Source organism: Notothenia rossii (genome assembly GCF_949606895.1).
Source record: "Notothenia rossii genome assembly, chromosome: 11".
Lineage (NCBI taxonomy): Eukaryota > Metazoa > Chordata > Actinopteri > Perciformes > Nototheniidae > Notothenia > Notothenia rossii.
Genome location: NC_136910.1, coordinates 52145786 through 52434143, shown reverse-complemented (window position 1 = coordinate 52434143; position 288358 = coordinate 52145786). Strand labels below are relative to the sequence as shown.

Here is a 288358-nt window from a genome sequence, read left to right as displayed (position 1 = left end):
TAAACCTGGCTTGCTAAACTTATACAGCGGGTCAGGAACTTTGAACATCAAACATTAAGTCTCTGAGTGAGCAAAATGACAAAAAACAAGGTTAAATAAGTTTGCTAATAATATACAGAAGGAAAAGATTGTATATGTGAGTCAGATGGGTTCTTCTGTGCATGCTCAGGGACCCTACAAATATCTAACGCCAGGTAATCCTGACTGTCAAAAAGGGTGCAAGTTCAGTCAGACACTTCTTCAGCAAGCAAGTTTCCTCCGAAGCTTCCCTCGACTGGCGGTGAAATGAAAGCCTCGACTTGAGTGGTGAAGGGAACGAGGAGATGGCTTCTCCCTTCTCCTTCTCCCCGTCCACTTCTTCCTCTCCTTTTCTTTCCCTCGTCTCGTTTCCTCTCTCCTCGGGGAGCGGACCTCGGCGTCTCCCCTCTCTTTAAACCACGGTGCTGACAGACGGGTCAGACAAGTTGAGCTGGCCCGTGATGTCAGTAGGTGGGTACTGCTGCAGAGACGAAGAGAAATGGGGAGGGAGGAAGAAGACAGACAGTCATTTCTAGACAAAAGCAGCATTTGCCAGAACGTTAGCATACTTATCTAGACATTCATATCTTATTTTAAGAACACCTGTGCTTCATTTCGGCAGAAATAAGGAAGCATGAGGGTTCTCTAACCCCTCTCGGGCAAACCACAGTTTTGTCGTTTTATTTTGTTGGATCAGTTTGGATTTTTTGCTATGGTTGTGCCTGAGGTGGGCTAGTTGGGAGAATACGTAAAGTCCGGAGTCTCGAGACAACAGCACATTTGAATCAGGCATCATTTGTTTTTCGGGTGATAATTTCCTGCCAAGGGAAAACAGGCAGGTCATTTATCTCCCCACAGTCATTTGTACGCATGCAGACAGGCGGCCCATTCTAATTTTAGCTCATGGACAAGAAGATGAATTTCTGAAGTTCAAAGTGCTGTTGTGCCGGACTCTTACGTCCATTCCCGGCTCCAATGTGCTTCTTATAAAGCAGAGTGCGTTGAATTGTTAGGCGTCTACAGTGCTGAGAGGGAAAAACAAGATCCCGTTTTCATGCAGGTGCTTAGTTTCTATGGCAACTGTGATTCTGCCTTGAGAATTTTGAGAGTGTGTGGTCTAACAGCCGTAAGCCATATTTTGCAGTGCTGAGGCTGCTTTTCCTGCTAACAAGTGCAAATATAGAAACAATCTCTGGTTATCATTGTGAGTGTAGTCGATTGCATCATACTTAGAGCTTGTAACATGCATTTCTTTATAGAATAGGCTCATGTTTTGGAACACAGATTGGGTCCAACTTGCCAGCATAATCCTTACTCACGGCACTATGTTGAAAAATCCTGTTTCAATAATCCAGTGTGCAAGAGAGCATCTTTTGTTTACTTAATGCATTACTAATGAATATTTTACATTGCGTAACCAAAACACTGAAGAGTCTTCAGTGTACCCATCTTAAATGTACTTTTTGTTTGTCATTCTCAATTGAGCAAGATTTTAGGATCAACGTGCCTCTCTTTTTAAGCCGATAGAGCCAATACATTCAAGCATACGAGCTTAAGAAGCTGTTATGATGCAACCAACATGCTGACAGATGGAGCGACATCCATTCTGAATTGAGAAACGTCGTATTTTCTGAGAGTCAGAGTGAATGTCCCTCATCTCCTTGACCCGCAGGTTGCATCATCATCATATGGCTTACAGCCCCCATGTGGGTCTCCTCATGTCTTGTACCTTGAGGGCCTGCTAACAGCGCGCCCTACTGGGGTCAAGTGGACCAGCAAAAAGAGAGACAGCTCTCTGACATCACAACTACAGGTAATGGTTATAAAGCTATGTATGCAACACAGCTATGGTGATTCTTCTTAGGATATAACTACAGAGGTTATTTCTGTTGCTACAGCTAGGACAGGTACAGTCGTCGGCATGCTTGCAGAGGGAGAGAGGAGCAGTGTGGCATGTGGGTGAGGGACACTGACACTCAAGTCCATTGATATCCATTAATATAAAAGAAGAACATTTATATAAAATCAAAAATAATGGTCAAAGACTGGGAATGGGAAATCTTGCGATTGGAGTATCTACACTGTTTTATTTGACCACTTTGAGCCATTTCTTCAGCTATGGCTCTCAAAACAGGCATCAGAAACCTTCTCCTAAAGATGACGTTCCCATACAATGAAACCAGATTGTCAATTTGGTTTCGAGGGAAACATTTATCGTGTTCGAAACTTTGACCGTAACACAACGGGAGAAAAACATCCACGGAACGTTATTGAGAATGCGGTTTAGTTGTATGGGAACATGACTTTGTAGGAGACAAACATAGTAACAATGGCGTTCCCACTCTTCTTCTCTTCATATGTGACCAATGCTATTGAGAAACCTCCAGGGGAGAGTAAAGGTGGTTCGATTCAAGGCAGAAAACATCGATTTGAAATAAAAGACAGTTAAAACAAGAGAAAGAGAGAAAGACATGAGATCAAATAAAAACACACAATAATATTTTTGTTGTAACCCGTTAGTTTAGCTGACGTAGGATACGTCTCCCCTGGGAAGGAGCTTTTCCTTGAAGGTGTCTGTGCTATCTCCAGAGATCATTCTGCTTTTTAATCTCATGCCAGATTTGGACCAGCTATATGTGGAGGAACAGCTGGGCACAAATGAGTGCGGTTCAATGGTTTGTCAGAGTACTCCAAGCGTATGGAGTACAGTCTCCCAACCGCAACGAGCAGGACCTTTCAACTCAACTGTAAATGAGCGGAGAAAACCTGACACTCTCAATGTGCTGCAACAAAGGAGTCAAGCAAAGGTAAAGAGATGGTGGTTTAAAAATAAAGAAAGTATAGCTCATATTTGTAACACAGTGAGAGTCTAAGGCTTTACAGTTTGGAACACAAAACATATAATTAAAGCATAAAAGAAGGCCGTCATCAACACCTGAAATATACCCTGAATAAGGCATGCACAGTTCGGATCACAAGGACACTGAAAAATAAACAAGAATTATGACAAAGAAAATGATCAAACCAAAAGTAAATTGATCAATAGAAATCCATGAGTGTAATCCTGAAATAGACATGTTGATAAAAAAAGAATAAGACATTAGTTCTCTTCCACACGAGCACCGGCCATCGCGACAACCTTGAAAATGGATTGTTTGGGGGGGAAAAAAATGACAAAACACCAGCGCATGCTTTTTCGAACCAAAAGCAAAGACAGCGGCTGAAACCCAAACAGAGGAAGTGGGAGGTGCAAAGAAACAATGGATATACGAAGGATCAAGCAAGTCAAAAAGACAGGACACGGACATAGATATATATCACTTGTACGTAAAGTACAGTACACACACACACACCACAACGCCACCAATACAGCACACAATCGCCAGAATCCACGTCCAGACCATAGGCGGAGAGTAAGAGCAGCCCAAGACAAAACACCACTGGCAGACTGCCCCCCCCCCCCTTGATCAGGTCACTAATCCCATCAAAAGCCCTAAAAGACCCTGGCTTGCTCTCCATATTCAGAGCCCAGCTCCTGACCTGAGTTCCTGCCCTGATGCCCTCCAGCCTGTAAGAGGATCTACAGACGCTAAATGGTGATGGCTGATCGATGGTGAACGGACAGACACGTGGCAGAGGCCGCGGAGCCGTGTGGAAATGGTGGGTGAGGACATGGGACTCCCTCGCGGTCGGTATGGAGATGTAGGCAGAGAGGACAGAGGAGGAGAAAGGAGAGAAGTAGAGACAGAGGAGGAGGAGGAGTAAAGAGGGGGAAGATGTTGCTTCTTCGTCTCCTTACCGTGTCTTTGGAGGACCTACGTCTCTTGATGCTGGAAGCCAGGTTGGTACTGATGGACCTAAAAGAGGCTTTCTTTTGGGGGTCGGGCTCTGCTCTACCACTTTTCCTATCCTAAAATGAATATATGTAGAATCATTATTCATGTCCTCTGGCCAGGGTGACAACCGTGGTTTCACCCGTTCTGTTTTTCCCACCAACACCACCCTAGTCAATGACCTTATTGTATGTGGTCTAAATAGAGAGAGGGTCCTTATGAGAAAGACTACAGCATTTGGAAATATCAAATGCGCAAAGAGGGAGAAAGAAAGGGATAAAGCCTGTTAGATGTGAGAGTGGAAGTAGTCTTTTCAGTCTGAATGAGGGCATTGGTCTACATTATTACACTGGGACGGCACAAGACGGCCCGGTAGCCTTCAAGAAATGTGCTGACACACTCACTCGACCCCCTTCAAATGCATTGGAATGAGTGATGACTAGTAAAGATGTCAGTGGGTGTGATACCTACGTTACACTTCTAAATATATTCTGCCTGAACACAAAGATTCCACTTTCTCATCTCAACAAACAAGCAAATTTAAAATTGGATCAACTAAACAAATATAACTATATGCAGTTCTTTCAAAACAGAGATAGAAATGAAAAGAGAGAAGAATTTTTAACCGTATCCTTAAAAGATGGCCCTCATACCATCAGAGAGCCCAATAGCTATTCTTAACAAAATAAATAATAGTGTTTGTGTGCAAAATAAAAACTCATATTAAGGTATTCTTACATCCTGAGTCTCTAGAGAGGAAGAGGGCTGCATAGGGGGAGAAAAGGAAAATAAAATAAATGTCCATCCACTTGATCGTTATTACTTTAAAAAAGATCCTTAAGCAAAAGCCAAGGGAACCAAAAAGAGCGAGGTGTTTAAAGAAGACTTAGCAAAGCAAACATCCACATCCAAAGCCAGGCAAGTATAAAAACGTTGAGCTATAGTATCGGAGGCCATAAAATGCATATCAAAGAGGGAGAACAGCAGCGACAAAAAGTCAGTAAGTTAAGCCCATTTAAAGTCATTATACCTCAAAGCGGTATAATGGAAATTCACCCCACACGCAAGGGAATGGAATGGAGAATGGAGAAAAGTGCATTTAAAAGAAATGTATAAAGAAATGATCACGCTACTTCAGCTGCAAAATATATTCTTTATCCGAGTTAAAGTGCAAAAAACAAAATATTTTCTATTCTCTATTTCTTAAAAAACAAAAAAAGCGTTCTAGGATGGATGTTATTAAAGTATAGGTGGAGGATGGGTGAGTAGTTGCAGGGGGGGAGGCCCTTCAGCCGGGCGGGGCAGTGTGGTGTGAATTTCAACATGCCAGAACGTTTTATGGATGGAGAGAGGGAAAAAAGGAGGAAAACATAGAATAATTAAACATAAAACAAATAGCATGACAAATCAATCCTGGCCAGCACTGGCCCCCGCAGTTCATCCTTTTTCATCAGGTCACATGACTAGGCTCTTTTAGGGCACCGTTATATCACCCCGCCATCCAGCACTTTCTCTTTTTTTTCTAATGACATGGTGGCGGGGAGGATAGATGAGCGCCGGCAGACGAGTGATTGGTGCACGACATCACTCGATTTTATTGCAGGTATATAAAATAAAAGTATTTTCCTGTTGAAAGATGACATCTCATGTTAGTAAATGGAGGAAGTGCCACTAGCTGTATGACTCTTGGTTCAGGAACCAAGGTGACGTCTCTTCTTGTAATCGTTACTTTCCTTCATATTTCACACGTATGCGAGGCGGCAGGAGCTCAGAGCCCTGATGAGGAGCTGCGTGTGCACAGTCCGTACATGCACTGCATGCTGGACCATCGGAAGGAGAGCGGCATGGTGACTCGTACAGCGGTGTTTCTGGTCCGAAACCAAAGCGAGCCGCTGCAGGGCTTCATCATTAAATACCATATTCATCATCATGAGTTTTTTGTTTTCATCCCAAACTGACTTCAGTTTCTGTCTCCTTCAGACGGTGCACTTCTGAGTAACCTCTGTTATTAAAGGGAAGACTGGAAGGCAGACCTGTAGCCTCGTAGAGATGTAGTGGTCGGCAAAACCTTCTGCACCAGTGATCACGCTCGAGATCAGTAACATCAATCTATATGATGTACATTTATAGAACAGCCTATACCTTTTTTTTTAACCAATGCAATGCATCATTTGTGATAGAAAGAAACAGACAGAGTGCTTTTATGTGTAATTGTAACTAACTCAATTTTCAATTTAGATACAAGACTACAGCGTTGGGCATGCCTCTGTAGGAATGCCTTCATTCATTTTAGACAGAAGACACGTTGTAAGTGTTACCAACGTGTTTATGAGACCTAGCAAGATTGCTTTAGTGAGTTTTTTATCTGTATTAACTGATTTCTGGTCCACTTTATGGGAAAGGAAAAAAGCTGTGACACATTATCCCCTTGTTGATAATGCAAAGTAGTTAGTAATCGATTGCGTAATACATGTACAGCAGAAACAGAACAACATGAGCGTGTATTGGATGAACGTAAATCCAAACTTCACTGTTCTTTTTGATTTGCATGGATTACTGAACGAGCCTATCGAGCATACATAATGTCCCTCAAAAAGAAACTTTCCAACCAAGAGATCCAACACTACAAACCAGAATGGTAAACAAAATGAAAATAAAGAGACACTAAATGATAACGCAGAGATACAGAGCAACTACAAAGAGACATTAATGACTACAAAGAGATCCAGAGAAATCCAAAGAGACAAATGACAACAAAGAGACACTTAATGACAACAAGAAGAGGCAAAGCAAATTTAAAGTGGGACAGTGGTGGTCTAATGGATAGTGAGATGGGCTGGAGATCAGAAAGTTGTGAGTTCAAATCCCACCTGGAACACCACCACTAGTGTGCCCTTGAGTAAGGCCCTTAGTTACTCCAGGGAGAATGTCCCTGTAATTGGTAATTGTAAATCGCTTTGGATAAAAGTGTCAGCTCAATGAAATGTAAAGTCTGTGTGTCTTGCTCCTATATGTAGGAGAGGCGTTTGGGTCTGTTGCCAGGTTCTCATAATCTCACAATGTTTGTACAGAACATCCGTTACATGTCGTAAATTAGACACAGACAGATTTAATCTTAGATTTTAAAATAGCTTAAAAAGGCTGTATTTATTATCAGAATATAAAAAGGTGCTTAATGAAGGTAAGCTAGACTACCCGCACTACATCTCTGTGACTACAGCTGCTTAAAGAATGCTTTAGGCATGCCATTATTACCATGCATGCACCTTTATATTTTTGTAAACTTATATGATGAGGGCTTTTAAGCAGAATCAGCATATAAAGGATGGGAGTGCATAAACAGATATTGTTAGTCAGAAGTGCACGTTCTCTCAGGTTACGCCTCATTTGTTTACAGTTTTGAGGGTGCACAGTACTCCACCCGCCTGAGGCAGTAGAAGCACACAATGGCATTCAAACACATTCAACTATGGACTCCAGGTTTCAGTGCTTGCTGCACTAAGGAAGGAAGAGGGCCACATAAAACTGTGATCTTAGATTTTCCATCGTGATGAGCTTGTGTCCTACATGACCAAGTTGTCGTTTTCAATTTGTGGAAATTAGATCACGGTGAATAATCTAATCTGTGCACCCAAACTGTATGAATAATATTCTGAATAGAACATATTGTCTGAGCTCAACTTGACTTTGTAGACTCCATGTGTGCTCCTTGTATGAGACTCAATCCATTACCGCGGTTATATTTAGAGAAAGATTGTGTGTACTCTGGCTGCAGGGCTCACGGTGACGCTCGATAAGCAAGATGAGCATGCATGAGCCGCCTTTGTTCAGCGATGCATAGACATCGACATGATCATCGCTGACAGGAGTCTGAAGCGCGAGGTCTACGGGCAGTTGTCCCTCTCCTTTCCCACCCTGCAACTTCTAAAGCTATCCAATCAGGGAGTGAAAGTGTAAAAAAGAGGAGGAGGGGGTGCTCCGACGCTCCACAGCCCCGTTTGATTGCATTAGGAAACGGGGGCAAATCATGTTCTTTGCCGGCTGAGTGGAGGGCCTTACTGATTGATTGTTTCTTAAAGGGTTGGTTCACTCAAATTACGAAACAGAAATTGATTGCAGAACATTTTGTTTAGGAGGGTTAGTATGAGTAACAGCACAGAAGCTAAGGAATGTGGGAGGAGGCAGCGGCAAACTTATTTTTAGCCACCTGAAAAAGGCCAAACTAATAAAGATCAATATCAGTATAACTACATATACTGAGAATGTGTGTACTTTACTTGACAGCCATTTTTGAATAGTGGCTAATGCTGCTACTTATGCTCTCTTCAAAGCCAACAGACTCTATTGAGAAATAATACATGTTACCTTGCTGAACACAAATGTTACAGGTCTACTTCTGCCTTGATTGGTCCATTTGTTTGGTTATGGTTTGACAATTTACCCAAACTCTCCCTTTCAAACACCAAAGGGGGTGCGTGACTGTGATTCGCTAAAAGTATTACACTCACTAGCCTCATAAAAGCCCACTTCAGAAAATCTAAGCTATCTCTTTAAACCAAAGCTATCTGCATGGCCAGACACAGTTGGACAAGTAGAACGTTAAATATATTTATAAATGTGGGTGAGCTGACCCTTTAAATTGAAGCCTGCTTCTGCTTGCATGAAACCCCGTCATGCAGGATAAGTTTCGAGGCGTATTTGGTGTCTGCATAAGGCACACTGCACTTACTAAAGAGACACACTGTCACATTTACAGTTCTCAAAATACTGGACGTGGCAATGCAGTGTGATGGAGTGTGGGCATTGATTTTAATCTTTATGCTCTATTTGCATTGTGAGCTCCTGGCTGCTGTCAGTATGGCCTTCAGAGTGAAAGCAATCAATGAGGACACAATCAAAGTGCATCAACCGGACTGTAATCACTTTTTTTAGGATATTTCTGGCTGGACATTTGCTTATTATGGTAGGCTTTCCATGTCCACGTCATCTGACCTTATGAAGTGTGTAAGCGCCACAGCAGCAGCTTGGAAAATACTATATAGCTCATGCAATGGACGCATAGGAGGTGAAGTTTTAGTCGGGTGGCCTTCGGGTTAGAGGGTCGCAATGCTAATTATCTTACTGTTAATCTAACAGCCAGAGATGGCATGGGGGTGGAGATGGTTCTGCTAGTTAGTTACATACTAATGAGGGGGTCCCTCCCATCGCTTGACTTCCAGAGACCTCCTTACTGTCCTGCAGGCAAACACAAGAGACACGTTGGCCTCTAGGAATTGTGATCTACACGGTGGCCACTGAGGATGCTTTAAAGTGCATGAAGGCATCCGAGATCACAGTTTCTCAGATGGTGATCTGGCAATCTGACCACCACTCAAGTGCAAAATGAAAAGCTTCTAAAGAGGCTGAGAGTCCAATCGATCCCCCATTAGTAGGGGGCTCTGTTGGCTCTCTTGCAACCAAGTCTCAGCCTTTCCACCCTGGGTGTGAGCGAGCAGAGGGGATCGATCTTACCTGCAGGTTCTTCCTCCAAACATTGACCGCCGCAAAGGCCAGCTGCATCTGCTTCCTGCGGGCGTCTTTATGGCGCTTATAGGCGATTTCAATGAAGATTAGGAAGATACCTGCTGCAATCCCACCGGCCACCAGCATGAATACCCCTGTTAAGATGGACAAACAAACACAGAGCAGAGAAAGATATACGTTAGATGCTGATCTATCACGCTCCCACTGATCGTGAATGCATGGTCTGCCAGTCATGATCAGCGGTCCTTTTCAACCAGCTCCTTTTGATGGAGGCAGCTGCAACCCACACAATATGAATTGAAGTCCACAACCACACACGTCACGGCACAAGATACTATACTGCACACTTCCACAAGGCAACCACGCCGACACTAACACAACGATATTGTAAAGGTATTGGACAAAAAAGGGCTACAGTACCTTACCACTGCAGTTTTTGTCCAATCACTTTTTAACGCTTTTTCTATGCCTTATGGACCATACCTGCCATGTTTTCAAAGGTGAGTGTGGCTGGGGCATTGCTCCTTGAGTCACACTCCTGGTATCTCACCCAGGTTTTATCTAGGTCTTCCATGAAGCCATTCTCATGAGAACTGCAAGGGGTTGGGGTTGGTAGAGAGAGAGGTAACAAAGTTAATACACGCTGTGATTGGCGCAATACCTGAGTTGCCTGCTCCCAGATAGCTACACAAAGGAGACAGAGACAGCAGGACAGGTGCACAGACAAATATAGACAAACAGACAGATAGGGAAGGAAAGGGGAGATACAGAGATATAAGATGTGACATAAGGCAATGTATTCAATGGTTAATAGAAAAGGTCAATACCTGACCATGAAATCATACTGATAAGAAACAAAAACAAAAAGTCATACGAGTAATGCAGCTTCGGCTGGGACAGACCTGAGAATGGCCAGGGACACATTCTGTTTCCAGGGGCTGTCCTTGCGCATGCCTATGCCAAAGCCCGAACGGAAAAACAGCTCTCCCGTGGTCACCAGGTCGCACTTCTGCGAAGCTTCAAACTCCAGCACCGCAGAGTCCCAGATGAAAGCATGCAGCTTGCTGTGGGGGAGGGGAAGGGAGGAGGAATAGGAGGGAGGAGGTAGGAGGGGAAGGAGGGGGTTACGGCGCAACAGTACAATGATTTACATACACATTTACGGCTCCCACCCCTCTCTCTCTCTCGCACACCAGATCGTGTGTGTCATACAGCGTTTACCAGCAATCTCTACCGCTCTTATGGCCCAAATGAAATCCAATGCCAGATGGGTGAGGGCACGTCCCCCATTGGATTCCCCCCATCTGAAAGATGTTCGTCTTGGTACAACCTGAAAAAGGGTGCTTCTTGACTCAATGTTAGCTTAACCTCACACTTGTGCCAATGCTGTTGACACGTGTCTTGCTCCTGTCCCTGAATCTGTCTTGGCTGAGCAATGGGCCCGGATCAGAGGGAGCACTGCAGTAAGTCCTGCCACCTCCGTCTGATCCAAAGGTCCATGTCCCCCCCCCTGAGCTGACTGGACTGACCCTGGTCTGTGTGTGTGATAAATCGAGCAGCCGGCCGACACTAGCTGTTGTCGGCCCGGCCTGGCCGAGACTCACTTGTCACGCACAGCCTGGATAGCCTCGGCGGCACTCTCATAGTTGTGCTTCTCCATGTGGCGGTACATGGTGCTAAGCTCCACCTGCCGCCGGAAGTAGATGTCCACGGAGCTCTGCTTCACCGTGGCGTAGATGAACTTGTCCGATGGGTTTCTCAGCTGGATTCAGAGACCGGGACAAGACACAAACAGTCGAGTCATGATTACTAATTGTAAATAACAAATGTAATCTAAGACATATTTTTGTGCGGTCCACTGAAAAGAAAGAGAAACAAATGGAGCAAGATACAATCTGGGACCCCATCTGCTCATGTCTGGGAATTGCATTGGTTGTTTAAAATCAGCTTGTTAACTGGCTTCAACCTGGTCTTTCTCCATCAACTCCATTATTGCGTACAGTAAACAATTAATCAGCACACTGAAGAGGAGGTCTTGGCCGAGGTATCCACTGTTTCACCAGTAACTGTTACATTGGTCCTAATACCGCCCGTTACACACCCTTGGGTCATTGATGCCGGTGATGCGCTCCTCAGGTCGGTCCAACACCAGGAAGGCAGCCAGGTTGGCAGTATAGGATGCCACAATTATCATGGCAAATCCGGCCCACACCATACCTAGGATTCTCGCTGAGAAGCTACGCGGTGCACCTGTGTGGTGAGTTAAAAAAAAAAAAGGATAAGAGCTTTTACTACTTTAACAACTACTACTGCAAACAATGAACCATCTACCTTAATATAAAAACGTGCATAACTTTATATAGCCCTCTAAAAATACCAGACATTAAAAGGAAACTGGAAGACAAATGAAACAAATCATTAGAACAGGTGGAAGCTGTTTAAAGATGGGATCTGTCACTTTCTTTCTCAACAAAATTGAATTTGAAAGTTACTAATTTGTCATCGTCAAAGAAAAACATGAAAGTCAGCAAGGATTCGCCTGGAACTACAAACGCCTTAATTATTCCAACTGTGAAACTGTTTAAAACCAAATTACTCAACAGCATAACAGTGCTTTGGCAGAAAGGCTACATTTGATTACATGAGGGTTTAGAGATTTTCAGGAATGACTTTCCTTTATAATCTTACCTTCTCCAATACCGGAGTTCAGCAACACTCCCCAGGAGAACCACATAGCAGATGATAAGGTGAGGGCATCTTCTTCTTCTTCTTCACTGTTTACTTTAAATCTTCCAAACGGGCTAGAGGGAAGAAATTGGGAGGGTTGCAGGAGATAAAATGAGAAATCGCAGAGAACCTGTAGGGAGGAAAACCCTGGCGACCCCAGGCAGGGAAGGGAACTGAACATGAGCGGGCAAAGCAAGTAGGAAGACGAACTGGGAAAGGAAACAGACAAAGACAGGGAGAGAGCAGTGGGATGGTTGGAGCCGATCTTCACCTCTTTCTGCCTCCGTGTCCATACCGAGGTAAGATCTACAGCGCTCAGGAGTGCATGTACACACATTTCTCACACACACATTCACCCATTCAGTTGTGATTACACGTAAACACACACATGGGCACACGCATACACACAGATGTCCCCCTTGTACCTGAACCGGTCTAGTAGGTAAAGCATCACCGCCACCACATGCACCGAAAGACCCACCAGCAGCCACAGCGTGCTTTGGAACGGCTGCATGAACGAGTCCAGTGTACTCCGAGGTATTTCCTGAAAACACACATGGCAATTGTCATTCAATTGGACCTGCAACTTTGAATACCTTTGCATGTTATTGTCACAGTGAACTTCAAGGTGGCATTTAATCAAAGAAACATGGTCATTGCAAGTGTTGACAGTAGATAGATACACAAGGGATACAAATCTTTTCACAATAGAGCTATACATTTGGCCTAATAGAGCATCAAATGGACTAAATGAAGACACTTACCTTTTTAACAAGGATGGTGAGACCTTGATATTTAAAGGGCTTGGAGAATTCGATGTACTGGGCTCGTTCGTTGTTGATAGTCAGCGGGGCTACAATCATGTCAGCCAGACCCCCCAGGAGCTCTCCCATCATGCCGTTCCACTCTTTCTTGTTACTGTTGTTCACCTGAAGCCCCAAAAGGAAAGTGTTAAAATGAGAATCAGATCCTTCTGTCGTCTAGACCACAGAATGTTTGCAGACTTTAAGGATTTAGGGTAGGCCAAGTGGGGATATAAGTTCTTAAGGCGTGCTTCAAAACTTCAAAACTGGCTCTGGGGATCATAACAGAGTTTGCTTATTTTCAGGAATCAATAAGATCATGCACTGAAGGACACCAGAATTGTAGAGTATCGTGCTCATGCGTACGGTTTCTCCTGGTTAAAGATTAATGCTCCCACAGAAAGCCTGTTTAGATTAAATATAAGTGGAAACTCAGGAGATTACTCTTTGTAGGTTCATCGCTACGAGCGACCCCTTTCAAGTTTGTCAAATAGATTTTAATTTGAATGATAGCCCATTTAAGGGTTTGTGCAAATTGATTAAAGTAGAGGACTATTACGTTTTATTGCTAACCCGTCCGTATTAAGATTCTCTAACATAAGTTATGAAACAATATTTATTCAGGGGTAATATTTAAGGATATTGTAAAACATGACTTATTGTCAACACCTTACCTGAATGAACAAGCCCTAACCAATAGATCGACTACATTCGTGATTTAACAAACTAATAAATAGTGTATGATGCATAATTCTTCCGTGTTGATGCTAGTCAACTGTTGAGGCTCAAATCCTCAATTTACCAAGAAAATATCTAACCTTTATTCCTTCTATTGTTAGCCAATGTTAGCTAAGCTATCGTTAGCTCAAAAACGTGAGCTAAACATAATGTGCTAGCTAACTGCAAATATAAGTTAGCAAACTATTGAGGGGAAAATGTCTGTCAATATTTGTGCATACATAAGATGAAGTATTTTGCCAATGAAAACCAATCTGCAAATCCTAGTTGACTAAAACACTCATGGTGATGGCTGCTCAGTGTTTAAAGCTGACACCAGTAGACCTGTTGGACTTTTGATACCTGGGGTCTCCGTTTTATGACCGCCTATTGCTTCAGCTCTGAATAGTTGTTAGATCACTACTGTTAGTGGAATAAAATAGGGAGATTAAAAAGAAGTTAGGTATTGAATGTGAGGATTTGCGTGCAATATGTGCCTCATGCAAACATACAACAAAGAGCGCTGTAGAGGTCAAACTAACCCTCTCCTGTGTTCCAAATTTCCCATCGGCCACCAGGTGCACCTCATAGGTGAAGTTCATGGTCATAGCCAGCTTGATAAGGAGATCAACACAGAATCCGTAACAACATTGGGGAACAATTGGGCGTCCTGTAATAAAACCAGCAACAGTTCAAAGTTACAATCACTCTTAAGGCAACACGTACGTTTGTTAATCTAAAGGCGGCGAACGAAGACGGAACGAAATGTATGACACTGCGGACGACCACACACAGTCACACTGTTGCCAGAAACACAAACACCAAGCATGTCCTAGCATCCCCACAAACACACATTCTGAATGGCACACTCAGCTACATGCATACATATATAGATACCTACTGCATATATATGTATGCATCTCCAGTGGGTGTTTGGCGGGTGCAGTAAAAGCACAGAGATAATATAAACGTCCCTGATAGGTTACCTGGGATGGTCTCATTGGGCCCAGTGCAGATAACCTTTTTTATTAAGACTCCATTTAATGTCATTTCCTCGTGGCATGTTCCATCCGGTTGAGTTGGTTTCACATACACAAATGGCTCCTGGTGAATCGTCACTATCTACAACAGATGGGACAGAAAGCTGTTTATCACATAGACAGATATGGATCTGTTCAGATCCTGAGGGACTTTAGCGAGAGAGAGAGAGAGAGAGAGAGAGAGAGAGAGAGAGAGAACATGCATGGAAAACCCCAGCAGATACACAAATACCCATGTACAAACTCCCAGATACACATGGACGCAAACAGACGGATGAATGTAAAAATAAGTGACAAGGATACAGATGAGAGATTCTTTGGACGCCTAAGACAAATTTGAAGAGATCAGAAGTCATGGCAAATATATCACAGCATTTCTTCACTCCCCTCGGAGAAACAAGTGTAGGCGAGCTGTCCAACACGAGTATATCAGCTCAGGTCTGGATCTGTGTGGACAAGAATGTCAGATTTCCGCAGCAAAGCAAAGGCGCCCTACCTTTAGTCGAGTGGACATCTGGAAGCCCTGTGGTTTCTCCGTCTCTCCTCCAGGCCAGATGATCTTCCGCTGATTGTTCATTACCACCTGCGGATGCCACACACACAGTACAGTAGCATCGGTGAGTGCTGACAGAGGCGTGGTGCTGATGAGGCTCCAGCACTGGGGGTGAGCACCGCTAATGAGTCAGCTTTATATAAGTGCAGCTCAGCGGCTTCTTTATTTACGGTACTTCATAAACCTCTGACTTATACCGGAGGGTTTCAGGAACTTATATTAATCACCCCTATGAGCAGCAGAGTGAAGTGCTGATCCTCGCAGTGCGTGCTTTCGCTGTGTTTGCATTGCCGGCCTGCGTAAATATGCAACGTCGACTACAAATGAGTTTCATTTCATTTGACAGATTCATCTCAACACAAGGTCAACAAGCTTGTTTTTCCCAGAGATACAGCCGCATGTCAAAGTCTTCCTCAGCAGATTGTCAGTTGTCATGGAGTTACTTATCTGTTTCTGAGGTCAAGAATAGATTATAGCCGATGTAGTTAAACAAAATTAAAACAAACAAATGAAAAGCTGGGTAATATTTCAGAAAAAGCACAGATTAAACCCAGATATGTGAAAGACACTGAATATTCTCTATGATTATAGTGTCATAGACTTGCAAGAAAAAACTAAAATAATAGTACTCGTTTAAACAAAAACAAAAACGAATGAAATGAATCAAATTAATTGTGTTATGCCAACAATTGGAGTGAAGCACACTTGTTATATAACAACAAGTTCACAGCTATGGGGATACCCCAGTTGATGAGTCTTAATATGCAAATATATTTCATGCTTTTATTATTAATGCACGCCTGTTCTGAAGGCATTCAATGCTTGTTTAAACTTGCATGATAGGTGATGCAAATCAGGGAACATTGTGTACTTGTTCCTTTGTTTCTCATGTTATATTACAGTGATAGGGTTAAAGAAATTCACATACAGGATATTTATGTTCTTCCACTGATTAAAAGTCCATTTGTTTTTGTTGTTAAGTCAAACTCCAAACATTTCTTACATTGTTCTTTTCCAAAAGGTACTCAAATCTTGAATGTTGTCGTCAAGCCCTTTGATTTATGTGCACCAATATCAGAAATCACAAATGTGCCTTGTGGGAGCTTGTTGGCATCTTGGTTTTTATATTGAAACAAATGGAAAACAGCGGCTGCCTGAAAGGTAACTCCTTCGTCTGAAAAATGAAGTTGTGCTTTGTAAAATGCTCGGCAATAAAAACAACATTTTTACCCACTTAGGGACTCATGAAGTCAATTGTTAGGCTTCATTTTCAGTAACATGCAGCTCCTGCTTGCCATCGAGGTTTGATTCAAGACAACAAAACCACTTAATTTCATACGTTTGCAGTCATTGCTTTAAACACCCCTAATGTTGGTGGTACTGACATCATCCAGCTGAGACACACTTTAGAAAGGGTAGTATGTTTAACTTGTACGGTCGTTTCCAAATATCTAGCAATAAAAAAAACATGTCATATTTGCAATAGCTTTCACGAATCCACTGCGACACACTGCTGCATCTTCTGTGGGCTCTGGCTGAACTGCAATGTTTGTCCTAAATTAACTGTGGTGTACTAAAGATAGAAAACTGGAGCTGCATGTCCAGAACAAATGTTCAGAAAGACCGGATATGACCTAATTCTCAATAAGAATAAACTAGGGAATAAACTTAGAAAATTATTTTCCTCGATCATTGACTAAATGGTAAACCTAACTTTGCGTCACCGTCCATCACCTGTGTTCCGTTGTAAATGCCGACTTGAACGAGTCGAGTCTTCTGGTAGTTGAGGATGCTGTAATGGGCGTACTTCCTGTCCCCGTCGTCATTGAACTCCACGCGACCTGTGAGGCCCTCGGGGTATTTAGACGACATCAGCACCCTGGAGAGAGCAAATGAAAATGGTTATCTGTGTGAACGAGCACATGTGTCCATACATCTGTGTAGTGTGTCACCTATTAGTTACGCTGCAGTGCATTTTATTGCGATTGGTTCGGCACAAGGCTCTCAGGCTAGTGCATGTGGTAAAATGACTGAATATGATGAGTTGTTATTTGCAGCTTTAAGGTAATTGAAGTGAAATTCAACAGAAACTGAGAAAACATATTTTATCATTTTAAAAACAGCAGTTTTTCATCGGGATTTAATGCGTCTGGCGAAATGCAGTCTTAAGATGAGTTTACGTTATACATGTTTTTTTTCTGCCACTTTTCCAAAAGCATTTTCCTGGTTTAATAATTCTAAAATAAAATAAAATGTCAAGAAATGAAATCAAAACTCAAACAATACATTTGAAATACGATACTATGCCTTTAAAAGAAATGACCTAATTCCTCACGGCTGTGTTCATGCTTACCGTTTAAAGAGCGGCCCTGTTTTCCAGATGTTGGTGTTGCCCACACATCCTTTCGGGGGTTCGGTGATATTCTCCTTCTCAAAGAGCTCCTGGATGGACTGAGCCACCACAGCCACCGCATCATTGATATGCGCCGACTCATTCTTCCCGTTGATGAGCTGGAGGCCGATCAGACCTGAGACCAGGCCAACAACAACAACAACAACAACAACACATAATCACTGACCAGAGCACAGACGGCCTCTCTGGATCCTTTTGCAATGCACAAAGTGTAAAAACTTATAGGGCCGCCGGTTTAGACATCCTGAATAAAGGTCATACATCAGCTGCATGATCCATCTTCGTTGCCCGTTAATCTAATAACCCGTCTGAAAATATCAACATCTTGTCATTTACGAAACGAGGCAGCTGAAAATATGGATCAATTTGACGATGTTGCCACTGATGACCTTTTCAAAGCATGTGTAAAGAGTCCCTTGAAGTTGGATCTTTATTTTTGTATTAACGCCCTACCAACTAAGGTTTAGGATTCAGCACAAGCAAAGCATTATTTGTGTTAAGGAAAAAAAGAACAAAAGGACCTAAATGTAATCCAACAACAATCCAACTTCAGCTAAGTTTTTAGATTGCAAGCAGGTCCGTCAGCCTTGCAGACTCCCGGAAGAAGCTGCAGTGGAGGTGGAAGAGACGGGACATGGACGGGACAACAAACGCTCTGCAGGGGTTGGTTGTGTTAAGAGTGCCCGGGGGAAAAAGACGCTGGACGTTTGTGACCACAAAGTGATAAAATATTGTGAGTTACGAAAAAAAATCCAGGGAGTAGAGACAAGAAAGGCTGAGCTTACCATTCTATCAGTTATGTGTTGAAAAAACGTTGTAGTTCGTTAGAAACCAGGGCATTAATATGTCACAAATAGCACAATGATCTGACTTATCCGCAACTAAAAGTGCACCGTCGATACACGGCTCATTTAAACCTTTAAACACAAAGTGCTTAAACATTTAAATGCTTAACACACAACAGGCAGTTATACAGATAAGCATGTTAAGCATCCATAGTTAATCCCTCTAATCCTTATGTGTTATGATCGGCCTCTGAGTAGAGTCCAGGGTTAACTGGTGCATTCCCGCTGATCTCTCTGGATGAACATACCGTCTGGCGCCTCGCTCAGGGCTTTACCCGACATCTCCCGCTCGCCCACCAGCCACACGTACCCCGAGCCCGTCATGTTGAGGAAGCGGGCAGCCTTGTACACTGCGGCAGCGTCCTCCTCACTGGAGTTTGACAAAAGATTGTTTCTTTGTTTGGTTGACATCACAGTACGTGGAATGAAAGTGGAAATGTTGTGTTCATTTCTATGAGGGGGTTGATAAATGCATGTCCAACTAATTATAGCTGCATTTTGTTAGAGAATATTTCTGTCCTTACTCCTAGGAGTCTAACCTTTTCTGTGTGTTGACGTTTATGGCCAACCCTGAGTCTGTTATCTGTCTTAAGGAATGGGAGGCTTCAGCTATTGTTGATATTACCAGTGTTATGACCGGGTAACTATCGGTCACAGAGGGTTTTATGACTGTGAGAACGCTGGCTTCTAAGCACCACGGACAGGTGATTCAGTGTCTCCAGATGTTGGGACTATCTCCAGTGCCCCAATATGTTGATTAACTCTCTGTAAACTAGTTAAAAGGTCTATCGATAGACTGGCTGGGCAGAATTGATGTGGCAACCCACCCGTGCAGTCAGAACCTCTGGCTGCTGTGACTTGTGATGTGAAATTCTCCGGCCGATACACCAGTGTTTGACATCAAAGCTCCAACTCTCCTCGTGTCTCTCTGAGTCCTGACTCTCCATTGCTGCAGAAGTTTCCCTTACACATTTCATAACTTTTTTGGTGAGGGCTTTGTTTTTGTTTAGTATTTTTTAACTCCTTTATTGGATAGCTGACAGGAAATGATAGGAGAGAGAGTGGGACATTAGACTTCTCTGCTGGAATTGAGCCAGGAGCGTTCACCTGCTTCCAATTTTATCAGGCGATTAAATCAGTTTTTATCAGGAGCATAAATCTAAGGCTTTAGGTCTCGACTCTACCCCTTAGTTTGCTCAGTAGGCAGTTATCGTCCACTGATATGATGGATCACCACGGGAAGATAAAAAATGATTAGGTGCAAGCTCTAGGGTTCATATTAATAACGACATGAGCAAAACAGGAAGTTAGGTGACCTATAAACGAGGGACTAAGGAGGTGCGATATCAGGTTGATTGATTGGTCATACAAGAAGACCACTGTTCGTGTTTCAAAACTCACCACGTGGACTTATTTAATTTGACTGGATTTAAGGTATGTAACAAACACCTTTTTTATGAAAAAAGATGATATGATGATAATGAACATTTCATTTAAGACCTTGAATTTCTATTTAAGAAAATGTAAAAATTTGAATGATTAGTGTTTTAACAAGATAATTGGTGGTTTATGTAAATCATCAAGTACAAATACCAAAATATCTTCGGCTCCAACAATTTGTTCTCTTTCAACCCGGTCTCACAGTCTGCATACTACACGACTTTGCAAAGGCGTGCGGTGCAATAGATACGCAGAAGTCCAATTTTGCGTGCATATGATACGCTGATATTGCACCTCAAACATTAAAACAGAGAGCTCTGTGGCTTCAGGCTTGATCGCCGTTCTAATGACAGTTTTAATGTTTGCGGTGCAATAAACGACACAGCAGCTTATTGGGTTATGGTTAGGGTTAGGGTTAAATAAATGGCAAAGATATGTAAAAAATAAACGCATTTAAGATACGTTCATAACAAACGTAACGTGGGAGAAAATTGTAGAAAAAAACGTATTTGACATACGTTCATAACAAACGTAACGTGGGAGTATCATATTATGCACGTAAAATTGGACTTTTGCGTATCTATTGCACGCCTTTGCAAAGTCGTGTCATTTGTACGCAGACTGAAGAGAGTGGGCTGGTTAAAACTAACATACTTTTTAAGACATTCACTTTAAATGATCCAGCTTGCATTTGTTTTACCCAATTATTTTTCTTGAATCGTATTAATGCTTTAATCAGGTTTGAGTTACCTATGCTACCTTCCCCAATGCTCCGTTGGGAGGAAAGTATGCGTAGTTTGGGACAAAGCTCACCTGGCGGACAGGATGATGACGCGGGCCTCCAGCTCTTTGGCCTCCAGCAGCAGGGCAGTTAAGTTAGTGTCCTGGCTGAACTGGAGGACTTTCTCTGCCTGTGATCGGGGCATAAGAAAGGTCAAGCCAGCTACTTTCCCCTACCTTAGACACCATGCTGCCTCTTTACCTGTTTGCTTTCGAGCTTGGCCGATTTTGATTGAAAACGGGAGACAGATATAAAAAGGAAAGCGATCCAGGGGAACCGGCTCAACTAAAAAAAAAAAAGCTTGGAGGGAAAAAAAACTTTTGCATTTGTCTGCATGCAAACTGAGGGTTATCAAGGCTCCAAAGAAGGACGTGCATGTGTTAGGTAGGGGGAAGAAGAAGGTCAATGCAACCAGTAACTAAAAACGGGTGAAGGGGGGGGGAGGGGGGGTGAGGGGGACGTTTTCCCTCAACAAAAAAATTGCTGAAAACTAGGGAAGTGCTACAGAACAGGAGGAAGTAGCATCTGGGAAACGGTTTTGTCCCACACTACCGGTTCTCCACAAAGGAATTGACTTGCAAACTCTTTTTGTGTGTGAGTATGTGTGTTCTGAGTTCATGCATTCCTTTATTGAAGGAGAAAATGAAAATGATAAAAGCGGGGCGCTGTTCACTGACTCTTTTTATTTTTCTTTAATGACCGAAAATTATAGATTTTTCATAACAAAATCATTCTTCATTTAAATCATAGGGAAATGTCTCAAAGTAAAAAATTAAAGAAAACACGTGCTACCAAGAGAGGAACATTTCTGGGTCGGCTGGTGACTGGATTGGGCTGGTTTCTAGTTGCTACGTTTGGAAAGTTGGTGGGCGGCGTGCATTGACCATGCAAATATACCTTAGGTCCTCGCTTGTTGTCATAGGACAGTTGGTCGAGGTTTTCATAGTTCCTTTTTTTATTCTGATGAGTAATGTGCACAGAGAAAATATGCAGACACAGAAAAATATTATAAACAGTTGAAAATGGAGGGCAGTAAAGCATTCCAACAAATCTCCACTTTTCTGCTTCAAATTAGGAGCTTTAAGGGTGGGGCTTGCAAAACATCAGAGACGACCGCTGGATGGAAATGCTCTGGTTCAAGCAACAATCAATACACAAAACAGCATTAACATAGAACTTTGTACACAAAAACATTGGTGGTCAACATAGGCCATAGGACTCTCTACACCAAGAGAAGTAGTATCTAAGAATGACTAGCTCATTAATGGTTTAACGGTATGGAAACTATCAATAGGCTCGTCTATACAATTATCTCTGGAGGTAACAACATTTTTACCATCCTAAGTGTAACACATCCTACAGTAGATCCTAGCTGAATACGCAAACACAAGCTAACGATTCTCAAGAAAAATTGATATTGAAACTATAATCACAGCTGCCTATTAGTGAATTAATTGAAAATAATAAAAAAATTAATTAGTTTTTGGTCTCAGGCCTTCTCCCTGGTCAAATGTAATCGGCACTGACGATGAGTTTGATGGAGGTCGATACACATGTTATATCATCTCCTGTTGGAATTAAGAAGTAGGGATGGGGTGAAATCAAAACATAGTACCATAGTAACAACTAAGTATCGTCATCATATTGTATCGTGTGGCTTCTGCTGAGTCACACCCCTATGTAAAGTATGTTGACATCCGATATACTATATATTGTTCCCATCAGGTAGGTAATATACTGTATTATACTATAAAGTCAAGATGTTATAGTACATACTGTGTGCAATTAGTATGTATGGTATCTAGTCACAGCACACAAAGTTCTGACTCTCAGGCCGGTCTATATTCTGTCACCATATTTGTCATCACTTTGGATTCCAGTCCCGTTCTGACGGAGGAGACACTGGGGTCCTGCCTGAGACTGGCAGCCATTTTGCAGGAAAACACATCATCTTTCTGCTTCGTGGGGTTCTTATGCAGCTGCCTGGCTCCACAGCTCACACCTCAGTGCACCCCCTTCACAAAGGTGACTAAAGCAGACAAGCTGACAAGCAAATTCATATCAAACGCCATCCAGGAAGAACTCAAAACGAAACGGGTAATTGTTAAAACCTCAAAGATGATAACAGAAAAGCAATCATGAGACTTTAACTGCCATGTAATTACCGAGTAAAACCATTTGATCATAAAACAAGCTTTTTTATTAATCTTCAGCATTTGATCTCCTTTCCACAAGTACCATCCAGCAGCACTGCGGACACGAATAAAACACTTTGTCCTTTTTTTTTACCCAAGACTGAGTGTTGCTGGCGCTCTATTTTAGTATCCTCACAGGCTTTAATATTTCATCTTCTGTTGGTCACGTTTGCACTCTAAACTCTCCTGTGTCCAGAGCCTGTGCTGGTTGTGACTGCGATCCCCCCGCGACGCTGTGACCTAACTAACGACTTGCCGCAAGGATAAAAATAACGCTTCAATTTAACAACTTTATGCAGCACAACTAGGTGATTAGAGAGAACACCACTTCTCATTAAAGCATAATGTGAAAACACTGAAGTCTGCCACATCCAAACTAACATCTGTCACCAAAGACCATCAAAGCTGTCGATGCATTTACAGTTCAGCTGTTTAGCTTATTGTCTTACAAACACACGTCCAATGAAAGAGCTACAGGTTTCATTATCCAGCTCATGTGGTGACATACATGGCATGTCAGAGCTAAGCTGAAAAAATAGCTACGTAGCTACGCAGGGATGTGTCCGAAATTGTCCGAAATCTTTGGTTCTTCTGCTCGTTTTCTTGTCATTTTATCATTTAAAGGTGAAATAAGTAAGGTCGTTATAGCGGCAAAAAGGCAATCTTCAAATATGCTTAGCTGCGAAATATACAAGTTTTGATATCTACTGGTACTATAATAATAATAATAATAATAATAATAATAACTTGAATTTATATAGCGCCTTTCATAACCTCAAGGTCTATACTAGGCCTATATTATTTTATAAGATTTAGGAGAGCATTTCAAGGTTGTTATATTCGTTTTTTAAAACTGTATATTTATTTCTAATAGCATGACACTCAGACAGATATATTTTCTTATTGTGAACTTATCCCATATAAAGACCAAAACAAACGTTATTTTTTATTCTTCTATCCAGACTTTTCAAATTCATAGTTTGGCACTAACTCAAATTGGTTCTTATTTAAGAGGCTTATCTTTTAAAACTTGTCAAACATATATAGTTTATTTTAAATAAAAAGGCTCATTCTACTCTAGCTGGGCTTTGTAGTTTTTATCAAATACCATTTAAAATAGGAGGAAATTGACATTTATTGGGGACTATTTTCAGCTGCGGATTAATACACGTTTGGTGCTCTTGTGAGAATTTAACGGCAGCAGCAGATTCCATGTGGGTTCAACTCAATATGAACACAGTGTGTGCTCATTGTAATTAAGGAACACAGTGTGACTTCCTGTTATGTTTTAAATGGAGATCTATAGAATAAGATATAATATCAAATTCAAAGGAATAGGAATCATTAGGCTTTGAAAGCAGGACAATAGGATCAGTATGAGATATTTATATGGGATTGCTTTATAGCAAAACAAAATATAATAGCCCTCTGAGTTTGACCAGGCTTTTAGTGTAATTATGGCTGCACACTTTTGGCAGACATTCTTACAATAAATCCTTCTTATGGCGCCAAATGAGCTTGAGCTGGCCCTGCAGTAATGACTGAATAGATTTCTTATTAAATACAAGTAGTAGAGAGAGTTCCCTAAGTATTATGAGCTTGAATGGGACGTACAGATGGGTTTATTTTGAGATCCAAACTCATAAAAAGCAATCAAAGGAACTTCCTGGATTGTCGTCAAGGGCTTCTAGTACACAGATTTGATCTCAATAGTGCAGGATGTGAGTATCATCTATGATTCAAAAGTATAATTTATTTAACTGCAGGGATTTGGTTGTACACGCCAATTTAACGTTTGAAATCTTTTCCTATTGGTGAATCAATCAATCACTTCACTTAAGTAGCTTTGGCTGTGGTTGCTTCTGTGAATAACCCCGGGTGTGTGTCATTTCCAGCGTCTCTTCAGCCTCTGATTTAATTAAATCTCAAAATCAGGACTCATTTCATTCTGAACACACAATTACAGCAATGTGCCCCAGAGAGGGACAAGCATCAGAGAGTGAAAAGAGAAAAAAAAAAACGTCCCACGGTACCTTCGTCTTATTAAAAGGATTAAATAGATGGCTGTTGTTTATTCCCTTCTTTCGCTATCGCTCTATGTTCCTAAAGGGCTACACATCATCGCGGTCTCAAGTCTGTTTTTGCTCAAAGACGATGATCAGCATTTCAGTGACCCACACACACAGCTCTGAGCTACACTTAAAATGGATGCATCAGCGCTATCTGAAAAGGCGAGAACAATCCCCCGTATCATGTGAACACGAGCTAACAGGGTGCAATGAACAAAAAGCCTCTGTGTACAATAATGAAGCCGGCCATTCATCACGCTTTGAGAGGAAACACCTGACTTCCGCCACGGCCCCCGATTACACACTTCAGTCTGTGATGGTTTGCAAGGCCCCACGTTAAAGTCCGCTATTTGGCTCCCAAATGTGGATAGACACAGGATAATTTGGACTATGACGAAAAGCAACGTGAAGATGAGCAAATAAACGTACAAACTTTTGTCAGATTAGACCACATTAGACGCTGTTGATGTCTCTAGGAATGTTAGCCAATGTTTACACAATGGTGAGAAAGAGATATGGCCACATAACAGAAAGGAAAACAGTTACATAGAAGACCTCTTGAGGTTTAAAAACCTTAAACACTCGCGCGCTCACACACTCTTTCAGGGAGCCTGGGAGCCGGAGCATCTCACCTTTGTTTCTCTCTCCTCCAGCAGGGTCTCCAGCCTCTTTTGAGCAGCGCGCCCCTCGTGGTCATCGCTCACTATCAGGATGATGTGGTTCCAGTTGAACTCTCGCATCAAGTCGAACCACACGTGCGCCTGGTGGGAGTACGGAGGGACTGTCCGCAGAAAGGACAGGTGGATACTCTGTGGAGCAGGGAGGGGAGATTAACATCGTGGGTTTTTACAGTTTTTAACGCATGACTCAACGTTAAGAACATGCCAAAAGAAGTTCACAAAAAGATGGCTCATGGGTGCCCTCCTGCTCTTTTAAGAAGGTCATTTATATGCATTAATTTATTTGGGGGGAAATTTGAGCCAGGACCGTGGTGTTCCAATCTAGTAATCATAATGCTACAACATTAATATATATATAACACAAATTGGACCAGCAGTTTAAGAAGACCCGTTCCTGTTACAACATGAAAATGGCTCATGTCCATTTGGAGAAAAATAAGAAGTTTGGTGATGTTGTTATAGAGGCATGGTTCTGTCTAGATCAGGGGTGTCAAACTAAATTTCATCGCGGGCCACATTAGCATTATGGTTGCACTCAAAGGGCCGGTTGTAACTATATAAATATATAATATATATATATATAAAATAATGTATTATATTACATTATTGCCTCTAAATTGGATTATTATTGGATAGGGTAATAACTAACTACGTTTGAAAGCAGAAGTCCAGGGCAAATAATTGCAAGTCTCTTCATTACGCGTGTCACAAAACGAGATGCATTGTGGGACATGTAGTTTATGGGCAACCTGCTTCTGTAAAGTGGCATGTAACTGTATAATAAACGTATTATATTCTTTGCAAGCTCTTGCGGACCACATTAAATGAAGTCGCGGGCCGGATTTGGCCCCCGGGCCTTGAGTTTGACACCCCTGGTCTAGATGGTAAAAAAGAAACACAGAAAGAGGACCCTTTTCTAATGGTAAACATCCAAGGTCAATGCCTGACCCCAACCATCGCCCAAGAGTTTCTCAAATCCATCCTACCATCTTGTCAGGACCAAGAAAAATAAAGACTATAGAGCAAAAGGATAAGGGCGAATGGTTGGGCCATTAAGATATCAGACTCAACTACATGCATGGGAGTCTTATTGTTCATCTTTTGGTCAAAGTTTGTCTCTTCACACCATGACCATTAGTCATTCCCTAACATTCGAGAAACCGTCATTTAAATCCAAACCTGTTTTTCTAACCCTAAACGCCAACCCTAATCCTGAACACGCCAGTCTTTATTTGGAGTTGCTACGACCAATAAGATGCAGACTTGGTAAAGCGGAACTGAATTTGGTTTGAATCCACTTTTACCAGTCATAACCAAGTCATGTTGTGCCTAGGCCTCACCAAACCTCAGCCATAGCCTTGTAACGTCATATCATGTCATGTCGTCAAACCATGTCCATCACTTGGTGGAAGACTTAAAACGCAGACTAAGAGTCTTATCAGGTTGGACCTAACTAATGCTCTTGGCTGACATATGGGTGTAAATGGGTATCCACATAATTTCGGGAATGTGGTGTAGTTTAATTACTGTACACTAACAAAACAGAGACATACAATACGTTGGAAGTTTGAATTCCTGCAGCTGCTTTTTTTTCTAGGAAAAGGGATACTATGCATCAATATTAAAGACAGTAAAATAAATCACTGAATTGAATGCCTTTGATATCATTTAACCTACAAGAGTAGCAGAGATGTCAATCAAATTTAAATTGAAGTCCTCGACGTCTCTCTCAGAACGTTGCTTTAAAGTTTCATTTCAGTGGCATGTGCTCCATAAAAACATAACTCAGGCCAAGCACATTATTAATGGCGCTCTTTCAATTTTCAGCAGGAAACCCATTTAATCACAGCTCCCCTAATGGACAGTGATGGGACGTTTAATCTAGAAGGCTTTTGAAGCTGCCCCACGGGAGCTCCTCACTCGCTCACTCTACGTTCACTCCCCGCCTGTTTTCCTCTCCCTCTATCTCCCTTCAGATCTCATCCATCACTCACCTTGTCGGAGTAGATGGACATGCGGGTGGTGAGCCCCACCACGGGGATGCGGTAGAAGCCCGCAGTGTAGGAGACAGGCGTTGGAGTGAGGTGGTCATTGGACTGGGGAGGGTGACTCACCAGGATAGCGTAGACCTGCAGAGGCCCAGAAGAAGAACACTCTGTTATTTACAGCAAATGGTAGAAGGTACCACTAATCGTTAAAAAAAGGAATCCGATTCAGACTTTTCTTTCTTTTTTCTCTTGCTTTGATCGTTTCCCATGTTTGCCGACAATAACATGAACATCTTATCATATTTAAAGATTCTTCAAACACAACCTGTACAAGAACACACATATGGGAAGTACAACATGTCTCTTCTTGGTAAATTAACATTTCTGGCATGAAACCACTGTAAAAAATCCACGCTAAATTCATGACCCTTTTTGATGGAGGCTGTGCCAACACAATGCACACAAGATGCCATTTGTTTGATTGACCTGACAGTATTTGCTATGCACACTTGGAGGATGACTGTATAATAATAACTTTATTAAAAGTTCCTTTCTGAGCCACTGAATTCTCAATTTCAATTTGGTTAGAAGTGGAATGAATGCTCAAATATTTCAAGACATACACTGTGTAAGAAATGAATTTTTGAAGGCAGTGCCTCGAGATTAAGTACATATGCAAGAGTCACTTTAATTATTTAATCAAAATATCACACACTGATTGCCGTGCTGAAAGTAGGGCATCCGGGGCCCCTCAGCATCTGTCCGCCTTGCATGGTCTGTAATCCAGTCTTGGCAAAAAACATCTGTCCTTCTACTTCAAGTTTGATTACATGTGTGGTGCACACTTTGAACACAATATCGTCATCTTTAATTTAGCAGGTGCGACTGCTTCTCCGTAGAGTTGTATAACAGGTTGAAAATAACATGTTTGAATAAATTGTAGAGGAGCAAAGAAATAAGGTCTGAGAGCTCAGCCTTGAGAAATGCTTCGGAGATGGAAAAAAGAGGAATAAAGTTGGCTTGTTTGTGCGCAGGCCTGGATTTCTGGATATGAGCAGCCCGTATGGTTGGGTCAAAAATGAGGTCTATCTTCCAAAGACTGCTCGCAGGCATCTTCTCCTCCATCTGCCACAGACTTCCTTTCTCGGTAACTGTATTCGCCCACAAGCCAAAGCTCTTATGATGAAACCTTCCATTGACCTTCTGTCTTATTATTGTGACTACTGTGGATTACAAGAGAGGCGTGTTGCACAACTGAAGCATCGTTGGTGCAATTTTATCAGCCTTACGTGTGCTTATAGTTTGGAGACTAAGTGGGACAGTATTATTCCACAAGCCTGTATTAATTAGAGGCATTACACTGAGTGGAGAAGCACAAGGACATGAAAGCAGCACTGAAGCTGTGGGTGTTTTTTTTTTAATTTTGTCTTATTGTTAAGCCTCATTATGTGTGTGGGAGAAACAAGAGCGAGAGCGAGTGGGACTTGACGCCCCAACATGCTGTGACATAACGCAGGCGCTTTTTAAGAGCCATGTTGAGCATCACTCATCATACATTATGAAATATGAATTGTCTGTTAGATCTGCAGCACACAAAGTATGACTATTTGCTGCTTGTGTGTACTTTTTGAAACGGGAATCACATAGTCCAAGAATAAAAGAACATTTGTTCATATCATACAGACTGCATGGAGACAAACAAATAGAAAGTGTCAGCCTCCCCCTGCAAGAGCGATGTATGGAGCACATACATACAGTAGTGGAGTGGTTCATTGTAATATGACGTAAACTGCACATTTTCACTCCTCACTCGTTCCTTTGCAGTTCAGTAGATCTGCAGCTGTGTGTCCGGGAAACATACACTTGCCCTCTCATCCGAGATATGCCCGAACCCAAAGCCTATTTCTGGATGTCTGTGTGACAGATGGGTGTGTGGGGACTTCACTGTATTAGCACTAAACACAAAGAGGACTCATGTGTGCGTAGAGTGAGTGCCAAATTGAATAAATGACAGGCCTGTGGTAATATGGGATGATTTCTAGTGCGCTGATGCTGAATGGAAATTTAGTCTGCTCCTGTAAGGATAAATAGACAGCTGGTTCAGAGCTCTAAACTGATTATGACAAACAATCTTTTTTTGTTGGAGTAGTCCTTACTTGAATAAACAATAGCAACTTTCTATTGCAAGGTTTGGTTCTTCCAAAACAATAAACAAATAACCAGATTTGCAGTTGTGTGGAGGTGTGCATGGATCATATGTAACCTATGACTCAGAGATGATTTGCCTAAGCACCCATGCGTGCAGAGGTGGCGGTGAGGGTACCTGACTGGAGATGAGGTCCTCGCACACGGACAGAGCCATCTGGATGGCGTTGGGCTTGTGCGTGACGGAGATGGCAGTCAGCTTGAATTTATCTCTTCCATAAACCTGGTTGGCCTGGGTCACGGCATCTTTGAAGACCTGCTCGTATCTCTTCTGGCTCAGCACGGCCCCGATGTTCACGATCTTCGGCTCACAGCCGGCCCGCGCGCAGGAGCACCAGAAGAGCACCGCCAACAGAAACAGACGCATCGTGTGGACCACCAGCGAACAGCCTTTCAGTGCAGCCCGGTCGCTTTTCTCCCCGGTGGCGGGTCGGCTCCACCAGCTTCTGGACGGAGGCACGGCTCACCCCGTTCAATGCACGATCCAGGTGGGCGGTGAGAGCGAGGGGTGGGGTGGGGGAGGGCCAGAAGAGGTAGGAGAAGACAACAAAAATAAAAGATGGATTTATGTGCAATGCGGAGGAATGTGCATGCTCATTTTAAGAGCAGCCTGTCAACTGTGGACATCCAAACCGCATTGTCCATCTTTCTTTTTTTTGTGCTCTCCTCTGCAGAATCGTTTTTTTTTTTTTTTCCAGAAATATTTAAATCATCTTCCACGCGGTTTCTCCTCCGGGGCGTGAGTCGCTCCTCCAGCCGCTGCTCGGTGCGCTGTGTGCGGACTGATCAGCGCGATGCGTCGCTGGCTGCTCGCTCCGAACTGAGCAGGCTGCTGTCCTTAGTGCTGGCAGCTGTGCATGCGCGCCGTGGTGCTATACTGCGCGCTCCCGTCGTATCTGCTCCAGCACTCCTGGTTTTTGCGCGTTGGCGTGCTACTGCTGCTGTTGCTGCTCTAGATGATGATGACGATGATGACGATGATGATGCGGGAGTAGAAGCTGATCGTATGAAAAATAAATGAACATAGGCTACTTGTATAAAAACCACTCGACCACGAAGCTAGTCATAACATGACATGGAAGGGGAGATGATAATAATGTGTCATACCTGCAGGGCGTGGATTGACTGCTAAATTAACTCATTCATTTGTGGGCTTTGTTAATGCGGCTGATTTTTAAAGACTTGATAGCCGGATCACACTAGAGCAGATAGGGAGGAGGGAGGGGTGTTAATACCAATTTAGCAGGTTTCAGGTCAGATGTAAGCAGGGCTTGTATTAGTTATTTTTTCATCCAAACTGGAAGCAGAGTCGGATTTGTCGCGTAGCTCTCTCTGCGTAAAGTGGACCACACTCGTTCCCGGATGGCTCATTACGCAGCATGTCAGGGACAGCTGTCACATATAATCAGTCTGGGGTCAAATCAGCCTGTGTTGTGTAATCAATATCCATATCTGCGTTTTTGGAGTGTGTCAGTACCAGTTTGGAGCATCCCTGCAGAGAGACAGAGCTTGCATGAGCAGAATCAACCTCCTGGTTACCTAGGAAACAAGATTTCGCACACGCGCACACACACAAAGGGTGTCTTTACACGGAGGAAACATTCCCTGACAAGCCGACAGAGAGTTTATTCATCACAGCAGGAGAGTTAAAAAACATCAAAAAAACAAACGAGCACAGCCAGAGTCATTCCGTGAACTATCTAACAGCAGTTTATATCATTTTGATTATAAATAGTCAAGAATCTGGACATTTATCCTCAAGGGATTTTGTCGACTGATCTCAAATCATTCCACTGAAGAGGAAGGTGTTTAAGAAATGAGGACACTGTAAAGACATCGAAGAGTGTTCTGAATGGTCAATAATTGATATCACGATTATTAAAAACGATTATCCATTTACTTTGAAAACATCAATTTATTGGAGAAAATGTTGAATAGTGTGTTTTTAATAGTTGATTACCCTGAACTTTAAGTATAACTCAACTGAAAAACAAATACAACATTTTTTTGGAATAAAAAATAAAGAAAATAAATTAATAATAATAATAAAAAGATAATCGTTTTATTTTTGATTACGTTGTTTTCGTAATCGTTGCAAGCCATAATCGTAATTGCGATTAAAATACGATGAATTGAGCAGCCTGTGTGTGTGTGTGTGTGTGTGTGTGTGTGTGTGTGTGTGTGTGTTTGTGTGTTTGTTTGTTTGTTTGTGTGTGTGTGTGTGTGTGTGGCACTGAGCTGATAAATTAATCACAAGGATGAGGGACTCAGCAGTCGTCAGCTGCTGGCTGTGTGCTCCCATAATGAGCCTGTCTCTGTGATTAACTGAGTTTTTTTGACTTGAGACAACGGAAGTGTGATTTATGTGCACTATTAAGTACATAAGTCTAGCTGGTAAATAAAACCTCACTTTGCTTTTAATATTCTTCAACATTTTCCCTCCATGACAGGCACTTAACACGTAATTTCTTTTAGTACAAATAGAAACCCATGTACAAGTAAAAACAAAACAGGCTCTAAATACGTGAATGGACACAGGAAATGCTTGCATGTCAACATGATCCACCTTAAAGCAGCACTGTGATGTCATCTCAACATAACAGTTTTTCCTTTTCAAATTAAATTGTGTTTAGTTGACCTGATTTTCAGATTCATCATAGAAAACATATGCTCTGTATTGGGTCCATGTTGATCCCTATTGGACAAAAGTATACATACATTTAAGTCAGGGTATAACCCAATATGAATTCTGCTTGGTTAGGTCTGTGTATGCGTGACATGTCTCCATGCTTTAATGTACAAAAGCACCCTCTGTCTGAAACCAGAGCCCAGTCTGCTCTGATTGGTTAGCTGGCCGGCTCTGTTGTAATTGTTGAATAGTTTAGAGATGTCCCGCCCCTTAGCCTATCACTTACAATGTGCTGGAGCGCTGGCCAATAGAAGTGAAGTGCTACATAGTGATGTAAGTGTATTAAATAAATTATGAGGGAGTCCAATGAAGTGTGCTCAGAACAAATGTATACAAACCATTGCTGTCTAATGAATGTATCTAGAAATCTTTAAAATGAAAACCTTTCATGACAGAAAAAATAGATTAAACCAATAAGAACAGCAAGAACATGGAGTTGCAAACATCACTGCGCCAACTCTCAAAATCAACAAATACAAATAGAATGAAAGCAAAGGAGAAAAAAACCCTGAAGGCAACACAACACGATTATACTTTCAAAAGGGAATAAACATTTCAAAGCCATTATGTAACAGCGCCAAAGCAATGTGCTAGCACTGACAGTAAGTATGCATCTGGGACAAACTGAGGCTGGTTGGATATAGGGTTTTAATACGCAGTGTCCCCTCTAGAGCCTGCTTTCAAAGGCTTGTTTTCTCATAGAAGTGAATGGGCAAAAGTTAAGACATTCAGAAGCCAAAAAACACACTGCCTTTCAAAATGCCAGACAGGAGGAGACAAGGCCCTGCCACCATTAAAACACTGAATATAAGTGAAAAAAATAATGGTGTTGAACAGAGCATCTAATGATTTCCCTCCCGGCCTCTGCATGACTGCCACAGCCAGTTTGTTAACTCACCACTTATTGGATGGCCCTGGCGGCGCACTGGCCTCTTATTAAATGAGGTTATGAAGCCCTCCTCTCCTCCTGCACACTCCTCCACCACTCACACATCAATAAAGCTATACACCAATCTGCTCTGCAGCCATTATATAATACGTGCAACACAATATTGTATGTATGAAGAATCTCCAGTTCAGTAGGACTGACACACAGAAATAAGTAAAGGCAGTCCAGCACACATTGAAGGCTGTTTTATTTAAGCATGCACACATATTCCACAAAGAAGCACACACAAGGACACACTCTTGAGTTCACACTTCAATCTGCCGCCCACACACACACATTCATACTCATACACCACCCACACAGTCTTCTGCAAGGAGAAGGACATTTTGTGTATGTAATGCTTTAGTTTATATTAAATAAGATGTGAGCGCAAATTGAAATGAAGGTGCCTTGGTGTATGGAGTCCCGAAACTGACAAAATGTAGCTAACCTTTAACCAACAATACAACAGAATACACCAATAAATAATATTCAAATCATTGAAATGGATTGCAAAACCACATATAAAGTTATATTATTGTCCCTAACAACAGTCATTGGAAGATGTTATGGAGGGAAGGGAAACATCATTCATTCGCACATACCAGCCACAATGCAACGATACGAAGTTGGCTGAAATATCAGCTAAATTAAAGGTTTTGACATTTTGCCAAGCTATTATAGGAAGAAAGTTAAGGTAAACCAAAAATAAATATCCATTTGGAAATCATACTACAGAAAAGTAGTTTAATAATCCCCCAGACAAATATATTTTGTAACAGAAATGGTAGTATCCAAGTATATTTGGACCCAAAAGCACGACAAACAGGGGGCAGGTTTAAATAACAAAAAGTGGGTTAACTTTTGGTGAATGTAAAGCTGGCTAGGAAAGGTAAACACAGGACTGGAGTAGAAATCTAAGCTGATACAAAATAAAGGAAAGGCAGCTAAAACAAATCAGGGAACATACCTGAAAGACAACAGGAACATAGTCAGAAAATCCATGAGGGAACAAGGAATAATCCAGGGAGGAACACATGCAGAAAATCTGGAGTAACATTGACAAGAACACTGGGTGAAACAGGCATAAATACCCTGAACTGATCACATGAACAAGGCACACCTGCAGAGACACAGAGGGGCCGTTTCTCAATCCCGAGGAAACTGGCTTCAAGCCAATATTTCAAGGATTCTACGTCATCGAGTGCCGCCGAAGGACTGTTCCAATCTCCAGCATACTTGGAATTCCACCGAGGCCGCGTCCTTGGTTTGCGTCCTTAAATTCCCACAATGCTTTGCGCACGGACCAATTTCAAAAACCCTTGCGGAGAATGGCTGAACCGACGCAGCACACATTTAAATGTAAGTATGTAGTGGCGTAGAACATGTGTTGGTAAATATGTTACTTTGTTTGTTATCACCAAAAATGTGTTCCGTGAAAGTAAAGCAAGTTCATTATTAGATAGACATCGTGAGGTATTTATTTTCGGTACAGTTTATGTTGAAACCGTTAGAGAGAGTTGCACACTTGTTAGCCTGTTCCATTCTTCTTAGTTTTCCGAAGCCGTGGCTTGGAAGTATGCTTGCTTCGTTTCTGAAGGAAGTGACTTGGAAGTACGCGACTACCAAGCCAGCATCCTGCCAGCATCCTGCCAGTAAAGCTGCTCCAGAGCCACTATTTCAAGCATACTACGTCATCGAGTGCCGCCGAAGTACTGTTCCAATGTCCAGCATCCTTGGAATTCTACCGAGCCCGGTGTACTTCGTTTGGAGACATTTCGAGGCTGCACATATGTAGACTCCGCGGTCTTAAAATCCCCACAATGCTTTGCGCACGGACCAATTTCCTCAAATCTGTGGCGGAAAATGTAAGGCGGGGCCTCTCATATGACGCACGCCTCCACACTTGCTCACCTGTTCCACTCTTCGTTTTCCGAATGCCAGGAACTATTCTTGCCTCGCTTCTGAAGCAAGACGCTCGGAAGACATGTGCTACCAAGCAAGCGTACTCTACATTGAGAAACACCCAGGGTGTTTCTCAATCGTGAGGATGCTGGCTTGGCAGTCGCATACTTCCAAGTCACTTCCTTCAGAAACGAAGCAAGTATGATTCCAAGCCATGGCTTCGGAAAACGAAGAAGAATGGAACAGGCTAACAAGTGTGCCACTCTCTCTAACGGTTTCAACATAAACTGTACCGAAAATAAATACCTCACGATGTCTATCTAATTATGAACTTGCTTTACTTTCACGGAACACATTTTTGGTGATAACAAACAAATGTAACAAATTAACATATTTACCAACACATGCTCTACGCCACTACATACTTACATTTAAATGTGTGCTGCGTCGGTTCGGCCATTCTCCGCAAGGGTTTTTGAAATTGGTCCGTGCGCAAAGCATTGTGGGGATTTGAAGGACGTGAAGTCTACCCATGTGCAGGCTCGAAATTTCCCCCAAACCAAGGACGCGGCCTCGGTGGAATTCCAAGTATGCTGGAGATTGGAACAGTCCTTCGGCGGCACTCGATGACGTAGCATCCTTGAAATATTGGCTTGGAAGCCAGTTTCCTCGCGATTGAGAAACGGCCCCAGAGTAGCAGGGTGTTAGACACAGGTCCATCAAATCAGGGCGGGGCCAGCAATCCCAAAAAGGAGGGAAAAACCCAGAGACAGGAGGTGAAACCACACATGACATTAGGATTGGGTTTTTTACAAAATAAAACAGGATACAAAAATAAAGATCATGAAAGTGTTAAGGGGGGGGGGTGTTGTGGATTTCTTCAGAGCCTCATCAATACATGATTTAAGACCCCGTTGCTCAACACAAAAAAGAAAAACGGTTTTAATGCTTTAACTCCACAACTTACGTACTATAAAGTTTAGATCATTTTCATATGTTTTCAGCAATTTACTTCTAACTAGCAACAAATCTAAGATTTAACTTTTTCTAGATTTTGAAATGTCCACATATTCTTGAATGGGATCAAACCTGTATCTCAGGACTCATTTTTAATTTATTAAAGAGGACAAATTATTCTCATTTATAGGTTCATATTAGTATTGTGTTCCTCTAGTAGTCTACTGTGACATCTGCTCTGATTGGTTAGCCGGCCGGCTCTGTTGTGATTGGTCGATGGCTTAGAGCTGCCCTGCCTCTTAGTCTATCAAGTACAATGTGTTGGAGCGCTGGCCAATAAAAGAGCAAGTTTTACGTAGTGATCTCACTATGTTGCAGACCATTTACATGCACAAAAACCTATACAACACACTACATGAAAGAGAACACCCCCCCCCCCAAATCATCAAAGGGCTTCTTTAAGAAAAACAGACTTGGTAAAACTGGAGTAGAAAAACTTGTTTATTTTAGAAGCACCCATGTATGAAACACAAAGTGAAAGCGATAGGGAGGAAATAACAGACAGAGCGTGTCACACTTGCGCTTAGCATGACACCCGCACATTTGTCTGCAAACTGCGTGTCTTCAGCTCTTCGTGTTGCCCTGTGTGTCAGATGAGAGCGTTTTCAGAACACATTTCGCTCTAACTTAAACATGTCCAAGTTGAATGGTGTGAAGAAGAGGCTCGCCATGTATATATGTAGAGACAGTATTTGATGCTTCAGGCAGCATTTGGCATGGAGCTGATGTCCGTGGCGGTTGGACGCCCACACTATCTGATCGGAGCCGGAAGAAAACAGGTCATACTCTGCCAGTGTGGAGACACTAACACAGTCTTGGAGATGGATGGCCTCAGTGAGTCATGTGCAGATGGATGCCTGCCTATCTGATGTGTTTCTCATGTAGTGTGAAGTCTTCGCATACATTTTAGATGAGTGAACCCCCTCGGTGCTCGCTTGTCCCGCTGCTGAAGTATTCATGCTGCAGAGAACACAAAGAATCTCCCGGATTTCATAACCGGGCCAACATGCTGCAAAGCCTTGTGGGGGAGAGGCAATCCAGATCAATATGGATCAATGTTTAGTTTCACATTAGAGGGGCCTGTCAGCTTCAAATTCTTGCTCCAGTAAGTGATACAGTGCCCAAAGTCAGGAGAGAATTAAGATGACATGTAAAGACACCACCATGATCCTGTTCCTCTCTTTAATTATACACTATTGATGTGTGGAATACAAACGTATGGGTTAGACTTGACTTTTTACCTTATTTGAGAATACCAGCCTATGTTGTGCAAATAGGTGTATAGCCTCTACATCAGAGTGCCTGAGGCAAGACTGTGCATTATCTATTCTTATAGTACTTTATAGTATTACTTTATAGGATAAACCGTGTTTCAGCTGTGACCTTTACCTCGAAATTAGACTTTACAGCCAATGAACCAAGAATACTCGGAACCTTGGTCTTGAATATCTGAGGAAAATAAATACTAAGATTAGAATACTAAGGCAAGAAGAAGAAAACAAATTATTTTATCTGTGTATTTGACATCAATTTATATTTTTAAAGCCCATATTTACCTTAGAAATCCCTACAGATGTACTTTGGGGTTGGTTATCTTGCCCAAGGACACTGCCAAAGTAATGTCATGTATTTATTTCTTTGTTTTTTAGCCACTATGGAGCAGCAGGGCAATGGCAAACATGTTAATAATTGACAAAAAGTTTGTATTCATATGTCTCTATGAGTCATGTTTCTTTCCAACTCATGAATGTAAATCCAATATTTCTCTCTCCTGAAAAAACAAGTCAGTTAAAATAAAAGATTACGCGGTCCTTCAAAACGATGAATACTTTGAATGTCAACATTGGATATACGTTAAATAAACATTTGACATCAGTCTTGTATTACGCTTGCAGAAATGTACAAATTCACGCAAGTTTAACGCGTACTATATAGAGAATGGTTAGGCTTAGCAACATCACTTCTTTGCTAGGCTTAAAATCATCATGATTTGGGTTAATTGCTTTTTACATTGGTTTTTTGAGCACGTAACTTTTCATTATGGTTACTTTTCTAAACAGGGTTGACAGACAATCTAAGCAAAAGCCAAAATGGAAAGAAAGGCTCTGAGCCAGTGGTCAGTCATTTGTTTGGGTTGTCACTATGAGTGACTCCTTTCATATTTCACATTTAAGTGCCAGATGCTAACAACTCATGGCACATTTCTGCAATCTCCAGGCTTCAACCAGCCTTGGGACCTTTGTGACTCTCCATAGTCTCTTCCTCTACATTGTCAAATAGTCTAATAAAGGCAAACATTGTTTTTATTTATTTTTTGGTGATATAACACATTCCGTGCTGGATTCATACTGTTCATGTAGCTAAGTTTTAAAGGTGGGGTATAGGTAAACCAGCTCGAGTGCGCTAGAATTTGAAAATACACAGCCGGAAAAGATCTGCCACTTCCTTACAGAGCCCCTCCTCCAACACACACGAAGACACACATGACCAATGAGGGCACGAGATAAGTTTGTGCACAGATGGAAGGCTGACAGGCAGGTAGGCCATCCAGTTATTTTAGCCGGGCAGACTCAGATGATTGGTCGTGCTTTTTACAGTACTAAGGCTTCCACAGATTATATTTTTTTGTGGATTTTGTGTCAAAGCACTTAAGATATTCATTGCTATCGGGATGTTAAGAGTATTCCATGGAATATAACAAAAAGTGTATCTCGAGCCGGTTTCTCAAACTTACCTACCCCACCTTTAATGAATTTTCCAATTCTTCACAAAACCTAAAACTCATATAGAACTCGTATTTAGTAGAAACAAATACACAGAAACACATTTAAGAGTGCACATGCATTACGAACAAAACCCTAAAAGTAGAAAGTATAAAAAGGAGCTTAAAAACCAGCTTTCATCATTGCTCTCTTTCTTTATCTCTTTGAGTGAGTAAGATGGATATAAAGGATTAAATTGTAGGGCCATGTCTCCGCCATATGCACTATAAAGGAGATCAAGCTGGAGTTGTGTTGCTAAGAATATGCAGCCGTCACAGCTGAGAGCATCCAAACTGTTCTGATAAGAAGTAGGTCAGTACTAGACCCAGAAAGAGATGTAGAGTTTTGTTCCAAAGTCAAACCTCCATTTATCTGTGGCACAAAACTCTACAGTACAAAGCTGCAGCACTCTTCAAAGAAATATCAGAGGTTGACGAACTGATAAGAGACTGGAGCCTTTTAGTTAAGGAGATATTTTAGAAATGTTGTACAATGAACACAGTTTACAGTATTTAAAAAAGGTTACGTTGCTCATGGTTTGTTGTTTTTTCCGTTATCTGTGAGCATGATTAATCATAAAACTCAACCCAAATGTCATGACACTTGGAGAAAGAGGGTAGCGTAGGCGAAGGAAGAACCTATTAAATGATGGAAGGGATCTGAAAAACATGGTGAATACACATATTATTTAACCTTATAAAAACCGCCTGGCTAAGTTATTCATGTTCACCGGCAAAAGTCAAGCTAGCTTTTTACCAAATCTGACTTTTTTTTTGTTATAATATCTACATTCAAAGATCGCTATACAAAGGTGTGTCTGGAATAATCAGGCATCATGTTTAAAACAAGTTATAAATCATGAAAAAATAATGGAAGTATAATTGACATTTGACAAAACATAAACATTTGAGGATAAATGGATTCGTCCAAGCTATACAGTATACTCTGTTCAGTGTGCTAACCATACGGATGTTTGTATGTCCCCACCTCAGTCAAGTTTTGAGTCAGCCAAGGAGGTTATGTTTCCGGTCTGTCAGCAGGATTATGGCAAAAAGTAACTACTGTAATAGTAGAAGACTGTAGCATCAGCTACGGAAGAACCCATTACATTTTGTTGCAGATTCGGAACATTAGGCGGATTCACTCCTCATGAGAAATTATTTGTAGCTTTTGATAACATTGGGTGATAGCGCATTGGTCTTCGCTTACGTCTAGGCTCTGCAATTGCCCTTCTATTTACCACCACCAAGCAAATGATGGAAACATATTAGCACAATTGTCATGAAACCTGAAGCATGGGTCAAGAAAGAGCCCGATACAGGTTCACGGTATATGCAGGAATCCTGAAGTCAAATGCAAAACCTTTTAAGACCTTTTTTAAGACCCTTTCCATACATTTTAAGACCTCATCGCCACTTGGAGTTTTAACCGGTTACATTGGCGACACACTTTACCTCACATTGACTATATACAGTATTTATTGTCCTTCCTCCTTATCTTCCAACAATTTGGACGCAAACTTGCATTTCCCCATAACGATGTTGTTTAGCAACCGGCGTAAACGGACCTTCGCGCGCTATCAAGCAGTGAGCGTGCGATGTCCTGTTCAGATGACGTCAAATCCAACGGGATGCCATAAATAAACTACACAGAATCACACTACACACCTACGCAATGATTACATTCAGGCAGACTTTAGAATACAACCTCTTTGGACAATTTATATACTTATTGAAAACAAGCTACAAAATGTAATACCTTGGGAAATGCCGTTTAATAATAATTTTTGCATAATTGATTTATCAACTTTTAATACTTTTTAAGACCCCGCGGACACCCTGAGGTTTCAGCAGACCCAAAACATTGGCTGAATATGCAAATCCTTTTTTGCTTCAGTTTAGGTTGGAAGATATGGCATTGGTTCTTGGTGGATGTATCTTATTGCCCTTTCAGTATCAAAATAGTTAACAAGCAGTTCATCTCTGAACAATTTTGCAGAAGTCAGACACCTGAGATTACATGAAATGATAATCTAGTTTATGAGTAAAGACATCCTTACAACAGGAACTGCAATCCACAGGAAGCAGCCCAGCAGCAGCAGGAAGAGCAGCAGCGATCCAGAGATGGACAAACAAAGAGAGTTTGGTCGCATCAACCCCCTGCTGCAGCATCCCCGTGTGTTTCTGTGTGTGTCCGCAGCAAACACAGCCTGAAGTTCAGGGCCAGGAGTCGCAGCGAGGGCCGGTCCTGGCTCATAAACGCTGCTGCTGTACGACTCCTCCTGCAGCCTACTGATCTCCCACTGGGGGAAGGGGGTGGTCTGGCGGCAGAAGGGGCACTGCAGCCGGCTCTGGTCCTTCGCCCGTGTCATGATGCCGGTCGTGCAGCGGTGGCACAATGCGTGGTTGCAGTTGAGAAAGGTAACACAGTGAGGGTCGAACGGCTCGCTGCAGATGGGGCACTCGTGCCGACTGCTGTCACTGCACACACTCCTGACACTTCCACTGCAGCTGGGCTCACGCCTGTCAGACAAACCCAGCTCTTGTGGAGCAGTCTTTGGGTCAGCCCCATCTGGAGCCCTTTGCGTGTCTGTTTTGTGATTCTGCTGTTCGCGCGGCAACAGAGGCTGAATGACCGACTCGCTCTCGTCTTCCTGCCTGTCCCTCGTGGTGTAGACAACTCCAAAATAAGTCTCTTCTGTAGCTCCCAGGTGCTTTTCTTTGAGTGTAACGACGCCTTCCTCCTGGGTTTCAAGGACTTCTGCCTCAGCCATCCTTTACTTAATAATTCTCTTTAGCTTTCAACACAGTCCTAACGCACTCTCAATGTTTGCTGGTTACACCAAATCTGCTTTCCTCCTGGAAAAAGCTCAAGGGAGCCAAATGTTGATGTAATGCTTCACTATTATAACAAAGGCACACACAGTTCTCTGCCACCATACACCCAGATAAGATAAGCACATTCACAGATAAAGAGTGCTTAGCATAAAATACAAGCCTCACAAAAGTGCCACTGGATAAGTAATGCAAAAATATTCCCTTATTATGCTTAATTTAACACACTATCGTAATCAGCTAAATGAAAAGGTCTTGAGTTTAGAAATGCACGAGCAAAACCCATTAGGGCAAAGCCGACAGATTTATTCTGCATGTTTAAATAAACTGCACAACATGATCAGCCAGTGACAAAAAATACATTTTAATATTCAGAGGGAACATAGTTCATCTCACATTTATATCAAGTATTGTGAGTTTCTTTTACATTGCTGGTTATTTGCTTTGTAATACTTCTTCTCTTTCGGAAATTAAAGTGTAATGATGAGCCCTATTACCCATGGCAACTCAAGATTATTGCACACCATTATTGTTCAATAAAGCAAAGCCTTGAAGCATTGCAGTCATTAAGTATGGAGTCATCAGTGTGAGCTTGGAGTAAATACATGGATACATTCATATTCATGTCTTGTATCTTCTATCTAGAGCAGTGATGGAAACAATCATGTTATAATACACAATCACCGTGTTAGGAGGAACATACATGATCACATCTTCAATTTAAATAAAGGGTTTTCGTTGTGCAGTTGTCAAGAAAGACACATATAAATAAAACATTTTAAGTAAAATGATTGCACATACAGTACTTGCAGTAGCACATTTTTATTCACTTACATTTTGTTAAATTCCATTAAAGGGTCATTTATTTTAATGCTACTCGTTTGTTATAATTTATGAACAGAAAGTATAATCTGTCATAATAAAAGGACTTGAATCGTTTGTCGCCAGTTGTGCCCAGAAAGCAGGATCATGGTATGAAATGTGAAGCCTATGTGGAAGTGCATTACACCTGCATTTCTTCTAATGTCCAGCAGGGGGCTAATCCTCTGGGAAGTCAGATTGTGTAGAAGTCTATGAGAAAATTAGCTTATTTATCACTTGATATAATGCATTACATGTTTTATTAGAGCGCTTTTACAGGTGCTCAAAGCACTTTACGATTACACATTACACATATTAGACATGTAAGAGTCATTACTGTGGACATTACCCACAGGAGCAAATGCGGGTAAAGTGTCTTGCCCAAGGACACAACGGCCTGGCGCAGTGGCGGCCGAGGGGGGATTCGAACTGGAGTTCACCAACGCCCCTTGATCTGATGATCAACGCGCACTGCGCCAAAACCTATATTATTATTATTACCTCAGTAAACATTTTCCCTATAAGTGAATTATCTAAATCGCTTGTTTCAAGTCTTATCCAAAGAAAGATCATGTCGTTTTAGTCAAATTAAGAAAATCCAGGTCCGTATGTGTCATGTCCAAGAAACTTATTGTGAAAGTTTATTCTTTATGTTAGAGTTGTCATGTCCCTTTGTCTTGTGCTTTATGTCTATACCCTTAATTATTTCTTCCTCTCATTTCAGGCCTCCACGCTCCCCGCCCCTTTTCTGTCTCCTGCGTCCTTGATTATTTTCCCCGCCCTGATTGTTTCCAACTGTGTCCCCTTTACCTGTGTATATATTGTGTTAGCTCCCTCCTGTTAATTGTCAGTTCGTTGTCTCTCGAAGACCACGTATCGGCTTACCTCACGGACCTGTTCACGGACCTTTCACGGACCTATGCTATAGATCGCATTATAGTTTTCCTCGAAAGAGTGGTTTTGTTTTCCTTGTTTTAGTACTGTGCAAATTCCAGTAAAGTCTTTATTTTGAAACGCTATCTGAGTCTGAGTTTTGAGTCGTGCAATTGAGTTCATGCCTCAGTGTTCTCCCCTTGACAGTACGAACTGACCATCAAAATGAACTCAGCCGACTCAGATCAGATTAAGAACGCTATCCGTTCTCAGGGCCAACGTCTTGGGCAACAAGAGGAGCGTATGGCCACCATGCAGCAGGGAGTGCAGGATCTAACCAGCAGCCAGGGGGAACTACAAACATCGTTGACGACCCAAGTTAATCTACTGGCAGCAGAGGTTCAGCGTGTGCTCACTCACCTGCAGGCTGTTTCTCCTCCTACGACTCCTCCGGTTCCAGCGGTGACCGGATTCGATCCCAACCGGGTTACTGAGCCGCACAGTGCTTCCATGCGTCTGGCTCCACCCGAAAGGTACTCCGGGGACTCAGAAGGCTGCCGGCCGTTCATCGTGCAGTGTGAGTTACACTATCACCACCAACCGGCTGCTTTTCCCACGGACATTTCCAAAGTGGCTTTTATGATCTCTCATCTCTCCGGCCGAGCAGCAGCGTGGGCCACGGCAGAATGGTCCCGAGGCTCGCCTATCTGCGGGTCTCTGGAAAACTTCATAGACACTATGAGGAAGACCTTCGATCAAACCACGCCGGGCAGGGAAGCAGCTCGGGCTCTGATCAAGCTGCGACAACATCAGCGGAGTGTGGCTGACTACGCCATCGAGTTCCGGACTAAGGCAGCCGACAGCGGCTGGAACTCCGCTGCATTGTTTGACGCTTTCGTCAGCGGTCTCTCGGATTCTTTACAAGACCAGCTGGCGCCTCTCGATCTGCCCGCTGATTTGGACTCTGTCATATCCATGGCTTTACGTATAGACAATCGTTTGACGGAGAGGAGAAGGAATAAATCCAAGGATGCGGTTGATCCACCTCTCCAGAGGAGACGCTCGCCGCTGGATATTACTTCTTCTTGGAGGCCCCGTCACCCCTCACCACCTGCGTTCCGGACAACAGCGCCCCCTGGCTCCGTGGAGGAGCCAATGCAGTTGGGCCGCGCCAAGCTGTCGCTGGCAGAACGTCAGCGTCGATTCAAGGAAGGTCTGTGTTTCTACTGCGGGCAGCGCGGACACCCACAAGCGACTTGTCCGGTAAAAGAGGAGGCTCACCAATGAAGAGGAGTACGTTGGTGAGCCGGATCTCTTCCTCTGACTTTCCTCCTCGCACCCTGACCCGGATCCAGGTAAAAATCAGAGACAATGTAGTTACTCATGGTGTTCTCATTGACTCAGGGGCGGACGAAAGTCTTATGGATTGGGGTTTAGTTAAAAAATGGGACATAAAAACTAAACCTCTACCCCAGCCTCTTGAAGCGAGTGCTCTCGATGGGCGGCTGTTGTTTAAAGTGACTCACCAAACGGAGCCTTTAGAAGTAAGATGTAATGATAACCACCATGAGACAATGTCTTTTCACTTATTTAACTCAGCCCAACATCCACTCATTTTGGGGTTTCCCTGGTTGAAACTTCATAACCCTCACATAGATTGGCAATCTGGGAGGGTGGAGGGGTGGGGAAAGAATTGCATTGATCTCTGTTTTAAGCAGGTAGCAGAGATTGACAGGGGATGTAACACTGGGAGTGTTAGGCAGGATACAGTCCCAAAAATATATCTTCCGGATGTACTTTCAGTTCCTTCCTGCTACCACGACCTTAGTGAAGTTTTTAGTAAGTCCAAAGCTCTGGCTCTTCCTCCTCACCGCTCCTATGACTGTGCTATTGACTTAATTGCCGGGTCTCCCATTCCTAAGGGTCGACTTTATGCAATTTCAGGACCTGAGAAAGAGGCCATGAAGGACTATATTGATGCCTCCCTCAAGACAGGGCTTATTCGTCATTCCTCATCCCCAGCAGGGGCAGGTTTTTTTTTCGTGGGCAAAAAGGATGGGTCTCTTAGGCCCTGTATCGACTACTCACCTCTCAATGACATTACAGTTAAAAACCGGTACCCCCTCCCTCTCATCTCGTCCGCTTTCGAGCAGCTTCAGGAAGCCAAGGTTTTCACCAAATTAGACCTGCGGAACGCCTATCATTTGGTCAGGATCAGGGAGGGCGATGAATGGAAGACGGGTTTTAACACCCCTTCAGGACATTATGAATACCTGGTCATGCCGTTTGGATTGTCAAACGCTCCTGCAGTCTTCCAGGCTATGATCAACGACGTGTTGAGGGAGTTTCTGAACCGTTTCGTTTTTGTTTATCTGGACGACATTCTGATCTACTCCCCTGACCTTCACACCCACAAACAACATGTCCGCCTGGTTCTACAGAAACTGCTCCAAAATAAGTTGTTTGTCAAAGCTGAAAAGTGTGAATTTCATGTGGAAACAGTCACTTTTTTGGGCTTCATCATTTCCCCAGGTCAGGTTATGATGGACCCAGAGAAGGTTAGCGCAGTAGCCTGTTGGCCTACCCCTGACTCTCGCAAAAAAGTGCAGCAGTTTTTAGGCTTTGCTAATTTTTACAGACGTTTTGTGCGGAGCTTCAGCGCTATTGCAGCCCCTCTTCATGTCCTCACGTCCCCTCAGGTGCCTTTTGTGTGGTCTCCTCAGGCTGAGGAGGTTTTTTCTCGGCTGAAAAAGATGTTCACCACTGCCCCCATACTTACCATGCCGGATCCCACTCGCCAGTTCGTGGTGGAAGTGGATGCCTCCAACGAGGGGGTGGGAGCGGTCCTCTCCCAGCAACAACAGAAGGACAACAAACTTCACCCCTGCGCCTTCCTGTCCAGGAAGCTCTCCCCGGCAGAGAGAAATTATGACGTGGGAAACCGTGAGTTGCTGGCCGTGAAGTTAGCGTTGGAAGAGTGGAGGCATTGGTTGGAGGGAGCCGAGCATCCTTTTGTGGTCTGGACCGATCACAAGAACCTGGAGTACATCAGAAAGGCCAAAAGACTGAACTCCCGCCAGGCTAGGTGGACCTTGTTTTTCAACCGTTTTGACTTTGTTCTTTCCTACAGGCCGGGGTCTCAGAATGTCAAGCCTGACGCTCTGTCCCGTCTGTTTGACCCTGTGCCTGCAGCCAAGGAGCCGGAACCCATCATCCCATTGAACCGGGTGGTAGGAGCACTGACTTGGCCAGTAGAGAAGGAGGTAATACGTGCCAATGCTGGAGCTCCTGCACCAAGGGGTTGCCCGCCTAACCGGATTTTTGTTCAGGAGGCCGAGCGACCACAGGTGATCCACTGAGCTCACACTTCGCTGCTCACCTGTCACCCCGGAGTCAAGAGAACTATGTTCATTGTTAAACAACGTTTCTGGTGGACATCCATGGAGAAGGGGGTGAAGGAGTATGTGGAGGCGTGCCCTATCTGCGCTCGAAACAAGACCTCTTCCAGGTCGCGAATAGGGTTATTACAACCACTCCCTATTCCCAACAGGCCCTGGTCAGAGATCTCCATGGACTTCGTCACTGGCCTGCCCCTCTCTAGAGGTAAAACCACAGTTCTCACGGTAGTGGACAGATTTTCCAAAATGACACATTTCATTGCTCTGCCAAAGATGCCCTCAGCTAAGGAAACGGCGGAGGTCATGATGCAGAATGTGTTTCGGCTTCATGGTTTCCCTAAGGATATTGTCTCCGACCGGGGCCCCCAGTTTGTGTCACGCTTCTGGAAGGAGTTCTGCAGCCTCATCGGTGCCACGGTCAGTCTCTCGTCTGGATATCATCCGGAGTCTAACGGCCAGACAGAGCGCCTAAATCAAGAACTGGAGACCTGCCTGCGCTGCCTGGTGTCCCAGAATCCATCCTCCTGGAGCGAGCACCTCACCTGGGTTGAGTATGCACACAACATCCTCCCTACTTCTGCCACGGGCCTGTCCCCGTTTCACTGTGTTTATGGCTACCAGCCGCCACTGTTCCCAGCCACGGAGAGGGAGGTCACGGTCCCGTCTGCCCACGCTCTGGTCAGGCGTTGTCGGCGCGTGTGGGCTGCGGCTAGGAAGATACTCTGCAGGAATTCACAACTGGTTAAAAGAGCAGCAGACCGAAAACGCCGACCAGCCCCTGTATACCAGCCAGGCCAAAAAGTCTGGCTCTCTACACGAGACCTTCCCCTCCACGTACTCTCCCGAAAACTGGCTCCCCGGTTTGTGGGTCCTTTTCCCATCACCAAGGTCATAAACCCAGTCTCAGTGAGACTACGGCTTCCCAGGGCCATGAAGGTACATCCCACCTTCCATGTAGGGAAATTAAAACCATTGAAGGAGAGCGCTATGGTTCCCACCGTCAAACCCCCCCCGCCCCCCCGGATGATCGATGGAGGTCCGGTTTACACGGTCAAGTCACTATTGGCTAGTCGGAAAAGGGGTAGAGGGCGACAGTTACTGGTTGACTGGAAGGGTTATGGTCCTGAGGAGCGGCAATGGATTCCTTCCCGCTTCATCGTGGACAAAAGCCTCATTGAGGATTTTGACCGCCTCAACTCAGAGGAGCCTGGGCCGTCAGGAGCCGTCCCTAGAAGGGGGGGTACTGTCATGTCCAAGAAACTTATTGTGAAAGTTTATTCTTTATGTTAGAGTTGTCATGTCCCTTTGTCTTGTGCTTTATGTCTATACCCTTAATTATTTCTTCCTCTCATTTCAGGCCTCCACGCTCCCCGCCCCTTTTCTGTCTCCTGCGTCCTTGATTATTTTCCCCGCCCTGATTGTTTCCAACTGTGTCCCCTTTACCTGTGTATATATTGTGTTAGCTCCCTCCTGTTAATTGTCAGTTCGTTGTCTCTCGAAGACCACGTATCGGCTTACCTCACGGACCTGTTCACGGACCTTTCACGGACCTATGCTATAGATCGCATTATAGTTTTCCTCGAAAGAGTGGTTTTGTTTTCCTTGTTTTATTACTGTGCAAATTCCAGTAAAGTCTTTATTTTGAAACGCTATCTGAGTCTGAGTTTTGAGTCGTGCAATTGAGTTCATGCCTCATTGTTCTCCCCTTGACAGTATGATACAGTGATGTCCGGTCTGGGAGTTGCTGCCACTCGTCTTTTTGGTTTACAACTTTTAAAAAGCCCGTTTTTATTTTATAAAAATGAATTCCTGAAAAAAAAAAAGTCCTGTTAAGCATTGTGTTGCATCTAGCTCAACCGGCTCGGGTCACCTGTGGTTGTTGTCGTGATGGGAAAGGAGGAAACAGATAGCCTTGCTGTTTTTAAAGTAAAATCCACACCTATGAACTTCAAGTTCACTCATAATCATGTTTAATTAATGGTCCTTACGACCCTGAATCCTAAAGATTGTTATGAGGAATGGACATCGAAGGAAAAGCCATACATTTGTCATCATACTGCTTTTTCTAAATAATCACTATCAGCCAACTGTTGAGTAACCTGAGGTATCAACAAAAGAACAAACACAACCGCCATTTTACCTGCAGCCAAACATGATGAAGCCAAAGTGAGAAACAAACATATACAATCACATAACAGCAGATTCCGCTAAACTCAAACTCAAGGTTTATATTAACCCATATAAAACATTCAGAAAAAAACAGCTTGAAAAGTAACTTATATAGTTTCTAGTTAAACATGTAAAAGAATCACAGTTTAGGTAATAATTCACATTTTACAGGGTAAAATTGCTCCGACAACCCAATGGTTTCGTCACAGTTATAAACGAGGCAATTGTGGTGATTTCAGTATTATTATTACTTTGTAGGTTCAGTCACTTATTACATTAAATATTATATTATATTCATACCAGTCCAATCAGGGGACATGACAGCTGTAGGCACTTGTGTATAAAGCTGTAGATTGATATAAGCAACTTCAGTAACACTAAGAAAAAGAAGGGGTAATTTAAGGTTCAGGTTTTCAGAAGAGCCCACAAACAGGTCCATCCTCCTTTCATTTATTACATGTGACAGTTAAAACATCAAATCCAGGCCTCCCTTCCCTGACACCTCTGATTAATGTCAACCCTGGTCTGACCTGACATCTTCTTCGCTGATCTCTCCTCCTGTGGTTCAGGGGGGTCAAAAGTCCAAAGTGTTGCGCTGGTGTTGCAGCTGCGGGCTGTTCTCGCTGTAGAACTGACTGAACCAGCGCCGGTGCTTCTGGATGGCTGAGTCCTCCTTCACGAGGAGAGGTTTGGAAATGTACTTCTTATTGTTCCAGATCATTACGTCCCGCTCAAACTAGACAAAACAAGACAGGTCGAGCAAGGTCAATGGACAGAGTTGTGAATAGGGATTTCAAAAAGCTGTGACAAAGACAAACATTGACTGAATATGGACCAGCCATGACGCTTGTATAGTGTTTCTCTTTGTGAGAATGTGTCTGTAGCAGGTAAGGAAAGGGGGGTTTCAGTACCTCGCAAGGTGTTTATATTTCTGTCTGTTTGTGTGTAGACAGATTTTGTCAAAGAGGTAACCATGCAAAATGCAGTCACCAACCAAGCGTGTTTAGTTAAGACCAAATGGAGATTGTATTTGAAGATGGGTGTGATGTAAGCAAGAAAGGTGAAGGAGCCATTAGCCTCCTCACAATGCTGCTGTGACTGATGTGAGCTTTATTAGACACCTACGGAAGAGGAGGGGCCACATGTGAACAATTTCTTGACATCTGACAAACAGTTTTTGAGTTATGAGAATAAAGTCAGTAGTCAAATCTGACTTTTTTCTCAGAGCTCATAATAAATTCCACATATGGACCTAATCCTCTCCTTTTGTATTTACTCCCAGCACTTTCTACACTGAACAAAAATATAAATGCAACACTTTAGTTTTTGCTCCCATTTTTCATGAGATGAACTCAAAGATCTAAAACATTTTCTATATACACAAAATAACCATTTCTCTCAAATATTGTTCACAAATCTGAAAGAATCTGTGATAGTGAGCACTTCTCCTTTGCCGAGATAATCCATCCCACCTCACAGGTGTGGCATATCAAGATGCTGATTAGACAGCATGATTATTGCACAGGTGTGCCTTAGGCTGGCCACAATAAAAGGCCACTCTGAAACGTGCAGTTTTGCTTTATTGGGGGGGTCTGGGGGGGTCCGAAAACCAGTCAGTATCTGGTGTGAGGGGTAGGGTTAGGGTTAGGGTTAGGGTTAGGGTAATGTTGTGAATCGAGTGGCCCATGGTGGTGGTGGGGTTATGGTATGGGCAGGCGTATGTTATGGACGACGAACACAGGCCACTCGATTCACAACATTACCCTAACCCTAACCCTAACCCTAACCCTAACCCTAACCCTCACACCAGATACTGACTGGTTTTCGGACCCCCCCAGACCCCCTCAATAAAGCAAAAATGCACGTTTCAGAGTGGCCTTTTATTGTGGCCAGCCTAAGGCACACCTGTGCAATAATCATGCTGTCTAATCAGCATCTTGATATGCCACACCTGTGAGGTGTGATGACGTATCTCGGCAAAGGAGAAGTGCTCACTATCACAGATCTTTTCAGATTTGTGAACAATATTTGAGAGAAATGGTTATTTTGTGTATATAGAAAATGTTTTAGATCTTTGACTTCATCTCATGAAAAATGGGAGCAAAAACAAAAGTGTTGCATTTATATTTTTGTTCAGTGTATATAATCACAATTTTTTCTGTTGACCGTTTTGTCCGTAGTTACTATGTTTTGATTTTGTTTATTAAATATCCTTAAAACTATATTGCTTCAATATGGACTTTCTTTTTCGAAAGCGCGTCACAGTTTATAGCCAAGTTTAGCCTCTCGGCGACTCAATTGTAACTGGGGATTGAGCCGCCACACTACTTCTTGTGACCTTACCCAGACCACACTCATTTTTAAACGAAACCTACGTTTTGATTTAACTACCAACCTGTAAAGTTTTATGACATTTTCTTGTACAATTGAGATACATCGTAAAGACGAAACCACAGAGAGAAAAATAGACACCCATCTTAGTACTGTAAAACCTCCTCAGTGATAGTTCCTGCTACAATGGCTGTCTCCAGAAAACACATTTTGCCAGGATAACGCAAGACTCAATTTGTTTGACCAGTAGTTACAGGTTTGTTTGATAACTTCATACGTCACATTAGGAACATGTTGGTGTTGGCTCCCAGCACTTGATAATCAGCAGGTGGCACATTTTCAGAAGATTTGAAACAGAACAGACTCTCGCTTTCACATAATGACAAGACAGCCATCTGTAATTGTTTCCTGTCTCATTGCAGGATTTGATTTATTATAATTTATCAGCAGGGTTTTCTGTTTGAAGTGTTGTTGATTAAATGTCACGCCACATTTACTCCATCAGCTGCTAGGATTTGGCATTTCAGCCCACCTCTTGAAATGTTCTCCACAATTGTGCTGTGTGAGTACCACATGACAACATTTGTTGCAAGATTAAAACATGATATATATATATTTATTCTCATGATTTAAAGTGGCTTGCAATTAACAATTGAGTATGGCTTTTTGTTAAATACAAATATATTGTTTTATCTGTTCTCCTCTCATATTGCATTAGTATAGACAAATATCAACTGATAACCACCCAACTAAAGCATCTACTGATCCACTCCACCTATTTGGAAATGGGCCCTATTCTGCTCATTGTCAGGTTCATATTTGAATGTTGTGCCTCTACTGTGAAATGTTTTTATGCTTTAATGTTATTTTTATAGCTTTTTATGTTTATTTTTCTCATACTGCCTGTGTCTAAAACCATAGCCCAGTCCGCTCTGATTGGTTAGCTGGCCTGCTATGTTGTGATTGGTTAATCACTTAAAGAAGTCCCGCCCCTTAGCTTATCACGTACAATGTGATGGAGCGCTAGCCAATAGAAGTGCAAGTGTTACATAGTGATGTCACTATGTCCCTTAAGTAAACAAAGGAGGGAGCTTTCAGATTGTAGCCTTTGCAGGCCATTTACATGCACGAAAAAACCATACAGCACACTACAGGGAAAACCCCCAATATGGCCCTTTTAAGGTGACATCATTTTGCATAGCTGAACAGCAAAGACAAAAAAAATCTTTGTGCTAAAATGCTAATGACTCCCCCACTGAAGAGGGCTTTGAATCAGCTTTGTGTAGGAGGAAGAATTAAATGTTCAATGTTCAAGTCAGGTCATGTAATCAGTTGTCTTTTGAGGTGCAAACACAATCACCAACATATTAGTTTTCCTTTCATTTAAAACCATGACTGTGTTTTTTCACTTCACTACACAGCTAATTATCGAGTTTAATGAGGGCTATTTACACCTTTCTCTGTGAATGTGTGGTGTTACTTTTGGTGGCAGTGACGAGGCAGGATTAAATCATAGGCGGAGTGAGAGGCAAGAGCACACACTGATCACATCACATTATTGACATCCCGAACTATAAACTTATTAACAATATTCTAAATGCACATCATTCATGCATATCGTTAGATTTGATGTGTACTCCAAGACTCTTATAACATAGCAGCATAGAGCACATTACCGACTATATAGCATTCATAGTTAGAGGTGAGTGTGTGCTGTACCTGAATGGACTCCGCTTTCAGGATGAATTTGGGCACCAGAGGAGGGATATTTGACTGGTAGAAGATGGTGTGAGTGACAAACTGCAACAGAGGCTCCACTGGAGTCACACACTGCAGGATAACACCCCGGCCCAAGAAACTGTGTTCAATCAGCAGAAACACCACTCCTGGACCCACCTGGAACACATGTGTGATCATTGCAACTGAGTAAACAAGATCAATTAAAGGCACAGACTGCATAGTAATTGCTATTGTTACATGCAAAGCTAAAGCATTTTCAGTACCAGGGTATATGCAGGAATCCTGAAGTCAAATGTAAGACCTTTTAAGACCTTTTTTAAAACCCTTTCCATACATTTTAAGACCTCATCGCCACTTGGAGTTTTAACCGGTTACCTTGGCGACACACTTTACCTCACATTGACTATATACAGTGTTGATTGTCCTTCCTCCTTATCTTCCAACCATTTGGACGCAAACTTGCATTTCCCCATAACGATGTTGTTTAGCAACCGGCATAAACGGACCTTCGTGCACTATCAAGCAGTGAGCGTGTGATGTCCTGTTCAGATGACGTCAAACCCAACGGGATGCCATAAATAAACTACACAGAATCACACTACACACCTACGCAATGATTACATTCAGGCAGACTGTAGAATATAACCTCTTTGGACAATTTATATACTTATTGGAAACAAGCTACAAAACGTAATACCTTGGGAAATGCCGTTTAATACTTTTTAATAGCCTTCATTTTCGCTAAATTGATTTATCAGCTTTTAATACTTTTTAAGACCCCGCTGACGCCCTGAGTACTTATTTGGTATTCAGGCCACTGATGTTTTACATTTTGTTATAACACGCACTGTTCAGGTCCTTTGGGCTCTTTTCACGAACACTTAAAGGTTGCAAATACTTCACAAAAGCCAGAAACCATGTTCATTTGAACTCTTCATCTATATTTAAAAGCCATTTAAGGAATCTCAGTTTAGTTTTCTTGAGTTGAGGTGCAGTTCAGTAGATGTTTTTATCTGAAACATAATCAATGTGGGTGGAATCAATTTGAATTTTAATCAAATCGCTGAGAGGTTTAATGATTATGCTGTCAGTAGAATTAAAATGTTTGTACTGTACCTGTCTGGCCAAAACACAGACATCCAGCAGATGCCAGGTGCTTCCAAAGACAGTAAGAGCATGTTTCACCAACATCTGAGAACAATGCTTGTTGGGCTCTGCCTCTGGCTCCCATTGAACCTTGAATAAACACACACATACATGTAGCCAAAGTAAACACAATGGCATTTAAACACAGGAATACACTACTCAGAAGTACTTCATCCTCCAAAAATAAATGTATTCTGTACAGTCTGAGAAGCATCAACACGATTGAAGAGTGTGTCGAACACTTTTGAATGTGTAGAAGTGATGTGGCATCCTTAAAACGTTGAAGATTGTTAAAGGTGTGAGATCCTTACCTTCCAGTCATGCCGCAGGAATGCCCAGGTTTTGCTGTTGGTGCATCGCAGATCTACTCCGCTGACAATGGCCGGCGTGTGAAGGTGACCGAGGTGAGCGATGTCTGCTGCATTTTCAGGAATCTCCTACAGTTGGAAAACCATGAACCATTCTTGTGAACATTTTTGAAAGTTTGTTAACAGAAGAAAAGCCCCTTCTCTGCCATGGGAATTTTATATTTCATTTATATGTCAAATATGTCATTATATGTTATTTATTATTTATATTATAAAATATATATTTGTAATAATTTCGTTTTTGGGAGAAGGAGTGGGATTAAATAAGTGTAAACTTCTTCCCACCCCTTTTCGGATGTGTAATTACCGTAAATAGATTATTTGTTTATACATAACTTACAATAAGTAATATTTTTGTATATCAATTTGACACTGCTTAATTTTGTATATGATAATAATTCTCATGTTACATTTTTGTATTATTGTTTTACACATTCGAAATAAATCTAATCAAATCAACAAAAACAAAAAGGTAGAATCGTCAAGTAAACAGTTGAGACACCAAGGTGAAAGAAAAACACCTAATAAATTAGTTTCTATTTAAAATACTCTAAATCCTATTCATGTAAGTAACAACACATCCACCCACATATGCACCTACTTGTATGTGAGCGTTGATGAAGTGTTCAGTTCTCCCCCGGTACACCCACTCGCCCGTTGTGATTTCCTGCTGCTCTGGGACCAGCCACTGAGGATCTTCTCCGTCGCAGTGAAACCAAACCAGAACCTGCCCGTTGAGCTCACAGCTGGGCCAGATGCGCACCTTGGCAAATTCTGGCACTGAACGACAAACCAAAGCCAAATACAGTCTCTTTAATCAACATGTGATCTCTAAATCTGTAAATTAAATGCAAAAATACCCATATGAATCTAGATATTTTTTTGGGTCCCTCAACCTTTCTGCTGGCACTAACTGTAGGCCCAATTTCTTAGATTTTACACCCAGCACACAGACCAAAATGTAAGGGTTAGACATACTGTAAGACGTCTGTCTCAGGATGTCCTATAGCACCCCCCTCAGGACATGTAGCACTACCCAATCGCAAGGCCTTTAACTATTATTCTCTCTAGAAACAGTAATGCATGGTTAAATGAAATGCATTTTATTTTAAGACAATGAAAGCTAAAATAGAACCAATTAAGGCCCCATAGAACTGAGACATTGCAAGTCATTTTTAATTATACACGAAACATGTTTCTTGTATGATAAATAATTCCTACCTTTTTCTGCGTAGGGGATTTTCACACACTTGCCATCCGTTCCCCGAAACTGCCATCCATGAAACGGGCACTCGATGCAGTTCCCCACCACCTGCCCCCCCACAGCCAGGTTGGCCCCCAGGTGAGGGCAGTAGGCATCGACAACGTAGGCCTCGCCATCCTGGCCCCGAAACACTGCTACCTGCTCACCTACAGTCATTCATGGGGTTAGGTACACACATTTAAATGAATGAGCTGCCACTCATTAGAATTCAATGGTAATATTATAAAATGTAGGATATAGGATTGTGCAAATATTTTTACGATTGTTGATTTTTGGGCGATTTTTGTCATTTTATTTAGCTAATTTAATGGTTTGCTAATATATTGGACATATGCAAAAATATATAAAACATATTGCCCAACCCTACGATGGTATGAAGTTAAGTATAAATTATTTTAAAGACGTATAGTATGGATGAGGCTATATAAAAGATAACTTCTTGGGCAAATTAATGAGAGGAGGTTAATTAGAGGCAATATATGTAAAGACTCTTATAATAAGGTTACTCTAATTATTTTTATTGAGCCTGTTCTTTTAGAAGCGACTGGCAAACAGAGATAGTGTAGACTTGCTTTGTCACTGTGTGGAGGCAAACCTCAGAAGCACACAGCGACTGCTGTTTTAAAATGATAGAATTGGCTGTCACAAGCGAACTGGTCCCGAATACATTTTATTTAGAAATATATAGAGCACAGCCCAATTCTGAATTAAGTGTTGCAGTGATTCGATTTTTTTAATTATGTGTGCCTTGTTGGCAATTTAAAAAATGGCTTCATCAATAATGAAAACCCCCGAGCAGAATTGAAAAATGTGTGTAATTATTAAAATGGCTTTTGTTCTGTCTGTAGCAAATGCAACTATTGTGTTGGTTGGGCTAGGTGTGCATTAATTTTCAAATTCAATACATAGTAGCTTTAAACATAATTAATTTAGGTCACTTCAAATGCTTATTTTGCCTATTGCCACCCTCATTCAACTGTTAGCTAAATGTTACGTCAAATTTGTCTACAAGGATGGATTTAGCACGGTGCGTGCTCAGATGAATCTGTGCACATTAACACAGCGCGTTACGATCTCTTCCTCTTGTGTCTCCTGTTTTTGCCTTGACCTTTGGCTGACCTACAGTCTTCAGATTTCTCCCAGAATTAGCTCAGGCCGAGTCAGTTTAGTCAAGAGTAACCCACTGGCAGAACTGAACCACAGCGCAATGTATCGGAGCAGCAAAGGGCAAAATAAGCGGAATTTAATACATGATGCAAATGGATGACTGCACAGAAAGGTTAAGAGCAAGGTGCTGCAGTCATTCACAGCAGGATGCAGATCCTGGGGCAGCTAATTTTGGATCCTGTACAAATGATTATGGAACAGTAAATTGGAGGGGGGGTACTGAAAGGGACAAGGTGGGTTGAAGGGGACCAGAGCATGTACAATTATTTACTAAGAGGTTGTCTAATACAGAGCCTGTACTGTGTAATTACTGTTTTATAGGAGTCCATTATCTCCACCACCTTGGTAACAGTTGATCCCCATCACAGATCTAGTGTGCAGGAGCTTTAAAAACCGGTGTGTTACACTAGTGTTTGCTGAAAATCTGATATAAAGAGAAGCCAACAAGTCAAAAAATGATCAAGATCCTTAAAATGTGCATCAATATTAAAGTTTTCACATGTCAAAATGTTACATATTTGACATTTGTTTGTGTTCTTTTAAATCCTAAATCTATTGAAATGTATATTCTCTTTTTCAAAAGCATGACAATTCATTCTTGCGTCAGAAGATTAATCGTCATGATACTGAGCATAACCACTGCACATTAAAACATCATCAGAAACAAAGTTGACAGCAGCTTTAAATGATTGGGTCTATTCATCTTTTGTGTCGGTGGTCAACGAAAAGTGAATTCTCTGGTAACAGCTTCTCAAATGTGGGGATGTGCTACTTTTTCTCAGTTTGATTATTAGATAACATATACGATTATTTTAAGCGAAGCTGTATGCTAATCCACTTTGCAAGAGCAGGTGTCTCTTTTCACTAGTGGATATGTTTCTCGGGTAGGAAACCTTTCATATACTGTTTGTTTATTTATGGTGGGTGATTTGACAGAAGCATGAAAGCTCCACACCCTCTTTGAAACCGTTTTGAATTCAAACGCAAAGAAACTCTCTGAAGAGATCAAACAGTCCCACCGCATAGCAACACAGGAATAACTTATCTAAAACGGGAAGCACAAATAAGGTGCTTCAATGAAAATATTCTAAAATAAATCACATAGGTATCGTTGTTGGAAACAAATTTACTTGGAACAGAGTTTATGCATATCAAGAAGGTATAGGAGTTTTTATATGTTACATCTGGGTCAGAAATCTGTTTCTGATGGAAACCAAGCGACAAGAGGAATCGAACAGGAACCCAACCTAAGGAAGGTTTAGAGAGAATTCAACAGGATAAAAAGAAGGAGTCTCCATCCCCACGTCCTCTATCCTTCACACCCAAAACCCCCTCCAACCCATCCCATTCACCCTTTCAGCCTCCCCCTCTTGATGTAGGCGTTGCTAAGGAAAGAGATCTATAGCTACAGTAAATATAAAGAAGACACATTTTTCTAAAACGTCCCAAATGTCAGAAAAACTGAAAAAATAAAAGGCTATCGGAAAAAGTAATACATCAGAAAAAATATCTTGTCCTAAAAGAAAACTTAACATGTCACTCAGTCACTGTTGGGCAGGTAAGGCTGAATTAAGACCATCAGGTCCAGCTGGATACAATGGATCTACTGTTATTACAGCAAAGAGAACAGTTGCCAAGCAGACAGCCAAAAGTAGAAAAATACTTGTTTTAGAGTGAAACCAAATCTAAGCAAATCAGATAATATTTAAAGCACTCAATGCTTGTCTGAACATGGGTTTTCTCTAATTAATGAGGTAAAACAATAGTGATTGAATCAATGGCTTACTGATAGTATTCAAATATTTGCAGTATTACGATCTGTGGCTACATTCTCTGAAAAAAGGCATTATTGTGTTACTGAAATGCTAATGATACTGCAGCAGCTCCACAGTAAAGCATTTCATCAGCAAAACACAAGTTGTTTTGTGGCCTATATGTGAAAACATGAGTACAGAAACACATTATTCAGGAATTAGCAGATTGATTTATAATACAAAAATAATTGTAAGATGTCACCTTGCTTCCATTACGAAATGATTTAATAAACACTCCCATTTCAACGACACTTGGAACCTGATCGCTTAACTACACAAACAAAGATGGTAAGCCATTGTGTTCTGAATGTATACTTTAAAATCTAAAAAACTGTGTAATATGAGCTTCTCTCCATGCATATCCTGGCAACTTGGCGCAATACAAAGCTATTTGACAACAGAAACCAGGTGAACAGACGAATAAATATCTGAGTGGTAGAAATGCAATAAAGTTTTAAGAACTTTAAACTTTAAAGTAAGAAAAGCTGCATTTTCTGTATTGACAATTGCTACTCTTACAATTTACTTGAGGTAATGAATCATAATCATTAAAAAATAAGAATTGAAGTAAAATAATCATAAGGGCGCTTTTTAGTCTAATCTTTCCGCAACTATGGGTTAAATGCAGTGTCAAAATGTCACTGTTGTGAAGTGATTTCCTCTCTGGGTTCACACCGGGTAAACACACTCGTCTGCATCTCACATCTCTGATGCCTCATGTAAAAAGGGGGCAGTGTCAGCATATTCATAACCTGCCCCACTGCTGAGCCCAGACGTGTATCTATCTCATCTTACTTGATCCCTTAGTCCAAAATGTTGGTGCTATAGGAGAACCTCTTAATTCTAGTCAATTGTGTTCGATGATGGTTAGCCACTTGTGGTCATATTTTTATTGCATCTACATGTAATTTAAAAGCATCACACACTATAATAATACGGAAGCAGGTATTTTTTCAGAGTTTGAGCAATCTAGCTTTTCATAACTTGTGTATCAGTCACTTACACACTTTCTAAAGATGTTAACAGAAGAGTTTGTTCCTATATGATATGTAGCCTGATTTATTATTATATCTTTACTTTGTAGGCTTATATTGTAATATTAATAACTACAAATATGGCAAGATTTGTGTTGTTTTTCTTATCAGATTTATGGAATGATACAAAGAGATATTTCAAATTCCCTCTCAAAAGGATTCAATCATTTTGAACTTGACTTGATCTCAGACTTCTGTTGCAAAAAAGCTATTCAATTAGAAAAATATTAGATAAGATATAAGTCTAACTTGCATGTTCAAACGTAGAAATTGCTTAATGAAAGTAACCAAATGAAGCGTCATGGTTATGGCCAACCTTGTTTACACTACTCTTAAGTGGCCTATTTATTATGTAACCTGCAAGTAATTCTTCCAGCCTACCTAGCACCGTGACACTCCTGACCTCTCCCCTCCGCAGCATACGTGAGTCCAGCACCCGGTACCAGCCGTTCGGATACACCGGGGGCAGGTCTCCGGTTCTCCTCCTGCGGCGGACCTCGTTTGCAGCCTGGGCTTTCGAGCGACCGTTCTCGACTATGTATCCCACATCGTCCGGCCCCCTCAGCAGCTCCAGGGGACCGAAGAGGAACCCGTGCAGCCAGCCGAGGGTGAAGAGGGAACCCCCGGCGATGAGGCACACCACAGCCCGTGCGAGCAGCCCTGTTTCCCGCCATACCGGGTACCAGGAGTCCAGCGGGTCTCCAATTTTTATGATAAACCCCGCAGCTACTCCAAGCCCAAAAATAACTGACAACTTCCCTGGGGACATGCTCTTACTGCAGGTACTGTCTCTGCTAGTATATCTCTGTCAGTTTGTTTAATCTGACAGAAAGCCACACCTAGTGTTGGCATTGAGTTTAATTTTGATTTTTCCGCCCCCTCTTTTGTCTCTGCTGCTATCAGCCTGACTGGATTTAGACTTGCTAATTAGATTACCGATGACCAGATCAGTTGGGTTGCTAAAGTTTTCAAAATAAAAGCACTGAGACTGTCTGATCCTGTGGCCTTTCTTTTTTTACTTTCACTTGTTACACATACACATACTTTCAGGCTGCATAAGTGATCATACTTTCCCTGTCAAACCATGAGAGTAACATTGATACCATGAATTTAATGTTCTGAATGGGCCTCATGTAACACAAATATTCACATTAAAAAGTTATTGTCACCTCAACACTATTTGTTCTATCTGGATATTTACATTATAAGATAGGAAGACGATCCTGTATTCTTGAGATGTCAAACCATAAAAAACCAGCCATGGGTGTTCACATACTTTCGAGTGTAATGTCATTGTTATTCAAGTGTAAATAAGGTGTATAGGGCAATGTTGTAGTATGCTTATAATCATGTTAATTGGTATTACTAATCATAAGTTGTATGCTTTATCTTTTTTAATTCAAGTGCTTTTTATTATTTATATATTTCATAAGTTGAATGTGTTCTTAGCTATTTTGGTCAGTCTGTATAATTAACCTGTAATGTGACAAAGCCTGACTCCTGAGCTGCATGCGCCCTCTTGGCTGTAATCGGTAATGCTCTTAACTGCACTCTTATGTAAAAGTTGCTTCACAAGCCTATGTGCGGGTTGATAGGCATTGGACATAACCAAGAAAAATGCCATATAAAACGAGGCTTCTTATTATCTGTTTAGCTAGGGTTTAAAAGAGTCTGATTTACTGATTAGGTGATGTTGATTGGTGTGGTTTGTAGAATTCTACTGGGTGCTGCAGTTGTTGGGACAGTAATAAATCCTGCAATGATTTAAAAGGCTTTCTAAACGCTACTGGAAGTCATCAGTGTGGTTAACTGCTGCAGGTGTTGTACAGATATCTTCCTGCAGGGAAGAGCATCTGCCCCACATGGGAGTGAGCACAGCTAAAGAGAAAAACAACAGGACATTATTGTGATTTCTAAGGCACATTCATATACTGTTTTTAAACCATTAATCATCTTGTAGAGTTGATAAATAGGTCTGTAGTGCGTCATCAATGTTTTATTGGGCCTAGCTGCTCCAATTTTTATCTCTTGTTTTAATTGTTCAAGGTTACAGAAGACTGAGGAGCAACCACTACAGGTTACAATTTAAACAAAATATGATATTAATCTCCCTGTCAGATTTGGGGAAGGCCTTGTAATCACTCTCATGTGGAGCACTGTCTGCTCAAACATTGTGACAAATAAAGTGGACTAGGTTGTGGAGTTTTTGGAGTTTGCTGTGTTTTCCTCCTTTTTTTACCATCTCCTCACCTGTTTTTAATCAGCATCTTAAGCCCTTCGCTGCTCTCATGGTTTTGTTGTGTTCCTTGTCTGTGATTGGCAATGTACAGTATAGACTAAAGTTAATTTTTAGTCGCATTGAACAACAGGCAGTATTTATAGGATGACAAAATTGATGGCTGATGATCAAAGTATGTTTAAAAGGCAGTCAAGTTGAAACGTTTAATAAGCTCCTGACTAGTTTATTTACCACTCATTATATTTATTGTATAATTGGTACATTTTAAATGCAGTGAATGCAAATGTATCACTGAGCATCTGTGACACCACGTGATTGGAGGTTTTGAAGGGTGCTGGTCCAAAGGCGAACAAAACGTAGCCTCATTTCCTGTCCAACAGAGCTCTCATTCATCTTAGCATGGATGTCCAGGAACTGGTGTCCAGTGCTGGTGAACTCAGGCCAGTTCACAGGAACCTGCATGTTTCCTTTGTTAGGGTTTCTGTTTAAAAAAAAAGAAAAAAGTCGCAAAAGCAACACTCATGATGAAACATTTCATAGCAAGATAATCCTCAAGCTGTTCAAATTTGTGTTGCATGTGCATTTACCCAGTTCTGGCGAAGTTAGTCCAGTAGGCGATAATGTAGCCAGACAGGTCTCTGTGCCGGTCCCCATAAGCCTTAGGTGTGGTGAAGGGTTTTCCAAACACGTACTGCAGGTCATCCATATGGTCGGCCCCAACCCAGTCATTGTAGAGTTTGCCCGGTCCGGCCAATAAACTGGGCTCGGACAGCAGGTAGGAGAAGGTACGTGCAGACCTGAAAATGACATCACAGTGTGTTGTATCTGTCATACATTACTGTTGTCCAAAACATATGACAATGCCATTTGCAAATTTGCTCTCAACTTCCAAAGACATAACAGAACGCTTACAACTTATAGTGCGTCAACTCATAGATATAAGAACAAACAGTTAAGGAGAACAGCAAGATCTGAATAAAAGCAGCAATCTTGCGCTTCAAGAAATTGTGTTTAGGTATAGCGGAAGTTGTCCAATGAAGGTCTAAAGTACTATTAGAAGAAACACTTAGGGTTAGGGTTAAGGTTAGGGTTAGGGGATGAAGCAGTTGGTCTTACCTGGCGTGAGCTGCATGCAGGTAGATGGCAGTCTGTGCAGGAACCAGGAAGAGGAAGTCAGTCCCAATGTCTACACCAGCTTTCTTAATGTTGGTCTGGGTGGGTGTTGATCCCCAGTTGGATGAATATTCAGTAAAGGCAACCTCAACACCAGCTTGCCCTGTCTCTTTGGTATAAGCACCAAGGAGCTTCTTCACATCTTCTCTGCAGTGGAATAAGGTAGAGAGCTCTGTTAGTGAAAAAACTCTGAGGGCCGACAAAACAGAAAAACAAATCATCAGCCTTACACAGAAGTCTCTTGATTCTTGTCCCCAATGGAGGAAATGTCCTTGGAGGTGAACAGGTGTCCATCCATGTTATTAACCCCTGAGAGGTAATCGATGTCAGCAGTGTTGTGCAACAAGTTTTCAGGCTGATCGGGGAGGAAGTCTCCATCAACAACAGGAGCCAGAACCATGTTTAGCACACCGGGAGCTGAGAGAAAGTGATAAAAACATTCTGATCAAAGACATAGGAGGCAAATTACGGCAAACTACAGCAGAACAATTATACCTAAAGTGCTAAGATATATTGCACGTCATAAGTTGTCAATTTCCATTTCTTGTTATATTCTAGATGAAGCAGTACGTCGGACAGAAGATAAGGCGTACAATCAGGGGAGCCCAGTTTGAGGCGGGGGGCAGCCATGACGAGAGTTGCAGCATCAACATATTTGAGACAGGACACCAGCGAGTCATCCATGGGGCAGCCGACCTTCTCAGCAACCTGTGCACATGGTTGTAAAGAGGAGATTTGAAGCAACCGCAAGGACAATTTATTTTGTGATGAGTGTGGTGCCTCGAGTGGACACAAGTAATAGTTTTTCCCAAATCACTGGCTAATCAGGTGTCTTATGGCGCATTTCCACTACAGCGTGTATCCCGCCCGGCCCGTTTTTGGTCGCGTTTCCACTTGGCGAAGTACCGGCAAGCGGGTACTATTTCACAGTCTTTCTGGCCCCATAAAATCGAGGTTCTTTCCGGGCCAACAACCATGCTGAGTCGGGCTGAGTATGCTAAACTAGAGAGAGAGAATCGCTGGCAAGGGGGCTACAACTACAACAAAATGAACATATTTGACCGTGATTTAATTTTAATACACGTTTCAAAAGAACTTCCACGTGGGGTGAACAGCAACATTTGGGTTATTAAATGTCTAGTTTTGGAAGTAAAAAATGATTTAATTTGTCTGTATCTCTATGATCTTCCAAGAAAAAACATGTAAGATGAGATAAGATTATATTGTTCCCAAGAGGGGACATTCAGTTGTATTTAAATCACTTAATAAATATAAATTATTAATACAATTTATAAATATATATTTTTTTACTTTTTCATGGTCTGACATAAAATTCAAACCTAAAAACACACCTCCTCTGCGGTCTTGAGTGGGTTCTTGTTCATAGCCCAGGGGCAGAACGCAACACCGCTCTGGGAGATGGCTCTCTTGAACAGCCCTTTGTTGTGGGGGGAGAGCGTCTGTGAAGGAATACAAACATAGAATATAAAATTATTACTTGTAGTTATGTTTGCTGGCCAATTTGCCTGGATTCAGTAATGGAGAATTGATGAAAAAAACACTTTTAGGTCGTGCTTGACACTTGTGACATAGTACAAGTAGTGGGAGTGTTGAAAAGTACTCAATACTACTTCCATTACACTGTAGAGAAGGGCAGACATCTCTGAGGCCAATATTTCCATTTATTTTTGGTGAACTTTCTTTTGAATTGTAAGTGATTCTGATTCTGATTCTGAAACATGGCAAGCCCTTCATTGTTCCTATTAAGCATCTCACCTGGAAGCTGACACTAGCTCCACCTGCTGACTCTCCAAAGATGGTGATGTTACTAGGGTCTCCTCCAAAAGAGCGGATGTTCCTGCTCACCCATGCAATGGCAGCATGCTGGTCCCACAGACCGTAGTTTCCTGTAGTGATGAGACACTTTGAGTCAAAATCATTCCAATAAAGCCAACAGGTCTGCTGGCAGACAGGCATCCAGGATGACCAGCTACTTTACAGCAGTTACTGAATATAAAGAAATTATCCCACCAGGTAAGCGAGAGTCTCCAGTACTGAGGAAGCCCAGGGTTCCCACACGGTATCCCACGGACACCACGATGACACCGCCTTTGTCTGCAATTTCCTGACCGCTGTAGAGATAGTTGTTGAGAAAGTTTGCCCCCATTGAACCACCAGCCAAGAAGCCTCCTCCATAGATCCAAATCATGACGGGGAGATCTGATGACACTTTTGGAGAAAGAAAAAGCTATTTCATTTTACAAGCACAACTGTTTCAATTATTTCAGAAATCAAAGAATAAAAATGCTACCTTGTCGGCCGTGAGGAACCCAGATGTTGAGGTAAAGGCAGTCTTCAGAACCAAAACTTGAAGTCTGGAGAATGCTGATCTGGAGACATCTCTGGGCAAACTTAGTTGCCTTAAGGACGCCTGTGGATGGAAACAATATTAGTTTTTTTACAGTAATTAAAGGAGAATTTAAGTGGGATTTCTTAGCCTCTGTTTATGCTATTTACAGATAATAATTTTTAAAAGTTTGCTCAGATGGAGTTTGAACGCACCATCCCAGCCAGGGTGAGGTTGGGGTTTCTCAAATGTTCCAGGCTTGGCAGCGAAGGGAATTCCTTTGAAAACTTCCACAGAGCGGAAAAAACTAAGGGGGATATTTCTTCCTTGAACACTGCCACCTTCCGTTTGTACCACGCCAAGCTAGAGACACGAAACACAAGAGCTTTCACCTTAAATGACATTGTTGGTTTACTGAACAAGCCACAAAGAGACACAAAATGACTATACAGAGACAAAAAATAACACAAAAGAGACAAAATGGCCACCAACAGACACAAAATTACTACAAAGAGACAATAAATGGCTAGTGAATAATACTGAAAACATTTTGTAAAATGGTTAGACATATTTGAAAACATTTGTTCCTATCTCTTAACCTTCTTTCCCCTTAAAGCATTTTACAGTGTTTTGAGAAGAAGAAAAAAACTCTTTATATTTTGTAGATATATATGTTATTTTGAGAAATTGCATTCATCTGATATGTTTTTAATTGAAGCAGATGTGATTATGCTGAACTTATGCAATTATGTAAAGTTGATAGAAGATTTGGTGAACTCATTAAAAGTGATGGCGGATAGCATTTCAATCAGCACAAATTTAAATGTTTCCACGCAAAATTAGTGATTTATCTTTTAAATCACAGGGTAGATTAATGACACTATGCAAATCAAGGATGATTGTAATTCAAATTGAAATAGACTTACAGAGGCAGCTGAGGCCGTCCCCAGAAATAAGACAGCAGCAAGCAGAATCTTCAGTTTCTCCATGGCTGACCAGCAAATGCCTCACCGTGCGCTTATATACAGTACACAAGACACTCCCTGCAAGAGAATGATAAATAAAGCTGTTTACTTTTGTTATATAAGCTTTTCAACACTTACTTATATTGGACAGATTTCAGAGTCTGAATATTTGCCATAAGTTTGAGCTGTAGAAAATTATTTAGTAGTCTTTGTTCCACCATCTTTTCACTATGATAAAAGTAATCAGCAAAACATAAAGATAATAACCACAAATATCAGGTTCAACACTGAAGTAGGAAACTGCTTCTGTAGACAACAGGTGGACTGATTCTCAGACGAGCAAATATCACATGGTTTGAGGATAGATATTAGCCTACCATAAAAATAACCCCACACATCTGAGGCGCAGATGTTAGTGGAAAATGTTTTTGAACTTTAATATTCTACTCATTGTAGAGATTCAGAGACAGTTGCATACAAACCCTTATTTGCCAACAGATATTGTTGGTGTAACACAAAATGCAAGATAAGAGATTTTATATTATGTTTAAGCCTAATGAAGAATGAAGACACATTAACTGTAGGCAGCTATGCTAATCTGTATAGGACAAATACAAAATATGATATTGACTAATACCAAGGCCTTAAACTCCTCTGCTGAGAAAAGGTTCACTCAAATTAAATCTTAGCTTTACCTATTTCCTGAATAGATACATTTTAGCAGTAGGCTGGCCTAGCAGAAAGCTAGTGGCCTTGCTATTCTAGCTTTCAAAATGATTAAATTACTATGTTCGCTTACTGTTTCAACTCACTTATTTTGCCCAATCTTTAGTCCAACTAAAATGTCTCTTCCATGAATGAAATTATGTGGAACAGGACAAAATAACAAACTGAATGTTGCTCGACAGCTGCTAGGACAGTGGCTAATACAGTGTGTTAGCTATTTTATCTAGCTTTAGCCATGTCACCAAAGTTAATCAAACAGGAGCAGTCTTGACTTAAAGGTGGGGTAGGTAATTTTGGAGAAACCAGCTGGAGTGCTCTAGAATTTGAAAATACACAACCGGAAAAAATGTGCCACTTCCTTACAGAGCCCCCCCTCCAACACACACGAATGCGCACATGACCAATGAGGGCAAGAGAGAAGTTTGTGCCCAGATGGAAGGCTGACAGGCAGGTAGGCCATCCAGTTATTTTAGCCCTCATTCCTTCTGTCTACTTGGATCCGAATGGTTGTCGTTATGCGCCGCTCCGTTCAAAGGAAATCGCCGCCAATCAACATTTCCAAGCTCGCGCCAGGGTTCCAGAGTTACAAGACTCACGTCTTGTGCTGCATTCACTTGCACTCGGACATTAGAGATTTTCTATCATAAATATCCGATGAGCCACAACTTTTCTTTCAAAACAAAGATGCCAACTGGGGTGGCAGCTGGGGTGGCAAGGCTATTTTTTCAGCTGCCACCCCATGCCACCCCGGTAGATCCGCCCCTGGATATATCCAGTCTCTGATTGTGTTACGTTATTATGAGAGTGCTCTCATACTTTAAATTGTATATATTTATATAAATATCTTTGTGTGTATATGTCCGCATCTGTAGCCTGTTATTGTCTCATTATACCGCACTGTCAATGAATTCAAAGTAAATATATAAGTCATCATGAACACATCCGTCCATCAGACAGAGTGCTGCTGTGCCTCCTGTCATCATTAATGGACGTCTCTTTAAAATGAGTTCTCATTTCTCTAACCGCCTGCTGCTTCCCCTCCTCTCTCCTCGGTTCCCCTCCTCGAGTCCTCCGCTCGCATCTCCTGTGGGCGGGACTAAGTCTTGAGGATAGTAGTCGAGGATAGGAGTCGAGGAGGGGAAATTAAGAGTATTGAGAAGCCTCTAATGAGACAATCAGACACAGGAGGGCAAACACAGGAAGGAAGACCAGACAAAGGGAGAACAGCATTTCAAAATAAAACCATGACTAACACACAAAACTAAAATGACAGATAGTAAGAACATCTAAACCAGTGTAGAGGTGTATATAGGCTAAAGTGACTTTTTAATCACATTGAACTACATACCTTATCTAGACAGTATTTGTAAGATGATAAATTGATGGCTGATGATCACAGTATGTTTAAAAGGCCTTCAAAAAAAAGGGGGAGTGGAGGTTGTGCCAAGGTTTATCATTTATTCATTATGTGTGAAGTTTTAAAGAAAAAATCCACTGCTGATAATAAAGGCCATCAGCAGTCAAAAGGAACGTTTAATAAGCTCCTGACAGATTCATTTAACACTCATTATATTTATTGTATAATTGGTACATTTTAAATGCAGTGAATGCAAATGTATCACTGAGCATCTGTGACACCACGTGATTGGAGGTTTGGAATGGTGCTGGTCCAAAGGCGAACAAAACGTAGCCTCATTTCCTGTCCAACAGAGCTCTCATTCATCTTAGCATGGATGTCCAGGAACTGGGGTCCAGTGCTGGTGAACTCAGGCCAGTTCACAGGAACCTGCATGTTTCCTTTGTTAGGGTTTCTGTAAAAATTAAAGTAGTAAAAGCAACACACATGATTCATTTCGTAGCGAGATAATCCTCAAGCTGTTGACATTTGTGTTGCATTTGCATTTACCCAGTTCTGGCGAAGTTAGTCCAGTAGGCAATAATGTAGCCAGACAGGTCTCTGTGCCGGTCCCCATAAGCCTTAGGTGTGGTGAAGGGTTTTCCAAACACGTACTGCAGGTCATCAGCATGGTCGGCCCCCACCCAGTCATTGTAGGGTTTGCCCGGTCCGGCCAATAAACTGGGCTCGGACAGCAGGTAGGAGAAGGTACGTGCAGACCTGAAAATGACATCAGAGTGTGTTGTATCTGTCATACATTACTGTTGTCCAAAACATATGACAATGCCATTTGCAAAATTTGCTCTAAACTTCCAAAGACATAACAGAACACTTACAACTTATAGTGCGTCAACTCATAGATATAAGAACAAACAGTTAAGGAGAACAGCAAGATCTGAATAATAGCAGCAATCTTGATTTATTGCTCTTCAAGAAATTGTGTTTAGGTAGTGGAAGTTGTCCAATGAAGGTCTAAAGTACTATTAGAAGAAACACTTAGGGTTAGGGTTAAGGTTAGGGTTAGGGGATGAAGCAGTTGGCCTGACCTGGCGTTAGCTGCATGCAGGTAGATGGCAGTCTGTGCAGGAACCAGGAAGAGGAAGTCAGTCCCAATGTCTACTGCAGCTTTCTTAATGGTGGTCTGGGTGGGTGTTGATCCCCAGTTGGATGAATATTCAGTAAAGGCAACCTCAACACCAGCTTGCCCTGTCTCTTTGGTATAAGCAGCAAGGAGCCTCTTCACGTCTTCTCTGCAGTGGAATAAGGTAGAGAGCTCTGTTAGTGAAAAAACTCCAAGGACCCACAAAACAAAAACCTTTCAAATCATCAGCCTTACACAGAAGTCTCTTGATTCTTGTCCCCAATGGAGGAAATGTCCTTGGAGGTGAACAGGTGTCCATCCATGTTATTAAACCCTGAGAGGTAATCGATGTCAGCAGTGTTGTGGAACAAGTTTTCAGGCTGATCGGGGAGGAAGTCTCCATCAACAACAGGAGCCAGAACCAGTTTTAGCACAGCGGGAGCTGAGAGAGAGTGATAAAAAAAAATTGATCAAAGACACAAGAGGCAAATTAAGGCAAACTACAACAGAACAATTATACCTAAGATACATTGTACATCATGAATTGTGAATTTCCATTGCTTGTTATATTCTAGATGAAGCAGTAAGTTGGATAGAAGATGATGCGTACAGTCAGGGGAGCCCAGTTGGATTCTGGGGGCAGCCATGACGAGAGTTGCAGCATCAATTAATTTCAGACAGGCCACCAGCGACTCATCCATGGGGCAGCCGACCTTCTCAGCAACCTGTGCACATGGTTGTAAAGAGGAGATTTGAAGCAACTGCAAGGAAAACATTTTTTCCTCCTGTGGACAAGAGTATTAGTGTTTCCAAGATCACTGGCTAAGCAGGTGTCTTAGGATGCACAGCTATGATGTAAAGTGTAGGTGTGGCTATGTAATAAATAACTGTAATATGATGAAGTTGAAACAACATAACATTGAACTTAACCACCAATCTACATTCAAATATTGCTATAAAACATAGAATGTATATTTGATGGGGATTCTTAAAGCCAAAATTTATATAAAAAGAAGAACATGGAAATGTCCACGTGGGGTGAACAGCAACATTTGGGTTATTGAATGTCTAGTTTGTGGATCTCTACAATCTTCTAAGGAAAAATTGTTGCGCAAGATGAGATACGATTATATTGACCCCAAGAGGAGAACTTCAGTTATATTTAAATCCTTTAATGAATATAAATGATCCTATAAATGAAAACATTGGGAATTTGTCATGGTCTGACATGAAATAAAAACACACCTCCTCTGTGGTCTTGCGGGGGTTCCTGTTCATAGCCCAGGGGCAGAAGGCAACACCGCTCTGGGAGATGGCTCTCTTGAACAGCCCTTTGTTGTGGGGGGAGAGTGTCTGTGAAGAAATACAAACATAGAATATAAAATTATTACTTTTTGTCATAGTAAGTTTGTGGGCCAATTTGCCAACTTGACACTTGTGACATAGTAGAAGAAGTAGTGGTAGTGTTACAAAATGTTAAATAGAAAAGGTTGTAAGGGGTGTTTACGTTGTAACTAGTGTTTTTATTAAACGCAATAATCAAAGATACATATATTTCCTCTTCCCTGTAAGCTATTATTATAGTGTGAGTTGCTCAGTGTTGGAGGTTTCGGTCATAAAAATAAAGGCAAAAAGATGGAAAAATCAAAACCTCAAAAACATTCCAGTATTTCTTACTAGAAATATTTCTTGAATGTAAGTTGAAACATGACAAGCCATTTTATTCTTCCTATTAAGCATCTCACCTGGAAGCTGACACTAGCTCCACCTGCTGACTCTCCAAAGATGGTGATGTTACTCGGGTCTCCTCCAAAAGAGCGGATGTTCCTGCTCACCCATGCGATGGCAGCATGCTGGTCCCACAGACCGTAGTTTCCTGTAGTGATGAGACACTTTGAGTCAAAATCATTCCAGCCAACAGGTCTGCTATCCAGGATACCCAGCTACTTTACAGCAGTTACTGAATATAAAGAACTTATCCCACCAGGTAAGCGAGAGTCTCCAGTACTGAGGAAGCCCAGGGTTCCCACACGGTATCCCACGGACACCACGATGACACCACCTTTGTCTGCAATTTCCTGACCGCTGTAGAGATAGTTGTTGAGAAAGTTTGCCCCCATTGAACCACCAACCAAGAAGCCTCCTCCATAGATCCAAATCATGACGGGGAGATCTGATGACACTTGGGGAGAAAGAAGAAGCTATTACATTTTACAAGCACAAGTATGTCAATTATTTCAGAAATCAAAGAATAAAAAAGCTACCTTGTCGGCCGTGAGGAACCCAGATGTTGAGGTAAAGGCAGTCTTCAGAACCAAAACTTGAAGTCTGGAGCATGCTGATCTGGAGACATCTCTGGGTAAACTTAGTTGCCTTAAGGACGCCTGTGGATGAAAACAATATTACTTATTTTTTTACAGCAATTAAAGGAGAATTTAAGTGGGATTTATTAGCCTCTGTTTATGCTATTCACAGATAATGATTTTAAAAAGTTTGGTCAGATGGGGTTTGAACGCACCATCCCAGCCAGGGTGAGGTTGGGGTTTCTCAAATGTCCCAGGCTTGGCAGCGAAGGGAATTCCTTTGAAAACTTCCACAGAGCGGAAAAAACCAAGGGGGATATTTTTTCCTTGAACACTGCCACCCTCCGTTTGTACCACGCCAAGCTAGAGACACGAAACACAAGAGCTTTCACCTTAAATGACATTGTTGGATTACTGAACAAGCCACAAAGAGACACAAAATGACTATGGAAGAGACATAAAATAACCATAAAGAGCCAAAATGGCCACTAACAGACACAAAATGATCAAAAAGAGAAAATGAATGACTGGTAAATAAAACTAAAATTGCAAAACTGTGTAAAAACGTTGCCAGAATTTAGATGCTTATTTTGAACTTATGCAATTAGATAAAGTTGACAGGGGATTTAGTTATCTCATTATAAGTGAAGGCAGATACCATTAAAACAATTATCACATTCTATTATCTCCCCCAAAATTATTGATTATCTTTTAAATCAAAGAGAGTAGACGAATTACATGCAAATCAAAAGATGCTTGTAATTAAAATTGAAGCACACTTACAGAGGCTGCTGAGGCCGTCCCAAAAGATAAGACAACAGCAAGCAGAATCTTCAGTTTCTCCATGGCTGTCGAGAAACCAGTGAATGCCTCACAGTGGGCCTATATACACAAGACCCTCCCTGCAAGAGAATGAATGTTAAATATAGCTGTTTACTTTTGTTATATGAGCTTTTCAACACTTACTGTTTCCCTATGTTGATGACCTGACCTCCCATTCCTGACCTCTAGTGGGAAACAGCCCGGTGTAAACCATGCCACTGCAAAGTTTGTATCGTTTTTTCCCTATCACTGATGAAGGACAGATTTCAGAGTCTGAATATTTGCCATATTTTTTAGCATTCTGCTGTAGAAAATTATTTGCTAGTCCCCACTTTGTTCCACCATCTTTCCACTATGATGATAAAGTAATCAGCAAAACATACAAAGATAAATGTCACATCAACACTGAAGTAGGAAACTGCTTCTGTTGACAACAGGTGGACTGATTCTCAGACAAGCAAATATCACATGGTTTGAGATTAGATATAACCACAAATAACCCCACACATCTGAGGCGCAGATGTTAGTGGAAAATGTTTTTGGAATTTAATATTCTACTCATTGTAGAGATTCAGAGACTTACAACAGTTGCATACAAACCCTTATTTGCCGGCAGATATTAGTGGTGTGACACAAAATGCAAGATAAGAGGAGAATTTGATATTATGCATGGAAGATACATGTAACTGTAGGCAGCTATGCTAATTGTGGGGGGAACTTCTGAAGCAATTGGAAACAGCACTCGATGGCAAACACTGACGGTTTATTTGGAGTTACGGTCGGAGAATTGACAAGACAGTTTGTTTGTCACGAGTTGACACAGCGGTTGCCAAACCAATTCTGAAAAACTCTTCTGCAGCTCGAGGTTTTAACTAGCTCGGAGTGTAATAATCAACATTCTTCATCAGCGAGACTAAACAAATTATGGACCCTGAATCTAACTAGAGCTCTCGTCCATAGAAAAGAATGTGCGCCAGGGAACCTTCGTCCCTGAACAGTAAACTACCTAATGGCAGCTTGTGCTCTGTCATAGACTGGCAACAACAATGCGCCCAAGCTGCCCCTCCTTAAGAGAGATAGCAGCAATACCCAAGGCCGTAGAACTATGCCATGGGAAAAGAGACAGTGAGAAGAGAAAACGATGAACTGTGTCGAAGGTTGAATACCTAAGCAAATTATTCCCTAACACTATATGTGTAGGCCTATAGGAGAAATACTAAATATGATAATGACTAATACCAAGGCCTTAAATCCTCAGCTGAGAAAAGGTTCACTCAAATTCAAACTTAGCTTTACCCATTTCCTGAATCTATTCTTGAAAATATACATTTTAGCATTAGGCTATCCTAGCAGAAATCTAGTGGCCTCGCTATTCTAGCTTTCAAAATGATTAAATTACTATGTCCGCTTAATAATAATAATAGCTTGGATTTATATAGCGCCTTTCATGAGACCCAAGGTCGCTTTACAAAGAAGAACAGGGCAAAACAAACATAAGAAAACAAAAGGCAGTCAGACAACCAGTCAGACAGACAAAACAACAAATAGATTAGGGGCCAAAGGCCTTAGCAAACAGATGGGTCTTGAGGGCCCTTTTGAAGGCGTCAAGCGTGGGGATGTTGCGGATCTCCGCAGGGAGAGCGTTCCAGATGGTGGGGGCTGCCACGCTGAAGGCTCTGTCCCCGAAGGCTCGCAGTTTGGTGCGGGGGGTGGTAAGCAGGCCAGAGTCTGAAGACCGCGGATTCCGGGGTGGGGCATGTGGGCGGAGGAGGTCCGATAAGTACTGGGGGGCATGGGCATGGAGGGACTTGTAGGTGAGGAAGAGGACTTTGTAGGATTATGCGGGACTTGACTGGCAACCAGTGGAGGTGGATGAGGGTGGGAGTGATGTGCTGCCACGACTTTGTATTTGTGAGCACCCTAGCAGCACAGTTTTGAACATACTGGAGCCTGTCCAGGGTTTTGTTGGGAACCCCAAACAGGTAGGAGGATGGAGTGGTGCTGAGATACAGTTGGGTATCATCAGCGTAACAGTGGAAATGACATGATGCTTACTGTTCCAACTAACTTATTTTGCCAGATCTTTAGTCCAACTAGAATGTCTCTTCCATGATTGAAATGATGTGGAACAGGACAAAATAACGAACTGAATGTTGCTCGACAGCTAGGACGGCGGCTAATACAGTGTATTAGCTATTTTAGCTAGCTTTAGCCCTGTCACCAAAGTGAATCAAACAGGCACAGTCTTGACTTTATCTTCTTGATTATCTCAATATGTTGTCTTGAAAAACAACATCTTCTTTGGCAAGTGTTCATTAAAGTGATATCCTCTTGTTTAAAAATGTTCAAGCTTTTTTGTGAGCAGATTTAGACAAAAGGATTTGGTGAGACATAAAAAGCATATACTTTAAACATCTGTTTTAATTTTTAAACTTGCTTTAATTTTGCTGCTTGTACTTTAGCTCACACTGATGATAAAAATAAATAAATACCCAAAACATGTTTTCATCAAACTAAAGAAAAAACAAAACAAGTAATATCATTTGTATTTTTCATCAATTTATTTTGTACATGGACCAATGATTATTTAATAATACAAGTAGATACAGTAGGTCCACACTGCAGCTGCACATCTGATGCACAAGGAGTTTATTCTGAGGCTAAAACGGGAAGGTTGGGTAGAACGCTGGTCCAGAAATGCACATGACGCGTTCTCAACTTCTGTCTCACATAGGCTTTGTTCATATCATGATGGATCTCCACGTACTGGTGTCCAGTGCTGGTGAACTGAGGCCAAGGAGTGGGCACACTCTGACCTCCTTTGTTGGGGTCCCTGTGGATACAATTGGGAAAGTGCAAAACATTTAAGACAGTTTTAGGTTTCTACTTGAATGACTAATTCAGGTCTGTTAGAATTCTGTGAATCTCCTATGTCTTGTATCTGCAGAAATGTTACCCAGTTTTGGCGAAGTTGGTCCAATAGGCGATAATGTAGCCAGAGACGTCACGGTGGCTGGGCCAGTACCCCAGTGGTGAGGAGAAAGGCTTTCCGAAAACATACTGCAGGTCATCAGCGTGGTCGGCTCCCATCCAGCTGGGGTAGGGCCTGGCAATGCCGCCCATACGGCTGGGCTCAGAGAAGAGGTAGGAGTAGGTCCGGCCAGTTCTTTGGTGAGGCAAGGAAATAAAGGTATGTGACAATGACTACACAACAAAAAAAAGTGTAAAAACTCACAAGTGCAGTTTTCAAAAGGGACAGTCGAAAATGGCACTAGAGTTTGTGAAGAGCACATTATGACTTACTTGGAATACAAAACAATGTAACCTGTTAAGCCCCAAGCCTGTTTTTCAGGTCTCAGACTCGACAATGACATTCCCAGAACGATGGACTATATCTTCACTTCTAAAAGGGTTAAATTAATAATCTTTTTTCTCAAAGCAATGATAAACCTGTGAGTTGGATGTAGAAGAGTCCGAATCAATAGAGAATTTTTTTATTTTAAAGTAAATTCAGATTGATCATAGTAAACATTTTTTAATTATAGTGTCCGTCCAAAAGAAAAACATTACTTGTAGTGAAAACCACCCTTGAATGATGGGATAATAGACTAAAAGCTTTCGGAATCCAAACTAAAATATATAATAAATACCCTGTATCAAGATTGATGCAAAACAAGTGACATTTGACCTTTTTAGAAAGGTTTAGAAGAAGAAAACACTTCTGTTGTAATTTGGGTGGATTTGCCATATCTCTGGCCCCCCTCGGTCAATTTGGATGATTGACATGTCTTTTTAACCGTTAGAGCCAATAGAATCGAGAAGGAAGTTCCTAAAATCCATCTAACATTATCATTGGTGAATGCATGCCAACGAGCCCAAAACCGGAAGCTGGGTTGTAGCAATCACACACTCTATATGAAAAAAAATATGTATGTCATGCCATTGAACACAACTTTTGATCAGAAAACAGAAAAGGTATGACTTATTTGCCATTTTGGATCCGTAAAGCTATGTTGTGTGTTGTCTGGGTTTTCCTTCGCTGCCCACAGTGATGATAATTATACCTCTAGAATCTGTGGAATCTCAGCTTTAATCTGATATCTTGTTTGTGTAGATCCGATAAGTAATACAATATTTCTACCGTGAGTTCTTTGCTAAGTGCGTTAGCATTTTTTCGCTCAGTGCTAATTCAGAAGCTTTGTATTAACCTTGTGTTTCGTTCTGCTAAAACATTTTCATATCGTCAGTTAGCTGAGTTTCTTCCAGTTATGTGGGTATGAAACATTAATAGCTTAATTCATCAAAATTACGATGTGGAAGAAAAGGGCTTTTAAATAACAGCATCCTCCATATAAGAAGATCTTATTCTCACTTTGCGTTGGCAGCATGAAGGTAAAGGGCAGCCTGGATAGGAACCAGGAAGATGAAGTCTGTTCCGATCTCCACCACGGTTTTCTTGATGGTCTCCCTGCTGGGGTTTGAGCCCCAGTTTGAGGTGTATGTGAAATAAGCATTGTCCGCACCGGCCTTGCCCTTGTCCTTAGTGTACGCAGCCAGGAGCCTCTTCACATCGTCGCTGCAATCAGGCATGTTAGACATTAGAAACATACGATACAGTTCAAACCAAAGTATGGTATGTTGCTCTGGGAACAGAATCTTTAAAGTGACCAAATGGCTTAAACTCACATGGGGGTGTTCACCAGGGGGGAGTTGATCGTAAGAACATCTAAACCAGTGAAGAGGTGTCCGTCCATGTCGTTGACTCCAGCCATGTAATCGATATCAGCCATATTGTTGAACAATTTGGAAGGGTCATCAGGAATGAAGTCCCCGTCGATCACAGGAGAGAGGGCCAGGTTGAATACAAGGGGATCTGACAGAGGCAGATACAATGAGACATTATCATTCAGAGTACTAACTGTATGCCTAACGAAAAGTGGAATTCCAATTCTCAATTTTCTAGATCTTGTATTGTTCTGCTCATATGGGATGTGCTTAAGTGTGTTGAAGTATGCATTTTAGAGAACATTAGGCAGGGTGAGGCCACTAAGTGTTTGACGACAGCTTGTTATGTTAGGGCAACACTCACTAGCCAAATTTCCATCTAAATTTAGCGCACATTCTAATCAAAACAATGCAGAAGGAATCAGCACAACAAGATGCTGTTTTCCTCTCCATTGCTCTGGTAAAAAGCACCGACATGTCTGAACAGAAAATGTAAACTGTCTGTGGAGTGCAGCTTACGGTCAGGTGAGCTGGAAATACTGAGAGAGCCTGCCAGTGTAAGAACTGCGGGATCAGTCATCTTCAAACAGAGAGCCATTTTTTCATCGGTGGGGCAGTTGACCTTAATAGCAACCTGAGGAGAAATGTAAATCATGTTAAAAAGTGGAAACGGGCAACTTGTGGTTATGCTTCAACTGTGTTGGAGCTTGAAGACGGCCAACCAACATTTCTGATGTGTCAGAAATTCAACAGAACGTTCGAGAGCAGTTGAGTGGCCATTATCGGTCTACGCTGCAACCTTTACACTGCATGGCAAACAATGTGACCCCAGCTTTACATTTCAGAAAACTATTCCAGATAAGAAACAAAAAATGTAAGTAAAGCTTTTGTATACCTCCTCAGCAAACCTGCGGGGATTCTTGTTGATAGCCCATGGGCAAAGGGCGACACCGCTCTGGGAGATGGCTCTCTTGAAAAGCCCTTTGTTGTGGGGACTGAGAGTCTGTGTGTGGATACAAAAATGTGGTTAGATACATACTCAGGAATTTTTATTAAATGTACTATATATGTATTATCTATCAATCATTCCACACAATGGGGGTGGACACTGACCTGGAAGTTAACACTAGCTGCACCTGCAGACTCTCCAAAGACGGTGATCCTGTCAGGTTCTCCTCCAAATGAGCGGATGTTCCTGTTCACCCAGGCGATGGCGGCGTGTTGGTCCCAGAGACCGTAGTTTCCTGACGAGAATCAAATGTTTCACTTAATAACGGAAGTTTAATGGTATGTTAAATTGGCAGGAAGGTCAACATTTATTAAGATCTGTACAATTTGTCACTTTTGAGAAAAGAAGCTGGCACCAACCAGGGAGGTCTGACTCTCCAGTGCTCAGGAAGCCCAAAGCTCCCACACGGTAGTTAATTGTTACCACGATAACATCTCCTCTGTCTGCAATCTCCTGCCCGTTGTACAGATAGTTTTCCAGGATGTTAGCTCCCATCGAGCCTCCAACCAGGAAGCCACCGCCAAAGATCCAGACCATGACGGGCAGACCAGTGGAAACTAAAAGACAGGGAATATTAATGCCATTCATAGAGTAGACCTAATATGGAAGACACTTTGTAGAGTTTTCTGTCTTTACCTGAGCGGCCGTGAGGAACCCAGATGTTGAGGTAAAGACAGTCCACACTGCCTCTGGTATCAGTCATCAAAAGGTTCACCTGAATGCATCTGTTCTTGTAATCTGTGGCCTTTAGGATACCTGAGGACACACACAGTGTTAGAGCAGGGATAGGAAAACTTTATGTCTGTAGTTGGTAAACATTATATCGCACACAAAAAACATAAAATACCATGATAGGTATTTTATTGTTTGTTTTGTCAGTCACTTAGTTGAAATGTTATTCAGTTACATTATTAAAAACAAAAAAATATCTTAACTTAGACTCAAGTTAAATTCTTTGCTGCAACACTATCAAGATGATAATGGTATCATGGACTCCTCTTTCGAAGTGGAGCTCACAGGGGGCCAAGCTCAGTGTTACAGGAACACTGGCCCCTGTTGGCCCCCCTTTAGAGCCACCCATGCGCAGGACAGCAACAAAGCTACATAGGATGATCTTATTTAATCTAATGCACTGCTGTTGATTAAGGGATTTTTAATAAATGCAACATTTTACATCTATTCCACTAAACATACACAGAAGTAATACTGCTCCACTCACCGTCCCAGCCTGGATGACGTTTTGGTTTCTCAAACCTTCCCGGGACGTCAGCAAAAGGAATCCCCCTGAAAACGTCCATGTGGCGGCGGAAGCCCACACGGATGTTCTCGCCCTGCACCTTACCTCCCTCTGTGTTCACCACCCCGAGCTGCAGAAATCACACACAACATTCCTTTATTTTATTCCTTTTTTTTTTTTAAAGTGTAACAATGAAAGTTGTCACAGATATATAATTACATTTTCTCCAATAAAATATATCTATTAGTGTTTGATGATTGAAAAATGAACAAATAAATAATCCTACTTCCTAAAGAAGTATTAAGTGAAGACTTAAATACTATTAAAGAGATACTGAAAAGAGTGAGAATATTATAATTGTGACACTTACAGAGGTCGCAGAGGCCGTCTCCAGGAACACAGCAACAGCTACCAATATCCCAAGCTTCAACATATTGATGTTGGGAACTAGGTTACCTGAGATTGCCTGCCACTTTTATAGAGGAGACCCCCTCCCCTACATGACGCCTGAGCAGAAGGAGTTACATAACATGTAATATTGAACCGCCCTGTGTCCAAAGCACTTTCTTTGATACATTTTAGTGAAGACTTCAAACACTTGTTTAGCTAAATCACAATGTTTTTTATTGATCACACATAAACCTTTCTCTGTTTTCTATGACCTATGTAAAAGGAGATTTGATTGGCTGAGCTTAACGTGGTTGTATTTTTTTATTATACATAAAGTTGTACAACCTTAACTGCCAACATGCAAACTCCATTCATTTGACTGAGCCGAGGCGAGCCAAGAGCATGGATGTATAAAGATAGCTTATCCGCTGATTTACAGACGTCTCCAAATGTACTTTCCAAATGTAAGTCAATGGGAACAATTGTGTTTGGGCCCAATGACCTCAGATACATTTAAGTACCAGCGTTTGGCCACTATGAACATTTGCTCCAACGTCCGGCACACTTCCTGGGGACTTAGCAGAGAGCTGGAACGCATGCTCTAAAAGCAAAGGGCCCCAGATGATCCGGGCACTTTCTGAATCTACAGTCGCTCCATTTTGGGCTTGAGTATGAAGCGCCACTGAGCACAGAACTTGTTTAGCACTAAGACATATTCGTCACACCAGGTGACATTAAGTTATTGGGCCATGACTGAATCATCTTGGATTTCAATTTTGTTTTGTTTTAATGCTCACTGTAGAACCTTTTTGTATACAGAATATAAAGTAAAAGGTGAGAGAACACAGGCCCGAGGGGACCCAGCAGAAACATTTATTAAATCTGATAAAATGTTCACTTATCACTAATCCATTACACAAAACCCCAGATTGAGACTCAACTCAAAATGGTCTTTCAGCCTAATGTCTAATATATGGGGTTTGGTATTACAGGGCTGTAGAAAAACAAAAGTCAATAAATAGCAATCTAGCACGGCTTATATTCCCCTAAAGGTTTAGTTATTCCCTTGAGTGCAACATAATAAAATTGCCTGTTTGGTCCCCCTTACAATCTCTGTCGGGCCTTGCAGTTGTGTATCAGGAGGCCAGCTCTGCTGAGTTGACACAGCTGTGCAACAATCCAAAAACCAGCATCGTCGTGGCTGTGCAAAAAGCACCTGTACAGACTGGATTAGTTAATTTATAACAGGGGGATGGCCCAATGAGAGCTTTCCCCTGCTGCCACACCGCCAACACACCCCTGTACACTCCCCTGTAAACACACCCCTGTACACACACCCCTGTAGATACCTCCCACAGGATACTGTAGCACTCTCTCTGCTACTATGGGATGGAGAGGGGTTGTAAGGTCATGCCTCGTATAGCATGTAGATAAAAATGTCTTACCATGGGCTGCAAGACGCTGCGGCGGACTACGGTTCGAATCCAATTTACTCGTGTCGTCCCCTCTTCTTCTTCTTTCGTGTAACGTCAGAGGTCCAACTCGGTGTCGTGTAGCCATGCCCGCATCTCTGGTCCTAAGTCGAAGAGGCTGGCTTCCGAGGGTGGTCTATATAAAGGGCAGGTGGTTATTATATGTTCGGCAGTCTGTTCAGGGTCACCGCACTCGCATGCAGAACTTGCGAGTCCCCTCTGAACAGGACTTTCAAAAACAATCCTAAAGCAATAAAAACATTTTGCATGGAACAATCAATTTGTAACACTGGTAAATAAAGGACATAGGTACAGTAAGTGAAGCATGTGGCACTTTCAAGGTATTTGCTTCCACAATGTATCGTAACTCTTATGAGAGAATTATGAATCCTTTCAGTTGTACCGTATAAATTAATCCAAAAACATAATAGAAGGCAAAACCACTAGAAATACTTTCTGTTTTATTTATAATTAACTGAAAAGATAATTCAGTCTTAGCAACCATTACAGGAAATGGCAGGTATTAACCGCCGAGATAAATGTCTTACATGTAGTCCAGAATTTCTGTCTCCATCTCGTTTTCGCTGCCCTCCGATGACTCGTCGTTCTCATCCTGGTCTTCGTCATCCTTGTTGTCGTTCTCTTCCTCTGAATCAGAGCCTCTCCCCGGGGATATTGCAAGGCCTTTGCATCTGCGTCTCTTGGGGAATTAAACTGGTGGAAAAACACACAATCTTTCCAGAACATGATCAGTGAACTTTGTATGTTATCAGTGAACATTGGAAAAAGCAGCGGGAGGATGGAGATTGTTTTACAGATTCTCAGACAGGACATTCAAATCGATGCTGGAACTTTTATAAAACCATATGCTTTTTCAGAAAGAACCAGAAACCACATCTGAACTTTACATATCTCCTTTATATAGTTTGTCTACATCAACTCACCTGCTTTGTTCATTGTGACGGACAGGTTGTAGTTCAGAGCGCTCCTCTTGGCTTTCACTGGCATGTCAGATGAAAGTAGGTGCACTGAAGGTGTAAAGAAAGTAAACAGGGCAAGATGGACATTTAACTTCATCTTTGATGTTAAAAATGGAAAAAACATGATAACGGTGAACTGGAAAATAACCTTCTGTATAACAATGAGTTCCTTTAGTTCTTACCATGCTTGGTGCTACATCGGATCCTGAAGTCCAGTAGCTGGTATTTCTTGGACTCTTTGGTCTTCCGGGGGTCATAGCCCAGCCTCTCCCACAGACTCCACGGCCCTGTCACCTGTAAGAGCATTCATTATAGTGATAAACTCTTATTTCAAAATACTCAAGCTTTTTTTTGAGACGATTTAGACAAAAGGATTTGGTGAGACATAAAGCATATTACTTGAAACAAGTGCTTTAATTTTGCTGCTTGTACTTTAGCTCACGCAGATGGTTACAATAAAATACACAAATATTCTCATGTTTTCATCTCTGGTTTGCTGTCTATTTTGTAAATCTAGTTAACACACAGTCTTATCTTCTAAAAATCAAACAAACCCATATTGCAGGTTCCATACAAATTGAATTTGTTGAATATTACATAGTATATAGTTCAATAGGTCAAACTAAAAAAAACAAAACAAGGAAAGATCATTTGTATTTTTCATCAATTCATTTTTTACATGGACCAATGAGTATTTCATAATTCAGGTTTATAGGTCCACACTGCAGCTGCACATCTGATGCACAAGGAGTTTATTCTGAGGCTGAAATGTGAAGGTTGGGTAGAACGCTGGTCCAGAAACGCACATGACGCGTTCTCAACTTCTGTCTCACATAGGCTCTGTTCATATCATGATGGATCTCCACGTACTGGTGTCCAGTGCTGGTGAACTGAGGCCAAGGAGTGGGCACACTCTGACCTCCTTTGTTGGGGTCCCTGTGGATACAATTGGGAAAGTGCAAAACATTTAAGACAGTTTTAGCTTTCTACTTGAATGACTAATTCAGGTCTGTTAGAATTCTGTGAATCTCCTATGTCTTGTATCTGCAGAAATGTTACCCAGTTTTGGCGAAGTTGGTCCAATAGGCGATAATGTAGCCAGAGACGTCACGGTGGCTGGGCAAGTAGTCCTGTGGTGAGGAGAAAGGCCTTCCGAAAACGTACTGCAGATCTTCAGCGTGGTCGGCTCCCATCCAGCTGGGGTAGGGCTTGGTAATGCCGCCCATAAGGCTGGGCTCAGAGAAGAGGTAGGAGTAGGTCCGGCCGGTTCTTTGGTGAGGGAAGGAAATAAAGGTATGTGACAATGACTACACAACAAAAAAATGCAAAACAATTTAAGGACTTTGGAGATTACTAGGGACATGACTAGGGACTAGGAAATCAAAATTACGATGCGGAACAAAAGGGCTTTTAAATAACAGCATCCTCCTTATAAGAAGATCTTATTCTCACTTTGCTTTGGCAGCATGAAGGTAAAGGGCAGCCTGAGTAGGAACCAGGAAGATGAAGTCTGTTCCGATCTCCACCACGGTTTTCTTGATGGTCTCCCAGCTGGGCTTTGAGCCCCAGTTTGAGGTATATGTGGAATAAGCATTGTCCGCACCGGCCTTGCCCTTGTCCTTCGTGTACGCCACCAGGAGCCTCTTCACATCGTCGCTGCAATCAGGTTAGAACATTTGAAACATACAAAACAGTTCTAACCAAAGTATGGTATGTTGCTCTTGGAACAGAATCTTTAAAGTGACCAAATGGCTTAAACTCACATGGGGGTGTTCACCAGGCCGGAGTTGATCGTAGGAACATCTATCCCAGTGAAGAGGTGTCCGTCCATGTCGTTGACTCCAGCCATGTAATCAATATCAGCCATATTGTTGAACAATTTGGAAGGGTCAGAAGGAATGAAGTCCCCGTCGATCACAGGAGAGAGGGCCAGGTTGAATACAAGGGGATCTGACAGAGGCAGATACAATGAGACATTACCATTCAGAGTACTAACTGTATGCCTAACGAAAAGTGGAATTCTGATTTCCCATTTTCTAGATCTTGTATTGTTCTGCTCATATGGGATGTGCTTAAGTATGTTGAAGTATGCATTTTAGAGAACATTAGGCAGGGTGAGGCCACTAAGTGTTTGACGACAGCTTGTTATGTTAGGGCAACACTCACTAGCTAAATTTCCATCTAAATTTAGCGCACATTCTAATCAAAACAATGCAGAAGGAGTCGGCACAACAAGATGCTTTTTCCTCTCCATTGCTCTGGTAAAAAGCACCGACATGTCTGAACAGAAAATGTAAACTGTCTGTGGAGTGCAGCTTACGGTCAGTTGAGCTGGTAATACGGAGAGCGCCTGCCAGTGTAAGAACTGCGGGATCAGTCCTCTTCAAACAGGGAGCCATCCTTTTATCGGTGGGGCAGTTGACCTTAATAGCAACCTGAGGAGAAATGTAAATCATGTTAAAAAGTGGAAACGGGCAACTTGTGGTTATTATTCAACTGAGCTTGAAGACGGCCAACCAACATTTCTGATGTGTCAGAAATTCAACAGAACGTTCGAGAGCAGTTGAGAGGCCATTATTGGTCAACGCTGCACTCTTTACACTCCGTGGCAAACAATGTGACCCCAGCTTTACATTTCAGAAAACTATTCCAGATAAGAAACAAAACATGTAAGTAAAGCTTTTATATACCTCCTCAGCAAACCTGCGGGGGTTCTTGTTGATAGCCCATGGGCAAAGGGCGACACCGCTCTGGGAGATGGCTCTCTTGAAAAGCCCTTTGTTGTGGGGAGAGAGACTCTGTGTGTGGATACAAAAATGTGGTTAGATACATACGAAGGCATTTTTATTAAATGTACTATATGGGCCATTCTACCGAATTGGTGCAAAGTCAGGTTGGAACAGTTTTGAAATGTTGTATGATTTTTTAAAATTACACATATCTAGTAAAAGAACCGTACATTTTTATATCGTATTTTCAGACTGTATTGGAATGTTCTTCCTCTACCAACAATGGTCCCTACCGAAACATAGTGCATACACTGTAGTAAAAAAGTATTATATTGACCTGTTAAGATTGTTTTACCTTCCCTTCTCTAAAAAGTATTTTAACAAATATTTCTTGAGGGTTTTCCCAATTAAATCAATGCACTTTAATTCGTAATCAAATTGCAAAATTCAATTTATACAATTCATAAAAATCATAGTGCAAATTTTCTTTGTAAAATGCATAACACTGATCATATTGATTCCAGAGTTGATGATTGTTGAATTGTAGCATACATTAAACCAATCAGTATCATATCATTTTAGTTGATAAGTCAATACAACACATTATTTACAAAACATCCACTGTTTCGTAAGTGACTGCAGTGTTTTGTTCTCAAAGTTGTATCATATTCCCTCAACCTTATTGCTTAATCTTAACTCATAACATGCCTTATGTTGAAGTGTGAATGTTTGAAGCTACTGACCCAGAATCAGCACTTTAGTAACAGGCTGAAATAGAGGGGGATGAGGCTAGAATCTGTTTGGTATTTTGAGCAAAACACTTCATTGACATGTTTTTTATATATCTGAGACCTATAATATATGCCTAACAATAGTATAATAAGATACCTTTAAAGTAACACACTGATTTTGAGACTTTAAAACACATTTATTTAAAAATGGCGGGATTTACCTGCTTACCATTCCATTTTGTCACTACCGAAACGATCATGTCAATTGCCGAAACTTAACCATATGTTTCAAGGCAATGCAAGGCAAGGCAAGGCAAGGCAAGTTTATTTATATAGCACCTTTCAACACAAGGCAATTCAAAGTGCTTTACAAAAAATGAAAGACATTAAGAAAATGGCATTTAAAATCACTCATTAAAAAGAAAAGATAATAAAATAAACATTAAAAGAAAAAATACATGGATAAAAGTTACAGTGCAGTTTAAGATGTGAATAGTTCAATTAAAAGCAGCGACAAAAAGAAAATTCTTTAGTCTGGATTTAAAAGCAGTCAGAGTCGCAGCGGACCTGCAGGTTTCTGGGAGTTTGTTCCAGATATTTTGAGCATAATAACTGATAGCTGCTTTACCATGTTTAGTTCTGACTCTGGGGACAGAAAGCTGACCAGTCCCTGAAGACCTGAGAGATCTGGATGGTTCATAATTTAGCAGGAGGTCAGAAATGTATTTTGGGCCTAAACCATTCAGTGCTTTATAAACCAGCAGCAGTATTTTGAAATCTATTCTTTGACATACAGGAAGCCAGTATAAAGACTTCAGAACAGGAGTGATGTGATCCACTTTCTTAGTGTTAGTGAGGACTCGAGCAGCAGCGTTCTGAATCAGCTGCAGCTTTCTAATAGATGTTTTAGTGAGACCTGTGAAGACACCATTACAGTAGTCGAGTCTACTGAAGATAAAAGCATGGACAAGCTTTTCCAAATCCTGCTGTGACATCAGTCTTTTAATCCTAGATATATTCTTTAGGTGATATAGCTGATTTAGTAACTGTTTTAATGTGACTGTTGAAACTCAGGTCAGAGTCCATGAGTACACCTAGATTTCTGGCTTTATCTGTTGTTTTGAACATTGCAGACTGAAGCTCAGCGCTAACTTTTAAACATTCTGCCTTGGCTCCAAAAACCATTACCTCACTTTTATCTTTGTTTAATTGGAGAAAGTTCTGACACATCCAGTCATTGATTTGTTCAATGCACTTACTCAGTGTTTGAATTGGAGCATAGTCTCCTGGTAAAATTGTTACGTAAATTTGTGTGTCATTCCGCATAGCTATGGTAACTTATTTTGTTGTTTTTCATTATCTGAGCCAGTGGTAGCATGTAGATGTTAAAGAGAAGAGGCCCCAAGATGGAGCCTTGAGGTACCCCACATGTCATATTTGTTAACTCAGATGTGTATTTACCTATAGAAACAACGTTTTTTCTGTCCTTTAAGTAGGGTTCAAACCAATGTAGAACTGTTGCAGAAAGTCCCACCCAGTTTTCTAGTCGGTCGAGTAATATGTTGTGGTCAACAGTGTCAAACGCAGCACTGAGATCTAATAATACTAACACTGAAGTTCTGCCACTGTCTGTGTTTAAGTGGATGTCATTGAAGACCTTTACAAGAGTAGTCTCAGTGCTGTGGTTTGGACGGAAGCCTGACTGGAACACATCGAAACAGTTATTTAAATGCAAGAAATTACTGAACTGTTGAAAAACAACTTTTTCAATGATTTTACCTAGAAATGGCAGGTTTGATATGGGCCTGTAATTGTTCATTACTGAAGCGTCTAGATTATTCTTTTTTAAGAGCGGTTTAATGACTGCAGTTTTCAGGGCCTGTGGAAAAATACCTGAGTGAAGAGATTTGTTTAGTATATGAAGTAGATCTGAGGCCATGCAAGGAAAAACATCTTTGAAAAATCCTGTTGGAATAATATCAAGGCAGCAGGAGGAGGATTTCAGAAGTTGAATAATGTCCTCTAGGTTTTTATCATTAATCTGATGGAATTGTGTCATGGTGTTTGAATTGATATTAAGTGGACATAGGGACAACACATTTGCTGTACCTGATGCAGAGGCACTGACTGCTTGTCTGATTTTCGGAATTTTGTCAGTGAAGAAGGAGGCAAAATCATTGCACGCCCTTGTGGATAGAAATTCAGAGGCTACTGACACTGGTGGGTTAGTTAGTCTGTCGACCTTAGCAAACAAGGCACGTGCGTTGTTTTTGATTTTGGTAATGATGGCAGAGAAGAAAGACTGTCGTGCGTTTTTCAATTCCAAATTATAAAGGTCAAGTCTCTCTTTATAGATTTCAGTAGATTCTAGCTAAAATTGAGCATAACTAAAGAATTCTAGCAAGTACATGGCTAGCATACACGTCTTTGAAGAGGTTTACACATATAAGAACCTAATACTTTGCATAAAACCCCGAAAAAGTTTACTTAATTGAAGATAGTGACAATTCTTAAGGTTACACACCGATTTTCAGATTTTTGAACAGATTTATATCAAAAGTATGGGATATAGCTACTTGTTGCTAAAAACCAGGCTCACCCATTGGACTAAAACCCCTTGTGTTTCGGTAGTGACATGAAAACTGGGGACATGATTTTTTTTAGTATAGTTTTTTTATTTAAAAATTAAACCCACAATAAATCGAAATATTCCAACTTCTGTTTGAAGGTTATCATAAATATCTTCTAAATACACCATTGAACAAAAAAAAAAAAAATGTTTGAAGTGTAATTTTTTACAGAAATTGAAATGTAGATGTCAGGGTTTCCCAATAGAAAGTACCCTATATAAATGATGTTTTTGTATATATTAAGCTTATAACTATATAATGTAATGCCTTATGTTTAAATAGATTATAACATATTCTTAGTAAATATCTATGTCGGAATACTTAATTTTTTTGTTAAATAGTTTTTCTTGTTGTGGGACCGCACTTTGTACTAATTGGGTAGAATGCCCCATATATGTATTATCTATCAATCATTCCACACAATGGGGGTGGACACTGACCTGCAAGTTAACACTAGCTCCACCTGCAGACTCTCCAAAGACGGTGATCCTGTGAGGGTCTCCTCCAAATGAGCGGATGTTCCTGTTCACCCAGGCGATGGCGGTGTGCTGGTCCCAGAGACCGTAGTTTCCTGACGAGAATCACATTTTTCACTTAATAACGGAAGTTTAATGGTATATTAAATTGGCAGGAAGACCAACATTTATTCAGATCTGTCACTTTTGTGAAAAAAAGCTGGCACCAACCAGGAAGATCTGACTCTCCAGTGCTCAGGAAGCCCAAAGCTCCCACACGGTAGTTAATTGTCACCACGATAACATTTCCTCTGTCTGCAATCTCCTTCCCGTTGTACAGATGGTTTTCCAGGGCATTAGCTCCCATCGAGCCTCCAACCAGGAAGCCTCCGCCAAAGATCCAGACCATGACGGGCAGACCAGTGGACACTAAAAAACAGGGAATATTAATGCCATTCATAGACTAGACCTAATATGGAAGACACTTTGTAGAGTTTTCTGTCTTTACCTGAGCGGCCGTGAGGAACCCACATGTTGAGGTAAAGACAGTCCACACTGCCTCTGGTATCAGTCATCAAATAGTTCACCTGAATGCATCCGTTCCTGAACTTTGTGGCCTTTAGGATACCTGAGGACACACACAGTGTTAGAGCAGGGGTAGGAAAACTTTATGTCTGTAGTTGGTAAACATTATATTGCACACAAAAACTAATATCGTGATTGGTATTTTCTTGTTTGATTTGTCAGTGACTTAGTTAAAATGTTATTAAATTACATTATTCAAAATCATCATGGACTCCTCTTTCAAAGTGGGGCTCACAGGGGGCCAAGCTCAGTGTTACAGGAGCACTGGCCCCTGTTGGCCCCCCTTTAGAGCCACCCATGCACAGGACAGCAACAAAGCCACATAGGATGATCTTATTTAATCTAATGCACTGCTGTTGATTTAGGGATTTTTAATAAACACAACATTTTACTTCTATTACACTAAACATACACAGAAGTAATACTGCTCCACTCACCGTCCCAGCCAGGATGACGTTTTGGTTTCTCAAATCTGCCCGGGATGTCAGCAAAAGGAATCCCCCTGAAGACGTCCATGTAGCGGCCTAAACCAAGAGGGATGTTCTCGCCCTGCACCTTACCTCTATCTGTGTACACCACCCCGAGCTGCAGAAATCACACACAACATTCCTTTAATTTATTCCTTTTTTTACAGTGAAGTGTAACGATGAAAGTTGTCACAGATATATAATTACATTTTCTCCAATAAAATATATCTATTAGTGTTTGATGATTGAAAAATGAACAAATAAATATTCCTACTTCCTAAAGAAGTATTAAGTGAAGACTTGAATACTATTAAAGAGATACTGAAAAGAGTGAGAATATTATAATTGTGACACTTACAGAGGTCGCAGAGGCCATCTCCAGGAACACAGCAACAGCTACCAATATTCCAAGCTTCAACATCTTGATGATGGGAACTAGGTTACCTGAGATTGCCTGCCACTTTTATAGAGGAGACCCCCCCCCCCTACATGACGCCTGATCAGAAGGAGTTACATAACATGTAATATTGAACCGCCCTGTGTCCAAAGCACTTTCTTTGATACATTTTAGTGATGACTTCAAACACTTGTTTAGCTAAATCACAATGTTTTTATTGATCACACATAAACCTTTCTCTGTTTTCTATGACCTATGTAAAAGGACATTTGATTGGCTGAGCTTAACGTGGTTGTTACATGTTACTTGTTAGATGCTTTTATCCAAAGCATACTCAATACTGTGGAAAATCCCCACAGGAGCAATTTGGGGTGAAGAGTCTTGCCTAAACAAATAGATTGTTGCTTTTATTTGCTTTCAGTGGTCTATTGTTTTTATTATATGGCTGTTTTTTATTTTTTAATTATTACGTACTTTATTCTGGTTTGTTTTGTGTTTGTATCTTTTATTTTAAATGTATTTATTTTATATTTTGTGAGCTTATCTCTCTGTACAGCACTTTGGTCTGAAGGTTTTAAAGTGCTATATAAATAAAGTTGGATTGGATTGGATTGCAGGGACACAACAACATGCTGACTGCAGTGGGGTTTGAACTTGATCCGAACACCAACAATTCAATACAACTTTATTTATAAAGCACTTTAAACCTCCAGACCAAAGTGCTGTACAGGCAAAGAAATAACACAAAGCATACCAAAAAAAAGTACCACAGCTCAGCTCACACACCATAAAACAAGTACGAGAAAAACAAAAAACAATTTAAATGCAAAAAAGCAAGACTCTAAAGATGTTGAAACGCCAAATGTTAAAACGCTAAGGAGAAGAGGTGGGTTTTAAGAAGCGATTTAAAAGCAGGCAGTGTGGAGGCCTGTCTGATCTCCAGGGGTAGAGCGTTCCACAGTTTGGGAGCCGCTACAGAGAAGCAACGGTCCCCTCTGAGCTTTGACCTGGTTTTAGGCACATTCAGGAGCAGTTGGTCCGCTGAACTGAGAAGGCGGTTCCGCGTGTAATGCTGTAGCAGCTCAGCAAGGTATGGTGGGGTCATGCCATTTAGGGATTTAAAAGTAAATAAAATAATTTTAAAATGGATCCTAAAATAAATTGACAGCCAGTGGAGAGATGCTAAGACAGGGGAAATGTGGTCATACTTCCGTGTGCCAGTTAAGAGCCTTGCTGCGGCATTTTGCACCCGCTGTAGTCAAGCGAGGGAGGACCCACTGACCCCCATGTAGAGAGAGTCCACTGCGCCACACGCCTCACGACAGTTGTTTTCTTATTACATATAAAGTTGTACAACCTTAACTGCCAACATGCAAACTCCATTCATTTGACTGAGCCAAGGCGAGCCAAGAGCATGGATGTGTAAAGATAGCTTATCCGCTGATTTACAGGCGTCTCCAAATGTACTTTCCAAATGTAAGTCAATGGGAAAAATTGTGTTTGGGCCCAATGACCTCAGATACATTTAAGTACCAGCGTTTGGCCACTATGAACATTTGCTCCAAATTCCGGCACACTTCCTGGGGACTTAGCAGAGAGCTGGAGCGCATGCTCTAAAAGCAAAGGGCCCCAGATGATCCGGGCACTTTCTGAATCTACAGTCGCTCCATTTTGGGCTTGAGTATGAAGCGCCACTGAGCACAGAAGTTGTTCAGCACTAAGAAATATTCGTCACACCAGGTGACATTAAGTTATTGGGCCATGACTGAATCATCTTGGATTTCAATTTTGTTTTGTTTTCATGCTCACTGTAGAACCTTTTTGTATACAGAATATAAAGTAAAAGGTGAGAGAACACAGGCCCGAGGCGACCCAGCAGAAACATTTATTAAATCTGATAAAATGTCCACTTCACACTAATCCATTACACAAAACCCCAGATTGAGACTCAACTCAAAATGGTCTTTCAGCCTAATGTCTAATATATGGGGTTTGGTATTATAGGGCTGTAGAGACAAAATAAATCAATAAATAATCTAGCTATTCCCCTAAAGGTTTATAAACACGAGCAATTTGTCTAAACATTTAGCAAAAGCGCACCACATTCAGACGGAGGAATGCACCAGGTTCGACTGTCTTTCTAGTAGCTCTGTAGCCCCATCCAAGAGTAACTTTTCCACGTCAGCAACACACGCAGTTAACAAAATTATTACAATTATGTTATCACATTATTTAACACGATTTGTCAAAAACACTGTTTCTTTTGATGTGAAATATTATTTATTTAATTTAAATAAAAAGCAATGTTAGTTGTGTTCACAATTTGTTTAGTTAATTTAATAATATATGTATTTTTGAATCAAGTATTCATCTTCATTGTCTTCATTGTTTGTTTACACATGCCTAAAACAACCTCAAGCTAAATCTAAAAGTTGATGCAAGGCATACAGTAATAGTCCGAATAGATTAATCGATTATCAAATGAGTCGTTTGTTGCAGCCCTAATCAGGAGGCCAGCTCTGCTGAGTTGACACAACCTTGCTACAATCCACAAACAAGCATCCTCATGGATGTGCCAAAAGCACCTGTACAGACTGGATTTGTTAATTTTTAACAGGGGGGGGGGGGGGGGGGGGGGGGGCTGCCACACCCCTCTACAGGCCCTCGGTGAAAGAAGTTTGGACACCCCTGAACTAGAGGAACTCATCGTTATCTACCAGAATGTTATTTTCCAGTTCACCGTTATCATGTTTTTTTCCATTTTTAACATCAAAGATTAAGAAACATTTCCATCTGGCCCTGTTTATTTTCTTTACACCTTCAGGGTATTCCTTATCTGACATGCCAGTGAAAGCCAAGAGGAGCGCTCTGAACTACAACCTGTCCATCACAATGAACAAAGCAGGTGAGTTGATGTAGACAAATTATATAAAGGAGATAAGTAAAGTTCAGACGTGGTTTCTGGTTCTTTCTGAAAAAGCATATGGCTTTATAAAAGTTCCAGCATCGATTTGAATGTCCTGTCTGAGAATCTGTAAAACAATCTCCATCCTCCCGCTGCTTTTTCCAATGTTCACTGATAACATACAAAGTTCACTGATAATGTTCTGGAAAAATCGTGTGTTTTTCCCCCAGCTCCTCAGGCTGCGAGTGTGATGGAGCTTCCCGCGCAGGAGGGTCCGGGCTCCACTCGGGACCCAACCCCAATTTCCTACCAGCTGTAGTGTAATGTAATGAAGTACATTTACCCAAGTACTGTACAAAATATTTTTTTTAACATTATTCAGACTCAGCTTGCTGAGCTTAAGCTTCTTTTAAATGTTGATAAAACCAAGGTAATGCTATTTTCAAAAGCTAAAAAGACACCAGAGCCTGTTTTAGATATTGTTACTATGCAAGGACAAGTACTCAAAGTGGTTACCTGTTATAAATACCTAGGTATCTGGCTTGATGATTGTCTTACTTTTAAACTTCATGTCAATAACCTGCTTAAAAAGCTGAGGGTTAGGCTAGGTTTCTTTTTCAGAAACAAGTCCTGTTTCTCGCTTGAGGCCAGGAAAAGGCTAGTCACTGTGACCTTTTGACCTGTGCTGGACAATGGTGATTTGTTATATATGAATGCACCTGCCTATTACCTGAACAAGTTAGATGCCGCCTATCACAGCGCACTGAGATTTGTCACAAATTGTAAAGCACTTACTCATCACTGTACCCTGTATGCCAGGGCAGGTTTGCCTTCACTTACTGTAAAGAGGCTCAGTCATTGGTACACGTTTATTTATAAAGCTTTGTTGGGTAAACTCCCGTATTATATCTGCTCTCTGATAACACAGAGAGTTGCAAGCAGCTATTTTCTGAGATCGCATGATGTAGTATTGTTAGATATGCCAAGAGCAAGCACTGTCTTAGGTAAGACAGCTTTTATGTGCGCAGCTCCACTGGCTTGGAACAATCTTCAGCAAGAATTGAAACTGAGCAATCTCATTCCTCTGCATGTTTTTAAAGCTAGGCTAAATGAAATGCTTGTTGATACTATGGGCACTTGTAAATGTCTATAACTATGTAAATGTATCCTGTAAATATAATGTATGATTTCCTTTATTGTTATGTTTCATGTGGAATCTATATGCTGCAGGTCTCCCTTGAAAAAGAGATCTATGATCTCAATGGGACCAATCTCGTTAAATAAAGGTTTGAAATGAAAGGAAATGAAAATATAGATAAACTATCAAACAAACCATGTTTTATTATTATAGGTTAAGATTGTTTGGTAATTCAAATAAGCTCCACGATTACAAGCTGTTATGAACACATGAATGCGTCATAAATGGGCTAATTTTCAGAATAAGTTCTTTTACTTTTGGTACATTAAGTATATTTTAATGCCAAAACGTTTGTACTTTGATTTTTTATACTTAGCAGTACTTTCACAGTTTTGTATTTCTACTTTTACTCAAGTAAAAAGTTGGATGAATTCTTCCTCTACTGAAGCTCAGTAACTGGAGTGATAGGACAATGCTGCAGCATGCTGCTATTTTTTGCCAAATGTTGATTCATGTTAGAAGATAACAAGGGTTGCTTTACTGGTTTGAGTCTAAATAGATGAGTAAAGTGATGGAAAACTTTCCTTAGACAACGTTTTCTTTGTGTTTAATCCTCACAGGAGTCATCCTACATTTTCAAAGAGGGCATGCTGCCTCCACACAGACAGATGTTCTACCAGCTCTGTGATCTGGATGTGGAAAGGTATGTTAAATTGCTGAGGGTGCATTCTTCTTTCTAGTATTCTCTTCACTAAATAATATGGGCTCTGAAACTCATATCAGGGGGACAGTGTGTGGGAGAGAAACTCCCTCTGGAGGGACTTTGTAGACCATTTAAATGCACAAAAACCTGTTTAACACACTACAGGAAAGGGAAAACCCCAAACAGCATAATGGGGCCCCTTTAAGAAAAAGCACCTCTAAATTGTACTAACAGTGCTTGAGAAAATGTGTATTTGCACCAGTGTGTGTATGTGATTCAGCTTTTTGTGTCTCCAGTATCAAAAAGGTGATCGCTCAGATTGCCGATGAGGATCTGCCCTGTGACGAGCGGGACGGCTGGTGTGTCCTCGGTACTACGGACAAACTGCGGGACATGATCTCATCTCAGCCATGATCAAGAAGCTCATCCGAGCCAGTAAACCACGTAAGGAAAACATCCATCACAGAGAATGACTTCTCTTACTCGGGGTGTCTTCATGGACGACTAGGACAAAGATTGTTAAGGTTACATTTACAAGACGAAAAATACAAGAAGCATAAAAAGCTAATAAGACTTTGGTAGCTAATTAAAAATGCTGCTTTATGCCTGGATACTAACCATTGAGGAAGTACATCCTATTGTTTGTTGAAATATGGACAGAAAACCCTTGAAGAATTGGTTCTGATTTCATTTCTCTCCCTTCAGCAATGCCCGAACTCCCCAAGAGACGCAGACGCAAAGGCCTTGCAATATCCCCGGGGAGAGGCTCTGATTCAGAGGAAGAGAACGACAACAAGGATGACGAAGACGAGGATGAGGACGATGAGTTTCTGCCGTCGGAGGGCAGCGAAAACGAGATGGAGACAGAAATTCTGGACTACATGTAACAAAAGACAGCCATTTCCTGATAGAGTTGATAAGTCTGTATTATTTTTTCAGTTATATCTCAATAAAAAAGAAAGTATTTCTAGTGGTTTTGTCTTCTATTATCTTTTTGAATTATACGGAACTGAAAGGATTCAAAATTCTGACATAAGAGATACGCTACATTGTAAAAGCAAATACCTCGAAAGTGCCACATGCTTCACATAGCCTACCTATCCTTTATTTACCAGTGTTACAAATGCATTATTCTATGCAAAACGTTTTTGTTGTTTTGAAAGTGCCGTTCAGAGGGGATGACACAAGTGAATTGGATTCGAACCCTATTCCGCCGCAGCCTCTGCCAGTAAGACATACCTACATGCTATACGAGGCCAGGGGGCCCTTGTTAACCTTACAAGCCCTCTCTCCATAGTAGCAGAGAGTGTTACAGTATCCTGTGGGAGGTGTGTACAGGGGGTGTTTGTGGCAGCCCCCCCCCCCCTGTTAAAAATTAACAAATCCAAATCTGTACAGGTGCCTTTGGCACATCCATGAGGATGCTTGTTTGTGGATTGTAGCACAGCTGTGTCAACTCAGCAGAGCTGGCCTCCTGATACACAACTGCAAGGCCCGACAGAGATTGTAAACAGGAAATGTTCTTATATGGGAATTAATAAACCTTTAGGGGAATAGCTAGATTGCTATTTATTGATTTATTTTGTCTCTACAGCTCTATAATACCAAACCCCATATATTAGACATTAGGCTGAAAGACCATTTTGAGTTGAGTCTCAGTCTGGGGTTTTGTGTAATGGATTAGTGTGAAGTGGACATTTTATCAGATTTAATAAATGTTTCTGCTGGGTCGCCTCGGGTCTGTGTTCTCTCACCTTTTACTTTATATTTTGTATACAAAAACGTTCTACAGTGAGCATGAAAACAAAACTAAATTGAAATCGAAGATGATTCATTCATGGCCCAATAACTTAATGTCACCTGGTGTGACGAATATGTCTTAGTGCTAAACAACTTCTGTGCTCAGTGGCGCTTCATACTCAAGCCTAAAATGGAGCGACTGTAGATTCAGAAAGTGCCCGGATCATCTGGGGCCCTTTGATTTTAGAGCATGCGCTCCAGCTCTCTGCTAAGTCCCCAGGAAGTGTGCCGGACGTTGGAGCAAATGTTCATAGTGGCCAAACGCTGGTACTTAAATGTATCTGAGGTCATTGGGCCCAAACACAATTTTTCCCATTGACTTACATTTGGAAAGTACATTTGGAGACGTCTGTAAATCAGCGGATAAGCTATCTTTATACATCCATGCTCTTGGCTCGCCTTGGCTCAGTCAAATGAATGGAGTTTGCATGTTGGCAGTTAAGGTTGTACAACTTTATAGCTAATAAGAAAACAACTGTCGTGAGGCGTGTGGCAAAGTGGACTAGTGCATCAGGGGCGGCGCCAGGGGGGAGCTAGGGGGTGCTGAAGCACCCCCCAGGATTGCCAAAGCACCCCTTAAGCACCCCCAAGAAATATGTATTTTCTTTTTTTATTATTAAATTAAATTAGAAAAAATATTGATTACATCAATGCAAATGTGAAAAAAAACAAATGTTTGACCAAAAACATAAAGCCAACACAGGTGATTAGGCCAGCACCCATTAGATTTTTGACCTACCCATAGGCTAAAATTACTTTGTGACACTTGAGTGACTTCCTGTTAGCTGGAGCGCCAAATTATTTGCTAACAGCAAAGTGACAAATGGATTGTTTTTTAGTCCTTAAACGTCCACGTGTGGACACACTCAATCAAAACCACCTGAAAGCGAGAGGGATTCTGCACATAATAGGCCTCGTGAGTACAAGTAGCTTACTTCTGGCTCTCTGTGTTTCATTCAAGCTCTGCTCTGTGTGTGTGTGGCACGAGCCATTTTGTGTGCGTGCGCGAGCACCGGTGGGTCTCTACCGGAGATCGTTGTGGTTAGCATCTGGTGCTATCTAGCCAAGCTAACGGATATAAGGAGCTTTTTCAACAACAAAGTGGAGGGAGAACTCTCTCCTGTCAGACTGAGAGTCTCAGATAACCTCAGCTCAAGTAAAGTAAAGGAATCTCAGTGTTTAGATAGTTAACTTTAGTCTAGTTATCTCAGTGGGTCTCAAACGGTTTGTTTTAAAAGAGGAGTGATTTGTAAAATATCTATAAAGAAATAGTAAATCTGTTTACAGTTCTGTTTCATATGTATGTTGAGAGATGTATCCATAGATCTCTTCATTTTGCTTAACATGCTTATATTGTAGTTCTAAGTGCAATGCCTTGCGGCCTGTAGCACCATCCTTGATGGAGCATATGTGTGGGCAGGAAAGGAGTGAGCAGAGAGTAGAGTAGTTGTCGATTTTTGTTCTGTTTTCTGTGACTATCTGCCTCACCCTGTCAGACTTTCAGTTGCACGCGCTACTAAAGAGACGTGTTACCATGGAAACCAAACAATGGTGTAGCTGTATTAAAGTCCGAGGGAAACAGTCCTGAGTAAATCTGATTTTGTCAGAAATCGGGAGAAATGCGGGAGAAATATGACCCCGGGAGGAAACCGGGAGAGGGCAATGAAATCGGGAGTCTCCCGCGAAAATCGGGAAGGTTGACAAGTATGAGTTGCAGTAGAAAATTAAACTGTAGCGCTGGTGCATTAATGGGAAACCCTTAAAGTTTGAGCACCCTCTATGAAAACTCAAGCTACCCCACAGCACCCCCTAGAGAAAATCTCTGGCGCCGTGGATTCCATTCCATTCGGATCAAGTTCAAACCAGACTGTCAGCATGTTGTTGTGTGCCTGCAATCCAATCCAACTTTATTTATATAGCACTTTAAAACCTTCAGACCAAAGTGCTGTACAGAGAGATAAGCTCACAAAACATAAAATAAATACATTTAAAATAAAAGATACAAACACAAAACAAACCAGAATAAACGTAATAATAAAAAAATTAAAAAACAGCCATATAATAAAAACAATAGCAAATAAAAGCAACAATCTACTTGTTTAGGCAAGACTCTTCACCCCAAGTTGCTCCCGTGGGGATTGTCCACAGTATTGAGTATGCTTTGGATAAAAGCGTCTAACAAGTAACATTTATCAACCACGTTAAGCTCAGCCAATCAAATGTCCTTTTACATAGGTCATAGAAAATAGAGAAAGGTTTATGTGTGATCAATAAAAAACATTGTGATTTAGCTAAACAAGTGTTTGAAGTCTTCACTAAAATGTATCAAAGAAAGTGCTTTGGACACAGGGCGGTTCAATATTACATGTTATGTAACTCCTTCTGATCAGGCGTCATGTAGGGGAGGGGGTCTCTATAAAAGTGGCAGGCAACCTCAGGTAACCTAGTTCCCATCATCAAGATGTTGAAGCTTGGGATATTGGTAGCTGTTGCTGTGTTCCTGGAGACGGCCTCTGCGACCTCTGTAAGTGTCACAATTATAATATTATCACTCTTTTCAGTATCTCTTTAATAGTATTCAAGTCTTCACTTAATACTTCTTTAGGAAGTAGGAATATTTATTTGTTCATTTTTCAATCATCAAACACTGATAGATATATTTTATTGGAGAAAATGTAATTATATATCTGTGACAACTTTCATCGTTACACTTTAAAAAAAAAAAAGGAATAAAATAAAGGAATGTTGTGTGTGATTTCTGCAGCTCGGGGTGGTGTACACAGAGGGAGGTATGGTGCAGGGCAAGAACATCCGTCTGGGCTTCCGCCGCCACATGGACGTCTTCAGGGGGATTCCTTTTGCTGACGTCCCGGGAAGGTTTGAGAAACCAAAACGTCATCCTGGCTGGGACGGTGAGTGGAGCAGTATTACTTCTGTGTATGTTTAGTGTAATAGATGTAAAATGTTTTGTTTATTAAAAATCCCTAAATCAACAGCAGTGCATTAGATTAAATAAGATCATCCTATGTGGCTTTGTTGCTGTCCTGTGCATGGGTGGCTCTAAAGGGGGGCCAACAGGGGCCAGTGCTCCTGTAACACTGAGCTTGGCCCCCTGTGAGCCCCACTTTGAAAGAGGAGTCCATGATGATTTTTAAAAATGTAATTTAATAACATTTTAACAAAGTCACTGACAAATCAAACAAGAAAATACCAATCATGATATTAGGTTTTTTGTGTGCAATATAATGTTTACCAACTACAGACATAAAGTTTTCCTATCCCTGCTCTAACACTGTGTGTGTCCTCAGGTATCCTAAAGGCCACAGATTACAAGAACAGATGCATTCAGGTGAACCTTTTGATGACTGATACCAGAGGCAGTGAGGACTGTCTTTACCTCAACATCTGGGTTCCTCACGGCCGCTCAAGTAAAGACAGAAAACTCTACAAAGTGTCTTCCATATTAGGTCTACTCTATGAATGGCATTAATATTCCCTGTCTTTTAGTTTCCACTGGTCTGCCCGTCATGGTCTGGATCTTTGGCGGTGGCTTCCTGGTTGGAGGCTCGATGGGAGCTAACTTCCTGGAAAACTATCTGTACAGCGGGCAGGAGATTGCAGACAGAGGAGATGTTATCGTGGTGACAATGAACTACCGTGTGGGAGCTTTGGGCTTCCTGAGCACTGGAGAGTCAGACCTCCCTGGTTGGTGCCAGCTTCTTTTCACAAAAGTGACAAATTGTACAGATCTGAATAAATGTTGACCTTCCTGCCAATTTAATATACCATTAAACTTCCGTTATTAAGTGAAACATTTGATTCTCGTCAGGAAACTACGGTCTCTGGGACCAACACACCGCCATCGCCTGGGTGAACAGGAACATCCGCTCATTTGGAGGAGACCCTGACAAGATCACCGTCTTTGGAGAGTCTGCAGGTGCAGCTAGTGTTAACTTCCAGGTCAGTGTCCACCCCCATTGTGTGGAATGATTGATAGATAATAAATGGGGCATTCTACCGAATTAGTACAAAGTGCGGTCCAACAACAAGAAAAACTATTTAACAAAACAATTAAGTATTCAGACATAGATATTTACTAAGAATATGTTATGGTCTATTTAAACATAACATTACATTATATAGTGATAAGCTTAATATATACAAAAACATCATTTATATAGGGTACTTTCTATTGGGAAGTAGCTGTCCCCAACCCTGACATCTTAATTTCAATTTCTGTAAATAACACTTAAAATATATATATATTTTTTTCAATGCTGTATTTAGAAGATCTTTATGATAAAATTCAAACAGAAGTTGGAATATTTCGATTTATTGTGGGTTTAATTTTTTAATAAAAAAACTATACTAAAAAAAAAATCATGTCCCCAGTTTTCATGTCACTACCGAAACACAAGGGTTTTTAGTCCAATGGGTGAGCCTGGTTTTTAGCAACAAGTAGCTATATCCCATGCTTTTGATATAAATCTGTTCCAAAATCTGAAAATCGGCGTGTAACCTTAAGAATTGTCACTACCGAACACATATTATCTTCAATTAAGTAAACTTTTTCGTGGTTTTATGCAAAGTATTAGGTTCTTATATGTGTAAACCTCTTCAAATACATGTATGCTAGCCATGTACTTGCTAGCATTCTTTAGTTATGCTCAATTTTAGCAAAAATCGTCACTACTGAAACACATGGTTAAGTTTCGGTAATTGACATGATCGTTTCGGTAGTGACAAAATGGAATGGTAAGCAGGTAAATCCCGCCATTTTGAAATAAATGTGTTTTAAAGTCTCAAAATCAGTGTGTTACTTTAAAGGTCTCTTATTATACTATTGTTAGGCATATATTATAGGTCTCAGATATATAAAAAACATGTCAATGAAGTGTTTTGCTCAAAATACCAAACAGATTCTAGCCTCATCCCCCTCTATTTCAGCCTGTTACTAAAGTGCTGATTCTGGGTCAGTAGCTTCAAACATTCACACTTCAACATAAGGCATGTTATGAGTTAAGATTAAGCAATAAGGTTGAGGGAATAGGATACAACTTTGAGAACAAAACACTGCAGTCACTACCGAAAAGTGGATATTATTTTGTAAAAAATTAAGTATATTGACACATTCCAATACAGTCTGAAAATACGATATAAAAATGTACGGTTCTTTTAATAGATATGTGTAATTTAGATATGGTACAAAATATATATGGACAAAGTTTTGGGGAAAAAACATACAACATTTCAAAACTGTTCCAACCTGACTTTGCACCAATTCGGTAGAATGGCCCTTAAAGTACATTTAATAAAAATTCCTTCGTATGTATCTAACCACATTTTTGTATCCACACACAGAGTCTCTCTCCCCACAACAAAGGGCTTTTCAAGAGAGCCATCTCCCAGAGCGGTGTCGCCCTTTGCCCATGGGCTATCAACAAGAACCCCCGCAGGTTTGCTGAGGAGGTATATAAAAGCTTTACTTACATGTTTTGTTTCTTATCTGGAATAGTTTTCTGAAATGTAAAGCTGGGGTCACATTGTTTGCCACGGAGTGTAAAGGTTGCAGCGTAGACCGATAATGGCCACTCAACTGCTCCCGAACGTTCTGTTGAATTTCTGACACATCAGAAATGTTGGTTGGCCGTCTTCAAGCTCCAACACAGTTGAATAATAACCACAAGTTGCCCGTTTCCACTTTTTAACATGATTTACATTTCTCCTCAGGTTGCTATTAAGGTCAACTGCCCCACCGATGAAAAAATGGCTTCCTGTTTGAAGATGACTGATCCCGCAGTTCTTACACTGGCAGGCTCTCTCAGTATTTCCAGCTCACCTGACCGTAAGCTGCACTCCACAGACAGTTTACATTTTCTGTTCAGACATGTCGGTGCTTTTTACCAGAGCAATGGAGAGGAAAAAGCATCTTGTTGTGCTGATTCCTTCTGCATTGTTTTGATTAAAATGTGCGCTAAATTTAGATGGAAATTTGGCTAGTGAGTGTTGCCCTAACATAACAAGCTGTCGTCAAACACTTAGTGGCCTCACCCTGCCTAATGTTCTCTAAAATGCATACTTCAACACACTTAAAGGTCACATGTCGTGGCCATTTCCACTGATCATAATTCCATTGTTGAGGTATACTAAAATAGAAAAATACTATGCAATTTTCCAAACTCACATTGGTTTCGCATACAGCATCTCTGTAAAGTATGTGTATTCAGCAGTATTCACTTTCTCCACTAAACGGCTCACTGCAGCTCTCCCCCCCCCCCGCCCCTCCGTGATTCCCTTGTTTAGCGATACACAGCCAAACTCAACCTGAACACACACAAAGTCACAGCCGAAATAAAAACAATAAGTGTGGCTTGATATTGAGTAAGAAAAAGGTTTATAGGTTGATAAACGCTGTGAGAATGGGTCTGCAGAGAGAATTTCGCGCAATTTCGGCTGATAAAACTGTTTTTTATCAGCCTACAGCACGGAGCAGAAATCAGCAGGGCTGCCTGCACTGAGTGTGTGTGTGGATTGGGCAATTTGAACCAATCAGCGGGGGCTTAACGTAACGGCTCCGCGGACGTAACGTAACGGCTCCATGGATTGGCCCATTTAGTACCAGGTACGTGCTTTCGTAAGCACGTACCCGGAAGAATCAAATGGATGATGACGTCATGATGACGTTTCACCAACGAGGCGTTTTGAGGAGGTATTTTCTGTTTTGGAGTTTTACTCGCTACAGGGTGTACTTTGAGGGTTTTGACTCTGCACACCGTTTACATGCAGAAAAACCTACATAACACACAAGGGGACGGGTAATAACCGGAAAAGCATGACATGTGAGCTTTAAGCACATGCCATATGAGAAGAACAATACAAGATCTAGAAAATGGGAAATCAGAATTCCACTTTTCGTTAGGCATACAGTTAGTACTCTGAATGGTAATGTCTCATTGTATCTGCCTCTGTCAGACCCCGTTGTATTCAACCTGGCCCTCTCTCCTGTGATCGATGGGGACTTCATTCCTGATGACCCTTCCAAATTGTTCAACAATATGGCTGATATCGATTACATCGCTGGAGTCAACGACATGGACGGACACCTCTTCACTGGTTTAGACGTTCCTACGATCAACCTCCCCCTGATAAACACCCCCATGTGAGTTTAAGCCATTTGGTCACTTTAAAGATTCTGTTCCCAGAGCAACATACCATACTTTGGTTTGAACTGTTTTGTATGTTTCTAATTTTCTAACCTGATTGCAGCGACGATATGAAGAGGCTCCTGGCTGCGTACACTCAGGACAAGGGCAAGGCCGGTGCGGACAATGCTTATTTCACATACACCTCAAACTGGGGCTCAAACCCCAGCTGGGAGACCATCAAGAAAACCGTGGTGGAGATCGGTACAGACTACATCTTCCTGGTTCCTATTCAGGCTGCCCTTTACCTTCATGCTGCCAACGCAAAGTGAGAATAAGATCTTCTTATATGGAGGATGCTCTTATTTAAAAGCCCTTTTGTTCCACATCGTAATTTTGATTTCCTAGTCCCTAGTCATGTCCCTAGTAATCTCCAAAATCCTTAAATTGTTTTGTATTACAAGCGAGTCATAATGTGCTCTTCACAAACTTTAGTGCCATTTTCGACTGTCCCTTTTGAAAACTGCACTTGTGGATTTCTAAGCATTTTTTTGTTGTGTAGTCATTGTCACATACCTTTTATTTCCTTGCCTCACCAAAGAACTGGCCGGACCTACTCCTACCTCTTCTCTGAGCCCAGCCGTATGGGCGGCATTGCCAGGCCCTACCCCAGCTGGATGGGAGCCGACCACGCTGATGACCTGCAGTACGTTTTCGGAAAGCCTTTCTCCTCACCACTGGGGTACTGGCCCCGCCACCGTCACGTCTCTGGCTACATTATCGCCTATTGGACCAACTTCGCTAAAACTGGGTAACATTTCTGCAGATACAAGACATAGGAGATTCACAGAATTCTAACAGACCTGAATTAGTCATTCAAGTAGAAAGCTAAAACTGTCTTAAATGTTTTGCACTTTCCCAATTGTATCCACAGGGACCCCAACAAAGGAGGTCAGAGTGTGCCCACTCCTTGGCCTCAGTTCACCAGCACTGGACACCAGTACGTGGAGATCCATCATGATATGAACAAAGCCTATGTGAGAGAGAAGTTGAGAACGCGTCATGTGCATTTCTGGACCAGCGTCCTACCCAACCTTCCCATTTCAGCCTCAGAATAAACTCCTTGTGCATCAGATGTGCAGCTGCAGTGTGGACCTACAAACCTGAATTATGAAATACTCATTGGTCCATGTAAAAAATAAATTGATAAAAAATACAAATGATCTTTCCTTGTTTTGTTTTTTCTTTAGTTAGACCTATTGAACTATAGTAGTACTCAACAAATCAAATTTGTATGGAACCTGCATTATGGGTTTGTTTTATCGAAGATAAGAGTGTGTGTTAAATAGATTTACAAAATAGACGGCAAACCAGAGATGAAAACATGAGAATATTTGTGTATTTTATTGTTATCATCTGCTTCTACACCCCCCCCTGTACACACCTCCCACAGGATACTGTAACACTCTCTCTGCTACTATGGAGAGAGGGCTTGTAAGGTTAACAAGGGCCCCCTGGCCTCGTATAGCATGTAGGTATGTCTTACTGGCAGAGGCTGCGGCGGAATAGGGTTCGAATCCAATTCACTTGTGTCATCCCCTCTGAACGGCACTTTCAAAACAATTTTAAAACAACAAAAACGTTTTGCATAGAATAATGCATTTGTAACACTGGTAAATAAAGGATAGGTAGGCTATGTGAAGCATGTGGCACTTTCGAGGTATTTGCTTTTACAATGTAGCGTATCTCTTATGTCAGAATTTTGAATCCTTTCAGTTCCGTATAATTCAAAAAGATAATAGAAGACAAAACCACTAGAAATACTTTTTTTTTTTATTGAGATATAACTGAAAAAATAATACAGACTTATCAACTCTATCAGGAAATGGCTGTCTTTTGTTACATGTAGTCCAGAATTTCTGTCTCCATCTCGTTTTCGCTGCCCTCCGACGGCAGAAACTCATCGTCCTCATCCTCGTCTTCGTCATCCTTGTTGTCGTTCTCTTCCTCTGAATCAGAGCCTCTCCCCGGGGATATTGCAAGGCCTTTGCGTCTGCGTCTCTTGGGGAGTTCGGGCATTGCTGAAGGGAGAGAAATGAAATCAGAACCAATTCTTCAAGGGTTTTCTGTCCATATTTCAACAAACAATAGGATGTACTTCCTCAATGGTTAGTATCCAGGCATAAAACAGCATTTTTAATTAGCTTAGTCTTAGCTACATAAACATGGCTGAGTCAGCGATAACTTTCGAGGGGTGGAGGTATGCCCATTATTTTGAGTTCGTCCGAAGAATAGACGTGACGGTGAGGTGCAAACTGTGTCCAGGCCAGAAGCTGTTATCCACTGCTGTAAACACCACGTCAAACCTCAACAAACACCTGCAAAGAACACATGCTAAGGCAGGGGCGGACTGGGGGGAAAAAGTGGCCCGGGGATTAATTGACAGACAGGCCCACTTAATGCGCGGCATGTATCGGCCGGCCGGCGACGAAAGTATGTTACTTAACGAAAAACCCTATGCATTTAATGTTATTTTGGACCATTATTCATACAGTAATCACATTACCTGAGCCCTTGAGTTGCCTAGAGCAAAAAAGTTACAGCATATATTTATTGATTTGAATGTTAACAGATCATTGATGAAATAACATTTGGACCCAATTTGCCTGACTTGACACATGGAATAAAACATGGGCGTAGGAAGCATCCTCAATGTAGGTGAGACAATTTAACAGGGGGTGTGGGCAGGTGGTGGACCTCACCTCCTCTAGGGGGGTCCGGGTGCAAGCTCCCCCGGGAAGATTTTTTTTTAAATGTTGAAGTTAAATGCATCAATCTGGTGCACTTTGAGAGCAAAATTAGGGACTAAATCTATGGCAGTCAGTAGGGGCTTGGACTGTGAGCTGTAGGGTCGCCGGTTCAAGTCCCCGACCAGACCTACATTTGGAGTGTGGACTTCTACTTGAAGAGGTCCCAGTTCACCTCCTGCCCTGCCGTGGTGCCCTTGAGCAAGGCACCGGACATTCCCCTTCCCCCCTCACTCCCATTGCTCCCCGGGCGCTGTACAATAGCTGCCCACTGCTCCTAGTACTAGACTCCTGGTACTAGGATGGCTTAAAAGCAGAGAACACATTTCACTCTGTTTGCTGTGTGCTCTGCATGTGTGACCATTAAAAAAGGGTTTCATCCCTCCCAATTCTTCTTCTTCAACGCCCATATAAAACAGAACTGTGAACAGATTTACTTTTTCTTTCAACATTTATTTGAACAGCAAGTGGAGGCAAAAGTGACTGCACCCAAAACAATGAACCTGCTAGCTAACCAGCCAGTAAGAGAATGTGGGCAACACGTTCCTTCTCCACAGCCGCGCGACCTCTGAGTCAGACGTCACTTCCTCCTTTTCTATCCTATAGGTACAGCCGTACAGCCACTCCCCCTGAACCCCGTTTCCCTGCCAACCCCCCCCCCCCCCTCCCCTATGCACCCCACTGGGCTGGGCCGGAATACTTACAAATGCGGGCCGGTAGGATTTAGGCAAAAAAAAAAAAAAAAAAGTTTGTTATTTTTTATTTGTTTGGCCCTCCGGCCCACACACAGCACCGGCCCACCGGGGAAACTCCCGGTATTCTCAATGGCCAGTCCGCCCCTGTGCTAAGGAGAAGCTAACGCACACGCTATTTGTTGTTTGTTTATATCACGTAGTCTGTTCTTCTTCTCTGTCTTCCGGTTGTTGCCATTTTTAAATGACGAATACACACTACCGCCGCCTGCTGGTAAGGAGAGTTATTGCCACTCACGCATGCGCAGTTCGTACGTGCTCAGCGAGTAAAGTAACGAGTAAAGTAATGAGTTACTTTATGTAGAGAGTAACGAAGTAGTGTAATATATTACTTTTTTTAAAGTAATATGTAATATTTAATATATATTTTTTTTTAGTAACGACCCCATCTCTGCCGAAGTCTTATTAGATTGTTATGCTTCTAGTATTTTTTCGTCTTGTAAATGTAACCTTAACAATCTTTGTCCTATTCGTCCATGAAGACACCACGAGTAAGAGAAGTCATTCTCTGTGATGGATGTTTTCCTTACGTGGTTTACTGGCTCGGATGACCTTCTTGATCATGGCTGAGATCATGTCCCGCAGTTTGTCCGTAGTGCCGAGGACACACCAGCCGTCCCGCTCGTCACAGGGCAGATCCTCATCGGCAATCTGAGCGATCACCTTTTTGATACTGGAGAAACAAAAAGCTGAATCACATACACACACTGGTGCAAATACACATTTCAGCACTGTTAGTACAATTTAGAGGTGCTTGTTCTTAAAGGGGCCCCATTATGCTGTTTGGGGTTTTCCCTTTCCTGTAGTGTGTTAAACAGGTTTTTGTGCATTTAAATGGTCTACAAAGTCCCTCCAGAGGGAGATTCTCTCCCACACACTGTCCCCCTGATATGAGTTTCAGAGCCCATATTATTTAGTGAAGTGAATACTAGAAAGAAGAATGTACCCTCAGCAATTTAACGTACCTTTCCACATCCAGATCACAGAGCTGGTAGAACATCTGTCTGTGTGGAGGCAGCATGCCCTCTTTGAAAATGTAGGATGACTCCTGTGAGGATTAAACACAAAGAAAACGTTGTCTAAGGAAAGTTTTCCATCACTTTACTCTTCTATTTAGACTCAAACCAGTAAAGCAACCCTTGTTATCTTCTAACATGAATCAACATTTAGCTTAATAAAATCTCAAGATAGGAAGATATTGGATAGATAATGACAAAATGTAAGATATAACGACAAATCAGTTCCGGCAAAAAATAGCAGCATGCTGCAGCATTGCCCTATCACTCCAGTTACTGAGCTTCAGTAGAGGAAGAATTCATCCAACTTTTTACTTGAGTAAAAGTAGAAATACAAAACTGTGAAAGTACTGCTAAGTATAAAAAGTCAAACGACAAACGTTTTGGCATTAAAATATACTTAATGTACCAAAAGTAAAATAACTTATTCTGAAAATTAGCCCATTTATGACGCATTCATGTGTTCATAACAGCTTGTAATCGTGGAGCTTATTTGAATTACCAAACAATCTTAACCTATAATAATAAAACATGGTTTGTTTGATAGTTTATCTATATTTTGTACAGTACTTGGATAAATGTACTTCATTACATTACAGCTGAGCTCTCACTGACCTTCAGCTGGTAGGAAGTTGGGGTTGGGTCCCGAGTGGAGCCCGGACCCTCCTGCGCGGGAAGCTCCATCACACTCGCAGCCTGAGGACCTGGGGGAAAAACACACGATTTTTCCAGAACATTATCAGTGAACTTTGTATGTTATCAGTGAACATTGGCAAAAAGCAGCGGGAGGATGGAGATTGTTTTACAGATTCTCAGACAGGACATTTCAAATCGATGCTGGAACTTTTATAAAGCCATATGCTTTTTCAGAAAGAACCAGAAACCACGTCTGAACTTTACATATCTCCTTTATATAGTTTGTCTACATCAACTCACCTGCTTTGTTCATTGTGATGGACAGGTTGTAGTTCAGAGCGCTCCTCTTGGCTTTCACTGGCATGTCAGATAAGGAATACCCTGAAGGTGTAAAGAAAATAAACAGGGCCAGATGGAAATGTTTCTTAATCTTTGATGTTAAAAATGGAAAAAACATGATAACGGTGAACTGGAAAATAACATTCTGGTAGATAACGATGAGTTCCTCTAGTTCAGGGGTGTCCAAACTTTTTTCACCGAGGGCCACATACAGAAAAATATACGAAGGGCCTACAATCAAATGTAGGTCAATGAGGCTTGTGAGTGTTGGCAGCTCATCCCTTAAAACAGAAGCCTCACATTGATTATAATAAGGAGAAAGAGGAAGGGTGTATTTGAAGTTTGCTATGTAAATAAGTCATTGGGCTTTTTTCTTATCAACTAAGATATGTTAGAAAATGTTTCCAACTTTAATTGACTGATTTTATGTGAAAATTGGTCTTATTAACACATGAATACTACTGTGCAATATATATTTACATTTAAGAAGTAATACATAAGACAAGCAAAAGCTTCATTTGTGGGCCATATTCCATTATACTTTTTGAATTCGCTGAGGGCCGATTTGAAATGATCTGCGGGCCGCATTTGGCTCCCGGGCCGTAGTTTAGACACCCCTACTCTAGTTCTTACCATGCTTGGTGCTACAGCGGATCCTGAAGTCCAGTAGCTGGTATTTCTTGGACTCTTTGGTCTTCCGGGGGTCATAGCCCAGCCTCACCCACAGACTCCTCCACGGCCCTGTCACCTGTAAGAGCAAATCTGATGTTTGACTTTCTTGTGGGTCGGGAAAAAATCTTCCTTTTCAATTTAGTTGAGTCATTGCTTTGGTAAGTCAACATTGTACTTCCTTACTTTCTTTACAAAACACTGCCTCTATGAAGCTTATAGTATTGCATTTGTTGACCCACAGGATTTTTTTCTTGGAATCCTCAAAGGGACCACAAAGGATTTATTTTTGGCTGGAAATCTATTTCTAGAGATGTATTTTCTATTATATGACATTTTAGTTCTTCTTGTACAAAGCAACGACTCCCTGAGGCTCAATTCTCCTCTGAATAACATCATGGAATATGCACCTAATGGCATTTCCCCCCCCCGCCCCCCCCAACTGTTTACCAGGAATGCTGTGTCCCTCAGCTCACCATGTAGTAGGCAAAGACGGGCAGCAGCAGTTTCAGTTTATCAGGGTGGATGTTGATGTTGGCCTTGACTGCGTTCCGGGACCAGATGGGCCGGCTCTCAAACATCTAAGGACAAAAAAGTTTGGCTTGAGATTAGATAAAAGTTTGACCTGTGTGATGTTACATAAATTAATGTTTAGTGTGACAAGCAGCTAGTTCTTGAGTCAAAACAGTTGTTTATGATAGTCAATGGTGAAGAGAGTGAACATGCTTGCAAACATGGATGTTGAAAATGCAGGTTTAAAAATCTACAAATAAAAACTCCAGCCTTGCAATTAGTGTGTGAGGAAGGGGATGAATTGAAGGTGTATGCAAAGAGATAGACAATGTGTTTTGGTGAATAATACCAAAAGTATTTTAAATATATTTTACTGTTAAGAGAACAGGGAAGGAAATATAAGGGCTGCAACTAATGACTGCCCACTGTATTGCTAAACACATTTAACATTGTATTGTTAAACTCCCGTATTATATCTGCTCTCTGATAACAGAGAGTTGCAAGCAGCTATTGTCTGAGATCGCATGATGTAGTATTGTTAGATGTGCCAAGAGCAAGGACTGTCTTAGGTAAGACAGCTTTTATGTGCAAAAAAAAAAAAGTGAAACTGAGCAATCTCATTCCTCTGCATGTTTTTAAAGCTAGGCTAAATTAAATGCTTGTTGATACTATGGGCAATTGTAAATGTCTATAACTATGTAAATGTGTCCTGTAAATATAATGTATGATGTCCTTTATTGTTTTATGTTTCAATGTTGGAACCTATATGCTGCAGGTCTCCCTTGAAAAAGATCTCAATGGGACCAATCTCGTTAAATAAAGGTTTGAAATGAAATGAAATGAATTTTCAATAAAATCGCAGAGAATATTGAAAGAACATCACCATATTATTATATTAACATTATGTTATTAAATATAATGTCATTAAGTGGGTTTTTTGGAGCCATTGTCCACAACCAAGATATCTATAGTAAAACTACAGAATGCAATTCCTGAAGAAATTGCTAGTGGGAATGCTTTATGCTGAAAAGCTGACGCTAAACTGCTATGCTGAAATGTAATGTGTAAGAAGAAAGTGAAGAATTTAGATTAAAATGAAATGTGTAAGAAGAAAGTGAAGAATTTAGATTTAAATGAAATGTGTAAGAAGAACAGTGAAGAATTTAGATTGAAATGATACATGAACACTGGGGGCTTGAATGTGTGATAAGAGAAGAAAATAAAGTAAAAAGGCTTGGAAAAGCAGCAGAATATTTGAACTGCAAACTTCTGAACTAACTTGATGGCGAATGATCTGTCGCCATGGCAATGGCATTTGATGACACCCCCCCATAATACGCTTAGATGCGTTGATGGCTGCATCGTTACCAAACCTGTGAAGTTTTGGGGCGTTTGGAGCAGTTTCACTGAAGTTATGAGAAAACTGTGTTTCATGGCGAGCATTGTGTTGCCATGGCAACGACATTTGAAGAAATCTCAAAATCGTCCCGTAGATGTCTTCACGGCTAGACTGTTATCACAAACGTGAAGTTTGAGCACTTTTTAAACATTTTCATGGGAGTTATAGCGACATCACGTTTTATGGCGAGGGATGCGTTTCCATGGAAACGGCATATGGTGAGATCTCAGATTTGGCGTAGAGCTGTTGAGGCATGGACCGGTGAGATACAAGTGAAAATTGGGGGACGAATGGACCGTGTTGATTGGACTTACAGCGACATCCTGTTTCGTGGCTAGTTGTCTGTCGCCATGGCAACGGCATTTGATGACACCCCATACTACGCTTAGATGCGTTGATGGCTGCTTCGTTACCAAACCTGTGAAGTTCTGGGCTGTTTGGAGTATTTTCACTGAAGTTATGAGAAAACCGTGTTTCAAGGCGAGCATTGTGTTGCCATGGCAACGGCATTTGAAGAAATCTCAAAACTATCCCGTAGATGTCTTCACGGCTGGACTGTTAGCACACTGCTATCTGAAGTCTGCTGCTCTGAGCATGTCAGTTGGAGTGATGACATCATCGTGTTCCATTGCACAGGTGTTTATAGTTGAGCTAACGAGGTGCCTAGACTTCAAAGGCTTCACTTTTCTGAATGAGAGATGAACCTCTTACATGTGAACGTTTTGTGGAAGAACCGTAACAGATATCTGTGAAATTTCAAAACGTGAAGCATGTCAAGGAAGTTGAGTATCTGAAGTGTATTTTTGTGTACTTTCGGGTTAATAATGTGGCCTTTTTGGCAGATTAACTAAAGGTGTGCGGCTGCTGCTGTGAGGAAATATCTGCCTGAAATTACAATGGGCTTTAATGGAGACATGTTGAATGTTTTTGTCACTTCATGCCCTCAAGAGGCACTTTGTTTAATTATTTTTGCTTAATTATTTGTCATTTTTCAAGGTACGAGATGTTTTCCTACATTTATCATGAAAAATTATGTCTCAAGAATGTAAGGTTTGGGAATCATGGCAGTTTTAAAAAGAAATATGAATGCGAATTTCAAGCTGTCCTCCACTCTAGCTGTGACATCACACACTCTAGTTAATGTTAAAATCTGAAGAAAACCTCTAAATCAAGGTCTGAACAATGTTTAATATCTCTAAAAGTAAGAATCAGATTTAAAAGTTGTTTTACACGAATAATGTCAGAATGATGTGTAACATTTTAAAGTTGGAATGAGGTGTCTGAGTGGAAGTATGAATGAACAGTTAGCAGTGGAATTGCATGAAGATTTTTTGAAGTCTGAAGATTTTCTCCATTGACTTCAATGTTAAAAATGTGATGTATTATGGGATGTATCTCTGGAATTATGAAAGTTATGAATGAGAAAAGTAATAGCCATCGATTCCCAACCAAGCTGAACGTTTTGATGTTTGAACTGAGTTTCTGCGATGTTCAATACGGGAGCAGAAGAGGGCCAAAATACCGGCGGAATAATAAACTTTTCGTCCGTAGAAGAACAGTAATTTTAAATGATATAAAACAGAGAAAGGAAGAAAACACTCACGATTGGTAACCAAAAACAATCATCTTTCAGCAACAGAACAACATGATCAGACTAAGAACTCTTGCTGTAAAAAAAAATGTTTGTCTAATGAGCCCTTATTAAACTTTTAAAGGGAAGCCTCCCTGGATACTGGCCTCTCCTGCTTTATTAAAATACTTAACCTAATTCAAACTTCATTATGTTTTTTCTTAATAATTTGTCATTATACTAGCAAGCCTCTATGTTTTCTGATTTCATTAAGCAGTAACCATGACTGCAGCAGCACACATACCTGTCTCAAATGTTCCTCGGCCTGCTTGTCGCTCTCCTTCACACAGACTCGCTTCCAGTTGAGTTTCGCCGCCTCGAGGCACTCGCCAGGGACAGTTGGGTCATTGAAGCTGAAAAAGATGGCGTTGTGGGGCCGACGAGCTCGATTCAAACCGATGAAGTTGCTCTTGTTCATGGGCTGGCTGAAAAAGTGTGAACATTTTCCAGATACGCTGCATTAGCACAGTGACAAAATTAAGAGTGTCCAATATTGTTGTTTACAAAGGACAAATCAGGTTACATTATGTTTTTCCCTTACGCTATATTTTGATTGACGTCAGGCCGGAAATAATAATCCACCGGGGTGTCGAGGCGGGAAAAGCTGGCCGGGGGAATAAACAGGGGAATGGGCTTCTCAAAGAAATGTTGATTCTCGGGTTTGCGCAGGATGATTTTATCGTACAAAGAAGTGTCTTTTCCACCTTCTGAATCAACAGCGAGGCACTGGAAGTCTGCCATCCCTGCACAAAAACAAATGTAATCAATAAATGTGAAGAAAAAGTCAAGAAAATATCTCACATTAGTGAAAGGGGAAAACACTTCTCTACACAACAAGGAGGTTAAATTAAACCTTGGAATTTGTATGTTGTTGCAATGACTCCCAGGATATCCATGTGGATCTCAACGTCTTTGGGGTCCTTCTTTCGCACCCGACGCCGCACTCTGAGCACCAGGTTGCTCGAAGGGTAGCGGTTTCCACACAGGGAGTGACAGAAAGGATCCTGAGGTCGGAAACGCAGCTCAAGACGCCTGTTGGGATGAGCGAAGGTCTGTGGGATTCACAGGAAATGCAGACAGGTATCAGATTAGTGCAGTTTAGATATGAAGTGTCTAAAGACTTCTGCATTTGTTTTCAAATTGCCAGATTTCGTCTTTAGAGGTATATGAACATTTTAATGAAAATGGATTGTTCAATTTTATTTTGAGACTCGAATGATGCATCTAAATATAAAAAATGCAGTTACAATATGTATAGTGTCCATTGTTAATATTCATTTTCAAATTACCGGTAGATTCAAAATATTGATGTTGTCCAACAATAAGAAGCCATGCTTTTCTAAAGTTAATGTCAAATCGTTTTTCCGTCTTTTTTTCTTCATTTTAACACATCATGTCCATGCTTGAAATGTTTATGAAATTATTCTTGAATTGAAATTGCTAACCCAATAATACAAAATTGTATTTTAAGCTAGTCCAAAATGTTTTTGAAATGTAGTATTTTGGCTAACAAGGAAGCCATGAAGTTTTATATCAGAATACTCCGACATTCCATCATATATAAGGTATATAACACCAATGACTATATTATATCATGTTTGCATACACAGCATACTGTTAAGAAGATATTTTAACATACGTCACAAGTGAGGGCATTTAAATACACCATAATGGATAGCATAATAGTGAACTAGAACGGTTTGTAGGACTGTTTTAAGTCACCCATTTTAACCTCCAGGACTTAAGAGCAACAGCAGTGTGTCCCAGTGACGGCCAGCTTACTTTGGACACGGCTCTTTCCCCCCCGAGAGTCTCCAGCATCCTGTCCGAGCTGCTGACCACCGCTGGGTACTCCACACACACAAGCCTCTGGTCCTGCAGCTCCACGCTGGACGAGCTGCCGGGGACAGCCTCCTCAGCCTGCGGGGACAGAGTGAGCTCCTTCAAGATGAAGTCCAGCTTGAGCTCCTTGTTCTCCGACATGGTTGATGAATCAGTTGGGATATCCATGCAGACACATTAACAAACATGTAGTTAAACCATAAACTAGAAGTAAGAACGCGCGCTCAATTAATTACAGCAGTGTGTGAGTGTGTGTCCATGTTCAAAATAACACCGTGCGGAAACAAAGTTCAGCTAACGTTGGTTCCGCAGGTGTACCTCCCCTATTGTAGATTGGGTTTCTCTGTTTAATAAATGCAGGGAATTTACCACTCATTTGAATAAGTATATAATCAAAATAAAAACAAAGTGATGTCGACATTTACCTTGATTTTTTTTTTATTCGACCATTAAATGTGGCCATTACCGATACTACTATAACTTATATACTGTATGTAAACAATTTGGTAACATATTATCATTAAACGCAACAGATATGTATTTAAATGCTGAGATTCAACTCACATACCAAAAAGACATGTAGAATCATATATGATTTAATTACACGTTGTAGTTTTTGACTTGATTATCAATTTGATATTGTTAAATAATGTTTTAAAATTATGCAAAGACATTATCACATCTGTACGTCACCCTATACTCGCACCTTTTTTTTAATCAAGTAAAAACTTACTTTAAAAACCTGTAACAATGAACTCAATGCGTACATTTGGCCACGAGATGGCGCTGTAAAACCAAAGGAAATATATGATGGAGAAAACCCTCTGGCGGTGAGAATAACATGATTCCTCCATCAAAATTAAACAACTCAAGTAACTGAATTACTTTTTTTGAATACTCTGTGTCCACTTGAATGATCTGTCTTCTTCCTATTATTTTATATTGAAGATCAAATATTTACATAGCCATTTTATTTAATCTTTGTATTATCAGAAAGAGACACTCTTTTCTGACCTTTGTAAAGAGGTCCCTCCCAGAAACTGTCAGCAGAATTTCATCCCCTCAGAGAAGAAGACTTTGAAGAAAAACAGTTTTGTTTACCAAGTGATATAAGATGTTTTTACAAAGGTGACTTTAATGTGAGGTGACACTGTGTTTACTTAGATTCTAGTTTGTCTTCTTCTCTTGTGCCTTTAAGGGAGTACAACGCATAACATTGTTTTCTTAACCAACTTATATTTGCTTTTTAATGTTTTTCTCTTCGTGTTCTTGAGTGGGCCATTTTGGTGATGACTGCTGGAATGGTGCATTCATGTGCAGTTGTAGGGATTGGGAAAATAACTTCCCTTATTGAAGGCCAGCTAATGTGATGTTGTTTTTGGTGCTGGAACTATCGAGTTATCAGCCTGTACGTTAAGACAGGTCTGCAACATGTTCCACATTAGCTTAAAGATGTAAAGCAGGATGACCTCAAAAAAATTCAAAATTATCAAATTCACATTATGTTTTTCCAACATGTGAAACACACACACGTACCACAAACAAATCCATGCATCTCTTCAATATGCTGCTGCTTGTAAATAAAATATGGCAGATTTGGAGTTCCATTGAAAAGTTATTTATTTTTGATTGTTTGTGAAAATGCTAACTGTTTCCCTTTGCATCAATGACTAACTCCCTGAATTCCTGAAGAAGAAGAAGAAGAAGAAGAAGAAGAAGAAGAAGAAGAAGAAGAAGAAGAAGAAGAAATGCCTCCACAATGAAAACCGTAATAAAGTATTGATACATGGAAGTCAATTAAGGTGGTATTTAACAATTGTTAAACAGTACTCAAACCAATGTGAAACTGCTTACATAAAAATACATTATGAATATTTGAGTTTAGCATAAATGCTACATGAGTTGTGGGAGAGTTAAAGAAGTTTGAACTTTTTCGTTTTTTAAAACATAGCCCAAACTTAGTTCAATTCATTATCATTTTAAATGTTTTGGGAAATCATTTTGTTCAACATAGAGGCATGCCAGCAATACAAAGTATTTATTTAAATATGAGTCACCCATCTGATTCTGTGTAAGATGATTTTTTGGACTGCTCACATTTGCACATGGTGTACTCAATAATGTTAACGATGGCTCTCTGATTGACCTACATGGCTCACTGTGATAGTTGAGCCATCGTTAGCGTTATCAGTGACACCTGTGCTTGCTCTGCTATGACAAGGTAAAAATAACTGCAGTGAAAAGGGCTCATGGCCTTAGATTAGCTAAAAAACGTCAACAACAATGGACAAGAACCAATGATGGCTGAAATATTTGGCAGTTACCCTCCATCTTTGATAGAAAAAGGTTAGCTCTGAAATATAAACTAGAAGACTCCCTTCATTGGTTGTCTTGGTTATGTCTACCAATTTGGACGAAAACACTGTTAACTATGATTGCTTTGTTGGTTTGTTTATCTGTTTCTCAGCAGGACCAAGAAAAACTACCGAACCCATTTTCATGTAACTTGAAAGATGGGTGTAGCATGGGCCAATGAAGAACCCATAAAATGTTGAAGCATGTCGAACTAATTTGAATCAACTTAGTGAGCACTATCACAGCTTCAATAAAAACATAAATGGTGACGTCCAGCCTGGCTTATCACACTGTGAAGCTCAGTGTTCTGTGGTATGAATATATGGAGGAGGGGACAAAAGACTGACAATCTGTTGTGTTCAGTGGTAAGGATTTCAACTTTTTTTCTGTCTCTTCTCTAGGGGGCCCTCGTCCATCGAACAGTGTTCCAGCTCTGGGTGCTATCTCAGTCAAAGGCCTGTCCACTCCTCCCTGCACACAGCAGGCCTGTTCCAGCCGTTACAGTGTGGGGAGGCCATGATAAGGTTATCAGACAGTTACTCTGAAAAAGCCTGCTGCTGTCAGATTTCCCCCTTCTGACACTCACTCTGACTTCTCACTCAGCGTTTCCCCTCTCCTGTCATCCCTTCTCTCAGCTTCTGGACATCCAACGTTTCTGACTTGGGTTTGCAGCTGGCTGTATGTTAGTCTGAAAGTCTTTCTGTATGCATGACAATATTTGAGTATATGGTGTATGCATTAAGCCACACCTATAGGGCCTTGTCATCTTCTGTATGCAAAATCCAAGATTATTACATTACATTGCATTTAGCTGACGCTTTTATCCAAAGCGACTTACAATAAGTGCGTTCGACCAACAAGATACAAACTTGAAGAAAACAGAATCATATAAGTACATCAGGTTTCATAGAGCTAAAACATTTCAAGTGCTACTCAACTGATTTTAGATAAGCCAGTCCTTTATTAGTATATAAGTGCTTTGTTAATAATTCTATCGCTCAAAGTGGAGTCGAAAGAGATGAGTTTTCAGTCCGCGCCGGAAGATGTGTAAGCTTTCTGCTGTCAATGGGGAGCTCATTCCACCATTTTGGAGCCAGGATAACAAACCCACGAGTTCTTGCTGATGGGAACTTGGGTCCCCCTCGCAGTGCGGGTGCAGCGAGCTGTTTGGCCGATGCAGAGCGAAGTGCACGTGCTGGGGTGTACAGTTTAACCATGTCCTGGATGTAAGAAGGGCCAGATCCATTCGCAGCATGGTACGCAAGTACCATTGTCTTGAAGGGGATTCTAGCAGTTACCGGAAGCCAGTGAAGGGAGCGGAGGAGCGGCGTGGTGTGGGAGAATTTAGGAAGGTTGAAAACCAGACGAGCCCTGCATTCTGGATGAGCTGCAGAGGTCGGATGGCACATGCAGGTAGACCAGCCAGGAGGGAGTTGCAGTAGTCTAGGCGTGAGATGACGAGAGCCTGGACCAGAACCTGCGTCGCTTTCTGGGTCAGCTGGGGACGTATCCTCCTGATGCTGTATTATAGTTCATTGCTTGCGCTGCACTTTTGCAAGTCATCCGTAGTTTTCATGTTTATATACGAGCACACCTTTCATGCCACCAATGCTGTTTTTTTAGATGCTACTCTTAAATTGCCAACGTCTCATTTTGATCCATTTAACTGGTTAAAAAATATTCTACACCATGATAATTAAAGAGGCCTGGAAATGAAAAGATCAACATGTTAACTAGCTTAAATATTATTTGTCCCCTTTTATCCTGTCATGAACCTTCAGATTTAACCATTGTAGTGGACGTTATCCCTAGGTTTGGAAACACTGCATGGTATGATGCTTCATGTAAACCTTCCCCATGAAATGTGTTGCTAAAATCAAAGATTTTCTTTTCAGATTAATATTCATTACAAATCAGTATCAAGTAGTCAAATTTGTATGGCATGGTTTGCCGTTATGAAACATTTCTGGCAGTGGCAAGGAAACATAGGCCAGAGTTAGGTGTATGGTTCCTGTACACATGGCTGGCTTCCATCCAAGCCAGTATCAGCACTCACCACTGCCGACATATTTTAAAGGCGTGACGATTGATTTATCTTTTGCTGGAAATGCAAATGCATTCATTTAAATGGAGGCCGTTTAATAAAGAGTCCACAAAGAGTCTGAAGTTCATTAAACATCAACATTTACAAACTGAGCACATTTTTAAACGGTTTCCGAGACCTGTAACCACATCAAGGGATGTTCATGAGCATTTTCTAAATTGGCATGTTCTTTTTCTCTATTTCCTGTATTTTAGTGTTTGGTCTCTTCTGCTAATGATAACAGGCGCTAACTTAAAGTCCCCATTTTGAATTGCCTACTTGTGTAATAGATAATTAAATCCCAGGAACCACAGAAAACTTTTTTTCCCGTCACTCTTACGTCTCTTTGTACGAGTGGCCTTCGGTCCGTCATCGCTGCACTTATCAATGGGAGGCCAGGACATTCAGCCTGGACCACAACACAGTGCCACTGGCAATCAAATAGTATCTCACCCACACACACACAGGATGTGATCATACTGCATCTTCCTGTGTTCAGTCACACGGAGGAAATCTGCTGACAGTTTCTTTTTCTATTTGGATTCTGTCAGCGTGATGGATCACTGGCATGTCATTCAACACTGAGTTTAAAAAGACAAGGAATAGCTTAGTTATGTATAAGGACTTAAGGGACAACTTTTACTTGCAGATCTTATTAATAAACTGTGTATTTTATGGATCAAACACAAAATATATAATATTTTTTCAATGGGTTAACATAATGCTCCAAGTCCTTACACTATTTACTCAATATTTTGATGTGTAATATTTTGGAAATAACTTTCAAATGTGTGATTTTGTTTTCTTAATGCTATTGTTTTTTGGTTGTGTGTGTATCTGTCCGTTCGTCCAGAGCTAATCTCGTATACTTCTGGATCTATCAGTCTAATATTTCGGTGTACATGTATGACTTTATGCACTCATGGGTGTGGTCATTCATACTTTTTGAATAACCTATGTCATCGGCTGTTTCATAGCAGAATTGACTGCTTACCCCTGGCTCCTCTTAACCGTTAGGCAAGGGGAGCGAGTCCTCCCAATTAATTCAGTAGCAAAAAGTATTAGTGGCAATTGGTCGGCAGAAAAACATGCTTAACTTACCAGTTTGGCCTTTTTCGTGGCTCGAAACTGTCATCCAATTTTAGTTTTGTTTTGAACCAGTGAAACTGCAAATTAATTCAATACAGATATGTTATGATGAAAATCCCAGTTTTTAATATTGACGCCATTTTGACGATACGGGAGCCATTTGAGTGAGATACAACACTTCATTGTAACGAAGGGAGACACACTTGGCTGAGATATTATTACATCTAATATTTCTATTCTTTATAAAAGGTACAATCAGTTTTGAAATGCATCATTTGTGTCACAGGTGAAAGCTCTAAACAGCAGCTCTAGGTAGTCTGGTCCTGTTTTTAGTAACACCTCTCATACAGATTTGTAAGCCTACATAATTGCAGCTTTACCTTTCCTGGCCACCGTACACATCCCTGTGCTGCTGTAACACCTGGATAATTCTATGTCTTTTATTTCAAAATAAAAGACCAACACATTTCAACTTTTAAAGCGTCTCGTACTGGATAAAGTTACCTTTAAAGTTGAATTCAGGGGTTTTGACTTGTATTCCTAAATATGAATAGGCAAAGTAATAGTTCATTAGGTTCAACACTCATGAACCACTTGGTCTTAAATATTTTAAATTAACATTAAATTATCTTTTAAATTAGACATTATTAAATAACCTGATTTTATGGAAAGCACTTAACATGCTGCTCTGTCAAATTCACCCTCAAAGTAGAGGAACCGTTTGTGTTAGTTCTAACACAACTTGTAAATCAAACATCCTGAACTGCTTTTACAGCCAACAGAATCAGATTAAATGTAGAAAAAGGAGAACAAATCTGGGTCCTACAACTGTAAAAGTGATTTTTTTAGGGGGGATGTGCTTTTCCAAACATAGCAGTTGATGTTGACTGTGTCCTCGATGCCTCAGGCTCTCCTGCCATCCTGCAGTGTTTCCACACCACAGCAGCAGCCAGGGTTCATTGCATGCTCATTTGCAAGACAAATTTTGAGCTGTGTGATCTATCTGTTCATCTGGTATGTATGTGAGATACAGAGGGACATAACTGCATTTGGACTGGGGTTTGTTAGTTTTTGAGGCACAGTGCTGATGTTTGAGTCTTGATTTGTTCATTTGTTGGCTGTTGGATGGAACAGCGTTGGTTTTTAGTGCTAAGGCTCCACTGTACTGGCAGTAACTTGAAGAAATGACTTCTGTCACACTGCAAACATACTATAGATTCAATATATTTGAATGCACCTTTTCATGCTGAGTACTGAATTTCAGAAAACTTATGTTTTACTAGTGGTGCTCTGTGAGAGCTGAACAGTTAGAAAGAGTAAATTTGCAAGTTTCACACGATACCGAACGCTTCAGCGAACACATATGCAAATGAACAAAGGGTTAGATAACCAGATAAAAAGTTCCTGCACAGTCTTCATCAGCTTTTCTCTCAGACATCTCTGTTACAAAGCAAACATTCTCCACTTTAAGCTTTTCACAACCAAACAATTGTACACTTGTGTTAAAGGTGACCTCTCCACACTATTTTCACTTTTTCCCGTTTCCCCCCAGGCTTGGCTCCTCCCCTTTCAGGAACTTTATGTCCTGTTTGTTAGGTCCCACCCAAAATGCCTCCCTTTACTGTTGGTTAGTCCTGTGCAGTATTTTGATTTGCTCCGTCTGCTCTCACCAGGATGTGGTGGTGGCAGCAGCAGTTGTAACTGTACAAGATCACAACGGACCCTGTTGCCGTGGTAATGGCAACACATTTTGCATAAAGGCCTCAGATTTGTTTGCCAGACCGTAAGCCCTAACTCGTCCTCCCTGATTTCTGCAGTGACTCCCCTCGGCACAACACAGGGGAAATCATGATCCCAGGTTTTAATTGTTAGTACATAGTATACAGTATGTCTTTTTTATAGATCCCATAGAGTGGTGCAGGAAGAAGACCAGAAACCTAGAAAGTAGTTTGCATTTCACAACTACTGGTCCCCTTTTTTTAGTTATATGCCTTAAGGCCCTGACACACCAGGCAGTCACCAGAGAACTCGCCGACGCTGACGCCGACTGTTGCGTCAGCGTGTTCTCCTGCGTCTTGGCCATGTGTCGCACTGGAACACACCGCAAAGACTTCAGCCGAGCACGTACGAACTGCGCATGCGTGAGTGGCAATAACTCTCCTTACCAGCAGGCGGCAGTAGTGTGTATTCGTCATGTTGAATCGGCCGTGCGTCAGCCATGAAAGGCCAAATAAGGCGTGTCACGGCCGACGGTGCGGGACACACCAAATTGAATTTGGACGACAGGGCACGCTTCGTCGTCCGACTAACGAAAACGGCCGATTTCGGCCTGGTGCGTCAGAGCCTTTAAAAAATATCTGTGGTCAACACAAACTTAAAGGTCCCCTATTATACCGTTTTTCATTACTTTATTATAGGTCTCAGATATACACAAAATATGTCTCTGAAGTGTTTGGCCTCAAAAAAACTAACAGATCATTGCAGCATCCCATAATCCCCTCTGTTTCAGCTCTGTTTCAAAAGTGCTGATTCTCTGTCTTTTACTTTGGATGAAAATAAGGAGCCACTCCCAATGCCTCTCTGATGCCCCTTTCACACCAACGCGGTTCCAGGGCCGGTTCGGAGCTGGAGATTGAAAAGCACCGATTTTTCCTGTTCACACTGCAGCGGAGCCGCCTCTAAGCTCCGGAATCCGGTTTGTTTCAAGCACCAAAAAGTTGTCGGTCTAGAAAGCAAGCACCGCATACGTCACGCTTACGTCGGAAGATCTGGGCTGTGTCCAAATAACACGCGACATCCGCCTTTCCGCCAGCCTCAACATGATCTGTGGAAATGACAGTGAGAATCATTTTTAATGTTATACCATAGTAATTAATGCTGCAAAGCTGGGTATTTTGAGCTTGGCGCATGCAGAGGCTAACAACAGCTAGCTCTAACGCCATCGAATAGGACTTATATTTACCTTCTTTCTCCTACGGAATCGTCGTTGAAGTTGATGATGATGATTGTGAAGAACTTTTGAATGTAGCATGTAACGAATGTAAAGTTGGTAGTAAAGTCGTCCCATTTCTTCCATTTTGTTTCGACAGAGCAAAACCAAAACGAGTAGCGCTTCAATGCAATCGGCCATTGTTGTTGTTGTCGATGTGAGGGGTTTCCGCGCGGTTTGGCTTTATGAAGAAGGCACGCAAACGGTTACGTCATGACGCAAACGGTTACGCAATGACGCAGCACCAGTCGAGCTCTGAGCGGTGTGAACAGAGCGGGAGCTGAACCGAAGAACCGGTTCCGAACCAGAAAAGCTCTAGCACGGAGCTAGAACGGGAAAAGCCTTGGTGTGAAAGGGTCATGAGAGATATTTGGTAACACAATGGTGCTCTAGGAGGAGATTCAGGTGATAAGGTGGGGGGGGGGGGGGGGGGGGGGGGGGTTAAAAATCGTTATGACATCATAAAGTGGACAAAATCTGATCAGCTCATTTTCAGATTTTATATAAATGGATCAGGACAAAAAGTGAGTTAATCTTTTTTCCTGAAACTTTCAGAATCTCTTTTACACAGAGGGGACACGTTGATGTATAAAATAAATGAAAAAGTGGATTTTGCATAATAGTTGACCTTTTAGAAATGTTCTATTTGTGGTCTGTGACAAAAAATACACGAGTAAACACACCTTACTTGAATATCGAATACTTCTATGTATCAACAGTGGTTGCTAACATCGACTAAATGAGACTACTAAACATCACAATGCGAACATTAGCCACCTTTAGCTTAGCGGTGGTGACATTAAGGTCAAGTGACCATGATGTTTGTTTGTAGCCTAAAGTTAGCTTTTTACTTCTGGAATTGCATGTACACTTCAAATATGGAGTCAAAGATGTATTAAAGACGTTTGTTTGCCACAGTTATTTTCTGCTATATTACCCAATGGACAAATCCCATTAGCTTTCTGCCTTGCGATGCTAACCTGGGTCGGCCTAGAAAAAATGTGTCATCATTGCCCCACTGGGAAAAAATTTAGAAAAAAGTATTGCCATCACTATCTTATATCAGCAATTGGTCCAATTGTACAAGTTCTGGCAGCGCTGCATCCTGTTGGTGTCAGATTTATAAGGCCCAGGTGATGATCTGATTTGCCTCGAGCAGCTTAATGTCCTAACAGGTTTGGTGTTTGAGGAAGGCGGTGTGTCTTCGTTAGAGCCGACACTTGTTTGTAGAAGTTAATCCAAAAGGCGTCTGGGTGTGGTAACAGTTGACTAAGTAATCAATCCCTTTTTACACAGTCCCGTATTAATCCCTGTATCCCATTCGACTCAACACAAGGTAAGGGCTGAGCAGCTACACTGACTGCATGTGTGCAAAGTTTGTTACAGTCCATCCAACAGTTTGGGCAATTTTGATTTTCTACTCAGATTAGTAGGCTAACCCTAACCCTAATCCTTCATCTGCTTTCCAGTCAACTCTCTGGGTTTATATTTGCATGCTGTTCCGTGTGTTATTTGAATGCAGCGTTACTCCATTTCACATCATCCCTGTAAGAGATTTTCACACAAGGCCGCTGTTAAATATTTTACATCCTGCTCTGACAGGAAAAGTGACAAAACACACAGAAAGAGGCGAACGCAGGAGTAAAAGTGTGTTTACAGATCTCATCCAGTCATTTTAGACAAACATGTATTCTGCCTTAAGGGTACAAAGATGTTATATTGGATTTCCCAATATTTGTCGTTATTCTAAAAGAAAAAACAAAGATCGGCAGACATTTCACCCTTTTATTCCAATTGAAAGCATTGAATAGCTCACACACATTGATCAGGCATACTTTAAATAAATTATGAAATAAAAGTATATTTAGCATTGACACATCTCCCACTCATCATGTAAACACATCTTTAAATGACCACTTGATATATTAACAGATACATTTTCATCAATCACTCAATTTCTTCATTATAAATGGCCTTCAATGAGGAATAAATATCATCTTATTTAATAGAAATGTACATATAGACACTGTTTTCCTTTTCATTTCATGCCGTGCTGACTCTCGTGATGTCGGCGAAGATCCACCTTTCGCTGGAAGCCCTTTGAACAAATGTCACACCCAAACGGTTTGAAGCCTGTGTGTTTTCTACTGTGTGTGATCAGGTTGGAGCTTTGGCTGAACGCTTTACCACACACCTGGCATTTGTGGGGTTTTTCACCTATAATAAAACACACAAAAACAACACAGTAAGAAATAATATCCAGTATCTTTGATTCATTCAAAATGGTGCTTGTATGAGTTTTCCCTCGAAAATGTTTGCAATAACAACTACGGGTGAAGAATCATGCCATTGTTCAGATTTGTCAAACATTTATTTGCAACAAATGTCACCAGCATAGACCTCCTTTCACAGAGCGCTGCGTGGAAGCAGGAACACCAGATATGCAAATCAACAGGATATTTGTTTAAGTTTCTTTTTCTGATTTATCAGTAGTTTTATTACTCTTGGAAACAATTCCTGCTTGCTGCACCTGGATAGCAGATAATAACATCCATGAACAGCTTCATATAAGGTCGCCTTTTGTCAAATGACTGTGACCTACCGGTGTGAATGTACGTGTGTTTCTTCATGTCAGACTTCTGGTGGAACCTCTTGCCGCAGTACTGGCAGGGGTACGGCCTCGTGTCCGAGTGGATGAGCAAGTGCGTGGACAGAGTGGAGGAGCGCTTGAAGGTTTTCCCGCACATCTTGCACTCAAAGCTTTTTTCCTGGTCAAAGAAGAAAGTAAAAGTGTTACACAGTTATCAACAAATAAAAAAGATGTGAGAAAAGAGAATTTTTCTCCAAGTTTATCGGTCACATTTAGACCAGCATAGAAAAGAAGTTCTTAATAGTACAAGAATAAAATGTAAATTTGAACACCAACAATATCTACTCAATAGACCTGTTGGTGGGAAAAGGTCGGGTTTTTTATATTGCGTAAAAACTAAACTATGGATTGAGTGAAATCAACTTTTACTAATGGGAATGTCTTGATTCTTTTTTCATATCATAACCATTTCTTCAGATGTATTAAGTCATGTTTAGTGCCAATAACTTAACAACTTGGGGAAAACCTTTAAAACTCAGAACTATGTCAGGTAAATGCAAAAGCAGCTTTTTCAAAAGGCACAACCCATCCATTTTACATTTTTAAAGATTTCAACTTTTCTCCTGGAACTGAAATATCTGCTTATTTTAACTTTCATAATGCCCTTCATATGTATTTACATCACTTATACATAATGTATGTGCCGCTATTGTCTACTGGATTTTATTGAATTTGATCCTTTTGTCAATAAACAAGAAGACAGACTTTAATTGAATAGCCCATTCAATTCAAGAAACTTTTAATATTTCATAGAGCTTTGGAGAGTCCCCATAGATTTACCTGGGAGTGGACATTCATGTGTTGCTCCAGGCTCACGGCGTGGCCGAAGGTTTTCCTGCAGATGCTGCATCCGAAAGGTCTCGTTCCACTGTGCGACCTCCTGACGTGAACCTCCAGTCCGTGGGGCGTTGAGAACACCTGAAACAGATAACATGGGAGTTGTTGTCTTAACTATTAACATCAACGCAGTCAGCTTCTTACTGGGATTACTTCATTGTTCATTGTTCAGGAGGTTTTTAGCGGGAGCCTCATTATCCACACGGGTCATCTCCACTCCAAAACAAACACTGTGATTAAATCAGGTACAAATATTAAAGTAGAGCTGTTCACATAAAAAATCTCTGTTTCTTTAGCAGTTGTTGCTCGGCTTGTTCGTGTGATAATTTCACATCAAGACGTTGAGGAGGTTTTTACTGGGAGCCGAATTAACCGCAGAGATCTCCACCTCTCTAAAACAACAAGACCAGGTGATAAATAAGTAAAGAACGGTAATGATAACATTTTAGTTTTTGTTGGTTGTTCTGGCTGTCTCCAACGTTTTCTCAGGTTGTTTCTTTGATAAGTTAAGAACCAGCAACCGATTACCATAATCCCTCATCCGGCTAAAATATACAATATCTTAAAACAACCAACATATTAAAAAAGTATCATAAACAAAACAAATACCCAGAGGTGATACGCCATCATCACAGAGACCAAATGAAATGGATTGTTATCTTGATTAGTTTCACTTGGTCGAAGTTGTTGAAAACTTTTGGTATAATGTAATGTGATACACACTTCAACAAAGATATTTATTAAATGAAAAGTACTGCAGCAATCTAACTGGAGCAGCTTGATGTTTTAACTGATGTCAACCTAAACATTTGCGTTTACAATCATGGAAATTGTTCATACAGTAACACTCAAGAATTCCTGTGTAAGAGTAATATGTAAAAAGTATTAGTTTTTTGGAAATTCAATCTTAACTTTTTGGCTCAAGTCAAGTTAAAAATATATTTGAAAAACACAAATTCCTCCAGCTCAGTGTAGGTTCTTGGTTAAACATAATTTCAATTTAAGTTGACATCACTAAAAAATATGCATTATTTATTTGTTTACCTTTCGGAGCATTTGTTTTTAGAGTGTATTTAGAACAGTTACATATTATAGTACGCACAGATGTGAGGCTGACCTACCTTTTCACAGGTGAGACAGTGGAAGGTGTTGGAGGTGGGGGAGTAGTGCGTGCTGCAGTCCAGAGGCTGCTGGGGCTGGGGGCTTCGGCTGATGTGGGACCCGTACAGGTTGCTGGCGTGCTGCAGCACCGTGGGGCTGAAGCTCATCTGACGAATCTTATAGGAGGGGGGCATCGGCTCCCAGGCGTACGGCGGCTTGTAGTAGGGAGGGAATCTGGCCATGTGAGGCTCTGAGGGAGAACACATACAGAAAATTGTCCATTTGAACGAAGGTTTTAAAGTCAAGTTAAAGTCAACTTTATTGTCAATCTTCCAGTTTGTGTGTACAGACAAAGAGATCGAAATACTGTTTCCCACAACCTGAATATAAAAAAAAATGTGTATAAAATATTAAAATATGTGTGCAAATATTTATAGATGTACACAGTCAAAGACACATTTTGCACACAGACCTAAATAAAAACACAGCAATCAATATATACAAAATAACAGTCCCTTCAATATTTTGAGAATGTACATTAGTGCAGATTGTCCATCGAATGTACAAAAATAAATATTAGTGCAAGATTGTCCATATCATGTGCATTATAGCAATATTGTAGCAGCGTAAAAAGTCAAACATTTTTATAAAATCTGAAGGAGATATATGCTTTTGCAGCTCACCGTTGAGGTAGTATGGCTGAGTGGGGGTCACAGGAGATCTGGTTGGTTCTGGGTAAGCAGGTAAGGGGCTTTCGAGCTTCACCTCCTCCTCAAAGGAGCAGGGGTCTGCAGGGGAAGACTGCTCCTCCGACTGAGGCCTGTCTTCAGAGTCTGTGCTCTGAGGCTCAGGTGGGGCATCTGCAAAACCACAATAAATAAAAGATTCAGGAGATTGAAAGGCTTTATTTGTCATAATGCAGAATAACTATATCATAGTTAATATTATAAGTCTCAGGGTCTTCCAACATTGCAACATAGAAGCTATAGAACATGAAATAAACATACATACAATAGTGAATTTGAAAAATATGTACATATAAAATGATAAAGATAAAGCAAAAAGTAAATGATAGTGTACAGTACAATAAATACTGAAAATGATATACTGTATAGGCCTATGGATATGTGAAATATATAACATGTAGGCCTATGTGCAACTAACAGTGTTATTGATTCAAATAAAGGAAAACCCTCAAATTGTGCATTTCATAAAACAATAAAACTCTGCAAGTCGTCACAATTTCTTAAATTGGTTAACTTCTATTCAGTATTTGACCATCATTAATAACATATGTAGGATTAGTGCATATCTCTTATACAATCTGCATTCAAATCGAAATTCATGCAAATATTTCAAACGTAGTGCTGCTTCAAAATAAAGACTTAAGGCAGTAGGCTACAAGAAGGCAGTTTCAATTTAATTAACCTAACCGTATTTCCAAACATATTTAGATAATTAAATGTTTTATTGCAGTAGCCTATTACCTGTTTGTAAGGGGGCCTTCGGCTCGTCTTCATATGACCGGTGAACATTAAAGGACGTGCACCTTTTGTTCTTCACCAGAAATGACCGCGGCATGTTGATCCTAAACGATACAAAATAATGTGCGACACAATTAGGATAAAAACAAAATTCACCATGGAAACCAAACAATATTGTTCAAAGTGAAACGTCACTAGCTTCATGTTTTTAAATCTAAGATATTCTGAATACAGTTATATTTATAATTTCAGTTACTTTTATATTTAATTTATGTTCCCAGTGGGATACTCAGCATAATGTCAAGTATGCCTATACGGTAAGTGAATATGCGTATCTTTCTTCTTATCAATAGAATAAAGTTTAATTAGTAGCTTAGTACTTGTTTGATATTCGTACGGCTTAAATTGTTATATTATTTGTTGAAATAGTATTACAAGTTGTACTAACTGTATTTAGAAGTTATTTTAGACTCACCGTTAACCAAGAAAGTTCCCGAGAAATCGGTGTAATAAAAAGTAATGTCCTTCTTCTTCCGTTGTAAGAAGCTAAGATGAGGGAAATTCGTCGCTAAAATCCTTTACTAAAAAGTCAGCAAAGCAAAGCAGTGTAAAACCATCACACTTGTTGCTCTCCCCTTTTCTCCCCTCCCTGATTTTCAATCAGATAATTTCGCAAGGGGAATCTGACTGTGGTTTCAACCAATGAAAAGGCCAACCTGCAGGTGCAAATTTGCGTAAAAAAACACAGGCCTTCTCTGTCCCTGAACAGTTAGCACATAAAACACCCAATGCTCCGGGGTAAAAGGAATATTATAAGGTAGGCCTACATGTTTAAAAAATAAAGTCAATAAATACTTTCTTCCAAAATAACCTTTTTTGTTTAAATTTAAGCTTAATTAGTTTGCCTTTTTGCTGAATTTAGAGAGAAATGTCCCCCGAAAAAACCCCAACTAAATCACTATTTATAAAAAAAATAAAAATAGGAAAAACAAAAACAAGATTTTACCGCTTGAAAATCCGACCAAATATTTCCACCACACACTGTTTGATTTACAGGATTTACTCTGAATCGTACTGTGTGTATGACTGTGTTGTGTGAAGGATTTAAATGCTCACATGAGACTGTAGCACCTCCAACGGTACACACACCAAACCAGTCCGGGAGACTGACAACGTTTACACTGCTGACTCTGTCTTTATTTGTTAAAGCCTGTCAGTATTCAGACATGACAGATTTCTTAGTTTGATGCTTCAGTGTCACGCATGTAAGTAACTTAACTAAAAGATATGTTGATATGATCAAATAGTTAAAAAATATTAGTAGGGTAAAAAAGTTTTCAGAAATTACTGTATTTATATTATATATTTATATGTAAATCTTGAAGAGCAAGTGGAAGACTGGATACACATTTTGAGGATTAGGATTTATATAAAAGAGGAGGTGCACGTGCGACATCTGGTGGACAAAGAGTGTCTTGACTCTTGAGACTTTAACTAGTATTAGCGATTTTCTTATATTTATAATATTTGATCTCTAAAATTGTTTTTAAAATGTATTTATAAATCATCTCTTCAGTCTATCAAACGTAACTTATTAATCCACATATATTTTGTTTCATCCTTTCTGTATGTAATACAAATCATTACAAAAATAAGAGTTTAGCTTATTTTTTCTGATTTAAAATGAATTTATTTGGCTGTTGTTATCATCAGGATGATATGAAACGCAATAGATCATTACAGTTTTGTAATATAACTTATCGTAGTTTAGGATAATGAAAAATAATGTTGTAAAATGAAATATATAAGAACATGATACAATACAAAAGAGAAAAGTCAGTAGCTCCTGTTGAACAAGTTTCAACAACACTTGTCACCACATTTTCAAGATGTTTGCATTTTGTATACCAGTTACATTCACTCTACCACCTTTAAAAAACGTACAAAAACTCACCTCTTCAATCTGTCTTTTAATGTGTGATTTTTGTTGTATTGCTTGATTTTAATGTGACTTTAACTATATGTATTTGTTGTTCTGTTCTTTTCACTATCTCTGTAAAGCAACTTTGAGCACCTGTAAAAGCGCTTACAAAGTAAATCTATTTTTATTATTATTATTATTACTACTACCTACTCCATCTTCCACAGTAAATGCCAGAATTACATTCAGTCAAGGTTTTGTAGGCTATGTTAATCTTTTGTTAGTTTTATTTATACTTTCCCGTTTATGCTCAACTGTATTAAGATGTACAAGTCAAATCTGATCTACTACAACTACTGTTCAATTTCAACAAGAGTCATGGCATACGTAATGACAATATTAAATATAATTCTACATACCTTTTATGGCCGAACATTGTTTGTAGATGTATTATTTATCTACATAAAGTAAAGGCAACAAAGGAATGTTAATATAATTGAGTTAGGCCCACTCTTGAGTTACAGTAAATATACGTTACTACAAAATCTAGTAAAAGTAATAGTGTGATTACACGTTATCACTTCTCCCCAATACTGTATGCATTTTGTCATTCATAACTTTATATTTAATTTTCTGGCGTTATTGGGCTTCAATGCTTATCCCACACTACCGAGACAAAAAAAACAGAAACAAAAATGTGCGTGTCTTCACATGTGGGTCAGTGTGTGTTCATTTAAAGATGAGTAATGGCAAAATATAAATATCATTGCTTACTTTTATAGCACAACATCGATGGTAGTTTCAGTAGCAAATGGCAAATAAGAAATACATGTATTTGAGATAAGATTACTGCAAATACTACGTGTTTGATTACATTTCATCATTTCCAAATACTGCATAGGCCCACATTTTACAATTCCTAACTACTCGATTTTTAAAATACATTTCTGGCGTCAATTGGCTTCCACAGCACAGTGATCTCACAACTACCTGGTAAAAAAAAAAATCTAATATGCGCGTGCGCTCTTCACATGTGGGTCACGCGAAACCGCATTACACACATTTCATCCTTCCACCAATGGGTGAGATGGGAAAAACAATCTTAGCTCTGCAACCTAGCGATTAATGTGTCGGGTTACGGAAGCTATTATAATTTAAGATTGACTTAATGTAGGTCAACATATTTTTTAGAGCTATTTTTAAGGTTTAATTAGTTGTAAAAGTCTCTCTTGCGACTTGCGGGGCGCTAACTTGTGGGATTAGTTTGTATGCAGCCCGACAGCGGAGGCAGACTACGGTGGGATGGGCTGTGAGGTGTTAAAGATGGCGGCGCCCTGTGGAGTGCAGCTACTCTAACAGGTAAACAGGTCCGATTATTTATGGTTTGTGTGTTTTTCTGAGAGTGAATATCAACGCATATGATTTGTTTTACTGTACACGGGGTGTTTGGCTTGCTTTTTGCCCGACAAAACACGGCTGACAGGCAAGATAAATCCCCGACCGAGTGGGTCGCTGCTCCCAGCTAACGTTAGCTCTCGCGCTGGGGCTGACTTGTTTTTGGAGAGACCCAGTGATGGATTTAGTAGACGTTGGTGCTATGATGTTTAATCGAGGTTATATCTGCGTTTTCTGCGGGGCTTGAATAGGTTATCTGTTCGCAGGAGAAAATATATATGCATATTTTTATAATCGGATAAAGTAAACCCAACCCTGCCCATTGTTCTCTGCGAGTTGTTTACGACAAGCAGCTAGTGGTCAGTCCTCCAGACCAGCGGTGCTCAGACCTGAGCCGGGCCGGGCTCTGAGGCTCTCTGTCCTGGCTTGTCCTGGCTCTGTCCCTGTCTCCTTATGCATGTCAGTACGACGTATTATAATGATGGCCTATTTGCTTAATGGTTTGCTCATTATGCATCAGAGTACAAATATTTGTCTTGCAGCATTCTGCACTTTACTTATTTTATATTTTGGTTGCAATCCCACTCTAATACACCAGTTTGTACCCCATGCTAATCATTAATATACTCTTGTTAGCATGTGTTCATTCAGTCGTCATTAAGCTTTCCTGCCACCATGGAGACAAAACGGTCCACTAGATTAATTGTTTGACCTTCTTGACCTCTCTGTCATATTATACTAAACTCACTGTCACCATGTGGCATGTCTGCCTGACATAGCTTTGTATAAGTTATGAAAACACTAAGATCTGAGTAGAAGGGCTCTCGCCAGTGTTTCAGAATACTGAGGTGATGAATTCAATGTCTGAACATAAACCTTAAATGTTTCTGAAATGTTCTTATTATGTAAAATCCTTTTATTTATTCAGCTTGTTTTCTGTATATTTGATTTCCTAAAGTCAGTTCCTAAGTTTTGTTATGGCTGGCATGATTTAAACTGGTGTATATAAAGGTTTTTTAAAATATTGATAGGATTCTAATATTGGCATTGAGTTCCATCGTTTTTGGTTGTTAAAACTTTCAAATACTGAATTATTGGGATACTTTAGGAACATTTGACAGATTACGGATCTAGCTGAAACATACAATTATTATTTTGAAGGCCTGAATGTAGTGAAGTGTCACTTTACTGAGCGTCGGATTAACAGAGGGAGCCTTTTTAGTTTTTTTTTTTAAGAAGTGAACTTCCCCCAGGAAGCACATTCCCTGAGAAATACCAGAGGCTCTCCTCAAAATCCCTGTGACCATTATAAGGCACTTGCAAGACTATTTTCTTGTTACCGTCAATTAGAAAAATACTTGTTTTCAATACCTCTCTTTTAAAAACATCTTCGTCTCTCAGTGCATCAGCGCTTAATGTCCACAGACGAAAGCGGCCTTGCAAGAACTTTTGTAAAAATAAGATGTGATCTGAATGAAGATGGATATCTGCGGATCTAAATTAAGTTTGGTGTAGAGTGAGGGTCTGTGGGGGTTCCAGGAAGTACAGACCTAACACTGTTTGTTTTGTTATTTAGCAAGGAGAAATTCAGATGATTCCCACCCACTCACTGTTGTTAATAGTTAGCTTATTATTGACCGGCCCGATACTGGAGGTTTTTAGTTTTATGATATGAACGAATTAATAGTTTTATTCTTGTGTCGGGCCATTTACACAATCCCCGTGGAATTCTTTAGACACATAAATCAACAACAAACCACACATTCTGCTAAGTAAACCCCCCAGCAACTAACAGCACAACATAGATCCCTCTTAAAAAGTATAATTACTTTACATATAATCCCCTACAAATAATGAGGTATGTAGTTTTGTAAGTTTTTGTTCTCCTACTAGTTAACTCTATTGCCAGTTTATGAGGTGCTAAGTTAGAATAGGTGCAGTCTTTTTTGTTTTTCACAAACATATTTGAAGTGGTGTCAATAAACCTGTATCGTCCTTTTGGAGCTTACCGTTTGGGATTCTATGGAATTGCACTGCGTTTTTAACCAAGAGGAGTTTCTATTATTTTGGCCACCATGTTTATGTTAATCACGGTAGACTTAGGCCCAATCCCAAACCACTCCCTCGACCCTACCCCTCCGTGACGGAGTGAACTCCGTCTGTAGCCACACTCGCAGCTCAACGAGGGTCCCTCCTGTCAGATGGAGGGAGTAAATACAGCAGCAAGCTTTGGGACGGCCTCCCCTCTCTCCGGCAGAAACAGGAAATGCCGTAACTGTATGTAACAACGGTTTCAAATCAGCATCTCTTAGACAAAAAATGTAAATTAATGACTCAAATAAAACTCAAAACATATTTAATTGTTACTTTTTTGCAAAGCTCTTTTAGTTTTAAACATGATGTTTATAAGCTTCTTAGTTTTTGCAACAGTCTGTAAATATACACAACTTTATAATAAAATGCACACATTTACCTTGTTCTAGACTAAACACAGATATGATCCTAAGTTAAAACATATGAGGTTGTTATCATTGCAGTTTATCAGTGGATGTTTGCTGGAACTACTTGTAAACAACGTGTTTCCTGACGGACACAAACAGCGTGACTCCGGTCAGGTAGAGACCGGTCTCAAGTCAGCACCGCTGCAGACTCGCTGTTTGAGGGCTTGATAGCCCACTCCCCCTCCACACCGCTCCACACTCGTTGCTTTGGAACAGCCCTCAATATGGCGGACCCTCCGCGTGAACTCGCAAACGGAGGGGTAGGGTGTATGGGGTAGGGTGTAGGGGGCGGTTTGGGAATGGGCCTAAATGTTCTGGAGGTAGTACAGGTTGTCCTTCAAGATTAGCGGTTCGATCCCAGCTTCTTGTCCCTATGTTTGCACGCGTAAATGGACGAGAGGCATGTTTCAAAGCACATATTCTGGCAATATAAAAAACAGTGCATCTACCATGTAATGTAATTCAAGGATAGTTCATGGTCTTTATCTGTATCATTATCACCATCAAGTAACTTGCAGACTCTCAATTAATCAATTAATCTGCTGAAAGAAAAGTAACTTAAACCAAATATTAAATGGATTAATGTTAAAGTTTCTAGCAACAACAAAAAAAAGCATTCTCAGATAAAATAAATTACTACTTTGAATATGATATGAATATCTTATGGACTTTGGACAGCTGGTTGGGTAGAACCAAACATCACATCAGTCTCTGGGAAGATGTGATGGCCATTTTTCCCCACAAATCAAATTATAACTATAGTTAAGCAAACAGGGACATATTTGGAACTTTTATTCCAGAATTGCACCACGATACTTGACCTTGTTCCTCCATGGTTTATTTTGGACACAAGTCGCCTAGTTCCTCTCTTCAAACATGCTGGAAAATGTTTTCACCGATAACATATTGAGTGTGGCTTTCACATTACTGTCTGTACTATTCAGTGTGTGGCAAAAAACCCCACCATGCAGCACATGTGTGTACATTTGACCGGCAAAATGATCAACGTTCATCCATGGTCACCAGTCATGGCCGATCAACTCAAAACCTGCCACCATTGGCTGATCGATTGGTGCATTGTTAAAAGTAATTACCATTCGTTAATCTGTACTGACAATTATTGTAAGATGTGCTCAAACCCCTGTTTAGTCCAACTTCAAATTCCCCTAGTTCCTTTCATCTCCTGCAGTAAGTAGATAAAAGGAATCGGCCGTTTGCTTCCTGAAAATGGCTCTTAGGATCTTGAAAATCATTCCTTCACAAGGACTGAGCAGGCTGTGTGTGTCTTTTTATGAAACAGTTTTAAAGCATTCACCCAGGACAGGAGAAAAGGAGGCTGGTGGTAAACAACTTGCACACAGCCAAATGTAATTCCAGTGTGTAAATGGAAGTGCTCAGGCCGCATAAAGCTCCTTTGTGTCTTTGAGTTCACACTCGGTGCGATTCGTGTTTGTGCCACAGACGGACCTGTTCTTTCGCAAGACGCTAACTCGCAGGGTGAAAAAAACCGGCGCGTTCAAATCCACTCTCTGCACACAGACTGCCAACCCTGTGACTGAGCAGCTAATTGATAACAGGGTGGCAATCGCGCCGTGACCTCTTCTGTGAATCAACGAACAGGAGCGCGTTGAGAAGAACTAGAGAGGCCCGAGGACATTTATATTGTCATGTTTCCACCCAGAGGGCAGTGTTTTTATCCGACATATGACTTCAGTGGAATATCTACCCATCCCACGCTCCAGATTAGCTCTTGTTGTTTTCCTGGTAGCATGTGACTGTGTTGAAAAGATTGAATACTCCGCGATAATGGGACAGTTTGTCAGATTCATCCTCTCGCGTGTCGAGGGCCAAACGCGATTTTAAGAGCTGATGAGATGTCTGCTGCTGATTCATTCATCTCGTGTTTAGGGAATAAGCTGCTGGTGCACCCTCGCGATGATGACCTGCCTATCAGGATTATTTATGCCTGTTTTTTTCAGATGGAGATTTGCAATGCTCCCCTGGCCTCCTTTGCTGTGACTCAGCGTTCTGCCTAAATGTATCATAAGCTAATAATCTGAAATGGTAAACACATTAGGCAAGTCAATTATTGGTATCATTTAGATGTCTAATTTAGGCTAGGTTCTTGAAATAAACTGAACATTCACAGAAGTGGTAGGAAAGAGAGGATTTTAATTAAAAACAAAAACCTATAGAACACTTTACAGGAAAGGGAAAACCCCAAAGAGCATAATAGGGCCCCTTCAACTTGTACTTTGTACTAAATTGTATAACTTTTGAGGTTTGGGTCTTGCCTTTTTGTTAAAAAGTCTTCTGCGAAAAGGGGCGTCTTTTAATTTGAAATGAATACAATGAAGACCATTAACATGCACAAAACCCTATGTAACACATGACTACACTGAAGGGAAAATCCCCCAAAACCACCAATGATGTAATGTGTGTGTGTGTGGCTGTGACATGTTTAATGCAAATTAAAACCGTTATATTGGGAATGTGATAGTGATAAACTGAAGCCTTAACCAATTGCTATATCCCTACTTTAGTGAATTACAAATTTGTCATTATAATTGGCAAGCTAGTGCTGATGCTAAAGTCTAACGTTCATTGCTTCTTTTGCAGTTAATTTTAATTTATGGCCAACACACAGCCTGCACAACTTGTTTTCGGGTGTCTGGAGCACGACATTATAGCCTCTTATTCAGCTGCAGCAGAAAATTAGGTTTAGACCCCGTTTACACGAGAACAAAACGGGTTGGATCCGCATAGTTTCTCTTGCGTATAGCCCTTACATTTACACGAGGCCGTAACAAAACGATAGAAACGGACCCCACAAACGATAACGGGTCCCAAGGTGGATAGATTTGCAAACAAAACGCTCTGGGGGGTCAAACGGCTCCGTGTAATCGCTTCTATACGATCATTTCCCGATAGATGAAGCCATAGCCCCGCCTCTCCCCACCTCTGCTGCTCACTGCTGTAGCATGGTCAGTAGGGTTGTAACGGTATACGTACCCATACCAAAATTATTCGGTACGGGTCCTTCAGTTCAGTACACGTGTGTACCGAACGAATATAACGTTAAACGTAAAAAATTGAGAACGTGAACAACTTTTTGGAAGTAATCTCAGGTGCTGCGTCGCAGCATTCAGAGTAATTTGCTCACATTGGGTTCAACGCGTCATAGAGCGACTAAGTAATTTCATTGGATGAGAGGCATACTATGAGAGCTGGTCAGAGGGATGCTTTCAAATTTAGTCAGTAATTTGAGGAACTGTCGAACGCAGATAAAGTTGAGCTCGAAAATCCTCCAGCATCATTGAAGTCTCCGGGTTGGGAACATTTATTTTGGTTTCGCAATTACGTAGAAGGATGACGGACAAAGACAGGTGTACCGAACCAAAGCTGTTTGTCGGCATTGTTCAACTAAAATTGGTTACGCGGCTGGCAATACATCAAACTTGCCACTCATTTGAAAAGGCATCACCCGAACGTGAATATCACCGGTACCAAAAGAAAAAAGACTGAAGTGCAAACCCAACTCCCGCTAGCATTTAAGCCTCCACCACTCGCAAAAAGTTCAGACCGAGCCAAAGCTATTACAAACGCCAAATATCCTTATGTTGCCATAATAATAATAATAGATTTAATTTGTTAGCGCTCTTACAGGTGCTCAAAGACGCTTTACAGATAATAGTGAAGAGAAAAGAAAAGAGAAGAAAGGAACAAAAAATAAATATATAGTTAAAGTTAAAGTCAAATAATACAAAAACAATCACACATTAAAAGCCAGATTGAAGAGGTGAGTTTTTTGAAGGTGGTGAGGTCGGTGCAGTCTCTGATGGGTTGTGGGAGTGAGTTCCAGAGGGAGGGGGCAGCGACGGAGAAGGCTCTGTCCCCCTAGGTCCGGTGATTTGTGCGGGTGGGGATGGATAGGTGGTTGGCTTCTGATGAGCGGAGACAGCGGGAAGGGGTGTGGTGGTGCAGCAGGTCTGTGAGGTAGGGGGGGGGCCTGATTGTTGAGGGCTTTGTGAGTAATGAGGAGGACTTTGAAGTGGATTCTTTGACGGACGGGGAGCCAGTGGAGGTTCTGGAGGATGGGAGTGATGTGGTCTCGGGAGCGGGTGTGGGTGAGGAGGCGGGCAGCTGAGTTCTGGATATGTTGAAGTTTATTGAGGAGGTTGGATGGTATGCCATAGAGGATGCTATTGCAGTAGTCGAGTCGTGAAGTGATGAATGCATGAATCATGGTTTCAGCAGCAGAGGAGGAGAGTGATGGGCGGAGGCGGGCAATGTTTTTGAGGTGTAAAAAGGCGGTCCTGGTAATGTGATTTATGTGGTGGTTGAATTTGAGCTGACTGTCGAAAATGACTCCGAGGTAGCGGATGTGAGGGGGGGGAGATAGAGTGTGGCTGTCAATGGTGAAGTTGAAATTCTGGATGTCTTTGATACGGGATGGGGGGGATGATGATGATGTCTGATTTGGCACTGTTCAGTTGGAGATAGTTTGTTTGCATCCATGCTTTTATTTCTGAGAGACAGTTGGTGAGAGTGGAGTGTGTTGTGGGGGTGATGGTTTTTGTTGAATGTTAGCAAAGCGCTACCTGGCTGTATCTGCTACCTCTGTCCCTACCAATCGTGAATATTCACAGTCTAATAATAATTAAAAACCCAAAACTAATAGTTTATGTTTCGTGAGTACTAGTACAGTACAGTGAAAAAAGATTCTGCTGTACCGAACCGAACCTTGACCAAAAAACCGAGCTATGTACCAAACCGAAATGTTTGTGAACCGTTATACCCCTAATGGTCAGTAGCTACTGCTAGTGCTACTGCTATGGGCTCAGAACAGTCTCATAATACACACATGCACACAGAAGGATTCACACTTGTATTTCATGATCCGCAAAAGGATTCACACTTGTATTTCCGGATCCATTGTGTTTTTCAATGCACACACAAATGTGTTCCGTTTCATATACATGTAAATAAAATCAAAATACTGAAAAAGGTTTTACAGATGTATTTTTCATCCTCACATATTTGTTTTCCGTTTAAAACCTCTGAACCTGCAAACACAAACCGCTTTCTGTGCATGGATCGCTGTGCATTCGTGTGTGGGTTTTTTGAGACTCCCCTGACGGTCAGCCGATTCGTACTTGTAATTTTTTCTATCTATAGACAATCAGATGTCTCCTCAATTCTAAGCCAATCACATGAGCGCGCCCCCATGAGGGTAGATTGCTTGCGTTCATGACGTAGCGCTTCATGTAGGCCTACGCATTTTGCGCAGTCCTGAGCTGACTGGTCCATGGAGCCTGCCTGCAGGCGCTAATCTCAGGACACCTCCACTCTCAGTACATTGCCTTTCCGAACAGGAAATGCACGCAAATACACGCCTTTATATTATTATGGTTCAGCGCCACTTTCCGAACCATTGATGAATGCTTGTGTGTACACAAAAACGGCAGGCAAAACCGTTTTAAATGTGTGTTTCAATACAGCTGCTTTATTTATGTCTGTATGAAGTTGTTGTGAGTGTGGAGGGAGCAGCTACAGGTTAGCTTAGCCTAATCGATCAGTGCACTACAAAGCCAGTGCTAGACAGTGAACTGTCTACGGGGGGAGCCCCGCCGGTCATTACAGGCCGATATTCAATCTAAATAGTTTGAGCAGTGCTCTCTATAAAGGCCGATCAGGAGAGCTGGATCTGATCGATATGGACATAAACGCGAGTGAAGTATAACCGGACGCGAGAGAGAGATCTGATCAGCTGCTGAGTCTGACGGCGACACGCAGCTCTGCATGATCACCTGAAGCTCCACCCTCTGTTTAGCGAGCTGACCGGACAGCGCAAAATGTGTATATGTGTCATGAATGCAAGAAATCATACCCTGGTGGGGGCGCGCTCATGTGATTGGCTTAGAATGAAGGAGACATCTGATTGGCTATAGATAGAAAACATTTAAAGTACGAATCGGGTGAGCGTCAGGGGAGTCTCAAAAAACCCACACACGAATGCACAGCGATCCGTGCACAGAAAGCGGTTTGTGTTTGCAGGTTCAGAGGTTTTAAACGGAAAACAAATATGTGAGGATGAAAAATACATCTGTAAAACCTTTTTCAGTATTTGGATTTTATTTACATGTATATGAAACGGTACACATTTGTCTGTGCATTGAAAAACACAAGTGTGGATCCGGAAATACAAGTGTGAATCATTTTGCGGATCATGAAATACAAGTTTGATTCCTTCTGTGTGCATGTGTGTATTATGAGACTGTTCTGAGCCCATATGCTACTGACCATGCTACAGATGTTAGTGCAAAATCTACAGCTCCTCTACCACAACCATCAGCAACAAGTGGACATGGAGAATTACATGAACTACCACATGTTACTAAATCCACCGGAGCATAAACAGAAAGACAACCATGGCATGGCATGGCAACCATGCTCCGGGGTCTTCTTCGCTGCTTTTGGTCTATTTTGTGGCGAAAGTTACAGCGCCAGTTACAGGCCCGGCATATGTACTACAGCGTGTCCAGCGTTCTCGTGTGAACAGACACGTCAAATGAAACGAATACGTGTGAACGGAAGACGTTTTTGAAAACGCATACTGTGCATAAACGCAAACGTTCCTGTGTGAGCAGCACCTTTATTTATGCAGGGACGTTTCAGAGCAGTGCTTTTTTTTTTCACGACCTGTTTACACTCACAGTTTTCGCACATTCACACCTGAGAGTGGCCCAGCACTTCCACTGTTTGCATCTGAGCTTCTCCAGTTAGGCATTTGGGGGCTAAGGGCTTTACTGAAGGATAAAGGTGGTGAGAAGGTACTGCTTTCACTTGACAAAGATACAACATTGCAATTCATGAAAACAGTCCTGGTGTTTCTAGTATCTTTTTGAAACAATAGAAAGACCGACTATATCATGTAAAAATACCCTCTGTTTATTATACAACAGAATTCAGTAACACTAAAATGTGTGAGTCCTCATAGCAAAGCCATTCTGTTCATGAGTATTAAAACTAGGGATGGGAATTGAAAGCATATTCGACCCCCAAAAAAACGGTTAACCGAAATGTACATATCCTATAAAAAAGAAAAAAGTATTGAACTGGTGATCAGTTTGAACAGTTGACAGCTATAGGCCTACAGCTTCATGCTTAAAACATAAATTAACTTTCTGATGGATTTGGACATAAAAGTGAGTGAAGTATAACCGGACGCGAGAGAGAGAGAGATCAGCACCTGCAGCTCTGCCCGCTGTGACGGCCCGTCCACACAGCGGCGTTGGAAGCTTCTGCCCATTTACTTTGAATGGGGTGACGTCACTTTTCGCCGAACTGCATTGTGGGAAACAGAGCGGCGCTTTCCTGGCGTTTCAGGCTGCAAAAGTTGAGCAATGTTCAACTTTTGAAGCTTCTGAAGCTTTCAGTGGAAGCGTCAGCCAATCAAATCATATGCCAGTACAAGCTCTAGCCAATCAAACCGCTGCTTGTGTGTCAGGGGCGGAAGATTCATATGATTGGTTGTTGGTCGAGCTTCAGACACGCCCGCCGGCAAACTTTTTCCAAAGCCGCTGTGTGGACGAAGCGGAGCAAAACACACCTTTAGACCTAGCACATTTAGCCATGGCACTGTCGTATACATTGAATTATTCAATTTGGTGAATATGTAATCAAAAAAAAAAAAAATTACAATAAAAAATAATCATAAATCATTTTCATATTCGAATACCTGAATAATTCTGAAAATGTGGTTAATCGTTCCCATCCCTAATTAGAACTATGAAAAATAGGAACATATTGTCGAAGATATCCAACGTCTCTAATGGGATGACCTCATGGGAACTGAAGCCAGTCTGTCTGAAAGGATGATATCATCTCAAGATCATTATGTCACTGAAAAATGTAGCTTACCTCCTCAGAGCCTTTCTTCTTCATGACTGAGTCAATTTCATAAAAGCCCTCATTAATGACAACACTCCAATTTGTTTCCGTTATGCACAAACCCTGCTCCCCAGTTATGAGTTGGTAATATCATGTGACTGCTAATCCAAGATCAGAGCTCTTAACTAACTCTGGGAAATGTTTATGCATTTGTCTCGGTGCGATGCAGAGGTGCCTGGAGACTGTATTGGTGGGTGGCCCCAGGAGTCCTCCAGGCAGGCAGGGACGGACACCGTAAAAGAGACGCTGCCTCCCCCCAGCTCTGCCACCACCATGGCCAGGGAGCAGCCCAACGTGGGGGACCTCCTCCCGCTCCTCGAGACCTCCGACCTCCAGCAGCTAGATGAGATCCGAGGCCTCATCAACGAGCATCTCAGCACTGGTAGGACAGCGTGGTGTTTTTAAAATCATTTATCTTTGTTTCTCCAGACTACTCTTTCTTTCTTTTTTTCTGCAACTTATCTAACTGATACTTCCCCCCCTTAAAGAGCGAGGGTCCATGCTGCTAAACGGACTGGTGGATTACTTTTTGGAAACAAATTCGGCCCAGGCCATGCATATCCTCTCCTCTGTCAGAGAGCCACACGATAAGGTGAGAAAAGCAGCTTGATGGTCGTGTGGATGTAAAACTGCACAATTTGGTTGTGAAATTCATTTTTTGCCTATCGGAAAACAGGATCTGAGTGACTGTCGATCCATACTTTGAATATATTTAGTTTGAGAGGGACAAAAAATAAATAAAGTCTGTCCTCCTGATTTATGTACACCAACTGATATGTGCATGTGTCTGTCATCATACCATAACATGCACACATGACAACAACGACTTCAGACCAGTGGCTTTGACCTCAATAGTTATGAAGTCACTAGAACGGATCATTGTAGGGAACTTGCGAACTGAGGTGCAACACCTCTTGGACCCCTACCAGTTTGCGTATAGCGATGGTAGAGGTACAGATGATGCTCTGACCTCTACAACTCACTTTATTCTAAAACACCTGGAAAATCTTTTAGCTTATGCTAGATTAATGTTCATGGACTTTAGCTCAGCTTTTAATACTATTCTTCCCCAAATTATGTTAAAAAAGCTCAAACAGATGGATGTGAATCCTTACTTAATCAGATGGTATCACTCCTTCCTAACTGAAAGACAGCAGCAGGTGAAAGTAAACTCGACCCTCTCTGACACACAGGTCGTAAGCACAGGGGTACCACAAGGCTGCTTTAGCTCTCCTCTTCTCTTCACACTTTACACAAATGAGTGTAGGAGTCAGCACACACACAACCACATTATAAAGTTTTCTGATGACACAGCCATACTTAGTCTACTGACTAGAGACTCAGACATTTCTATTTATAAACTTGAGATTGAAGAGGTCGTGAAGTGGTGTGAGGCGCACAACCTGGTGTTAAAGGAAATGATCATTGACCCCAAGTCAGTAGGTGATCACAGCCCGTCCTTATCAACAGGGAGGGAGTTGAGCAGGTTACAAGTTTTAAATATTTGGGGATTTATTTTGATGCTCAGTTAGGCTGGGCCCATCAGGTGGATCAGGTATGCTCAAAGATAAGCCAGCGTCTGCATTTTCTGCGTAGGCTCAGGGTTCATGGAGTGGATAAATGTGTCATGTTAATGTTCTACAGGGAAGCAATTGAGTCTATTATTCGTTATGGCATCACAACATGGTTTGGTAACTTTTCAGTTAAATCTAAATCAAAACTCCAGAGCTTGATAAAAAGCGCTGGAAAGATAATTGGCATGCTTCCACCATCCTCTCTTCAGGAGATATTTGAGGAGATGTGAGAAAACAAGGCCGTAAAATCACATGCGACCCCAAACACATCCTGTATAGAGAGTTTGAGTTGCTGCCTGAAGGTATAGATTACCAAACTGTAGATTGAACAGGTATAAGTTTTCCTTTGTTCCGCTGTCAATCAAGCTGCTGAACAGTCAGAAACAATTGTGATTATGCTGTGTTAGGAGTTGTTCGGAGGGCAATGTTTACAGTGTAGTTTGGGCAATCGAGAAGGTTAAATAGGGGAAGTGCATTATGTGTAATTAGGTATGGACACAATAGGGATATGTGCAATTTGACGGACACTATGCATAGGTGCAATAGGGATAGTGAAATATTGATTGTGTATGAATACAGTAGGGAACGTGCAATATTTGATTTATGTATAATACAATAGGGAAAAGTGCAATTTGATTATGTATGTGCAATAGGGAAAGTGCTGTACGTTTCTTGTTTGTTCCTTTGCCATGTGATATGTGATCTCTGTTCTGTATCTATGACTGATTGACCTGAATGTTTTTTGCTTATTTTCTCGATGCCCAAGACAAATTTCTCCTAAGGGAGACAATAAAGCTCTATCTAATCTATGTCGGTCTGATATATGATGACAGGAGTGGTCCAGCCAATCATGTGAAATAATGGAATAATATGGAGATTGAACCATAAACACAGTAATGATCACAGATAGCTTATACATATTTTAAAAAGTCTACACTTTTATGCAGAACAATGTAGAAAAACAACACAATTTCAACACTGACGTTTTTTTTAGATGCGGTAATGTTGACACAAAAATGCAAAATCTCTTCAGTTTCTTTCAAAAAAGATTGAGACAAAATATTTCAGGCTGTCTTTGTCGCTGCATTTTCAGATTGCCAGGAGTCACATCATTGAAGGAGTTACAAACAACAAAGAACACAACAGAACTTAAATCACCACAACACATTAAGTGTGTTGGTGGTGTTGCCCTTAGCTCTTCAAAATAGTGTAAGGAACTGAGAGGCAGAGTAGTGGGAGGCGCCTACATTCCCAATAGGTGGCTCCACCCGCTTCCAATGAACAGTATTGGGAGCAGGTGTGGAGACCTCACACCTGGTGCTAATACCTCCCTCAAGGGAGACAAAGCACACAGAGTTGCTCAGTTGTGTGTGGCACATGGAGGGAGCAGGAGACTCCCAGCGTGAGGAAACATTTTGTAAGCTGGTAAGTCGGTTAGCGGCCCGGCTACGTTAGCCTTTGTATAGTTAAAGGTATTTTCGAGTTTAACAGCAATAAAGCCTCTTTTTTGGACTTGAACACTGCCTCTGTCGTGATTGCTACACTACCACTTGTCTCTTTATCTGCCCAGTCCTGTTACAATAGTATCAATTGTCTTTGTGTTGTTATTGTTTTTATTAGTATTTGCATATTGCCATGGAAAACGTAGATGTGGATCTGTTGTGGCTTTGAGGTGATTTTCATTATTTCTGTAGTCTCTTTTTATTTGCATCTAGTCAAAACGATCTTACCATCCTGGAGTCTGAACTTCCATTAGAGAGATCAAAGTAGAATCAAACAGCTGATTTGTAAATAGAGCATACATATATCTATAGAAATGGAAAAAGCTCAATTCTAAATGAAGTTCCCTGAATTAAAGTTGCCTATAAGGCAATGACACGAAACACTCCTGCTCCCTGATGTGTTGAGTACAAAGCTAACTCGGCTCTCCCTCCCTCGTTCACAGCACCTTCTGGACAAGATGAATGAGTGTATGACCAAACAGGCCTGCCGGCTGCCGACCCTCACTCTGCTCGGCCATGTCATCCGCAAGCAGCCGTCCTGGATCCACAAGATCGCTCGATACCCTCTGCTGCTCTCGCTGCTCAAATGCCTGAAGGTAACCAAATGAAATGTGGCTCCTTCTGTATTGTCCTGCCAACTTTAACTCCACGGTACAGTATGGCTGTCCCGAATACCATTTTTCGGGCTCCAGATATTCGGTAGTAATCAGCAGTGAATATTCGGGGGGGGGTGGAACTACTTCAACACGTGTATTAGTATTGTTGTTTTATAGTTATTTGTTAATGTAACCCAATTTGTGTTCTTTGAAATTGAAAAGGATATTGCATTGTGTTTGTTACTTTCGTTGCAGTTGTATATGTCTTAAGTGTCATTTGGCCTGGCTTCCTATTTATGGACATGCTTTTATTTTGAAGGAGATTTGGCTCTGTTGACAGGAAGTTGTTGTTGCATTGGAAACAGCGTGATGGAGATTAACGGAGAAAAGTTATATCTACATATAAAGACGGAGAAAGAAACGATAACGTGTATGGTTAAGTGTTAGCACCCCCCGAAGAGGCACAAGCTCTTACGTTGATATTGGAGATTTCAATAAATTCAATTTGAGAAAAAAAAACGGGGAAAAAACGAATATCCGAACAACGATATTGAAACCCGAATAGTACTCCAACGAATGAATATTCGGATATTCGGGTACAGCCCTACGGTACAGTTGGAAGATGTTCTAGCGACCTAAACACAGACCTTTCCTGGACTCACTTGCACCTCTTTCTGCCAAACTAAGACAATAAGAGAGGTTGTAATAAATGACATGCATGCTCTACCAAAGTAGCAAATTACCCCTTTTGAATAGTTAATATTAAACATAACACTCCCTCAAAAACAACAGCCAGTTAGAAAACTCAGGGTTTTTTTTAAAGACATTTCCTGCAGAAAAAAAGCTGAAAATAGATGCAAAATTACTTCCATCTTCTCTAGTCAAATAAATATTAATATGTTGAATACTAGTGTCTTGAAAACATTATGTAATCAGTAGGGCTGTACCCGAATATTCGTTCGTTGGAGTACTATTCGGGTTTCAATTTCGTTATTTGTTTTTTTGTTGTTGAATTTATTGAAATCTCCAATATCAACGTAAGAGCTTGTGCCTCTTCGGGGGGTGCTAACACTTAACCATAAACGTTATCGTTTACTTTCTCCGTCTTCATATGTAGATATAACTTTTTGTCCATTAATCTCCGTCACGTTGTTTCCATAGCAACAACAACTTCCTGTCAACAGCGCTAACTCGCCTTCAAAATAAAAGCATATCCATAAAAAATAGGAAGCCAAGCAAAATGACACTTAAGACATATACAACTGCAACGAAAATAACAAACACAATGCAATATCCTTTTCAATTTCAAAGAACACAAATTGGATTACATTAACAAATAACTATAAAACAACAATACTGTAGAATAACAAAAAGAATGCCGTGAATAGACCGAAATACACGTGTTGAAGCGGTTCGCTGCTGATTACTACACCCCCCCCCCCCCCCCCCCCTACAAGCTGAATATTGGCAATAAATTACTTATCAATGCCTGTCCTTACTAGCTTAGCTTAAATACTGCTATGGTTAAACCCCTTAAACTGCAATGCCACCCTCATTATAATGACATTCAGAAACTTAAGAGACCATCTTATCGGATAAACAATTAAATGTTCTTAACTATTAACAACTATTAATCTCTGACTTTATCATTAACTTGAATACTTGCGTGTTCTCTCTCCTGCAGACGGACACAGACGTAGTGGTGCTGATAACTGGAGTTCTGGTGTTGATCACTCTGTTACCCATGATCCCTCAAGCTGGGAAACAACACCTGTGGGAGTACTTCGACATCTTCGGTCGCCTGGCGTCTTGGAACCTTAAGAATCCAGGTTAGAGCTTCCTGTCATTTCCCACAAAACATTTCGGTGCAACACTTTGGTATTATACACATAAAAATGATATTATTTTGGAGGGAGTAGGTGTTAAGGTATCATTTGTTTATATAATTTATATATATATATGAAATACATCTCATCAAAGTGTCAATCACTCTTTGGCTACTTAAAATTATAGTTACCATCTTTATTTCCAGATATCGTGTAGTGTATCGCCGCAGTTCAAGTTTGTGCTTTTTTTCTTTAATTCTCTTCACATGTTCAGGGCACGTTTCTGAGGTGTATCTAATCCACCTGCACGCCAGCGTCTACTCCCTCTTCCACCGTCTCTACGGGATGTATCCGTGCAACTTCGTGTCCTACCTGCGCTCCCATTACAGCATGAAGGAGAACATGGAAACCTTTGAAGAAGTAGTGAAGGTGAGGATGTTATCCCTGCTGCTTCTTGCACTTCATTCGAGTTTTCTTAGCCGATAACTAACAAAGATTTTGAACCTTTCCCTTCAGCCGATGCTTGAACACGTCCGTATTCACCCAGAACTGGTGACGGGAACCAAGGACCACGAGCTGGACCCCACCAGGTTATTATTTCCTGCTCTGTCTAGAATCGGAACAATTACGTTCTCAATCTATTTTCCGAAGTCAACTGCATCTCTTTGGCTAACGGTGCTATGCTTTTTTGTAGGTGGAAAAAGTATGAAATCCACGATATCGTCATCGAATGTGCCAAAGTGTCTCTCGACCCGAAGGAGGCCTCCTGTGAGGAGGGGTACGCCACCATGCCTGAGAACTTCTACCCCCAAATCCACCTGCGACCACAAGACTGCACTTCCAGCCCCTACACTGACCTCCACAGCAGCTACGGTCAGAAACACATCATACACGTGACACTTGATAGAGCCTCAACAATACTGGATTTTTTTTTTTTTTTTTTTTAGACGATAGTGCCTTTATTTTTAGATTGCAGTGTTAAAAGAGGTGGTGACACTGTCTAATTATTCTCCTGTCTATACTGGATTTTTAACATGAACAGCAGAATTTGAATCTTAAAACTTTATTGAGTTTAAACCAAACTCTAGACAAAGTCTCTGGAAAAATATTTTGAAAAACATATTAGGAGTAATATGAGGATAAAATAAGCCTTTTTGTTTCCTTGCTTTGTCAAACGTATAGTTTCAATTTCACTTTTAATTTCAAATAAGAAACATTCTGTATCCTTTTCGATAATGAAAATGTTATTTGTAGCCATAATAGGCCTTTTTCAGTTAAACACTTGTGTTTTTGATGTGAATCTTTTTTGAACGAGTAGTCATCAAACAGTGTCGTCCGAAGACTAAAGAAACACCACTGCAGGTCGGCAGGTGCATCCATTGAAAGATTGATCAGACTATTTGTGTTCTCGCCAACAGGAAGCTCCTCTTCGACCCCGTTCTCGACTCCGCGGCTCCCCCCTCCCCTGTCCTTGCCCCCCTTCTCAGGGACACAGTCCTCCCCCCGCAGCCCACAGACCTCCAGACGGCAGGTAAGATCATCCGTAATGCGGTTAAAAGCTGTCAAAATCACGGTTCAGAGGGTAGTAATGGAGCTACATGCCGTTAATCTTCTGTTTGCTGCTAACTCTTGTAAATGCGGACATGTTTACACTCCCTATGTCAGGGCATTCCTCTGAAAACCACACATTACTCTCATTCACATCAACCATCCATGTTCTGTAAAAGAGCGGACAGGAAGTGAGTGGGCAGTTTTTGTGTCATCAAAGTCAGCAGGCAGATCAATACTCAGGAATTAAACATGTGCACCGTACTCATCATGCCACCTCTATGTAGTCACTCCCTAGGGCTGGTTGCCATAGAGATCAAGTCCCTTCCTTTCTATTATTGGGTCTGCCACACAAGGGATGGGTGTTATTTTACCCCCTGGGGTCTCTCTGAGGATTTGACTCTGAGACATACAGCTGAATAATTAGGGAAACATTGAAGAATTTAAATGTAATGGAGAAATCTGTGGATTCTGGGTTACTATAGCAAGGATCAATCATTTTGTCGTTTGAGTCCCTGGCAGCGTAGTGTGTTACTGATGGTAGCCTTTGTTACTTTGGTCCCAGCTCTCTGCAGGTCATTGACTAGGTCCCCCCGTGCGGTTCTGGGATTTTTGCTCACCGTTCTTGTGATCATTTTGACCCCACGGGGTGAGATCTTGCGTGGAGCCCCAGATCAAGGGAGATTATCAGTGGTCTTGTATGTCTTCCATTTTCTAATAATTGCTCCCACAGTTGATTTCTTCACACCAAGCTGCTTACCTATGGCAGATTCAGTCTTCCCAGCCTGGTGCAGGTCTACAATTTAGTTTCTGGTGTCCTTGGACAGCTCTTTGGTCTTGGCCATAGTGGAGTTTGGAGTGTGACTGTTTGAGGTTGTGGACAGGTGTCTTTTATACTGATAACGAGAATAACAGGTGCCATTAATACAGTTAACAAGTGGAGGACAGAGGAGGCTCTTAAAGAAGAAGTTACAGGTCTGTGAGAGCCAGTAATCTTGTTTGTTTGTAGGTGACCAAATACTTATTTTACAGAGGAATTTACCAATTAATTCATTAAAAATCCTACAATGTGATTTCCTGGATTCTTTCCCCCCATTCTGTCTCTCATAGTTGAGGTATACCTAGGATGAAAATTACAGGCCTCATCTTTTTAAGTGGGAGAACTTGCACAATTGGTGGCTGACTAAATACTTTTTTGCCCCACTGTATATTGATGATTGATGATGCTCAAAATAGGCACTGTAACATAAGCAGAATAGGAGATATGGCAAGTATAACAAGCCAGGGTTGCCATTTTAAGATGACCAAATAGGACCATAACACTTTCTGTGAACAAGGCTTTAATATTGTAATTTTGTGTTGGCCAATCTGATTGGTTGTAGTTTCATCGGATTGTGTCCTGCCTCATTTTGTTCTATGTCTGCTGAACACATTGAAAATTCAAAATGAAATGACAGGTTCACTTTTGCGATTTGGTCTGTGGATTTGAGGCTAGGTTATCTTAGCTATCCTTAAAGCAGGGCTCGACATTATAAATGGCCCGCTGGCCCGGAAGCACTATTTAGAGACCCCCGGCCAGCATAACGTACTTTCCACTTGCCCGCTCGGGGCACTAAAAATATTGCTTTAAAATAATTGTCCTGTGGTATTGGTATTTTGACTAGCAATTTAGATAAATTGTTTCGTTTATCAACGCTACAACATAGCGTTTCGTGAGTCGGTTGTCGGGTGAAAAGCAAACAGCTGTTTGCTGCGGAGCGCAGCGCGAGCAGGCTCCCGTGAGCGGGAGCGCGCTCCTTCACTACAGACTATCGCGCCACCTAACCATTCGCCAAAATGTTTTTAATACCAGCGGTAACCGGCCAAGCGCCGGGCAAAAAACAATCTTCAAATAAAAGAAAGTCACCGGAGGAGTTAAAGGAGAGTGACAGGGAGCATGAGAAGAAGAGGGAGAGAACGTTTCAGCCAGCTTGATCAATGGAGTTGGCTTCTAGTGCAGTGACGCGTCCTAAAACCCATCGATTACATTTATGATTAGAAAATTATAAAAGTAGGGTAGACATGTGGAGATTATCCGGCTGAACAAAACGTGCATTTATCAAACAGGTTCGTTTTCCACAGACCTTATTTCAAGCTATTTTCCAAAACCCTATGGAGAAATCCCATTGCTTTTTGTCGGGGGAACCAGCAGCTCACTTCCTGGTTTTATGACGCGTCACTGCACCTCTCAATATGATGCCAATATAAACAAGGTCTTCTGTCGGCTCTGTACATCAATGCCGACCTATGCTGACAAGTAAGTGAAGAGTAGACAATATAAAGGTATTGGCTATAGGGAAATGTCCCAGCAGTTTAGGAGAATGAAGGTTCTAATCTAATCTAATACATAGCCATTACATTTCTAACTCCTGATGACAGGAAAGCAGAAAGTTTGTTATACAAATAATAATACTCATAATAATAGCAGACATTTTTTAACAATGACCACAATATCATTATTTTAATAAACCAAATATGAACAATTGAGGAAAATGAGGAAGAACTGATTATTCAAATGTTGTAGTACAAGTAATGTAGTTAGTGCATAAATTATTATTGCAACAAATGTGTTAATTTTCTTAAGGAGGGCCAGTGGCATTTTACCCTTAATGTCTACCCCTGTTAAAGAATCAAGCAGGAGGGAACAAGTAGTCTCGCCACTTATATATCAAATGAACAGAGCTAAGGTAGCTGTTTCCCCCCCATTTGCAGACCGTATCCTAAAAATAAAACTACTTGCCGCCAAACTGCTAAACTATTCTTACTTTTCTGTAATAATTGTACTGTTTTGTCTCTTTCTATGCAGAACTCCACCTGTGAACCCAACTCTTCCTGCGGGGGGAAGGACCCTCTGTGGAGCCCCTCCTCGTTGTGCGGCATGGCCACGCCCCCTTCCTCCAGGGGCATGTCGCCCAACCTAGAGCTCTCCCAGAGTGCCTCACACCTTCCCAGCCGCTTTCACTGCACATCAGGTACACACTCACACCAGGTTTAAAACAGCTGTTGATTGACTGTAGTGTTTTTAACTAAGTAACACTGGAATTGTCTTTCCTGCTGATCGTTTCCTGAGCAGGAGGGAAAGGAACGCCTGCCTCCAGCACTCCAGCCACCTCCTCCCCGCCTCCCAGCCTATCAGATGACTTCCCCATAATCTCCTTACCAGCCAACACAGTCCAGTCCAGTCCACCTAGAAAGGTATGCTCTCCCCCCTCCATGCTCACATCATTACACCACACCCCATGAACTTGAATGTTTTCAGAGTAACAGAATTGCAAAGGGTCAATGACCTTGTGATGAATATTAATTTCCAGCAGGCTGTTTTTCTGAATTTTGTTCCAGATCCTGTTCCTCTCTTTTTACATTGGCTTTTATTTCTACTTGAGATGTGTGTCATGTCTTCTGTTATTGTGTTTGTTCCTTTCAGGGCTCCACATGGTCTGTGTTTTGTTTTTATGTTGACCTAAAATGTCTGCCTCATGTGCTTATTGTATTCATGTTTCGGAGGTCTTAACTTTGACTTTTGATCTTGCCTGTGAAGCACTTTGTGAATTCTGTTTCTGTGAAAGGTGCTATAATAAGTATTATTATTATTATTATGTGGCTTTATGAGGAAGATCCAAGTAAATATTCTATTATCTTGAAAACTAAATTCATTGATAGCAAGAAAGGACATTTATTTATCAAGATTGAAATGTTTGATTTTTGTAAAGCAGCAAAAGAAGGTTGAAGTCAGTATATCAGTAAACTCACATCATTGTTTTGTCTCGTTTGAGTCTTGTTTGGGTTCTTGTCTCATAAATGTTCTTTATTCTGGTGCAGAAATAAGCAAAGAGTCTCTAATCAGACTGTTATGCACGCATTTTACCTCACGGGGAATGTTGAAATGTTCTCATTCAGGAGCTGAAGTAAACCACAACAAATATTATCCTTCACTAATTATTAATACTGTTGTCTGTGTAACTCTCCAGGACCGCCGACAAGGAGAGAGCAGTAAGCCTGCGCTGGTGAGACAGGAGCCCGTGAAAGAGACAGAGAAGAGCGCAGAAGGATCCGCAAACAGAGGTTAGTCTCGACGAGTCTCAACACTTTCATTGACCGTCAGTAATTCCAAAGTAACGGCCCTACATTTTTCAATTACATTACATGTCATTTGTTGGACGCTTTTATCCAAAGCGACTTACATACATTGAGTACTGTGGGCAATCCCCACAGGAGCAATTTGGGGTGAAGTGTCTTGCCCAGGGACACAACGGCATGCTGACTGCAGTGGGATTCGAACTCGCGACCCCCTGATTCGAAGTCCATCACACTATCTACTGAGCCACAGCCTCCCAATTGTATCTGAAATGACTTCTAGGAACAAGCATGGTTAGTTGTCTATCTGGAAAGGACCAGAGAGCAGTCAGAGGCGCAAATAATTTGTCCGGAGCCAAAATATGTCTAACCTGAAAAGACCTAGTAGAAACAGAGAAAGCAATTAACTCAGTCGCGGTAAAAAGGTGTGAAATTAGAGATAATTGTACACCTTTTACAGATGTGTCTGGCTTCTGAGGGGACAATGATGTACCACATGATCAGAACTGACATTTGATCCAGGTGTTTAACATATAGACAGGCAGACCTGCTGCAATACAACAGGATCCAACATGGACTCAATTAGCCTGGATGTAATTGAAACTCAGCTTGAGCTCTCGTTTTGTTGCTAAACTTTGATTTTGAATTTGGTTCATTAGCCGGCGTTTCTATTGCTTCTGTCACATTTTACTCAATGGGGCAAGACTTTCACTACAATCTACAGAATACTTCCTTCTTTGGAAATGGCACAAACATGGAACTCATAAATCTTTTGGTGCAGATATTATACCGTAAAAAAAAAAACATGTTTACTTTCTTTAAAGTGACTTCTACTGTGACATGTTTCCATGCTTTAATGTTCTATAAGGTCTTTATTGTTCCCATACTGCCTGTGCTGCAGCACCTCTTTTCACCCTCTGTCTGAAACCAGAGCCCAGTGATATCGTTGTGTTACGAACATCTTTACCAATATTCTTATTGTCGGAGCCACACGAGAACGGTAACGGTCGTATCCGCTACAGTTCTCTATCATATAGACCAGAGATGATCCGATCACGTGATCGGGGATCGGAGCCGATCACGTGATTTTCAAAAGATCAGAATCGGGAGAAAAAAATCGGGGATCGGGATTTTTTTAATTTATTTTTTTATATATAAATACTTTTTAAAAATGTTGTATTCAATGTTTCAAAACAAAAATGACCATGTTCAATTCTTAAAGTCATCCTGAGGCCTTAGTTTTAGTTTCAAATGACACAACATCATGTATGTGTTGCTTCTTTGGGGCTTGTTTTCATAGACCTGGTTGCTTATTTCTCTCAAATCTGGCAACAGAGTGGGCAGGGCGCAGTGTCTAATTGTAGCAGTAAGCTAACGAGTACTGATAAGCTTTATTTTGTTTTGATCCAATGCTGCACAACTGAACTGATCCAATGCTGCTGTGAAAACAATAAGCTATATCCATGTTGGATAGAATATCCAATTTAAATAAAAAAATAACCTTAAGGGACAAGTTGAACGCTTTTTGTCTTTTTTTTCTCTTAATGCATTGCATAAAGATCGGATCGGGAAAAATCGTTATCGGCAAATTGTCAAAATCAAATGATCGGAATCGGATCGGGACCAAAAAAAGGTGATCGGGACATCCCTAATATAGACGGTTCGGCCACACAAGGCCGACACGGAAATGCAGATAACGACAACGGGTCCCAAGGTAGGTAGAGCTGCGGATGAAACGCTCTGGGGGGGCGAACGGCTCCGTGTCTACGCCCTATACGATCATTTTCTGATAACGATGACGCAATAGCCCCGCCTCTCCCCACCTCTCCTGCTCACTCCCGTGTCACCCGCGTCATTGTTGATGTGTTTCGCCAACAACAACAACAGTTTTCCGAGTGTTTTGAGCTAGGTCCCGGTATCTCGCCGGACAGTACACCCAGCAGGTGCCTCCAGCAGAACCCCCCCGCACGGCAGAGTTCCCGTTAGCCGAAATCAAAAATTCTCCGGTCAAAATGTCGCTTATTTGTTAGGTGTCCTTTGACACTCAGGCAGTCATATCATTAGCTAGATCTGATCGATATGGACATAAACGCGAGTGAAGTCTAATCGGACCGGAGAGAGAGATCAGCTGCTGCTGAGGGAGAAAAAGAGCCCCGCCTCTCCCCACCTCTGCTGCTAAATCCACCGCGGAGAATAAACAGAAGGGCAACCATGGAGACCATGCTCGGAAGTCTTCTTCACTGCTTTTGGTGTATTTTGTGGCGGAAGTACAGCGCCACTTACAGGCCTGGCATATGTACTACAGCGGGTCGAGCGGTCTCGTGTGGAAGGACACGTTTCTGGTGCCTGTTGCGTGTGGACGGAAGACTTTTTTGATAACTATTTTGGTTAGTTTGCGTTACCGTTCTCGTGTGGCTCCAGCCTTAGTTACTTGTTGTGTTTATGCTTTGGAGATGTTATTTTTCACACGTCTGTTTTAAAAACACCTCCTCATCAGATGCAGGAGCTGCTGAGATCATCTCCATGACTCTGACGGAGCTGTCGGTCTTTATGAAGAAGCAGGAGCTGGAGCTTCAGCTGAGAACAGAGAAGGAGAGGGAAGAGGGTGAGTATCCACTTGGTAATAAATCAATAACAACATACAATCAGTGTTTGACTCAGCATAGAAAAACACCGGGACACATTGTGGGATATATCCACCAAAACAAAATTTTAAGTTACATTGGGCCGTCCCAGAAAGAAGGAATGAACTGTTTTTGAGTTCTCTTTGACGAGGCGTGGAGGCTCGAAAAAACATGAGCCAAACCACAGGGTTTCCTGAATCAAGTCTGCTTATCCAGTTCCAGGAGTAAAACAATATTTATTTATAAAGAACATAGCCCATAAAAGCAGCATAGACCATTTCTAATGTGTATAATAATTACCATGAGGGTGTAACACAATTTGTACCAAATGCAAAATTCAGATATTGTTACTGTTATGTGAGGATCTTTCTTTTAGAGTTCACTTCATCTAAAAGAACCTGAGCTCATGCACTTTTAGTAAAATATCCAAAATACTAACACATCCCTGTTTATATGCCTGTGTGTTTAGCTAGCTCTGCACAGTTATTGGTTTAAATCCCACTTGAGCCACTCGTACTAAAAATAAATGCACCTACAGTTCTGTGAACCGCTTTGGATCAGAGCATCTGCCAAATGGTACAAGATCTGCTGCCAAAGCTCGCTGCTTTAGACTTAAACATTTCCACTCTCTTTGGGGGGAAAGCAGAAGCCCAGAAATCTTCTTTCTTTCTGTTAAGGATAGCAGGTACTTGGCACTTGAAGCGCCGGCAGAAATATTTAAGCACAGATATTGGCATTCTGAACATACATGCAGGTTTAAAGCCTCCAAAATCCTCCTTATGTTGTTTCCGGTGCAGCTGCCATCACTGAGGAGCTGCTGAAGATCACCGAGGAGAAGCAGGAGCTGTCGGGCCTGAGGGGCTTCGACTCGCCCTTCTACCACACCACTGAGACTCTGACTGGCTGTCAGGCACAAGACAAGACCCTCTCCAACGCCCAGTCCGGAGACCCCGTCACCCACCCTGTTGAATCGACGCCAGACAAAGGGGAGAGCACCGCGAGCACCAGCGGGGTCGGGAGCGAAAGAGAAGGACGGGGAGCGGGGGACAGCAGGAGTTCAGCCCTCGATCAGTCCTGGTCCTTCCAGTCCGGATTCACCCCCATCGACCACCACCTGCACCGGAGCCCTTCGGCTCCGGACGACGAGGTGAGCAAGTTTGGGATGTTCTCCCCGAGCCCCTGCTGCAAGACCCCGGGGGCCATGGTGCCCTACGAGTCGTTCTTTGACCTGGCTCTGCCCCGAGCCGCCTCGCTCTTCGTGGGCCAGAAGACATCGGAGGCGGTGCACAAGGCGGCGCTGGAGAGGCTGCTGCAGCAGGAGGAGGGCCTGGAGGACGGGGAGGAGGAGGGGGTAGTGACCGCTTCGCCACTGGAGGTGCTGGATCGCCTTGTTCAGCAGGGGAGCGACACCCATGATAAAGTTCTCAAGAGGTGAGGGGCTACAGTGTTTCCCATACATTGATTTATTTGTGACAGGCCGCCACAATTAAATATCGTCAACCACAAATGGATCTCATTCAAAAAAAAATATATATTATTATTATCTTTTTTTTATTTATTTATTTATTTATTTATTTTTTTGGGTTGTCTAATGGATAGTGAGGTGGGCTGATGATCGGAAGCTTGCGAGTTGAAATCCTTCCTGGAACACCACTACTAGTGTGCCCTTGAGCAAGGCACTTAGCTCTCGGTTACTCCAGGGAGAATGTCCCTGTAATTGGTCATTGTAAGTCACTTTGGAATAAGGCGTCTGCTAAATGCCTAAATTGTAAATTATATTTTTGGGCGGTGCGGTGCCCCCACAAATATAATCAAATTCTATGGGAAACACCGGGCTAACTTCAAATGAGTTCGTAACTTTATTCAAGGTTATATGGCCGGTTTATGTAATTATTCAGAATCGTTGTCGTGTAAAGAGGTTTTCCACCATTTTACTTTTGCACCTAACCCTAACTCTTTTTCAGCCTTATTATTTAACAACACTCATCCGATAATCCTCAAATCACGTACATAGCATATTGAGACGATTTCCCCACAATTGTTCACAAGGCATACAGTTCTACAAGATGTGTCGAGGGTGCACTGTTTGACTCTCTGCTGTCACTGCCACATGACAGCAGAGCTCCAGAATACCAACTCGTCAGATGATCGGCCGTCAGACACACACAGCGCTTTATCTGTGAGTGGAATAGCATACTTGCATTAGAGCGTTACCGTGCCGTGTGCACACATGTTGTGTGAGCATGGGGCTGTGACGAGCGCAAGCCGGACCCTCCCTTCTCTGTCGTTCATCAAGTTGACTGTTGAAGATTTGGGGATAGAATAGACAGTGGTTCATGTTTTTTTTATCCTGGCATGAAACCACTGAAAGTTATATATTGCAACCATGGAAAGTTTACCTGGCACACACAAAAAAGTATAGCAAATGCAGCCATTTTGGTTCCAATTTATAACAATACAACCCCATTATTCCCACTACTTTTTGTGACTAAATGATCTCATGTAGTGGACAGTGCAGCCGTGGAGGAGGTGTTTGTGCTCGCTAGTTCTTTACTCTGTATGAAACTCATGTTGATCACACACTCGGTAAACAGATTACATCAAAGCTCTCTCCTGTGCTCAGCCTGCCTAGGTAGCTTCCAGTCTGTTACTGCGGCCAAAGAAAACAGCCCGTTGAGAACAAGCACGACATTGTTCAGAGTCCGTCGGCCCTTTTTTCTTTCTCCACACACAGCAAACCGTTCAGAGCCAATAATACAAGCGCGTCAGCAGAGTCAACTCTGGACACAGAACAATCTGGCTTCACTCATTTCACTCATCTATCACCCCCACGCCTGTCTTCCTCAGAGCCAAACACTGGCTGCTAGTGTTCATTGCATTAAATGCCAACATGGCAGTCATATTGGTACAGTTAGGCCACGCCCCCTTTAAATAGCTATGTCTATCAAGGCAGGAGGTTTATAATGGACACACCTCGCTGAATTTTGAACACATTTTTAAGCAGTTTTATTCGAGAAAAAAAGTCAGGCATGTTTATTTTTGAAACCTTGTTAAATGTATCATGCAGTGTTTTTATATCAAAATACTTGAAACCAATAATTAGACTGCAGCAGTGACATTTCTACAATATAATATTTAAGATCAAATTGCCCAATGTAATTAGTTTCTTTTGGTTTTAGTATTTACTTCTATTTGTATTCAAGTGTTTGCGATACTCTATTGTTTCAGATGGTTTTATATTATTATTTTTATATTATTATAAATGCTGTTTGGTAGTTTATTCTTTAACAATATAATATATCACCCTCCACTTTTTTACTATATTGTTAAATGGCTTTTTTATTTAAATGTAATTCATTTAAAAAATAAACAATTACAAAAGATACTTAATTTAAAACATTCAAATATCTCCTGCATTTTTAAATTGCTGCTGAGATAGTTGTGTTTATATTTTTGGGAAATAAATAAAGATTTAAATTATTTAATGTAATTACAAAAATACACTAAAGTTAAAATATTAAGTAAATTAATCCAGAAAGGACTTCAAACCTCTGACGACTACACATACAAGCAAATATGAAAAAAGGAACAGGTTGCTTTACATACACATAAAGTTGGTGTAAATGACAATATAAACGGTGTGGATAGATTTTTTTTTTTGACTGATATTTATTGTACTTATTGTGATAAACTCAACACGTTTAAATCAGTAAAATCCGTACAACATAGAAAATGTTATTGCCTGTTGCTTGGGTCCATCACTTCTTTAATTGGAACATCCAAAAGCAGGACAAAAGTCTGGCATGTGTCCTGTTTGAACTGGCACCACCTGTGTTTCCTTTTGAATATGGCACAGTACTTGCGGTAAACTGGGAAAACCTGGTTTGAGATGTACTGTGTTTTGTAATACAACCAACGTCAATAAAACATGGATGAATTTGGACACAGCAATATTTTTTCCCAATCCAAAAACCACAAGCTCTTATTTATACACATATTTAAATGGCTACTGGAAGGACTTCTATTTACGGTCTTATCCTGAGCAGCTTAAGAGAGAAACATCCGAGGCAGATCATCTTTCTAAAATGTTTTTCTTTCTCTCCTTTTTTTCCAGATTACCTTTGCCAAGTAAGTCAGCTGACTGGACGCACTTTGGAGGTAACACACTGGCAGCGCAGCACTGCCGTACACTGATAAAAGACTCTATTATGAGGACTGCAGATGGAGCGTTTTTCAGGCATGACTAGTGATTCGTCACAAGCTCCGAGACGTGAACAGCATGTTAAAAACGTCACCCAGACAGACGGGGAATTTGTTCAGCGGAGGGTTTTATCGAGAAGCACAAAGTTCCCACAGTCACGCAGAAACCCGATCAACTCAGAAATTCGAAAAGTTTGCCACTTATTAGAGATTTACTCCCCGTTTATTTACCTCCCCTGTGTGCATTCAGTCAAGCAGAGCCAGAATCTAATCTTCTCCAGCTGACAAGAAAACAGAAACACTCTGTTGTTTTTTAAACTCTCCGCCAACTTGTAATTACAACTGAAATGTAATCATCTCCCCGGGTTTGTGTGATGGGAGTCATTTCTCTGTAACTCTGCAAACCGATGTGACCTCTCTGGATCGGATTCTCATGGGAATCTTCCTCTGAAGGCTCTTTCTCTGCCCTCTTCCCCTTTGTACACGTTAGCAAGTGAAGCTCTGTGTGCAGCGTTATCTTGAAAGGGTTCAGCATTTCCCACATTTTTAATATCTTAACAATGTGATTTAAATGGTTAAAGCAGCCTTCAAGGGATAGTACGGATGTCTTGAGGTTGAGATGTGTATACTGATCCACAAGTCGGCCTGTTTTAAAGTCGAGGGCTGTCGGCATGCCACTAGTTTGGAGGAACACACAGGAGTATGAGAAAGGAAGCTAAGCATTGTTCTGGATGGGGGCAGCACCAACATGTATTTTTTACAGCCCTTTCTGATCAGAGAACTAAAACGGTTATATATATTTTTTAATTTTTTTTAATTTTTTAATTTAACCCTTATTTATACAGGTCTAAAATCTCATTGGGACACAAGGTCTCATTTTCAAGAGAGACTTGTTCAGTGGTAACACTACCACACAAAGTTACAGACAGACAGGACACTAAACACAGAGGCAACACTAAAATACAACATCGTAAAAAAAGTAGTCATTGAAATCCATATACAGTCAGATATAGCCGGTGCAAACACCCACAGATGATTTCTCCAGCTTTTTTAAAATGAGTTTAAAATCCGTGATGGGTATCAAACTGGTCAGCTTAAGGTTTGGCTCTTCAAACACACCAAACCCCTTTTTCAATACAGATATTTTACCTTGCAGAATACATAGAAACTCCCTCTGGAGGTAACTTTGGGATTTTAGCGTTTGCAGACCATTTACATGCACGAAAACCTATATCACACACTATAGGAAAGGGAAAAATCCCCAAAATCTAAATAGTGCCTCTTTAACTTGTGTGCCGTAGTTTTTACCAAACTGGAGGTGTGCAGATTGTCATCTACAGTAAGTAATAAAATGACTTTAGATATTTACTTAATACAACCTTCAAACATACGAACAGTCCCTTTTTAAGGTCAGCCAAGTAGAGTTCTAACCAATCAGGTCAGTGGTTCAAATCCAAGACAAGCTGATATAATCCTATCACTGGATATGGATCAGTCACCTTTTAAGGTTGTTTTCAATCCTGTTTGGCTGCGGGAAGTTTGCACCATGAGCCATGAGCCAAGGTACAAGTGATTAGTTTAAGTGCAGATTTAGTAATCTTATTATATCATTTCTTGAAACTGAAAAAGTCTTAGCACAATGCAGCTAACTTGTCTCCACCTAATTAGATTCTAGCATTTTGGTATGTAATTCAAAAATGTCCTTTGCAAATACAAAAAAACGCTTTTGTTCCGACGCCTAACCTTACTTTTCATTTGAAACCATTTTTGATTTAATAATAGAATCGAAAGTTTTCAAAAAGTAAATGCTGTACTCAAGATCAGATTAGATTTATGTATGAAAGTCTTTAATCAAATAGTAGATAAACAAAATCATTGCTGTTACTCCAGATGGTCAAGGCTAACTTTTGGTCCTTGAGATATTTGTTATGCTGCGACAGTCAGATTTTAGTCTGTCCCAACAGAAGTAGGTAGAGGTTCAAAGTCTTGGACTGTTAAAAGAGTTGTATGTATCTTTTGTGCAAAAGCTCATCCTTTTTCCGCCCGTTTTTTTTCAATTAAAATATCCCAAAATATAAGATCCATAGTATTTATACAGTATTTAAAAAAAAATTACATAAATATATATTTAAAAATATAATATATTTAAAATACAAATGTGCAATAATAAGATGAATAGAATACAAATATTTAATATATATGCATATTGTCAAAACAATTGATTTGCAACCCTTCCACTCTAACTCCAGTTCTATTAAAGTATTAACTACAATCCTAATGATGAAAACCTGACTATTGCTTGAAATGTGTAATATATAATAAACCTTGATGCACATTTAAACTTAATGTGTGTCATGATTGCGACCTTGTTATTTACACTATTCTTCCCGCGGGCTCCCCAGGTTCGGCCCCGCTGGACGAGCTCCACACGCTGCGCAGCCAGCTGCTGCTGCTGCACAACCAGCTGCTGTACGAGCGCTACAAGAGGGAGCAGCACGCCGTGCGCAACCGCCGCCTCCTCCGCCGCATCATCAACGCCACCGCGCTGGAGGAGCAGAACAACGCCATGGCAAGTTTGCACGTTATCTTTTTCATGAGATGAGCCCCACATAAAAACACATCTAAATACTTCAAAGACATCTCCAGAGGCATTTAAAAACTCCAGCTGTCAAATGAGTCAAGAATCATATGTAGGACGCCGCAGAGAAGCTGTGACTGAAGTTGTTTTGGTTACCCAGACAACAAGTGATACTTTCAAAGAAGGCTGTTCTGTCTCATGGGATGAAATGTAAACAAAGTGGTGAAACACTGACACATTCATGCAGCAATCAGCGGAAACTCGTGCTTGGTAATTGAGTTTTGTTAAGGGGGAAAAGGCCCTCAGTAAGGTTGTGTTCGCACTGCAAGGCTTTGTGCTTTTTCCTTTTACATGTGTCCGATGTCAGATTCCTGTGTGAACTGGTCATGTTTCTGGATTGACCCAAATGCAAAAAGAACAATCCCATCACACTTAGCATGCTGTCATAGGAAATGAAACATGAAGGCCACTTGCGTAAGCTTTTGCGGTTTGATTTGTTAGCAGTGGTTAGCAGGAGTTATGTCTTTTTTCTATTCGCTTAGTGGATCGGGCTAGCAGAGAATGTAAATGACTTTTTCCATCTAGAGTGAAATAAAAGTCCAACCTGTATCTGATTTTAGTTGTCCAATAAAAGTAATCCAAATCATATTCCAGAGAGATCAGACTCCATGTGATTTTTCTGTTCACCCTATTACAAAAAACCCCCTGAGTCACACGGGCACAGAAAACACATTCCATTTTAGGACACTTTTTCCAGGAGTGTGAACGCAGCATAAAAGACCGTCTGGATTTGCACAAACTGCTGCAAAGTGCTTTAAAAGATCTATTTTTTCTAACCGCTTCACACTTTGTGCTTATTTTGTGCATTTGTGTGTGTGTGTGCAGAAGGACCAGCTGAACCTGCAGAGCGTGGACATCGTGTCTCTGAGGGAGAGTCTGCAGGTGGAGCAGCAGCGCTACAGGCAGCTGTGGGACGACCGGGAGACGGTGGTGACGCGACTGCACAGTCAGATCAGACAGCTGCAGCAGGGCCGGGACGACTACTACACCAAGAACCAGGAGCTCCAGGTACACATCCTTTCACCACTTTATACACATTACATATCAGACTGTACAAATACACGTGTCCACAGTTTTTGCATTTGTAAGATATCTTGTAAATCTCTTTAATCTGATGTTGTGTTCAGAGTAAATTGCAAGAGGGTCAGAAAAGGATAGATGATCTGGAGGCGGAGCTTCAGAGGGCCAACAACAAAGTCTGCCACACCGGTCACCTTCTCAACCAGATGACTATCAAGGTAAGAAAACAGTGGTTTATTCAGTACGAGAGCCTGCACTCTGATACCATTTGTGATACTGTTGGTACGGATGTGTAAAAGTAAACCAGCTTCAATACATTGCTGCTATATTATTACTGGGAGTTGAATTGAATTGGTGTTTCTGCCATGGAAAAATGTCAGCCTTTACATTACAATATTAGACCCTCCAGAAAAACGCGGGCTAAATTCCTTGATTATGCGATTAAACATGCGGGGTTTTATGTGATTTTATGCGGTGAAATTGCGGGAAGTTAGGAAATATGCGGAAAGTTGCGAAATATAATAAAAATGCGGGGGGGAAAGAATAACAATTTTTTTAAATATTGGGCTGTCTTATTTATTCTCTCTCACACACAACCTGCCACTAACGTTAAACCCCTTTACTATTCAATTAAACACATTCAATGTTTATTTATTGTAAAAGCAATTGGGCTATTTTAACCCCCCCCCCCCACACACACACACTTCTCCGCCTCATTCTGTTTTCATTTACTCGTTCGTTATCTGACCAGCTTCAATCTTGTAGGCTACTCACTTCGTTTCTTGTAGCCCTCGAAAGGGTTTTGGAGGTTGATGCCTCGGTGAACGGGAGTTGAATGGCTTTCTTGTCCGCAGCAGCAGAAAGCATTTTCGAATGTTTGAATGAATCAAAGTGGTTCGCCACCGTCGATTTTCCCTTATGCTGCAACACACAGTTGCACGGGATGCAGAATAGTTTCCCCCCACTTTTTGCACGGTCTTTAGTAGAAATGTTCGTTGGTAAATGAGCTCTATACAGTGTTGTTTACATTCTGTGATGCGCGAGCTGATGACGTCACGTCAAGACGAGTTCACTTTTTTTCTCTTCTCAACTTTGTGTGGAAAAATGGGGGGATTATGCGGCCTTTTGATAAATATGCGGCTTTTTAAAAATCTGCGCTATTTTGCTGATTATGCGGTAAATTCTGCGATCGCAGAATCGCGTTTTTCTGGAGGGTCTACAATATGTTACGTCTCGTTTAGCTGATGCTTTCCTCCTTACTTACAATAGGTGCAATGCAATATGAACCAAAACACCACAAAAATCCTGCATATAAATTCCAAAAAGCCAAACTTTTCTGTGCTAAATAGAAAAGTGACGCTTCCAGTCCAACTTGTATCGGATGCTTCCTTCCAAAAAGCAGGATGTCTTCTGTTTTTTATCTTTCATGTCTGGGCAGGTTTTACATTTCACATAAGAATATAAACGCGTGTCTGCTCACTAACACTGATCACTATCACACAGCATTAAATTGATCTTAGTTGAATCAGAAATAGTGTTTCAGGCTCCTCTGGGGGAAATAAAAATCCACCTTCTTTTGCATTATAAACAAATAGTATAGTTACTCAAAACTCTAATATATAAAATATATATCAACAAACATAAGAGGACAAAAAGCTAGAAAGAGACACAAGTAAAAGTAAAGAAAGAAGAAAAACAGATATGATAAACGTCAATTTACAGAATATAGTAGGAAACTTCATTAATTAAAAAAAATAGCACAAGTACATTTATTGTCAACGACCAACCAGAGAGTCATTAATAATGTTTGTCAGATTTCTTAATGCCTTTTCCTGCCTTTCTATAAAAAGAACTTGGGCAGGATAGTGATTAGACAGTTGGGTCAGACTATAGGAGGGTTACAGCAGCACATGCCCCCCCCCCTCGTCCTGCCACCTCTCTGTAGTCTGCACACTGTCCCAGGGCTCCGTTGCCTTGGAAATGCTGTCTCGCCTTCTCTATTTTTGGGTCAGCGGCACAGGGGGTCCGGGTGTTTTTCTACCTCCTGGGGTTTGTGTGAGGTCTGTTTTTAAATCCTCTGACCCAGGAAACAAGGATTTAGATGACTAAAGGTCCTATTTGTGATATTCAGTCAAAAGAAATAGCCTGTACAGTTTAGTATTCTGTCATATCAAGGCCTGGGCATGAATTTCTTAACAGCATTTTAACAGAGAAATAAAGTGAACTTCCGCCACAGATGGATGTGTATGCTGGGATGTGCACGGCACGTTTGGAGAGATCATTAATGACTCATTCCGCCGTACTCAGTGTTGATGCTTTCCCAGATATTTCGGGACAGGTGTGATTTGTAGTATAATTGCTGTTTTGCCCTCCATCGTCATTGTTTGTCTTGCGTGTCCTTCAGCTTAGCAACAGCGAGAGCACCCAGCAGCAGATGAGCTTCCTGAACAAGCAGCTGCTGCTCCTCGGGGAGGCGCACAAGCTGTCCATGCAGGACCTGCAGCACGGAGGCACCGATAACACCAAGGTACGCTGGAGAGAGGGTGTGTCTGTGTGCGGGACAGGTGCAAAGGACCACAGACACAATATAGGAACACTAACTTACTGGTGTTACTGGCTTACAGTTCCCTAACTTAGTACTCTTACCACCCTGGGAAAATACTGCATATTATCATGGTATTTTTAGAATAATATTAGCACTGGATTAATGAGTAAGTTGCATTTTCCTGCTGTTTATGTTTTAGGTTTGGTAGTTTAATCTCCATTAAAGAATGATATCGTATCAGGTTATCATATGTTTGAAGCTTTGTCCGTATTCTGTGAGAAAGACGCATCTCTAAAAAATGTCAACTTTTTATGAATTTCTCCGAAAAGAAGTTCAGCTTTTGTCATTTGTGGAGTAAAAAGTACAATATTTCCCAAAGAGATGTAATGGAATATAAAGTATCAAAGTAGCTATAGGGAAACACTCATTTTGATTACCGTAATTTTCGGACTATAAGCCGCGCCTTTTCCCCCATTTTTCGACCCTGCGGTTTATATAACGGTGCGGCTAATCTATGGATCTTTACAGCTAACGGCCACTAGGGGACCTCCTAAATCTATGGATTTTACAGGTTACAGTCCACCACCTTTAACTCTATGGGCTCTATGGCCGGTCCGCGCCCCCCACCTTTAAGCGGCGGGCTCCAGCAGGAAAAGCTGGAGGCCGGAAAAGAGTGAGACAGGTAGCGCGCAAAAGTAGAAGTGGAACCGAGAGTGGTACGAGAGACAGAACGAGAGCAAGACAGACAGACATTACGAGAGCGAGACAGTTTGTCCCCGTACCACTGGTTGAAAACCACTGCTGTAGATCACTGCCGGTACGTGCGCTGGGAGCGCACCGTTTAAGTTTGAAAGTTGAAAAGTTTGTGTGTCTGAAACGCTATGTGGTACAGTACAGTTTACACAGTACATGTTCTGTAGCTACTATTGCACTAAATGCTCACACTTGAATACGTTATGCAAATATGCAACTTGTTTGTTGAAATGTTAATAAATGGGAGCTTCCTCAAACAGCCATCTCTTTCCCGACAATCCCCTCTGTGCACGAACCCTTACATATGGTAATTAAACATTAAAACACCTGCGGCTTATAGTCCAGTGCGGCTTATATATGTACACATCATTCAATTTAGCTGCTGCGGCTTATATTCAGGTGCGCCTTATAGTCCGAAAATTACGGTAAATACCTTAATCTCATACTTAATAGGATAATCTAGTGTGGTTTTAATTGCATCTCATTTCTAGCTCCATTATTTGTAAAGTCTGGAAGTAGAAATGACAAAGCGTAGGGGTCAAACTGTCTCCTAATCTCTTTTATTTCTTAATCCTTTCTTCACTTTGTGCCTGTGTGGACACTGACCCACCACCATGCAGGAGACCCAGATGCTGAAGGTGTCTTACGGGAACGAGGTGGAGACCCTGAAGCAAAGCCTGCTGGTCCATGGTCAGAAACTGGAGGCGGCCCAGCAGAGAGTCGCCGAGCTGGAGACGCACCTCTCCAAGAAGGAACACCTCATCGCCGAGCAGAAGAAGTTCCTGGAGGATGTGAAGTGTCAAGCAAAGTGAGTCTGAACCTCCAAGTCCTCACAAGAAGCTTCATATGTCCTCTTTGCTGGGAAAATACTGAATGTATTCTTCCAATATCGATATAACAAAGGCCTGACGTACGTACTTAACCGGATTTATGATTACCCAGAAGAGCGACAGGACACACTGTTTTAGGCATATGATAGCTATGTGACAACGATTAACAATAAGATTCAGCCTCTATGGAGATAGACATATGACTGTCATGTTTATTGCTTACGTGGGCCTTAGCTGATCTTAACTAAACATTGAATACTGCTTTGAACCGGTATTCCTGCATCTTGTGACTGATACACCCTCTCTTGTATACACGCATGTGAAGGACACTATTCAGGGAACTATTTTGTCTCATGCAGCTCTGTATGTGATGACTACTTTCATTCTTGCAAGGATAATAAATGCATGTATCCTGATATGGAAGCTCAAGCCGGTGACGAGTGATATCTTTCCTAACAATCTTCCTCTCTCTGTTTGCAGGGCGGAGCTGCAGGCCTCCGACAGCAGGTATCAGGTTCAGAGGAGGATCACTCAGATGCTGCAGACTGAACTCCTGCAGCTCTACAGCAGGGTGGAGATGGAGGCTCCCGCCAGCACCGTCAGCAGTCCACCACCAGGGGGCAGAGCTGACCCACAGACTTGTGCTGACTCCAGGTCAGGCTCAGCACATTTTTTTTAGTGAGCTGTTGTATTGCGATTTCACTGCTGAAATTACCACTCGATTCAATCTACTTAAGCTATGTTTTATAATGGTCCCCAATCTTTGTGCATTGTGAGAGTTTAAACTGACCAGTGTGATGCTCACATGTGGTATGTCTTACGAGCAACCCCAAACAACATGTTATATTTGTACTTTTTTAACCCATTTACAAAAGCCTACATATTTTAAAACTATCAACTATGACTGTATTTCATGTAAAAAATTGAAGAGTAAAAAAAGAAACAGATTTCAGCTTTTTTTTTTTTAATCTTGTTAATCATCCAATCACCTCTCAAGTAAATATCTTGGGTTATGCACTTCTAAGTTAAGTTGGTCATTTGGACCCCTGTAAACATTATGAATTGAGTGTCTCATTGTGCTTTATAAGTGCTAACATTTCATCACTTTTATTATATTACTGAAAGCAGTGCCTTCACCTAAATGATATATTTAACTAACTTTGGAGTAAAACCTGATACCTGATGGTGTCAGATACTGTATGATTGAATGTTGTCTATGTAATCATTTAAACATTAGTGGCCAGTTAAATACAGTTTTTGTATCATCTGATCAATCAATGGTTTTCTGGGTCCTTTTTTATAACGTGTTCATATTTTTCTCCTCCACAGTGTCACGGTGCCAAGTGGACGAAGCAAACCTCACACCATCGAGGAGTTGGTAGACGGTAAACCACCCCGCGACTCCTCCCGGGGCAACGGCAGCACTTTATCGCCACGGCAACCAAAGGTGAGCAACTCTTCCAAGACGACGACGGCGGCGGCCAACTCCATGAACGGCAGCCAGGACCCGGCCCCACCGCCCCTGTTGGTGGAGCCCTCCCTGACCTGTCCCTACGGCAACCCGCTCACTCCCCTGCCCCCCGGCGACGCACCGATAACCGTGGGCTCCTACCCCAGCGCCAAGAGCTTCCTGGGCATGAGGGCCCGCGAGCTGTTCCGCAACAAGAGCGAGAGCCAGTGCGACACGGAGCAACCGGCGACGCGTTTGTCCGGTCTTGCCCACGGCCTGAAGACGGATCTGTGCGTGGAGCCGTCCTGCCCAGGTTACGGTGCCCCCGTCGGTCCCGTACCTTCCTCCACTCCAACCCCAACCCCTGCCCCCCCTCTCACTGTACCCACCCCCGCTGAGCCCAAGCAGCGGGCCACCAGCCAGGAAAGCCCCCGCAGGAAGGCAGCGTCAGGCTCAGGCGGAGGGAGGGGTCAGGCGGGGTCAGGGCGCCCCCGGCAGCAGCAGCTAAAGATCATGGACTACAACGAAACACACCACGAGCACAGCTAGAGACACGGATCTGAGGCGGGACGCAGGGCGGCGGCCGAGAGACTACAAGTTTAAAACGATGAAGAAGAGCTACAAATCAGCTAAAGAGTTAACATGTCAGTGACTCTTTGGAATTCAGTGTTATTTGTTCAAATCCTCTGAGTGGACAACAGGATTTCCCGCAATGTTTTCCTACATTCTTTTTTTTCTTCTTTTTTTTCCAGTCATTCCCCTGAAAAATGTTGACAAGGATACAAAGTTGATGAGTTGTTACCAGTGGAGATGCTAGTGGTATGCATTTAGATTGTATGCAAAGACGCTCATGCTAGCAAGATGCAGTTATCGATAACTGTGTGACACTGTGAGTCTGAAGATTAAAGGATAAATGAATCCAAATGACAAAAAAACAACACTTTGCTTGAAAACATTTACCCATATTTCTCAGATATTTGTCGCTTTATTATGCCTTCATAGCCAACACAATGGTAGCAGCAACTTGTCTTCTGAAACAGTGTCAATGTTACTTTGGATAATCAACAAACTTTTCTGAATTTGTACTGGAACTACTTTCTAGTGAAGAAATAGTCCCTTTGAAAACGAATTAAAGTGAGGTTTGTGGAGTCACATGGACACTATTTGACAAAGACGGGCTGTGATATTTTTTAGATGTCAGTTGTAACTTCTGAGGGCACCACAATTATAGCTTATTTCACCACCATTGTGTTGCTTATGAAAACAGGAATCTAAGAGACAAACATCTCCAAATGTGGACAGATAAAACAATATACTATTAGAGTTAAGTGAGAATTCCTTTTTGTAGTTTGGATGTGCTGACCCTTTAAAATCCAAACAAAGAGCTAGTAATGTTACATCTGTCAGGCATGCTTTGGCGTTGACCATGGACCGAAATATGTGTGATATCAGAATGCATGTTGAGGGTTACATGAAAGCGGTTGAGGTGATAAGTACCTACAAGACGCTTCGTTTACTATGGGGAAACTTTGAAGTGAAACCACAAGGAGAACTGACATTTCCATACAAAACTCAATTGAGTTTTTGTCCAAATTAAGTCAGAGAGAGAATGTGTGTTTGCAAAAAGGCAAGCATGTAGGTCGTGTTGGTTCTCGTGTTTCAGCTGAAATGAGGAAAGTGTATGAATATGTAAAACTGAAATTGTTTGCATTCTTTTGAATTCTATTGTACCTTTTTTATGTTTTATTTATTCAGCCATGAAGGGCTCCCATGACGTACATATCCTACATTTGAATCAGACCTGGCAAGTAACGCAAGCCCAAGCTATAGTTACCTCGTTTTCTTCTGATTATTAGAAGTAAACTCTGGCATTGAAAGTCGTCTAAATCCTGTTGTCCACCTGGAACTCCTGCTGTCACTTCCTTTTGCCTCGCTATTCTAAAGCATGTTCAACAATCCACTTTAAATGCCAACAGTAGTAACTACCGCAAACCAAGACAAAAGGTACAATCAGCACAAACTGAAGAAACCAGGACTCTGACCAGAGCTGGAGATATCTGGGATAAAATGGCAAAAAGGAAGTTCTTAAGGCAGTGGCTTGTGTTTAACTGTGAACAATAAAGATCGTCTTCAATGTTTTGCACTACAATTCTGAGTTTGGCTTTTTTTTCTGTCGCCTAATGTAATCCCCTCCATTTGTAGCCTACCTCTGTGGAAATGTAGCATCATGGTGTTTTTTCATTATGGCCAGTTGAGTTTGGTTTGGGGACGAGACACTTTCAGGTGTTTGCACATCGAAGAGTCAGTCTGTCCTTCTAAACTGTGTTGTTGGTTTTCAGCTCAATTGAAAACAGAAAGACAATCAAGGAGTTTCTCATGACAGTACAGTATTGGATGATTGTCTTTGGTTGTCAACCCTGTGAAATAACGCCCAACTACGCTTTAAAGCACAGGTTTGACCACTAGAATATACAAATATATTATTAAAATAGGGATTCATCAGTTTAGTAATTTTCTTTACCATATTTTCTTTTAAGTGTAGGCTACCACAGTACACTCAATATATTTGGTTTTTCAATTTTTATTCACACACTTAATGCAATTAGAAATTGTCAAAGGTCCTTTCCACTATTTTTAAACGCGCAGATTTGTACAATTTTTACAGTCTTTGATTAGTTTCCCCATCTAAATAGGGAAACCCGGGGCTCAGGGGATACATTTAGCCATTTGTAATATTTTTGTTCAATAGAAAAAAAGGGTTTAAAAACATACAGGAATATTCAAATGATTTGATTGTATTGACGCAGTTCTTGTAGGAGTACTTTTATCATTCGAAAACTTTTTCCCACTCTCGTTTCTGTCATTAACTATCCATTAGCTTAGTTTAGCATAAACCGCTAGCTTAGCCCTGTTCATGGTTTAAAAACCGCCCAGCTGAATTTAATGAGGCGAATTAACCTGCCTCTGCCTTATCGTAGCATATATTACTGTAATGAATGGATATCGTATTTTCAACTAACGTAAACTCTCAGTATAAGACAGCCACATTTTCCAAAATGTAAATAAATATCGAGGTAAGTCTAAAAAGTTCTAAATCCAACATTTCGGTTTCGTTAGCTAAACACAAGATAGCGAATTAGCCATTCCTGCAGCAACATGGAGTTTAATTTGACAACCTGCATGAAAAATGTAATTTCTTAAGTGTTACTTGGTATTTAAGTGAAAAGAACGTAAAAAATTGTACATAATTTACATACAAACATGCTTTAAAAACAATAGGACATGTACAGTAGGCAGGACAGTAACCAAGGTACATGTTAATTATTCACGTATGACATAGACGATTTAAGAGGATATTTATTTACTAGCCTGCTTAAGTCTTAAGGGATATCTCAACCTTGTAGCCTACAGTGAATCTACAATTTCAAATTTAAAGTGGGAGGTTGTGCTTTTTAATAGAATGAATCTGCATGCTGAAAGATCTTGCTGAAGTGGAAGTGAGTCCTCTTTGTAATGCCTACCCAAAGTACAGCCAATACCAAATGTTCCAAATCAGGCAATATGTATATAATCTATATTCATTTTGGTATATGATAGTATACCCACTAATTTCGTGAGTTGAGGGTTTGTATCTGGATTTAAAGATATACTGTTGACACTCAAAATATTGAATTTAGCTTGATTAGGCCTTCTTTTGTTTTGTTTTTTGTATGTTTTCTAGTCCAAAGGCAGTTGTTCTTGAAATACTCTCTTCCAATAACCTCAAATGTATTGTTGGAAATGTTTTCATAATATACAATATTCTGTCTTCACACTCCTGTTAGTGTCCCTGTTTCTTTATTGTTTGTATTTACTTGTATCCTTCTGTTTGTTGTCCTGTTTCCACCAGAGGACACTGTTGCTCCAAAATGCAGCCCAGTCCACAGCCATGTTGGGATCAACAGGTAAGACAGTGTGGTAAATACGGTGTTACACAGATGATGATTGAACATGATCCACATGCTTAGGCTGTTAATGGTGCTGTTCAATATATGACAGCTGAATTGATGATATTGACTAGAAGTGCTGTTATTTTTCCTGTTTTTTTCCTGTTATATTTCAGTCTAGGAAATGGTATCACAACTGTTGAAAAAGCAGAACAACCTTCTGTAAAGACAGCATACAATACATTCAATAAAATATGACTGATGCTTAAACAAAAGTTGATTTATACAATTACATTCATCCTATTTATTCATGAATCTATTTGAATTGTATTACACAAATGTGAATGTAACAGAATTCTGTCTCTTTGTGTTAATATTTTTTTATGTGTGAATGTACATACGTGCCAATGTGTGCGTGTGTTTTATCAGCTCCCTATTCCCCAGGCCTGGCTGTGAACTCTCATCCTGTTTCCAGGACTGAATCATTTTTTGTGAGTACAACCGACCAAGTATGATTAGTTTATGAAAAGTGTGCATATGTATTTAACGAGTGAGTCCAAAAAAAAAAAAGAAAAAAAAGTGGTATGATTAATTTACCAGCATTCCGCAGGGTCAAGGAAATTGATGCAGGATAATTGGGCACGCAGGGAATCCTTGGCAATTTGTGCTTTCAGACTCTACTTGAGAAATTAGATGTCAGTGCAAATGTGAAATTGCTCCTCAATGTTCTCAAAGATTCCATGAAAAATTTAAACATAAATCTTAAGTATTTCCAGCAAAGGGATTCTTCCCCTTTTTTTTTATTGCCAACTTGAAATGAAGCCCTGTGAAAATGATCTGAATGAAAGTGTGTGTGAGGGGGGGGGGGGGGGGAGACATGCGAGCTTGTGTAAAGTTGGGGCTACACTCTGAGGAGGATGTTCGGGGCTCATGCTCTCGGTAAAATCCTCATGCAAGAATTCATTAGGTTCTTCTATTTGACAGGAAGTAAAGTTTGAATTCATCTGAAGATGTGTAATTATAATATTGGAGATGTGTACACCTATAGCGAAGAAATATAACTCAGACGGAGCGGTATACCCTAGTTTTTTATTCTCCGGTTGTCAGTTTCGAAGTTGTAGGTACAAACGTGCGACACATGTGTTCATTTGAATGAAAATAAATTACACAGGAGTGAATAATTGATATAAAGGAGAATACATTTGTCAAGTTCGGATAGTTCACTGATTGATAAAGTTCCTGTGTATGTTTCAATTTGATGTATTTATTTTGAAAAGCATCTCTGATAAACCATTTGTTTTGAATTCACTGGTCATTAATTACATGTTATCAATTTAGCCCTATAAGAAGCAACACTGAAAATGAATAAATCATCCTCATCAGATCCTAACTTGTGTGAAATTTGATATTAATGCGAGATCAAGATAAACTGATCGCTTAAAAGTCTCGCTCCAAACTTGTAGTTATATTCAAATGTTAGTGTTTATTCCTTACGGACACACAGTGCTAAAAGAAAATGCTAAACAAGAATATTTTTGGTAAGCATACTACATACTGACACTCTGGAAAACGGCTTCATTTGTCCTCATTAAAAGCTTAAAAGTCCATGAATAAATAATCATTAAAGAGGATACTTTTTCCCGCTTTTCTTTTTCTATCTTCGGCCTTATGCAAAAACACCCACTGACTAAATAAATATGCTCCGTAAAGGCTGTTTAGAAGCGTGCCCTCCCCCCTCTACTTCCACATTTAGAAAGCTGACATGCACCTAAAGATCAGTTCCTACATTGGCTGTTGCCGTTAGAGGGAAAAATTGGACCTCCGAGAGTCAACTTAATGCAATTAAGTGAGGATGATGAGTCTTTCTCTCTCTGTGCTGCTTGAATCCGTAAGCAAGGCGGTATAAAAACTTGAAGGCAAGAAGAAAAGAAAAAGAGAGCGAGATGAGCGTGCACAGACGGGTCCCAGCGGTTTAATTATTTTAATTATCTCTCCTCTTTTAGCTTTCCTAAAAAAAGAGGCCATTAAAAGGATGCCCGTTTGGGTTAATCTGATTAAAAAAACAAGATGGAGGGAGAGATGAAAGGCTGCAGATGTCAGTGCTAATCAGGGGAGTTAAGACTGCTATTTGTGAACTGGGACGGTTGTTAAAGTGGGTAGAAAGTGCGTGAAGTGTGAGTGTTTTTCTAAATGCGTTTTCCCTCACTTCAAAACACCTCCTTCCTGCAGCCTCTGTAGATAAACTCCCTCTCTTGCATCTCCTCAAACTAACGCCATGTTTGATTCTCCGCCGCGCTCTGTAACTGCGCTGGCAGCAGGTCAGGCAAACACAGCGCGACTGGAGAGGCATGTTGAAAGTTTAACTTTAGTCCCCAGTGAAACGGCTTCATTTTTGCAAAGGAAGATGCCATTTGATGAAGTGATGAAAGCGGCATAGGCAATTAGCGACAACAGAATTTAGATTTCTTCAGATTTTTGCTGAATCTCGGCCAATAAGGCATTATCGATTTACCAGTCAAGTCATTTCTGTTATTAACTTGGTCTTTAAAGTGTTCTTTTCTTAAACAGAAGAAGAAAGTCTGTCAGTCTCCTCTGCAGATGAATCTTCTCATGCATTTAGAAAACTGGGTTTTTCTTGCTAGTTTCAAAATGCATGAAGGTAGAGGAAAATGGAGTCGAGTTTGTTCTAACTCCAAGTCCAGCATGTTCAAAACATTAGTGTACTCAAATCACTCAGAATGACCTTTTGAAATCTGAAACATTATTTCAGATCCTGTGTTTAACAAAGACGATTCAAACAGACAGCTTTGGTATTTCATTTTGAACGTTTCAAGAAACAGATGGTCGTTTCTACGGTTACTTTAAAAAAAAAAAGTAATCCATTTTTCTAACAGCAAAAATGTAAAACTGACTTGATAAGATAGAGAGGACTTCTGCAGTGTAATTATTTGATATAGTCATGCTGTAGGAAGCTGTATACTTTGCATCACTCAGCAGATGCAACACTGTCAACTCCTATAACGCAGGCAGTTGTTAAAGTTCCTCTGACTGCAGAGCTTGACATTTGTTCAGGCAAGAGTGAGCACAAACCCAGCACAGGTGTTGAGCCGCAGCATGGTCGAGAGAGGAGGGGAAAGGAGAGGTGAAAAAAACAAACAAAGATCTACTTTCAAACTAAATCAAGCAGAAGGAATGTCCTGAGTGTGTACAGAGATGGACGGGAGCCCATGCAATATTAAAGCGCCATGTCTGGCGATGCCAACCGTGCCACTCCTCTCCGAGCCTCCCGCCCTCCCGGCTTCCCGGCCATCGGCTCTTCCCTCAAGGTGACACTTCAAAGCGGGCACGCAGACGTGGCAGGCCTGGCTGTCGGCATGGAGCCAGCCCCCCCCTTCCCCTCCTCCCTTCCTCCTCTCTCTCCCGCCCACCACCCATTCTACCCCCACCGCCGCCACCACCACCTCAAAGACACGGCTCCTTCCCCTGCTGGGCCAGGTCAGCGCCAAGATCCACACCGCTCGCCGCCTCGGGAGCCGCTGTCAAAAAACTCTCCCCACAAGCTTAATTAATAACGGGCCATTCCTAATGCAAACCCTCCGAATCTGCAGCCTGTTTCCCTCCCATCCTATTGGTGAGTTCTGAGGCCTCGACAGAAGGCAGACAAGCAGAGGACGGCTGGTTGGGGATGCATCCAAATCATTTGAATTTCGATGATTGGGATTCACATGCATTATTCTCCACGCTTTATAACCTATTTTCTGTGGTGTACAGTGCCTGCCCGCCTGTCTGTCTGTTTCTTTTAAAGACGTCTCTCTCCTGCAGATGATTGGAGACACTCCAACCAAAGAATATAGGGCGGCTGTCCTCGGCCCTTCTTGACAGGTGGGGAATGAAAAACCTAAATGTACACACACATACACACACCCAGTCTGCATCAGCTGGGTCCAGGGCCCCGTAATCACCTTTCAAACCTGGAGGGAGAATTTCAGAGTGCGCCGTGATCGATATTTGCCGATCCGTCTAGCCGCATCAACCTCAAATAAAAGCAGAGTGCAGGAGACAAGGCAGCACCGGCAGGTCGCGGGGAGGTCTGCGGCGCCCCGTTTGATGTCTGTGAGAGCGCTCATCAGTGTGTAGAACCGGCCTCATCTCGGCACGCCGGGTCACCGCCGCCTCACCCCGAGCAGCGCACGGCTGATTGTCTCGCTGTCGGGGCGGGTGGGGTTGTTGTTTTCCGAGGTGAGAGGACGGATCCTTTCCGCAAGCTGGGCTTCGGTTTTTTAATAGGGCCCCAGCTCCGGCACCTCGCAGGCCCACTCAGGCCGACACGCTGATGATGAGGAGGGGAACTCGTCCAAAATGCACTCCTCCTCCTCCTCCTACTGCTGCCAGTCCTCGGCTCATGTTGTTACTGTATTTTTATTCACTGCATGTGCTCCTCTGTCTCGTCCGTTGCATTCTTGATGGACTGAGTGAATGAGGGGAGGGGGGGGGGGCGAGCAGGCTAAACAACCCTGCGTGCCTCGAGAAGCCGTGGTTAAATGGTACACGGCTCTGAAACATAAGGTCTGCAAATACAAGCTCAGCCACGAGAGCATTGCTGCATTTAGGGCAAGGTGCTGGTTACGTTAGCTGACACACTGATATAATTAGGTCATAATAAAATAGTGAGGCAATGGAGAGCGAGGGCGTGTCTCATCTGAGGCCATTAGAGAAACCACGTAGGTTGCATTTTTTGGGGGGGGAAAGGTAACCTGTCCACCTGGGAAAGCTCACTTTCTTTCTGCTTGGTCTCACACACATTTAGTCAGTGTCCTACTTGCAGAGTTCTTGCGATTGTTTTTCTAAACCCCAGAAGTCCTGTCCCTCTTAGTGAGCTAACTGGGGTGGTTGTAGGCTCAAACCAACCTAATTAGAACACTTACTGCACAGCGAGGGCAGGTATGAATGCGAGCCTCCGCGCTGCAGCCTCCCTCAGATTAAGCCTCTTTTAGACAAGGCTGTAACCTCCCACAATGATGCCGTAATTAACTTCATTAGCCTTCCATTCGTTTTGAGTTTTGGCAAAGTGGGCGCGGCTTAGTTTGGGCCTCCGTTGAGATAAGAGTCACAGAAATCGGTTAATCTCGTCTGTCTGTGTTTTAGCTCCACCGATGTTACTGTATTTCACGGGTGCTACCTGCTGTTCATCTTGGCGACATGCATGGGCATGAGCGGTTTGTAATGAGTCAGGCATCGGGTTTTAATAAGCAGAGATTTACCCGCAGATCCTTCTGTGATTTGCATCCATGTCCGACACGAGGCGTAAAGCGGGGTGATTGATTCATGGCTCGTCCCATATTGGAGCAAAAAAGAGGGAGGAGAGACACAGAGAGAGAAAGAGAGAGAGAGAGAGAGAGAGAGGAAGGCCGTAGATTTATTATCAAGCTCAGCGACAAAGGGAGGAAGAGAGTGTGCATATGTTAATCCGCTGGCTGAACGATGATCAAAGACTGGAACAAGCTGAGCCCTGCTGATCGCCTCGGGGCAAACGATGCTCTCCAAGCAGCTGGGAAAGTGTGCAGACGAGGAGTAAACAGATAGTTAGAAAAATCAATAGCCGAGGTTCAGGCCATGGCTTGGTCTGAAGGTCAAAGGAGGCTGGTGTCTGCGGCGAGTGCAGGGAAGTCTGGAAACCAGGGGCGCTTTTAGGCCAATTTAAGAGAAGTGATGTGTTTACAGCTGAGTTGTGTCCAGGCATGAAGGAAGTTCAAGCTGAGGTTACGGCTGCTCTGGTCAGCTCGGTGATATAACAAATAAAAAAACACCATGAAAGGCTGGCTCAGACTCTGTCATCTAAGGATTTGATTCATGGGCAGTGGCATGGCTGTGTGTTTGGAACAATGACCTCGCGTCATCTCATTTGGGTTTCAAAGGGAGAAGGATTTTCTTTTTAGTGTCAAAACACCCTGCGTGGGACTCGATTGTTCGTTATCTGTTTTCTCACCTTCTTCTTTAGACTGACCCAAAGTATTCCCACAAGGCCTCTACCTCAGGTACCCTCGCTGGATGCCTGCTTAGGGAATTTGTTCCATCCCTGTGATCTCGTCCTCGAGGCTCATATTTGGTTTGAATTCCACAATTTCCATCGTCAAAAACACCCGATGTCCTCATGTAAATATTGAACAAAGCCGGTCATCAAAGCAGCCACCCCGCAGCTGCATAATCTACAGTGGCTGTTGAAAAATAAAAATATGATCTGTCACGGCTCTATTCATTATAATATCACGTCTTTGTTTGGCTAGCTGAATAATTAAGAAGACTTAGCTTTTCACCCCCAAGCTTTGGCGTCTTTTGACTCCCTCCACTTCAGAAGCGGATTGTTTTTGTGATTAGTCACTTTGTTTAATCTGGTAATGACGGCATCCCCTCAGGCTAAGTGCCTGATTTGTGCTTACCAGTTTATTTATTCATTTGTACTTTTGACGCGTTAATCTGCATAAACGACGCAGAGCTCCGCCAGGACCCCGTACCGTCTCTCTGCACCTGTCAATTACAACAGATCCGAGACACCTGGAAGCAGCCACCCTGGCCTCGGCACCCCGATCGGGTGAGGAGGCGTCCTGTCAATCAGCCCTCATCTACCCTGTCCTGTCAGGGAGATTTTCCTATTCAGCCCTTCATCTTTACTTCAAGCATGCACCGTTAATTGATCCGAACTGCAGCTAATTATGATTGATGAGAGGCCTGCCAGCGTGGCACAGATACAGATAGTCCCCCACAATGCAGTGATTCCTAACCTTTTTGGCTGTTCACCACTCGTTATTGTTGCATATCTTCATCATCTTTTTATTGAAAAATAGTTTTTGACCAGATCAAATCATGATAGTCTATTAGAAGTGAATAGAAAGCCTACACAAGCCTCTTTTTTTGTATCACTTTTAATCTTATTTTGGATCTGAACCCCGATGAAAAAACACAAAGCAATAGACAAACCAATGATGTCTGGAATATTAAATAACTCAGTATTAACACTTGTAAGCAATTCATAACACGATTAATGATTTTTGTTCTGTTTATTTATAGGGTCACTGTTGTGCACATTTAGCTGAATGACTCTGAGTAGATGTGTGTATTTGCCAAGTAAATAAGAATGCAATTGTACAATGCATTTAATAGTAATGGTACCAAATATCAAATAGACTACACCTAAATTAATGTTGGGGGAAAACACAGCATAAATGGATAAGCACCCAACCGTTTTTTTATTTCCTCTTCTGATGTATGATGATATCTATATATATATATATGTATATAAAATAATGTGAAAAGAATTGAACTGAAGGACATTTGATAAAGGTAGGAGGTAGAGTGGGTTGTCAATTAATGGTGGGGTAAATTAGTTTGATACTCTTGATACTTATCACATCACAGGTTTGATGAGTTTGTAATACAACATTTACAAGTTTTGACCAAGGAAGAGTGGAACTGAAATAGAGTTGACAACACGTCAAAAGGAACCAGCTGACCTCTCGTGCCGCAGTTTGGCGATTAGCAATAGTTGGGTATGCTGTCAAACAGTCTGAGACCTATCATATAGGCTCAGTTAGCCCTACAGCGGGCCTCTGGTTATCTGATGCAAATGTTCCCAAATGAAACGAATGGGAAATATCAACAAGCTCTGAGTAATTGCAGCTGATAAAAAATGCATGGGGGTTGTGGGGCCGGCCTCGGTTCCCGCAGACGCAGGGAAGTTATCTCTCATTACCCCGACCGTGATAAAGTGCGCCGACTTCACCGTCAAGCAAAAGCAATGCATTCAGCTCCGTCTAATAAAGGCTGCTGCCTACCACGCTCTAGCTTGTGAAATCCATTTGCAGCCGTTTGTTATGGAGGAGAAATATTGTTGCTTGCTGCGGCGATTAATTTTCTCTCTCTGTGCTTTGACGCTTGTCTCCGTAGTTAAAATATCCCTGCATATCAAGGCTAGATGTTTTATTCATTTTAAAATGTAATTTATATACAATATGGATCTAAACTATGTGCAGATTTCACACTAACAACCCCCACAGTACATTTAAAAGTAGAGTCTGTTGCAATTCTTCACCGGTGTACTGGGAATTTACGATGTAACTTTGTTTTCAACAGCAACTAGTCTTTATGTGTTTCTCGCTGTGCCTTATTCAAGACCTTCAATCTGCCACCTGAATGTCAGGAGTCAGGAGGAGTTTTAATGCTCGGCATCTGCCATGCAAAACAGCTGTTTGGCTCCAAGAAATCTGAATAATAAAGAGGATGACATGACGGCTGTTGCTGCGAGCACAGCAGGGAATCCAAACTCCACAAACCAAAACATGAGACTAGATTATGAGGAGTGGAAGAGGTCGGTTTCATGGTAAAGATGAGCAGCTTTACTGTGCTGCTGGGGAACTTGTAGTCTGTGGAGATTTGAAAATTATTCAAAAGTGAAAAGTAGATGTGTTTAAGGCCTCAAATTAAAAAATCTGGGAAAGATCAGCTGAAACACGGTGGCAATGTTTCTGCATGTTTAAAGCACGTCCTAATTCACACTAAGTTGCTATCGTTTTTTCAAAATGACATAAAAAATAATTGACAAGAGGTTGTTGTTCTCCTTTCAGTTCACAAATGCAACGTGATTCATAGACAGTCATTTAAAAAAAAAAGTAATCTCGGCATGGTTACACAACTAAAGCTGCTTTACTGTATTTAGTAAGTTCAAGTCAAGTATACATGAATGATGTTAGGTTTTCTTAGTGTTAGCATTGTCATTGTGTCCATGTTAGCATGCTGACATTAGCATTTAGCTCAAAGCAATAGTGCATCTCAGGGACAGTTGCAGGGCTCTAGGTTTTTTTTTTTTTTTAGATCCCAGGTCGCAAGTCTCAAAGGACTCAAATTCAAGTTGAGACTTAAGTCCTGTCTCTATAACTTGTCTTTATTCCAAGTATCAAACTTTAAGTGTACATCACTAGGTGAGAGCATTAACTTATTTTAACACAACAGGGTGAGAACATAACTTAAAGTAGACATATAAGTGAGCAAAGAAATGATGTATCATCCACTTTAAGTTCCACACATAGCTGAAACTAATGGAATCGAATTACTTCCCACAACGAGTAAAATATAAATAATTTTTTTAATATGCTTTTGGACAGCTATGTAAAGTACGCAGCCAAAGATGCAAAAACCAAATTAATTACATTCATTGTTCTGTTCATCCTCTCCAAAGTCTTCCAGAAAACGCTGTCAGGAGATGATCCCTTTTTGATGACAGATAACACTTCTGTGAACTTTGAGATCAGCATGTTGCCCATGCAGATGAAAGGATCATCAGCAATTCAGGAAAAAAAATACTTCACTTCTCAAATAGGGTTAATGCTTTTGGCAGTGCACTGACGTCAACAGCTGTTCTCAAACAAGCCCTTTGATGACTCATTGACAGCAGAAGCTCCCGATTGCCACTTTCACTAACTGGGGAAATGTCAGCGTCTGCGCTCAACGGAGGCTGATCACAGTCCCTCCGCAGCTCCCGCCTGCCAGAATGTGGCAGTGATGAAATAGCGCCGGTGTTAATGGATGTTAGAGCAATCTTGACCCCCCTCCAAAGAGCAGGCTCTCTGTCTCCATTAAAAAGGGGCCTTTTACTTTGGTCTGGATCAGAGCCTGGGCTCTCTGTGTGCCACGGGGAGTATCCAGACAAAGGTAATTGTACGCCTCCTCGGCCCCTCCACCTCCACGTCAGGACTCAGGGGAGCGCCTGTGGAGGACACGGATTTTGAAATGGAGAGAAAAACACACACAGACAAGTAATGATTAGGTTATTAGCACCGAGGTGACTAATTACCTAATTGCACTGTCAAAAGGGGGAGCAGGAGGGGGGAGTCGGGCTGCAAGGTGAGGAGAGGAGAGGGGAGCAGAGGTTTGGAGAGACTCCCCCGGCTGGCTGCAGGGGTGGCTCCCTCACTACACATCTCTTTCCCCGCGGCGTCCCCCCAGCCTGCTGTTCGGGTCCTGGTGACATCTGCTCGTGGCACTGCGGGTCCTCCCTCCCCTCCCTCAGAGGCCGGAGTCACCCCCCCCCACAAGCCCCTGCATGCCTCCCAGTGCAGATGTTTCAGTCCCTGTGTCCTGCCTGCGTGGAGAGCGTCAGGCCTGTTTGATGTGCGATGAAACAGAATCAAGCGAGCCACTCGGGGGCTCAGGGAGCAAAGGGGGGAAGAGGGGGCGAGCAAGGGTACCAAGGAAGACAGGACCGGGGGGGGGGGAGTACAGGGAGGAAGGGATGTTGGGATAAGTCTCATTACAATATCAATCAGAGGCACAGAGTTGGGATGTCCCTGCACTGGAGGTCAGAAATGTCAGGAGGTGAGGGAAGGAAACGAGGAGAGGAGAGATGAGGGGAGAGAAAATGAGTGGAAAACAGAAGTGAGATGGCATCAGAGACAAGGAAATAAGAGTTAAGAGAGAGGAAACACACTTGAGAAGAAAGTTGATGAGGGAAGATTTGAAAAGAAGAAGAGAGGACCAACGAGAAATAATAGCATTAAGTGGGAAATGGGCAAAATGAAAGCATGTGAGCGAATGAATACTAGAACAAGAAGAGAGCACAAAGAAAATCTAAATACGGTTAGACAAGACTAAATGAGATGTGAACTTAGGAAATAAGAGAAAGGGAGCAAGATGAAAGTAGAGGAAACATCATAGGAGGAGATGAAAGTCAGTGAAGAGACGGGGTGATGAGGAAAGGAGGACAGGAGAAAGAGCATGAGAAGAGGAACCGGGAAAGAAGATGAGACAAAAGGATATTAGGGATGAAAGGAAAGAAAGGAGGATACAAGAGGAGTGAGGACACGAAGAGAGAAAAGGACAAGTAAACTAGATGAAAGAAGACGATATGAAAGGAGGTGAGTGAAGGAAATAAGTGTAAGAGAAGAGGAACTTAAAGGACAAATATTAGACAAGACAAAAGGAGATGAAGAGGCAAGGGAACAAGTGAGAGGAAGTGAAAGCTAGGAAAGGAAATCATAAGGAAAAATGAAGTTAAATTAAAGGAAACATTCGCAAATGATAAAAAACAAAGGAAATGACAGAAGAGGTGAGGAATTACATGAAAAGGGACACTGAGGAAGTAAAGAAGACAAAAAAGAGGAAAGGAAACTAGGATAGAGGAAATAGCAAACAAGGAGAAAAGCAGATGAGAAGAGTCGGAACAAAAAGGAAGGGAAGCAAATCAGAGAAATTGCGATGATGAGAGGAAGTGAGAGTAGAGGAGCTGGTCGCATCTTTCTCTCATGTCTCCTTCCTCCCTTTCTTCCTCCAACATGGCTTCCTTCCCTCGTCTCTTTGCTCTCCGCCTTCCTTCACACTCCCTCATTTACGCCTGCATCTCTGCGCCTAATCCTGCTCCCTGTGCACTATGTTAATTATTGTTGTGAAAGAACAGAAAGTTAATGACGACGACGAGGAGAAAGATGATGATGATGATGGTGATGATGATGATGATTATTAACACTTAGTGCGGGCAGTGGCGTGCCACGCGGAGGAAAGTTGAACGGCAGGAAGTGGGTGAGGCGGCGCTAACGGGGGATCAGGTGAAGCGATGGATAGGTTAGCAGTTAGAGATCAAAGTGAAAAACAAAGACGGATTTCAAACGGGCCCAGAGAGCTTGGCAACAGACCCGCGGCTCCTCTGATAATACTTAGATCTATAAATGTTTCCCTTTTTTTTATTTATTTTTAAAATTATTCATCGCCATAATAATTTGGGCCTAACAAGCACTTGAGGGAGACGGCTTTCTTTTGCATCTCTCTCTCCCCCATTTCTTTAGTTCCCCGCTCCGTGGATGCTGGGAGCTCTGGGATTTGGGGGCACTATTAGAGAGAATTTCTTTTATTTGCTGCTAATGAATGATATGCATGATACTATTTTCTTGTGTACTTTGCGGGGGTAAGCGCGAGGATCGGGGCAGGAGCTGGAGAATTGGACTCCTTTTCAAGGCTTTGTTCACTTAACCCTCTTCGCGCCTTCCCAGAGAGTGCACGAGGTTGTTATCGTCACTTTGCCAGATTTCCAATTCAAATGTGCAATCACACTTCACTTGACACCAGTGATATGGCATAGTTTGACTTTGTTTTTCTATTTTCAGTACCACTGTATGTTTATGAAATATGGGTTAACTGCTCTGTAGATACAGGAGAGGCACAGCAGGTCTGTAAACATCTCCGCCGCCACCGAGAGAAATAACTGCACATTTACCGTTCGTGATTGTTAAAAGGATTCCAACTGTTTGTTTTTTTACGTCCATATAGAGCAAAACAGAGCGATTTACTCAACTGATGGTGGGCAGACACTGTGCCATATTATTAGTCTAAACTACATGTTTAAACATCACTTTAAATGTTATACTGTACGGATGAATTGATCGTGATCACACACTGACAAAGAACGATCTTTTATCTCCTATCCAAAATATGTTTTATAGCCTTTTTAGGTTTATAGAATAACATAGTCTTTAAATAATGTTGTATATTAGCCTCCGACTTAAACGGTAACTGTTCCGTTGACCTTTTTACACTTCTTCACATTTCAAATGCGTAATAAATTGATCGTTGATAGCATCTTTAAGTGCTATTTCTAATCTACAATTACCCCAAAAATCTAAATACACAAACCTTTACAAAATGTATGTGTGTGTATGTCTTAATATTCGGCTTCTCATGCAGTGCAAATATTGTTCAATTTATCTTCGGTTTAACAGTGTTATTTACAAAAGACACAAAAAACATAGACATGTTCACCTAATTGTCTGTATCACAATATGATGTTAAACCAACCTTTAAAAGTATTATATTACGGGTTATGTGGTGAATTTTATATTTCATATGTATGTGTCTGATCTAATGAACACCTGAGATTCAAGTCATAACCTCCTGATCAGTCTAACATCAATACTCGATCAAATGTATTCATTAAATGAGACAAGCAATACTTTTCATGTTGAATACATTCCTCAATTTCATATTTTTGGAAAGCAGGAACTAAAACGCCTATCAAAAGAAAGACAGTTCTCATAACAAACCTGATGACTTGTTAAATCTGGTACGTTCACAGTGTATTCTCCTGCCGCCTTATAGTATCAAGTATTCATTCAGCTGTTTGTGCAAAGTTGTAGATATTCGCTGGGGAAACACTGACCTTCACCTCTCTATGCAGGAAATTATGCAAATACTTGCTAAAGTGTCGTCGTTTTAAAACCAACACACACACACACACACACACACACACACACACACACACACACACACACACACACACACACACACACACACACACACACACACACACACACACACACACACACACACACACACACACACACACACACACACACACACACACACACACACACAGGGACATAAACTATCCTGCCTTCAGAGGTGGCTGCAGCACTATATTCCAAATGTTAGAACCGCCGCCTCTGTGCAGCCGTAAACATGGCCCGAAAATGACCTCCCATCTGACTGGGGAGAGGCTCCTCCTCGTCTGTCCCTCGTCTCCTTCTTCTTCTTTGGTGTGATGTGTGCGCCGACCCCGGGCCCCGGAAAAAAAACTTTGACGTTGCCTCTCTGCCACCTTCTTCCCAAATCGGCAGCTTCTGATGGGAGTTGATGGAGGCGCTATTGTCTCCCTTTGGAGCTCTCTGCAGGAGAAGGCTCTGTGATGAATGTTCGAGCAGCGGTGATATAGCTGCACTTTTCCCATGCTGAGAGTCATGCCAGAGGCTTCACACGCCTGGCCGGTCAGGAGGGGAGTCTCCAGGCCGGGCTGCCCTGATCTTCACCTCCTACAGCGGGCTATATGGACGGGGCTTCAGGGAGCTCCGGGGCTAAAGGTCGCCTGTGTAAGTGTAGAGCAACATCCATAACACAGCTGAGAAAAAAAGCTTTGAGTGTGTTCACATTGAAGTCTTCTCTTTTACACACCCGGCACAAAAACAAACTTTATACTAATACGTGTGGACGCACGGGGCTTGTGTCAATGTTTTATTCAACCCTGTAAATGAACATTAATTCATAAACCTCATACTTCAGTCTTCTCCATGTTGCATGAGCGAGCGTTTAACTTTTAATCGAGCTTGTCAACACATGCTTTCGTCTGAATAAAAAAAAAAAACAGCGCAGATTGACTCAATTAGAGCGACCCGATATGACTGCAATTCGAAGATGTTAAATATTCGTCTTTGTTTGTTTCTTGCACAGCTTGTTGCTCCCCAAACCCAGAACATCTGTGCAGAGGGAGGGGACATGGGACGTGGGGGGGGTTGACGGCAGGCCACATGGGGAGGTCCTCCTCTCCCTCAGTCTGTCAGCCCACCTAACTGCTGCTGTGGCAGGCCTGCCCAAGGCAAGACCACAGGCTAGGGCCTCTTGTGGGGCTCCAGCAGGGCCAGCCAGCCTCCCACAGCCCATTAGAGCACCCTTCCTTCCACCTAGGGCCCCCACCCCGCCCTGTGCCCCAAGATGCCATCGCTCTCCGTCCCACTCCGTGCTGAAATAACTCTATTGTTTTCTACTGTTTGTAATAGGAGCGGTTTGGGGGCATGTTGTTTTATCTTTATTTATTTTGCCGCCTTTGCTCGCCTTGTCCTCAGGGTGCGAGGTTTTTGGAATCCTGAGAGGCTCCAGATTCCAGTGGTGTGAGGGTATTTTTAGGGAACAAATCTCAGGAAAGGCCTTTTAGAGTTACTGCACTAATGCGGTGCGACTGTCAAAGCTTCCACTTGCATTGAAACGGACCGACATGGAGGATTGTATCAGCCCTTCACCAGGATCCACTGTGTCTTATAGCAAAAACAATAGCAGGGTGTATTGTATATTCGCCTCTCTGCTTCTTACATCTTATGATTTAATGAGATCGTCTCTGGAGCCTCCGAGATTCTCAGAGTCAAGGTGAGGCGGGGGGGAAATGATCAGATATTCTGGATATCCTGTGATTCTCTGTCTATTTGAGTCTTTTTGATCTAAATGAAACTACAGGGTGCAGAACGGACCCTGCATGTGAATCAGACCGGGCGACTTTGCATACGAGCTTCAGAAATACCAGGAGAGCAAATCCATGTTCAACCCCGGCTTGTGGATGCAATTTGTGAACGTGAGCTTCTGAAGCGCGTAATGGTTCAATTTATAATTAATAATATCTGATTTGCCGGATTGCCATAAACTTGGGGAATAAAATTGGGGTGTGTTGGGGTTTGAGATGTTTTTTAAAGCATTAAGTATTCATGATCCTTGATGGATATATAAACTGTGGTAAATCCATTGCCTTGAATATGGATTATCTCTAATTAAAAATGCAGTTTGATAAGAAGGTTAGCTGCTTTCTCTGGTCAGCCACGCACCACTTTCATACTAGTTAAAAAAAAATCCTGACCTCCTTGTGGTGTTTCCCTGTTTGCAGTTCAGTATGCCAATTAGCTGCGGAGCTCTTTAACGAGCGAGTCATTAGTTCTAATTAAGATGTGGTTAACTGCAATGCATTAAAAGGCGAAACCCATCATGTTGAAGGATGGGGGTGTCGCCACTAAACCAGACTGGAAACAGCTGTTGACTTTCCTGAGAGGGTCACGCTTTAAACAAACACTCCCCTGAGCACAGCGAGAGAAGGGGACAACGACTCGAACAAAATGATTAAAAGCACAATATAATGATTAATTGAATGAGTGCAGTTGGAATAGTTCATTCTTTGGAAATGCAATTTGGTGTGTCTCAAAATCTGTAGAACCACAACATTTTGAACAACCTATGTTCAACTCAATCTTATAAAAATCAGGTTAACTGTACAGTATAAAGACAGAGAAACAATAATACACAGATAACATTATTAACGTCATAAGGAAACATTTTATTAACTGGATCTGCAAAGTAAGGGCTAGTGTTCATACTAAATACAATAGGCATGGATATCAGCATTTTTATTGGTTATTGACACTTTTCCATGTGTTTCCCTTATGGGTATGTTCATGTAATTTTTCATGGAAAGATTGAACAAATCCAAAGTGACATTATTTGACTACTAAGTTACAAACAGTAAATGGAGGCGTTTTTCCTTATCTTTGACCAGGTTTACTATTTTAGGCAGACAAAGCATGTGTGGTCAATTAAAAGAAAAGTTGACCGTAAGTATGAAATGGGAATGGAGGTCTCGTATATCCAAATACCATAGCATGCATCCTGATCTTCTCACTAAGAGGAAGTCTAAAAAAACATCACGGCCTTCTTTGAGGTAACAATGTTGATTTTTCAAGATATCTGTAGAACACCAGAAAACATTCATGGTGAAAACTATAAGTCAATTTCAGTCATTGTCACTTAACTACGTTGTGTACAGTATTGAATATTCTGTAAGCTCGTCATTTCCGTCTCCTGGTGTTTTGTTCAGTACAAAACAGTAAATATGAACCTTTTAAGCATCAGTCGCCAGAGTAGTTTTTGTGACTTTCGCAGCTATTGTCCACAAAATATACATGTCATGTATATCATGGCTGAGATGACTATAGATCAGCATGTGGGAGAGCCACTTCTTAAAGATACAGATTCAGACGAGGATGATTCGGTGTTTGAGATGTATTTGTGCTGGTACTGTACACCTGCTTTTTGAAAATTCGACATTTATCAGCCAATTCTGTATTTTTGTGTTTAGGACGCTGTATTCCCCAAACTCTTTCATAGAGGGCTATGTTGTGCCAACACAATCTCACTGCATTTCGTGTTATAGTCACAAAATTAATCTATTGATTCGTGTTCACCAACACGATTTCCGCATGTTTTTTGTGTCACACAGAACGATTTTAAAAGCAATGTAAATAATAACAAATTTGAAGGAAAAAGAGATTTAAAAAAATAAAGATTTCAGTATTCTGACACAGAACGATTTTTGAAGCAATGTACTTCTATTGGTAGTATGTTTCCTGCCTGCACCAAATAATAACAAATTAGAAAGAAAAATACATTGAAAAAATACAGATTTCTTCTGAGGCTCTGAGCCTTTCCTCGCTGAGGGCAAAAAAACTCAGACATTATACAATTTAAAATAAGAGGGTTAGGGTAAGATATTGAGTAAGAAAATGTTTTTATGAACCACACAGCTTCTGGTCTTCCAAGACCCGACCGGACAAAAAGAAGTGGTGCAAGCACGAAATATACTACAAATAGAAATACATTGCTTTTAAAATTGTTCTGTGTGACACGAAAAAAATGCAAAAATCGTGTTGGTGAACACGAATCAATAGATTAAATTAATTTCGTGACTATAACACACAAAATGCCGTGAGACTGGGTTGGTTGTGCGGTGGTTTTGTTCGGTAATGGCTAAGTACTTTACTTTACATGTGTGTTAAAATTGTAAAATGTTCAGTCTGTGACGAATTATACCATGGTTTATTAGTACCACTAGTAGAACATTAAGAAAGGGAGCCGTCTCAATAATGTCAGTAACAAAGCAGAAATACGCATCTTAAGTTTGCTAACATTAGCCAACATAAGCTGGTGATACTAAGGTTGTGTAAGTATTTGGAATTAAGCAAAGGTGTGTTCAATTTTAATACAATTTGTTTAGTGTGAGAACAAAATATGATATTTCTTCCTTTAGGCATTTACAATTCTCATTTTGAAAATTCACTTTTCCAAACTAGCCTACTCTTAACCATTGTTTAGGGATGTTCCTGACAGCTTCACATTGGCTTTGTATAGTTTCCCTATGGGGGATAGATGAAGGAAAGCTTTAAACACTTAAAGATTACAGTAAAACAATTCCACAGCTTGAGGACTGTTAGAGCTTTTAGAGAACAATCCTCGGTACTTTTGCAACATAGGACATGTTTAACTGCTGAAGAAAACAATTGAATTTCTACCTCAAGTCGGAATAGCTGTTTTTGCTAATGTGTACGAAGGAGGAGGATGGAGATGGCGGGGTGTAGCTGCAGGTGCACAGCGAACGTGACAGAAAGGTACACAGGCGGGAAAACAGACAGAAAGCGGAATGGAACACGGCGACAAAAGATAAAGTGGAAGAAGGAAATCATTGAGCGAGACTCGTAAGTGGGAGTCGGGGGCTCGGCATAAATCGCGGTAGATTACGGAGCCTGTGGAGATCTTTTGACTTGTGTTCCTCCTCTACCTGCCTTCTGTTTGACATGAGAGTGAATGAGGTAATCCACCGTGCTCAGGGGTACACAGGCTCTGCTCCCATCTGGGCTTTGAACCTTTTTGCTCACCTCATGCTCCGTCTCTGGTGTGTCGTGGTACAGTGCGGCATGTCAGACAAAGAAATTAAAGATGGCAGTTTACAGGGAAACACTTGGCGCTTTTGGTAACGTGTCTCTAAGAAGAAGCTGACAAATTGATTTAAAAGGATGAAATACGTTCCCCAACCCACAAACGTTTTCCCCCTCACCTTTTAAAACATATTTACCTCCCCGTCTGCTCCCGCTTTGTCACTTTGGGAACGTCTCTACGCACTTTTGTGTCTGTTTGCATGGTAGCATATATGTCCTCATTCATTTTTAATGCTCATAATAGTACTTCTTTACAGCTATCGCTATCAATCAGGGTTTTTTTGTTTGTTGTTTGCATGTGAGATTATATACGTGAGTTCATATGTGTGTGTGTTTGTGAAAGTGCTTTGCTTGCAAGTGTGTTTTCAAAAGCAGGACTGCGACTGTTCTTTTGTTGCTCACAGCTGTCCCACATTAGGGATCAGCCGCTATTCCCCAGGCAGTAAAGGGTTTTCAGAGGCCCTGCTAATTGGCTGTAATCTCCTTTTTAAACTTGAAAGCCAGCGAGCCTCCAACCTCGCAGTTTACAAGCAATTAATGCAAGAGAACACCAATATAGCTGGTCACACAACTGGTGTATCAGTTCCTGCGGCTCCCTCTCATCTGATCTCACGGCCGTCTCCGAGGCGGATTGACTCGGTGTAAACAGCTACTCAGTAGTGGGGCCTTCTGGGGAAGCGGCGCGACGGGGGGATTTGGTCTGAATCTTGAAGTGTCCGTGGGGATGATGCCAGGGTTTGTGGATCGGAGGGGTTTCCTTCTCAGGAGCTGATGAAATAATAATGCATGGGACTTGGCGAGGCTGAAATTTGCACATGAAAATCCTCTCCCTTCGCGCTCCTTGCTTCTAATGTGCCGCCGATGACAATCCCTGCCTCTCACAGTTTATATGCAAATGAGTTCTCTCAGCTCACTCCTCCTCAGAGAGTCGCCCAGCTCAGCTAGAGAGAGCCAGATAGACACAGAGATATAAAGTGAAAGAGACAGAGTGGGGCTTTTTTGTTGTGTTTTGTTTGTGTTTGTCTTGTTTATTTTTAAAAGGATTTTTAAAAGATGATAATATATTTTAATTTTTCCCTTTGTTTTTTTTCCTGAAAGGCGATATGCAGATTCTCTGAAGAGTTTGAAATGCCAGACTTTTCTTTTGTGTTTAATTGGAACATAATGCCGGTAGTCTAAATAAAGTGTTTGTGTGAAGTTAGAAATGGTTGTATAATCGCTAATTTTTCCACCAACAAACAAGACTCATCCGCCCCTCAGGAGTCTCCTCTGCCTGCCTGTCTAAATATTCTCTTTGGATATAAATACTGTTTCCTCTCCATGACCTCTGCTCTGTCTGGTTCCCTCTTCATTTTTTCATAGCACTCCAAGTTACTAGTTATACATTTGGGTAAACGGAAACAGAAGGACAACAGACAAAAATACCATCAATGCTTTAAAATCTAAATCTCATGAGCTTAGTTTATTATTTTTTGTCTGAAAAATATCCACTGAGGAGGCCACACCAATAAAAAAAAAAGTGGTTTAAATGGGTTTTTCTTTTTTTATAGCGAACCTAATGAGAAACTCCTTTAACTAGGCCTTAGATGCATGTATAGAAACAGAGATGATTCAGCAATAGCATTTAGCAAGTATTTAGAACTTGGGTAAACTTTACCATTTTGCAATAAAACATTTAGTATGTTCTGCTTCTTCAGATGTCTGCCCAGGGCCCACCTAGTCGAATCTGCAGCTTGGCTAATTGATACTTTTGAAATGAGTATAACAAGATAACAAGAAATGCTTTCCTGTACCCCCATTCAAAGCAACTAGGGCCCAGTTAGACAGAGGAGGGGTGAGATGGAAGGGGTGGGAGTAAAGAGAGGAGAGGGGCTTCATGTCAGCCTGCTCTCCTCAGTCACGGCCAGTTAGTTAAAGCAAACGCAGGCGGACCCTGGAGAGAACGCAGGGCGGCGGAGAGTGCCAATCACGGCCGAGCCCTGGGCATTCCCCGCTACAGCTCGCCTTGAGCAACTTTTTATTAATTTAATAAACATCCCACAGAGACGCTGCAGCGTGGACTTATGTACCCTCGCAGACAACAGCTACGCTCGGCCTAATGAGATGTGCTACTCAAACACACACATATTCACACATACACCAACTGTGCACACACTCTTTCTGGAAACACACAAGCATGCAGCCCGGAGGACAGAGTGTTAAAGAGTTGGTTTGTAAATTGCAAAAAAATATATTTTCCTATTGTACTCTCTATTCATGAATATAGCTTGGGATTATTCGCAGAAGTTTTAGAATATGTGATTCTGAAATCTCTACATCGAACCCAATACAATGAAAGTTAATATAGTGAATAGAATCACTGCAAGGATTGTAATACATTATATATTGTCTGGAGTAAGACAACGTATCGAGTTTGAATTTATTACAACAAAAATATTGAGTATTATATTATTGCTTCCTCTAAGATTGTCCACTCGCTGTGTTCAGAAATCAAAACAGTCTCCATTGTAACGGTCTGTTATTCATTGTATTGTTCTGGTATAAAGAAATAACTGCAGAGTGAAATAATTGACCAAACACAGTCAAGTCTTCACGATGTTGCCGTTGGATTCTTACACATATTTCAATGCTTTGAGCCCCACATTCTATATTCCATTAACCTCAAATATATTGGGTTCAAGGCAGAAATCTTACGGGCCAACATATTCAAAATGTTGGTAAACTACCTCTGAAATTTCACCTGACACTTGGAAGCTACTTTTGATACTTTTGGCATTTTTTAATACTTAATACTCTAAGAAGGGAGGTTAAGTACTTGCCTTACTATCTCTAGAAACTGTTCAGTTTGGGTTATCCAACAAGTGCAGGGAAAACTTTATAGGAAATAAATATAAATAAAATATTTTGTTCTGTTGAGTACCATTGATTCTAGAAATAGATGTTGCTTTTACATTTTGAAAGATCAAGGTAGTTCAAGATAAAATTCATTTGACCTCGATTGTATTTGGGTGCAGGCAGAAATGTTCGAGGTGGATGTCACCCTTGGGCAAACAAAACGATCTGAATTGTTAGATCCCACTAGAGGAAGTGAGAAAATATATTGTTTTTGTAATGTGGGTGGACTGACTCTTCAAACCGGCACGCCATCTTTGAAATAAACTTCTCCTCTTCTTCGCGGCCCACAAAACCCTCCTCAGTATCGAGTTCATTACGATTCTGCGGGCAGCGTGGCGTGTGCGTCGGGGGTCCGACTGAGAGCACAAAACATTATGAAAATAATAATGATCTCACTTTCACGCTTGTTTCTTCCTGCCCCGGCTGCTTATGGCGGGCGCCGGTGTCGATGGGAGTCATTAGAAGGGTCGGGCTCTCCTCTGGATGATGAGGAGCGGCTGCAGCAGGAGGGACCGGGGGGGGGGGGGGCGGGCGGAGGACACACTCCTAACGCTAACAACCACAACCATCATCACCACGCATACCTGCTGCTCCACGGAGACGCTGCCTCCTGTCAAACAGCGGAAGGACCTCGGTTCACCTGCAATGCGAAGTCGTGTGTGTGTGTGTGTGTGTAAATATATGTGACTGCATCTGCTTGTGTATGTGTGTGTACATATGTGTGACTGCATCTGCTTGTGTATGTGTGTGTACATATGTGTGACTGCATCTGCTTGTGTATGTGTGTGGGTACATATGTGTGTGTGCTGCTGTCTACATCCCAGGCTCGCCTCACTCTTTGGCTTTGACTGTTCACTCCTTTCCCATCACCTTACCCCCCCTCACAACCTCTATTTCCCACTGTATCACTCCATATATTCATGAATTTCCTTGTTTATCATGAAAACTTATGCATGAAAATAGAGGGTGGGAAAAGGGGGGGGGGGGGGGGGGGGAGAAAAACAAAAACAACAGAAAAAAAGAAAAACAAACAGTGAATGTTGATGGGGGTTTTGTCTCGTCTGGGTGCCGCTCTGCTCAGGCAGCCCAGTCCTCAGGGGACATATGCAAGAAGACCCTGATTCCATCTCCCTTTTCTCTCCTTTTCATTTCCTTTCTCTCCATCCAGCCATCCACCCACCTACCGCCTTCCTTCTCTCCTTCCTAACGTTCGTCCCCCCCCTCGCTTTAGCCTCCCCCCCCTCCGCCTACCCGCTGCCTTTCTCTTATCCTTCACACTGTCAAAGCCAGTTACAGGCAGAAGAGCTCTCCTTCTTAAATAATTCACAAGTTGATTAATAGACTCACAAGGGTATAATTAGGCAGGGGAGAGACAGTGGCTAGTGTAACCAGTACAGTGCTTAAGGGAATTACAGAGCGGGGTTATTGAGGAAATGGAGAGTACCAGTAAAGAAAATAAATAAAAATAAAAATAACGTAGCGGCTGCAGCAGTGGTGGACTCGTGGAGAGGATGAAGAGGCAGGGGGGGAGTGAGTAGAAGAGGAGGGTAGGGGGGGGCACCTTTTTCTGAGGCTATGTGTTGGATATGAGGCAGCCTCTCCAGGAGCATGGAGCCCGGGGTTTGTTTGATGTGGAAATTGGACAGTTTGAATCCGTCTCCTTTAATTTTTCACAACTTACAGGCCCCCCTGGGTGCCTCACATTCCTCGTATAGGATATAAATTAGGTTTTTTTTGTCCTCTCCTTCGGTTTTTTACCCCCCCCCCCCCCTTTTTTTTTTCTCTTTTTCTTTTACACATTACCCAGGTACCCCTGTTATTTCTTCCACCAGCGCCTTCTTCCTCCTTCCTCACTGAACGGAGTTGCAGTTTCACCCCCGATGTTTGTCAAACAGTCAGTCATCAGCATAAAACTTCACTTACGTTGCCTCTAAGGCATCTTTTGTATTCTGAAAGGGATGTGCCTTACGCTGCCAGACTGGTCTTCAAAACAAATAAACAGAACAATGGAACAACAGATCTCTCTTCTCAGTTCAGACATCACATTTCTGTTGTGGTGATCTCTGTCTGCTTCACTTTTGCTGTTAAAATAAAATGAAAAGAACCAACGGAAATACACCTAGACAGGTACAACACTGTCTTTCCAGCTTCTGTGTTTTTGTTCTCCTTTCCTGGGAAGTTCTCTGCGAGTTAAAGCACTCACATTGGGTACACGCTGCTGTTTCTTTGGTTTGTTCTTCTGTATTTATTTCATTGTCGATATCTCAGATTGCTTCCCGCGGTCCCACTCAGCTGTGTGTTTTTCACACTCACGATTCGCCGATATCCAAACAGACTGATGTGTCCATCTTGGCACGCGGGGCTGTCTGATGTGCGCCGTGTCTGCCTGCATGTCGACGTGTCAACTCTAATTCAAACTCCTCTGTTCTCCTCTCATCTGTCTGCTCCAGATGTTGCACTGGGTGTCAAAATGGATCTCTGCTCCCGCAAAAAAAAAAAAAAAAGCCCGGAAAGCAACACATTTCTCTGTTTGTAGAAACTGATGGATACACTTTGAAATTCAATTCAGGCATGCAGGGGGAGATGAGCCCAATTCAGCATGTGTAAGCCTTCATGCAGATTTCATTTCTGAATAACCAGACGAGAACAAAAATCACTGCTTATTGGTTAGTTCTTTGCTCGCTTGCTTTTGACAATTGTGAATTAATTATCCTTTCTGCCCCTTGTAATTGGCCCTTCTTTGTTGTGCCCAGCAGACGACTAATGACTTCTTGATATATTCCTTGGCTGTACAGATACCCTGCCACCAGGAGGCGCTGAGAACAGCGGGACCCCCGTGTGTTGATTTATTTATCTGTGTCTGGATTAAAGCCTGTATACCTGATAAAGGGGATGTCAGAGAGGCTTTGACAGCCACAGAGTGTGTGCGATTTGGTCGCTGCGCCGACAGAAACAAGGAGTGTCGATGGCATCTTTGAAGTCTTGACAGACGAGAGCCTCTGAGCATCCCCTTAATCTTGCCTTCCCCTCAGAAAGGGATTGCGAGCAGGCAGGTTCTGAGCGCGCTCTGCTCCCTGTTTGCCTTATTCTCTTAATGACACAAACCATTCAGCGACCACGCATGATAGCATTTCATCTGGCATAATGTGTGGTGGCTGCTTACTTCAAACGCTCCGGCGTCTCTCCGTGTTAAGCCGGATGGAGACGGCAAGAGCTGGGATGTGAACACACAAGGCTTTTCCTATTGGCTTGATGGGATGCCTGTGTGTGGTGCATGCTGTTTGATTGTTCTGATTGTTTTCGTGAGCCCACCTAAAGCAAATACAAAGAATCTGCCGTGTATGATTGTCTGGAAATCAGATCAGTGGAGAGAAAATGTTTCGCACCTGAGTGATTCACGGCACTCATAATGACCCTTGAACTGTTCCCATTACTGTTTCTTCACACGGCACATATGATATTGCTGCCTTCATAAAGACAAGTCACTACAAAGGCAATGTCAGGAGAGTACAGCAATAGGCTGTGAAGGGCTGCATTGCATTACTCTGCACTCTGGAGCTTATTTCCCATCAGCTCTGATTTGATGTTTTTCCATCGGCTCTCATCTTCCTCCCTATCACAATCTGGACTATGACAGAGCAGCGAGACAGACGCAGTGGAGTACGGGGGGCGTTGGTAGCGGAGGATCGTAGCTGCCGGGCAGAAGAGAGCGCTGGGGTTAATTACTCCATTACTGGGTGGCTCAGCCAGGAGCTGTTTAAACAGGCCCCAGTCAGTAGGGGATTAGGCCTCATTACTCCAGCTAAAGTTACGCCCACGACCCTTCCCCATTGCCTCTTACTGCGGGTTTGTCTGGCGTTCTGTGGAATATTCAAATTGAGAGAGGAGGGGAAGATATACGAAGGGAAAGAGAGATTAAGACGAAGCAGAGGCAGAAGGACAGGTGAGGGGAAGAAGAGCTAACTGACGGGTCACCTGCATCATCACCTGAGCTCAACCAGGGCTACAATTATCCCCCAAAATGCCCGAGCGTAGCAAGATTAGCATCTGAGGCTCAGGTTACCCTCCCTCCCACCGAACCGAACCGAACCATCCTCGGCCACCGCCTCCACACCGTCCTCCCGAAGGTGTCTGATGGCACTCGGTGATAATGACGGTGCTCGTTTGCAGAAAGGACGGGCCGTCTGAAATTAGGTCGATGTTTGTACTCTATGAGCGGAACACGATGGGTCAGTTTACCAAGTCCATAGGGCATGAAATACTTGGGTTTACTGTGACATCTTTGTGAGATGTAGTAGGCGGTTTAAAGTCTGCTCGCTGCAAAGAATATTGTACTTAGGCATCCGTGTTTTGTCTGCATGCTTAATTTAAAAAACGAAAAACTGGCTGAACACATCCAATTGAAAATAATCAATAATTGAAAACTCTGGGTGAGAATTGGATTTTAAAAATAACATTTGCAATTCAAACACTTTTACCGCTTTGTTTTTCCACGTACATAGCGAAGCTGCATAATGAGAAGCTCATTTGTGATTCTTTTTTTACCCTTTTTTCTTTTCACTTTGTATTGTTAGTAGATTTTCTGGGCTTCGGTAATAGAGGCAGATCTCATTCAGTGTAAACTGCATGGTTCCTGCAGTGTTTATCACAGAGGGGAGCCTCATCAAGAAAAATGTTGCATTTTTAAAGCATCTTCGTTTCCACTAGCAAAAGTTGTGGCTAGTACTTTTCTTTTCTTAGTACCGTCTTGCAGGCCATGAGGGGCGTTAAGGTCGCTTAGCCCCGATAGTTGTATCTTTTTCCCATTCTGTTTAGCTTTAATGTGGCTTCAGAAAAATAGTAAAAACAACAAAATGATTGGCAAAGACGCGTTTTTCTGGACAGCCCTTTAGTCGTGCGTACTGTATTGGGTTCTTGGTGCAAGAAGAACTTTCTTTGGTTTCTTTTTGTGGTTGTTGATAAACGTTGCCCATTAATTCAATATTTCCTATTGTAGCAAACACATGGTGTTAATCTAACTCTCAGCAGAAAAAGAGTTGGGTTATTATTAGTTGGTTTTTGATTCACCTAAAGATTCATTTGTACTCATTGGTAAATGCTTTTTATTTTCTGTAAGGGGTCGGATTGTACTTAGACTGAACTGAACTTTTAATGGCTGTTAGGTTGAGCCGAATATTATTTTTGCCATAAAACAGAATAAGTGGCTTTCGGTGTTTTCACTCACAATGACTTAACCTGCATGTTCCTATCGACATGCCTGGGAGGATAAAGACTGCAAGGAAGTATTCCAACAAAGTTGCCAATGGATCAAATGGCTAAAAAAAAGTGGGTGTCTTCCAATTAGAAGAGTCAACTGTGTACTGGGAGAACTAATCCAGGGGGCTTTTCAAAACAGATTTGTGAGAGCATGAGTTGTGGCTTGCTGAACTGTGCCCTCAAAGTTTTGTGTCAGTGCCCCTTTGTCTTTAGTCCAACCACCTGGAACACATAAGAAAAAGGAAAACGTACACAGTAGCCACGCAAATCTCTCCGGAGGGGTTTGCCAAAAACAGTCGATAAAAATCCTATTTCTTATGAGTCCAAATGCTTTTCTTGATTTATGGGACACGCTCGCTCGCCAAACTGTGATTTAAGTTCAAATCCAGAACAGAGCTTCTATTATATAATTGAGGACAGAAAAATCAATAGGAGCAGCTGCATGTGGCCGAGGCAGGCACGGTTCGCATCCATATTGAGAGTGTACCCTCTTCGATCTGTGTCTGGGCCGGGCTCAGCTTCACTAGCCTAATCACACACGGAGCAGGTCGATTGGAGGACTTAGCCGGTGGCGTTCTCCAATGGCATATGTTAACATGATTCTCCCTCTTGCTCGCTGTTTAAAAAAAAAAGCTGCCCCTGAAATCTTGCCCGTTCAGCGCTGAAAAAAACAGGGATTGTATTAAACATAGCCTGAGGTGAGAGCGAGATTCTCCGCTCCGGTAACCTGAGCAAGCTGGAGGTGGGCGGCTGAGGACAAGAGGGGCAAACAGGATATTTATCCTATTGATTTTCTAAAGTTGAAACAAGAAGATTTAGGGCGGCTTGACTCTTAAAATTCCCCAGGAGCCGCTTCTCACTTCTCAGCCGTGCGGCCGCGAACACACACACGGAGAGCATCCTGCTAGAGAGAAGTGCGAGCGAGGTTTAGGGGCCTTGAGCTGCAAAGCTGTGCTGTGCTGTGGAATGATGTGCCCCAATGTGTGTCAGAGGAATCATTATAGCTAGTGCCGAAGCGCGTGCGTGTGTGTGTGTGTGTGTGTGTGTGTGTGTGTGTGTGTGTGTGTGTGTGTGTGTGTGTCATGTAGCAAAGTGGAGGTGTGAGCCGACAACAGATGGGAAGGGCTTCAGTATTGCAGAGATGTGGCTTTTGTCTCTCCAGCTGAAGGGAGAAAACCTGCAAATCAACAACGATCGCGCGGTGAAGGAAAGTGTGTGGGAATGTGACTCAGCACACAGGAAGTCTGGAAATGTACAAATTAGGATGGCAGGTTCACAGTGCAAGGACCATGAAACTTTTCGAAATGCTATATTCAGAATGTTACATTTAGTCAGAAATTGTACTTTACAATAATGATCTTACTAGAAATGACAATTTGGCTCATTTTCAGTGTAACCGTCCAAAGTTTTTTCCTTGACGGAGTTATTTCTGGTGTTCAGAGTTCAAGTGGTAAATCTCCAGTTCAGTGTCTCCTCCATAGGCACTGTTAAGCCTCCGTTATACTCCCAATGGACGTGTGCATATAGACAGCTGCGGACACCACGGATGTGAAATAGTTTTGTTATACTGTCCACTTGTAGGTCACGTATCACACATGCACAGTCGATCACTACGGTACCACTTTTGTTGCTTATTCTTAAAAGTCCATAAAATACTTCACTACATTCAGAACTCTGCTTCTCGATTGCTCACTCACTCCCATACTTAGAAAGTGAACTGGCTCCTGCAGCACATTCAATTCCAACTTCAACACCCCCCTCCTACATCACTGACCTTCACCATGTCCACTTCTCTGCCAACAGCATCCTCCTGTCTCCCCCCTTTAGGACCAACATCAGCCCACTGACACCCCATTGCCCCAGTTTTTTTATCCAAATCTAAAGCCTGTCCAAGTACGCATGTTGATTTACATTTTAAAAATATCAGATGAGAAGGTTATAACTTGGCTCAAAATGGTGGAGAAGTGAACAGTGTTTGAATTTGAGTTCACCATGCCTAGCCTCTTAATTTTGAATGTGTGAATAAAGACTTGCTCAAAGGTTCCACATTGTTTCGTAAATTCACAAAAGTTATATTTACTGCATTCATTACACTGTGTTTTTCTTTGATGCTTAACAAACATCACAAATGCATTTCTTTCTTTTTTTTCTTGTTTTTATCCATGTTTATTGCCTAGTAGTGTCTTCACAGTCTTTGTTTTATTACTTACTTTGCTGGCGTGTAACTGCCATTGATACTCAATTAGTAGAACAAAAGTACTTGTTGTACCGCATGTCTGGGTGCCATTTACAATAAATCCACAGCGTACTTTTAAGTGCTCTTTACATTGGGGGATTTTGGGATTACCCAGATCAAATTACCTCTGGCTGTGTCAGAGCTTCTGCAACCAAAGACAGTTTACATCCGAAAGTGCGACTCGACATTTTCATTGGTTGCACCGGTCCAATGACCCGCCCCCTACTTCGCTTCTTATTGGCTCGGACCATGATATACTTCTTTACTGATTCAGGGTGGGGATGTTTAATGTTCTCCTTGAGCGACATCATAACTTTAAAGCATACCGTTATTTTAAAATACCAGAGAAATATTGATTGTAGAAACATACAAAATGTGTCCCCGGCCCAGCCCAGTCCCAAAATCATTCATGGAGGTAACCACACACTAACCTGTCTCCCCTAACCCCAGCCTGGCCTAAACCTGACCCAACATCTCCAACACAGATGGCCTCATCCAACCCTGAGAGATAACCAGAACCATACAACAACAAAAAGATATACAGCTTTTGCAAGAATAAATTGTCCAATTTCAGTGGCTCTGGTATAATGGTTTTGTATTTTGAAGCATTTACATTACCTAAATGATGTACTGGTATACCTCAATTAAAAAAGTTAGCAACCAATGTTAAGAGCTTTTGGAAACTCTCTCACAAGGACAAGACAGTAAAATAACAATGGCGTTCATCAATCGATTGTATTTGACGTTTCAAACCAGAACAAAAAAGAGCTCTTACATTTTGGGCTGCATCGCCAAGCAACAACCACATTAACTGCGCTGTAGGTCATGTTGTGCTACTTGAGCGATATAAACAGTGTCTTAATATCCAGCATAAAGCATGACGTGGTGATAATTACAGTCAGGCAGGTCTCAGGCCTGCGGGGGGCCGTCTGCGCTTTCCAGCTGCTGCTCTTGGACCTCCCGGGTCAGTCTGCAGCAGAGAGTGGTCGCCCCGCGGTCACGACTGGTGACTCCTCCGTCGTGTTCATGGGATGTTCGCTGATCTCATAGGTGGGGAGGGAGGCGCCACGTTAATTGTTCTTTGGAGTGCCCCAGTTATGCCAATAAACGGCCCCTCAGTGATGAGGCTAATGGCGAGAGACCTCGTTTGCATAGCATTATCTTAATTGAGCCTGAGGCCTGGCATGAAAACAAGCTGCAGATTATGTTACTGATGGATGGTGGCGATGGTCCGGCGGCAACCATTTACCCGACAGCTATATTAATTAACAGCTATCCAGTTACATGGGCTTTAACAGGGATGAATAAGTTAACATGGTGACTGTGACGGCGGTGGTGACAGGGCTTATGTGTGGAGGAGACACACCAATATGGGATGTGTGTGCGTGGAGAGGCAGGCTAAAGAAAGCCTGGCAATGGATCTTATTACCCATTTCCTAAAGGAGGAAACTGAGCCAGCGTGAGTACCAGCCTTTAAATAAATCACCACACAAAGCCTGTACTAATACTTTTAATCGTGAATTAATGACACTCTCGTCGCAGGGAGAAAACCCTTAAATGTTCCAATATGCTCGGGCCTAAAATCTTTATCGCACAGCATTTCAGGGAAATTACGACTACACAATGTGTTGCTGTGCGTGGTTACCCTCAGACCAGAACCCGGACCCACACACACGCAGAGTGTCTATGGATCCGGGGGGAGTTTAACATGAAGCGAGCCAGTCAGGTAGCTCTTTTGTTATGTAAAGATCTGCAATGTGATCCGGCTGGATAAAAGAGGAGAGAAAAAGAAACCGTTCAGATAAGCTTCCCCTCATCAGATGATTAAGGATGCCTTTGCTCCAGTTTCCCCTTCTTAGCATAAGTGTCTGATCAACTTTCAAAAAGCTCATCAGTCAGAGTTACTCCTCGGAGCCCCCACTTAAAGGCCTAAAGATGTTCCTGCAAGATTTGCACCATAAATAAGCTGGCAATCAATCGCCCCAATAGACGACAGAAAACCGTCCGTTACATGATCAATTATATAGGTTTTGTATTGTAACATATTTGAGGACTGGAGTTAATTTGATTAGTAACGTTCCCAGGGCAACTGATATTCATTAGTTTATGATGAGTTATTTTATCTCAAATAGAATAAATTCTGTGGATCAGTTGCTTTGTCTGAATAAGCTAAATACATTTTTTAATCAAGTCCCCAACTAACAATTATTAGCATTAATTATTTGTTTAGTTTATAAAAGCCAGAAAAACTGAGGAAAATGTCCTTTGGAAGTTGAGAGCAGTTTTTCTAAAAATATTCCTCATATGAAAGATATTTAATTAAGAATGATATAAAACATGAAACTATGTCACACAAACTGAAAACAATTCATTTTTGCAGACGTTGAAGTAACCTTCAGCACAATTGATCTGGGATGAAACTGAGAAAAAGCTGCAAATGTCTGATTTGAGAGGCAGGAAAGTTCCTATGTTCTCCAATTTGACTAAATACAATTTAAACAAAAATTCTGCCATACATTTTGGTTCATTTCGAGTCAGCTCATCGATAAATGGCTTTGTTCAGCAGCCCTACATAGTCTTTCAGCCACAGCTCTCCAGCTACATTTCACAGGAAGGTTTTTTCTGTCCCTCGTTGACTCTTTGGATGTCACAACTTCCCCTTTGCTGTTGTGCAAATGAGGCATGCAAATGAGAAACCAGAATTACGAAATAGTTTCTTAACAATATGCAGAAGAAGGTCAGCGAGGCGCTCTTGGCTACAGGCTACAATAAGTGAAATTAATTACTGTTTGTGCTGCCATCTAATTGCAGCCTCTCAATGAACGGCTACCATTTTCTCCCCCCTGTTACGGTTTCCCACCTCGACACCCCTTTGCTCCTTGTCAAAACTCTTCCTCCACCTGTCACAGTGTCTGAGTTTTGTGCGCGGTCGCCCCCCTGAAAACACCCACCCTCCATCCTTACTCCCCCTCGTCGCCCCCTCCCTGCCTCCCCTGCTGCCAGTTTTTAACTACACTCCACTCTGGCCTCTGCTCTACTTGTTACAGCCCCAACACGAGTGCAAACAATCAAAGTCTTTGGGAACGCTAAAATATGCATGGCTATCCGTGACAGACAGATAAAGCAGGGCAATTAGCCACGTAATCCTAGAGCATCGTACGGAATAGTCCGCCTCAGCTGTCCTCCCTCCCCTCCTTCCCTTTACTCTCTTGGTCTCCATTAGTTAAATGTACTCTGTGTGTCGGCTCCCCATCAAATCAAGTAACACTTCCCCTAATTGGCTTATAAATAATACAGCAGGGCCTACATTATAATTTCATCAGTGGTAAACATTGCGGGGGCAGTTGCTGAAGAACCTATCCCTCATTAATTTCTTAATTTGGGTAGATGGAACGGAGGGGAAGTGAGGGAATGAAAGGTGGAGAAATGTGGAGATCGGATGAACGGAGGGACTCGTATCACCTCGGGCGGAGGGAAAGAGAAAAGTGTTTACAAAACAAACAGGGAAAATGCTACTTCTGCTGCTGCTTTTGTTCAGAGATGTCAGATATTCAATCCGGGGGTTTTGTCAGTACTCCTGAGCAATAGGTGATAAGGGGCCCGCCGCCCCCATTTCACACACACACACACACACACACACACACACACACACACACACACACACACACACACACACACACACACACACACACACACACACACACACACACACACACACACACACACACACACACACACACACACACACACACACACACACACACACACACACAATCCCGTTCGTTGTTCTTTTTTTGTACCGACTTAATGAATATTTCATAACGAGCAACATAAATATTCATTCTAATGGTTTTGCACATAGTTATCACCGGTATTTCCGCTTTTCTTTTTTAACAAAACAAAAATACTCATTAGAAATTCTGCATAACCAGGCCCTGAAATCATTTCTCCCGCTCTCACGCAGACTTGCACAAAGATGATACAGATCAAATGCTCAGGCGACGCTTCATCAATAAGTCACCAGAACTATTATGAGAATCCTCCCAAAAACATTTGCTCGAAGGTGTCGTTATTTGCATGTGCAAAAAACATATTTATCTATCGGAGCGGCAGAAAGTTCATTTTTAATTTCCGTCATCGGCTTGCGAGACAAACCGGAGAAATCCACAAAGGCTCCACGTGTGATGAAATCCCTTTTGTAAAAGGCAATAGGTCTGTAAGCAGCCTTTGCTCCCTTTGGCAGTTAAATGTCACCCAAACCCGCTATTATATTGCATAATGCACTTTTAAAGGAATTGTACATGTCCCGTGATTGATGCTATGAAATATGAGGTGTGAGAATATGACACCCTCTGATCTCTGAAAGACAGATATTAAAGCAAACTCTCAAATGAGCCATTTCCCCCCCCCTCTCTACTTTTTGTTCCTGCTGAAATGTGGAATATAAAAGGCACAGAGAGCCCTTCAGCCTTCAAAAGGAAAGTTAAGCGCTTCTCATTCTTGGTAAGATTTTGAAAATGGAGCCACCTGAAGGCAATCTGTCTCCGCTGGAACCTTAACTTGTCACCGTAACAGAGAGCTGTCACTTCACGGTGCCAGGCGCTGATGGAGACAGACATCCATCATCCGCCGCGTTTACGAACACACCGCCTGATGTCGTGCAGGCCTGCTGAAGCGGTACGTTTCACTTAAGATCTGCCGAAAACACGCTCAGGCACCGCCACGAGTGCTTTCTGTTCACTTGTCCCCGTCGTCTTGAAGGAAAGAGACAAAATAGTGTTCTGAGGCGATACAGAAAGAACTGTCCATCAATCACACTCACAGCTACATCACAGGGAGCTCATTAGGCTGAGACGTACTTCAATCTTTACTCCAGAAAAAGCCCCTGATTCGGAAACATTAGCTAATCAAAAGTTTCGTAACAGCTTTCAATTATGGGCACACGTCAGGCCCAATTCAGATACAATGAAAATCATTGGAGATCCAATATGGCTCGTTCAGACAGCTTCTTTTTGCTTGTTAAAAGTTATTTTTGAGTGACTGTCATGTCGTGATAGATCCTTGGTTGTTTTGACGTGGAACAAATATGTTTTTTAACAAATTATGCATAAATCTGCATAGTAAGGAAGTGTCTTTCATCCAAGAGACTGAATCATACGAGCAGTTTTTCCATATGGAAGCACCATTTAAGCAAACTGTTAAAACATGATTAGTATACCCGATAGTCATTAATATTGAAATCAAGCCAGTCCCCTCCATCTGTGCATTGTTAATGTACTCCTTAGTTATTAATAGTTCGTTTTTGTTAACTCGATTGCAGCCGATCAACGAGGTTTCACTTCCTTGAGGCCCCTTACATTTCATATTTATTGTGCTTTGTTGCTAGATGCAAAACACAGTCTAAGTCTTTCTCTATACCATTAAATATTCATGACTAAATAAGCAACAATCACATTTCTGAAAAAGGCATTTTGTTATTGTCTTTTCAAAGTTAATGCTCAGAAACTCGAGCTCTACGGGGACAGTGTGTCTGCGGTTTGATCGCATATGCTTTGTAGTGGGCTGAAAAATAAGAAAAACAAATTTTGATTCAAATGTTGTCTAACAGTGATTGGTATGTGGAAGCTTAGGACATAACCTGAGCTCAACCATTAGTTAGCTGTTGATAGGGAAAATGTGTTTTCAGGACTTTTAACTAACAAATCTGAAAATAATGAAATCACCACAAATAATTGCCACGAGGTGAAACAGGAACCTAAGGGCCCCCCGAGGGTCTGCCCGCTCTGCCTGGTTGCTAATCCAGCCATGGTTGGAGCTTCACTCAATAATTGTTTATGGTGCATCACCTTACACACGATAAATCATTTGGGTGTGCATACACTATCTTCATTTTTATTTTCATAACATTGAGCTACATCACTTAAAACCCGAAAATCTTTCAAACTGAAGATAGAAGAGGGTTATCAGCCTGACTTTGATTAGTATTATGTAATTATACTGAGACAAACTGATTTTAGTTCTAGTTGTTTCTAAAAACCCTAAAAAAATAATCAAATAGTATTGCATGAGCTTATTTCATGTTTCATCTAAATCTGCGAAAGTAACTAGTAAATAATTGTAGTTTATCGCTGAAACAATAACACATTTTTGACAATCCATTAACTATTGATGAAGTCCTGCAAGCACCAAACATTCTTTTGTTCCAGCTTTTCTGTTATGAGAATTAGTTTTAGTTCATGTTTAATCCAAAATCATTGAACTTGAGACTGTTGGTTGGTTGGTTAAAAAAAACAGATATAGATCTAGAAACTGATGTCGGAACAGTAAGACTTCAGAAATAATAGCTAAACCACGAAAACCACCATTAGTTCCAGCCCTAGTAATATACGTACCGTAAAATTGTACTAAGTCACAGTACTCGAGTAAATGTACTCACTTCTCATCATCAGTGAGGGATGAAGTGCTTAACGTCAGAAAAGGTTAAAGCAGCCCTGGATCCACTTAACTCCAGCAGGAGGAGAGGAGACGGGGAACATGTTGAGAATGAGTTTAATTAATGTAGCAGTAAAAAGTGGCCCTCCCTCTCCATGTCCATTCTGCTGTTCAGTATTAGTTCCACTCCAGTGCCCTCAAAGCCGGGAACAAATAGTGACTCTAATGATGGACATGCAACCTCCCCCTTCTCTATCCCCCCCGCACAAGCCCTCTGCTGGTCTCGGGTCAGTGCCCTCCCTCCCTCGCTCTTTCGGCTCCCTGGGGACGGCAGAGTCGGGGGAGTCAACCAGTTAGACAACCATGTTCACCCCATTAGATCACAGAGAGCAGAAGACAACCCTGCATACTGACTTCATTAGCACCAACAAGTTAGGGGGGGGGAGAGATGCTGTTCTGCAAGAGAGTGGTGCAGGAATTAGTCTTTAGAAACACAGGGGGGGGGGGGGGTGGAGCGGCTGCTGAAGTGCAAGAGAGTGGTGCAGGAATTAGTCCTAAAGTTAGCATTCACACTTCTCGTTAGCTCGTTTCAAAGTCGATGCTTTCCTTTATGAAGTTATCGGTTTACAAAAATACGTCAAAAATACCCCACATGTGAATGTTTTAAAAGTTTCTCAAAAAATGACGTTTGCAAAACAAGAGACTGAATAAACGCCGACTATTAGCCGCCTTTAGCTTAGCGATGTTAACAGGAAGTCATGTTGTTTGTTTATATTATAACGTTAGCTTTTTACTTCTAGAGATTACATTTAGGCTTCTAGGATTATACATCTGGTGTTAATATGTAAAAAAAATATCGTACTAAACAAATCGTGCAAGTACCATACATGTGTTGGCCGCAGATCTTATTTTTCTGCTATAATCAAATATCCAATTACTTACGATGCCAACTTTCAGGATAGCCTACATGCTTCATCCCTGCACTACTCTTTAAAGGCACGTCAACACAAGGAAAAAACTGGAGATATCAAAAGAAAGCTACCTCTGTGTAGACCGTTTCTTCTCTGACGTTTGACAAATTGGTGTTATCTCATGGCGTTTATCATCACAAACTGCCAAAATGAACAAAGAATCAACAGGCGACTTCTGAAAGCAGCAGGTTTATAAAAACATTGCGATCCCACCAGGTTATGCAGTCACATGTCAAGCAGGTGCCACGTTTTACAATGTAAACCGGAATATTCTGAAGCAACAATGAATTGATACTCTTGAGAGAATACGGTGGGACGTATCATGTTCAAAATCAAATCTAAACAAAACAAAAGGAATATCACATGAAATTAAGGTGTGAAAAGGTGGCATGAATGTTTTATGGCAGCCAGCCACTGACATAAAGGATATAAATATTGTATGCAAAGAGAAAAATCCCCCGTTTGAAGTGTTGAGAGCAAAGACAGTGGGAGAGAAAGGGAGGGGAAGCAGGTAATTACGAGTGGAGCTGCACTTTGACGGATTATTATATTAAAGCAGGAGGAGGATCAACCAAACACGGCTAACCTCTGTAACAGTGCTGGTCTCCACCTATCAGTGACAGCAACATTACAACCTGAAGAGCCACTTCCACTTGACAAACGAAGCACCAAATCCCCAGGCTGGGAAAAAGAAACCCGGCAGCCATGAAGGCACCAAACACCGCTCCTATACACACAGCTCATTACAAGGCGCTTAGTTTCTTTAGCTTCCCCGTTAAGTTGTGCTATTTGGAGAGGTCCAGAAATGGTTATTAAGCCGTTTTAATGAAGTGCTGAACTCAGCTCGTTTTCACCAAAGAGAGGTTAGCTTACAGTTCTGCTGCTTTGGCACAATCAGAAGGATTCATGCTTTCTTTTGAACTTCTATTGCTTTGTTTAAGAATCTGAAAGAAAGGGTTATGTTAAACATCCAATGGATTCCACATTTCACCACAATTAAACCTTTGGATACCGACATTATCTGTAACTGCTATAGAAAGCTTGATTTGTATGTAACAACATTGTGTCTTCATCAAATTCAACTAAATAAATAATGGGTTATTTGTTCATCTACTTTTTTTGCAAAGGTTATGGTTAAGGTTGGGAAACGTCACATGTCAGATTAGCAACATCGGACAAAACAGATCCGTACAGAATGAACCGAAAGTCATGTTGAGTGGTTTTGTGGTTTTGAACTTTACAAAAAAGAAAGTCATTTTGTGTTTGTGCCCAGATAGACTAAAGCCAGCAAATCAGTGTCTGAGTGTGATGAAAAGTAGTTGTTATAGTTACACATTAAATACATATTTTACCCCACTTCATTAGCTTTTCTTTTAGCTATAACTGAGGATACATAACTTGACTCCTTCTGTCTGAGGAATGAGATGTTATCAAAAGCTCTGGAATACGCTAATAAGTGACGCTTGGGTCAAGATTTTAACATTCATGATTATGTAAGTTTTTCTTGCAAGTATTGTAAAAGAAACATTAGTCATGTTTAAGTCCACATGGTACACATGAGATGATATCTTTGCAATGGAGGCTTGAATTTACTGTAAGATCTGGCTCAACTAACGGTTAGTAGAAGTACTCTTCAAAAGTGTCAAGAGTTGTTTAAGTTAATTATCATGATCTTAAATCAAGAAGTAAATCTACTTAATAGTATATTTGACTGGTATTGTTTTCACCCCCCTTGCCCCTGCCTGCCTTTGCAGCTGTACTAATTAAAACTAATCTTTCCACTATTCCAGAGAGGATAATGTGATAAATGATTCACTTTCTAGAAAGCCAGAGACGTCCCTTTCTTCCCCAAAAGGAAGGAATCTTCACTCGGAGTCTTGGGCCAGTAAATGCCACCAGTGGGTGAAGAAATGTGGGGTTTAAAAGGAATAAAATGTGGAGTTCCCCTTTCATGAAGTCCTGTGTTTGGAAGCCGAGCTCTCTCCTCTCCCCTCGCCCCGGGGCAGGCTATCATCTCCAGTGACACCAGAGGGAGGGCGGACCCCACCCCACCTCTGCCGGGCTGCTGATGTAAGGGGTGGGAGAGGCTGTCCCGCCCCCCCGTCTCTCAGGTCCACCTTTGATCACCGGCCGCCGACCTCCATGTCTCCAAAACAAGGAGTCTGGGCCGAGAACATGCCGCTGAGTTGCCTTCAGCCCTTTTTCCTCTCCAAATATGAGAAAAGGGTTAATTGTATTTAACAATATACTCTCTACCCCCACCCCACCCCCCCATCAGCACCACCCTCCCCTCCTTGATTAGAATTAGAATCACATCTGGCGCCATGTTCTGTCCCTCATTACTGCTGAATCTCATTACAACGCGCTCCCACGGGAGGGACCGCGCCGGGATTTTAAGCACACTTTTGGCTTTCTTCCTGCCTCTTGCTCATCTCATCCACCTCGCCGCTGCTTCTCTTCTGCGTTTACATTAGCGGAAGTCCTCATCTGAGAGAATGACTGAGCGCCACCCTCCTCCTCCTCCTCCCATCCCAGAGCTTGGAAATTGTTTTACAGTGCCAATTAAAGTAGGTATGTTGAGTTTTTTCCAGAGTATGTATTATTCAGAGTGTATTATTTGTTGCGTTCAAAAAAAGAGAAAAAAACTAAAATAGGACTAGCAGAGGAAGTTCCACTTACTTGCAATAAAAACTACACCAAAGGCTCGGAAATAAAGTCAACATAAGGAAAATGAGGAAGCTTATTTATGGTGCCCTGAAGTCCTGCTGAATAATAGAACCCTCCACATATAAGCACGTTTTAAACTTTCTTTCTTTGCATCCTCGTGCAAACACTGACTGGGAATTTATTTTAGAACGGAGGAAATAATGTCATCTGTAAAGTTTGAGTCCAAAATGTTTTACCTTAGTGAAATATTCATTTAAAGCCATGGCAGGCGGAATCAGTTCCTCTGGAGGTTATGAGGAAATAAGACTTAGAACGTATAATCAAAGCCTTTTATTTGCACTTTTAAGAACCCAATATAAAGTAATAAAAATATGAACAGAACACAAAAATAAAATGGTAGCAGTGATGTGGACCCTGCGTCAGAGCGGGAAACTCTGAAGGTCGCAGGGAAAGCCCTGAGGTTCCTCTTATCGGTCAGCTCTAGATCATGGGCGAGTCGCAGAGCGTGCATGGCCCCTGCAGAACCTTCCTGATCCACTCTGGATCTGTGAGGAGACAACAAGGTTTATTAATATGTAAATAAAGACTGTAGCTATGACGTAACAATGTAACAACTACCAAGTTCGGGCTTTATATCAAATATAACTGCTGATTCTTCCACGTGGGATGTAGTACGTTATTATATCGCAACATCTAGCAACAATTGTAAGGAAAAATGTCTCCACTTCCAAAAAGACAAACGTTGTTTCATGGTTTATGTATATCCTAGATAACAGTGTGTAAAAACCGACCTCAAATAAAAGCAACCTTCAGGTGAACATGACAATGACATATACATTCACTCATTAGGTCAGTCAGTAAATAGTAAATAATATAAAAATTAGGACTAAGCTAGAATTACGGCCTTGTTGTTTGATACCTAAGCCAACCAGTGAAGTTGCAGTTCACATCCATGTCGTTCCAAAATGCCATGACTTCATAATTTCATGCCATTAGATATTTGTATGAAATCTTTAAGTTATGGCCAAAAACGTGTTTTGTAAGGTCACAGAACCCAAGAGGACAGTTGTGCCAAATCAAAGAAATGTCCTTCCTGACATATCATTCACCGACCGGTGACTGGACAACCTGAGAACGTGATGAAAAAAAACAATAAAAAACATGGCTATAATCTGGGAGATGCTTTGAGACAGGAGCTGGGATGAGGTTGAATCTGACAGATCTATGACAGATGCCAGAGGGGCACAGACCCGTCAGTCTGTAGCGGTGATAGGCTGGAACGACCAGAGGAGTCCTACAGGGGCTGAAGGTCGATAAAGACCTGGGATGAATGTTAGCAGCCAGATTAAGCCAAGTCTCAAACACTAGGAAGAGTGGATTTTCTTCCTTAACTGTCACCACCGTAATACATGGTTCGCGGTAAATAAATAAATACGCTTTTCAGAGTCCAATTATGATAAATAATTGATTTAACGTCCTGTATCTTATTGGCATAGTTATGGATCCGTTTTCACCCGATGTTGCGCTCATATGACGACCGATCGTTATGTGCTGAGGACTGATTGAGATAAATACATTTAAGTTAAAGCGACTCATGCTAATCTCCAAGTTTAATAACACTCCTGTGTATTGACCATAACGACCACAGAAATGATTGACGGATCAAATCAATCAGTCTGGGTTCACACTGTTAAATGGCCTTCTGCACTTTAATAACCTGGAACCTATAGTGCAGGCTTTGGATGGAATTATCTACAACACAAGGATGTATCGCTTTGTGTAGTGTATTGATCTTTCCTGTTATCCTGCCAGATACTTTCCATGTCTGGAGTCTTTGTCATCCACACGCTTGCATGTAAAAAAAAAAAGCCAATTAGAAACTCTGTTGCGCATATACGTGTCTGAGAAGTCCTCTTTTTCTGGTTCTGAAAAGTTGGAATAATGAGAGATTCTTGAGAAATGCTTGAGACTTTTTGGCTTGTGCATCTGCCCAAGTAGCGAAACTCAATTAGGGCTACGTGCTTGTTTCGAGAACATGTTTCGCTGTTGTCAAATAAAAGGGTTAGTTTGCATTTTACTTAAAGTTGGAAGAAACTTAAACTAAATTGGGACGAGAATACATTTGTTAAACATTGGAAAGGGAAGCAAGTTGATGAGATAAGACCTGAGCTTTCTGATCAGTGTGTTAACTCGTAATTTTTAGGATGCAATGTGGCCTCAGAAATGTTTTTTAACAAACAGCTAATTTTTACACATTTCCATTCATCGGTAGGAATTTTACGACTGCCTCGAAATCCACATTGTCAAGCGAGGAGCGGTACGAAGGCCCACGTTGAAGGTTGGCAGGAGGAAACGGCTGACGGAGAGTCTGAAACCTGGCGGTGCGGAGAGACGGAGAGTGTTGCTTACCCTCGGGCTCTGGCAGTCTGGAGATGGTATCCAGCAGGAGGCAGCGTCTGAACGTCAGCTTCTGGCAGGCCTGGTATGACAACACACACCTGGAGGAGAGTGAGAGGGAGGCATTAGAGCTGGCTGCCAGGGACCGAGACATGCACACAGACAAAAAACTAGAGCAGGAACAACGCTGAGGTACACCTGACGGCACAGATTTCCCTCTCGGTGCCCATCGCGCTCTAGCTAGCGAGAAGGCAGAAGCGATGTTTGACAGATGATATTTATGAGACGACGAGAGTGGTGCATGGGTAAATATCAAAAGGTGGGAGGCTTGATTACTGTTCCGCAAAGGTAAATAAACCGTCAAAGAAGGCACTTGGCATTAAGCTTCAATTCATATCCTGTCAGGCACGTAGTGAGGCGAAAGCTAATGTAAAAAAACATCTTGTTAGTCGATTTTAAGGATTTGATCTCCATACCTGAGCCACATGTGACCGTTTTTACAGATGGCTTGTTTGTGGTCCGAGAAGGGCAGCACCTCCTGACACAGGCTGCAGCGCTCAGAGAACGACTGCTTGTTCATCTTGTTCTTGATGTGGCCAATCAGGACCTGAGGAAGATGATACAGCACACACAGAGTCAGAGGGTGTAAGTGAAGGCATCCAACTTGTGTGTGTAATGGTAAGAGTATGAATGGGAGTATAGCGCTAATCTCGTAAGGGCCGAAAACAAATATATGAAGGGGGATACTAGTCAAATAATTTCTCAGATTTAAACTCGCAAATTCAAAAACCTCCTTATTCTCTGCAATAATAAATTAATTTGCTAGTTAATAAAAATATCTATAATTATAATCCAAAATGTACAAAAGGAGCGGAACCACATCGCTTTATGAGGTTCGTTCAATCTCATCCAACCACTGCTTGCTGTGTATAATGCCTGTAGGGAAGGAACTAATGATAATGGGAAATCAGATCTAGCAAAAAGAAAGAAATGTAGATCTTAAGTCTAGAATTTCTTGAATACATTTAAAACTTGAATCTCATAAAATATCCAAGTTGTTTTCCAAGTTGTAAATTAATAACTCAAGGCTTGGAAATATCCAAGTTTTCTCAGAATAATACACCTCTTTAAAATCTCTGTTGTTTCTTCTTTAAAGGTGGGGTAGGTAATTTTGGAGAGACCAGCTCGAGTGCGCTAGATTTTGAAAATACAGAGCCGGAAAAAATCTGCCACTTCCTTACAGAGCCCCTCCTCCAACACACACGAATGCACACATGACCAATGAGGGCACGAGATAAGTTTGTGCAATGTGCACAGATGGAAGGCTGACAGGCAGGTAGGCCATCCAGTTATTTTAGCCGGGCCGGCTCAGATGATTGGTCGTGCTTTTTACAGCACCACGGCTTCCACAGATGACATGTTTGTATGGATCTTTTGTCAAAGCACTTCAGATATTCATTGCTATCGGGATGTTAAGAGCATTCCATGGAATATAACAAAAAGTGTATCTCGAGCCGGTCTCTCAAACTTACCTACCCCACCTTTAACCTACACGAGCCATAATACACCTTTCTAAAAATCAGAGCTTATCAGCAGCAGAAGATGCTTTCCAAAGATTGTTGGTATTTTCACCTGATTAATTATACTTTACATAATCTAATACGATTAAAAAATTTGAATTGCTATTATCGTTTTAAAATGGATAGCTTCCTAAATAGACTAAAAAGTGTTTAGTGTTTTCATACCAATTTAAGATATGACTGTAGTTCATTACCTTGTAATAAAACAGACAAATAAGCAATCAAACCATTATTGGGAGTCTATGTAAGTTTTCTGAATTGCAGCCACTGATGCAATTGTGAGATACTGGTAAAGGACACTAAGGGGTTGAATAATGATAATGTGAGTCCCTGAGTGTTACCTCTGAAGCTCTGTCGTTGGAGTCTCTGGAGAGGAACTCCACCAGGCCACAGGTGGGGATGCTGGTGTTCTGAGTAATCCAGGTGTTGAGGTAAACCACGCCCAGCACCTTCTTCATGTTTTCCCTCATAATGTGGCTCTCAAGGGAACTGATCCAAGCCTGCACCTCCTCAATCTGCTCCTTCAGATTATCCTTCTCCTGTTTTACTACTTTACCAACAGGCTCACTTTTCTCTTTAGCAGCGTCTTCTCCGTCCGTTCCTTCTCCCTCTTCCCCATCCCTTATGAAGACTTTGTTCTCCTCGAGCGTTGGTTTCCAGCGGTGATCTGTGGGAGGCTCCAGTAGCGACTGGTAAAGTGTCCTCACCAGGAAGAGCTTTAAACGCCAAAAGTAAGGCGAGTCTACTTCCTGGATCTTTTGATCGATTTCTTCCAGCAGCGATGTCGGAATGCACTTGTTTTTCAAAATTTGCCACCTCACGAGATCAAGCAGGTCAGCTGTTTTGTGCAAGTTATGTGCGGGGGACTTGAGCAGCAATGCTGCTGCCGTTTCTGGCGCTTTCAGGGTCACAAAGTTCACCTGGTAGGTCTTGCTAACTGGGTGAAAGCCGCCGACCATACCTTGTGAGCTGGTGAGCGCAATGTAGGCTCCGTTGTGGCTCACCGCAATCCCATGTATCTTCCTCCCTGAGAGGTTCTCAGGTCGCAACATGTCCTCTTGATTGAATATCAAAGTGTTCCCTGCGAATGTCGGTGTCAGCTTTTTAATCCACCCGTCTACAGAACATGTGTACACCGAGACTCCGTGCTGACTGATCGCTAGCGAGACCACGGGGAGCGAGTGCAGCCCTGCAACGTGAGAGTTGTGCACATTCAGTCCGGCTGGTGAAATCATGAGCAAACACCAAAAGACGTAGCAGCCGCGCGAGGCTACGATGAGACTGCAGCTGGTCTTCTGGATCGGGTGGATCATCGACACACATTTGAGGTTTTCCACGGCGATCTCATCGCAATCCTTCCAGAGGATGACAGGGTGTCGGAGGGTGAAGTAGCCCTTCACTCCCGCCAGGCTGACCGGAACAATCTTGACGGGTCCCACCTCGCTGCCCACGATCAGGCCACTCATACGCCGATCTGTGCCGTCATACTCCCACCACGCCAAGTCGCTGGGACGATTCACACCTGACTCGACAACATCATAAAACTCAACATCTGAAGTTTCTAAAAAAGGCAACACAAACTTCCACAAAACTACGTCGCCGTTTTCCATTAGGACGGCGAGGAGGACCATCTCTATGTTTTCACACGTGTTGTCCGGCTGAACCTGTTTGGTCGTGTAAACGCTCGACCACTCCATCCTCAGAGGGGTTTGCATTCTGAAGCGCCGCTGCAGCTCGTCAAAGTGCAGCAGGGACGTCTGTGGAGGAATGTTGTCTTTTTTGGAGTAGCCTCGCTGCTTTAGCCTCTCGCTATACTTTTTGGTAAGATCTTCAAGCATTTTCCACTCAAGACGCTTGTAGCTGTTGTGAATGGTCAGTCTGTGGTCTAGTGTTAGGCAAGCGAGCAGACAGCGCCCGTTAGAGTCACAACCTAACGGAGACCAACTGGCGTATTTCATTCCTTTGTGCAGTCCTATTGATGGGTTCATCGCTCTGTCGGCCAAAAAAAGTTGCCTTATTGTTGGGTCCGGATGTGTAGAGAACTTCTCCATCGCTGCAGCCTGCTCTGCTGATGGTCCTACCTTCAAAGTGACAAAAAAACAATGTAAAACATGGTCAGAAAACATGAGCTAGTCATTTTAGCTGAAATCCATAAGATAATAAAAAGGAGAGCATAGACCTTCGACAAGGCTATTCCCAATTTAGCATTGTTAACGAAAGTGAATACTAATTGTTGTATCCTTTATTGGGTCCGCTCAAATATGTAATGGTTTCTTCTAGGGATGCCAGCGATTATTCGATTATTCGAATATTCGTTACAGTCTCCATAATCTAAAATTATTTTTTTAAATCCGATTTTATTTATATATATTTTTATTATTATTTATGTTTTTCATTTTTTTTTTCCTGGCTTAGTTTTAACCAAAATATAGACTAATCCTAATAATAGTAATAGTATTAATAATTGTAAATGGCCATTGGTCACACCACCAGTTTGCGGCGGCGAATAATCGATTAATATTCGCCAGGGCTGTCCGATTTTCGAATTTGATCATGGTCAGTTTCTGGCAACCATAGTTTCTTCCTTGACCCCTGAAAACTGGACCGGTAGTTTTTCAGTAAACCTGTTGACAAACAAATCAAACTGAAAACATATTCCTCCGGTATCATGCCACTGCCATGGGAACACGGTATGCATGCAGATGGATGATGCAGCACTATCTGCTGACAGATGTGACCTCTTTGGGTGCCATCATCTACTGCTCCCTGCTGTAGCCCTTCTATTTACAAGCAGTTAATCATATCTATAAAATGACAGCTGGAAACAACTCTGCCTGTCTGCCACTGCGCCTAGTGGATTCTAAAAATTCAGTTTCATCCACTATTTTTTCTGCCAAGTGGATTTTTTTGGAGTGGAGATGAACCTATAAACAATCATGTTTACAAACCAGAGCAGCTGCGGAGACAGATTTACTTCAGCAAAATTGTTTTTCTGTTTCTGTTTTCATTTGTATGTTTTCTCGTTAAATTATCTTTCACTTTAGTAAATAATAAAAATACAGAAGCATCCACCACTGCCAATGTAATAGAACACAAGTGAATAGTAGCCTGGCTGTGTATCTGAGGCATGTTTACACAGGTTGCCTAACAAGTAGACTAACATTAGAAACTATAGGTTACTTACGTAACCCCAGTTCTCAGAGTAACATGAAGTGAGATGTCTCACTATGGGATGCGCCTCATCGCGGAGCAAACAGAAGCATCAATCTCATTACGCCAATCCTGATTGGCTGGTGATCTTGACGTCAGCATCAGGGAATCCACCCCCTATAAGTAGCTTGCGCCACGTCGCAGCGTCATTCAAAATAAGCACCTCTTCTCGCTTCACCTTAGCAAGGAGGGCCGTCTGGTGAGACATCTCACTACATGTTACTCTGAGAACTGGGGTTACGTAAGTAACCTATAGTTCTCTTTCATAACACTCCGTTTGATGTCTCACTATGGGATATTGAAGCTCCCGTATTGCCAGACAAGCTTATCTCGAAAATCCCCAAACCAACCAGAACTTAACAGGTAGAGCTCTGACTCAACACGGGGCCCAGCACTGCTCGGGCCACACTGGGAGCAGAGACGTCTAGCCTGTAAAAGTGGACAAAAGTGAGCGGCGAGGACCATCTCGCTGCTGCACAAATGTCCTGGATGGAAACACCCTTGAACAAAGCCCAGGATGTAGCCAGACCACGAGTCGAATGAGCACGCAGACCCGTAGGTGCCTGCAAACCCTGACTCGTATAGGCCAAAGCAATCGCTTCCAGAATCCAGTGGGAGAGCCGTTGCTTGGTAACGGGCTTGCCCTTCTGAGGGTTAGCCCAGGATATGAAGAGTTGGTCACTACAACAAAACTCTTTTGACCTGTCCATATAAGTGCGTAAAGCACGAGCTGGACACAGCAAAATTCGACCGCTGTCCCCCGGAGGAACACAGCGGCGGAGGAAATGCCCCAATGTCAATTGAGGTACATGAACCAACCACCTTAGGTATAAAGGCAGGGTTGGGCTTCAGCAACATTCTCGTTTGCCTCGGGGCAAACTGAGTGCACGAAAGATGTACAGAGATTCCCTGACGCTGACGTCAAGATCACCAGCCAATCAGGATTGGCGTAATGAGATGGATGCTTCTGTTTGCTCCGCGATGAGGCGCATCCCATAGCGAGACATCGAACGGAGTGTTATGAATGTAAACTACTCCAACAGACTTACAGATTTTATTAAGATATAACCTGTAATGGATTTTTGGACACACTAGTATTACACTCGCTTTAGCAGTGATATTTAAGGTGGCCGAACGCGCTTCAACTGCCCAAAACATTTCCACTTGGAGAAACGTGTGGTGCAGTGGGTTGTGCCTTGGTGTTGGGATCAGGGGGGCACAGGTTCAAACCCCACTGCAGTCAGCATGTCGTTGTGTCCCTGAGACACTTCACCCCAAATTGTTCCTGTTGGGATTGCCCACAGCATTGAGTATGTAAGTCGCTTTGGATAAAAGCGTCTAATAAGTGACATGTAATGTAATGTGCTGCAGCATTTAGAAAACATTAAACTTCTTAATTTGCATGTGTTTTAGCACAATTCTGTTTTTACATTTGCATCGTTTCTAAAGCTGCAGCGCGTCTCATCAAATGGAAATGTTTTTGGGCCGTCGTAACGCATTTGGACTAGGGATGGGAATGATTAATCGAATATTCGAAATTATTCAGGCATCCGAATATGGGAATTTGAGTTATGAATATTTTTTTTGTACTTTTTTTCTGGGAGGGGTGCCTAAGTTGATTACATATTATCAAATGGAATAATTCAATGTATACGACAGTGCCATAGCTAAGTGTGTTAGGTCTAAAGGTGTGTTTTGCTCCCTCACAGCGGGCAGAGCTGCAGGTGCTGATCTCTCTCTCTCTCGCGTCCGGTTATACTTCACTCGCGTATGTCCAAATCCATCAGATCTAGCTAGTTAGCTAATGATATGGCTGCTGCCTCTCCCTACACACAGACTCAAACCTCATCTTATGCCCAAATGCGGCGCAAATGCACCCCGCAGTTACCCCGTTGCGAGGTTCCGGCGCTAACAGTTCACGAGCGTGCGACCTCTTTACGATCAATGGGTTTTACTTATCGTTATTTCACTCTGGTGTTTGATCTTCACTGAAAGATGTATGGGAAGAGTTTGATTCTAATAGGCTTTTTTCAGATTCATCTGCTGTACTCGCGTGTAAATACGTCAAGACAGCCTTTCTGATGGGGAACAGAAGCCCTTTTATCTCTTCAAAGCAACCATACTCCTTTGACCAAAACTGTCTTTTCAACTTGCTTTGGTTAATACAAATGAACCCTTAAAAGTACGAAAAGTCAAACAATAATACAAACAAACTAATCAACAAGATAGTGGTAGACCAGTGTTTTAAACTTGTTCTGCAAGGTAAACATTGTCTTTTTGTCGATAGAGTCTGGTGTCTTTCATGAGAGATGGGTGGATAAGACAGCTTTGACGGAAAAAGGATGTCTGACCAGGTAAACTGTAACACTTCAATTGTTATACATTTTTTTAAGTGACTTTACACAGCTCTAATTCAAGAAAATCCAAACCATGAAACTATTGTTTGTTAGGACACTCTAGCCAGTTCATGGAGATTAGCACTATTCCTTTCAAATTTGGAAATAGCTTATTTTACACCCCATATGTAGGCAACAGATTCGTACCCTGCACCTGTAAACAACAGTGCATTGTTTGTTGTATCCTAACACACAGTATCAGATGTTGACAGATGCTGTCCTTGTGGCAGGTTCAGCTTCCAGCCTCAATGTTTACATACAAAAAGGTTGGGGTGAAGGGTCTTGCCCAGGGACACAACGACACGCTGACTGCAGTGGGGTTTGAACCTGTGCTAACCTGATCCGAACACCAACGCACTAGTCCACTGCGCCACACGCCTCCATCAACTTCTTCCCTTGCCATGCTATGCTAACTTTACAGTGCTACATGTTGTTTCCTTTATCGGACAGTACACTGGTGGGTATTTACCCGCATCTTCGTGGCTTCTGTCGGGACGGGGATGGAGGTCCGGTGCAGCGTGAGCTCCTGTTTGTTACTGTGCACATCACACACCAGCTCAAGCAGCGACACGGAGCTGGTGGTGCTCACAGCCAGGCGGTGATCCTGAGACCATGTGAGCGGCTGCAGCCCGCTGACCGGGGCGATTAGTGAGAGCACGGGGTCCCGCTTAATCGGCACATCCACCGGGCTTATCACGAGAGTATCCTCATCCTCTGGCTCTGTTTTAATCACTACATTTCTAGGCAGCGAAGGCATCGAAGCTGACTGACCGGCAGCCGCCATGTTTTCCCTGCGGAGGAAGTGACGTCGGTGAGCGTGGGAGGGGAGGAAGGAGGCACTTCCTCCGCGGTGTTAAATAGTGCACTGTGTTTGATGTCAACATTAATGTTTAATTCTGGCAGGTCAGACTAATTATCACAGCTGTTTAAACAGTATTAAATAAGTATAACACATTTATATTTGCATGCATTCTCAATTTTAATATTTATTTTTCTATATTTTTAATAATAATAATTAATCATGTTAGAGATCCTTTTTATTGCAGGACTGTTGTAATGGACAATGCATTTAGTAAGGTGTAGGCTACCTGACTAATCTATGTGTATGTCATATTGTGTGATATTGTTTTTATTTTAAATAACAAATGTTTCAGTTTGAATAACCCTGAAAATGTGCTTTTAACTGAAACCATATCATTTAAATGTACTCCAAGTCAACTGTACTCTGCAAACCAAATATTAATTATTAGGTGGAAAACCATGACCAGTTAAATGCCACAGTATATGCAAAATTGTATAAATGTTATTCATCTTTCATTTGCCTAAAAAGTATATTTTGCATAGGGTTAAAAATAATCCACAAAATGATGAGAGGGGTCATCATCTAAGCAGAATACATAACTGATTATACAGACCCCTTATGTTGTTTAACTTAGACGGTGTAAATGTTTAGTGATACATAGGTCTCAAGATAAGCAGATGAAAGTATGTTGGACTATACTGCTTTTGTTCATATCTGTAGGTATGGTAATGTGAAAATATGAAAGAGGTGTATCAAAAAAAATCTTTAACCCTTTGTAGCTATAAGGAAAACTAGCACTGGATCAAACGTGGAAGAAACATCCCTGATCTCTGAAATATTGCCCTTTCAACTATGCACTTCAGTTGAGTGCCAATCAATCTGCCTTCACCCCCCGACAGACTGTCAGCAAGCATCTGAAGGAATCACAATCAATAACTTTGCACAGATATGTTACATTAATGAGTGTTGTAATACACATACATGCGCATATAAGCAATTAGTATAATTTACATGTTGGAACTGCTTTTATAAATGTGTCTTTTGTCTATTTTTATATTTCATTTGCCTCAAGTTATTGGTAGTGACAAACCACAGTTACATTACGAGGAAAATAATGGAAAAGGCAAAAAATATATTTCCATTAGCGTGCAATGACAATGAAGTTTAAATGGATTAAACTGAAGAAAAATGTAGAATTAATTTTTTTATTTTATATCGCAGCTATGAAATCCAACCTTGATTTGTGCCATAACATTTTCAATGTGTATGCATCCTGGAACATTTTTATTGGAAAATATAAATATAGTCTCCATAGATTCTCTAAAGGTTTTGATACTGCCGAATCATAAATAACATATTGTAACCCCACTACTCGACAAGTCACACACCTATTTAGCATATTTATCTTTTCAAAAACAGCTTTATTAAATTCCTAATGAAAACTAAACATGTCTGAGTGTTTGTGTTACGGAAAATAGCTGCCGTAAATTTACTTTAATGTCTCGGAACAGAACAGCACATGCAGCCTTGGGCAGTGTGTCAGGACTTGCACATCCTTGTTTTAATTAGATTAGATGAGATGAAACTTTAATGTGTTCCATGGGGAAATTTTGCTATCCATGTGACACATTCACTCAACCAGATTAGGCCTACGTCGAAACATCGCTGGCGCTCAACAATGACATATTCACTGCTCAGAGAGAAAAGAAGAATGAGCTTGACAGGCACCACATCAGTCATTTCATCCGTCCGAGATCAGTCACTCAGAGGGATCATTAATTGTCACATTTCACCGTTAATTAATAGAAAAAATATGAAAACTGTCCCTTCCTCGGTTGATGGCTCAGATATATATCAGCATGCTCTATGCGATGAGTCACCAGATGCTCCAGGACAGGTCAGAGGTCAAACAGTCGGATGCAGAGCTGGAGACTCGCAGGCAGACAGTGATTTGTTACCGCCCTCACATGAAAGCTCCTCTCTCGCAGTAACTCTCCTGACTCTCAGCGAGATGACAGCGGGATTTCAACAGGCAGGAGTTATTTGTCACAAAACAAATTGTTACAAATCTGCGAGACAAACACGTAATAGCTCGCCCACCATGTTTTAATCTCTCATTTTTCTGTCTTTTGTTTCGATAATCGAAATGAATAAATGAACGGGACCATGGTATGTTTCATTCTTAATGAAGCGTGTAGTGAATGAATATTTCACACACCTGCTGTGTGTCTTTGGTGGGTTTTGACTGGGGACCATATCCCAGCCCGGGATGTATGAATGTTGGATTAAACATTCATCAAATTCTGTCACAAAAACTTTATCCTCTCCTGTCAGCCATCACACGCAAAGACGGAAACAGGCCCAAAGTAGCCTGGCGATGATTTGAACCTCGGCCTTTGGTTTACGTATGGTGTAGAATTATTTAGGCTTCTGTGGAGTCATGTCTGAAGGTATAGGTTATGTACTAAGGGTTTATGGATATGGATGGGGTCAGCTCAGGTCGATCCCCTGCATCTCTAATATCCTCCTGCTGTCTTGTTATTGCCTGCAGGTTCGTCTTCAGCCTTTCAACCCTCAGTAGACCTCCTCCTCTGCTGTTTGCTTGCTCCGAGTGTCACTGGAGCTGCTTACATGTATCTTGTGAGGGGGAGCCCGCAGGGACGTCTTGATGCATGGTTCATCATACATGTTTTAATCATTCAGTCTCTCAGACACCTCCCAGGAGGGCGCTGCTGCAGCACATTACCGGGTACACACAATTAGTGATATAATCATGATGATGATAATGAAATGTATTTAGAGCATATCAGCACGGCTCGCTCTGTTTGGGGAGACATTAGCAGGACTGCAGCCCAGGAAAAGCTTCTCCGTGCAGGCTCCTGGCGTTCCCCCCACCTCTGGAGACCGGCAGGATGCCACGTCAGAGATTAGCAGTCATAGCAGTCGACCTGGCGCTCCTTCTGCGCCGTCAACTGCGAAAGCCTCACCTGACAGGTGTTGCTCTCAATCAGTGCTCCTCTGCCCCCACCATGCTGTCCTTGGAGGGAAGAGAAGCCCCCCCCCCCCCCCCCCCCCTTCTTACATACTGACAGCCTCTAACAGGCGATGCTCTGAGATGTACTGCTTCACAACAGAAACAGTGAATGTCCCATCTCAATGAGAGACTATTGATATCACATCAGTGACAACAGCGGGAAACACAGTGCTAGTCTTTTATTTAGCTTCCCTCAGGGATGTTCAGTCACCTGTTAAAGGTCGAGGTGATCACATGTCAGGATCAGAGGAAGGGCTTCAGTGCAGGAATAATGGTACATGCTGGGAACTGTTTTTACAGACTGAAGGCCGGAACCAACGGGTGATTACTTGTTCAACAAATCACCAGAGGGCAAAGGATGTATTCGCTCCTGAATACAAATTGATTTCTGTCAATGTTCTATTAAATATTGCTGATGAAACCTCTGACATCTACCACATGCCTACGGTAGTGAGGGAGAATTCCCTTTAAATAACAGGATTTAGCAGAAATCATTTTTGAACTGCTTCTTGCTTACTTATATAATAAAGGGAAATGGCCGTTTCACATACTTTTTGGTCACTCAGTATCAGTAAATGCACACAATCAGCGCGGCACATTCTAGTAAAAATGTGAAATCGTAGAGACAGTAAACTCTGGGCTAATGTTACTAAAACTATCAGCTCAGTAAGTTGTTTTTGTGTAATTTTGCTAAACTGCTTTAGTTGCAGTTGAACATGAAATTCAAGAATGCTCATGAATTATCTTTATATCTAATCTATGTCACTCTTTCTTGACATCAACTAACATTTTCCACCAAACAGTATATTAGGCCTAGAATTAACATGAGCAAAAATGTATTTTCCATTTTCCAACTAATAAAAATCTTAACAACAAATCAACATTTATGTTTCGGCTTTATATAACGTAACTTTGTCATGTCTTTAACATTTTCTCTGGTTTTTGATATGTGGTAGCATATAGCATTTCCGTACATTTTCCCAATTGGAGTAGACTTTTCAGATGTGTTGACACTACCTGAATGCAGCATTGCAATAACGCGGACTATTTAAACCTCGTGCCACGCCCGCGCGCTTAGTCCGTCTGTAGGGGCTACTCTTTTAGAAAGGTAAACAGTTTGAAAACTCTAACAACTTGTTGCTGCTGCTGTTTATGTAGCTTATCAGTTACAAGCTATTCCACCAACAGTCTTCAATACCGTATCAAAAATCAAGCTGGAGTTTCCTGTTTTGTGTGGAAAACTTTGATTTATCCTCCGCAACCAAACCAGAGTGGCCTTCTTCAACAAGGTAAGAAGCTAGCTTTATTTCTGCTAATGCTACTCTGGTGCTATATTTGAGTGGATGTTGGCTTCATTCAGTCTCTGTTGATATGTTGAGAAATGTCTTGGTGTATGCTGGTGCTCAAATCTGCTCTTTTGACATTTAGCTATACTCATGGGATAAATGTTTTAATGCTACGGAAAAGTACAGGTGTAAATAATCACAAATAATGCTGTGCTAAATATAATTTAGCTTATAGGCTTAAGCTAACTGTAATGTAACTGTAGTGTATGCTACAGTAGCTCACTAATTAGTGTGATTAGTAACACCTGTTCTGTTCCTGCTATGACGATTTCACCTGTCTGCTGTGAAATAATGTCTATTTTTTGCTTATTCATGTGTACAGTGTTGCTATAAGTTATGAGTTTTTTTTCAGGTAATTGCCAAGCATTCCTTCTTGTGGTTATTCGTTGTCTTAATGGTTAATAACAGTTAATACAGTTCATTATTCAGAGGTGAACTCTTTATTAAGCTATAAGGAGAATTAAGTGCCTTTTTAGAACATACTTTTTAATCATCCCACAATTTAAATAAGGGCTGTTTAAGTGTCATACTGGAATTTGAAATCTGAAAAAATGAACGCTGATTTACAGACACATTTCCCTAAGGTTAGTGTATGAGGAAATGTATTTTTAAGCCCAAAGGCATCACGTGATGGACCTGGTTATTGTAATGAGGTTTGGCCAGTGCTTGGCTTCAGAGCATGGTGCTTTTCCTGCGTTGATGTATGATGCTTTCTTTCATACTGTTTATGTGTTGATCTTTCCTGTAAATATAATATTTTTTATTAATAATTAATGGAAATTCTCAAGAAAAACAACAAAGGGCCCATTTGGCAGTATAACCTAAGTAGTCAAAGTATGCTCTTAGTTGGATGTGGAGGGGAAATAATAGAATCTGCTGTGTTTGCCTAATCAGCACCACAGGGGCCTGGACATCTCCGCTTCAGGCTAACCTGGGTTAAATATTCTATCTGGGTTAAATATGTAGGCTATATGCAGTGTCTGATGAGTTAATCAATAATGGATACTCTTTCGTGTTTCAGCCTATATTCATTGTTACAGTTGTCAAGACGCTGTCTAGGCCCTCTGATAAACCTAAGTAATAAGAGGAATCAACATTTTATTTTCTACTGATAATATTTGAATATCATGTTATCTTGAGATAAGAAAGCTATATATCAAGAGGACTTTGTTGCAAGCTTGCCCTTTCTCTTCTTCCTAACATGTGCACAACATCTCAATAGTTAAGTGTTTTGTCTTATGAGCTTAATTTGTTTTGCTAGCTGGTTGTTGTTTTTGGGGGGCTTTTATTGTAGCTCACCATAACCTCAGGCGTAGTTCAAAGATGTTCTAATTATGTAAACCTCATTTGACTGCCTTGGAAATGTTTGGCGGTGCTTTATTTAAAATTACAACAACGTGGTTGGTCCAGCTGGACAACTACATGGTGGATTTCATAAAAAAAGTGGCATTAAATGCAGTTTTGGAAAAAAAAAGCGTCACTTGCAGTGTTGTTGGTAGTGATCACATGCAGTACCATTTCACAAGCTTTTACCCATCATACCATTTTGGACATGTTTTGTAATGGACTTCACAGAGAAATCGAGCCGCCTACTCGTGAGTTTAACGTCATGGCATCATTTCCAATTAGAGAGTTCTTGCATTGCCCATGCCCATTACACATGCCCACAAGTTGACTGACAGTTTGTTAAGTTTAAAACTAGCAGTTTTTATTTTGTGTTTTCTTAAAAAATATATCCAATAGAAAATGATGAGCACTGGCCAAGCAGTACATCACCTGTGGTCATTTTGCATGATAATATAAATCTGCTGGACTCTATAAAAAGTAACTTTCTAGAACTGCTGAATCAAGAGACTATTTGTTTAGTTTACAATATCCTGCCACTACCTATTAGCTGGAGGGTATGTTTACCTGAGGCCAGCCCTAATATGCTGTTTATTAAGTGAAACATGCAAAGTGATTGGGTGGAACTGCGGAGGAAAGCCAGCCTTTCTATTTATTCCCAGCGATAATGGCTGAATTATTCATCTTGTGTGATGATTAATTAAAAAAGGCCCCAGGTCCTGTGGCAGGTACAGGCTGCCGAGGCACACACTGACATTCCCATGTGATGTGCTGGATGTCTCTGCCTCCACCCGGCCTCCTCCCGCTTTCCTCTGCACGTCTTTAGGGAAAGTGCCCTCACACACACACACACGTTACATGCCTGTGCACCCAACACTTTAACCTACTTCACAAATACATGAGGTGAAAGACCAGGGCCTGGTAATCGTATGTAAACACATATGTCTGCTTACATCTGAGTAGTGTTCGAAGTAAATCATTTTGTTTTTCAATTGTATTAATCTGAGAGGAGACTTTCTTTATGTGCTGAGCTACACACACACACACACACACACACACAAACAATTGCATACTTTTCAGAGATAAAGGGGACGTGAGGATGTTCAGAAGCATAACATTACAATTGATTTAGCATAATAAGTTACAGGTTGGTCCATGAAGCAAGAAACTGCTTTTGTGTTTTGAGACTGAATGTAAAACAAGTATTTTAAACTGTTATTCAAATGTTCTGCTGTGAGATAGCCCTGCAGCGTGTTCCCTGTTGTGGCTCCTGTCTTGGTAGTACAGTTTTTGCATACTCTTTCCTCAACATTGATTCATCTTGTCTCAGTGTAACCAGCGGCTGCTTGCTGCCAGACTCAGGTAGGCAGCGGCTGTTGCGTCCTCTGACCTAGTGTGGGCAGCTGGCAGTGGGCAGGACATGCCCTGTGGCAGTGCCAGGGGAAGGCCAGGAGGGCGGGGGTCCAGGCCTGCTCTTGCCTCTGCTCAGGCCCCGCTAATGGAATGGGGCTGGGCCGCCCATATGGCACTTGTGAGAAGAACTGGGGGCTCTGGAGGTTGGCACGCAGTGTCACCATGCAGTCTCCCGTTAGAAATTAAACAGGACAGGGCCAGACCTACGTGATCACCCCACCAGCACCGGGCGTTATGGATGTGCTCGCTGATGGGGATGGAGACACACCTGCACCAGAGGCTTCCATCTGGCCCAGGGGCATTTTGGGATGTTTTATTCCTTTAAACTGACAGTTCAACCTAAATCTATATATTCCTCTTATCTCTTGTGCTATTCATCAATCTAAATTGTTTTGGTGGTAGTGTTTGCGATATCAGCTGTAGTGATGTTGGCCTTCTTTGAAATATAATGGTACTAGACGGTACTAGGCACCTGGCTCATGGTGCCATAAGTGCCATAACAATACATAACTTAACAATGATACTAAAGATAATAATCCTCAGCCCTTGTTGTGAGCAGTTTCAAGCAGGAATTGTTTCATTTTTCCAAACTGTACCAGTTTAATCCTTAAAATGCTTAACAAATGCGTTTCCAGTGTAGTTTTCCTTAACGTTAATATTGAAGATAAGCATATTGACGAAAGGCTCCATAATCATCTCCTTAATAGTAAAACTAAACATCCAGTATTTTGAGTAATTATTTTCAACTGCATACTATAGTCTCAGTACAATACTAACTCTCTAGAAATAAAGAATGTAAACATAATTCATCTGGTGTGGTTATCGTGCGTGAAAAAGAGATGCATACATTGAACTTGGAGTACCATGTATCGGCAACAGCTTTTATTTTTTATTACCAGTACCATCTTTAGTCAGACGTTCTGCTTCAGTTTAAGTTTTTACTCCAAGAATGCCCCTCTTTTGTTTCCTTGAGCTGGCCGACAAAAACTGTCCCGGTTGATGAGCCAACAACTTGGAGAACGTCCTCTAGTTAGAGGTCAAGGGAAAATCAGTTTGCCAGGATGTACGCGGTGTTAGCCCCGTGTACTGACTACTGAGCTGGCCGGATAGGCTGTCTGAAGGCAATGAGGTGGACAGGGGGGAAGAGTATCGTAGCCCACCAGCCCGCTCTGGCACCGGACCGACCTGGCTCCTCTCTGAGCTGCGTGGGACCAGGAGAAGGAGAGCCACATGGGATGGGAGGAGAGAGGGAAGTGTGTTGGAGCGGTCTGCAGTGCTGCAGTGTTAACAAATGTGTTCACAGACTGTAGATAATGCTTACCCTCTAGAATAACTCTGCTCCTTGCTGACTGAACCACACAGGCTGATGCAAACGGAACTAAAATTACCACTTCAGGGTGACACTGGCAATTTGTACTGCAGACCTAAAAAAGGGAGAAATAGCGAGGGTAATTACAGTCAGCGAAAGATGAAACTGCCCTGGTTTCCACCGAATACACATTCAAAAGTGAGGCCAGACTTTTAAAAACAGGTCACTCTTACTAACTCTCCCTCCCATCTTCATTTCTTCCAGCTCCTCCACCCTTCCTTCATCCTCCTCCTCCTCCTCCTCCTCCTCCTCCTCCTCCTCCTTCCACCACCCACCTCTCTGGATCTGGAACAAAAGCCACCTCCGCTGCCGCCACCTCCCCTCCCCATCTCCTGCTTTTCCATTTTATTGGTGACAGCTGCCGCGAAACAAACTCAGGGAGCGAGAGAAATGATGTGTCAGTGGAAGGTCCTTTAGCCCGCGCTGCTAATCTGTCACACGCCGTTTGTTGTTTACTGTTTCCTCCCGCTCGCCGACTGGCCGGCAGTGTGCTCTGCGCAGTAATGGCGACAGATGCTGACCCGCAGAAGTGTGAATCTTGCCGATTTCTCCCTGCTGTCAACCTGTAAATTACAGCTATCGGGAGTAATTAGACCCGATAAAACCCTTCCAAGCCTCACCCCCCTTGTCACACACAGACGCACACACACAGCTTTGGCCTGTCAGTGACCTGAGTGTGTGCCATAAGAAAGAAGGTTTTCTTTTCTGTTTAAACTATTCTCTCACAATTATTACATTTTAAAATGAAATAAGAAGCTTTTTAGATATGAACTAGTGGCCTCTTTTAAATATTCTGTCGCTCTTTTGGGTCAAAGTCTGACTTTGAGGACTCTAAGATTGATGCTGGCGATGGCTCTGAAGTTGCAGAGGTGAGTCCGTCCACAGTGAACTATCTCCGATGAATCTGCAGACGTTGCCAGTTGTCCTCTACTTATCCTCACTGAGGTTTTGCAGGGACAGCGGGGTCCTGGGCTCAACCAGAGAAGTCGGTATCGAGGCCACCTCTCCTTGCCCTGGCATCCGTGTTCGGCCTTCAACCTCCACGGCGCCCACTACTGCCAAGCATGCCCTTAAAAGCAGGGCCTGTGCCCCTTTAAGTAACTCGTGCGATACCAAAGGTCACGCAGCCAGTTCTTGTCATCCTCTCTCTGACTCTCTGTCCCTCCTCCTCCTTCTACAGCCCTCTGTGCCCACTTCCTGACCATGGTAGCCAATCACTTTCCACCCCTTACCTCCTTCACCGCCAAAGCCGAGCGGCAATCTGTCACCCGGGCACTAGGAGATGCCACCCTGCCGGCCGCCTTCCGTACACTGCGGTAATGGCTTCTGGCAGCCCTAGAAAGATAAGTAACAGGCAAAAAGGTAGGAGAGCGGGATGATGAGGGAGGGTGGGCCCAGGGCCAGAGAGCAGAGGACCCTCTCTCCCACCCAAGCTGCCCCCATCTCGCCGCTGTTCGACCCTCCTCTCCCCCTTTCGCCTCACCCCACTTTGGCCCGGTCGCTTTGCACGATACTTCAGTGAATAAATGAGTCGTTTTAATCCGACTGACAAGCTGGCATTGCCCAGCCCTGCCCTCCATCTGTACTGGCGGCCAGCGCAGCAGCAGGCCCCAGGCAGCCCGATGTGCCAATCCAACACACAGCTTATCCTGGCTGTAGCTTCAGGGACAGAAGGGTTAGAGCTCTATGCGGCAGCTACCCTCTCCACCAAAAGAGCTATTTATATAAGAAAGGGATTAGCCGGCGGAGGCTTTGATGAACTGGAAAGAAATTACAATTTTGTTCCCGTCTTGCATGTTAAAAGTCCTTGTCTTCTTAAACAAAAACGGCTTTTTATTTCCTGCTTTTCCGCGTAATTAAATATTTGAAGGCAAGTGTCACATTTCATTTTACACCTATTCTCAAAGCGTACATTTGTTTTCTAGGGATGAGCTTTTTGTTTTTTACGACTTGATGCATTTTTACCACAATTGCACACTTCTCTGCAACAGATGAACGGGCACGCTCGGCAACAAATACGTGAAACTAGCCTAATTTCCATCTGTGCCCATCAAAGAGGGGTTCATTTTGCCCTGTCATCCTCGGCACAGCGAGAGGCCAAATGCACCATCACTCACGTGGTCCTCCATGCCGATCTAAAAACCCAGAGGGAGAGAAAAAACTTGGCCGCAGGAGGTGCTAAACCCTCTGCTCCATTTCCTCTCTCCACAAGCTCCTCTCCTCTCCCTCACTCGCCCATGTGTCACCTCCAAGTTGTTTGGGAAGGGACTCGGTAACATTTGAGTGCCCAATTAAGCGCAGGGGCTCAGTCCGCGCCCCCCTCTGGGTTCCGTTCAGGCACGTCACTGATGAGCGGCCATCTTCCCTATGAACCACACATATGCACTTGCAAACATACACACCTCCCGCCCTCACATTCTTTTTCATGCTCGCTTCCCCCGTCTGTTCTGCCTCATTTTCACACAAATACGCTCTCCTCCCTGGTTAAAGATCCCCCACAGATCTGATTGCAGCTTATCTTTTGAACAGGAGGTTACGACTGTTTGATCCATGGCTGCCGAACCCTTTGCCAGTTATACACCGGGGCCTGGATGCTGCTTATTAACCGGAGGGGTCCTCCCACTGCGCCTCTAAGGATCTGAGGGCCCGGTGTTTTGCTGCTTTTGGTGAAAGATTAAGCACTGTTTTCTTAAATTAGCCTGGAAAACATGAAGCATAAACATAAAAGGAAATATTCTTTATCCGCAAGGTCAACCACGAGCTCATTATCACCCATATTGAATAATTACAGAACTTAAGAAGTGAAGGAAAAAACAACAACCCAGAGTTAGTGCAGTTTTTGCCGTTTGAAGTGTTAAAGGCATGTTTATTCCCTTAACTGGAGTGAAAGAGCATTGCTGGATAATTTAGGTTACAGGCTCGGCGGCGACAGCTGGGCAGCATTGAAAGCCGACCAAATCGACATAAATCACTGACTTTTTTTCAATAAGTAGGTTAATATCTCAGAATGGTGTTTAATGTTTTATTCAGCACCGAGGCAGGGACAGTGTTAAGGGACGGCAAGTGTTTTTGAATGCAGATGGGAGGTGGAGGGCCGGGCAGGGTTTTGGCATCTCCCATCGTCCGCCTCGGAGCACGCCGGCCCTGTTAAAGCAGCGAAGGAACGATCCTCGCTCCTCTTGAGCCCTCTCCATATTAAACAAGTGCTTTGTAAGTATGCCGTCATTACTATTCATCACAAATAAATACTTAAGCACTGAGAGCTTAGCACCCCGCTGCTTTACAGTTATCCATTATTTCTGTCACCTGGTTGTCCTTTTTCTGTCTCCTCCCCTCACTGCCTCCATTTCCCTTTCTGTCACTGACTGTTCCAGTCGTGTGCCCTTCAACTCGGTGGTGTGCTGGGAGGGAGCTGGTGGCTAGGGCCCGTGTGCCAAGCCTCCCTGCTCTGTGTCCCATATTCTCTGCCCTCACCTGAGGCCTTGCCCCGACAGGACAGCAGGGCCAGAGGCTTCAGTGTGCATTATGCGCTTCCCAAGACAATGCCCTTCCAATTGTTCCCCTCCACCATTATTTATTTTTTCTTCTTTGCTGCACAGACATAACAAACACACCCACACAAACAGCACCTCAAGTTCAAACTCAACACAAGTCCACTCAGGACCCAGACGTTGGGGCAAAAGTCCACTGCACCCTGTCCTCTACGGCTGGTTTTTGGAAGGTGATCCGATCCTTTTTCCTCTGCCACTGCGCTTGGCGGGCTCCAGTGCAGCGCGGCGTGTGCTGGCGTGGACCGAGGCTGGGCCAGTGTGCTCAGAAGCTGATGAATTGCAGGCGAGATGCGGGGCGGCAGCCGGTGCCGAGCTCCGGCGAGCGGCCGTCATGCGCTATCACCATCTCCTCGTGTGATGGGGGAAATCGGAGAGACAGCGCTGACAACTTAATTTAACACCAGATCTGGAGGAAGCCAGAGTGCCACAGCGCTCTGGATAATTGATAACTCTGCCACTCCACCCCACCTTGCCTCACCTCGTGCCCACCACACCTCGGCTCATAATATACCCAAATCAGTGGTGGACACATTACTATACAGACTATAGAGCTTGTCAGGTTGTGTTGCACCAGAAATGCTTTTTCAGACCAGAAGCAAGGGTGGAAAAAGTTAAATGTATCTACCAGACTTAATGGTGTGTATAGTGTCCATCATTGTTTGCTGTCTTTCTATATTTATTATTCTAGTGCCTATACACTCCTTTTTAAAACCTTTGTTGAATTGTATAATGCCCTTTTTAACCAAAGAACCTTTTACAATGCCTCTTCCTACATAAAATACAGGCAAACATTTGCAAAAAGAAATCAAGAATTAAAATAATGGGTAATCAAGCCTTACAACTATTGCTAGGTTGCTTTCTTTACTTGGTTGTACAGACACCAATCCTCAAGAAGAACCGAGTCCCAACCCAGCCCCGAGCATCAGCTTTTTGCTGCATTATCCCTTTAAATGAATTGTGATTGCAGTCCGATAGGGCACACTGACGTGTCTAACGTGTGTAACTCGTCCTGTCTTAGTGACTACACTGCATCGCTGCAGGGGGGGTGCGCTGCCTGGATCTCCTTCACAGGATGCTGGAGGCTGCCGAGCTGGAGCCCGGTTGACTGGTAATGCCTATTAATTACTAATACAAACTGCTAATTAGCAGACCAAACACTGGCATCTGTACAATTTGTTTTCCCTGCAGCGATGATATTGAGTTCTAACACAAAGAGGCAGTAAACCTGGGCTCCCTGACACGCATCACAATCAAAAGGGGACTCGCTGCTAAGCATACTTAATGCCAGGATCCTGCACGTAGAGGTCGAATGAAAGGACAAATCCAAATTTTGCAAGGATGAGATGGTCAAAGACCTGTTGTAAGATCAGATACTTATTTCAGTATGAAAACAGCCAACTATGTCGTCGAGTGTCGAGCCAGATTTCCAATCTTGTTTACTCAATCTCAGATTTTAGACTTTCATTATACTTTTCCAATATTATTCAATGAAAGTACTTCTTCTGCTGCTTATCTTTATTCAACATTTCATAAATCTGATTATAAAAAAAGAAGGGTTTATTAAAGCTTTCTATTTTTTTTATTGTAACATTCTTACCAAACCAGAGGTATTGAAAATCGTAACAAAGGTTTCGAACCACCCGGTCCTCATATAGTACGGCTGCTGGAGTCCCAAAGATGTGTTTATATACAATATTATGACACCTCCTCTCAGTATCTGGCCCCAGGCCCCACCCAGCTCTTCCCAGCCACTCAGCCACCCTACGCTTCTCTCTCACACAAAAAATAAATGAGTAATCGGCCACAAAGTGTCAGCCCGCTTTAATCCCCTTTTAATTTCCTTGTGGGGCCTGCGCCAGGGCTCTGGCTTCAGCGTGGAGCTGGCCGCTGATGGCAGGAGGGCCGCGTTGACAGGCAGGCAGCGCAGGCCTGGGGGTGTTTACTGGGATCCAAGCAAAGAAAATACAATAACCACACACTGCCACCACTGTTTGCCTTACACTTGAGCGGGATTTAGGTTTCCCCAGCACTCTGTCACAAGTATGTGTGTTCCCCCCTCAACGCACACACACACACACACTCACTATTGTCATGCCACCAGATTGTACTATGGACATATGCATGCTCTTTTTCTCCCTGCCTCTCATGAGGGTGCACGCACTCACAAACACACACCTACATGCATATATTAAGTATGTGCTGGAGCACTCAAGCACACCCCTGGTAATACTACTCGAGATGAGGCTATTTATATCTTAATTTATATGCGTTGGTCTCAGCGTAGGGGTCGTCGCCACACAGCTGCCCAATCCCCGGCAATCCCACAATGCCAGGAGTATTATCTCCTTTTGAACAGCAATTTATTTTCTTCCCTCCTCACTGTTGTTCCAAAGTAAAGGTCCCGTCATTAAAATGTATGCTTTCTCAATGCTGCCGCAGTGGAAAAAAGGTCAGCCGGCAAACTGCATTCACTCCCTGTTCACGTAATGAAAGGCGTAAGCCGTGAACGAGGCACAGGCTGAGGAGAAGGAGCGCGTCTTTGTAACACATTTGCCCGAGAGGTGGGTTCAGTGGAACAAACTGTAGAAGGTTAACGTTATTCTGGCAGATGAAGGAATTCTTCATGACATTTACACACAGCAGGGATTTTCTCCCTTGGAGCCTCCTCATAACACTCGACTATGCAGCATATGAGCAGTGGCATATGCATTAAGCGTACAAAATATTAAAAGTGCCTCCTTGTTGCAGGAATTTTAGAATTTCACAGGTGTACTGGTTTTTGCGTACATGTTGGCCAAGAAAAAGTTAGCAATCCTTGATCAGACCAGTGTTACAGTATCATATTTCATATTTTCTCCACCAGAGAGCACTGACAAACTCACTATTAACCGTTAATGTCCCGATCAGTGTTTATCTTAGTCCCATTTTGAAGGGCACTCACACCGGTGTATCTGCCCCGTGATTCGGATCCGCTCCTAATTGTAATTGGTTCTTCGTTGGTCCATGCTATACACTCTTCCACCGATTTACATCAAACTGTATCGAAAACATAACCTCTGTATTGTTGTGTTATGGGTTGGGTTGGAATACCAATTATTTTGCATTTCTCAAATATAAAAGGGCTATTTGTTTATCTGTTGGTTTTGGTCCTTTCTGTTTATAAATGATAAACAGAAAGGACACCTACTCCACCAAAACCAACAGATAAACAAATGGACCAATTGGACCAACAGAATCAATCAGTACTGAAAACATGTCTTGTGACAGAAATGTAATCGGAAACAATTTTGGTTAATGCTTATTTGTCCTTTTTTGTGCAGAAATAGCAACAGACTGCAGTCCTGGTGTGCAGATATCCATTGTATCTGTAAGGACTATTTGATACTTCCAGAACTGTAGCATTATTTAAGCCAGGAGGAGCTACTGTGATCATGTTTCTGGACGGTTTTTTGGACAAAAATATGTAAAAATTTCATAGACCAAATAATCACTTTATTTTATGAGAAAACAATCTACAGATTAATATATAATTATAAATACTTGTTGTTGAAGCTCTAGTTCAAGGAAAAGGTCAAAGCAAATTTGTATCTGCATCAAGCCTCTCTACAATGAAAGGATTCCCGTTTTTATTTTTTTTTATTACTTGCATTGTTATGGACATGTTTGCTTGACAAAAATATTCATAATAAATCACAAGAAAAACAGCCCGCCTATCGATATTGGAAATAGCCATTGACTTCAACCCTATTTGAATGACTCAACGCAGTCCCACCTGTCTTGAATTGACATACAAGCATCTGCTATGATTATAAATAAAACCCTCTAAATGGAAAAGAGAATATTCAAAGTGTCTACTTTCCAACGATAAGGCTTTTTCTTAGCGCCAATCCTCACAGCAAAGGTCTTTACAGCAACATAAGGGGTTAGCCTAGATTTCTAGTCCAGTCTCATTTAAGGCTAATTCCTGTGTGGGTGCGGATGTTTGATCCCATTGCCCATCTGAAGTAATTAAAGGGTTATTAGTAAACAGATATTCACGCTCGCTCACTCTTGCCAACTGTTTCATGCCATCTGCTGCCGGCGCACGTGCTTTGACATTGGAAATATGCTGCTGAACCGACACGGGTGTTTCAACGCATAGGGAATGAACCGAGCTTTCATCAAGTCTAAACACAGTCAAACAGTGTCATCTTTGTGTGTGTGTGTGTGTGTGTGTGTGTGTGTGTGTGTGTGTGTGTGTGTGTGTGTGTGTGTGTGTGTGTGTGTGTGTGTGTGTGTGTGTGTGTGTGTGTGTGTGTGTGTGTGTGTGTGTGTGTGTGTGTGTGTGTGTGTGTGTGTGTGTGTGTGTGTGTGTGTGTGTGTGTGTGTGTGTGTGTGTGTGTGTGTGAATAAAATAGAAGCTCAAAGATTATTAGCCTTCTTGTGCTATTTTAAACCTACTTGTTAAATTCAATCTCTTTTTAACTGGCTCTACTTTTGATGGCAGCCGACCACTATTCTTATATTTCATCTCCACAGCCCCCTCTCCTTCCCTCTCTCTCTCCCTCTCTCTCTCCTCCGGCTCCTGCTCTGCCCTCCCGTCTGTTTTTATCCTTTTTTTATTTTCAGTAATATAGAAGGGATTAACCCTGCTGGCCCCTCGGTGGTTACTGTTTCATTTTATTCTTATTAAAATCTTAAGAACCTGCTTTATTATTCCTGTTTGATACTACCTCAATAATCCTCCGCCTGCCGGTGTGTGTGTGTGTGTGTGTGTGTGTGTGTGTGTGTGTGTGTGTGTGTGTGTGTGTGTGTGTGTGTGTGTGTGTGTGTGTGTGTGTGTGTGTGTGTGTGTGTGTGTGTGTGTGTGTGTGTGTGTGTGTGTGTGTGTGTGTGTGTGTGTGTGTGTGTGTGTGTGTGTGTGTGTGTGTGTGTGTGTGAGAGAGAGAGTGTGTGTGAGAGAGAAAGTGGGGGTGTGTTGGGGTGTGTGTGGCATGCAGCCACAGACCCATAGGTGTGCTGTGTGATGGATGTGTGTGCTTGTGTTTGGGCTGGCAGGAAGTCCAGGACACATTACAACAATTGTTACCACACGTTAGCAACATATAGGTGCATACAACTCAATTATTCTCTGAATATCTTCTTGCACATATAACACCTTATATATCAATAGAAGTGTCACACGTACATTTCAACTCATTGTCTCATGTGCTTTTTCTTTAATTCGTTACTTCTGACAAACACATCCCCCCCCCCCAGTCCGTGTCGAGATGGCTATTACTGCTGATGGGTCTCTAGTGTTTGCTGTGATCTTTCTTACAGTGAGCCGCATTGATTTTGTGAAACCTCTGATAAATCTCCGACAGGAACTAGACAGGAGTGTTGTCACAGCAAAGCTTCCCTGGATCACGCCGTGATTTCTCCCGCAGCTTCACTGACCCGGGGAGGTTTTATTTAGAGACGCAGCAGTGCACAGTGGCGCTGTAAGGTGTCGTCTGTGAGCATTTTAATTACATCTGCTGCTAAATATTTAAATTCACCCTCCGCTGAGCCTTAGCTGAAAGATGGGAGGGGGTATCGATCTGTCCAATTAGAACTATCACTGATTTCTTTCATTGAGTTGTACTTTTATGTGCAAGAATAAGGGGAAGACTTCATGCAGAAACTGTGTTTTCAGTTCACCATATGAGCAGGCAAACGACGGAGGAAAAAAAGCATGATTTAAGGTTTAACTTTATCCTACGAGAGGAATAGCTAATGTGACGTTAACCTATCATTTAGTATGCTTCTGGAGAGCATCTGTCCAAGTCGAGCTGTAAGCTCCTCAACCTGGAGACCAATCATCTCTTCATTAAAAGTGTGATACTGTTCAAGTCTCTCCACAGGCAGCCAGGAGCATAGAGGATTACATTATCGACTCACAGAAAGGTCAACATTATTTGATTCTCTCAAAGGTTACTATTTATACGTATTTATCGACTGCCGTTTTTTCTCATAACGTAGGCTATGGGCGCTGGAACGGCATATATTCATCTGGCTTTTCTTTGTGCTCTTGTTTGAGAGGCATCTGCAGAAATGTGTGCGTTCTGATTTCTCATTTAAGATGCATTAAATTCAGATGAGAGGAGGATTGTTGGGGACAAAGCTGATCACACTGTGGGAGATGACTCAGAAATTGAACCAAAGTGTTTCATTAAGAGCTGCTGCTGACAACACGGGTGTAATCCCCCCCATTCACCTTTTCTCTCCTTTCTAACCTTCCTTTTCCATCACTGTTTTTCTCTCGTCCTCACATTTTGCCTTTTATAGGCTACGTCTCACCTCTGGGGAAGAAATTACTTCTTCATATCTTGCTTTGCTTTCCATTTTTCCTCCTCTTTTCCCTCTCTTTCTCCGAGGCCTGTGAACGCACCTCCTCCTCGCAAACAGAGACATAACCAAATCCTCCCCCCCTCCTGCACCAGGGTCACACCGTCAAAATGACTCTTTTTATTACAGTTCATAAACAGCGACTTCCCCGGCGGCCTTGGGAAATTTCACATAAACTTTGATCAAACAGACGTTAGCCTCCCTGGTCCTCCGCCACCTCTCTCCACGCTTGAAAATAGCCCCGCTCAATCACAGGCAGAGAAAACACGCCGAAAACAGTGCAAATAGCAAGGCAGTCACTGATATATCAAGTCATTATTGACCAGAACACTGGGGGAATAGATCTCATATAAAAACTATAAGTTACTCTTTGCCTCCCTCTTCTCTACCCGCCCCTCTTTTAGCACAGGCGGAAATACGAGGCGATGCACTGGCAGTAAACTTTGTGGCTTAAAATTAATAGCTTGAAGGGGAGCTCGGGTGGAGTGATAAAAGCATCCAAAAATAAAAAGCAGCAGTTGATTTAACTGTGTGTGCGTTCAGACGCTGGAAGCTGCTGCAAAAATATTTCTTCCAGGCGGCTTCCTCTACGCACCGTCATCCCCTCCATCTCGTTTAGTGGAGCTGTCAGAGCAGCTTTTCTCCGCTCCGATGGCTCGCAGTACTCCCTCGTCGGTAATCGTGGTCGAAGTTCGCTGTAATGGAGATGAGCAGCAGGAAACCGCGCAGTTTGTTGTTGTGGTTTAGCCGGGATTGCAGGGGAGAGTTGCCTCGCCTTTTCACTATTGGGAGGGAAAAGGGCAAAGATCACTTCTTTTGCGCTTTTCTGAACATGGCATTGGTGTTCTCATTATGAAATACCTCAAATATCGCCTGATGATGTAATTAGTGAAACATCAAACATGTCTGCCTGTAATAGTTGGGAGATATGGGATTGTATCTCTTTTTTTTATCAGATAGTGGGCTAATTAAAGGGACCTTTTGTTATGTCATCACTATAAATAAATAAATAAAATAACAATTACTCCCAGAACTGGCACCCAATCTGGAAGCATCAACTAGAGTTTTGGGTGATGAAAAGCATTATTTTGAAAATAAATCACACGATGTACTGCCGGTTCCTTTGTTGATGAACTAATGGTGATTCACAGACTCTGCAAATCAGATCCTGCTTGATTCAATTCAAAAACAGAAATGTACCGAATTGATTCAGTATTATGTTTTACAAAAAATTGACATTTGCTTGACTTGCATGCTTGAATAATAACTTTCTATTTTAGCTCATTTTGCATCAAAGCATCAAAGGAACAGACTTTCCCCCTCTGCTGAACATCTAGCCTTTACTTACTGTGTGTGTGTGTGTGTGTGTGTGTGTGTGTGTGTGTGTGTGTGTGTGTGTGTGTGTGTGTGTGTGTGTGTGTGTGTGTGTGTGTGTGTGTGTGTGTGTGTGTGTGTGTGTGTGTGTGTGTGTGTGTGTGTGTGTGTGTGTGTGTGTGTGTGTGTGTGTGTGTGTGTGTTGTCTATAGGAACAGAACACGATGCAGCTATAGTTACTCCTGTATTGTTTCTCCCCACACTGCCTGGGTCTTCATATCGGCCCGTCTATCTTCCCGACCCCCCGCGGACTCCTCACCTTTCCCTCCGCTGCCTCTTATGACTCAACCTCCCCTTTCTTTAATACTCCGTAAGCTGTGCTATCTCTTCGAGCCATCGCCCCCCCCCCCCTCCTCCTCTCCTTTACCTGTCCCCCTGCCTCCCCCTCCCTGCTAATCCTCTCCTGGGCCTAATTGAAGGGGACAGCCTCTCCGCAGGGTCACACTCAGAAGAGGCGGTAAAATGGAGAGCTGGGCTACCGAGTGACACATCTTTCCATCCTGATCAGCTCGCCTCACATATACATACTCAGCCACTGTTATTGTCTGAGCCTCTCTTCCCTCTCTTCTCTCTCCCCCTCGAGGTCACAATGCAACCTGGAGCCAGAGGCAGTCTACAAATTGTCAAGAGAGAAGCCCAGAAGAAGAAATGTAGGCTAGTTCATTATGACTTAGGATGCGAGTGAGGCAGCAGTGTGTTGACATTGTCATAGTTATCACGGGAACATCTGTGTACGGGCCTGTCAGAGGTGTGTGTGTGTGTGTCTGTGTGTGTGTGGGGGTGTGTGCAAAGCGAAGGAGGACATGTTTGTGCGCCTGCATGCATATACATACATTTCTCCCTGTTTTCATGTGTCCATGTGGAGGCTGATGGTTCCAGGTTTGGATGGCGGTGTCTTGGCACCCACGGGTCTGCAGAGACCTGCCTCTGTGCAGGATCAAGGGGTGCAGAGGCTGCTGCCCCCCACCCCCCACCCCCTGACTGCATGCCAACTGCAATCCCAAATGGCTCCGCCACCTCCTTGGCAGGCGGCGCCCCTGCCCTTTTCCTCCAAGCTCTCCATCATATGGTCCCTCATTCTGAATGTATTTACCCTCCTCCTCTTCCCGCCTCAGGATATGAGACTTCTGCCATCAGATGACGGTGTTTGACCAGTGGGGAACATTAGACATCATTTTCTCTCAGCTTTTAAATCTGCTAAAACCGCGTGTTTATGGGTAATTACACTGGAAGTAGTTGCATAATATATAAAACAAGCAAGATGGAGTTTCAGATTGCACTGCAGGAGAACGTGTTTGATGCTGTGGATTTTTATAGGGAGCCTATTTGTCTTTGTACTCGTGTCAATGTTTACAAATATGTTAGAATTATTTTGTGCGGCTCACGGTGTTTGTCCTTTACTGTTAGTAAGAGGATGTTGATATTCTTAGCAAAAAAGTGTTATGAGAGCAGTCAGGAAAAGTTGATTCCCATAAACAGGCTAACTTGAGACATCTGTTGTGAGATGAATCACTATTTACTGTTTTGCAAATTTCCACCGCACATCACAACCTGTGTTTTATTTTTTTATTTGTTATTCCCTGGCAAGTGGGAGAATTTGTTGTGTTTTCTTGGGGTATTATTACGGCTGAGTTTGGGGACTGTCAAAGGGACGAGGCGCCGCACAGTTAAACTGGGACTCTCAGTACCCATCAGGCCCTTGTGAGTCTCTGTGAAGACGACACCACAGAAGGCGCCTTCCAGAGAAAGCGTCACATCCAGTTAGCAGACATCCGGCGCGCTAAAGAGGTTAAACTGCCGCGCCTGGCACAGCCAATTGTATTGATAACCGTTTGAAGCTGCTTCTCTCTCCTACCTGGCATCACACTTCACACGCTTTATTCAGCATGCCACTCCAGACAAACTTCAAACCTGGGAGACGTGTGTTTTCCTACACTCAGGTGTATACAGGTGTGGGTGTCTGTGGGCGTCTGTGTTTATGCCTGTGTGTGTGTGTGCAGAGCCAGGGGCCTTTCCTGTTGTTTGTTTGTGTTGCCTCCATTCTATAAACCAGGCCTGTGATCTCCCTGGCAACATGCCTCAAAATTCCTGTCGTTCCCGCGCCATGTAAATATATCGGTTTGTCTGATGATGAAATGAGCATTAGGATCCAGAGCAAGATAGGGGGAACCACGCCGCTTCTTTTGCGATTAAAGCCATCCTCTGAGCAGCGTGAGATCTCCGGCTCCGGCTTATCTTAGAATATAAAGTTTGCAGAAAAAGTGTCGCGGCGTATCTGTGTCTTTCCTCTTGACTTCTCGGTTTGTTCCCACGTTTGCTCTACCGCTCTCCACTGTCTCTCCCGCTCACACTCCAGCGGTCTTTCCTTATCGCCTTGTTAGCCCGAGGTCCTCGCCTCGGCCTGGAGTTATGGCTCTGTCGGGCAGCTGCTCGGCCAGCCCTGGGGGTCCTCAGAGGCAAATGGCATGTCAAGGAGTGGTCACTGAGGTAGATTGTCTTCCCTCACCGCCACCAGCCTCACTTGTCCAATTAGGGGCTTTTTGGCCCCCCTTTAAGTCCCCAACTCATCCACTCTTGACTGATGCTCCGACATCTCTGGCCCCGAGATGAACACACCTGACACCCTGCAGCCGCGCAGGTACACAGAAATATGGTGTGTGGCCCAACAAGCTCCAACAAACACACTGTGTTCTAGTCTGTGCATGTGGGGCACGTTAATGATGGAGATGGCTGACATGTGTGTGTTTGCATAATATTCAGATGTATTCAGATGTTGTACTTAAAGTAAGGATGAGTAGCAGTGCCACAGTGAAACAATACTCTAATACAAGTCAAAGTTTAAGAATAGAATTATACACAAAGTAGCAAAAGTAAAAAATGTCTTTATGCAAGATGCCCCATTTCTGAATGATTTATTATAATGTCAGATTATGATAACGCTTGCATTTAATGTTGCACCTCATAAATGTAGAGTTTATTTGTATTACTGAATAGGTAGTGTAATCTATAATAATGCATCATAATGAGTTGGCTAACATATTATATTAAGTCAGGATATCTATTTGAGTAGAAGATGAAATGTGTAATATGGAAATGTACTTGAAAAAGCATGTTGTATCTAATCTTAAACATTGATTATTGATTGAGTATCAATTCATCCAGTTTATTATCACTAGTAATAATTAGTTATAATAATGTTTTATTTTGTTATTTTATAAGAGACCACCTTAAAGGTGGGGTAGGTTATTTTGGAGAAACCAGCTCGAGTGCGCTAGAATTTGAAAATACACAGTCGGAAGAAATCTGCCACTTTCTTACAGAGCCCCTCCTTCAACACACACGAACGCGCACATGACCAATGAGGGCACAAGATAAGTGTGTGCACAGATGGAAGGCTGACAGGCAGGTAGGCCATCCAGTCATTTTAGCCGGGCCGGCTCGGCTCAGTACTACGGCTTCCACAGATGATATTTTTTAATGGAGAATTTAAGATATTCATTGCTATCGGGATGTTAAGAGCATTCCATGGAATATAACAAAAAGTTTATCTCGAGCCGGTTTCTCAAACTTACCTACCCCACCTGTAATCTCATGTGAGCATGTTTAACTCTTGTCTGATATTTTTATAGATTAAACTATAAATAAGATCATGAATAAAAACAGTAAAGGTTAATGGCCCAGGTTTTATACATAATAGCTCACTGTGGTGCCTCTGAGTCTTCACGTTGCTCAGTATTGATATTCTAATTATTACCAAAATAAGTTTCTGTGACAATGATATGCCATTGACCAGACTTTATTAGCTGCTTGTCCAATCATAGGGCTCAGTGATGGATGCTCAAACGATCTGTGGATATAAACTGATATAAAAAGAGACATTGTGTTAATTTGTTTGCACTCAGAGGTAATCTAGTGATGTGTTGGTACAGCTCTGCACTACACACAGCTGCTGATAGAGGTATTTTAGAATAATGACAATAATTCTGTGAACGCTCGTATGTGTAAATCAAAATGAGGCTGTGTTGTTATTCCTGATTGAATCGATTGCAGTCGTATCCCTATGAGCTACAACAACATCTATCATGTCCTCCCTGCCAGAGAACACCATGTAGCTCCCTTGGCATTGTTGCAACGCTACCTTCATTCATCCAGCCTGAGAGTCGAATGCTTAATACGAGAAAAATGTAAAAAGAAAATCAACAGTTTATGGTTTTTTGGAGCGTGAATTTTTGCAGGTTGTAAAAACTGTTGCCAAGTCACCGTATGGATAATTCAATGGTTGAATGTGTCAGATGATAACTTTGTATTGTATCCCATTGTGGAGATGTAATCAAAAATACTCATTATTTTACTGAACGTTTTATTTTCTATTGATTCCAGAAGTGTGCTAAATCAACAAAGTAAATTACCTTATCATGTCAAAGTGATCTGATACAACATTTGGGCTGCTTTAATTTTCCCTATTATTTGTATTTAAACACTAAAGAATACATTAATTGACTATAACAATAGTTGAGAAATTAATTTCTTGTTGCAGCCATAAAGTGTGTTTCACGCAGGTGAAGGCTTTTGTCTCATGTGCCATAACATGATGTATACAGTATACTGTTTATATATGTCAACACAAATGACATGAAATCATATCAGCCAGCCCCATCTCAAGCAAATATCAAAAAATGTGATGTGAATCTTTTATGGCTTTATAACAATCTCTAGTCAAATCGCTCACACATTAAAAACAGCAACATCCCTGCTGAGAAAATCAGGAACCTGTTAGCCATTGATACAGTTTTATTTACTTTCACAAAGACCACCTGGCCCCCTTAACTCACCCCCCTCCCTGTCCTCACCCCAACACAGAGAGAGAGAGGGAGGGAGGGGAGAGGTCTAATTCAAAAATGCGTGGTCCTTCTCTGCTCTCTGCCCTCCACCAGGAGACCGAGTGTGAGAGAGCTGCCAGACATCACACAGAAGCACCGTTAAAAATACATGTATACCACTCCTCATCATTTATTGATGCACCTCTCCTCCCTTTATGTTTATGAGGTGAGAGGCCTCCCTGTGGCCCCGGTCAGTGACCCCCAGGGTCCACCGGGGTGTCCAAGAAACTGCCTTTTCCCTTTAATTTAGCCTGCTTTCAAATGAGACCGCATCATGGACACTCTTCCACATTTATAAGCTGCATGCAGGGAACACTTATAAATAGTAAATCGCTGCTGTGTTGTGTGTAGTTTCAAGGAAAGATCTGCTTCTTTCAGGGTTTGGAGAATTACATTTCTTATGAGATGTTGACCTTGGATGTATAATGGGATATAATGTATTTTTAAACAGTCTTCCCACTTGTTATTTCCATCTATTAAGGGCCGTGTAAACTTTCAGTATATAGAAATATGGAAATTTTAAAAAACGTCAATTAGGACGCAGTCGTGAAATGCCTCCTGTCGTCTATCAAATGCTATCATCGTCACTATAAATCACAAAATAGCAGTCAAGTCAACTCATATCTGTTCATCAAACAGTCTGAGATTTCACACCGAAGGGTTATTTTTCACTCTCTTGTTTTGCTATTGCTGAATTTATCACATAGCATCTACTGAAGATGAATAACTTTGCATTCGCATTATGACAAAAATGACGGTTCGTGGTGGGATTTAATTTTTAATAATTTAATGTCCGGTTTTGGCATATCCTTGAATGTCTTTGTCTTGAAGACGTTTACGGATCAGTGTGAGATTTGCTCATTGCTCCAGGTTGTCGTCTGCTCCCAGAGGCATTTCCAGGGCTAGTGGGCCGGTGGGGGTCAAAGCCTCAGGGTGTGTGTGTTTTTTTCTTTGCCATGTTGTCTGGCCTCTGAGGGCGCTGAGAGCGCAGTGTGATGGGCGGCGAAGCCTGCCGTAACACAACAAGATATTGATTGAATAATCTCTGTGTCATCTGATAGTAATGTGGCTTACACAGACCCCCTGCTGCAAGACACACAGCTTTCAGCACTCCCTGGGAAAATGGAGAAGGGACAACAGTGTGTCGGTTTTGTGTGTATTTGTGTGTCAATGTAGATGTCAGAGTAGTTTTTGCATTGTTGAGTTGCTTTTTAACTTTTTAATTACCTCAGTGCAGCCCTTTAAATTAATATGCAATATATAACATTGGGATTAGACCCATTACATCTGCCTAATATTATGGCATAGTGCTCTTCCTTTTACCATCTGGACATACGGATACATATAGCAATCCTCTAATTTATATGTGTATACTTTTTTCTTGTTTTGATTTTTTCTTGAAAGGATTATTATTTGAGAATTTTGATGGACGGGGGTTTTACAAACAAAGTAGTTTTTCCCCTTGTGTTGCTACTATTTTCAACGTTGCCTCCCCTCTCGCTGCGGACTGCCAGTCATGACACATTCTAGTTTGTTGCTTCACCGGGGACGGCAGGCCTCTGATTCCTTGGTGACTGTTACAATAATCCATCCTGGTTTAAGGAAAGGCAATAGAATTTCCCTATTTTCTGGGTATCAACTGAAATGTGCCTTTGCACCAAATAGGCCTGAAAATTGAATAACTGACAAAAACCAACCCTGGCCGTGATAGACCACAATTACATTTGTATCCAATAGTAACACTTATACATTAAATTAAGCAGTTTTTGTCAACTAACCACCTAAATACAATATGTAACTCTTTAAAAAACAACAACATAGAAGCTAACTATGTTATGATTTAGTGACATCCTAATATAATGTGTTCAATTTGTTTCCATTCTGCCATTATTGGATGAATACCATTTTAGTTTGAGTACTCATAGTGTTGTTGGCTTAGCTGGGCTATGCCATATGAAAACATACAATAATTCCAGCCTGTGTGTTGTATTTTGACACATTTCACTTATAAGTTCATTGTAAAACTTTCCACCAAGCTGTGAATCCTATCATTTGAAAAACGTGAATATATTGTTGTTTTTAATGGGGCACGAGTGGGTTGTAGATGCTGTCAGAAATGCTAATGTCACTCAATCATTTGGGATATTAAATGTCCTCTGCAGTCCAACAAGAAAAGGAAAGATTTGAGGTGAAGGCTACAGTATGTGTGTGGGTGGTTGTGCAATAGCAGCAGCCCCACCTCTTTCTTCCCCGCATCTATCCCCCTTTCTCCCTCTCTCCTCTCCTGTCTCCCTCACTAACCCTCCTTCTGATCCGAGAGGAAAGCTTTCATTATTTGCTGAGATTGGGATGTCAATCCCTGTGCCCCTGACCCAAGTTTGTAGTTCTCCCCCGTCATATTGGAGGAATGATTAGTGGGGTTATCTCCCCTCCACTCCACGAAGCTTTCATTCCTCCTCACGGCCCCCGTACCTCCAGGCAAGGATCTCTAAAAGTCTCTCCCCCTTTACATGGCTGATACTTCATCATCATCTCTGTGCATTGCTGAGTCACATTCATTTAAACGCCACACTCTTGTTTCTTATTTTCAGCTATTGAGCCATAGAAATGTTGGTGAGGTGCATAAGCATGGGTGAATATTTTATTTGTATTTTATATTTATTTGGAAAATACTTTCAGGTTCACACACCATTTGCCCTACTTTTCCCTTCTACTTTAAATACAGCAAACATAAGTGCATCCAACTGTATCTTATATTTACTTTTTTAACGTATAGACTGAAGGATCCTATTTGAAACAGACTGCCATATTTCAAAAAGTCAAAGTCAAACACTTTTGTTTGGAGCATTACACAGGAGGGTATGTGTGTAAAGATTTGCTCTGTTTTTGAAACACTTCTCTGTGATGCCTTCAAAGGTTATTTCAATATGTCCTAAATACATGTAGGATATAGAGGCCTGTATATGCATCTGGGAATAAATTGATGTAATTCCTTCTTTGACTAACAGCTGATATAATAGCCCATATAAAGGCACATTCCGCTTATGGGCATGAAACTGTAAAATTAGTTCCTTTCGTTTATGGCTATAAGAACTGCAAAATAGGCCATGCGTTTCTTGAACATTTTAATTGATCTATTTTTCATTTCCCCCCGCGGATTTTTTAAGCAAAACGCTGCCAGTGCATTGAAACAATAAGCTGCAGATTTGCCTCATTGTTCCACTGGAAGAAATGAAAGCGAATCTAAAAGCTTTCACACCACGAGCACAATGCAAATTACGCTTAGATTCACCCTTAATTTCATCAAAAGGGGTTGTTTTTTGTTTTGTTTTTTCCTTTTGAATTATTATCATTATTAGGAGTCCATGGGATTAAGCAGAGTCACTGATCCTCTGGGCCTAAGCCTTTTTCTTTTTTTGTGTCTGTCGGGAGCTCAACGAGACTCCATCCGCACTTCATTAACCCTGAGCCGTGGACAATCCACGGTAAGAGCCGGGGGATTTGCCACCAGCCTTTCACATGCAAAAAAAGAGTCACCCAACAAGACACACGGGGGCTTTTCCTTATATAACAAGCTGCGCACTTTGCAAGAATAACCCCCTTTTCATGAAGAGGGGTCGTCGTTATCTGAATCGGTCACGGATCCTCATGATGGGAATATAATGATCATTTGGCAAGTTGGGAGGTGTTTGATATATATTTTTTTGTGTTCCCTCTTCAGTTTCCCAGTACTCGGAACTGTGCTGGGCCCACTGTATTTTTAATGCAATTTTCCGCATCATAAACGCGCCAGTTATCAGGCCGTCAGTCTGATATTTCACGGCGTGGTCAGCCACTAAGTGGAGGCCCCATAACAGGTGCCATGCGTGGATGACAGCAGGGGGAGCCGGCTATCAAAGCCATTATCGACTTTCAATTAAAACCTATTAAAGTCTTTTGTCTAATCGTTAACATCCTACACGCCAAGTCTTGTCCGTCAGCCTGAACTCCTTTAACCCCCAATGCGCCGCGGCCCCGGATAGTCCTCGCAGACTACGAGGGGGAGAGTTGGGTGAAATGTGTATGGTGGAGGGAGGAAAGAGGGGGGTGGAGTTGGAGCCGCTGACCAGCTGTCCCCACGCTGATCCCCGGTCTGCAGTCAGCTCCAGCCCGGTCACCAGCTGTTGGAGCCGTTTGGCACCGGAGCGCACATCCAGCACCCTCAAGGAAAAGAAGGATGGAAACAATCAATTTCCAAATGGGATCATTTAGGGCACTTAAACAATTGCGCACATAACATTAATATTTCATCTCCTGCATTGTTTATGGAAAACGAATAGGAGTTGCTGCTGTTAATTTAGGAAAGTGGGAATGGTGAAGAAGAGTATGGGAGGAGGGAGGGGGCGACAGGGGCTCCATTTTGGACAGAACACCCTTCTGCTTTGTTGGCCCTGCTCTAAAGACATTAGCTGGAATTGATCTTTGATTGCACGTTTGAACGTGTGTGTGTGTGTGTGAGAGAGAAGGAGAAGGATAGGGGATAGTGTGTGCGAGCCTAATGTTTGCTTTAGGTTTCCAATCAAACTTTTCCCCTTTTTTCTATTTTGCAATTAAACCCATGTTCATGCATTTATACCTTTTCATTAAAGGACCAATATAAAATATATAATTTTATGTAATTAACGGAAACATTTTTCCAGCTTGAACTTGTGGAATCTTTTTTGCAAATCTCTGCTCTTCTCTTGAAAAGGTTAAGAAAACGGATGTAAAAGTACCTACTACACTACTGGTGACACTCTTATTAACTTATTTTTTTCTCCCCCAAACCCTCATCTCAACATTAAACAAATTAAAGGAACGACACTAAACCAAACAGAGGAGGAAAAGTCGTTTGACAGACATGTTCAAAATTCACTCAAACACGATTTCCCCTAATATAACCCCCCCCCCCCCCCCCGAGCCCTTAAAATTGTGTTTATTTTCGAGCTGCTTCCAGAAAAGTTGAGATGTTTAATTAAAGCTCCACCAGCCATCTCCTTAACCTTTACTCATTGACACTGACATGTGTTCGTATCAATTCATAATGAATCATATTTTTAACGGCAGCCAATCAAGCCCAAAAAAAACATTTTTCTATTTCTGGTTAAAATGTAAAACTCGAGGGGATTTGTTGCTACTTCCGAAATAGAGGTGTTTATGTGGTACCAGCCCAAAGTTTGAAAATATCAAATTCCTCTTTTTTTTTCAAACGGTATTTGTATATCCATAGATTTCTTATATGAAGGTTATCCTGAATCGCCTTCCTTTGATGCTAGGCCTATGTAATGTAATGCAACAAGACACTTCACAAAGTATCACGTTTATCACGGGCATATTGGTTGCATCAAACTATCAGGTGTTGCTGCTGTTTTGTCCTCCTTTTGTCTCGTAAATCCACGTGTTGATTCAATCCGTCAGACAAGCCCCGTGGCATTTTTTCTTTCACATATTCAAGCAGTCACGTCATTAAATGAAAGACTTTTATTTCCACATTTATAAAAGTAATTCTCTTTTACATCAAATCCCCCCCTTTTTTTCTGTCCAACTGTTGCTGTGAATTTCACAAAAATGAATTTCACCAAATGGGGAGAGAGAGTTTGAGGGGAAAGCTAGAGGAACGAAACAAATAAAAATAATTTAAAAAAACGATCCAGGAAATATACGAGAACCACTCCACAAGTTTGATATCTGCAATATACATTTTCACCAAAGGAGAGTATAACAATTAAGGGTTATCACGCCTTCATATGAAGTATAACATAAGTAATGCACAACGTCTGTTCAAATACATCTAAATCAACAGGCAGGTGCACCTGGACCCGAGTCCGACCGCTGTTTGTCAATAGAAAATGAAGCATTTCTGACGTGATTGCGTCCCCGTTTCCCCCCTGCAGGGATAAAACTGCTTTTTTATAAATTACTTGACATTTGTACTTCGCTAAATCTTCAACTAAGAACGAGAAAAATACTTAATATAGATGTATTTCTTTCCGTAGCTCTCGTGTTATGTGGGTCCAGTTATTCTTTCTCAGACAAATAGGTTTTTCCCACTTTTTTTTTTATAGTTTCTGTTGGCTAATCTAGCCTATTAACTGGACTGTTCTGAAATAGAAGCACTGATTGATCCCAAACAAAAAAGGAAGGTTTCTTTTAAAATCAGTATCTTTCGAATAAAATGCAAAATATTCTTATTTACAGGTTTATGACTGCTGATCATCTTCACTTGTAAACAAAGGAAATCAATGACATATTTAGAAAGAAAAAATAGGAAGTATTTATTAATTGTTCCTTTGGATCCCTCTACATTATATTCATATTACATGTAAGGATGCTTCTTCACACTTTAACTCTCCGTAATAATAATTATAATAACAACAATAATAATAATAATGCCAATGGGGGGTCTAATTGGCATTGAACTGTAGGTCAAAGTGTCACCAACAATCCTATCTTTTGGGGAAAAATACTGAAACGTGGTTCAAATAAATACATAACTTAGAGGCTTTGATTCTTGAAAAAATAAATAAATAATAAATAAAGCTCATTGTCCAAAAAATAAATGAATAAAATCCTTCAGTACAGACAGTTAGTCACAAAGCTCCGTCCACAGACTTCTGACCTTTCGCACCATATAAAGGCCTCGAACAGTTTTCCTCCTGTTCGTCGCGTTTTTTATTTTATCTGTCTTTGTTTTATTTCTTCTCGAGTCCAAAGCTGCCATTGTTGGCGTACAATAAAAAATCAGCAGTGTCCGGCTCATCGCGGCAGAGGTGGCCGAGAAAGCACACCGGACATAGGGGGGAGAGGGGGTGGCTCGCCGCCCCCCTGTAGGCCGTGCAGCAGGATCCGGGGGACTAGGGGTCTCTGCAGGCCCGGCGGGGGTCCCGAGGGGCCTCTGTACAGGTAGAGGGCTGCTGCGGGGTCCAGGCTAGACACCAGGCTCTGCGGGTAGAAGTACGGGGATGGGAACATCCTCTGCAGGGCGGAGTAGTTTCCTGCTTCCGCGAGAAGCTCTAGTCCCACCGCCGTCTGCCTCTTCCACTTTGTCCTGGAAGAGAGAAAATACAGCCTTCAGCATATGTGATCGATAAATAGGCTACTTTTAGTATTACTGACACACACCAACCTAAGGTCCAATTAAAAGTCAGGAATACATCTGTTTTTTTTCTTCTTTTTAAATCGCCAAAATCTCCAACCTGCCACTTGTATTCACACCCATGTCTGTAAGATGCACTCCACGCAGGTGAATAATTCATAATCAAGATAATTGAGTAGATATAGTGGTTTGTTTAAATTATTGATATGCACACATGCAACAATGCATTATTCATTCTGCGAAGTGTTGTTTTTATATTTATTTATGTCATTTAGCTGCCGCGGAGTCAAAGCTGTAGACAAATAAATGCTCAAGTTAACTCAAGCGAAAACTGCAGAAACAGTTTCGACATTGGCGAGACGGTTTCTCTTACTCGTGCATGGAGGTTTAGTATTTACAAAACGTTGACGCCTTGGGTTTCAAACCATTTGCAGGGTCATTGTATGTGACTAAAAATCGAATATAAAACCTAAAAGGTAAAAAGGTACTCTTCTTGAATGCTGACAAACAGCAGAGAAAACTCGGATATGAACACAGGTATTTGATCAATCGAAGGAAACAAGTGACTACCGGTGCGATATTACACCGTTTCATTTTCTTCTAATGGGAAGCTACAAATAAAATTAAAAATAACTGTGCCAAAAAAATAAAAATAATGCACAAGGGCGTCTCCAGACAATTAGTGACACATAAAATCAGATACATTATTCATCTGTAAATCAATAATTGCTCCTGGTATATTCACCAGATGTAGGCCTATGTTGTTTTAGAAAGAGTTAGAGCTAGAACGAATTAAATGGTTAATAATTGGATGGGTTCATTAATAGAACATTTCATCAGAAACTAATATAATCACTAATAAATGGTTAAGAGTTAAAATGCTAAACGAGTGCGTTTTGCTATGATAAATGACAATCAAGCAAAAATGTTGGGGGTCTGGAATATTGCAGATTACTCGGTTAATCGGAGAAAAAAAACTCAGATGAATCAATAATTAAAATTGTTGCAGTGGCTCATGTGCAATTAAGTGAAGTGAACCTATGCTTTCACCTTAGGGTGAAAGGAAAACATGGCGCCCCCGAGTCCATCAGTCATGAGCCAGCCGTGAGAAAACAGATTAACCCCCCCTCTCCTCCCTCTTAAGCAGCGGCAGCAGTGTCTTTACCTTCGGTTCTGGTACCAGGTCTTGACCTGTGTGTCGGTGAGGTTGAGCGAGGCCGCGAGCTCCATGCGGTCCTGCACGCTCAGGTATTTCTGCCTCTCGAAGCTGCGCTCCAGCTGCCCGAGCTGGTGGTCCGTGAAGGCCGTCCGGGCCTTCCGGGGCTTCTTCATCCGGGCCTGAGAGCTGTCTCTGCTGCTGGAGATCTCCCTGTCCCCCTCCTCCTTCACTGGAGGACAGAAACCGTGCCAAGAAAAAGAGACAAAAAGAGGAGAAGAAGGTGAAAACAGAGCCAAGGCCTCATACTGCGCAATGTAACAATACATCCATCTTAATGTGACCGTGATACCGAGATGCACGAGGCGTGAAGAAATCTGTGCAAACAGAAACATGTCAGTGTCAACGAGAAATAGATACAAAAAAATGTCCGTTTCTGACCCTGTACATGTCTATTAGTGTTAAGCTGTTAATTTATCAGGGATTTGATTCAGGAGAAAATAAAATAAACTACTTTGATCGAGACAAAACTTGATGAACTGATTGATTTTTTAATTGATTTTAAAATGAAACATATAAACAGCTCATTCATTTTATTATTCATTTGGTTGCTTGATTAGCTATATTTAATTATACTAGCCTATACTAATACTACTAATAAACAATACTCTTCCCTTTTTTTCAAAAGACGTGATAAAGCCTTTGGAATTATAAAAAGCTTGATTTGTTTTTAAATAAAAATGGTATTAGGTTTTACGTGAGTGAATGAAAAAGATGGGAAACCATATAAATGAAATGTTACTTTGGAAAAAGTCAATGTGTTTGAACCCCAACCCCAAATTAGTTCAATGCTAATCTTAAAAATAGGGAAATAATTATCAAACAATAATTGTAAAATTATATATATATTTTACTTGAGATTTGAACCGGCATGCTGCTCGTTGAGAGGAACTGGAAGTTTTGACTGTGAAATCACGGCTCAGGAAACAGTGCCTATAGGCGATATGGAGCTATTTGATTTGTTCTTAAATTGTTATGAAAAGCTCTTCCAATATTCACACTTCCAATGTGATATTTTCCCCGTCTGCACAGCCTCAGTCTTTGTTCTTTCTTTGCGTGGTGTCATGTCAGGGCGAGCATTGATATACGGTCCTTATAGTCAATTCTCTGAAAGAAAAGAGAAGGGGGGAGGGGGGCGATGGAAGCGAGCGAGGCGAGAGATCTTGGTAGTTGAATAGTTGAATCGTCTCAAGAAGCACAATAATCCGCCTAATTGAGCCACAAGGGAAGGACGAAGTCTTTCAACCGCGACCGGAGGAACTTCACAGGACCGGGGAAATGAAATCAGGAGCAGGGCGGCCTCGCGCGGGAACAAATCTGATTAGCGCCGGGGACAAATTGCATCAAATCCCTGAAATATTATGGGAGGAAATCAAAGCCACCGTACAGGCGCACTGTGGGCCCCGCGGCTCCCTCAATCAATCAGCGCGTCCATCAGCATCTCCATCCACTGTGACACGTGAACGCGAAGAGACACACGCACGCGCACTGGATTTATTGAGCGAATTATCGGTTTACAGAAAAAGTGAATTAGGAAGAAAACCACTCTGCGCCTTAAAAGCAAAACAAATGAAACTATAATATAGTTTTTGATATATTGATTTAATAATCCCCCTCATAGCTTACAGGCTTCTTTACAGGCTCTGCTTCATTAAACTGTCAATTGAGGTGACATGTGTGTTATGGCTGACATGATTGGAAACAGAGAGGCCCTTGATGGCATTTATCTGGAGGCGACCCTGTCATCTCTCCTCTACTTCCTCCCTGACATCAACAGATGCTTTCTGGATATTCTGCTAATGCCATGCTTGAAACCCATGCATGCAGACAAGCAGCCGCCGATTTTAAATGTAACAGAACTTAATGATAATGAACTCCTGTCACCGAGCAGAGACAAATCTCATGTTTCCTCCACCGTGATGCAGCAGAAGAAAATCGGGTCGATGGCTCCTCATTGATGGCTTCCTGTGTCCTAATCCTTTTTGTTTATTTTCATATGTGCCAGTTTTTCACTTTTCTTCTTAAAATAATTGAAGGCAAAATTAAAATAATGATTTGTATACTCTGAAGCTTGATATTATTATCATGAGATAAATAATCTGTAAATATGCCTTAAATATATGTTAAATTATTTATTTAGGATTTCAAATTGTGTCTCATCTTTTTGCTCAGCTTAATGATTATATTATATTTTGAGTATCAGTTTGGCTTTCATTCAAATTAAATAAAAAAAATTCCAACTTCCCAACTCTTTTTTTTTTAAGATGCACCCCTAATTTAGTATCACAATTCTTTATGACTTTTTTTATTTTGATGCACATAAACACTATTTATTGAGGCTGATTGGGAAATTAAAAATCTATATTTTAGGAAGGAAAAAAACAGTAAGACCATTCAGGCTGCAGCTGATCAAAACATGAAGGTACGAATATCATTTTAAATCACATTTTTAAGAGGATATATTTTCTACAGGACTCCTGTGTGAAAGCATAAACCAGTTTCACCCACACTCTGATATCCAAAGCAGAGCATCTCTTTACACACGTTTCTGTCCTTACCTTTATATTCACTGTCGGACGAAGAGTTGCTGTGGATTTTCTCCATAAAGTCTTCTGCTATCTTTGCGGCCAGCCTGCCCACCTCCTGAGTCGGCAGTCCATTGCTGGAATATGGTGCGCACGCGGCCAGAGGCTTACAGTCCGCGAGAATATCTCTGATGAGGAATGAGGAGGTCACGCTCCTCTGCTGCGAGCCGGCCGATATCTGCGCGTGCTGCAGGTGCGGAGGAAGGCCGATGCCGTGACCCTGCCTCTGGACCACCTCATCCCCGCACTCCCTCCTCGGCGACGGAGGCGACGAGCAGCCGCTCTCCACGTCTGATCTCGGGCTGAACTCCAGAGGAGAGCGGCACTCCCCCACCAGGCCGTCCCCCTTGGACACCGGACTTCCAGGCCTGTGTGACAGCAGCGAGTCGATGCCAAAACTGGACCCGTTGGCGGACGTCTCCATTGTCTCGATCGAGGCCTCCTCAAACTACCATTTGGTATTCAGGACAAGTTTTATCTTTGGGAGGCAGGGTGTGTTGTTTAACTTGATCCAGTAGAAGAGAAAAAAACCCTCTCCCCGTACCCAGAACAATGTTTTTGCTACAAATGAAAACTAGTCATCCAATTTCCCCACTGATTCTTTAAAGAGCAAATATCTCCAGGCTAAGTGCGTTACAACAATCGTCCATGCATCCGAATTTCTTTTTGTTAAGTAGAAAGATGAGTCCTCTTGAAATCGATGCAGCCGGTATTGAGAGTCACAGTCGATTCGTCTTGCTTCCTTCAGGACCACCTCCGTCTGTTCTGAGTTCACAAGCCTCGTCAGTTATGGCTGAAAGTATCTCACCCGCAGGGCACGAAAAGATGCCGAAAATAGGACTGGTTCTGGATTTCTTTGGAGCAGCAGTGCACCGGGAAGAAAAGCGCTTCAGCACCATGGACAGGTACTGGCGAGTCGGACCTGAGAGAGGACCGTAGGGAAAATGTTCAGCTCTTCGTGAACACACACGCAAACTGTTCGCATTCCTTTTAAGAACAACAAAACCTTTTAAAAAAAGACGAAGTAGAGAGCGGAGTCCGAGCGAGAGCTGCAGCAGGAGAGGAGGGAGTAGCGAGACGACGCGATGCTCGCTGCAGAATCTCAAAAAGGAGAGGTAAACTGGGTTAAGTAGTCACAACTGGCAAGTAAAAGGACGAGAAGTGACGGGGTGGGAGGGAATCCCAAAAAATTGAACTTGAGGAAAAGTCAGGAGCTAGGTTTTAAGAGCGCCTCGTCCACGTGAGTCCCCTGTGACAAGCCTTCATTGGCTGAGGGGAGCTGCAAGTGGACCTCCCTCCACGCCCACTCTCCCTCCCTCCCTCCTTCGCTCCCATCCTCCCTGGCTCATCCTCACTTTGATAAAAGAGACACTGAATTCATCAGGAGACTCAGATCCAACTGTTTACAGGCAATTTTCACACTGTTTGCTTTCATTACATCATTGATGAGGCTTATAATGGGGTTATTATGTGCAGAGGCTCGATGTTTTTCCTCTCGACTCGCTTTTCTTTCACCGAATTTGTTTCACATCACACACCTTCATTTTTTTATTTTACTTTTTGTTCAGCATTTTGCGTTGTATTGTCATCACTAATTTAAGTTTTTTTAATGTATTTTGTCGTTTTGTAAGATAAAACATTGTTATGCTGCAGATTTTATTTTTGTAAAATTAATTGACAGAAATGACTCGAGCATATTATTTATTCTAATAAATATTATAATTGTTATCTTTGATATTATTTTTAAAATGATAAAACTACAATTATCATTACCCCTCCTCGTGATTATATTGTTTAAATAAGTTTAACCTGTGAGGGGCCTCTATTTATTTATTTTTGTATCATAGTAAAACCATTTTCTCATTTATCTCTGGATTTTTCTTACTTTTGACTTATTTGAAAATCCGCTGACAGTTTGCACAACCATGCCATGTGAAAACATTCTAAAGTTGCCCTTTTTAAATACACAATAAGTGGATATAGAAAAAGCTGTATTTTTTTAATACGAAAAATGCCTCGTCGTTGTTCATTTAGAGCCTAATAATGATAGCATAATGATCTAATAGTCTGGTAATTATTTACAATGGTCTGAGCAGCGTGACGCACAACTTGAAGACGCGTGAAGCGCCATTGTTCACACTTTTCACCTTTTTAACATGCGTAAAAAAATCCCATTGTCTGCACTTTTAGCTCCACTATGCACAACAGTTTGCCCCGCGCGACGGCCCCGACAGCCCCTAATAATCTAACTAACCCCCCTCTCATCATCATCAACACCCCCGCGCCCCCCCTCCGCCTCCACCCCATGTGACCACCAGATTGGAGGCGCGCGTCAGTCTCAGACACCGGCAGGTTAGTGAATCCGCTCCCGTCTCCCATGGGGTCCCATCACGGCTGCAAGCTGTCACATATGAGGCGGGGACAACACAGATATAAGGCAGCACACACCCACCCTGACTTAGCTGTTTCTTTCTCCTCTGCTGGGGCATGAAAAGCAGCAGTGGTTGGTTGGATGCTTTCTCTCTCTGTCTTCTTCTCTTTATCCTCACTGTGCAGCATGTCCACAGTGTAAATAAATCATAAGGTGATTAAATCGACTTCTTCCTCTTTGTCATCACCTCCTACAGAACTTATAGAGAAGATTACATTATTTTGATTTGTTTTCTTAAAAGACCCCTAAAACATTAGATTTTAATTTGAACTCTTTTATAACAAAAACAGCTTTTGAGTTTCTTTATTTTACCCATTTTTCTATCAAAGTAAAAATACAGTTGGGAAATTGAGATGACATGCGTTTAATCTTTGTTTACTTTCAATATAGGAGTGGGTAAAAATAAAATGTAAGTAACAAATAAACTTAACATTTTTGCCATAACGTGCATCATTATTTTACATTAGAAAGACAAAGACTGTAACCAATGATTGTAATTATAAATTATTTAATTCTATATGTATTCAGTATTTACTTCAAAGTACAAAAAGTGAACCATTTTTTTTATTTATAACTTATTGTGTCCGATCATCAGTCAAGAACCAGCATATACAAAAAAATCTATTTGCAACGATTTATAGCAATAAAAGCAGCAGAAAATACTGAAATGGGGAAAAAAACATTGATGGTGGTGTGAAACAATTATCTTTTAAATGTTTACTGTAGCTCGGTTGTTAAAAATTGGACTTAACAAATAATTGCATTAGCACCAATATGGACTAATATATTGCTTATGGGCATACACCTGCCCTTATATAAGCAATATATTAGTCCATATTGGTGCTAATACAAACATTATTTTTGTGCTTCTAAATATAATTATACAGTCTGGTAGAGTAAATACATCCTGTGTGTGTGTTTGGCTCACGGTGCTGCTGGTTTTGGTGAAGTGTCCCTCTGGTCAAGGAAAGGTCGATATTGTACTTTTTGTTCTCTTTTAGGAAGTGGTTAGAATTTGAGGGCCAGTGCAACTGTTACCCCGATTATAACACACACACACACACACACACACACACACACACACACACACACACACACACCCACACACACACACACACACACACACACACACACACACACACACACACACTTTCTCCCCCCCCCCACACACACACACACACACACTTTCTCCCCCACACACACACACACTGATGTTATTGATTGTGTTAAAGAGAGAGAACAGAAACGGAGGTGGTGGTCAGTGAGCGGTGAATTGTTTGCCGTGTCTTCACCTCTTTCCATCTGTTTTTATCACATTACAAAATCATACTTTTTATTGAAGCGCATTAAACAGCCCCCCACATTCCACTCATTTTCTTTTGACCAAAACAAAGTTGGCACCTTTGGGCCTTTTCAGTGAAGTGCAGACTATTGTTTCAGCTGGGCTGACCCTTCATGTAATTCCATGTGTTGAGACCATATGATATTCATAATTTATTTTGATCAGAACATTACTTTTTTATTATAATATCAACAATTTAAAGCCTAAAACTACATTACCTGGCACCAGGTGTATTTTCATCATAATAGACCTGACTGGCCTGTCAGTCTTAATAATCCATGTGCTGCTTTATTTAGTTTGTCTTCTTTTCTCTGCATTATTGGAATTCTGTTCATAAGACTTACTACTAATAATGCCTGCTGGGCTTACTGGGCTTTTGCAGGGGGAGAAAAAAGAGAAAACATTGTACTACATTTTATTTCTCTGCTCAATTGAGCTGGTGTGTTAAATAGATATCTAGATATGTGTTGTAAAAACGTGTGTCCCCTTTGAATACACTTTGGCATCTCCATCGCTTTGGAACACGGAGTAAAGCGTGTCTTTGGAGGGGGATATATGTAAAAAGATGACTCCTCTCAACAAACAAACAGCATTAAAAAAAGGCTGAGGGGAGAAAAAAAAGAAAAGAAAAAGGCGCTTGCTCTGGAGCTGGAGCTGCACCCTGGACCAGTCAGGGATGCAAATGATGCACCTTAACGCCATCAGGTACCGGAGTTGACAGAAAATAATGAGAACCCGCTGAATCTTTTATAAGGTTAACACTCACATTTCCCAGTCAGCTGTCACACAAGAAAGAATTTAGCACATGCATGCGGGCGAAATAAACCTTCATCGTCTCATTAATGCTGACAGGGCCCTGGACCGGCAGCTCCCAGCGCCAGCGCCGCCACCACCTTCGTTTTGTGTCGGTAATTTGCAGCGGAGACAGACCCCCTTCTCCCTGAGAGAAGGAGGAAAGGAGGAGGGAGAAGAAGAAAAGGGAGGAGGAGGGAAATATTAAGGAGGAGAGCAAGAGTTAGAGGGAAAGAGGAGCATCGTGGAGCGAGTGCAGAGGAAAAAAGGCAGGGAAGGTGGGCCTGGGGGGGGGGGTGGAAAGATGGCTAGCGCGCCAGGAGTCTGATTCTCTCCTAATTGGAAGCATTGGGCATTGTCAACGGAGGATTTTCAGCTGCTCGCTGACAGGTAGAGCCGTCAGAGTGATAGCCCACTTGTCAGCGCAAAAGACCAATAAAAACAAACCACTTTTGATTTAATTGGAGGCCTAACCATGGTGTGTGTGTATGAGGTAGAAAGTGTGTGTGTTGCCTGCAGGGCCAGGGGGAGGTTGGGGGAATGAGTGGGGGCATTTGTGTCTGTGTGTGTGAAGGGAATCATCCCTCCAGCCATCAATGTGCTCTCACTGCCGCCATCACTCCTCGTCTCCGCTCTCATGTGGCAGCTCTTCGGGGGCCACTGGTCACCGCCCCCCGCGGTGAGGGGGTTTCAAGGGGGACGGGTTTTTGATTTTGTCCCAGGAGGGCTTCCTGAGCGGCAACATCAGAGCAGAGAACACTTTCTCCACTCTTCTTCATCTTTCCCCCTTTCAAAAACAGGATGAGCAATTGTTTGACATTTCCTTCTCCTCCTCTGTCGACTGAGACCAGAGGAAACAATGAATCCTAAACTTTTTCTGTCCATGAGAGCAAATGTCACAATGAGAGCGGGCTGTATTCTATATATCGAGCCGGCTGCTTTGTTGCCTGGTGCTTGTTAAAGATCTGCTGAATGTGGGCGAATATGGAAATAATTGATGCTAAAGTGCAAATGGAGTATACGGCAAAAGACAAAAAGCAGGTTTGTGTTCAGTCTGAATTCAGCTTTCGTATTCTTTCCTGAATTTGTAGGCTCTGTTTTTTGGTTTGACCTGGTCAGGGAAGCAGTTATTTATAAGGGTCTTACCATGAGAACAGAAATATGTTTCTAAAACTCAAGGCAGAATTAGTTTGAACTCGACAGGCCTGGATCGAGCGCTGGCCTCAACACTATTCAACACACTTAGTATGAACTGGAACACCATCATTCTGGTTTCCATGTTTTTCAATAGTGATCTTATTCTTTGGTCTCTGCAAGGCCTCATTGGTCAACGATCAGCTTAACAAGTGTGAATATGTCCCTTTTCACGGTTTCCCTGGTGGACACTGAAGCAGCATCTTGGAATTGCAATTTCATGGTCAAACAAAAGTCCCTTTCACTCGTGAAGTCCGTCCCTGAAGTGTTTAGGAACATTTCCTGCATTGGGTCGTGTGAACAGAAACAGGGATCTTTCTCTTTTGGGAAATCTCTCATTTCTCATTCCTTAAGACCTCGTAACATTTCAGTGACATGCTGGTACACCTGCTTCGAATGAAAATAATACAATTCCTGGGACAATATTGTAAAGTCTGACGAAAAGAGCTTTCACATTGAACAAGCCAACAAATCAATCGATGTTACTGAAGACATATTTGAATCAGTGACTTGCTAATGGATCGTCATTCATGCCAATGCTTTCTCTGGGAATTTCACTAGTCCAACAAACGTATTGTAAGCATTGCTAAAAGACTGTAATTGGACAGAAATAGCTATTTTTCCAGTATGTTACTAAAAATACTAAGAGATGTTGATCATCCTTTCCAGTCAAATCCTACCTTGGTGCCCATTCTTCTCCTTCTTGAGTGAGGTTGAGTAGAGTGGTTGTTTTGTATTACCTCCATCTGTTGTACTGCCCCATCTTTTCTGGAATCATGATGGCTTGTGTTACAGAATTTACCAGGAACTATCTTGTAGGAGGCTGATGGTGTTCCATTATCCGTTTATTGTAATTAAAATGACTTTTATTTATTTTCATATGTGTCTACACCTCCTAACCTTCCCCACAATTCACAAAGACTGCAATTAATTAATAGTTATAACGATTAGTATGCCTCAGTTGGCCCTTCTGACTAATGTGTATTTCATCATTTCAGGTCCTCTGGATATGCTCCACGCTCCTGTCCAGCGCTGGCGCTCGTGCCCCTTGCAGCCAGTGTTTTATTATTCTTGACAGAGTTCAGCGAACACATCTGGTCCGAGGATGAGAGGGGATGGAGGGACCGTGCCAAGAGGCAGAGAGGAGGGTGAGTAGCCAGTGGAGAGGGGTGTGGGTAATGGGGTAGGACGTGGACCGAAGACCATCCATCATATCCGTCCCTCATGAGGAATGCCAACTCCTTCAAACTAAGGCCTACTTTTTCTGACCCTTGACCTTATTGGGCGGCAACCAAGAAGATAATTAGGAATTAAATGGAAGGGATTTGGCTTTAATTGATTTGCTTAGGTAGTGTCGGGTATTTTGGCCAACATGTGTGAATGATGACTCTTCTGTCAAGAGCTAAAGGCAAAAGTAGCAGGAGGTATTTATGCAACCACACATCTTTGTAAAATGGAGGCTGTTGTTTCCAGTATTCTTTCAATAGTCATTCTTTGCGCTGGCGATGCAGGTTCAATCACCAAATAGATTCACTTCAACGCCAAACAGTTTTCCTCATCCACACCAAGTGGTTTTTGTGACCAGCACTTTTCAAATTGACCCAACTTTTCAAGGAGGTTGCCCTTTGACGCTGTCGAGCCATTGCAAAGTCACATAGTTTTTATTTGTATTTACGTGTTGTGTTTTCTTACCTGCCAACTAGTCAATAATAGCTTCCTTCTTCATTCAGTCTGTTAGTATTCAGTGGAGGGCCAGACTTTGGACTTGTATGATTAATTTACTTTGTTCAGTCAGTAAGTATTTTTGTAATTTGTAGAAGCCAAAACGTTTAGTTTTTTAGCATGGAGGATTTGTGATTTTTCTCTCATTATTTGCTTTTCATCCTACAAAGTAATCCAAACTTCTTAAATGTTTAAAACTTACCGTCTTCTACAAATAGCTTTAGGACTTTGTCCTGATGAAAAACTAAATAGCAAAACTTTGATCCAATCCAATTCTAAATTTGTAGTACTTCCTATATCTAGATGCAGTTTACTGATCACGGCCCGTCTACACTACAGGTATAAAAAAATCTTGATGCTGGGCGTGTCTGAAGCTTGGCGATTTTTTGCGAGCAACGCGACCAACAACCAATCACATGAATCTCCCGCCCCCGACATACAAAGCAATAGCAATGTTAAAACGAAGTAAACTGGATATAAACTCTCCAAACAGGTGAAAACCTACCAGTTTCACCCACTGTCTCTGCCACCTCCCTCCATGCCTGGTTCCTCCGGTTTGTATCCCGGTAAATAGTTCTGGTCGTAAAGAACCGGGTGATTTGCTACCGTAATATCTCGTTTGGAATATGAGGAAATGAACTGCGGTCTGGCTCTCCCAGCTTGCACGCGGTTTGATTGGCTGCGCTTGCACTGGCGGGATTTGCATAAACGGGATTTGATTGGCTGATGCCAATCATCGAGCCTCAAAAGTTGAACATTAGATGGATGCTCGTGATGCTTGCAAAGCCATGCCATGCTCCCCACAATGCAGTTCGGCGAAGATTAAAAATCTTCTACGTCACCCCATTCAAGTGAATGGGCGAAGCGTTGAAAGCATTTTTCGATGCCTGTAGTGTAGACGGGCCGTAAAGTCTGTCAAATATTCTTTACTCGTTCATTCTATGTATTGCAAGAATGTAATAAATGCCAATGAAATCTACAAATAGCAATGTTTTTTAATAAGAAAAAGAAAGACAATTCTTCTATTGGATAAACTGGAACCAGTGGATTTCAGAAGCCAAACCAGTGCTAGATAAGTTGTTTTCACTACGGTAGGTGTCATAGTTCAATGTTAACCTGTCATGTAGACTCCCCCTGAGTGATGGTGTGTTGGTGGGCTAACATTGCGCGGGGGGTCTCCTGCAGCTGCCACAGGGAGACACAGAAAAGCTGGTGGACAGTGTGGAGATTTAGCCTCTATCTCCTGTACCTCCAAGGGCGGCGAGGCATAGGGTCCTGGTTCACCCCTCACCCTCTACCCTGCCAGGGGAGGCCGAGGTGGGCCGGGCTCCTTGGCCCTTCCCTGCATGTGGGGATTGAAGAGGCCGTTCTTGCATCCATGAATCACAACGCCAGTATCACTCAGGACACACTCACGCCCACACACATATGCACGAGTAATGTAACCAGTGTTTAGATGCTGCAGGAGACTGTTGGTGTCCTCCATGTGGCCGATGACCTTGGCTCCTTATTTGGGCATTCTTTTCCACTTTAATTAATTATTCTCTGAAAAATAGTGGCCTGGTGTTGTGATGAGATGTTTTCTTTGTGATATCGCTTTGCAAAAGTCTGTTATAATAATTCTGGCCAAGATACACGTTTTATTTATACATGATTGAAAGAGTTTTTGTGAAGTCATGCATTAAAATTCATTCAACCCAAACGTACTTACTTTAAAGATTCAGATATATAGAAGAAATTAGGGCTGCTCGATTATGGCAAAAATCACAATGGTAAATGGACTGTACTTAAATAGCGCTTTATCCAGTCTTCCACCCATTCACACCCATTCATACAGAGCAGTGTACCTTACTGTACCTAACATTCATACACCTTCACACACCGTTGGCCATGCCATCGGGAGCAACTCAGGGTTAAGTATTTTGCCCAAGGATACATCGACATGTTGACTGCATGGGCTGGGATCGAACCCACAACCTTCTGGTTGAAAGACGACCGCACTCCCTCGCAGCCACAGTCACCCCAATAATCTCGATTATTTGGGTCAATAATTGATATCACGATTATTAAAAACGATTATCCATTTACTTTGAAAACATCAATTTATTGGAGAAAGAATATTTGAACAGTCTGTTTTTAACAGTTGATTACCTTGAACTTTAAGTATAATTCAACTGAAAAACCAATAAAAAAATAAAAAAATTAATAATAAAAAAATAATCGTTTTATTTCGATTACGGTGTTTTCGTAATCGTTGCAAGCCATAATCGTAATTGCGATTAAAATACGATTAATTGAGCAGCCCTAGAACAAATAGTAATGTCACTTTATTGATCCCTTGGTGAAATTCACAAGCAAATGAGCGGTCTAGAAATAAATAGCGCAAGCTACACACGCACACACACACACACACACACACACACACACACACACGCACACACACACACACACACACACACACACACACACACACACACACTGCATGTATCGTGGCAGAGTGGGCTCCAGCGTTCCACTCTGGTCTTAAATTCCCTGCTTCCTAATTTGGCCAATATGCAGGTAATATGTGGGGTCGCAACATCTCAATTATCGCACCTCCTGTCAGAGGCTCCCGATGCTCCGCTCGCTGCTACCTTCCCCTCCAACATGCCTTCACCCCCCCCCCCGCCCTCACCCCCTCCCGCAGTGACTTTTATTGCTTCATTAGTATCCTCCACATGCTCCGTCGCACACCCACGCTCCGCAAGCCTTCAAACCTTAACAACTTTTGTCAGATCAGTGCCTGATGAGGGGATGATGAGGGACCCTCTATGCTAAAAGCCCACCTACCTGGCGCCGCGGACTGTATTTGTCCGAGTGTGTGTCCAACCTGGTGATGCAGGAAGTAAGAAGGAAACAGCTGGGTGAGCTGGTGTTGTGGTTTTTATAGGTGTCACACACACCCGAAAACTCACAGCCGATGAGATTACATGCCTTTGTACTGGGAATTATTTAAAGCTCGATGATATTATTGACTACTGTAATCTAGCTTTGGTACCAATATCTAAGGCTGAACATCTTAAACATCACTGTAAGACATTTTCACTTACCTTTTGCTTTTTTAAACAAGTCGATACATCAACGTGTCCAAAAAAGTAAGCATCTTTAATATTGAATTTGTGTTTAATCATTAATTTAAGAGTAGTGAGTCTGACATGAGAGACTGTGAACCATCCAATACCAGCTTCCTGATATTTGTCAGTGTCTCATAAGTGATGCTACAGATACAATTTGGTCGGTCTTCAGAAAACACTGACTGTGGGTACTCATCCCAACACCTGACATGACACGGATCACTCACCTTGGCCGTCTTTCTCGATCGCCCGCCTCTCCTGCAGCGGTGTCTGATTCCTGAGTCGAAATACCTGTTGGGATTCATGCAAGCATGTTATATTTCCTGTCACAGCCATCTATCCTATACAGCTAAGCAGGTATGTCCAAGGTGTGTGTTCATGTTCTCGTGTATGTGTGTGTTGGTGTTCAACGTGGAGAATAGGACCCCAGAAAATGCTCATTAGAGTTGACCTTGGCACTTGGAGCCGGCGTTTGATGGATCGGGTACAGGGCCAAACAAGCCCCTGGGGAGCCATGATCTTATCTCTTATTGTACACACACACCTCCCCCCCTGTTGACCCTGCACCCCCCCCATCCAGCTCACTCACACTCCTCTGCTCTGCACGCATCACAGGCAGAATAAATCTGTGTCTGACACCACAGGAAAAAAAAAAACAGAGAGGGGAGGAGTGGGGAGGCCTGAGGGAGTAAAGGAGAGAGAAGGCAGTGCTTGAAGAGAGATGGGGGGGGGGGAGGGAGGGCGACAGGAGGAAGAGAAAAAACACACAGAGGGCCGAGGAAAACCAATAGCTCACTGAGGTGTCATTACCTACATAAGTCAGACGTGTGTGTGTGTTTAAAAAAAAAGCTGCTAGGCGCATGGTGCGTTAAAGGGAAACTGAGGAAATTGGCTGAGTGGAGGCAGAAGGAAGAGGGGTGAGGATCAGTGGGTGAGATGAAAGGGGAGACTCTCAGGTGTCTCTGTAGCGCGTTCACAGTTTGTTCTGTTCCTCTTACCTGTCCTTCTTCTCCATGACACACACATATACAGCAACACACACACACACACACACACACACACACACACACACACACACACACACACACACACACACACACACACACACACACACACACACACACACACACACACACACACACACACACTATTGCCACAGCCACCCTTACGTCTCCCCCTCGGCTCCCAACCGGGACACACACAAAGAGACATGAGGCAACATCCACCTCCAGGATGGCAAAGTTTCTCCCCCACCTCCCGGCATCACCATATTCACAGGGGTGGCATCACAGGCTTTGTGGGCTCTTTGTGTTCTCTTCTTCTGCTGCCGCGCTACGGGGAGAAAGTGACACTCTGAAGTCTTAATTGAGGTTTACCTGGTGTTTTCTTTCCCCTCCCTCCGTGTTGTTGTGTGTTAAAGTGTGCGTAAACTTTATAATCAAGCCTACAGGGTCTACAGTGTGAGGCGTGTGTGTGTGTGTGATGACTTTACAAACACAGTTGTTTACTGCGCTGCTAGCAGCTAGCTCGCTACCCAACGACAACAAAACTCTGGCTCACATTCTCGCTGTCAGTCAACAGGCCTCTAAACAAACCTCTTAGTGTTCCATGAAAAAGGAATTCAAGTCGAATGCAACTATTTACTGAATCTTTGGGCTTTTCTGCTCGATTTTCTCTTAGCACTCCGTCCCCTTACTGTACCTCGCTCCTGTCTGTCAGTCTGTCTTTGCCGGAGAGATCTTGGAGGGACTGAGAGACTGATGTCTCAGCTCCTCCAGGATCCCACCAGGAACGCCTTTTGACAGTTGCAGGAGCAGCAGGATACAGCGCAAAGATGTTGCTGTAATTGCACCTGGTTGCGTCATGAAAAAGTAATAATTTGCTGTCAAGGTGTCAGCGTTCGGCAGGAGTTGATAAGGTATTGACTGCCTCCAGAGTCACTCACTCTCACTCATACTCCTTTTATAAAGTTGAGTCCCAGAGAAAGAGGGAGACGGTAGAGGTTGGGGAACAGGGGAGAGGAAGAGAGGAAGTTAAAGAGAAGGGAGGGAGATAAAAAGGACGAAAGGAGAGGGAAATGAGCAACGTAGAAATAGGCCAAAAACAGTCAATCTGCACGCTCTGAGCTCCGAGACATTAATTGCACTCTATTTGCCACTTCGCAAACCCTGTTCATTTATAATACATGCACAGATTGTGTTCAATTATACATAAGCGATCAACAGGCTAAAGCAGCGTGGCATGCTCCCCGCAAGTTGAATAATACACAATTACCACCTGGCTCACTCTTCTATTCACTTTGATTGCTGCCACACGGGTCGAGACTCGCCACTGATTGACACTCGAGGCAGGAAGCTGTGACTTCTTGTTGCTAGGTGGACCTCCATCTTAGAGTGAACACAAAGCCTCATGGGAAGGGTTGGCCTCCCCGTCTCAAGGCGAACACACAGGTGTCTTGTGAACGATTGTGTGTCTTTACCTAGTGTTGAGTCGGGGTCGCAGCCCGAGAATCAAAGAGTGGAGTGTAATGTATGGCGAGGGCACACGTGAGATCACATAGGGATAGCTTGCTTTGCATTTTAGAGAGCTCCTATTTTTGAAACACTTGGTAGGGCCGGGTATCGTTTAATTGTGTTCTAGTTGGGGTACATTTGGGATTAAATACTAAAGAAATAGATTTTGTGAAACATAATATGATAAAAACAAGTTGTCTAGAAGAAAAACTACAAAAAACTACGAAATTCTTTAATGTTTTCTAAACACAAGCAGCGGTAAAATAATGTTTTCCTTAAAAAAATGCCAAAATTCACCCAAATTACTATCAAGTAAAGTAAGTAAACAAGTTTGAGATTCGATTGGGCATTTGATGCTTTTTGTACTTAAAGGTGGGGTATGTCATTTTGGAGAAACCAGCTCGACTGCGCTACAATTTGAAAGTAAACAACCAGAAAACATCTGCCCCTTCCTTCAGACTTCCTGACAGAGCCCCTCCTCCAACACACACGAACGCACACATGACCAATGAGGGCACGAGATAAGTTTGTGCACAGATGGAAGGCTGACAGGCAGGTAGGCCATCCAGTTACTTTAGCCGGGCCGGCTCAGATGATTGGTCGTGCTTTTTACAGCGCCACGGCTTCCAGAGATAACGTTTTTTTATGTATTTATTGTCAAAGCATTTAAGATATTCATTGCTATCGGGATGTTAAGAGCATTCCATGGAATATAACAAAAAGTGTTTCTGAAATAAATTACATACCCCACCTTTAATGCTGGCTGCACAAACACATTTGTTCCATACTAAAACATTAGGAAAGTTGCTATTGAGCCAATATATCGAAGGAGTGAGTAGGTAGATAACGTAGAAGAAAGAAATGTGCCACGCTTTTTCTATTGTGGAACAGACACTGCCATCTCATCATAGGCACTTTGACGTCATCCGGTTGGTTTGCTCAACTGAGGAGCCACAGACCAGAAGAAGGCATAAGGGAGCCACTTTTACTTTTACTTTTACTCCTGGATGTTAAAATACGTTTTACAAGTCTAAAGCTAAAGCACACACAAGTCAATTTTCACAACACACAAACCATATCCCATATGCAGGGGTGCACATAACTGGTACGCAGGTACGCATGCGCGGCAACAATCTGAAATGCGTACCGTCACTTGTGTCACAAAGCGCATTTGCGTACCGATGTATATGTGAAGCTTTTCCAGAAGGCGGTTAGATCATCGGACGACGGAGTCGGTCTCCGTGTGCACAGACAGGGCTGCTGTTAACGTCGGCCTGTACAGCAGCACTGCGCTAAAACAGCTGATCACAACGTTCACACGCTCTGTGGTCACGAAGCTCTGCACTCTACTACTACCCCCCCCCGTTGACATTCGCGATACAGAGGGCTTCATCATACTCCACTAGCACCCCCACCCGCTGATATTCGCGATACAGAGGGCTTCATGGGAACTTTGAGGGGAGCCGGAAGTTGGAGTACCAAACACTGACTCCAGGTACTCATCTGAGTACCTCACTGAGAAAGTTGTGTGCACCCCTGCCCATATGCTTGAATATACAATATAGTAGCAACCATCTCAGATATTCAAATCAACCAAGTCAATACAGCTGATGCAAACCACCAAAGATATATCTCTCACCATGACTCAACGTTTTCTACAGCGTCAGACAGGCTCACATTTCGGTTAAACCCCAGATGTTATCCCAAGTTCCGTTATCGTCCTCACCATCATAGTTTTTCTTCTTCATGCAATAACGTTTTTTAGCATGTGGGATTTCTTCACATGGCCCAAGTTGAATTGGCATCACACATGTCTCGTTGAAAATAAAAAATAAATAAATATTGAAGCAATAACTTACATTAGGATCAATATCATCATTTGTTGATCCAATGTTCAATCACTGCCCAAGACAAACTTACCCTGTTACATATGCAATGATGTCACCCACAAATGGCTTGGTTGCTTAAAGTTTTGCTTAACTTTACTCTGGCAGCGTCAGGCGGACTAAGCTTAACAGCCATTTCCAGAACGTTGTTAGTTCTTTTCTTTTTTCTTTCACCGACATATAGAATAGAAGATTCATGGAGATGCTTTCATAACTGCACCTGTTGTACATCAGGGATAATTATTCATGTCCTCCTTGGACACCAAATGGACAAACAATTTATTTTGAGCGTTGTTAGTTTATGTACAGATGATTTGCTAGTCATTAGAAAAACATAATTCAAATCCGCCAAGTTTATGCTTTTGGTTCATTTTGTTTGTCGACAGATTTTCCAGAAATGACTTGGAAGTTGTAGCATAGGCCAATAAATAACGCATTACATTGGGCAGAAACACAAACGAGACAGTTTCATTACCGTTGCAAATAGGACATGTGGCCTTGGCGGAAGTCTGAACTCTTAAAGTACCGTTCTAGTGTGAAACTAAGTGTCAGTTGAACACTCTCTCTCAGAGTCTTGGTGCATTTTATAGATAGAAATGTGCATACAGTCAACAAAGAGCTCCAAACCAATTCAGTTGTAAGAGAAGCTGCTGGAAACACCAACAAATCTACAGCAATAATTACCAACTGAAGCTTTACTACACTTGGCGATTCGGCATAGGATCACTTCAGTACAGAACCGGTGCTGGTAGCCGGCTACTCTCTCTGACCAGTATCCCCCCAGCTGCTCTGTGGTCTTTGATCAGGGAAAGGCTTTCTGAAGTTGGTTGAAGCCCGGGGCTCGAGCTTTAATATCAAAACTTCCCCTCCTTTTCTTTGCTCATGATATTGTCCATTTCATCTTCATAGAAAGATAAAAAACAATAGTTGATGGCGCGTTTGACAGTTAGAACCTGCAACCCAGCCTCCACATGTGTGAGAAGAAAAACACCTGCTTCAATCTTTTGCCTCTCGCTTGTTGAATGCGCCGACTCGGCTTAGTATAAGGGGAATGCTCCCTGCTTCAAAGCTAGGGTGACGTAAGCTAAAAGTCTTCTCTGAGCGTAAAGCGAAAACCACCAATACAGCAATGCAGTGGTTATCTGTCCTCATTGTTGCTTAATGAACCGTCAATGGAGCAGCTTGGACCAGCTTATAGACTTCTCATTGTTGCAAAGGGGCTCCCAGGGTTGATAGATTCAGCATTAAGGGTCAGGATTTGTGGAGCTAGAGGCACAATCCTTTGGATATTTCCCAGAGATCTAAAAGCGAGTTAATCAGCTCTCCCTTCATGATCTCCCTGTCTGTTCATCTTCCCATGGACGCGTTCTATCAGTCTTTTTACCACCAGCCTCTCCGGGCTCCCCATGCCTTTCTTCGGCTGTGTTTGTGTTTCGGATTTGCCCAAGTGGCCCCCAGATCAGTTGCCCTGACCCCAGCTTGGCGGAGAATGGTTCGGGGTCTTAGCCGCAGCCTCTCTTACATTTTAATCACAGCTCTGTGAATTTCTGTCGCTGCCACACACACACAGGAACACACACACACACACTGCAATATTTTCCTTCCACCAGGCAAAGACATCAGCACAGTATAGGCTGTTAAGATTCTCTTTAACCTGTGCTTCCAAACTGCGGTGAAGATAAACTCATCTCTTGCGGCGCCTCCTGTAATTAAGCCTGCTGTCTTTATTTCTCTTGGATCACCTTGCATTAAAAATGTCCCCCTGGATATCAAGTCCCCCCCACCTCCTTCCCTCCCTCCTTTGCATCTGCATCCCCCCTTCCTGCACAGTTTGTCAGCTGAAGTGATTGCCTCCCTCTCCCGCCCCCTCAGTGGCATTTAGCTATCCTCATTTGCATGTACATGCCCTCGCTGTGCGGCCCGTGGGGTTGGCGAGATGGATCAACAATGCCGTGTTTTATTGCATGTCAGTCGGAAGGAGTGGTCACCACACGCCATAGGAGCACATGTGTGTGAGCGCATCCCGGCGGGTACACATGTTGACGGCCTTGACGCACAACAAATCTATACTCATAAACAAACACACACAGTTTGTGCGTCGCCTGCAGATTTTGACACTTTACAAACATATATGCAGAGGTGCCCACTTGAGACCTGGTTCAAAGGTTTTGAAAACACACACATCTTCTTGGACTCAGCACCCCGTGGGAGTATACTGTCGCTCAGTGGAGCCTGTGTCTGCGTTGGTATTTCAGTGTAGCCGAAGCCTTCATCTCTCCTCATATTACACACTGAGCTGACAGATATTAATATGCAAAATAGGAGGATGCTGAACAAAATGCTGATAATTAAGCGAAGATGTTCAGGGTAGAATTGCGCTTAAGAGTGTGCACGTGGGACCCAGCACATGGTAAGCCATATGCCTCCGCGCAGTAAGCGCTATCCTTTGGGGTAGGGGGGGTTGGGGCCTGTTTTCACTCAGGCGCTGTACAAATGGAGCCTGGGAGACTTGAACTGTATCCTTTATCACACTTTATAGAGTCATCAGAGGAGAAATATGCTGTTATTGCTCTTGTTCCATCGGGGGAACAAGACGTTACGCTTTATGTGACACTGAGTCAGGGGTCAAAGGTCAGCGGGATCTCCATCTGACATCCTGGTCTCGTTATCAGCATCGGACGCTACATTTCACAAAGGAGAATGTCCCTTATATATCAGGTTTGCTGCTTTATCCACCAGCTTCTCCTTCGCTCCCGTCTCCACTCCCTCGGCTGATCTCTCCCTCCATCCCCAGAGGGGGTGAGGGAAGTGGGGAGGATTTCCGTGCTGCCGGGGGCGACAGGCTCTCTGTGCCATCCACTTACACAAACGGCAGGATCAGCGCTCCACACAAGAATAATTAGAAGATAATGGGTAGTAATGCGGCCCGATCTGTCCCGATTATCTCCTGGCACCGACCGGCACAGCGCCATCTGGTGCCAGATCTTGGGGCAGCGGCTGCTCTGCCACATGAAAAGAAGGTGGGCTTAGTTTTAATCTCAGACCCCATTCTGTTATTGACTGTCTGTATGGTGCCGTACTCAAAAGTGAGTGTGTGTGCATGTGTGTCGCTCTCTGTCTGCCCCTCAGAGATGGTCGATTGATATCACAGAGAAAGAGTGAGATTGCATTTATATTACATGTATAGGTGACAGCAGGTGTTGCGGAGTGTCTTGGTGATCGACAGTAAAGCAGAGTATTGTTGAGAGCCCGGTGAGAGTTTCCGCAGAGCTGTTACACGGACAAGTGTCTGTCACGCTGGGCTCTCTCTCAGCTTAACTCCCACCCTGCGTCTTCTTAAACAGCTTCTCTCCCACAGCTCCGGGCCAATTCAATATGACAGTCCATTGTGTGGCCGGTGTGGCCTGAGGTTTAGTGCGTTAAGGCTTTTTGTGATTCGTGTTTACAGACGCTTTACGTTCCCGGGCAGAATTCAAAAATCCCTTGCTCAACTCCCACACCTTTGCACAAACCAAACGGCCTAATTCGCCTAATGCCCCGGCTATTATCCATGAGATTGAACGGAGTCGAGCTGCTTTATCAAATGATCCCATCACGTTTTTCACACACAGCCGCTGCCATGGAGAAGTTGTGCTTTCACACAGTTGGATTGACTCATGCCTGTATGAGGAGAGAGTTGCTGTCCATCAGTATTTCGACACAAGTAGGCAGTTCTCGTCATTGCTGTTGTCTGCCTTTTACACTGAAAGGTTTAGCTTCAGCTTGAACATGACACATGGATGTCTTACTGGTGGTAGTCAGTCACAGTAATAAACAACAATTTAACATATTGAATATCTTTGGGTTTGGTGATGCTGCCCTGATCTCTGGGACATACTGATGACATATTCTGACTTTTTAAAGCCTTAACGAATGATCAACTAATCCTAAAGATGATTACTCTTTATCAATAAAGAAAATATGAGTAAAGGCCTGTCTGATAATATTATTCTCCTCAAACCTTCAATCTTAAAACTGCATGGATAAAACAATTGTATTTCTGACCTAGAAAATAACATTGAGAATGTTTTCCCAATCACAAGTTGTTTTACTATTAACATTAAAGTTTTATTAGGTACTGCATTTAAATGAATAATCCCATAAAGAACATATTCAAGAATGTATATCCGGTTATACACAATATAGCAAATATGTACTATTTTTATACTAGTTATATACTACCCTAATATTTTATGTAAAATAATATTTCACTTGCTGTTGTATATCAAATAATTGAAATACAATTAATCCTGAAAAATGATTGAACTATTCATAGACGTTCCTTTTACCTGATAGTCTTGTGTTATTAATGGTAATCATTTTGTGAGATTAGTGTATTGACAAGATAATCTTCCTCTTTACGGAGCTTTGAATCATCTGATCTTTATCAGCAGCTTACATTTGATTCACACATGTTAACATTTAAGGACTTGAAAATGTACTATTAAACGCTTTTCATTATTAAGATCATTAAAAGTTGGAATATGATTGGACAAAATCATCTTTGCCCTGCAAGTGACCCCAAGAACTGCTGGATATGTTGAACAACACGAAGAGTTTGGACGTCAGCAGATACTTTTCTGTTACATGACACCTTTCAAATTGCCTTGATAGAGCCCAATCACCTGCAGTTTTTATAACATGCAGTTAAAACCGAGTTCACCCACACCCTAACTCCAACACCACCCACTGCCAGCTCCTCGTATCACCCGCCCTCCTCATTTCCACTCCATTCTTTACCCTCACTGTCCCTCTAATTTGCTCTCTATACGCAACCTTTGCTGTTTATTGAGATGCTAACTCTCGTTATGAGCACCTAATCCTGGGGTGGGGGCGGGGGGGATAATTTATGAAGCATTTACATGTAGAAGCCCGGCTAATTGGAAGCATGTGTCTGAGTAAGCCTCGCAAATGTAGACTCGCTGCAGATGAGCAGGCCAGGAATTCTCACCGCATGTAACATAACATCATAATCATCATTTTCAAAATAAAAATGATTCCAAGGCGGGCAGATCCTGATGCGAGTGTTTCAGTGGAGCCATATGTCAAAGAGGCCAAGCTCTCAGCGCGGGGAGGCAGGAAAAGCTGCCTTTTGTTTGCCTGGACACGTACGGAGGCTGCATTTTTCTCCTGCTAACTGCCCCATCAGCAGAGAACTGAGGCACTCAGCGCAGCCCCTCAAGGCTTGACCCACACTCTGCTGTGTCCAGGTGGAGGTCAAAGGTCAGGTAGGCAAGTCTTTGCCAGCCAGCCAAGAGGTTCACTGGCCATTTTGACGACAGATGACACCTCGATTCTCTATTTACCGAATCCGTGGCACTATTGTCTTCCCAACCCAGCCTCTCCCTCAAAAAACACCCCCATCCTCATTTACATCAGGTCGTTTGTTATGACTTTATGATTATATATGGGGCTTTGTCTGGCTGTGCATGTACCTTCACCACTCCCAGCTGGTCCCCATTAATAACAGGGCCCCGGTGTAGACAGAGCAGGGGAGACGAAGGAGCTTGTTAGCGTCATAGCCGAGCGCAGGGGCTCAGCATGTGAGTGGAAGGGCCGACAGGACAGGAGGGAGATGTACAGTACACACACACACACACACACACACAACACACACACAGTCACCTGGAGTATCCTTTTACACTCCATCCACAAATTTGAAGTACATGACATGATGTCCGGCATTTGTCCCGGCAATTGCACAAAAGCCATCATGGCTATTTGTGAGAAACTACATGTGTAAATGTGTCAGTTTGCGATTGTTGGTGTGTCTGTGTGTGTTTGTGGGCCACTGGGCATGTGTTGGGGTGAAAGCATAATGAGGCTGACTGGACGGGCTCCATTGTGGGTCCCAAACGGGCGGCAGAAGCCCCTAAAAATCTGTGTCCCTGATCTACGCTCCAGGAGTCGGTTGGGAATAAAGGCGTGGAAATAGGATTTATTTAGCACGCCTCATCAAAAGGGAATTAGCAGGGTTTGGGGAGGGAAGACGGGGGCTCTGTTCAGAGCTAGGATGAATGGCAGGATCATCTCTGTAATCCCAAGAACCCCCCCCCCCCCCCCCCACTTCTCTCCTCCCGCACCCAAAGCTAAAAAGAAACGAATCACCCACATTAGCTCGGAGGGTGCCTTCTGTAGCCTCACCCTAAACCTCAAACCACTGATCCTGAAAGGAGAATCACTTTGTAAGATCTTAGCAGGTGAGCACTTGGATTCCTTTCTTCCTTTCTCCCAGCCATCTCTATCTTTTAATTCCTCCTCTTCCTTCAAACATGGCCGCGGAGCTGTCACACTCGATGATAGCAGGGCTGACGGCAGAGAGCTGGCGCGTCAACATGCAACAAACAACGAGCGAGCGTGTAAACTAAAGCAAACAAAGCCCCTCTCCGCTCCTCCAAAGGCAGGATCCCTCCCACCTGCCACCCTGCGCCCCTGATGAAACATACAGTAACAGAGAACAGCTATTAAATGGGCGCGCGGTAAAACCGAGTTGTGCAATGTGAGGGGGGCTTGTTGTGGCACACTCTCTTCCACACACACATACACACACACACACCCATGCAAAAGCGTGTTCATTATCATCCCCGCTCGTGTTTGTGTTTTCCGACTCCTCAGCCCCTAGACATGGCGGCTGGGTGCATTGTGGGGGATTTGTTACCTGAGAAAAGGTGACAGGCTAAAGGGTCCTTGACTGGCAAATCTCTGTCAACGAGGCAATAAACTCAAGTTCCGGAAAAATCTCATCAACATTCCTCCCGGTATTTATATAACCCGTTTTTCGGTGGGGGGCATCAATAATTGACAGGAAGCTCAATTCCCTGCAGTTGTGCAAAATAAGGTGTAACTATCCATTTTTAAAATGTCACAGAAAAAAAAGCAGAAGTATTTATTCCTAGTTAGCTATAAATGCTTCCTGGTTAATTTCTCAGCTACCGAGGCTTAAATGAGGCTAAAGTCCACACATTTAGACAAATGAAGTTTTAATTGTGGTAAAATATGCAACAGTATTAATCTACATTCTCTCCTCCCAAGGGTTTGTCTCGCTCCCGCTTTGCTTCTCCCCCCCCCCCCCCCTCCTCCTCCTCCGCCTCTTCGTCTCAGGAGCAGGGCTGATATAATGGGCCTGGCCAGAATAAGCAATGCTGCCGTGCCCGTATATATATCTCAGCGCCTGGGTAATTCCAGCTCACTTTATGTGTCCTCCAGGCTGCGTCGGGGCCCGGCAGACCCATAGCTCCTTTATGTAACACCCTGGAGAATCTGCCCCCTACACAGGTACAGGCCTATGAGAAACAAACACCATCAGTAACCTGTCTTCCACACGCAGGGCTGCTGGGTCGTCCTCCTCCTCCGATACATCCGTCCCCTCTTTTCTCTCTGCACCCCGCAACCTAATCATCGCCGGCCCCTATTCCCATGATTTATCGCTCCACGCGGTGCCGAAAAGCAATAGATCAGACTTGCGGCGGGGTGCCTGGGAGGCAGAAAGGGACAAGGGGATGGGAACGATGGTAGGGGGGCCGGATGGTAAGGGGAGGGGGACCTGGAGAAAAACCCACCTATGATGAAGTGCTCTGTGACGCGGAGAAGAAGCAACAGCGACATTACAGCTCGCAGTCGGCGTCCGGCCGTCCCTGTGAGCGCATTCCTCTTCCCGCCTTTACTCCATCTCTCCTCCACCTCTCTCCAGCGTCCTCCTCTGGGTCTACTGTACTCCCATCTTTTATCTTTATGAATAGCTTCCTCCCTTGTTAAAGCTGTTACTCCACAAGGATTGCATTTCAACTTAGCGCAGAGATAATTCCCACAATTAGCTTGGATCAGCGGGCTGCTCGGTGATCACTGAAATGGAAACAGGGCCGTAGCCAGGATTTTAGGAGAGTTGAGTCATGAGTTTAACTTTACGCAATTACTCTCACTGTCAGATAAAAAGGAGGACAACGTTTGTCGCTGTAATAGAGCCACAGAAGCCTCAGAGGAAGGAGCTTAGGATTGTTTGGTGGGTCAGCAAAATGGCGACCACTAATCAATGTAGACCCCTGTTTACAACCCTAACCCTAACTTTTAACCATTACCACAATAGTTTCCTAACCTTAGCCAAGTAATTGTCTTGCCAAATTCTAACTAAAGCTTAACCATACTGGTGTCCATAGGCGGCGCGTGAGGCTCAGGTTTGGTTGGGAAGGATAAGTAACTTTTTTTACCTGACGCTGCCCACCTCCGGCATCTATAGAAAAGAGATCAACTCAATGCTGCTGACCAATAAGAGCTCAGTGTGCGGAGTTTATATATATTAAGTCATATTACAGGATAAAGGAAATAGGCCTACAGTTTAAACTGCCGTAGCAAGACACCGGCATGTCGCACTTGTCATTCATATCACATCATTAATCAGATCATCGATCATATAATATCACAATATTTCCTTATCTGAGTCAGCTTCTCGAGCCGTATCTGGCCGTGCCTCACTTACATTGTCATATACTGTATGCAAAAGTATCATTTTAAGCAACACATTAAATTGACGAAACACTCAAATGTAATTAAAGTCAGATCCACTCGTGTCTGGGGCAGTGATATCATAAAACTGTAGATTATTTATTTTTTAACCAGTTGTTATTCACCTTGCAGGTGCAACTAGGTGGCTTGTATATGTTTAAGTCATGGATGTTTAAAGTTCATATTTGTCTAATATTAGTTTACTTTTCATTAATGAAGTATGACGCTGCGCTGTCAATACACTTGTCCCTGTTTGTGATTGGTCAAATGTAGCTAACCCCGCCCCTTTCACGTGAACGCGCTCTCAGCTGGAGAGAGAAACCCTGGCTTGATTTACCGAGTTGATAACCAGCGTCGTAGGACCGCTTAGCGAGATCTCGTTTGTTAGGGTTAGTTAAGATAACTCATATCTCAACATATCCAGGGTCTGTTGAACTGGCTTCGTAGTACAGGGCACAGGTGGCCGCATAGCAGCGCTAATGTCAAAGACACAAGTATTACATTATATATTTTATTTTACCAGGATGCAGTGACACAAATATTTGGGAAGGCTTAGCCTTCCTAGCCTACAGTACCCGCCGCCCCTGCTGGTGTCCGATTCGTAAACGTTTCTACACTATGTGTCACTCTTAATCACAGGGCAAAAACATATTTAGTTGTTTAATTTGGAGGGCTTGTTAGACTGCCCACAGAAACTTCCTTATAATATTATATTAATATTTAACGAGTACAACTGTAGTCCAAAAACGGAAAATATTGAATTCACTGTGGGTTCATACAAATCTCCAAAAACAATCGTAATGTAAGATGTTAAAATTACTGAATAATAAGCTAAATCTGTTAAACACCTGAACTGTTGAAACAACATCCATAATATTCATCTGGCTGCTACTTCTATTTACCTATTTATCATATTCCAATAACTTGCTTATACACTCTTATTGCACTATTTCACTTTTTTAAACTACTTTTATTTTTGTATTTACTATTTACTAATTACTTGCACTATATGTTTCTGTTCATCTGTGTTTTGTGTGGAACTGTTGGAGAAGCCTGTGACCTAAGATTTTCATCGGCATAACTACACAGTAGCTATGCTCGTATGACTAAACAAAGAACCGTGAACCTTCTACTTGTTAAATTACTTAATGAAATGAAATATGTTGTCTATAGGAAAAATAACTCTTGCATACTTATAATTATTATTCTGATTTTGTAACCTTGTTCGGTAAAGAACGCTATCCAATAGGAGACCAACACAAATAGTAATGGAATACCTTTAGACAACGTTTCATAAATGTTTGCCAATGGTTGGACTTATTGTTTTAACACTAATGAACACAGAATTTCCGATGTTGCAGCAAAGTAAGAATAAATAGTTAATACTGTGTCTAGATCAGTTTTTTGTATGAATAATTATGTTAACCCTTGTGTTGTCTTCCTTTCAACGTTTGTCTTCTCGGTTTGACTAATTATTAAGCATATAAATAATCACCCAAATCTGTGTTACACCTTTCAAGCCAACTGTATTCCTACTTATTGCCACAAGTTGTACTCTTCTTCTTGAAATGTATGATCAATAAACCTAATTTACACAAAAGCAGACCTCATTTTTTGAGTTACAAAATTGATCCCCGAAGAATAAAATCTAAAACCTTATGAAAGTGATCGTAATTATTCTCTTGTGTAAAAACTTAGTATACAAGCAAACATGTTAGTTTTTTCTGGCACTAACATAAAATAAACCTTTATCTCGACATAAAGACATATGGGAGCGGGTCAAATTTGACCTGAGGACAACAGGAAGGTTAATGTGCGTCTACTGTTAACCCTGTAATGCTCATCATACTGAATGGTGAGTTGACTGCATCTTAACACCAAAGCTCCATCCCGATGAGGATGTGTAGCGCACCAGAATTCTTCCTGTCTTGGAAATCCGAATGGTGCAGGTAGAGCCGAGCACTTGACCTCCCACCACCTGGCCTCTGCGCACAGACACATGGTGCCAGTCCTCAGAGAGTACACTTCATTACAAACATAGATTGGATTATGCCTTCCCAAACAGACTGACCGTGTCCAATCACTCTAGTGCGCCTTTGAATGAACAATATTCACCTTATGTCTGGACTGGTGGTTGGGATGTTGAAGCGCACACACACACTCTCTGAGGCCGGCCCTCCTGGGGACTGGTACATGGGGCTGACGAGGAACAGAGGGGCATAAAAAGAACCGAGGGGGGAGAGCGAGAGAAAGAGAAATGTCTTTTAAATGACATCCCCATTGTGAGCCCGAGCAGGACGATGGCACTTTGCAAAACTGCTAACAATGAGCACAGGAGAAATCCCTTATCCTACAGGGGCCCGGCAGCATGCTCAACATTACCATAGTCATTTAAATACAGTAATCTCATTTTCTGCCTCAGCCGAGGGGGCATGCTAAATTTCCCAGTGTGTGGGGAAGAGGGAGGGGAGAGCATGGCGTCCAGGGCATGCAGGATTACTGACTTCTCCGAATCTGTGTGCGAGTCTGAGTTTGTGGGGTTTCAGTGGTGGAACACTGCAAAAAGGAATACATTTTACAGAGAGATTTTCGAGCCCTTAAAATGTTATTCCAGTTTATAACAATGTTGGTTTAATCACCATCATTCTTTAAGTTATAAGCTACAGTTCTCACAAAGTTAATTGCTAAGATTTGTATCTAACTGACACAACTGTAAAGAAATCCAAAGATCAGAAAATGTGTCAGACAAACAGAGACTATTTGGATTAATACATTTTAATGAAATTGTTGCCAACAGACATTTCTGGCTTAATCTCTTAGTTTTACATCAAACAAAAATAGTTTAGATAAATTGGCTTAATTTGACAACTTCTCTGATAGGCTGTAAGGTTTCTTCCATTGTCATTTTGATGTACATGTAGCAACGCCACATTAACATCCTATCTATCAATCTGGGGATTTACGTTTATCATAACTTACCCCCCAAGCCTACAATGTTCAATTTACACTGATTTGAAACAGAGATAAGCAGCAAATCCCTTGTAGCTAAGGAGCCAGAACCAATGTTGTCACAATTGAAGTCAATATATACTGACATTTGTCCCAGATTCCTAAAATGTTGCCTAATGTTCCCATAATGCACCTCACTAGTATATAAGCTACATTTGTATCCATTAATAGATCAATCATTTCAACACTAATGAATGGTGCTAGGAATCTTAATCTGTCTTGTTTCAAAATACTGATCATAAATACTTGGAACAAGACGAAGTGCACGAGCAACTTCACGTACTTTAAGAAAACCTAACTTTTAGGACTTATTGACAAAAATATACTTAAGAAAGGGTGGACATTTTTTGGTGTGTGTGTGTGTGTGTGTGTGTGTGTGTGTGTGTGTGTGTGTGTGTGTGTGTGTGTGTGTGTGGTGTGTGTGTGTGTGTGTGTGTGTGTGTGTGTGTGTGTGTGTGTGTGTGTGTGTGTGTGTGTGTGTGTGTGTGTGTGTGTGTGTGTGTGTGTGTGTGTGTGTGTGTGTGTGTGTGTGTGTGTGTGTGTGTGTTGGGGTTGCGGCAGCAGCTTTGGGGATATCATATCAGATCGAACAACAAAAGAGGAACGGGGGAGAAAAAGCTGTTTCCACATAAGCTGTTTTCATTCTTCTCCGCTTCGGTCCAGTGGAACAGTTGATGAAGTTTAAATGAAGCAGAATTAGGAGATCAAGCAGACAACGGGGAGCTGCTGCTGATGGTATCCGCGAGGCCCCCCGCGCCTGGGAATCGAAACCGGGGGACAGCTGACCTGGATGAAATCAAGAGAAAGAGAACCGGGGAGAGGAGAAAAAAAGGAATGGAGGCGATGTGTTGAAGGAGGGTGGGGGGGGGGGCTGAGTGAGATAAGGGGATGAAGTATCTCCTAAATGTGATAATCTCCAATCACCTCTAACATCAATTCTGCCAAGGCCCGGGTTAATGAGCTCACAGCCGATCAAGCGTTATGCGCCGCCACCCCCCGAGTCTCCCTTTCTCTCCCTCGCTGTCGCTCTCATCATCATTGTTGTTCTTTTGATTTAATCCCTCTTACTTCAGCTGATTTGAGCAAGATGGGAGAGAGGGATGGAGGGGAAGGGAAAGCCTATTACCCAAGCTCCTCTGCTCTCAACTATCTAAATGCTAACGATGTGAGGGGGCGAGAGCGAGGAGGGGAGGAGAGGAGAGGAGAGGAGAGGAGGAAAATGATGATGGGGAGGAAGACGCTGAGGGGAAATGGGAAGGAGAGCACGAGCGTGTTGGCAGGAGAGGA

At 42.0% G+C, this 288358-nt stretch overlaps 12 protein-coding genes and 4 long non-coding RNA genes across 40 annotated transcripts in view; 5 read left to right on the top strand and 11 right to left on the bottom strand.

The window, feature by feature from the left end:
* Positions 1-30879, bottom strand: part of grin1a (glutamate receptor, ionotropic, N-methyl D-aspartate 1a) — a 32291-nt gene extending 1412 nt beyond the window's left edge. Inside the window, exons 1-23 of one of the 15 annotated variants that reach the window (XM_079657334.1) lie at positions 29949-30879; positions 27632-27766; positions 25590-25766; positions 21591-21653; positions 20726-20823; positions 18721-18842; positions 17568-17742; positions 16949-17093; positions 15158-15244; positions 14608-14743; positions 14164-14291; positions 12866-13030; positions 12527-12645; positions 12063-12175; positions 11476-11624; positions 10979-11136; positions 10277-10438; positions 9858-9967; positions 9363-9508; positions 9036-9086; positions 4590-4616; positions 3818-3928; positions 1-499 (exon numbers count right to left, since the gene is read on the bottom strand). The exon at positions 1-499 is cut by the window's left edge and continues 1412 nt beyond it. In XM_079657334.1, the coding sequence (XP_079513460.1) occupies positions 431-499; positions 3818-3928; positions 4590-4616; positions 9036-9086; positions 9363-9508; positions 9858-9967; positions 10277-10438; positions 10979-11136; positions 11476-11624; positions 12063-12175; positions 12527-12645; positions 12866-13030; positions 14164-14291; positions 14608-14743; positions 15158-15244; positions 16949-17093; positions 17568-17742; positions 18721-18842; positions 20726-20823; positions 21591-21653; positions 25590-25766; positions 27632-27766; positions 29949-30197 (2895 nt within the window). In that variant the 5' untranslated portion in view covers positions 30198-30879 and the 3' untranslated portion in view covers positions 1-430. Of the gene's footprint in view, positions 500-3817; positions 4080-4589; positions 4617-9035; positions 9087-9362; positions 9509-9857; positions 9968-10276; positions 10439-10978; positions 11137-11475; positions 11625-12062; positions 12176-12526; positions 12646-12865; positions 13031-14163; positions 14295-14598; positions 14744-15157; positions 15245-16948; positions 17094-17567; positions 17743-18720; positions 18843-20725; positions 20824-21590; positions 21654-25589; positions 25767-27631; positions 27767-29948 lie in introns of those variants that run through there. The other 14 variants (XM_079657327.1, XM_079657338.1, XM_079657335.1 and 11 more) reach the window with 14 other exon arrangements.
* Positions 30880-47866: 16987 nt separating this feature from the next.
* LOC307023780 (cholesterol 7-desaturase nvd) lies at positions 47867-62293 on the bottom strand. The gene is made up of 7 exons (XM_079657350.1): positions 60512-62293; positions 56073-56261; positions 55453-55631; positions 54795-54920; positions 54454-54573; positions 53317-53493; positions 47867-50002 (listed from the first exon to the last, which is right to left on the bottom strand). Exons 1-7 carry the CDS (start codon positions 60897-60899, stop codon positions 49841-49843), a joined length of 1341 nt encoding a protein of 446 aa, XP_079513476.1. The 5' UTR covers positions 60900-62293; the 3' UTR covers positions 47867-49840.
* A 265-nt stretch (positions 62294-62558) lies between these two features.
* On the bottom strand, positions 62559-66964 carry LOC307023776 (bile salt-activated lipase-like). Its single transcript, XM_079657345.1, has 11 exons — positions 66816-66964; positions 66105-66252; positions 65854-65973; positions 65574-65771; positions 65319-65449; positions 64895-65002; positions 64136-64250; positions 63773-63959; positions 63486-63689; positions 62957-63166; positions 62559-62850 (listed from the first exon to the last, which is right to left on the bottom strand). The coding sequence occupies exons 1-11, from the start codon at positions 66876-66878 to the stop codon at positions 62658-62660; spliced, it is 1677 nt and encodes a 558-aa protein (XP_079513471.1). The 5' UTR covers positions 66879-66964; the 3' UTR covers positions 62559-62657.
* A 2060-nt stretch (positions 66965-69024) lies between these two features.
* On the bottom strand, positions 69025-73281 carry LOC307023777 (bile salt-activated lipase-like). Its single transcript, XM_079657346.1, has 11 exons — positions 73144-73281; positions 72576-72723; positions 72322-72441; positions 72042-72239; positions 71803-71933; positions 71303-71410; positions 70668-70782; positions 70313-70499; positions 70023-70226; positions 69487-69696; positions 69025-69391 (listed from the first exon to the last, which is right to left on the bottom strand). The coding sequence occupies exons 1-11, from the start codon at positions 73204-73206 to the stop codon at positions 69199-69201; spliced, it is 1677 nt and encodes a 558-aa protein (XP_079513472.1). The 5' UTR covers positions 73207-73281; the 3' UTR covers positions 69025-69198.
* A 2492-nt stretch (positions 73282-75773) lies between these two features.
* LOC307023778 (bile salt-activated lipase-like) lies at positions 75774-82116 on the bottom strand. 2 transcript variants are annotated; one of them, XM_079657348.1, is made up of 11 exons: positions 81989-82116; positions 80136-80283; positions 79553-79672; positions 79276-79473; positions 79021-79151; positions 78803-78910; positions 78427-78541; positions 77869-78055; positions 77555-77758; positions 76139-76348; positions 75774-76015 (listed from the first exon to the last, which is right to left on the bottom strand). In XM_079657348.1, the coding sequence occupies exons 1-11, from the start codon at positions 81989-81991 to the stop codon at positions 75832-75834; spliced, it is 1608 nt and encodes a 535-aa protein (XP_079513474.1). In that variant the 5' UTR covers positions 81992-82116; the 3' UTR covers positions 75774-75831. The 2 variants fall into 2 exon arrangements, with proteins under 2 accessions (XP_079513474.1, XP_079513473.1); XM_079657347.1 differs by lacking the exon at positions 81989-82116 and adding an exon at positions 80524-80633.
* Positions 82004-91025, bottom strand: LOC307023775 (bile salt-activated lipase-like). 3 transcript variants are annotated; one of them, XM_079657342.1, is made up of 15 exons: positions 90951-91025; positions 90563-90710; positions 90049-90168; positions 89772-89969; positions 89526-89656; positions 85686-85793; positions 85316-85430; positions 84759-84945; positions 84448-84651; positions 84055-84264; positions 83802-83931; positions 83178-83289; positions 82960-83043; positions 82564-82749; positions 82004-82151 (listed from the first exon to the last, which is right to left on the bottom strand). In XM_079657342.1, the coding sequence occupies exons 1-15, from the start codon at positions 91011-91013 to the stop codon at positions 82120-82122; spliced, it is 2028 nt and encodes a 675-aa protein (XP_079513468.1). In that variant the 5' UTR covers positions 91014-91025; the 3' UTR covers positions 82004-82119. The 3 variants fall into 3 exon arrangements, with proteins under 3 accessions (XP_079513468.1, XP_079513469.1, XP_079513470.1); XM_079657343.1 differs by lacking the exon at positions 82004-82151 and having other exon boundaries at positions 82710-82729; XM_079657344.1 differs by lacking the exons at positions 82004-82151; positions 82564-82749; positions 82960-83043 and having other exon boundaries at positions 83223-83289; positions 83866-83931.
* Positions 91026-91939: 914 nt separating this feature from the next.
* LOC307025055 lies at positions 91940-96705 on the top strand. The gene is made up of 7 exons (XR_013804050.1): positions 91940-92079; positions 93814-93894; positions 94125-94219; positions 95125-95180; positions 95653-95735; positions 96032-96179; positions 96441-96705. It is a non-coding gene; the product is annotated as an uncharacterized lncRNA (long non-coding RNA).
* A 3211-nt stretch (positions 96706-99916) lies between these two features.
* LOC307024068 (bile salt-activated lipase-like) lies at positions 99917-105897 on the top strand. The gene is made up of 11 exons (XM_079657870.1): positions 99917-100059; positions 100300-100447; positions 100844-100963; positions 101043-101240; positions 101365-101495; positions 102897-103004; positions 103266-103380; positions 104508-104694; positions 104802-105005; positions 105279-105488; positions 105612-105897. The coding sequence occupies exons 1-11, from the start codon at positions 99997-99999 to the stop codon at positions 105793-105795; spliced, it is 1668 nt and encodes a 555-aa protein (XP_079513996.1). The 5' UTR covers positions 99917-99996; the 3' UTR covers positions 105796-105897.
* Positions 105898-106487: 590 nt separating this feature from the next.
* Positions 106488-116572, bottom strand: gtf3c5 (general transcription factor IIIC, polypeptide 5). Its single transcript, XM_079659566.1, has 11 exons — positions 116221-116572; positions 115292-115490; positions 114980-115181; positions 114683-114863; positions 111373-111477; positions 110861-110975; positions 110189-110269; positions 109868-109956; positions 109202-109284; positions 108767-108909; positions 106488-106758 (listed from the first exon to the last, which is right to left on the bottom strand). The coding sequence occupies exons 1-11, from the start codon at positions 116446-116448 to the stop codon at positions 106577-106579; spliced, it is 1608 nt and encodes a 535-aa protein (XP_079515692.1). The 5' UTR covers positions 116449-116572; the 3' UTR covers positions 106488-106576.
* Positions 116573-118487: 1915 nt separating this feature from the next.
* LOC307025078 lies at positions 118488-119536 on the top strand. 2 transcript variants are annotated; one of them, XR_013804058.1, is made up of 4 exons: positions 118488-118626; positions 118748-118947; positions 119037-119159; positions 119271-119536. It is a non-coding gene; the product is annotated as an uncharacterized lncRNA (long non-coding RNA). The 2 variants fall into 2 exon arrangements; XR_013804059.1 differs by having other exon boundaries at positions 119239-119536.
* A 7031-nt stretch (positions 119537-126567) lies between these two features.
* Positions 126568-132023, bottom strand: gfi1b (growth factor independent 1B transcription repressor). Its single transcript, XM_079660541.1, has 7 exons — positions 131344-132023; positions 130872-130972; positions 130068-130244; positions 129405-129634; positions 128227-128364; positions 127399-127564; positions 126568-127013 (listed from the first exon to the last, which is right to left on the bottom strand). Exons 2-7 carry the CDS (start codon positions 130963-130965, stop codon positions 126835-126837), a joined length of 984 nt encoding a protein of 327 aa, XP_079516667.1. The 5' UTR covers positions 130966-130972; positions 131344-132023; the 3' UTR covers positions 126568-126834.
* A 1866-nt stretch (positions 132024-133889) lies between these two features.
* tsc1b (TSC complex subunit 1b) lies at positions 133890-174006 on the top strand. 6 transcript variants are annotated; one of them, XM_079658754.1, is made up of 22 exons: positions 133890-134148; positions 144808-145020; positions 145127-145230; positions 148158-148310; positions 149995-150139; positions 150411-150565; positions 150653-150726; positions 150831-151009; positions 151555-151667; positions 154530-154695; positions 154797-154918; positions 155692-155785; positions 158295-158402; positions 159219-159852; positions 162536-162549; positions 165024-165190; positions 166085-166267; positions 166387-166497; positions 168684-168806; positions 170198-170385; positions 170888-171061; positions 171737-174006. In XM_079658754.1, exons 2-22 carry the CDS (start codon positions 144912-144914, stop codon positions 172404-172406), a joined length of 3786 nt encoding a protein of 1261 aa, XP_079514880.1. In that variant the 5' UTR covers positions 133890-134148; positions 144808-144911; the 3' UTR covers positions 172407-174006. The 6 variants fall into 6 exon arrangements, with proteins under 6 accessions (XP_079514880.1, XP_079514879.1, XP_079514881.1 ...); XM_079658753.1 differs by having other exon boundaries at positions 133891-134148; positions 162536-162579; XM_079658757.1 differs by lacking the exons at positions 133890-134148; positions 144808-145020; positions 145127-145230 and adding exons at positions 147621-147637; positions 147833-147884 and having other exon boundaries at positions 162536-162579.
* Positions 174007-214887: 40881 nt separating this feature from the next.
* Positions 214888-225010, bottom strand: gtf3c4 (general transcription factor IIIC, polypeptide 4). Its single transcript, XM_079660170.1, has 5 exons — positions 224625-225010; positions 218891-220630; positions 217446-217576; positions 216982-217070; positions 214888-215117 (listed from the first exon to the last, which is right to left on the bottom strand). The coding sequence occupies exons 1-5, from the start codon at positions 224937-224939 to the stop codon at positions 215053-215055; spliced, it is 2340 nt and encodes a 779-aa protein (XP_079516296.1). The 5' UTR covers positions 224940-225010; the 3' UTR covers positions 214888-215052.
* Positions 225011-229003: 3993 nt separating this feature from the next.
* LOC307024332 lies at positions 229004-267434 on the top strand. Of its 2 annotated transcripts, XR_013803886.1 has the most exons (4): positions 229004-229280; positions 233668-236673; positions 238033-238122; positions 267289-267434. It is a non-coding gene; the product is annotated as an uncharacterized lncRNA (long non-coding RNA). The 2 variants fall into 2 exon arrangements; XR_013803885.1 differs by lacking the exon at positions 233668-236673.
* Positions 233024-233861, bottom strand: LOC307024334. The gene is made up of 3 exons (XR_013803887.1): positions 233739-233861; positions 233416-233518; positions 233024-233295 (listed from the first exon to the last, which is right to left on the bottom strand). It is a non-coding gene; the product is annotated as an uncharacterized lncRNA (long non-coding RNA).
* barhl1b (BarH-like homeobox 1b) lies at positions 255101-261842 on the bottom strand. Its single transcript, XM_079658389.1, has 3 exons — positions 260505-261842; positions 257896-258118; positions 255101-256682 (listed from the first exon to the last, which is right to left on the bottom strand). The coding sequence occupies exons 1-3, from the start codon at positions 260953-260955 to the stop codon at positions 256391-256393; spliced, it is 966 nt and encodes a 321-aa protein (XP_079514515.1). The 5' UTR covers positions 260956-261842; the 3' UTR covers positions 255101-256390.
* Positions 267435-288358: the final 20924 nt, after the last annotated feature.

Bases quoted from the DNA above. Each gene is read 5' to 3' on its own strand.
- LOC307024068 (XM_079657870.1), top strand. From the start codon at position 99,997: ATGTTGAAGCTTGGGATATTGGTAGCTGTTGCTGTGTTCCTGGAGACG. The intron at 103,005-103,265 runs GTATATAAAAGC...ATTTCTCCTCAG, and splicing joins CCCGCAGGTTTGCTGAGGAG to GTTGCTATTAAGGTCAACTG. The intron at 103,381-104,507 runs GTAAGCTGCACT...TGCCTCTGTCAG, and splicing joins TATTTCCAGCTCACCTGACC to ACCCCGTTGTATTCAACCTG.
- LOC307023778 (XM_079657347.1), bottom strand. From the start codon at position 80,586: ATGTTGAAGCTTGGGATATTGGTAGCTGTTGCTGTGTTCCTGGAGACG. The intron at 80,284-80,523 runs GTAAGTGTCACA...TGATTTCTGCAG, and splicing joins AGACGGCCTCTGCGACCTCT to CTCGGGGTGGTGAACACAGA. The intron at 79,474-79,552 runs GTAAAGACAGAA...CCTGTCTTTTAG, and splicing joins GGTTCCTCACGGCCGCTCAG to TTTCCACTGGTCTGCCCGTC.
- LOC307023777 (XM_079657346.1), bottom strand. From the start codon at position 73,206: ATGGAGAAACTGAAGATTCTGCTTGCTGTTGTCTTATCTTTTGGGACG. The intron at 70,783-71,302 runs GTGTGTTTTTAT...CCATGTGCACAG, and splicing joins CCCGCAAGACCACAGAGGAG to GTTGCTGAGAAGGTCGGCTG. The intron at 69,392-69,486 runs GTAAATGCAAAT...TAATTTTTACAG, and splicing joins ACTAACTTCGCCAGAACTGG to AAACCCTAACAAAGGAAACA.
- barhl1b (XM_079658389.1), bottom strand. From the start codon at position 260,955: ATGGAGACGTCCGCCAACGGGTCCAGTTTTGGCATCGACTCGCTGCTG. The intron at 258,119-260,504 runs GTAAGGACAGAA...TCTGTCCTCCAG, and splicing joins GTCCGACAGTGAATATAAAG to TGAAGGAGGAGGGGGACAGG. The intron at 256,683-257,895 runs GTAAAGACACTG...TCTCTCTTCCAG, and splicing joins ACCTGGTACCAGAACCGAAG to GACAAAGTGGAAGAGGCAGA.
- LOC307023775 (XM_079657342.1), bottom strand. From the start codon at position 91,013: ATGTTGAAGCTTGGAATATTGGTAGCTGTTGCTGTGTTCCTGGAGATG. The intron at 84,652-84,758 runs GTGAGTTTAAGC...ACCTGATTGCAG, and splicing joins GGCCTGGTGAACACCCCCAT to CGACGATGTGAAGAGGCTCC. The intron at 82,750-82,959 runs GTGAGTTGATGT...TGTTCTGGAAAG, and splicing joins CGTCACAATGAACAAAGCAG to ATTGTGTGTTTTTCCACCAG.
- tsc1b (XM_079658753.1), top strand. From the start codon at position 144,912: ATGGCCAGGGAGCAGCCCAACGTGGGGGACCTCCTCCCGCTCCTCGAG. The intron at 158,403-159,218 runs GTGAGTATCCAC...TTTCCGGTGCAG, and splicing joins AGAGAAGGAGAGGGAAGAGG to CTGCCATCACTGAGGAGCTG. The intron at 168,807-170,197 runs GTACGCTGGAGA...ACCACCATGCAG, and splicing joins GAGGCACCGATAACACCAAG to GAGACCCAGATGCTGAAGGT.
- gtf3c4 (XM_079660170.1), bottom strand. From the start codon at position 224,939: ATGGCGGCTGCCGGTCAGTCAGCTTCGATGCCTTCGCTGCCTAGAAAT. The intron at 220,631-224,624 runs GTAAATACCCAC...GTCACTTTGAAG, and splicing joins CAGAAGCCACGAAGATGCGG to GTAGGACCATCAGCAGAGCA. The intron at 217,577-218,890 runs GTAACACTCAGG...CATCTTCCTCAG, and splicing joins CCAACGACAGAGCTTCAGAG to GTCCTGATTGGCCACATCAA.
- gtf3c5 (XM_079659566.1), bottom strand. From the start codon at position 116,448: ATGGATATCCCAACTGATTCATCAACCATGTCGGAGAACAAGGAGCTC. The intron at 111,478-114,682 runs GTATGTGTGCTG...TTTTGTCCTTAG, and splicing joins CCGAGGAACATTTGAGACAG to ATGTTTGAGAGCCGGCCCAT. The intron at 106,759-108,766 runs GTAAGGAAAACA...CTCTCCCTTCAG, and splicing joins CATCCGAGCCAGTAAACCAC to CAATGCCCGAACTCCCCAAG.
- LOC307023776 (XM_079657345.1), bottom strand. From the start codon at position 66,878: ATGGAGAAACTGAAGATTCTGCTTGCTGCTGTCTTATTTCTGGGGACG. The intron at 66,253-66,815 runs GTAAGTCTATTT...TCGTGTCTCTAG, and splicing joins GGACGGCCTCAGCTGCCTCT to CTTGGCGTGGTACAAACGGA. The intron at 65,450-65,573 runs GTGGGATAATTT...TCATCACTACAG, and splicing joins TGGAGACTCTCGCTTACCTG to GAAACTACGGTCTGTGGGAC.
- LOC307023780 (XM_079657350.1), bottom strand. From the start codon at position 60,899: ATGTCCCCAGGGAAGTTGTCAGTTATTTTTGGGCTTGGAGTAGCTGCG. The intron at 56,262-60,511 runs GTAGGCTGGAAG...GAATGACTGTAG, and splicing joins CAGGAGTGTCACGGTGCTAG to GTGAGCAGGTAGCAGTGTTT. The intron at 55,632-56,072 runs GTAGGAATTATT...TTTGTCGTTCAG, and splicing joins AATCCCCTACGCAGAAAAAG to TGCCAGAATTTGCCAAGGTG.
- gfi1b (XM_079660541.1), bottom strand. From the start codon at position 130,965: ATGCCGCGGTCATTTCTGGTGAAGAACAAAAGGTGCACGTCCTTTAAT. The intron at 130,245-130,871 runs GTAATAGGCTAC...GTGGTTTTGCAG, and splicing joins GAAGGCCCCCTTACAAACAG to ATGCCCCACCTGAGCCTCAG. The intron at 129,635-130,067 runs GTGAGCTGCAAA...GTTCTCCCTCAG, and splicing joins TCAGCCATACTACCTCAACG to AGCCTCACATGGCCAGATTC.